We start from the raw sequence: 257232 nt of genomic DNA, 5'->3' as shown, positions 1-257232 counted from the left end.
ATGATTTTTAAACGAGACATATATGTAACGATTATCGTTGTAAAGACATTTAATGTATATATATCATATTAAGAGATATTCATACATGATAATATCATGATAATATAATAATTTAAAATCTCATTTGATATTATAAACATTGGGTTAAAAACATTTAACAAGATCGTTAACCTAAAGGTTTCAAAACAACACTTACATGTAACGACTAACGATGACTTAACGACTCAGTTAAAATGTATATACATGTAGTGTTTTAATATGTATTTATACACTTTTGAAAGACTTCAATACACTTATCAAAATACTTCTACTTAACAAAAATGCTTACAATTACATCCTCGTTCAGTTTCATCAACAATTCTACTCGTATGCACCCGTATTCGTACTCGTACAATACACAGCTTTTAGATGTATGTACTATTGGTATATACACTCCAATGATCAGCTCTTAGCAGCCCATGTGAGTCACCTAACACATGTGGGAACCATCATTTGGCAACTAGCATGAAATATCTCATAAAATTACAAAAATATGAGTAATCATTCATGACTTATTTACATGAAAACAAAATTACATATCCTTTATATCTAATCCATACACCAACGACCAAAAACACCTACAAACACTTTCATTCTTCAATTTTCTTCATCTAATTGATCTCTCTCAAGTTCTATCTTCAAGTTCTAAGTGTTCTTCATATATTCTACAAGTTCTAGTTACATAAAATCAAGAATACTTTCAAGTTTGCTAGCTCACTTCCAATCTTGTAAGGTGATCATCCAACCTCAAGAAATCTTTGTTTCTTACAGTAGGTTATCATTCTAATACAAGGTAATAATCATATTCAAACTTTGGTTCAATTTCTATAACTATAACAATCTTATTTCAAGTGATGATCTTACTTGAACTTGTTTTCGTGACATGATCCTGCTTCAAGAACTTCGAGCCATCCAAGGATCCGTTGAAGCAAGATCCATTTTTCACTTTTCCAGTAGGTTTATCCAAGGAACTTAAGGTAGTAATTATGTTCATAACATCATTCAATTCATACATATAAAGCTATCTTATTCGAAGGTTTAAACTTGTAATCACTAGAACATAGTTTAGTTAATTCTAAACTTGTTCGCAAACAAAAGTTAATCCTTCTAACTTGACTTTTAAAATTAACTAAACACATTTTCTATATCTATATGATATGCTAACTTAATTATTTAAAACCTGGAGACACGAAAAACACCGTAAAACCGGATTTACGCCGTCGTAGTAACACCGCGGGCTGTTTTGGGTTAGTTAATTAAAAACTATGATAAACTTTGATTTAAAAGTTGTTATTCTGAGAAAATGATTTTTATTATGAACATGAAACTATATCCAAAAATTATGGTTAAACTCAAAGTGGAAGTATGTTTTCTAAAATGGTCATCTAGACGTCGTTCTTTCGACTGAAATGACTACCTTTACAAAAACGACTTGTAACTTATTTTTCCGACTATAAACCTATACTTTTTCTGTTTAGATTCATAAAATAGAGTTCAATATGAAACCATAGCAATTTGATTCACTCAAAACGGATTTAAAATGAAGAAGTTATGGGTAAAACAAGATTGGATAATTTTTCTCATTTTAGCTACGTGAAAATTTGTAACAAATCTATTCCAACCATAACTTAATCAACTTGTATTGTATATTATGTAATCTTGAGATACCATAGACACGTATACAATGTTTCGACCTATCATGTCGACACATCTATATATATTTCGGAACAACCATAGACACTCTATATGTGAATGTTGGAGTTAGCTATACAGGGTTGAGGTTGATTCCAAAATATATATAGTTTGAGTTGTGATCAATACTGAGATACGTATACACTGGGTCGTGGATTGATTCAAGATAATATTTATCGATTTATTTCTGTACATCTAACTGTGGACAACTAGTTGTAGGTTACTAACGAGGACAGCTGACTTAATAAACTTAAAACATCAAAATATATTAAAAGTGTTGTAAATATATTTTGAACATACTTTGATATATATGTATATATTGTTATAGGTTCGTGAATCAACCAGTGGCCAAGTCTTACTTCCCGACGAACTAAAAATCTGTGAAAGTGAGTTATAGTCCCACTTTTAAAATCTAATATTTTTGGGATGAGAATACATGCAGGTTTTATAAATGATTTACAAAATAGACACAAGTACGTGAAACTACATTCTATGGTTGAATTATCGAAATCGAATATGCCCCTTTTTATTAAGTCTGGTAATCTAAGAATTAGGGAACAGACACCCTAATTGACGCGAATCCTAAAGATAGATCTATCGGGCCCAACAAGCCCCATCCAAAGTACCGGATGCTTTAGTACTTCGAAATTTATATCATATCCGAAGGGTGTCCCGGAATGATGGGGATATTCTTATATATGCATCTTGTTAATGTCGGTTACCAGGTGTTCACCATATGAATGATTTTTATCTCTATGTATGGGATGTGTATTGAAATATGAAATCTTGTGGTCTATTGTTACGATTTGATATATATAGGTTAAACCTATAACTCACCAACATTTTTGTTGACGTTTTAAGCATGTTTATTCTTAGGTGATTATTAAGAGCTTCCGCTATCGCATACTTAAATAAGGACGAGATTTGGAGTCCATGCTTGTATGATATTGTGTAAAAACTGCATTCAAGAAACTTATTTTGTTGTAACATATTTGTATTGTAAACCATTATGTAATGGTCGTGTGTAAACAGAATATTTTAGATTATCATTATTTGATAATCTACGTAAAGCTTTTTAAACCTTTATTGATGAAATAAAGGTTATGGTTTGTTTTAAAATGAATGCAGTCTTTGAAAAACGTCTCATATAGAGGTCAAAACCTCGCAACGAAATCAATTAATATGGAACGTTTTTAATCAATAAGAACGGGACATTTCAGAATACATGGAATGTTCTGTTCGGTGGTGGACATGGTGGCAGTATAGCAGAATCTGGCCAAACAGGCTGGATATAATCGTGAAGGTACACCGGTAATGGCTCTTGCCAGAGGGGATTGACGAATATAAGTAATCAGCTCTTCATAGCCGGAATTGGCTTTCGATTTGGGAACAGAAAGGACATGAGCAGCATTGCCTCTTGAAAGGCGAATCGTAGAGTGTTCAGGTGCGTTTGCAGCCCTAATAAGATTGGGGTGCAGGTTGAATAATGGCCCTTGTTCAATTTGTTCCTCGATAGCCGGCGGTGGTTGCTGTTCCGGTTGTGGTTCCACCGATGCTTGTGGTTGCTCCGATTGTTGTTCCGGTTGCTGGGTCTCAGCAGGTGGTGATTGATGTTGTTGTTGTTCTGCCATTGATGATTGTAGAAAGTGAAGATATGAAGATTTGGGGTTTTTTAGAGAGAGAAGTGTGAATTTGAAAACAGAATAACCAAAGGTTATTATTATGGAAGATAAAACACACTTTTAACCGTTGTGATTGGGTGAAAAAGGCAGGAGAGAGAAAGTGACAACTGCTATTAGCAGGCGCGTGGGTAGATGTGATAGAGTGGCACACTCGAGGGGACACAGACTGATGATTTGACGTATATACGGCTTGAATACTCATACCTCCCATTCAACATTAAATGCAGCAGGTTTTAATTTTAAAAAAAATTGAAAACCACAAAATAAGTGTTGTATTAAATACAAGATACTTTGTTACATTTAATATGTCATGAATTTAATTTAAATCATTGGAAGTAAATGAGTTTCAGTTTTAAGGAATCATTTAATTTTGTGAGCTATTTATTATTTCAATTAAAAACATTTTGAGTAATCAAAATATAAAAGACCTTGTTGTGCTGAGTGTTTTACATGTAGGCAGTAAGATAACAAAAATTGCTTACTGATTTTCCCTACATGTTGTAGAGCCAGCACACCAATAAAGATTGTCTTTTATTTAAAGTTCAAGCATACCCAGCTCAGAGATGAGATAGTTAAAACGTTTCTCATCTAAGGGCTTTGTGAAAAGATCTGCTAACTACTGGTCTGTTGAAATAAAATGTAGCTCCACGTCTCCTTTTTGAACATGATCCCTTATGAAGTGATATCGAACGTCAATGTGCTTTGTTCTTGAATGCATCACAGGATTGTTGGTGATAGCTATTGCACTTGTGTTGTCACAGTAGATTGGAGTCTTTGTGACATGAACACCATAGTCTTTCAGCTGACTTTGCATCCACAATACTTGAGCAGTACAACTACCAGCAAAAACGTATTCTGCCTCAGCAGTAGATGTGGACACAGTATTTTGCTTTTTGCTCGTCCAGCTGACTAGCCTACAGCCCAGTAACTGGCAACCACCAGTAGTACTTTTCCTGTCTATTTTACACCCTGCAAAATCAGCATCTGAATACCCAATTAGCTCAAAATCCTGGTCTTTGGGATACCAAAGACCACGTTTAGCAGTAGCATTCAGATACCTAAATATCCTTTTGACTGCTAGCAAGTGTGACTCTTTAGGATCAGCTTGATATCTGGCACATAGACATGTGAAAAACATAATATATGGTCTGCTGGTTGTGAGATAAAGTAGGGATCCAATCATACCTCTATACTCAGTGATATTGACTGGTTCACCATTGGGATCAGCATCTATTTTAATAGATGCTGCCATTGGAGTCCCTATATCTTTTAAACCGATCAGACCCAAATTTCTTTAGCATATCTTTGATATATTTATCCTGACTTATAAAAATTCCATCATCAAGTTGTTTAATTTGCAATCTCAAAAAGTATTGCAAGTCTCTTTGTAAGCTCATTTCATATGTCTTTGACATAAGTTTTGAAAAATCTTGACAATGTTTCTCATTTTTAGATCCATAAATAATATCATCCACATATATCTGTACCAGCAAGAGATCACCATCTGTCTCTTTTGAGAACAGAGTGGTGTCAATTGTTCCAATTTTAAAGCCTATACCAGTGAGATACACATGAAGTGTCTCATACCATGCTCTTGGAGCCTGTTTGAGGCTATAAAGAGCTTTGTCTAACTTGTAGACATGGTCTGGATACTTACTGCTTACAAAACCAGGAGGCTGTTTGACATAAACTTCTTCTTGCAGCTTCCCATTTAGAAATGCTGATTTAGCATCCATCTGGAATACCCTAAAATTCATCTTAGCAGCATACGCCAAGAACAGTCTGATAGTTTCCATCCTAGCCACTGGAGCATAAGTCTCTCCATAATCCAATCCTTCTTCCTGTTTGAAACCTTGAGCTACCAATCTAGCTTTGTTTCTGATCACAATCCCATCTTCATCCATCTTATTCTTGAAAACCCACTTGGTACCAATGATTTTCTTAGTTTCATCATCAGGTTTAGGTACCAATGTCCAAACCTTATTCCTATCAAACTGGGAGATCTCTTCTTGCATAGCTCCTGCCCAGCTTGGATCTTTAATTGCTTCATCAGGACATGTAGGTTCAATGGTAGACACAAAGTTAACATGCATACAAAAATTGCTGGTTGCATGTCTCCTAGTTTTAACACCACTAGCCAGATTACCGATAACTTGTTCGATGGGATGCTCTTTTGTCCATCTAATGTTATGAACAGGTGAGCATGTCGTGGAATAGACAGCATCTTGATCATCAGCTGGTTCAGAAGTATGAACAGCAGTTGGAGACAGCTGTTCATTATTGGTATAACCAGTATCAGCTTGTGATCCTTCAGAACCAGTAGACCTATGCTCAAGTTGTAAGACTTCAGTAGAGCCAGTAGGTCCACCTGGTTTAGACACAGATGGAACAGAGTGTTCCATCTCATCATCAGAGAACCTAGCAGCATGAATAGGCGAGGGTTGTACTGCTGGTTCTTCATCATCTAGAGCTGGCTGAGTAGGCTCTTTAAACAATAGCTCTTCATCTTCACGATCAGAAGATGAAGAAGGAGCAGTTTCATCAAATGTAACATTAATGGATTCTTCAAAACAACCCCTTCTCTTATTGAAAACCCTATATGCCTTTGACATGTTGGAATATCCTAAGAATATACCTTCATCATCCTTGGCATCAAATTTGCCCAGCTGATCCCTATTATTGAGAATGTAACAGGGACTGCCAAATACATGAAGAAATGAAATTGAGGGTCTTCTACCTTTGAGAACTTCATAAGCAGTTTTCTGATGTCTTTTCACTATAAGAGATCTATTCTGGGTAAAGCAAGCAGTATTCACAGCTTCTGCCCAATATGAATTTTTCAACCCAGACTCAGCTAACATAGATCTTGCTGCTTTAATGAGAGTTTTGTTTCTTCTTTCTGCAACACCATTTTGCTGAGGTTTTCTCACAGCAGAAAAGTTTTGTGAAATACCTTTGTCAGCACAAAATTCTTCTAAAGTTGCATTTCTGAATTCTGTACCATGATCACTTCTTAGCTGTTTCACCAGCTGCCCATTCAAAAGCTCCATTCGTTTAATAAAATTGATAATTTCATCAGCAGCTTCACTCTTTTGCTTCAAAAAGAATACCCAGGTGTATCTGGAATATTCATCAACAATAACCAGTGTATACTTCTTCCCACTACAGCTGGCCACATTAACAGGACCAAAAAGATCCATATGAAGTAAATGAAATGGTTTCTCAATAGATGAGATTTGATTTGATTTGAATGAGGCATGGTGATGTTTCCCTTTTTCACAACCAGGACACAGTCTGTTCTTTACATAAGACATGGTGGGTAGCCCAGACACCAAACTTCTACTGGATAATTTGTGAATATCTTTGAAGTTGAGATGTGAGAGTCTCTTGTGCCATAACCATTTCAGGTTGTCTGCAGCCTTCGAATAGAAACAAGTATCAGTTGTTGTGACAGCTGTGTTCATGTCAATCTGATACATGTTTTCATGACGTTTTGCAGTCAGCAGTGGCTTCCCTGTCTTATCAAAAATAGTGCCAATTTTCTTTCTGAATTGGACTATCTTGTTCTTGCTTGTCAGTTGGCTTATGCTGAGTAAATTATGTTTAAGCCCAACTACATATGCAACATTTGAGAATGTGACATTCCCATTAGTTAAAGTACCAAAACCCTTTGTGTAACCCAACGAATTATCTCCATACGAAACAACTGGACCATCTTTTTCTTGATAGTCCATTAGCAGGGACTTACATCTGGTCATATGTCTCGAACATCTACTATCGAGATACCAGATTTGCTTGTTTTGAATGCCCTGAACAGTAGCTAAGAGATTAGTTCTTTTTGGGAACCCATCCAAGGATGGGTTCTGGAAGGGTCATCTTTGATGATCTCTTCCTGTCTGCTGGTTTGCTGGAAGAAGCATCAGCAGACGGGGTTGGGGTAAAAGGACACCTGTTGGCTAAGTGAAACTTGCTGCCACATTTGTAGCATTTTCTCACATTTGGTATCGGTGATGGGTCATACACATTGTAAAGGGGATCGGGGCGATGTTTGGTAACTGCTTCAATAAGCTGGTCAAGCTTGACTGTCATAATCTCAGTGATAGGCAGCTCTTCATTCGAGTCCACTTTTGATTTTCCTTTAAGGGCAGCTTTCTTCTTGGAACCAGTACCATAGTCATGACGTATTGTTTTGCCTTTATCATTTGACGAGCCAGTGTGGGAAGTTACTGGCTTGTCAACTGAAGCTGATGAACTAGAAGATGTTTTTCCTGCTGCCTTGGACTTGCCAGTATTACGTTTGACTGGCTTGTCTGCAGCTACTGGTTGACCAGTAAGTTTGTCATCAGCTGGCTTAGCACAATTGGAACTCGAACATGAAGGGGAATCAGTAGATTTAACTTTTCTAAGATTATTTTCAGTGATTTCCCTTTTTATACGTCTTTCTTTTGGAGTCATGTAGTAGATGCTTGAGGGGTCAGTAGTCTCATCAATTGAGGTACTGGCTTCTCTTGCTCTAACCTCATCCTCCAAAATCTCTTTCATGGCAGGTGGTGGGGACACAGTAGCAGGTCTAACAAATTTATTCGTCAAGACCTTTTTACCTTTAACTATCTTGGCAAAAGTATTTGGCAAGACAGCTTCAGGATCTGTTTCAAGAATTGGGTCCATGAAAGTAACCTCTGCAATAGCAGCAGCAGCAGCATAGTCACCAGCAAAGAAAGCTTCAACTTGGGCAGGCACCTGCTTGTTAACACACTTTGCTGTGCGTTGAGCTGATGTACACCATGAAAAGACAACCTTTTTAAGATTATCCAGCTGGTTCTTGACTTCTGCTGCCTCAACATGAAGAGACTTTAAAGCAAAATTTTGTTTTTCGAGTTTTGAAATATCATCTTTCAAGATTTTAATTTCATCATTTTTGCATTTAAGTTTCTCATTTAAAGATTTGTTGTCTGACATCAAAACTTCTTCACGTTTGCTGCCTCTACATAAGTCAACTCTTAGGTAGTCAAACATTTCGGCCTTTTCATCATCAGTATAAGTTCGAAAATTATTAACCTTATACATCAATTCAGTTTTCCATTGAGGAGAATCTCTTTTCTGATCAGCTTCCCTCATATCAGCCAAAAACTTGCTACCACTATCATCCTCATCAGACTCCTTGACCTCCTTGGCCATTAAACACAGCTTCTTTTCTTGAGCATAACCAGCACCATCATCATCAGTATCACTATCAGAGGAAGACGATGAGCTGGTTTCATCTCAATCATGATGCTCAACAACTAGAACCTTTTCTGGCTTTTTACCCTTCTTATCAGTCTTAGCACTTTCCTTCATCTGAGCTTTCATAGCTTTGTACTTGTTCTTGTACTTATCAGCTTTAGAGAAAGAGTTAGCATGTGAAGTTGGAGGTTTCCTGGACATGCACTCAGCTGCAAAGTGTCCAACCTTCCCACAATTATAACACTCAGATTTAGGACCTTTGACTGATTTGCTGCTAAACCTAGCACTTGGTTTCTTACTCCCTTTGTATGACTTACTGGTTCTATTACGATTGAACCTTTTGAACTGCCTAGCCAGCAAGGCCATACCTTCAGCAAACCCTTCTACATCACTTTCATCATCACTGCTTTCTTCAGACCCAGTACCACTATCCACATCACTCTCAGCTGTCTCTTCTTCTGTCAGCAGCTTTTGAACCAGTAAAGCCTTTTGAGCTTTCTTTTTAGCATTAGCAATAAGAGCAGTATCATCAGTTTTAGACGATTTTGAAGTGGTGGGGGCAGACCTAAAGTTTTCTTTCAAGTTAAGTTCAAATTTAGCTTCTGCCTTCTCATGGTTTCATAAGGAGCTATAGAGAGAAGACAAGTTAAAGTTTTTTAGGGTCTGAGTGGTTCTTAATGGGTCAGTTACAGGTTTCCATTTAGCAGGCAGTGAGTCAATGAATTTGTTTACTTGTTCAAATTCTGTATACGTGACATTCAAGGTATTCAGGTCAGCAATTAGGGAGTTAAACATAATGAAGGTTTGCTTAAGGGTTTCATTCTTGTAGGCAAAGAACATTTCATATTCTCTTTTCAAAGCTATCATTCTGTTCTGTCTTACCTCACCCATACCCTCATAGGTAACATCTAAATAGTCCAACATAATCTTAGCATTTTCTTTTCCCTTAATCAGTTTGAACAATGTGTTAGGTAAAGTTATAGCTAACAAGGTTCTGATCTTAGGGTCAAGTCCAACACGACGTTTATCCTCAGCATCCCATCTAGAAGGAGTGAGAATAACCTCTCTGCCAGGAACAGCAGGAGTGTCAGCAGTCGCTGGTACACTGCCAATAGTCTCAGTAGGAACGAATGGACCATTTGTGGCAATATCAGGCATGGGTGGGTCAATAGACTCAAGGTGAAGCATGAATCTTGTTTTCCAAGTTTCATACTCTTCTTCATCAAATTTGGGTGGTCTATTGGATGAGCCATTTTCAAGGTAAGCTGAATTGGAATAAGCAGCCATGGGAGAATTCAGATCCAAGATATTAATTATCAAGACTGAAGCTCTGATACCAGTTGTTGGTCCCTTAATAACGACAGGAGTATTGTAGAGGGGGGGGGGGGTGAATACAATTACTTTTCAATTAACTAAACAGTTAAACTCGATTATGTATTCTAGCATGCAAATTAGATAGAGTCACATGTAATTTTCAACGGTTATTCTTTATTGATTGAATCACAAAGAATTACAACTATCCTTGGCGGAATGATAGTTGGTTGATACATATTACCTAGATTATAGCTAAGAGGTAAACTAAAAGCTATTACACGTTTAGGACTCTAAATAATGAAACCCACACCACTAGTTGATACAACAGTGAATACAGCAATATATAGTAGTCCTATTATCCGTGTAATTAATCTATTGTCCACTAGTACATTGGATGCCTTGTACTTGTGGGGACAATTGTGTCAGAAGGCGTGCTCTCCTTCTTTCCTCTTAGGTAGCTATTTGCAGGAACACACCAATTCGGTTTGGCACTACCATTTGATTTAAACAAATGGAATGTTGTGTTCCCTAGGTATGAATAAAGTATAACACATGTCTGCACATGCGTTCCACTTCTGCATTCCCACATGGTCTTGTAAGGTCACTTGTCAGCCGCCGACTCCTGTCCTTTTCTGTTCAACTTTGTCTTCGACTTCTGTTGAATAGTGCGTTGATGTAGACCACTCTGGGAAACTACCATGCTTGTAATGGAGCATGGCTGTCTTGTGTTGTATGCTGCTATCCAGATCTACTGGTTCTTCATATGCTGAGTCACTTGATATTCTTAATTAGCTGAGTACTCATCCTGTGCTGATTCGAAGAATACATTCTACCTTGTGCTGGTAGATCAGCCAGCATACTACACACTCGACACAGCTATATTAGCTGACTGTACATAAACAACATAAACAAACTTGTGCTGGCTGCACATAACATTTTAGTGTAAATAAATTACAGTTTTGTCATAATTAAATCCTTAATTATTTTGGGGACTCAACAAGGTCAATGAAGTAAAAAAAAAAAATGGTTAATGACATATCCAACATCAAAATTACTTCATCCACTATAAACTGTATATCAGTAGATTGTACTGTACAATTACATATTACACATTTATAGTGAATGTAATAATTTTGATAATGAATATATCATTACCCAAAAAATAGTTATAATGATATATATGTTATAATTTAGGAGTTTATAACGTGTTATAATTTAGTAGTAGGGAAGAAGAGATTAAATTTTTATTCAAGAATGGTGTACATATCCTTACAATTGAGTGAGTATTTATAATACTAAAACTTAACTGTACATTACTCGTTTTCATCTTCAATTATAGAGTAGGTGAAATAGTAGTCAATAATTCATAATTTTACTATGCAAATAACTATTCCTCTGCATGCGTATGTAAACAGAATTATCATCCATATTTGACTTTTACTCCATATATCATAACACTCCCCTTTGGATGATAATTTTGTTTCGTTACAGATCAACTAGTACTGCCTCATTAAAAACCTTGCTAAAGAAAAATCCAGTGGGATAAAAACTTTAGCCAAGGGAAAAAGAGTGCAGCATAGAGTTGACTCCCCCTCAAGTAGACATCGCTGAGTCATCACATCTTTTGATCTTGCCTCATGCCAATACTGTGAACGTGTGTTCTGAAAATAGCAGTTGACAGTGCTTTGGTATAAAGATCTGTAGAGTTGTTGATTAATGTATCTTATTTTAATCTGATTGTCTTTTATGAGATCTTGAGTATATGAGAAGAATCTGAGATTTTCATCTTAAACTGTATCATCTAAATCTTTTATGTACAAGTTTGTCCCCTGTGATTTGTCTACAGTCTCCTTCATGGTTTGCTCAAACCGTTGTTTCAATTCCTATTCCCTTTCAGTCTTTTTCTGAGCCTTACCAACATACCATTTTTTCCCATCAAACTTATGACAGTTAAGACCATCTATGGCTTTAGCGCCTCGTCAGTATTTATGTTTTGTTCTGTCATTTTTGATACTCTTCTTTCATTTATACTATGTAAGCTGCATTATCTTCATAGATAGTTGTTGGGTTTTTATAGCGTTCTAGTCCACAAGTATCAATAATGATTTGTATCATTGATCTTAACCAAACACATTTTCGAGTAGTTTCATGTAATGCAATCACTTCATCATGATTTGATGATGTTGCAACAAGTGTTTGTTTTAAGAACGCCATGATTTTGTGGTACCTCCATTTAAGAATACATATTCGGTTTGAGATTTATCTTTATGAGGATTAGATATATGACCTGCATATACATAATCAACCAAATCTCGTTTTGAATTGTTAGAATAAAATAATTTTAAATCAGCAGTTCCTCAAGGGTATCAAAATATGTGCTTGATCCCATTCCAATGTCTTTTTGTAGGGGCTGAGCTGAACCTTGTCAATAAATTAACTGCAAAAGAAACGTCAGGTCTTGTATAATTTGTAAAATACATAATAGCCCCAATTGCACTATATATGGAACTTCTGATCCGTTAAGATCTTCATGATCTTCACGGTGATGAAATGGATCAGTGTCAATATTGAGTGATCTAACAATCAATGGTTTTGTCTTTAAAAATATTTTAAAATCTTTTCGGTATAACTTGTTTAATGTACAAGTAAACCATTAGGCATATGCTTAATTTGCAAACTAATGCAATACTTGATTTTTCAGAGATCTTTCATTTCAAATTCTTTCTTTAGAAGTTGAATAACTTCCTGAATCTCTTTATTTGTTCATATGATGTTATGATCATTGACATAAACAACTTGCAATCACATATCTGGACATTGTTTTTTTTTAATAAGAACACGTGCAAATAAGATTATTTGTATATCCTTTTTCTTATCAAGTAATCACTTAATCGGGTATACCACATGCGACCCGATTGTTTCAACCCATATAAAAATCTTTGTGATTTAATGGAATACATTTTCTTGTGTTTTGCATTAGATGCTTCTGATACCTTAAACCCTTCATGTATATTCATGCATATATTACTATCAAGTGATTCATTTAAATAAGAAGTAATAACATCCATTAGATGTATTTCTAAATTTTTAGAAACTGCCAGGCTGATTAAGTATCTAAAAGTAATTGCATCCATAACAGGAAGATAAGTTTTCCTCATAATTCATTTCTGGTCTTTGTGGGAAATCTTGAGTTACAAGTCTAGTTTTGCCTTATAACTTCATTTACACATTTCTTTTTCGGATAAAAATTCATTTGTATCCCATACGTTTCACATCTTTAAAAGTGATAACGATTAATCCGAAAACTTTTCTTTTATTGAGCGATTCTAATTCAGCTCGTATTGCTCCTTTCCATTGAGCTCAATCATGTTTATTTTGATATTCAATGACAGATTTTGGTTCCAGATCATCATTTTTATTCATGATGTCATTGTAACATTATATGAAAATATCTCATCGAGATTTTTCATTTCGGTTCCATAATATTGCATAATTTATTGCAATTTATGTATTTACATTGTCAATATCCTCTGCAGAAGGAATATTGATTTGTGGTTCTTCTTGAACACCTTTTTTTACCTCATTATCAGCTGATTATCCTTTTCGAGGATTTTTATCTTTGGAACTAATTTGTTTTTCACGTTTCAGACGTTACAAAAGACTCATGAATGACATTATTTCCAGCTTTTGGAATTTCAATTCTTGCTAGAGTATTTACTGCTGATATATATGATTTAGTCACTCTTTTAGCATCTGTAGATGCATCGGGCAATTTATTCGCAAGTTCTTGCATATGCATTATTTTTTTGAATTTTTGTTTCGCATTCTTTTGTGCGGGTATCAAGATACATTAATTGATGTTCACATCATGAAACATCATTTTATTTATTTTTTCATTTCTCCCCCTAATCTAGGGAATAATTTTTCATTAAAATGACAATCAGCAAAAACGTACTGTAAAAACATCACCCGTCATGGATTCAATATATCTTATGATTGAAGATGTTTCATATCCAACATATATTTCAATCCTTCTTTGAGAAACCATTTGTTGTGGTGGTGCAATTAAAAATACACTGCACAACTAAATGTTCTAAGATGGAAAATATTTGGCTCTCGATCAAAATTAAGTTGGTAATGGAGAATATTTATGACTTGCACTTGGTTTAATGCGAATTAATATCGCATCATGTAAATTTATATGTCCCCATATAAATATTGAGAGTTTTGTACTCATTACCAATTGTCTAGTTATTAGCTGCAAGCGTTTATCTATTGATTCAGCTAAACCAATATTGTGTATGCACATGAGCAACTGGATGTTCAACAACAATCCCTGTAGACATATAATAATCATTAAATGCTTGAGATGTTAACTCACCAGCATTATAAAGTCTCATCCTTTTAATGGTGTAATCAGAATAATGTGTTCTCAATTTAATAATTTAAGCAAGAAACTTTGCAAATGCCATATTACGGCTTGATAACACACAAACATGAGACCATCCGCTAGATGCGTCTATTAGAACCATGAAATATCAAAATGGTCCACATGATGGATGAATTGGTCCATATATATAACCTTGAATTCTTTCAAGAAACTTTGGCGATTCTTTCTCAATATTCTTTTCATTAATCACCATATGTGCTTTTTATTAATCACCATATGTGCTTTTCATTAATCACCATATGCGCTTTTCATCATATATCCTTTTTACCATATGCGATTTTAATCATATGCGCTGCGCTTTTCATCATATGCACTTTTCATCATATGCGCTTTTAATCATATGTGCCGCGCTTTTAATCATATGCGCTGCGCTTTTCATAATATGCGCTTTTTATCATATGCGCTTTTAATCATATGTGCTGCGCTTTTCATCATATGCGCTTTTAATCATATGCGCTACGCTTTTAATCATATGCGCTGCGGTTTTCATCGTATGCGCTTTTTAATCATATGCGCTGCGCCTTTTCATCATATGCGCTTTTTATCATATGCGCTTTTAATCATATGCGCTGCGCTTTTCATCATATGTACTTTTCGATGCTACATAGGTATTTCTCATTTCTGGTTATCATTGACTGATAATCATATCCATTATGATATATATTAGAGAAACTTAACAAATTTCTCTTTGATTTGGGAGAAAACAAAGCATTGTTTATCAGAAAATTCGTACCATTTGGTAATATGAATTTTTGCCTGTTCCGTTCCTTATATCAAGTTTGCAAGACCTGATATAGTATTTATAATTCCTTAATTTGATTTAAATCAATGAAATATTTCTTAGATTTGATCATAGTGTGTATGTTACCACTATCTGCAATACATAGGTCTTTACCATTTAATTGATGTTGTATTTCAGCAGGATTCATACTAAAACTTCAAATAAAATAAGCAAATAATGAGTTATATTTCAGCAAGATAATCAAATTATATTACCTGCAAACAAGTTACAATCTGAAGTACATAAAAGATAACACTTAATAAACATATGCGTTATGGTCTAAAACCATTTATTTATGAGTGATACATAACAAGCTAGGCATCTTAGAAAATTCAAATCATTCAAGTCTCAAGGTAGCTCAGGGTTTATTTAATCAAGATTTTTCAACAGATTCACCCTCGTTTTCTTTTCTTTTAGGACTTATTTGTAGAGATAAACAAGATGTTCATGTATTCAAGAAATACTAGACTGATGATCCACGTTACCAGATCATTAATAAGAATCTCCGGGATTATTATAAGAGAGTCTACTAACATCTTCAATTTTATTCTTTCATGGATCACTGTTATTTCTTGATAATTAATATCGTATCTATCTTTGAGTATTTTCCATAATACTCTTGGATCTTCGATCATATAATATATAGATTCTAAGGACTCGTCAATATGTTTGCTAAGAAAAATACTTGCTATTGTGATGTTGTTCAAAGTGTAGTACGAAATAGATTATATTTTACTACGAAATACAATTAAATACGATACAATTTACACAAGTTATTTATTTATTTATAGAATGGGATATACCTAAACCTTGCTACAACACTTATAGGCAGTGTACCTAATCGTAGAGTAGTGTAGTTTTTAGTAAGTCCGGTTCGTTCCACGGGGAGTCAACTAAGTTTAACGCTATATATATTTTAAACTATATTTGTATAAATATATATATAAGTAATATAGTAGTATTATTATAAAAAGGGGTTTTTACCGTTTAATGACCAGTTTGTCGATTTTAAAACTTAAATCACAATTAAAACCTAATGTGAAATATTAAATATAAATATGACTAATTTAAAGCGTAAAGTAAATGACGATAAATAAACGTACAATAATTAAAAGTGCAATAATTTAAAGTACGATAAATAAAATGACAGTAAATAAAAGTGCGATGGGATATAAAATAAAGGAATTATGCTTATTTAAACTTCCGTAATCATGATGTTCGACGTGTTGATTTTAATTTATTACCATGGGTTAATTGTCCTTTGTCCTAGGATTATTCGATATGTCCATCTGGTTTTTGTCCATAATAGTCCATCGGTCATAAATATAAAGTGCGAGTGTCCTCGTCAAATTACCCTTATACCCGAAGTCAAATATTCCAACTAATTGGGGACTTAAACTGTAACAAGGTCTTAATACTTTGTTAATGATTACACCAGGTTATCGACTGCGTGTAACCCAAGGTTTTAATACGTTGTTAACAATTACACCAAGTGTCCTTGTATGTAATCCACCCCTGTTTTAATGAGTTCATTGACTATTAATCCATCCCCGTGTCCGGTCAAATGAACAATTATTAGTATTTATAAATATCCCGCCCATCGTGTCCGATCGAGTGTATGTGGTTATTTATAATTACCTCAAATTGTAAATCTCTATATTAAATTAACGAACTATCATTCAGTTGAACAAATATAAAGCCCATTAATATCCCATAGTTCAATTTTCACACGTGTCAATCTTTTGTCCAAACCCCAATTATGGTCCAAAGCCCAATAACCCCGTCTTTAATATTTAGTCAAACATCACGATTACTTCAGCTTAAATAAACATAATAATAACTTTGCTACGAGACATTAATTTAAAAAGGTTGAACATAACTTACAGTGAGTATTAATCGCGTAGTGTTACACGGACAGAATTTCGACTTACAAACTTAAAACATTCGCTACAATAACCTTATTATTAAACTTAAATTAAAATTAAAATTAAAATTATAAATATATATATTATGAGAGAGATCAGAGAAAGATGGATATATGGTGTAATGAAATCGGCAGAATACGCGGCCTTTTATAGGCCCACTTTGAACTGTACAGCTCCGTGAGTGCGGTACTTTTGTGCCTTACAGCTCCGCGAGTGCGGAGCTTCGGATTCCAGCTCACCAAATTGAGTTAAACGTGGGCTGCTGAATATTATAATATATAATATAATAATATATAATTTTATATAATTATATATATATTATATTATATTCTTGTGCATAGTTGACTTGTAATTTCAGCTCCGTTGAGTCGCACGTTGATAGTTAGTTCATGTCTCGGTTCCAGATTTTCGAACGCCTTTTCGTACAATTTAATATCTTGTACTTTGTTTTTTGCGGCTTGTACTTTTGTAATTTTGAGACGTTTCTCATCAATAAATTGAACCACTTGGATTGTACTTTGTACTTTTTAGCTTTTTGGTCGTTTGCATCTTCAAATCGTCGAATCTGTCTTTTGTCTTCACCTTTTATTATTTAAACGAATATTACTTGGAAATAGAACAATTGCAACTAAAAGCTTGTCTTTCTGGAAGGATAATGCTATGAAATATATGTTCGTTTTTAGCATTATCAAATATTCCCACACTTAGCGTTGTTTGTCCTCAAGCAATATAGAACTTGAAATAAACTTTACTAGAATCACTTCTTTATTCTTCACACTTTGTACATCAGTGATTTTGATACGACGGTATGAACAATGGTAGTAACGTTGTGGTTTACAGTCCCACATGACTATAAAAATTTAGATCCTTTTAGGAAATTGGATCTTTATGAAAACATTTGATCTTTTGAAAATTCAATCTAGCTTTTACCCTAGATAAGTTTTCCGGAATAACCCTTCACAGGTGTTCGCAAATTGTTTTTGTAGGTTTTGTGGGTTTCAGATTTGAAAATTTTAGCTCAAAACTTGTGGTTTTGTGTCACCCACTTGCTAACCTTGTATTAGGAAAGCAACACGTCCAGTATACTTGCTCCGTATATTACCTTTCGGTAAACTACCGTCTGGTTGTAAAGGAAAGCGTTGAACAAGCAACTGTTAAGGCAATGTCTAATGACATGCAGATGTTCATGGTCCACAACGTGTCGGATGCAATTACTATCCTTTGTAGGAGCAATAGTAAAGATCACCCTATAGTTTATCGGTCTGGCACAAGGTCCTGTCTTCGACCATGCTATGCAACCACCATTCTTACGGTTGACACCCGATTTGGTTCAGGGGACCTAATGAATTCCAGGTGAATTCCTAGAATTTTACGTTCAATGGTAATGAACGCATTGAAAATAGGTTTTCAGAAAACAAATCGGTTTTAAATTTGATTGATTACCGAAAGGGGCGTATATTTTTGTTAATATTTGATTGATTAAAGTGGGATAAAAGACCAAAAAGATTTTTATTTTATTTTTACCTTGTTTTTAAAATATATAATTATATTATTTTCAAATGCAAGATTGTAAAATTAATGTATATAAATATTATTAATATTTATATGAAATTTTAATATGCATTTTAAATTTAAGTTTGGTGTGAATTTAAAAACAAAAATTTACTTTATTTCATTAAGTTAAAAATTTAACATTTAAAATTCGTCGTGAGTTGAAGACTAGGTCGTTGAACCGAAATTGCTTTATCCAAGGGCGGGACGAGAAATTTTATTATCATTATTTTTAATCTTATTGATTTAAAGTATGCCAAAAACATTAAAAAAAAACCCAAAATCTTTGCTTTTAAAACAATCCCTTTAAAATGAAAAATTTTAAAATTTTGTCGAGGGACGGACTAGGTAAACATACCGAAACAACCTCCTCCTAAATAAAAAGGAAAACAAAATTTTAAAAATTACTCCATTAATTGTTTTATTATTAAAGATTTTATTAAAAAAAAATGTACAGCACTCGCGAAGAGTTGTGTAGCCCTACATCCGCACTCGTGGAGGTTGAAAATCTCAGACCAGTTTAACTGGTCGAATAGACCAGTCTACATACACATACACCCAATTTTTTTCTACGAAAACCTACGAAAAAACACCCCTAAAATCGCAATTTTTCACCGTTAATCATTAAATTTTTTTTACTAAAATCATGTTGAGAAGAATCTTACCAAGAAGTTTTTCAAGGAGATCGGTAACTTCTACATCTAAACACTCTTTAGTTCGGATTTTTAGTGTTCTTGAGCAATATTATACCTAATTTAATTTTGATGATTTCTAGTTTAATTGTGCACAAATTGTTTGTATATTATGCTTGTATAACCTAGATTTATGCTATTTAACATGATTAGAAGCCTTAAACTTCAAATTTTTAATAATCTAGGGTTTGTGTTCTTGAGCAAAATTGGGGCTTTTTGATATAAACAGGTTATGGCCGAATTTTGTTGTTAGTTCATGCTTAATTAAGTAGTGTAACATGTTTAGGTTGCTAAATGATCAAAACTTTGATCCTAAACATGATTTTTGAGCAAGATTGTTGACTTTTTAAGTCAAAAATGCATGAACTTGATTTAATTGACATGAATGCCATTTGGAACCTGTTTAAATGCTATAATGATTATTTTTGACATGTTTTAGAAGATGAATGCTTAGAAACATTGTACACATTTTGATATATGTTTATTTGTAAAAGTGTAGAATTGTTAATTTTATGAAATTGTGTATAAGTTTAATATTGTTTAAACATGTCATTATAATTATTTTGATTTATGATTCTGCTAACACTAATGCATATTTGGATGCACAAAAATTGTGTTTAATGTGTTTTGCAGACTGAAAGGGGTGAATCTTCATCAGCTTCTCAGGCTCACAATGCTCCTCCGGAGAATGCAGACGAACAGGAGATTAACGACCAATATATACAAAATCTACCGCATTAATTCATTTCATATTCAAATATAGAATTGGCAGATTTACACCCTAATTTAAGATTTGACAGACATTGGATAGATTATCCAAAATATCAAAGGAATTTACACACCCTTCAGTCAAAAAATGTTGAAGTACCCAGGGTGATAGATTGGGAACCATTAGAAACAGTGGGATTAGCCGAGCCAATCAGAGAATTACTTACACAAAGATATGGTAATTCTACTTTTAATGATTGGGAACGATTATTCAATATACGCAGGCGTGTATATAAAGAATGGTGTGTAGAATTATTGTGTAGTGTTGAAATAAATGATCGGATAGCTACCTTAATCGATCGGAGTTTTATTAGATTTCTGTTAGGAGGTGTGATGCACCATATGTCTCTACTAGATATGGCTCAGGCTTTGTGTATATATACGCCTAAGGAACTAGCATCTACTGATTGTCAAAGGTTGATAATATATGGTAGGAGGGTTGATGAAAATTTTGATATGAATGGAATATGGAGTAGAATGACTAGCCATAACCGATTTCGTGGGAGATATTACTCTTATACTGATATTAATAGAGTTGAACTAAGTGATCCATAGATTTTTAGCAAACTCAATTACACAGCGAGGTAGGAACAAAGAGAAGGTAAATGAAAATGATTTATTTTACCTCATGTGTATTCGAGACCCACAGAGCGTTGTGAGTATACCTTATTACGTGGGTTATTACTTATCGGTAACGGTTAGGGGTATGCGGTCTAATAGTATAATAGGAGGTGGTATCTTTATTACTTTAATTGCTGAGTATCTTGATGTGGATAGAAGTCAGGGGGTATTATTAATTGCAGTACCAGAACCCCGTGACACAATTGGTTTGAAAGTATATCATGGTGCTAAGGTTTTAAAGAAACGACATAACGCTGCAGCACCATATGATGGCAATCATCCACAGATAGAAAGAGATCAGGAGCAAGGTAATGCGGGAGGAGGAAATCAGATGACAGAAATGCAAATTTTTATGGCTCAACATGAGTATGAAATGGCTAGACAACGAGCATTTCAAGATTGGCAATATCATTAAAGCCAAATCATAAGTCATTGTGCACACATAAATACAAACTACATTCCTACTCAAATGCCCATATTTCCTCCCTGGACTATACAGACCCGACCACCGTTCCCTACATATAACCCAGCTCAAGCATTCTACAGCACTTACTGCTATGAATGGGATCCTTACTGGAACTATCCTCATCAACCGTAGTTTTTTTTATTCCTATTTTTATTTATTTTGTAACTTGTAATTTTATACTTTTAATACTTCTTTTGATACTGTAATAGTTTTTATAATTTTCTAACTTTTATTATTAGATTTTAATAATTTTTGAACGTGGGGCGATATACCAAACTTCAAAATATATATATATATATATATATATATATATATATATATATATATATATATATATATATATATATATATATATATATATATATATATATATATATATATATATATATATATATATATATATATATATATATATATATATATATATATATATATGTTTGTAGTTTATCTTATGTACAATACAGGGTAAAACAGCGCACTTTCAAAGACTGTCATTAAGTTCAGCAAAAGCAACTAATTTTGACGACAAGATGCAAAATATATGTGAAATATCAACTGTAGGAATGAACAAATGATGTGCACCATTTATCATTCAAACAAACAACAATATGTATGGAAACTTTGATAAAACTTAATCATTTTTCTACGCTAATCACCCTCAATAATTTAAATGTTACTGATTTCTTGCAAATGAGGGCATTGCAAGATCTTAAGTGTGGGAAGGTATTAAATACTTTCGGATTTTAAAAGTTTGACTTATACACTTGGTTTAATAGCCACCGTTAAAATACTAGTAACGCAGTAGTTGTATTAGAATCTAGTGCTCTCTGATAACAAAGAACAACCCTAGTCTTATATACTGACTACCTACTTCTAGTAAAATTTTTAAAATTTTCAACTAAATGAACTCAAAATCATGTTTATACATATATATGAACGATAAAACTAGGTGTTAACACCAAAATTATTGTTACCTCGGAAAGGACATAAATTGATAAACAACCCAAAACGCTTGAATTCATTTAAAATGGAATAGAAGAGAATAAAAAAGCAAAGAAAGAAATATAAAAGCCAAGTGTGGGAAAAATTTACCAAGTTATTTAAATCATATATTTTTGTACAAATAATTGAAGGTACTTTTGTTTTGGACGATTTTAATCAGTTTTACCCGATTTCTTATAATATATTTGAAAGAAATGTGCCACTTGATTTAAAAGGAAGTAAAGTCTTCCGAGAAAAAGACTCGCGCTTCTTAATTTAGGTCAGAAAGTTGTCGTCAAGACCAGTTGTAGAGTCTACGAAAAACCTTGAAAAGTTTTCTCGAAAATCAGCTAGAAATCTACGGACCTCAGCATCAAACAGGGTCGCCAAGTGGTCAGACTTATCCTAACCATGAGACGATCTGTCTCGTACAATAGGGGCACCGAGCAAATTAGCTTATAAGACTAATGAATCAGATCCCCAGAAAGGATAATCTCCTTAAAGATTAAAAATCAGTTTTTATGCCTGATATTACTCAATCCTTGAGATTGACTTTTAAAGATTGAGAATTACAAACTCATGGAATTCAACGATATCTAAACTCGAGCTTGAACGAGAAAATATTTTGATCAAAATTACAAACCAATTTGTTTTCTAAAAATCCATTTTCAATGCGGTCATTACCATTGAACGTAAAATCCTAGGAATTCACCTGGAATTCATTAGGTCACCTGAACCAAATCGGGTGTCAACCGTAAGAACGGTGGTTGCATAGCATGGTCGAATACAGGACCTTGTGCCAGACCGAAAAACTATAGGGTGATCTTTACTATTACTCCTACAAAGGATAGTAATTGCATCTGACACGTTGTGGACCATGAACATCTGCATGTCATTAGACATTGCCTTAACGGTTGCTTGTTCAACGCTTTCCTTTACAATCGGACGGTAGTTTATCGAAAGGTAATATACGAAATAAGTATACTGGACGTGTTGATTTCCTAATACAAGGTTAGCAAGTGGATGACACAAAACCACAATTTTTGAGCTAAAATTTTCAAAGCTGAAACCCACAAAACCCACAAAATTATTTTCCAAAAACCAGTGAAGGGTTATTCCGGAAAACTTATCTAGGGTAAAAGCTAGATTGAATTTTCAAAAGATCAAATGTTTTCATAAAGATCCAATTTCCTTAAAGGAACTAAATTTGTAGTCATGTGGGACTGTAAACCACATCGTTACTATCATTGTTCATACCGCAGTTTTAAAATCACTGATGTACAAAGTGTGAAGAATAAAGAAGTGATTCAAGTATGTTTTTATTTCAAGTTCTATATTGCTTGAGGACAAGCAACGCTCAAGTGTGGGAATATTTGATAATGCTAAAAACGAACATATATTTCATAGCATTATCCTTCAAGAAAGACAAGCTTTTAGTTGCAATTTTTCTATTTACAAGTGATATTCGTTTAAATAATAAAAGGTGAAGACAAAAGACAGATTCGACGATTTGAAGACACAAATGACCAAAAAGCTCAAACGTACAAGATACAATCCAAGTGGTTCAATTTATTGATAAGAAACGTCTAAAAATTATAAAAGTACAAGTCGCATAACGCAAAGTACAAGATATTAAATCGTACAAAAAGTCGTTCGAAAATCCTGAACCGAGACATGAACCAACTATCAACGTGCGACACAACGGACCAAAAATTACAAGTCAACTATGCACAAGAATATAATATAATATAATATATAATTAATTATATATATTATTATATATTATATTTATAAGCAGCCCACGTTTAAATCACTATGGTGAGCTGGAATCCATATCTCCGCACTCGCGGAGCTGTGAGGCACAAAACCTCAGCACTCGCGGAGATGCATAGTTCAGAGTGGGCCTATAAAAGGCAACGAATTCTGCTCAATCGAACACACATTTTCTACTTCAATCTCTCAATCTATATTTATATTTATAATTTTAATTTTAATATTTAAGTTAATAATAATAATAAGGTTATTTTAGCGAAGGTTTTAAGGTTTGTAAGTCGAAATTTTGTCCGTGTAACACTACGCGATTAATACTCATTGTAAGTTATGTTCAACCTTTTTAAATTAATGTCTCATAGCTAAATTATTATTATGCTTATTTAAGTCGAAGTAATCGTGATGTTGGACTAAATATTAAGACGGGGTTATTGGGCTTTGGACCATAATTGGGGTTTGGATAAAAGACCGACACTTGTGGAAATTGGGCTATGGGCTATTAATGGGCTTTATACTTGTTTAACTGAATGATAGTTCGTTAATTTAATATAGAGATTTACAATTTGAGGTAATTATAAATAACCACATACACTCGATCGGACACGATGAGCGGGATATTTATAAATACTAATAATCGTTCATTTAACTGGACACGGGAATGGATTAATAGTCAATGGACTCATTAAAACAGGGGTGGATTACATACAAGGACACTTGGTGTAATTGTTAATAATGTATTAAAACCTTGGGTTACACGCAGTCGATATCCTGGTGTGATCATTAACAAAGAATTAAGACCTTGTTACAGTTTAAATCCCCAATTAGTTGAAATATTTGACTTCGGGTATAAGGGTAATTTGACAAGGACACTCGCACTTTATATTTATGACCGATGGACTGTTATGGACAAAAACCAGATGGACATATCGAATAATCCAGGACAAAGGACAATTAACCCATGGTAATAAATTAAAATCAACACGTCGAACATCATGATTACGGAAGTTTAAATAAGCATAATTCCTTTAATTTATATCTCATCGTACTTTTATTTACCGTCATTTTATTTATCGTACTTTAAATTATTGCACTTTTATTTATCGTTATTTACTTTACGCTTTAAATTAAGTTATATTTACATTTAATATTTTACATTAGGTTTTAATTGTGACTTAAGACATAAAATCGACAAACCGGTCACTAAACGGTAAAAACCCCCTTTTATAATAATAATAATATTACTTATATTTATTTTATACAAAAATAGTTTAAAATAAATATACCTTTAAACTCAGCTAGCTCCCTGTGGAACGAACCGGACTTACTAAAAACTACATGTAACAACCCAAACCAATAACCAACCGATTACGCGAAACAAAATTTTTTTTTTTTTATAACAGGAGAGTGCGCGGCGCGCACACCTTAAGGTGCGCGGCTGTCACACCCCCAAATAGGGCCAGGGGTATTTGTGACCATTCATATCATAACAGTTGTATAACGAAAACGACTCTATATGAGACATTTTGAAATAAACCTTTATTAATAAAACAGCGAAAGCATTAAGAGTGTTTACATCAAATCCAAACTGAAATAGTAATAGTTTTAAAATGCAAAGTAAATGTAATGAAATGAAGACTCCATGCAGCAGCATTCAGTTCATCAAGTAGCAGTCATAGCAAACATCTTATTCGTCACCTGAGACAAAACATGCTTAAAGTGTCAACCAAAAAGGTTGAGTGAAATTCATAGGTTTATATAATATGCATTAGACCACAAGATTTAGTTTAAGGTTGATTAATACCAAATATATCAACCTAAAAGTGTTGCTGCAGTTTGTAATATCGCGACTAAACAAAAGTTACCCCTTGACACCTTGTACTGTCAGTGTCGTTGAATCATTATTATGTAACCAAAGACCAGAGGTCAAATGTTTAGAGACGTTACTCTCAATAGGCCTACTCATAATAATTAAGTTTGCGTTATACCAAGCAATTAATGATATTACGGTGAGGATTTGTATGACAAAGCAAGACAGCATAATAACATTTGAGTACTTGTATCTAAACGTAAAATAGTTATAAAGCAAGTATGTGTCTCACCTCAAAAGTTATAAACAGTTAAGTAAACAGTAAAAGTGGGGCTATGAAAATCACCTTAAATAGCAATTGAAGTATTCCACGCAAGAAAGGAAAGTAAAGCAAGTAAGTGACCGGGATATCAACCTAGAGGTATAACGTTGGATCAGTAAATGTCTAATAGACCAAGTGTATGTTTATTAATATAATGAATTATATTAATAGTGACAGTCTAAAATAGGAAGGTTTCAACTTATGGAAAGTTTATAAGTTCAGGTTATATTCATTAATAAGACGTTGTACAACTTTACTCAAACTTTGTTGCTATCAAATAAGTCAGGAATGACCAGATGTAATCGGTGGCCCAGGACTCTTGACCAGAATCTAAGTCATGGCATTCGAGATCCACAAGCTTACCCATAAATGGCAACCTAGACATCATTCACTTACGACTATAAGTAGCGATGAAGTTTGTATATAGTGCACGTTATCTTTAGAGTATAACCTTCACGTCATGTGCGTATAGAATTACGACACATTGATATAATTTACTTATATAGTAAATATATATTATATTAAGTTTGAATATATTTAATATTATTAATGTATTATCATTATTAATTTATTTTAAAATTAATCTTATAACAAAGTATTATAAGTTTAATTATGTAGATAGGTTAAATATATAATAATTATGTCTTACATATTTATTACAGATCTTAAATTTATATACTATTATTTGATTAATATAAATCTTATATTTATTATATATATCGAAATTTATATACATAAATTATCTAAATTCAAATTTATATATCAATAATTTATCTAATAATTCTAATTAGTATTTTATTGACTTCAAATTAGTAGATAATTTGTACAAAATTTTATAAAATAATCTATACAATATTACTAGTTTTTATGTATTAATTATTATTTTCAATAATCGTTTAATACTTAAAATACAAAAATATAGGTAAACGAGTTTAAAATTATATTTTATATTTTTCTCAGTATCTACTAATCTTAATAAACATACAAAAATTTTATAAAATATTTTTATCATGTTTTAGTATTTATTTCTAATATTGTTTTCAGTTTGCATTAAATCAAAATTAATTATGTAATAAATACCAAATCGACTTAAGTAAATTAGTTTATAATTTTCTCAGGCTTCTATATGTTTAATAAACTCAAAAAAATTATTTATTTATTTTTATTGCTGATAAACATATTTATTACGAATTTTATATATCCTTTAATATATAATCGAAATTAATTATAAATAATAATCCAAAAATTCTAAAATTCGTTTTTATAACTTTCTTAACAGTTCCTAACTATTTTCTATTTATTCTTACAGTTCTAAATAGTTTACACCAATTAATTCTATTTTTATATACATATATAATAGTTACCGATAAAAATTAGAGAATAAATATATAAAATAGTAAATAAATTACAATTTCGATTCTACAATTACTTTTATGTTATGTATGACCTGCTAAAATTATCTTTACACATTTTAAGTATATAAAATATTTTCTATTGATTTATTTTGTTATATATATAATCCGTATATGATATATATATATTATTAAATTCGTTTTTAAATAAAAAAATATTAAATCCGTACATATAATTCATGAAAATAATTTTTATATCTAACATAATATTTCATACTAATTATCAAGTGTTTACTTGATTTTGGTATAATTGTTTCATATTTTCTATAATTAATATCGTCTAGTACAATAAAATAAATAAATAAATAAACGTATAAAAAAAAAATAAAAAAAAAACAAATGTAGAGAACTTACAATATTTCTCCAGAGGATTTTGAAGGTTCTCCAATTTTTTATTTTTTTTGTGGCAAAATTTGTGAAGATTGAGTGTAGTATTTATATTTGGAAAAATGGATAAAGAAATAATAAAATAATAAAAAGAATTCCTAGTTAATTTGCAAATGGGTTTAAAAAAAATAAAAAGTATACATGTCTAGTCATTTTTGGCATGTTACTAATTAAAATAAGGAAAAATAATTTTTATCTTTTTTTTTATTTATTAAAAGTAGATCTAAAAGTTAAAATAAGAAAAAGTAGTTTGTATTTTTATTAAAAGTACATCTTAAAAGTTAAAATAAGAAAAAGTAGTTTGTATCTTTATTAAAAGTAGATCTTAAAAGTTAAAATAAAAAAAAGTAGTTTGCGTCTTTATTAAAAATAGATCTTAAAAGTTAAAATAAGAAAAAGTATTTTGTATTTTTATTAAAAGTAAATCTTAAAAGTTAAAATAAGAAAAAATAGTTTGTATCTTTGTATTTATTTATTAAAAGTAGATCTAGTTTTCATTTTCTTTTTTTTTTAATTCTAAAAATCGTTTAATACATTTCTAAGAACATTTAACATTTTATTTCTATTTTTGTTTAATTATTAAATACGAATTTTATATAAAAAATTATTATTATATTCGGTTTTTATAATTAAAATTAAAATTTATGATTATTACTTTATAGTTTTTATTAGTTTTATAAGTGTTATAATATTATTTATTATTTAGTTAATTATATATTCTATTAACTAAATAACAAAATTAATATAAATATTATATATATTCATTGATGTAATTATGTTATATTATATAATATAACCTTATTTATAATATTTAAAATTATATTATTTATTTTAAGCGTACGTTTATTCGATCAACGTTAAATTTATTCATATATAATAACTCTAGGTATTTTATTAAAATCGGAAGTCGAAAAGTGAGGGTTGTTATAGTACCTCCCCGTTATTAAAAACTTCGTCCCGAAATTTTAGGTAGACTTCTCAGATGCATCAGCGGTTGAGAAGAGATGGGGATATTTAAGTTTCATCTGGTCTTCACGTTCCCAGGTATACTCGGGGCCACGTCGTGAATTACAACGGATTTTAACAATAGGTATGGTGCTTTGTTTTAAGCGTTTAGCAGATCGGTCCATGACCTCTACGGGTTCCTCTATGAAGTGCATTTTATCATCAATGCGAATGTCATCCAAAGGAATAACGAGAGTGTCATTAGCGAGACACTTTTTAAGATTCGAGACATGAAATACGTCGTGTACGCTGCTAAGTTCAGCAGGTAATTCTAATCGATGAGCCACGGGTCCGATCCTTTCAGTAATCTTGAAGGGTCCAATAAAACGCGGACTTAATTTGCTTCGTTTACCAAAACGAACGACGCCTTTCCAAGGGGATACTTTCAACATGACTTTATCACCAACTTGGAATTCTAAATCTTTCCGACCTTTATTAGCATAGCTCTTCTGTCGACTGCGGGCAGTTTCTATTCGTTTCTTAATTTGAACTATCTTTTCGGTTGTCTCATGTATGATTTCAGGACCGGTTAACTGTCTGTCCTCTAATTCATCCCAGCACAGTGGGGATCTACATTTTCATTCGTATAAGGCCTCAAAAGGTGCAGCCTTAATACTTGAGTGGTAACTATTATTGTAAGAGAATTCAACCAAAGGTAAATGTTTATCCTAGCCTTTGCCGAAGTCAATAACACAAGCGCGAAGCATATCTTCCAACGTTTGAATGGTTCATTCACTTTGACCATCGATTTGTGGATGATAAGCAGTACTCATGTCGAGTTGAGTTCCAAGACCAGTTTGTAGTGATTTCCAAAACCTAGAAGTTAATCAGCTATCACGATCAGAAATAATAGAAATGGGAACTCCATGACGTGAGACAATCTCCTTAATATAAAGTTGCGACAATTTCTCCATTTTGTCGATTTCTTTGATCGGTAAGAAATGAGCAGATTTAGTAAGACGATCTACTATGACCCATATAGTATCATTGCCACTAGAAGTCTTGAGCAATTTAGTAATAAAGTCCATAGAGATACATTTCCACTTCCACTGCGGAATATCCGGTTGTTGCAGTAAACCTGACGGCTTTTGATGCTCGGCCTTAACTTTTAAACAAGTTAGACACTTGCTCACATTTTCAGCAATATCATATTTCAGATTAGGCCACCAATAAAATTCTTTCACATCGTGATACATCTTACTGGAGCCTGGGTGAATAGAATATCTAGTCTTATGTGCTTCATCCAAGACTAGCTTTCGCAGATTTCCGAATTGAGGAACCCAGATACGGTTGTTGTAATACCGTGTTCCGTTCTCCTTGATTTGTAATTGGTTTTCAAAACCTGAAGGTCCTTCATGTTTGATATTTTCTTGCTTTATAGCTTCTAGTTGTGCTTCCCGAATTTTAGCTGTCAGATTTGTTTGAATGATCATATTCAAAGCTCGCACTCGGATAGGCTTGACTCGATCCTTTCAACTGAGTGCATCAGCAACAACATTTGCCTTACCAGGATGGTACTTGAGTTCACAGTTGTAGTCATTTAGTAATTCGACCCAACGTCTTTGTCTCATGTTCAGTTGCTATTGATCAAAGATGTGCTGGAGACTCTTATGATCGGTGAATATGGTGAATTTGATTCCATAAAGATAGTGTCGCCACATCTTTAATGCGAATACTACAGCTCCTAGTTCCAAGTTGTGGGTAGTATAGTTCTTCTCATGCTTCTTTAATTGTCTGGATGCATATGCAATGACTTTCTGGCGTTGCATTAACACACACCCAAAACCTTGGTTTGAAGCATCACAATAGACTACGAAGTCTTCAGTTCTGTCGGGTAGTGATAAGATTGGTGCGGTAGTCAACTTTTATTTTAGGGTCTGAAACGCAGATTCCTGTTCACTAGACCACTCAAACTTCTTATCCTTATGAGTCAACTTGGTGAGTGGTTTGGCAAGAATGGAGAAATCTTTAATAAATCTCCGATAGTAACCGGCAAGTCCTAAGAACTGACGAATGTGTTTCGCATTCTTAGGTGTCTCCTAGTTCTGAATAGCCGAGATCTTCGGGGGGTCGACATGTATTCCATTACTGTCAACTACATGCCCCAAAAACTGAACAGTCTTCAACCAAAACTCACACTTGGAGAACTTAGCATACAACTGTTCCTTCTTTAATAACTCCAGAATTTGTCGGAGGTGTTGTTCGTGTTCTTTCTCACTCTTAGAGTAGATGAGAATATCGTCGATGAAAACAATCACAAACTTATCGAGATAAGGCTTGCATATACGGTTCATGAGATCCATAAATACAGCAGGAGCGTTAGTTTACCCAAAGGGCATTACCAAAAATTCGTAATGTCCATAACGAGTCCGGAAGACAGTCTTGGAAACATCGGATTCCTTAACTTTAAGTTGATGATATCCAGATCTCAGGTCAATCTTGGAATAGATGCTTGATCCTTGTAACTGATCAAACAAGTCATCGATTCTAGGGAGAGGATAACGATTCTTGACGGTCAACTTGTTTAGTTCGTGGTAGTCGATACACATCCTCATTGAACCATCTTTATTTTGATGAACAATATAGGTGCTCCCCACGGTGATGAGCTAGGACGAATGAATCCTTTCTCCAGAAGCTCTTGTAGTTTCATAGATAGCTCTTTCATTTCTGATGTAGCTAGTCGGTATGGTGCCTTTGCAATAGGTGCATCACCGGGGATCAAATCGATTTGAAACTCAACTTGTCTTTGTGGTGGAAGACCAGGGAGTTCATCAGGAAAAACTTCAGGAAAGTCTTTAACAACAGGAACGTCTTCAATACGCCGTTCATCTGGCTTGACTTCCTTTATGTGAGTCAAAATGGCTTGACATCCTTTCATAAGGTACTTTCGGGTTTTGATGCATGAGATAAGATTAAGTTTGGAACTACTCTTATCTCCTTGGATAACAAGAATTTTACCAGTTTCGAGAGGAATATTAATTGTCTTATCAAAACACTGGATACCCACTTTCATTGGGGATAACCAATCCATCCCTAAGACTACATCAAAGCTTCCTAGTTCAACAGGCATTAAGTCAACCTTGAAGGTTTTATTGGCTAGAGTCAGATTACATTCCTTGTAGATCCGGTCAACTTTTACAATTTACCGTTGGCCATTTCTACAAGATACTTAGTGTCTAAGGTTTGGGGTTTCTCGTCAAATAAGGCACAAAATTCAGTAGACACAGAACTTCTATCAGCACCAGTATCGAATAAAACAGAAGCATAGCAGTTGTTGACAAGAAACATACCAGTGATGACGTCCTCATCGTCCCTAGCTTCTACAGCAGTCATGACGAATGCTCTTTCCTTAGCATTACCAGCTGTTGCATTATTGTTCTTAGGACAGTTGTTTTTGTAATGCCCTTTTTTCCCACAACTGAAATAAGTAGGCACGGTTGGAGTTGTATTTGTAGCAGGCAGAGCAACTTTACAATTCTTGGTCGAGTGACCAATCTTCTTACACCTTCCGCACTCAGCAGTGCATAACCCATGATGATGCCTATCACAGCGCTTACATAGCGGCTTTGTTCACTTTTTGTAGCATCACCTGAAATGTCCCGTTCTTATTGATTAAAAACGTTCCATATTAATTGATTTCGTTGCGAGGTTTTGACCTCTATATGAGACGTTTTTCAAAGACTGCATTCATTTTAAAACAAACCATAACCTTTATTTCATCAATAAAGGTTTAAAAAGCTTTACGTAGATTATCAAATAATGATAATCTAAAATATCCTGTTTACACACGACCATTACATAATGGTTTACAATACAAATATGTTACAACAAAATAAGTTTCTTGAATGCAGTTTTTACACAATATCATACAAGCATGGACTCCAAATCTCGTCCTTATTTAAGTATGCGATAGCGGAAGCTCTTAATAATCACCTGAGAATAAACATGCTTAAAACGTCAACAAAAATGTTGGTGAGTTATAGGTTTAACCTATATATATCAAATCATAATAATAGACCACAAGATTTCATATTTCAATACACATCCCATACATAGAGATAAAAATCATTCATATGGTGAACACCTGGTAACCGACATTAACAAGATGCATATATAAGAATATCCCCATCATTCCGGGACACCCTTCGGATATGATATAAATTTCGAAGTACTAAAGCATCCGGTACTTTGGATGGGGTTTGTTAGGCCCAATAGATCTATCTTTAGGATTCGCGTCAATTAGGGTGTCTGTTCCCTAATTCTTAGATTACCAGACTTAATAAAAAGGGGCATATTCGATTTCGATAATTCAACCATAGAATGTAGTTTCACGTACTTGTGTCTATTTTGTAAATCATTTATAAAACCTGCATGTATTCTCATCCCAAAAATATTAGATTTTAAAAGTGGAACTATAACGCACTTTTACAGATTTTTACTTCGTCGGGAAGTAAGACTTGGCCACTGGTTGATTCACGAACCTATAAAAATATATACATATATATCAAAGTATGTTCAAAATATATTTACAACACTTTTAATATATTTTGATGTTTTAAGTTTATTAAGTCAGTTGTCCTCGTTAGTAACCTACAACTAGTTGTCCACAGTTAGATGTACAGAAATAAATCGGTAAATATTATCTTGAATCAATCCACGACCCAGTGTATACGTATCTCAGTATTGATCACAACTCAAACTATATATATTTTGGAATCAACCTCAACCCTGTATAGCTAACTCCAACATTCACATATAGAGTGTCTATGGTTGTTCCGAAATATATATAGATGTGTCGACATGATAGGTCGAAACATTGTATACGTGTCTATGGTATCTCAAGATTACATAATATACAATACAAGTTGATTAAGTTATGGTTGGAATAGATTTGTTACAAATTTTCACGTAGCTAAAATGAGAAAAATTATCCAATCTTGTTTTACCCATAACTTCTTCATTTTAAATCCGTTTTGAGTGAATCAAATTGCTATGGTTTCATATTGAACTCTATTTTATGAATCTAAACAGAAAAAGTATAGGTTTATAGTCGAAAAAATAAGTTACAAGTCGTTTTATAAAGGTAGTCATTTCAGTCGAAAGAACGACGTCTAGATGACCATTTTAGAAAACATACTTCCACTTTGAGTTTAACCATAATTTTTGGATATAGTTTCATGTTCATAATAAAAATCATTTTCTCAGAATAACAACTTTTAAATCAAAGTTTATCATAGTTTTTAATTAACTAACCCAAAACAGCCCGCGGTGTTACTACGACGGCGTAAATCCGGTTTTACGGTGTTTTTCGTGTTTCTAGGTTTTAAATCATTAAGTTAGCATATCATATAGATATAGAACATGTGTTTAGTTTATTTTAAAAGTTAAGTTAGAAGGATTAACTTTTGTTTGCGAACAAGTTTAGAATTAACTAAACTATGTTCTAGTGATTACAAGTTTAAACCTTCGAATAAGATAGCTTTATATGTATGAATCGAATGATGTTATGAACATCATTACTACCTTAAGTTCCTTGGATAAACCTACTGGAAAAGAGAAAAATGGATCTAGCTTCAACGGATCCTTGGATGGCTCGAAGTTCTTGAAGCAGAATCATGACACGAAAACAAGTTCAAGTAAGATCATCACTTGAAATAAGATTGTTATAGTTATAGAAATTGAACCAAAGTTTGAATATGATTATTACCTTGTATTATAATGATAACCTACTGTAAGAAACAAAGATTTCTTGAGGTTGGATGATCACCTTACAAGATTGGAAGTGAGCTAGCAAACTTGAAAGTATTCTTGATTTTATGTAACTAGAACTTGCAGAATATATGAAGAACACTTAGAACTTGAAGCTAGAACTTGAGAGAGATCAATTAGATGAAGAAAATTGAAGAATGAAAGTGTTTGTAGGTGTTTTTGGTCGTTGGTGTATGGATTAGATATAAAGGATATGTAATTTTGTTTTCATGTAAATAAGTCATGAATGATTACTCATATTTTTGTAATTTTATGAGATATTTCATGCTAGTTGCCAAATGATGGTTCCCACATGTGTTAGGTGACTCACATAGGCTGCTAAGAGCTGATCATTGGAGTGTATATACCAATAGTACATACATCTAAAAGTTGTGTATTGTACGAGTACGAATACGGGTGCATACGAGTAGAATTGTTGATGAAACTGAACGAGGATGTAATTGTAAGCATTTTTGTTAAGTAGAAGTATTTTGATAAGTGTATTGAAGTCTTTAAAAAGTGTATAAATACATATTAAAACAATACATGTATATACATTTTAACTGAGTCGTTAAGTCATCGTTAGTCGTTACATGTAAGTGTTGTTTTGAAACCTTTAGGTTAACGATCTTGTTAAATGTTGTTAACCCAATGTTTATAATATCAAATGAGATTTTAAATTATTATATTATCATGATATTATCATGTATGAATATCTCTTAATATGATATATATACATTAAATGTCTTTACAACGATAATCGTTACATATATGTCTCGTTTAAAAATCATTAAGTTAGTAGTCTTGTTTTTACATATGTAGTTCATTGTTAATATACTTAATGATATGTTTACTTATCATAGTATCATGTTAACTATATATATATCCATATATATGTCATCATATAGTTTTTACAAGTTTTAACGTTCGTGAATCACCGGTCAACTTGGGTGGTCAATTGTCTATATGAAACATATTTCAATTAATCAAGTCTTAACAAGTTTGATTGCTTAACATGTTGGAAACATTTAATCATGTAAATATCAATCTCAATTAATATATATAAACATGGAAAAGTTCGGGTCACTACAGTACCTACCCGTTAAATAAATTTCGTCCCGAAATTTTAAGCTGTTGAAGGTGTTGACGAATCTTCTGGAAATAGATGCGGGTATTTCTTCTTCATCTGATCTTCACGATCCCAGGTGAACTCGGGTCCTCTACGAGCATTCCATCGAACCTTAACAATTGGTATCTTGTTTTGCTTAAGTCTTTTAACCTCACGATCCATTATTTCGACGGGTTCTTCGATAAATTGAAGTTTTTCGTTGATTTGGATTTCATCTAACGGAATAGTGAGATCTTCTTTAGCAAAAAATTTCTTCAAATTCGAGACGTGGAAAGTGTTATGTACAGCCGCGAGTTGTTGAGGTAACTCAAGTCGGTAAGCTACTGGTCCGACACGATCAATAATCTTGAATGGTCCAATATACCTTGGATTTAATTTCCCTCGTTTACCAAATCGAACAATGCCTTTCCAAGGTGCAACTTTAAGCATGACCATCTCTCCAATTTCAAATTCTATATCTTTTCTTTTAATGTCAGCGTAGCTCTTTTGTCGACTTTGGGCGGTTTTCAACCGTTGTTGAATTTGGATGATCTTCTCGGTAGTTTCTTGTATAATCTCTGGACCCGTAATCTGTCTATCCCCCACTTCACTCCAACAAATCGGAGACCTGCACTTTCTACCATAAAGTGCTTCAAACGGCGCCATCTCAATGCTTGAATGGTAGCTGTTGTTATAGGAAAATTCTGCTAACGATAGATGTCGATCCCAACTGTTTCCCAAATCAATAACACATGCTCGTAGCATGTCTTCAAGCGTTTGTATTGTCCTTTCGCTCTGCCCATCAGTTTGTGGATGATAGGCAGTACTCATATCTAGACGAGTTCCTAATGCTTGCTGTAATGTCTGCCAGAATCTTGAAATAAATCTGCCATCCCTATCAGAGATAATAGAGATTGGTATTCCATGTCTGGAGACGACTTCCTTCAAATACAGTCGTGCTAACTTCTCCATCTTGTCATCTTCTCTTATTGGCAGGAAGTGTGCGGATTTGGTGAGACGATCAACTATTACCCAAATAGTATCAAAACCACTTGCAGTCCTTGGCAATTTAGTGATGAAATCCATGGTAATGTTTTCCCATTTCCATTCCGGGATTTCGGGTTGTTGAAGTAGACCTGATGGTTTCTGATGCTCAGCTTTGACCTTAGAACACGTCAAACATTCTCCTACGTATTTAGCAACATCGGCTTTCATACCCGGCCACCAAAAAAGTTTCTTGAGATCCTTGTACATCTTCCCCGTTCCAGGATGTATTGAGTATCTGGTTTTATGAGCTTCTCTAAGTACCATTTCTCTCATATCTCCAAATTTTGGTACCCAAATCCTTTAAGCCCTATACCGGGTTCTGTCTTCCCGAATATTAAGATGCTTCTCCGATCCTTTGGGTATTTCATCCTTTAAATTTCCCTTTTTTAAAACTCCTTGTTGCGCCTCCTTTATTTGAGTAGTAAGGTTATTATGAATCATTATATTCATAGATTTTACTCGAATGGGTTCTCTGTCCTTCCTGCTCAAGGCATCGGCTACCACATTTGCCTTTCCCGGGTGGTAACGAATCTCAAAGTCGTAATCATTCAATAATTCAATCCACCTACGCTGCCTCATATTCAGTTGTTTCTGATTAAATATGTGTTGAAGACTTTTGTGGTCGGTATATATAATACTTTTGACCCCATATAAGTAGTGCCTCCAAGTCTTTAATGCAAAAACAACCGCGCCTAATTCCAAATCATGCGTCGTATAATTTTGTTCGTGAATCTTCAATTGTCTAGACGCATAAGCAATCACCTTCGTTCGTTGCATTAATACACAACCGAGACCTTGCTTTGATGCGTCACAATAAATCACAAAATCATCATTCCCTTTAGGCAATGACAATATAGGTGCCGTAGTTAGCTTTTTCTTCAATAACTGAAACGCTTTCTCTTGTTCATCATTCCATTCAAATTTCTTCCCTTTATGCGTTAATGCAGTCAAGGGTTTTGCTATTCTGGAAAAGTCTTGGATTAACCTTCTATAGTAACCAGCTAGTCCTAAAAACTGGCGTATGTGTTTCGGAGTTTTCGGGGTTTCCCACTTTTCAACAGTTTCTATCTTTGCCGGATCCACCTTAATACCTTCTTTGTTCACTATGTGACCGAGGAATTGAACTTCTTCCAACCAAAATGCACACTTTGAAAACTTAGCGTACAATTCTTCCTTCCTCAATACTTCTAACACCTTTCTCAAATGTTCACCGTGTTCTTGGTCATTCTTTGAGTAAATAAGTATGTCATCAATGAAAACAATGACAAACTTGTCAAGGTATGGTCCACACACTCGGTTCATAAGGTCCATGAACACAGCTGGTGCATTAGTTAAACCAAACGGCATGACCATAAACTCGTAATGACCGTAATGTGTTCTGAAAGCAGTCTTTGGAATATCATCTTCTTTCACCCGCATTTGATGATACCCGAAACGTAAGTCAATCTTTGAATAAACAGACGAGCCTTGTAGTTGATCAAATAAGTCGTCGATTCTCGGTAGTGGGTAGCGGTTCTTGATGGTAAGTTTGTTCAACTCTCGGTAGTCGATACACAACCTGAATGTACCATATTTCTTCTTGACAAACAAAACAGGAGCTCCCCACGGTGATGTGCTTGGTCGAATGAAACCACGCTCTAAAAGTTCTTGTAATTGGCTTTGCAGTTCTTTCATCTCGCTGGGTGCGAGTCTGTAAGGAGCACGAGCTATTGGTGCAGCTCCTGGTACAAGATCTATTTGAAATTCAACGGATCGATGTGGGGGTAATCCTGGTAATTCTTTCAGAAATACATCGGGAAATTCTTTTGCAATGGGAACATCATTGATGCTCTTTTCTTCAGTTTGTACTTTCTCGACGTGTGCTAGAACAGCATAGCAACCTTTTCTTATTAGTTTTTGTGCCTTCAAATTACTAATAAGATGTAGCTTCGTGTTGCCCTTTTCTCCGTACACCATTAAGGGTTTTCCTTTTTCTCGTATAATGCGAATTGCATTTTTGTAACAAACGATCTCTGCTTTCACTTCTTTCAACCAGTCCATACCGATTATCACATCAAAACTCCCTAACTCTACTGGTATCAAATCAATCTTAAATGTTTCGCTAACCAGTTTAATTTCTCAATTCCGACATATATTATCTGCTGAAATTAATTTACCATTTGCTAATTCGAGTAAAAATTTACTATCCAAAGGCGTTAATGGACAACTTAATTTTGCACAAAAATCTCTACTCATATAGCTTCTATCCGAACCCGAATCAAATAAAACGTAAGCAGATTTATTGTCAATAAGAAACGTACCCGTAACAAGCTCCGGGTCTTCCTGTGCCTCTGCCGCATTAATATTGAAAACTCTTCCGCGGCCTTGTCCATTCGTGTTCTCCTGGTTCGGGCAATTTCTAATAATGTGGCCCGGTTTTCCACATTTATAACAAACTACATTGGCATAACTTGCTCCGACACTACTTGCTCCGCCATTACTCGTTCTGACACCATTTGTTCCTTTCGTTCTATTAACCCCTGGTCCGTAGACCTCACACTTCGCCGCGCTATGACCATTTCTTTTACACTTGTTGCAAAATTTGGTGCAGAACCCCGAGTGATACTTTTCACACCTTTGGCATAGCTGCTTCTGATTGTTGTTGTTGTTGCGGTTATTATTGTTGTTGGGATGATTGTTGTAGTTACTGTTGTTGTTGTTGTTGTTGTTGTTGTTGTTGTTGTTGTTGTTGTTGTTGTTGGGCCGTTTGTTGTAGTTGCGATTGATGTTGCGATTGTTGGGATAATTGTTGCGATTATTGTTGTAATTGCTGTTGTTGTTGTATTGGTGATTCTTATCACCGTTTTCCTCCCACTTTCTTTTGACTTGCTTCACATTGGCCTCTTCAGCAGTCTGTTCTTTAATTCTTTCTTCAATCTGGTTCACTAGTTTGTGAGCCATTCTACATGCCTGTTGTATGGAGGCGGGCTCGTGTGAACTTATATCTTCTTGGATTCTTTCCGGTAATCCTTTCACAAACGCGTCGATCTTCTCTTCCTCATCTTCGAATGCTCCCGGACACAATAGGTACAATTCTGTGAATCGTCTTTCGTACGTGGTAATATCAAATCCTTGGGTTCGTAACCCTCTAAGTTCTGTCTTGAGCTTATTGACCTCGGTTCTGGGACGGTACTTCTCGTTCATCAAGTGCTTGAATGCTGACCACGGTAGTGCGTACGCATCGTCTTGTCCCACTTGCTCTAGATAGGTATTCCACCATGTTAACGCAGAACCTGTGAAGGTATGCGTAGCGTACTTCACTTTGTCCTCTTCAATACACTTACTTATGGCAAACACCGATTCGACCTTCTCGGTCCACCGTTTCAATCCGATCGGTCCTTCGGTTCCATCAAATTCCAAAGGTTTACAGGCAGTGAATTCTTTGTAGGTGCATCCTACACGATTTCCTGTACTGCTAGATCCAAGGTTATTGTTGGTATGTAGCGCAGCCTGTACTGCGGCTATGTTTGAAGCTAGAAAAGTACGGAATTCCTCTTCATTCATATTCACGGTGTGTCGAGTAGTCGGTGCCATTTTCTTCAAAATAGTCAAATGGAACAAGTTAATCATACAGAATATTAAGAGTAGTTAATAGTATTTCGTAGCATAATATGAACTCATTTATAAAAGCTTTTTCTTCATATTAGCGTTTTATAAGTTTAAATTCGGGTAGTACCTACCCGTTAAGTTCATACTTAGTAGCTAATATACAATTCAACTACTACAATTCTATATGAAAAACTGATTATAATAATATTTCGCGTTCAAACTTTTACACAATATTTTACAAACTTACAATACCGCTTATATTACATATAGCATGAAATATAGCACACAATAAATTTGATACAAGATGGTTGTGAAGATAATTCTAGCTAGTACACAAGTCGTTCAGCAAAGGCAATAAAGACACGTAATTCATACGTCCAGAAACAAGTCATGCATTCTGGTTTTACTAGGATTACTTCCCATCCTTGGTCTTGTGGAACATTACCGTTATGGCCGTTGATAAGACAGCGTGTTGTAACGTCGTCAAAGGGACGAGGGTTACGTAATGTCCAACAGTCCCGTAACAATCTAAAAACCTCATTTCTTACCCCAATTACTGACTCCGTCACTTCAGTTGTCTTGACTTCGGTAATTGGTGCCTTAATCGAACTCTCTGTGATCTGGTCCATGAGTTGGTGTGCCATTGTCATGGCTTCCTGCATCGTATTTGGTTTGGACGATGTAACATTTCCTTTGATATTGATCGATAAACCGTCAATATACATTTCTATCTTTCGCTTCTCGTTTGGCACCAATTCGGGACACAACAAGGCTAGTTCCATGAAACGCTTTTCATAGTTATTGAGATTCGCGCCGATAACCTTCAGATTACGTAACTCAGATTCCATTTTTCTGATCTCGTTTCGAGGACAGTACTCCTCGATTAGCATCTTTTTCAGTTCTTCCCAAGAGATATCATATGCCGTATCTATTCCTTCTGCTTTAGCATAATTGTTCCACCAAGTAAGTGCACCATCTTGCAACGTGCACGAAGCATACTTTGACTTGTCTCCGTTCGCACAATTACTGATTTTGAAAACGGACTCCATCTTTTCAAACCATCGGGTTAGACCGACTGGTCCCTCGATTCCACTAAACGTCTGTGGTTTGCATCCTTGAAAAGTTTTATATGAGCATCCGTTTCGTGAGTTTGTGTTTACGGCTGCTGCTTTGGCTGCTGCTTCGGCTGTTGCTTTTGCTGCCTCGGCTGCAGCAATTCTTTCATTCACACGTTTCTCGACTAGTTGCTCAAACTCAGCATCCGACATTTGAGACATGTTTCTTCAATAAACACAACAGATATAATTTAATCATATAGAATATTATAGGTAAAATGAGTTGTCAATAGTTAATCGTAGCATATTAATAATATGAACCGATTATTATAAAAGCTTTTTCTTCTTATTAGCATTTTATAATTATTTCTAGGGTATTACCTACCCGTTAAGTTTATACATAATAGCTAGTACAAGGAATTAACTACTAAAATCCTAATAATATTCCACTATGAAAAATTATAGCGAGTTACTACATTATTATGTAATAATAATAATAAGAAGTAGTAATAATACAAATAATCATTCCATGCATTTATTATTAATAAACCAAAATAATACAATACCATACAATACTGATATTTTACATATGCTTATTTTACATAACAAGATAGAGTAGCACACATAAGCAATAAAATAGCGCATGGAAGATTTATGGTTGCGAGGTCGTTCATTCAGAACTATCAGAAACTTCTTCCCATTTGGTTCTCTCTGCCAATTGTTTGTGTGCACATGGTCCGACAGACATTCTGGCAGTGTATTTTATTTTTAGTTGGGGTTTTGAGGTACCCGTTACCTCAGTGGGTTTTATACAATAAGGGTGGTTACGGATCGAATGGTCCTGTTCTTTTTTAATAACTAAGGACATTTTATTATTGTGGTTGTTTTTATTATCTATTGCAAGTTGGAATTTCTCCTTAGTGATCTCTTTTATTTCATTAGCGAAATCCTCCTCCTTACTGATCTCGTCTGATGACGAACTGTCTGAGTCATGTGTAGGAGAATATGACGACGAACTGCAAGAATATGTACCGGTGGTCATGAACCGAAATCTGCCAGGCGTAATCGGCACAACCCGCCCGTCGGCGGTATATCTGGACCAATGTCCATATTTGTTTAAAAATGGACGATCCTCTTTTACTCCAGGGATCATGGGTCCATGCCAACGATACTGTGGCTCCAGAAAACTAAAGCTGGGTGGAGCTGGAACCTCCTCTGGGTTTACCGGGAGTTGAGATTCCCCTGCTAACACAATTTCTTCTTTAATAGGTATTTGAACGCCCTTTTCAGTTGTGGATAGAATAGATTCAGTGTCCGATTCCGAGTCGTACAAAATGATAGGATTAGAAGAAGTCATCTATCACATAATTGAAACAACAATTACGTTAGCATATAAATATATTACATATAATGTTTTTGACCAAATGATAAGCAAAAATCAGTAAAAACAAATATGGTCATAGTCCAGACTCACTAATGCATCCTAACAATTACCAGTTAAACACACTAATGTAATTTCTGGTTCCCTATGACCTCAAGCTCTGATACCAACTGTAACGACCCGTCAAAATCGCTATTGACGCGGCACGTTAATCATTGATTCCACAGTGAGGTTTTGACCTCTATATGATACGTTTTGATAAAATATTGCATTCATTAAAATAAGTGACTTTCTAAACATAGAAAGTTATAAACATGTGGGCGAGTGCTTAGGTATAAGCAAAACCCCGAAATACATAAGTCTTTAATTTACAGGTTGACATCACAGTCCAATTATTTATTACACAACGCAGTTTTATTTTGAATGCAATAAACTTTGTACAAAGCATGAGAGACTCCATGCAGGCAACAAGCACATCACAGCGGAAGCATTCTAAGGACCTGAGAATAAAACATGCTAAAAAGTCAACACGAATGTTGGTGAGTTATAGGTTTAATTGCTCGAGTCATAAACATATATAAAGATAGACCACAAGGTTTCATCAAAAGTTTATCAATAGATTCTACGTAACAGAGCACCCTGGTAACTAAACTTAACGCTATAGTGATAATTACCCCATTCGTTTTAATACACGCAAACCAACGTGTCTTAAACTCAAATAACATACGTCCGTTAAAAGGCTAGCGCTCTAGCTCGGACGGGGATGTCAAGCCCTATGGATCCATATACAATTATTCGCGCCCACCAGTCCATATCCTATGTACTGGCAGCTACTAGTTACCAAAGCTAAGGGATTTTCGGTTTAACTCAGTGTAGAATTTTGTATGTACTTGTGTCTTATTGCGTTTAAAATAAATTGCATGTATTCTCAGCCCAAAAATATTTAAAGTATTTAAAAAGGGATCTATAACTCACAGTTCAATATTGCGATTCAATATTGTAGGCAAATTGCGTAGACGTAATGATGGTAGACGACTGTATGGTTGGTCTTGGATTCAAGAACAATACCCCGAACAATACCCAATATTTCCTTATTTTAAAACGGTTTGAAACCCGAATTAAAAATACCCTCGAATATACTTTATTATTATTAAACTTAAAATTAAAATTATAATTATAATTATAATTATAATTATAAAATTTACGTACATAAATTTTTATGAAATATTTCGTCGAGCAAAACTGACCTTTTATAGTACTTTTCGATTTACTGTAGCTCATGCGATCGCATGAGTTTTCAGTGTTTTTGCCATGCGATCGCATGGCCGCCTTTTCTGTTTCTGTTTGCTAGTTCGTCGACATCAAATAGTGTTTACTGTAGCAAATAGTGGTACTGTAGCAAATAGTGTTTACTGTAGCAAATAGTGTTTTACTGTAGCAAATCACTGTAGCAAACTCGTTTTCACTGTAGCACTGTAGCAAAATACGGTTTCACTGTAGCAAATAGTGTTTTACTGTAGCAAATTGTGTTTTACTGTAGCAAAGTAATTTTTACTGTAGGAAAGTCGTTTTTACTTGTACATATATATATACATACATATAATTGTTCATGAATCGTCGAGAGTAGTCAAAGGTAATTGTATATATGTAACAGTTCTAAAATTTTGAGACTCAATCTAACAGACTTTGTTTAACGTGTTAAAATAATAAATCGTATAGAGAATTGGTTTAAATAAGTCAAAAATTTTCGGGTCATCACAGTACCTCCCCGTTAAAGAAAATTTCGTCCCGAAATTTTGAGTAGTACCTGTTTCATGAGCGATATCAGTGAACAAATGTGGATACTTTTGCTTCATTTGATCTTCACGTTCCCAAGTAAACTCGGGTCCTCGTCTTGCGTTCCAACGAACCCTAACTATCGGTATTTTGCTTTGTTTTAATTGTTTGACCTCACGGTCCATGATTTCAACAGGTTCTTCGATAAAATGGAGTTTATCATTGATTCGTATTTCATCAAGAGGAATTACGACATCCTCTTCAGCTAAACATTTCTTCAAATTTGACACGTGAAATGTGTTGTGAACACTACTAAGTTCTTGCGGTAGCTTTAATCGATAAGCAACTGTTCCAATTCTTTCGGTGATTTCAAAGGGTCCTACGTACCTAGGACTTAGCTTTCCTCGTTTACCGAATCGTACAACGCCTTTCCAGGGTGACACTTTCAACATGACTTTGTCGCCCACTTGAAATTCTAGCGGTTTTCTTCTTACATCAGCATAACTCTTTTGGCGACTCATGGCCGTTTTCAATCGCTGTTGTATTTGAATGATCTTTTCGGTGGTTTCATGAATAATTTCTGGTCCAGTAAGTTGTCTTTCTCCTACTTCACTCCAACATATAGGAGATCTGCACTTTCTACCGTAAAGTGCTTCAAATGGCGCTGCGTTGATGCTCGTATGATAGCTGTTATTGTATGAAAATTCTGCCAACGGTAAGTGTCGATCCCAACTGGTTCCAAAGTCAATCACGCATGCCCGTAACATGTCTTCCAATGTTTGTATTGTTCTTTCACTTTGACCATCTGTCTGTGGGTGATAAGCGGTGCTCATATCTAATCGAGTTCCCAATGCTTTTTGTAATGACTGCCAGAAACGTGATGTGAATCGGGTGTCGCGATCAGATATGATAGAGATGGGTACACCATGCCTGGAAACTACTTCCTTCAAATATAGGCGTGCTAATTTCTCCATACTGTCTGTCTCCTTTATTGGTAGAAAGTGAGCTGATTTAGTTAGACGATCAACTATCACCCAAATAGTATCATGACTACTTGCAGTCCTTGGCAATTTCGTAATGAAATCCATGGTTATTCTTTCCCATTTCCACTGCGGAATTTCTGGTTGTTGCAGTAATCCTGACGGCTTTTGGTGCTCAGCTTTGACCTTTGCACACGTTAAACATTTGCTTACATAAGTAGCAATTTCTGTTTTCATATTAGGCCACCAATAAAACTTCTTGAGATCGTGGTACATTTTTCCGTTTCCTGGGTGAATTGAGTACCTCGTTTTGTGTGCTTCATCCAGTACTAGTTGCCTTAGGTTACCATGTTTTGGTACCCATATCCTACCAGCAAAATACAGGGTTCCATCGGCTTTTTCTTCAAGTTGTTTTTCTAACCCTTTGCTTATTTCGCCTTTTCCGTTTTCTTCTTTTAAAGCCTCTAACTGTGCTGCTTGAATTTGCTTTGTGAGATCAGTACGAATTGTAATATTCAAAGCTCGGACCCTAAGAGGTTTTACTCTTTCTTTTCGACTTAGGGCATCAGCTACAACATTAGCCTTTCCGGGGTGGTAACGGATTTCACAATCGTAATCGTTTAACAACTCTACCCAGCGACGTTGCCTCATATTGAGTTGTTTTTGATCAAAAATATGCTGAAGACTCTTATGGTTTAACAACTGTACGAATTGTAATATTCAAAGCTCGGACCCTAAGAGGTTTCACTGTAGCACTGTAGCAAAATACGGTTTCACTGTAGCAAATAGTGTTTTACTGTAGCAAATTGTGTTTTACTGTAGCAAAGTAATTTTTACTGTAGGAAAGTCGTTTTTACTTGTACATATATATATACATACATATAATTGTTCATGAATCGTCGAGAGTAGTCAAAGGTAATTGTATATATGTAACAGTTCTAAAATTTTGAGACTCAATCTAACAGACTTTGTTTAACGTGTTAAAATAATAAATCGTATAGAGAATTGGTTTAAATAAGTCAAAAATTTTCGGGTCATCACACCTGGTGGTTTAGAGGTTCCCGGGTCATTGTTACAACTTAAGGACTTCGGGGGTTGATGATACATATAAAGTTCATCGGGGTTGGAATTAGATTTCTCTATTTTTATGCCCTTTCCCTTATTATTTTCTTTTGCCTTTTTAAATTCAGTTGGGGTAATTTCTATAACATCATCGGAATTCTCGTCGGAATCCGATTCATCGGAGAATTGGTAATCCTCCCAATATTTTACTTCCTTGGCGGAAACACCATTGACCATAATTAACCTTGGTCGGTTGGTTGAGGATTTTCTTTACTTAACCATTTTATTATTTCCCCCACCGGTTCTATTTCTTCATCCGGTTCCGATTCTTCTTCCGGTTCTGACTCTTCTTCATGTTCCTCTTCGGCAACTTGTGAATCAGTCCACGAATCATTCCAATTTACATTTGACTCTTCATTATTATTAGGTGAGTCAATGGGACTTGTTCTAGAGGTAGACATCTATCACATAATATCAAACGTGTTAAGAGATTAATATATCACATAATATTCACATGTTAAAAATATATAGTTTCCAAGAAAATTTGTTAAGCAATCATTTTTCAAGTAAACACGGTCGAAGTCCAGACTCACTAATGCATCCTAACAAACTCGATAAGACACACTAATGCAAAATTCTGGTTCTCTAAGACCAACGCTCTGATACCAACTGAAATGTCCCGTTCTTATTGATTAAAAACGTTCCATATTAATTGATTTCGTTGTGAGGTTTTGACCTCTATATGAGACGTTTTTCAAAGACTGCATTCATTTTAAAACAAACCATAACCTTTATTTTATCAATAAAGGTTTAAAAAGTTTTACGTAGATTATCAAATAATGATAATCTAAAATATCCTGTTTACACACGACCATTACATAATGGTTTACAATACAAATATGTTACAACAAAATAAATTTCTCGAATGCAGTTTTTACACAATATCATACAAGCATGGACTCCAAATCTCGTCCTTATTTAAGTATGCGATAGCGGAAGCTCTTAATAATCACCTGAGAATAAACATGCTTAAAACGTCAACAAAAATGTTGGTGAGTTATAGGTTTAACCTATATATATCAAATCATAATAATAGACCACAAGATTTCATATTTCAATACACATCCCATACATAGAGATAAAAATCATTCGTATGGTGAACACCTGGTAACCGACATTAACAAGATGCATATATAAGAATATCCCCATCATTCCGGGACACCCTTCGGATATGATATAAATTTCGAAGTACTAAAGCATCCGGTACTTTGGATGGGGTTTGTTAGGCCCAATAGATCTATCTTTAGGATTCGCGTCAATTAGGGTGTCTGTTCCCTAATTCTTAGATTACCAGACTTAATAAAAAGGGGCATATTCGATTTCGATAATTCAACCATAGAATGTAGTTTCACGTACTTGTGTCTATTTTGTAAATCATTTATAAAACCTGCATGTATTCTCATCCCAAAAATATTAGATTTTAAAAGTGGGACTATAACTCACTTTTACAGATTTTAACTTCGTCGGGAAGTAAGACTTGGCCACTGGTTGATTCACGAACCTATAACAATATATACATATATATCAAAGTATGTTCAAAATATATTTACAACACTTTTAATATATTTTGATGTTTTAAGTTTATTAAGTCAGCTGTCCTCGTTAGTAACCTACAACTAGTTGTCCACAGTTAGATGTACAGAAATAAATCGGTAAATATTATCTTGAATCGATCCACGACCCAGTGTATACGTATCTCAGTATTGATCACAACTCAAACTATATATATTTTGGAATCAACCTCAACCCTGTATAGCTAACTCCAACATTCACATATAGAGTGTTTATGGTTGTTCCGAAATATATATAGATGTGTCGACATGATAGGTCGAAACATTGTATACGTGTCTATGGTATCTCAAGATTACATAATATACAATACAAGTTGATTAAGTTATGGTTGGAATAGATTTGTAACCAATTTTCACGTAGCTAAAATGAGAAAAATTATCCAATCTTGTTTTACCCATAACTTCTTCATTTTAAATCCGTTTTGAGTGAATCAAATTGCTATGGTTTCATATTGAACTCTATTTTATGAATCTAAATAGAAAAAGTATAGGTTTATAGTCGAAAAAATAAGTTACAAGTCGTTTTTATAAAGGTAGTCATTTCAGTCGAAAGAACGACGTCTAGATGACCATTTTAGAAAACATACTTCCACTTTGAGTTTAACCATAATTTTTGGATATAGTTTCATGTTCATAATAAAAATCATTTTCTCAGAATAACAACTTTTAAATCAAAGTTTATCATAGTTTTTAATTAACTAACCCAAAACAGCCCGCGGTGTTACTACGACGGCGTAAATCCGGTTTTAAGGTGTTTTTCGTGTTTCCAGGTTTTAAATCATTAAGTTAGCATATCATATAGATATAGAACATGTGTTTAGTTTATTTTAAAAGTCAAGTTAGAAGGATTAACTTTTGTTTGCGAACAAGTTTAGAATTAACTAAACTATGTTCTAGTGATTACAAGTTTAAACCTTCGAATAAGATAGCTTTATATGTATGAATCGAATGATGTTATGAACATCATTACTACCTTAAGTTTCTTGGATAAACCTACTGGAAAAGAGAAAAATGGATCTAGCTTCAACGGATCCTTGGATGGCTCGAAGTTCTTGAAGCAGAATCATGACACGAAAACAAGTTCAAGTATGATCATCACTTGAAATAAGATTGTTATAGTTATAGAAAGTGAACCAAAGTTTGAATATGATTATTACCTTGTATTATAATGATAACCTACTGTAAGAAACAAAGATTTCTTGAGGTTGGATGATCACCTTACAAGATTGGAAGTGAGCTAGCAAACTTGAAAGTATTCTTGATTTTATGTAACTAGAACTTGTAGAATATATGAAGAACACTTAGAACTTGAAGATAGAACTTGAGAGAGATCAATTAGATGAAGAAAATTGAAGAATGAAAGTGTTTGTAGGTGTTTTTGGTCGTTGGTGTATGGATTAGATATAAAGGATATGTAATTTTGTTTTCATGTAAATAAGTCATGAATGATTACTCATATTTTTGTAATTTTATGAGATATTTCATGCTAGTTACCAAATGATGGTTCCCACATGTGTTAGGTGACTCACATGGGCTGCTAAGAGCTGATCATTGGAGTGTATATACCAATAGTACATACATCTAAAAGCTGTGTATTGTACGAGTACGAATACGGGTGCATACGAGTAGAATTGTTGATGAAACTGAACGAGGATGTAATTGTAAGAATTTTTGTTAAGTAGAAGTATTTTGATAAGTGTATTGAAGTCTTTAAAAAGTGTATAAATACATATTAAAACACTACATGTATATACATTTTAACTGAGTCGTTAAGTCATCGTTAGTCGTTACATGTAAGTGTTGTTTTGAAACCTTTAGGTTAACGATCTTGTTAAATGTTGTTAACCCAATGTTTATAATATCAAATGAGATTTTAAATTATTATATTATCATGATATTATCATGTATGAATATCTCTTAATATGATATATATACATTAAATGTCTTCACAACGATAATCGTTACATATATGTCTCGTTTAAAAATCATTAAGTTAGTAGTCTTGTTTTTACATATGTAGTTCATTATTAATATACTTAATGATATGTTTACTTATCATAGTATCATGTTAACTATATATATATCCATATATATGTCATCATATAGTTTTTACAAGTTTTAACGTTCGTGAATCACCGGTCAACTTGGGTGGTCAATTGTCTATATGAAACATATTTCAATTAATCAAGTCTTAACAAGTTTGATTGCTTAACATGTTGGAAACATTTAATCATGTAAATATCAATCTCAATTAATATATATAAACATGTAAAAGTTCGGGTCCCTACATCACCAACCTTCTTGTTTAAATTCTGACCTGAACCTTGAGTAGGCTCAAACTTCCTTTTGTTATCAGTAGCCTTCACTTCGGTTTGTTTTTCCTTGGCATTTCTTCTCGCAGCCATAACCAGATTTTGGGTCATCAACATCGTAGTCTCAATGGTTTCTTTACCAGCAGCTATAACATTCCCCTGAATCTGAGGAAGAAGACCGATGATATACTTTTCAATCTTCTTGCTTTCAGGAGTAACCATACTAGGGCATAGAGCAGCTAGCTCCAGAAATCGGTTATTGTATTCTTCAACTTCAAGATTTTTCATTCTTAACTCCCAGAATTCGACTTCAAATTTCTGGACTTGATTCCTGGGACAATACTTGCCAGCCAGCATGATTTTTAATGTTTCCCAGGGTATGGCTAGGGCAGCAGTCTATCTAACTGTACCAGCATAAGCAGTCAACCAAGTTAGAGCTCCACCAGATAGATTTCCAGTAGCATACTTGACCTTGTTAGCTTCACCGCAATTACTCAGACGAAACACAGATTCCATCTTTTTGAACCAATGGTTTAGTTCAATTGGTCCTTCGGTACCTTCATAGCTTGGTGGCTTACAATTCATAAATTCTTTATGTGAGCATGAGTTCGAAGGGTTTCGGTTTCCGTTGCTGTTGTTTTGATTATTGTTGTTGCCTTGAGCGGCAGCAAGGAGTTGTCGAAATTGTTCATTTGTGAGAGTAACGTTAGGAGAGTTGGTGTCGTTACTTGGTTGTTGTTCCCCAGCCATTGTTCTTCAATGCATAATTACAGTATTAGTTGAAGAGTTATGGTGCAATATAATTTGTAATTATAATCAATAATCATCACAAAATCACACACATGTGGCTAAGGCAGGATAAGTCAAAATATAAAAAAATAACCACTTAACTTCTTATTAATAACGAATGGATAAATCATCCTTATTATACAAAGGAGATGAGAAGTACAGTAGGCAATGCCTTTATAGAAATAACGGATGAAACGAAAATCCTAAGAATTATTAGTCTTTCTTTGAAGTGGAGGTTTTGTGTTGATCCTTGAAGTAGCTCACAAAATACATTATAGATTTCTCGACCTCCGCAATCCTCTTGTCTTGCTTAGTAACCATTTGGGAGAACATATCATAGACTCTCTTTACATCACTGTTAAGATAGTCTTGACGTTTTTCCATCTTTACCCATTGTTCGTGAGATGACTTCTTCATGTTGTCAACATGCATTTGTAGGTTCATAATATCGCACCGGATAGTAGTGTTGTCATATTCGGTGTTAGTGAACTCGGACGTTTTAGGCTGTTTGGAAAAAGTAGCAATATTTGCGGCATGTGTCTCAGGTTACTTCTTTTTTGGTGATGGATTTTTGGTAATAATGGGAGATTCGGGTTCAACTTCAGAGGGTTCCTCTTCCTCCTCCTTCTCCTCGATAATCTCTTCTACCTCTCCCTCATATTCCGAGTCCGAAGCATCATTCTCGATTTCACCATCATAAGCTTCATTTTCCGGAGAAGACTCGTCCTTAGGTGGGGTATCTGGAGTATAAGTTGGAGAAACAGGTGGTGTAGCAGGGGTGTAAGTAGGTGATGTCGGTGGTGAAATAGGAGGGTAACTAGACGTGTGGATAGATCTCTCAAAATCAGATTCCACGGTGTCAGTAATGATGATAGGGTTTATGCTACTCATTCTAAAAAATGAAAGAATGAAGGTTACAAGCGTTCTAAGGAAGACGTAAGGCAAGAGGTAAAAGTATAGGTAACAGATAGCAAGATAATAAGAGATAGGCATTTACAACTAAGGCAGGAAAGGCTATAGTCCTAAAGATTGCTAAAGCACCCTAGCTAACACATAAGGCACACATAAAATGCAATCCTGGTTCTCTATAGCAAAACTGCTCTGATACCACTCTGTCACACCCCCAAATAGGGCCAGGGGTATTTGTGACCATTCATATCATAACAGTTGTATAATGAGAACGACTCTATATGAGACGTTTTGAAATAAACCTTTATTAATAAAACAGCGAAAGCATTAAGAGTGTTTACATCAAATCCAAACTGAAATAGTAATAGTTTTAAAATGCAAAGTAAATGTAATGAAATGAAGACTCCATGCAGCAGCATTCAATTCATCAAGTAGCAGTCATAGCAATCATCTTATTCGTCACCTGAGACAAAACATGCTTAAAGTGTCAACCAAAAAGGTTGAGTGAAATTCATAGGTTTATATAATATACATTAGACCACAAGATTTAGTTTAAGGTTGATTAATACCAAATATATCAATCTAAAAGTGTTGCTGCAGTTTATAATATCGCGACTAAACAAAAGTTACCCCTTGACACCTTGTACTGTCAGTGTCGTTGAATCATTATTATGTAACCAAAGACTAGAGGTCAAATGGTTAGAGATGTTACTCTCAATAGGCCTACTCATAATAATTAAGTTTGCGTTATACCAAGCAATTAACGATATTATGGTGAGGATTTGCATGACAAAGCAAGACAACATAATAACATTTGAGTACTTGTATCTAAACGTAAAATAGTTATAAAGCAAGCATGTGTCTCACCCCAAAAGCTATAAACAGTTAAGTAAACAGTAAAAGTGGGGCTATGAAAATCACCTTAAATAGCAGTTAAAGTATTCCACGCAAGAAAGTAAAGTAAAGCAAGTAAGTGACCGGGATATCAACCTAGAGGTATAACGTTGGATCAGTAAATGTCTAATAGACCAAGTGTATGTTTATTAATATAATGAATTATATTAATAGTGACAGTCTAAAATAGGAAGGTTTCAACTTATGGAAAGTTTATAAGTTCAGGTTATATTCATTAATAAGACGTTGTACAACTTTACTAAAACTTCGTTGATATCAAATAAGTCAGGAATGACCAGATGTAACCGGTGGCCCAGGACTCTTGACCAGAATCTAAGTCATGGCATTCGAGATCCACAAGCTTACCCATAAATGGCAACCTAGACATCATTCACTTACGACTATAAGTAGCGATGAAGTTTGTATATAGTGCATGTTATCTTTAGAGTATAACCTTCACATCATGTGCGTATAGAATTACAACACATTGATATAATTTACTTATTTAGTAAATATATATTATATTAAGTTTGAATATATTTAATATTATTAATGTATTATCATTATTAATTTATTTTAAAATTAATCTTATAAAAAAGTATTATAAGTTTAATTATGTAGATAGGTTAAATATATAATAATTATGTCTTACATATTTATTACAGATCTTAAATTTATATACTATTATTTGATTAATATAAATCTTATATTTATTATATATATCGAAATTTATATACATAAATTATCTAAATTCAAATTTATATATCAATAAATTATATAATAATTCTAATTAGTATTTTATTGACTTCAAATCAGTAGATAATTTTCAACATAATTTTATAAAATAATCTATACAATATTACTAGTTTTTATATATTAATTATTATTTTCAATAATCTTTTAATACTTAAAATACAAAAAAAAATAGGTAAATGAGTTTAAAATTATATTTTATATTTTTCTCAGTATCTACTAATCTTAATAAACATACAAAAATTTTATAAAATATTTTTATCACGTTTTAGTATTTATTTCTAATATTGTTCTCGGTTTGCATTAAATCAAAATTAATTATGTAATAAATATCAAATCGATTTAAGTAAATTAGTTTATAATTTTCTCAGGCTTCTATATGTTTAATAAACTCAAAAAAATTATTTATGTATTTTTATTGCTGATAAACATATTTATTACGAATTTTATATATCTTTTATTATATAATCGAAATTAATTATAAATAATAATCCACAAATTCTAAAATTCGTTTTTATAACTTTCTTAACAGTTCCTAACTATTTTCTATTCATTCTTACAGTTCTAAATACTTTACAACAATTAATTCTATTTTTATATACATATATAATAGTTACCGATAAAAATTAGAGAATAAATATATAAAATAGTAAATAAATTACAATTTTGATTCTACAATTACTTTTATGTTATGTATGACCTGCAAAAATTATCTTTACACATTTTAAGTATATAAAATATTTTCTATTGATTTATTTTGTTATATATATATAATTCGTATATGATATATATATATATATATATATATATATATATATATATATATTTAAATTCGTTTTTAAATAAAAAAATATTAAATTCGTACATATAATTCATGAAAATAATTTTTATATCTAACATAATAGTTAATACTAATTATCAAGTGTTTACTTGATTTTGGTATAATTGTTTCATATTTTCTATAATTAATATCGGCTAGTACAATAAAATAAATAAATAAAAAAATGTATAAAATAAAAAAAAAAAACAAATGTAGAGAACTTACAATATTTCTCTAGAGGATTTTGAAGGTTCTCCATTTTTTTATTTTGTGGCAAAATTTGTGAAGATTGAGTGTAGTATTTATAGTTGGAAAAATGAATAAAGAAATAATAAAAAAAATAAAAAGAATTCCTAGTTAATTTGCAAATGGGTTTTAAAAAAATAAAAAGTATACATGTCTAGTCATTTTTGGCATGTTACTAATTAAAATAAGGAAAAGTAATTTTATCTTTTTTTTATTTATTAAAAGTAGATCTAAAAGTTAAAATAAGAAAAAGTAGTTTGTATTTTTATTAAAAGTACATCTTAAAAGTTAAAATAAGAAAAAGTAGTTTCTATCTTTATTAAAAGTAGATCTTAAAAGTTAAAATAAGAAAAGGTAGTTTGTATCTTTATTAAAAGTACATCTTAAAAGTTAAAATAAGAAAAAGTAGTTTGTATCTTTATTAAAAGTAGATCTTAAAAGTTAAAATAAGAAAAGGTAGTTTGTATCTTTATTAAAAGTAGATCTTAAAAGTTAAAATAAGAAAAAGTAGTTTGTATCTTTGTATTTATTTATTAAAAGTAGATCTAGTTTTGATTTTCTTTTTTTTTAATTCTAAAAATCGTTTAATACATTTCTAAGAACATTTAACATTTTATTTCTATTTTTGCTTAATTATTAAATATGAATTTTATATAAAAAATTATTATTATATTCGGTTTTTATAATTAAAATTAAAATTTATGATTATTACTTTATAGTTTTTATTAGTTTTATAAGTGTTATAATATTATTTATTATTTAGTTAATTATATATTCTATTAACTAAATAACAAAAGTAATATAAATACTATATATATTCATTGATGTAATTATTATGTTATATTATATAACATAACCTTATTTATAATATTTATAATTATATTATTTATTTTAAGCGTACGTTTATTCGAACAACGTTAAATTTATTCGTATATAATAACTCTAGGTATTTTATTAAAATCGAAAGTCGAAAAGTGAGGGTTGTTATAGCGGCGCGCACAAGCCCCAACAGCTTCTGTCCGGTTTTGTCCATTTTCAAATAAAGATCTCCCAATTCTCGACATTTTTAGACGAAACGCTTTTCACAACATGTTCTAATATGAAAAACTCATACGATTCAATCATAAAATGAGTTTTACAAAACGGAGCCCACATCGGCCGTTTTACGAGTTTCGTTCAAAACATACAAGTTCGACCATAAGAGTTTAAATTCCAAACGAAACTATGAGCATGGTGTTTGGGGGTTAAACTACCCAAATCTCGGTCAAACTCCAAAAGCAATAACATCCAAAAGCGTCCCCTACAAACCAAGCGGGATCTCTAATCCATACGAATGCCCTTACCCTTGTCTCCGCCGAAGCCTATAAAAAGATAAACAACGAGAGGGTAAGCAAAGCTTAGTGAGTGCAACAATTATACATTGACAGTACTCTAAATGAACATATATTTAGGCACAATATCCTTCCAATATTTAAAGCTTTTAGTTGCAATTGTTCTATTTTTATGTAATATTCGTTTAAATAAATAAGTGCGAAGACAAACGAAGAAAACGACTATTTGAAGACGCAAATGACCAAAAAGCTCAAATGTACAAGATATAATTCAAGTGGTTTAATTTATTGATGAGAAACGTCCAAAAATGATAAGAGTACAAGCCGCAAAATGCAAAATACAAGATATTAAATAGTACGCAAGGAGTTCGAAAATCCGGAACCGGGACCTGAGCCAACTATCAACGCACGACGCAACGGAGCTAAAATTACAAGTCAACTATGCACAAGAATATAATATAATATTTAAATAATTATATAAATTATTTATATATTATATATTATATTATATAACGTCGACAAACTAGCAAACAAAAAATATGTGAGCTGGATCTGACGGCCATGCGATCGCATGGGAAATAGGCATAAAACTCATGTGAGTGCATGAACCCATGCGAGTGCATGAGATTTGCACTAAAATCTCATGCGACCGCATGAGTTACTGTAGCAGGCCACATTCTATAAATTCAGCATTTTTTGGACGAGTTATACACCTTTTTTTTTAATCTCTCTTTATCTCTATGTAATATATAATTATAATTATAATTTTAATTATAATTAAGATTAATAATAAATTATGGTTTAGTTGGGTTAATGTAAGAAATGTTTTACGGGTTTTAAAGTCGGAACTCTGTCCGTGCAACGCTACGCGATTAATCACCACTGTAAGCTATGTTCTTCCTTTTTAAATTAATGTCTCGCAACTAAGTTATTATTATGCTTATTTGAGCCAAAGTAATCATGATGTTAGACTAAATATTAAGACGGGGTTATTAGATTTTGTACCATAATTAAGGTTTGGACAAAAGACCGACACTTGTGGACATTGGACTATGACTATTAATAGATAAGGGGTATTGTCCAATTGAGCGACAACTCATTGGAACCTGTCGAACCTATCTTCAAATTAGTTAATCTAATAATTATTAAAATGATTATGTATGTCCTATTTAGTGACGTTTATACGACATCTTTTACGATCATTTAATTAATTATTCGGGTTGGGTAATTGATTATTCATTCTGATCAAGTGGGTAAATTAATATTCATATCTCATTAAAACAGGGGTGGATTACATACAAGGATAATTGGTGTAGTTGTTAACAAAGTATTAAAACATTGGATTATGCGCAGTCAATAACCTGGTGTAATTATTAACAAAGTATTAAAACCATGTTACAGTTCAAATCCCTAATTAGTTGGAATATTTGACTTCGGGAATAAGGTTAATTTGACGACCATTTTATAATTATGATCAATGAACTATTATGGACAAAAACCAAATAGGTATCAAATAATCCAGGATAAAGGACAATTAACCCGGGTAATAAATTAAAATCAACACGTCGAACATCATGATTACGGAAGTTTAAATAAGCATAATACTTTTATTTCATATTTCATCGTACCTTTATTTACTATCATTTTAATTACTGCAATTTACTTTATCGCAATTTAAATTCTTTCATTTATATTATCGTTATTTATCTTTACGCTTTATTTAAAATCGACAAACCGGTCATTAAACGGTAAAAACCCCTTTTTATAATAGTAATATTATATATATATATATATATATATATATATATATATATATATATATATATATAGCGTTAAACTTGGCTAGTTCCCTGTGGACGAACCGGACTTACTAAAAACTACACTACTTTACGATTAGGTACACTGCCTATAGTGTTGTAGCAAGGTTTAGGTATATCCACTCTATAAATAAATAAATAACTTGTGTAAAATTGTATCGTATTTAATAGTATTTAGCAATAAAAATATAACTATTTCGTACACTACCCTGCACAAATGAAGTTTTTGGCGCTGCTGCCAGGGAACGCCGAAGGGAAACGCTATATAAAAAAAATATTTTTATTAAGCTTTAATTCATTTTTATAAAAATACGTTTTATATAATATAATAAAAAATATAAAAGAAAAAGAAAAATATATATCTATATTTTTAAGTTTAGTTAAATTTAAAAAGTTTATATTTCTTTTTATTGTGAAAAGTTATAAAAATTAATAAGTAAATTTTTCTTATTTATAAGTTTTATATAAATATTTTACAAAAATTAAAAACAGAAAAAGAAAAAAAAAAGTAAAACGTAAAAATTTAAAACTGAAACGGGCCGATCACTGTTGCAGCCCAAAACCTTCGGCCTGGTATTCGAGTCCATGCGGTCGCATGGTTAGAACAAAGAAACCTCATGCAGTCGCATGAGGTGAAAAGACAGCTCTGAATACCTTAGCCGTACAGATTAGGGTTAGGTTTTATTAATTATTATTATTAATTAATTATTAATTAGGATTTTACTTATTTAATTAAATTTTAATTCTAGTTATAATATTTAATTTGTAATATTTAGTTTAAATTAGTGTTATTAATTATAAATTGATACTTTTATAAAATAAATAATATAAAAATAATATTTTTTAAAATTGTATTTTTATAACTTTAAACTTATTTTATATTTTGTACTACGTATTTTTTAGTTAAAGCGTAATTGTATATTTATCATTCGTAATTAGTTTTAAACTTAGTATTTGCCGTAGTTAATTTATATTTCTAGATTTTTAGGCTTTGTCGTAAAATCTCTTAAGTACTTTTTCTTTAGATTAAGATCTAGGCACTTTAGAATTCTACGACGTCACTTATCGCTCTAATTTTAAATAGATTTTAGTGCCTTTTAAGTTATTGCCGTTTTGGAAATAGATTTCCTTTTAAGCTTTAATACCTTTAGACGCAACTTTTAATATTTAGTTTTTAGACTTCTAAGTTTCAACGCTTTATTTTCTTATTTTTATTTTTCGACTGTTTGTTTTTCGACATTTGTTTTTCGATTTTTATTTTTCGACGTTTTTCGACGCACTCTTTTTCTTTCTCATTTCTACGCTCTAGTTTTTAGGACATAGAATTTTCTATTTCTTCTCTAAAATTTCAAAACGAAAAATTATTTTAAGCGGTTAAATTGATAGACATCCAAAATTTTCTGGTTCGTAGTAATAGTTGGATTTGTTAGTGGCGAGTTGTGGGCTTCCGATTTAAAGGGTCCTGGCTACCTGCTACATCTATTGGCTATTCGAAATGTGGGCAAAATCAGGAAAGTCTATTAATTTGATAACTTAATTAATTTTTATCTTTTATAACTAATAGGATATTCTGTGAATGCACCGAGCAAAAGGTTCACCACCTTTCATACGTTCACCACCTGTAATTCGATCAAGACATCTAGCCAATATTGTCGTTGTTGATTTTTCTCTAGAAACATCATCTAGTAATCCAAGTACTCCAACTCAAAATCCTGATAATCCATTTTTTGAACCCGAATTCAAAATCGAGAACCCGGAGGATATTCAAGGACAATTCCAAGATCCTGAACCACTAATCATTCCTCCCGAACCACAAACCGTTAAATCAGAATCCTCTAGTGATTCAGATTCAACAAATTCAATTATGGAAGTAATGGAACCTCTAAGTATGGAAGACCGAATGAGAGCCACACGCACGGGCCAAGGTCACGCCATTATTAAGCCAGACATTAATGCGTCAGATTATGAAATCAAGGGACAAATCCTACACATGGTAACTAATCAATGCCAATATAGTGGTATGCCAAAAGAAGATCCAAACGAATATCTTCGAACTTTTAATAGGATCTGTACTCTATTTAAAATCTGAGAAGTGGAGGATGAACAGATCTATCTCATGTTGTTTCCCTGGACTTTAAAGGGAGAAGCCAAAGATTGGTTAGAATCGTTACCTGAAGGGGTGATTGACACATGGGATGTTTTAGTTGAGAAATTTCTTAAACAATTCTTTCCAGCATCTAAAGCTGTGAGACTTCAAGGAGAAATTGTTACGTTCACATAAAAGCCAAATGAAACTCTATATGAGGCGTGGATAAGATTTGGAAAGTTATTGAGAGGATGTCCACAACGCGGTTTATATACTTATCAAATAGTACAAATATTCTACCAAGGTATCGACGTTGCTACACGAAAAGACATCGACATAGCAGCTGGTGGTTCCATTATGAAGAAAACCGCAACTGAAGCTCACAAAATTATTGATAACACAGCCAAAGATTGGTTAGAATCGTTACCTGAAGGGGTGATTGACACATGGGATGTTTTAGTTGAGAAATTTCTTAAACAATTCTTTCCAGCATCTAAAGCTGTGAGACTTAAAGGAGAAATTGTTACGTTCACATAAAAGCCAAATGAAACTCTATATGAGGCGTGGATAAGATTTAGAAAGTTATTGAGAGGATGTCCACAACGCGGTTTATATACTTATCAAATAGTACAAATATTCTACCAAGGTATCGACGTTGCTACACGAAAAGACATCGACATAGCAGCTGGTGGTTCCATTATGAAGAAAACCGCAACTGAAGCTCACAAAATTATTGATAACACAGCCTCCCACTCACATGAGTGGCATCAGGAAAAAGATATTTTTCGTTCATCTAAAGTGGCTAGAGCCAATTCTAGCCATGACTTTGATTCCGTTTCAGCAAAAATAAATGCTTTCGAGAGACGAATGGAAAAGATGACAAAAGATATTCACGCAATACAAATCAGTTGTGAGCAATGCGGTCGACCACACTTAATGAAAGATTGTCACATTGAGCAAACGATGGAACAACGAGAGAATGTTTCCTACATGAACCGAAGGTCGGTAAATAATTATCCAAATAATTATCAACCGCCACGGCTAAACTTCAATCGAAATCAAAACATTCTTTACAATCCAAATGGACCCAACAATAACTCGTACAATCAACAAGGTCCGAATAACCAACCAACTCAAAACAACACTTTCAATCAACAAAAACCTGGCTTGTATAAACCACCACAACAAACCGAAGAGAAAAAGTCAAATCTAGAAGAAATGATGGCAAAACTAATGGAATCTCAAACACAATTTATTACATCTCAAACCCAAACAAATGAGAGGTTTGATCAATCATTAAGAACTCAACAAGCTTCCATTTTAAATCAAGAAAAACACGTAGGTACTCTTGCTAGCATGATGAGTGAGAGGGAACAAGGAAAGCTACCGAGTAATACTGAAGTAAATCCTCAGAATGAGAATGTTAATATGGTGTCAACAAATTCTAAAAAACCAGCTCCAGAAGATGGGAAGGTTTTAGATGTGAGTAACAATGAAGAAGTTACAACACCACCACCAACCGAGTATGTAAAGCCAGTGGTGGCACCATACAGACCACCCATCCCGTTTCCAAGAAAAGGAGTTGAGTATGAGCAAGTGATAGGTAATAAAATTTGTGATACCTCTGGAAAGAAGAAGAAGAATAAGAAAGTACAAGAAACAAAAATCGTAAAGATAAACCCGGTGAAGACAGTTCCACCAAAACCTCCACCCAGGGTGGGTGACCCGGGTGAATGTATTGTTCCTTGTCTACTTAGTGATTGTGTCATGTATGATGCCCTAGCAGATTTAGGTGCGAGTGTGAGTGTTATGCCTCTTTCATTATATAAGAGATTATGTGTAGGTGAGCTAACTCCAACGGATATGAGTGTTCGACTCCTTGATCAAACCATTAAACACCCAGTTGGAATTACTGACAACCTACCCATTCAAGTGGGTAATTTAACCTTTTTAGTCCAATTTATTGTCATTGACATAGAAGAGGACTCAAACGTTCCTCTAATTTTAGGTCGACCATTCTTAGCGTCCACCGGGGCGTTATTTAATGTAAGAGAGGGTAGAATGACACTTAGTGATGATGAAAAATCGATCACCTTTGTGAGTCAAAAGTCTAAATCTCCACCAACCAAAACCGTTGAACTAATTGGTAAGAACCCTGTTATTTTACCAACTCCAACGGTAGTGCTTAACAATAATAAAACGCCTAAGTGTGGGGAAATAAAGTAACACCTAATGATGACCTGATAACAAAGAACCCCGTTGTTGATACGAAATTAAATGACCCCGTTATTAATAGTTCAATGAAGAAACTTATTAAACGGATTCGCGATGCTAGAATTAAGGGGAACTTTAAGTTATGTAACCAGTTAGTATCTAATCTATCGCCTAAAGAAAAGGCGAAACTAGTTGAATTTGTGAATATTACACAGGAATTCGACCAATGGCTTAAAGCAAAGGTCACAGATATGCAAGTTGATTATGGTCCAAAAGAAATTGACGATGAAGTTAATCACAATTTTAACACCACATCTACCTAAGTGTGGAGAGATTCGAATGTTCTAAAAAGAAAACGATGTCTAGAGTTAGTTGTTCTGTTCTCGTGTAGTTCCGATAATGGAATCTGATTGGTCTTTTCTGCTAGCAGACACTAAAGAACTAGTTTTCTCCCCCTATTCTGAATTTTTGTTTTGTAGGTTTTGTATGAAATTAATATGAATTTTTAAATTTAAGTTTTGTGTGAATTTAAAAACAAAAATTACTTTATTTCATTAAGTTTAAAAAATGATTTCTAAAATTCATCGTAAGTTGAATACTAGGTCATAGAACCGAAATTGCTTTACCCGAGGGCGGAGCGACAAATTTTGTTATCATTATTTTTAATATTATTGATCTAAAGTATACCAAAAAAATAAAAAAACCCCAAAAATCTTTGCTTTTAAAACAATCGCTTTAAAAACGACAAATTTTAAATTTTATCGAGGGACGGACTAGGTAAACATATCGAAACTACCTAAAGTAAAAGGAAACAAAATTTTAAAAATTATTCTTTAAATTGTTTTAATAAATAAAGGTTTTATATTAAATATATATATATATATATATATATATATATATATATATATATATATATATATATATATATATATATATATATATATATATATATATGTTTGTAGTTTATCTTATGTACAAAACATGGTAAAACAGCGCACTTTCAAAGACTGACATTAAGTTCAGCAAAAGCTACTAATTTTGACGATAAGACGCAAAACATATGTGAAATTACAATAAAAGAAATGAACGATGAGGCGCGCCATCTATCATTCGACGAGCTTAGAAATTTCAAACTAGGTATTTTTAATCACTTTTCTACACTAATCACCCTCATGAATTTATAATTATAGTCTGATTTCATGCAAATGAGGACATTGCATGATCTCAAGTGTGGGAAAGGGTTATAAATTCTCTCGGGTTTACACTTAGTATAATTGCCAAATTTTGTGAAAAGTTGAAAAATTTTCAACTAAATGAATTTAAAATCTTGTTTATACATATTTATGAACGATAAAACTAGGTGATAATACCGAAATTATTGTTACCTCGGAGAGAACATAAATGGAGAAACAACCCAATACGTTAGAATTCATTTAAAATGGAATAGAGGAGAATAAAAAGGCAAAGAAAAAAAATAAAAGCTAAGTGTGGAAAAAATTTACCAAGTTCTTTAAAACACATATCACATATATTTGGTACAGATTATTGCAGGTACTTTTGTTTTGGACGATTTTAATCAGTTTTACCTAATTTACTGTAATATATATTTGAAAGAAAAATGGATCTACACGATGAATCAATTCCATCATTAAAAGAAAGTAAAGTCTTCTGAAAAAGACACGCGCTTCTTGATTTAGGTCAGGAAGTTGTCGTCCAGACCAGCTGTAGGTTGACGAAAAATCTTGAAAAGTCATCTCTAAAATCAGCAGGAAATCCACGGACCTCAGCATCAAACAGGGTCGCCAAGTGGTCAGACTTATCCTAACCAGGAGAGGATCTGTCTCATAAAAGGGGAAGGGCGCCGTGCAAATTAGCTTGATAAGACTAATGAATCAGACCCCCATAAAGGATAATCTCCTTAAAGATCAAAAATCAGCTTTTAAGCCTGATATTACTCAATCCTTGAGATTGACTTTAAAGATTGAGAATTACAAACTCATGGAATTCAATGATATCTAAACTCGAGTTTGAACGAGAAAATATTTTGATCAAAATTAAAACCGATTTGTTTTTCTGAAAACCTATTTTCAATGCGTTCATTACTATTGAACGTAAAATCCTAGGAATTCACCTGGAATTCATTAGGTCACCTGAACCAAATCGGGTGTCAACCGTAAGAACGGTGGTTGCATAGCATGGTCGAAGACAGGACCTTGTGCCAGACCGAAAAACTATAGGGTGATCTTTACTATTGCTCCTACAAAGGATAGTAATTGCATCCGACACGATATAGACCATAATCAAAAGCATGTCAAGGGACATTGCCATAACAGTTGCTTGTTCAACGCTTTCCTTTACAACCAAATGGTAGTTTACCGAAAGGTAATATACGGAGCAAGTAAACTGGACGTGTTGCTTTCCCAATACAAGGTTAGCAAATGGTTGACACAAAACCGCAAGTTTTGAGCTAAATTTTTCAAATCTGAAACCCACAAAACCCACAAAAATAATTTGCAAACACCGGTGAAGGATTATTCCGAAAAACTTCTCTAGGGTAAAAGCTAGAATGAATTTTCAAAGATCAAATGTTTTCATAAATATCCAATTTCCTTAAGGATCTAAATTTTATAAGTCATGTGGGACTGTAAACCACATCGTTACTATCATTGTTTATACCGCCGTATCAAAATCACTGATGTATAAAGTGTGAGAATAAAAAAGTGATTCGAGTGAAGTGTGATTTTAATTTCAAATTCTGTATTGCTTGAGGACAAGCAACGCTCAAGTGTGGGGATATTTGATAGTGCTCCAAATGAACATATATTTAGGCACAATATCCTTCCAATATGTAAAGCTTTTAGTTGCAATTGTTCTATTTTTATGTAATATTCGTTTAAATAAATAAGTGCGAAGACAAAAGAAGAAAACGTTGAAGACGCAAATGACCAAAAAGCTCAAATGTACAAGATATAATTCAAGTGGTTCAATTTATTGATGAGAAAAGTCCAAAAATGATAAGAGTACAAGCCGCAAAACGCAAAGTACAAGATATTAAATAGTACGCAAGGACGTTCGAAAAATCGGAACCGGGACCTGAGCCAACTATCAACGCGCGACGCAACGGAGCTAAAATTACAAGTCAACTATGCACAAGAATATAATATAATATTTAAATAATTATATAAATTATTTATATATTATATATTATATTAAATAACGTCGACAAACTAGCAAACAAAAAATATGTGAGCTGGATCTGACGGTCATGCGATTGCATGGGAAATAGGTATAAAACTCATGCGAGTGCATGAGCCCATGCGAGTGCATGAGATTTGCACTAAAATCTCATGCGACCGCATGAGTTACTGTAGCAGGCCACATTCTATAAATTCAGCATTTTTCGGACGAGTTATACACCTTTTTTTTTAATCTCTCTTTATCTCTATGTAATATATAATTATAATTATAATTATAATTATAATTAAGATTAATAATAAATTATGGTTTAGTTGGGTTAATGTAAGAAATGTTTTACGGGTTTTAAAGTCGGAACTCTGTCCGTGCAACGCTACGCGATTAATCACCACTGTAAGCTATGTTCTTCCTTTTTAAATTAATGTCTCGTAACTAAGTTATTATTATGCTTATTTGAGCCAAAGTAATCATGATGTTAGACTAAATATTAAGATAGGGTTATTAGATTTTGTACCATAATTAAGGTTTGGACAAAAGACCGACACTTGTGGACATTGGACTATGACTATTAATAGATAAGGGGTATTGTCTAATTGAGCGACAACTCATTGGAACCTGTCGAACCTATCTTCAAATTAGTTAATCTAATAATTATTAAAATGATTATGTATGTCCTATTTAGTGACGTTTATACGACATCTTTTACGATCATTTAATTAATTATTCGGGTTGGGTAATTGATTATTCATTCTGAGCAAGTGGGTAAATTAATATTCATATCTCATTAAAACAGGGGAGGATTACATACAAGGATAATTGGTGTAGTTGTTAACAAAGTATTAAAACCTTGGATTACGCGCAGTTGATAACTTGGTGTAATTATTAACAAAGTATTAAAACCTTCTTACAGTTCGAATCCCTAATTAGTTGGAATATTTGACTTCGGGAATAAGGTTAATTTGACGAGCATTTTATAATTATGACTGATGGACTATTATGGACAAAAACCAAATAGGTATCAAATAATCCAGGACAAAGGACAATTAACCCGGGTAATAAATTAAAATCAACACGTCGAACATCATGATTACGGAAGTTTAAATAAGCATAATACTTTTATTTCATATTTCATCGTACCTTTATTTACTGTCATTTTAATTACTGCAATTTACTTTATCGCAATTTAAATTCTGTCATTTATATTATCGTCATTTATCTTTACGCTTTATTTAAAATCGACAAACCGGTCATTAAACGGTAAAAACCCCTTTTTATAATAATAATAATATTATATATATATATATATATATATATATATATATATATATATATAGTTTTAAAAATATAGCGTTAAACTTGGCTAGTTCCCTGTGGACGAACCGGACTTACTAAAAACTACACTACTTTACGATTAGATACACTGCCTATAGTGTTGTAGCAAGGTTTAGGTATATCCACTCTATAAATAAATAAATAACTTGTGTAAAATTGTATCGTATTTAATAGTATTTAGCAATAAAAATATAACTATTTCGTACACTACCCTGCACACATGAAGTTTTTGGCGCCGCTGCCGGGGAACGCCGAAGCGAAACGCTATATAAAAAAAAGATTTTTATTAAGCTTTAAATCATTTTTATAAAAATACGTTTTATATAATATAATAAAAAATATAAAAGAAAAATATATATCTATATTTTTAAGTTTAGTTAAATTTGAAAATTTTATATTTCTTTTTATTGTGAAAAGTTATAAAAACTAATAAGTAAATTTTTCTTATTTATAAGTTTTATATAAATATTTTACAAAAATTAAAAACAGAAAAAGAAAGAAAAAGTAAAACGTAAAAAATTTAAAACTGAAACGGGCCGATCACTGTTGCAGCCCAAAACCTTTGGCCTGGTATTCGAGTCCATGAGGTCGCATGGTCAGACCAAAGAAACCTCATGCGGTCGCATGAGGTGAAAAGACATCTCTGAATACCTTAGCCGTACGGATTAGGGTTAGGTTTTATTAATTATTATTATTAATTAATTATTAATTGGGGTTTTACTTATTTAATTAAATTTTAATTCTAGCTATAATATTTAATTTGTAATATTTAGTTTAAATTAGTGTTATTAATTATAAATTGATACTTTTATAAAATAAATAATATAAAAATAATATTTTTATAAAATTGTATTTTTATAACTTTAAACTTATTTTATATTTTGTATTTTTTAGTTAAGCGTAATTGTATATTTATCATTCGTAATTAGTTTTAAACTTAGTATTTGCCGTAGTTAATTTATATTTCTAGATTTTTAGGCTTTGCCGTAAAATCCCTTAAGTGCTTTTTCTTTAGATTAAGATCTAGGCACTTTAGAATTCTACGACGTCACTTATCGCTCTAATTTTAAATAGATTTTAGTGCCTTTTAAGTTATTGCTGTTTTGGATATAGATTTCCTTTTAAGCTTTAATACCTTTAGACGTAACTTTTAATATTTAGTTTTTAGACTTCTAAGTTTCGATGCTTTATTTTTTTATTTTTATTTTTCGACTGTTTGTTTTTCGACATTTGTTTTTCGATTTTTATTTTTCGACGTTTTTCGACGCACTCTTTTTCTTTCTCATTTATACGCTCTAGTTTTCATGACATAGAATTTTCTATTTCTTCTCTAAAATTTCAAAACAAAAAATTATTTTAAGCGGTTAAATTGATAGACATCCAAAATTTTCTGGTTCGTAGTAATAGTTGGATTTGTTAGTGGCGAGTTGTGGGCTTCCGATTTAAAGGGTCCTGGCTACCTGTTGCATCTATTGGCTATTCGAAACGTGGGCAAAATCAGAAAAGTCTATTAATTTGATAACTTAATTAATTTTTATCTTTTATAACTAATAAGATATTCTGTGAATGCACCGAGCAAAACGTTCACCACCTTTCATACGTTCACCACCTGTAACTCGATCAAGACATCTAGCCAACATTGTCGCTGTTAATTTTTCTCTAGAAACATCATCTAGTAATCCAAGTACTCCAACTCAAAATCCTGATAATCCATTTTTTGAACCCGAATTCAAAATCGAGAACCCAGAGGATATTCAAGGACAATTCCAAGATCCTGAACCACTAATCATTCCTCCTGAACCACAAACTGTTAAATCAGAATCCTCTAGTGATTCAGATTCAACAAATTCAATTATGGAAGTAACGGAACCTCTAAGTATGGAAGACCGAATGAGAGCCACACGCACGGGCCAAGGTCACGCCATTATTAAGCCAGACATTAATGCGCCAGATTATGAAATCAAGAGACAAATCCTACACATGGTAACTAATCAATGCCAATATAGTGGTACGCCAAAAGAAGATCCAAACGAACATCTTCGAACTTTTAATAGGATCTGTACTCTATTTAAAATCCGAGAAGTGGAAGATGAACAGATCTATCTCATGTTGTTTCCCTGGACTTTAAAGGGAGAAGCCAAAGATTGGTTAGAATCGTTACCTGAAGGGGCGATTGACACATGGGATGTTTTAGTTGAGAAATTTCTCAAACAATTCTTTCCAGCATCTAAAGCTGTGAGACTTCAAGGAGAAATTGTTACGTTCACACAAAAGCCAAATAAAACTCTATATGAGGCGTGGACAAGATTTGGAAATTTATTGAGAGGATGTCCACAACACGGTTTAGATACTTATCAAATAGTACAAATATTCTACCAAGGTATCGACGTTGCTACACAAAAAGACATCGACATAGCAGCTGGTGGTTCCATTATGAAGAAAACCGCAACTGAAGCTCACAAAATTATTGATAACACAGTCTCCCACTCACATGAGTGGCGTCAGGAAAAAGATATTTTTCGTTCATCTAAAGTGGCTAGAGCCGATTCTAGCCATGACTTTGATTCCGTTTCCGCAAAAATAGATGCTTTCGAGAGACGAATGGAAAAGATGACAAAAGATATTCACGCAATACGAATCAGTTGTGAGCAATGCGGTGGACCACACTTAATGAAAGATTGTCACATTGAGCAAACGATGGAACAACGAGAGAATGTTTCCTACATGAACCAAAGGTCGGGAAATAATTATCAAAATAATTATCAACCGCCACGGCCAAACTTCAATCGAAATCAAAACATTCTTTACAATCCAAATGGACCCAACAATAACTCGTACAACCAACAAGGTTCGAATAACCAACCAACTCAAAACAATACTTTCAATCAACAAAAACCTAGCTTCTATAAACCACCACAACAAACCGAAGAGAAAAATTCAAATCTAGAAGAAATGATGGCAAAACTAATGGAATCTCAAACACAATTTATTACATCTCAAACCCAAACAAATGAGAGGTTTCATCAATCATTAAGAACTCAACAAACTTCCATTTTAAATCTAGAAAAACACGTAGGTACTCTTGCTAGCATGATGAGTGAGAGGGAACAAGGAAAGCTACCGAGTAATACTGAAGTAAATCCTCGGAATGAGAATGTTAATATGGTGTCAACAAATTCTAAAAAAACCAGCTCCAGAAGATGGGAAGGTTTTAGATGTGAGTAACAATGAAGAAGTTACAACACCACCACCAACCGAGTATGTAAAGCCAGTGGTGGCACCATACAGACCACCCATCCCATTTCCAAGAAAAGGAGTTGAGTATGAGCAAGTGATAGGTAATAAAATTTGTGATACCTCTGGAAAGAAGAAGAAGAATAAGAAAGTACAAGAAACAAAAACCGTAAAGATAAACCCGGTGAAGACAATTCCACCAAAACCTCCACCCAGGGTGGGTGATCCGGGTAAATTTATTGTTCCTTGTCTACTTAGTGATTGTGTCATGTATGATGCACTAGCAGATTTAGGTGCGAGTATGAGTGTTATGCCTCTTTCATAATATAAGAGATTAGGTGTAGGTGAACTAACTCCAACGGATATGAGTGTTCGACTCCTTGATCAAACCATTAAACACCCAGTTGGAATTGCTGACAACCTACCCATTCAAGTGGATAATTTAACCTTTTTAGTCCAATTTATTGTCATTGACATAGAAGAGGACTCAAACGTTCCTCTAATTTTAGGTCGACCATTCTTAGCGTCCACCGGGGCGTTATTTAATGTAAGAGAGGGTAGAATGGCACTTAGTGATGATGAAAAATCGATCACCTTTGTGATTCGAAAGTCTAAATCTCCACCAACCAAAACCGTTGAACCAATTGGTAAGAACCATGTTATTTTACCAACTCCAACGGTAGTGCTTAACAATAATAAAACGCCTAAGTGTAGGGAAAATGAAGTAACACCTAATGATGACCTGATAACAAAGAACCCCGTTGTTGATACGAAATTAAATGACCCCGTTATTAATAGTTCAATGAAGAAACTTATTAAACGGATTCGCGATGCTAGAATTAAGGGGAACTTTAAGTTATGTAACCGGTTAGTATCTAATCTATCGCCTAAAGAAAAGGCGAAACTAGTTGAATTTGTGGATATTACACAGGAATCCGACCAATGGCTTAAAGCAAAGGTCACAGATATGCAAGTTGATTATGGTCCAAAAGAAATTGACGATGAAGTTAATCACAATTTCGACACCACATCTACCTAAGTGTGGAGAGATTCGAATGTTCTAAAAAGAAAACGCTGTCTAGAGTTAGTTGTTCTGTTCTCGTGTAGTTCCGAGAATGGAATCTGATTGGTCTTTTCTGCTAGCAGACACTAAAGAACTAGTTTTCTCCCCCCATTCTGAATTTTTGTTTTGTAGGTTTTGTATGAAATTAATATGCATTTTTAAATTTAAGTTTTGTGTGAATTTAAAAACAAAAATTACTTTATTTCATTAAGTTTAAAAAATGATTTCTAAAATTCATCGTAAGTTGAAGACTAGGTCATGGAACCGAAATTGCTTTACCCGAGGGCGGGGCGACAAATTTTGTTATCATTATTTTTAATATTATTGATCTAAAGTATACCAAAAAATTAAAAAACCCCAAAAATCTTTGCTTTTAAAACAATCGCTTTAAAAACGACAAATTATAAATTTTGTCGAGGGACGGACTAGGTAAATATACCGAAACTACCTAAAGTAAAAGGAAACAAAATTTTAAAAATTATTCATTTAAATTGTTTTAATAAATAAAGGTTTTATATAAAATATATATATATATATATATATATATATATATATATATATATATATATATATATATATATATATATATATATATATATATTATATGGGGTTGGATCAAGAGGGAAGTAACCAATCGGGGGGAAGCGGGGGGAAGCAAAAACTTTTTTTTTCGTTTTTTGAAAAAAATTTGTTCACGAACATTATATATGAGATGAAAATATGAACATTTAGTAGAGACACTTTGTGATAAATATTTTTATTTTGGCGGGAAAACGCTCGAAGAAGTAATATATAACAATTATCGTGTTTTTCGAGCGTATTTTGAGGTTTTAGCTATTGGGGTTTAGATATTAGGGTTTAGATATTAAAGTTTATAGGGTTTAGATATTAGGGTTTAGAAATTTAGGGTTTAGGGTCTAGATTTAGGATTTAGATTGAGTTTTTAACACGAACGGTTTAGAGTTTAGGGTTTAGGGTTTAGGGTTTGGTGTTTTGGGTTTATGGAATAAACCCAAAACACCAAACCCTAAACCCTAAACCCTAAACCCTAAACTCTAAATCGGGGTAACTTTTACTTCACAAAACATGAAAAAAAACGTTCATAATCTTCACGAACAATATTATCTTGAATGTTATTTTTGTCGATCGTTTTCCCGCCTAAATAATAACATTCATCACGAAGTGTCTCTTCTAAATATTCATATTTTCATGTGATCTTGATGCCGGAAAAAAATTCCAAAAAAACGAAAAAAAAAAAAATTTGCTTCCCCCCGCTTCCCCCCGATTGGTTTCTTCCCCATTGATCCTGCCCCTATAATATATATATGTTTGTAGTTTATCTTATGTACAAAACATGGTAAAACAGCGCACTTTCAAAGACTGACATTAAGTTCAGCAAAAGCTACTAATTTTGACGATAAGATGCAAACCATATGTGAAATTACAACAAAAGAAATGAACGATGAGGCGCGCCATCTATCATTCGACGAGCTTAGAAATTTCAAACTGGGTATTTTAATCACTTTTCTACACTAATCACCCTCATGAATTTATAATTATAGTCTGATTTCATGCAAATGAGGGCATTGCATGATCTCAAGTGTGGGGAAGGGTTATAAATTCTATCGGGTTTACACTTAGTATAATTGCCAAATTTTGTGAAAAGTTAAAAAAATTTTAACTAAATGAATTTAAAATCATGTTTATACATATTTATGAACGATAAAACTAGGTGATAATACCGAAATTATTGTTACCTCGGAGAGAACATAAATGGAGAAACAACTCAAAACGTTAGAATTCATTTAAAATGGAATAGAGGAGAATAAAAAGGCAAAGAAAAATAAATAAATAAAAGCTAAGTGTGGGAAAAATTTACCAAGTTCTTTAAAACACATATCACATATATTTGGTACAGATTATTGCAGGTACTTTTGTTTTGGACGATTTTAATCAGTTTTACCTAATTTACTGTAATATATATTTGAAAGAAAGATGGATCTACACGATGAATCAATTCCATCATTAAAAGGAAGTAAAGTCTTCTGAAAAAGACACGCGCTTCTTGATTTAGGTCAGGAAGTTGTCGTCCAGACCAGCTGTAGGTTGACGAAAAATCTTGAAAAGTCATCTCTAAAAATCAGCAGGAAATCCACGGACCTCAGCATCAAACAGGGTCGCCAAGTGGTCAGACTTATCCTAACCATGAGAGGATCTGTCTCGTAAAATGGGGAGGGCACCGTGTAACTTAGCTTGATAAGACTAATGAATCAGACCCCCAGAAAGGATAATCTCCTTAAAGATCAAAAATCAGCTTTTAAGCCTGATATTACTCAATCCTTGAGATTGACTTTAAAGATTGAGAATTACAAACTCATGGAATTCAATGATATCAAAACTCGAGCTTGAACGAGAAAATATTTTGATCAAAATTAAAATCGATTTGTTTTTCTGAAAATCTATTTTCAATGCGTTCATTACCATTTAACGTAAAATCCTAGGAATTCACCTGGAATTCATTAGGTCACCTGAACCAAATCGGGTGTCAACCGTAAGAACGGTGGTTGCATAGCATGGTCGAAGATAGGACCTTGTGCTAGACCGAAAAACTATAGGGTGATCTTTACTATTGCTCCTACAAAGGATAGTAATTGCATCCGACATGATATAGACCATAATCAAAAGCATGTCAAGGGACATTGCCTTAACAGTTGCTTGTTCAACGCTTTCCTTTACAACCGGATGGTAGTTTACCGAAAGGTAATATACGGAGCAAGTAAACTGGACGTGTTGCTTTCCCAATACAAGGTTAGCAAGTGGGTGACACAAAACCGCAAGTTTTGAGCTAAATTTTTCAAATCTGAAACCCACAAAACCCACAAAAACAATTTGCAAACACCGGTGAAGGGTTATTCCGGAAAACTTATCTAGGGTAAAAGCTAGAATGAATTTTCAAAAGATCAAATGTTTTCATAAAGATCCAATTTCCTTAAGGATCTAAATTTTATAAGTCATGTGGGACTGTAAACCACATCGTTACTATCATTGTTTATACCGCCGTATCAAAATCACTGATGTATAAAGTGTGAGAATAAAAAAGTGATTCGAGTGAAGTGTGATTTTAATTTCAAATTCTGTATTGCTTGAGGACAAGCAACGCTCAAGTGTGGGGATATTTGATAGTGCTCCAAATGAACATATATTTAGACACAATATCCTTCCAATATGTAAAGCTTTTAGTTGCAATTGTTATATTTTTATGTAATATTCGTTTAAATAAATAAGTGCGAAGACAAAAGAAGAAAATGACGATTTGAAGACGTAAATGACCAAAAAGCTCAAATGTACAAGATATAATTCAAGTGGTTCAATTTATTGATGAGAAACGTCCAAAAATGATAAGAGTACAAGCCGCAAAACGCAAAGTACAAGATATTAAATAGTACGCAAGGACGTTCGAAAAACCGGAACCGGGACCTGAGCCAACTATCAACGAGCGATGCAACGGAGCTAAAATTACAAATCAACTATGCACAAGAATATAATATAATATTTAAATAATTATATAAATTATTTATATATTATATATTATATTAAATAACGTCGACAAACTAGCAAACAAAAAATATGTGAGCTGGATCTGACGGCCATGCGATCGCATGGGAAATAGGCATAAAACTCATGCGAGTGCATGAGCCCATGCAAGTGCATGAGATTTGCACTAAAATCTCATGCGACCGCATGAGTTACTGAAGCAGGCCACATTCTATAAATTCAGCATTTTTCGGACGAGTTATACACCTTTTTTTTAATCTCTCTTTATCTCTATGTAATATATAATTATAATTATAATTTTAATTATAATTAAGATTAATAATAAATTATGGTTTAGTTGGGTTAATGTAAGAAATGTTTTACGGGTTTTAAAGTCGGAACTCTGTCCGTGCAACGCTACGCGATTAATCACCACTGTAAGCTATGTTCTTCCTTTTTAAATTAATGTCTCGTAACTAAGTTATCATTATGCTTATTTGAGCCAAAGTAATCATGATGTTAGACTAAATATTAAGACGGGGTTATTAGATTTTGTACCATAATTAAGGTTTGGACAAAAGACCGACACTTGTGGACATTGGACTATGACTATTAATAGATAAGGGGTATTGTCTAATTGAGCGACAACTCATTGGAACCTGTCGAACCTATCTTCAAATTAATTAATCTAATAATTATTAAAATGATTATGTATGTCCTATTTAGTGACGTTTATACGACATCTTTTACGATCATTTAATTATTTATTCGGGTTGGGTAATTGATTATTCATTCTGATCAAGTGGGTAAATTAATATTCATATCTCATTAAAACAGGGGTGGATTACATACAAGGATAATTGGTGTAGTTGTTAACAAAGTATTAAAACCTTGGATTACGCGCAGTCGATAACCTGGTGTAATTATTAACAAAGTATTAAAACCTTGTTACAGTTCGAATCCCAAATTAGTTGGAATATTTGACTTCGGGAATAAGGTTAATTTGACGAGCATTTTATAATTATGACCAATGGACTATTATGGACAAAAACCAAATAGGTATCAAATAATCCAGGACAAAGGACAATTAACCCGGGTAATAAATTAAAATCAACACGTCGAACATCTGATTACGGAAGTTTAAATAAGCATAATACTTTTATTTCATATTTCATCGTACCTTTATTTACTGTCATTTTAATTACTGCAATTTACTTTATCGCAATTTAAATTTTGTCATTTATATTATCGTCATTTATCTTTACGCTTTATTTAAAATCGACAAGCCGGTCATTAAACGGTAAAAACCCCTTTTATAATAATAATAATAATAATAATAATATTATTTATATATATATATTCATATAGTTTTAAAAATATAGCGTTAAACTTGGCTAGTTCCCTGTGGACGAACCGGACTTACTAAAAACTACACTACTTTACGATTAGGTACACTGCCTATAGTGTTGTAGCAAGGTTTAGGTATACCCACTCTATAAATAAATAAATAACTTGTGTAAAATTGTATCGTATTTAATAGTATTTAGCAATAAAAATATAACTATTTCGTACACTACCCTGCACACATCATACATACACATATATAACCCATCCATTTGCATTCGCACCCACCAAATACCTCATACGAGAATATGACTCAAATAGCATGCCGTCTTACTCATAATGCTAACAACTCGTACACCATCACAACGTCACATTAGCATATACACAACACAATATATATATATATATATATATATATATATATATATATATATATATATATATATATATATATATATATATATATATTTATATTTATATATATATATATATATATATATATATATATAGCATGCTAAACAATATCCATCAACATAATATGGTTAACCAAAACGCTATGGTGCTACCGGCACGTGGTTCACACCATACGCATTTGAGTCTCACTCTTTTATAGTGCTACCGGCTCGTGGTTCACACTTTGGCGCTACCGGCACGTGGTTCACGCCTCATTTTATAGTGCTACCGGCACGTGGTTCACACTTGATGCTACCGGCACGTGGTTCACATCCAAATTTTATAGTGCTACCAGCACGTGGTTCACACTTGATGCTACCGGCATGTGGTTCACATCATAATACTCGTCACATACATGTTATGGCACTACCGGCTCGTGGTTCATACCATAACATTCACAAATAAATACGCCATATACGCGTACGCATAATTATTCCACTCACCTTAAAGATTTGGTGATGGTTTTATCCTTCCACAAGCTTCAAAGCCAAGTACCTAATGCAATAAGTACTCGATCAACAAACAAACTTGTTGGACTAAATGCCAACACTTCACTCATGTGCATTTAATGACTTAAATGCATTAAATGCCCCATTTTCACCAAAATCGCCCCTTAAGGGTCAAGACTATCATTAATCACTTAAAAGCTAGTGATTAAGGTCCAACAACACTAACTATTACACAATTAGGGTATTTCATACCCATTTTTCCCAACTAGGTCAATCATTAGCCCTTTGACTAATTTAAAGTCAACACACCCATTTCGGGTCATCCACTAACCCATCTAACACCCATTTACTAATTAACTAGGTGTGCTAGTGATTAACTAACCAATTAGGACTCATAAACATCAATTAACACTTTGAAACCCTAGGTTAGTTACCATTGAGTCTTCGTGACTCCATCTTACCCAAGAACACCCAAAATCATTAAATATGGGTTTTATGTTCATCACTATCTCAAACCCTAACCCTTAAATCAATTAAAGTAAGGAAATCAAAGTTAGAGCTTACCACCACAATCACAACGTAGCTAGTGATTAGATGAACAACTTTATAACTCGAGCTAAGACCCAAAACTAGATCCTTCTTCCCTTGCTTGAACTTTCTCACACAAGAATCTCTCTCTCTAAAATTGAAGTGGAAAAGGATAAGGTTGGTGATAATGGAGTTATGACTCACCCCAAACTGATCTGGTAGCCTTTAACTCGTCCCCAAGTGAAATTACCAAAAAGCCCATCAAAATATCTCATTAAAAGAGCAGAATCCGGCTACAGTAAATGGTGCGCGGCGCGCTCCCTTTAGTGTGAGTGGCGCGCACTAAGTGCTGGACAGATTCTGACTTCAGTTTAATTGCACAAAGATACCCACACTCTATGTATCATATATACACTGCTGTACAAAATGATTAGGGTCTTACAACTCTCCCCCACTTGAATCGGAGCGCGTCCTCGCGATCCAAGCCGTATGACAAGAGGGAAGATAAACCAACACGAATTCTTCAGGCTCCCAAGTAAACTCGGAACCTTTACTCCGACGCCATTGAACTTTAAAAGTTCTTACCTCTTTATTTCTCAACCTTTTGACCTTCTCATCGAGTATAGCAATCGGCTCCTCAATATACTCTAACTTATTGTTTAGCTCATTCTCGTCTAATGGCACCCATGATGAATCATCAACAAGACACTTACGGAGATGGGAAACATGGAATGTATTATGGATCCCCGCAAGCTCTTCGGGTAATTCAAAACGATACGCGACTTCACCAACACGAGCTAAAACCTTAAATGGGCCAATAAACCGAGGAGCTAACTTTCCCCGTTTTCGAAATCGAATAATACCTTTCCGTGGCGAAACCTTAAGCATCACCATGTCACCTTCTTGGAATTCGATCATTCACCTACGTTTGTCGGCATACGACTTTTGTCTATCTTGAGCCTTTTTCAAATGAGCCCGAATCATATAAATCTCGCTATTCGTCTCTAAAACCAAATCGGTACTCCCGATTTTCTTTTGTCCCACTTCACCCCAACAAATTGGAGTTCGGCACCTCCGCCCATAAAGCATCTCATAAGGTGGCATCCCGATACTAGTATGATAACTATTATTGTACGAGAATTCCACCAAAGGCAAGTGCTCATCCCAACTACCATCGAAATCAATAATACACGCCCGTAACATATCCTCCAATGTTTGATTCATACGTTCGGTTTGACCGTTCGTTTGAGGATGGTACGCCGTTCTCAATTTTAATTGTGTACCCATATCTTCATGAAACTTCTCCCAAAATCGAGATGTGAAACGGATATATCGATCTGAAATGATAGATATAGGAACCCCATGTCGAGAGATTACTTCCTTGATAAACAACTTAGCCAAAGTCTCCGAAGATATCGCTTCCCGAATGGGAAGAAACAAAGCACTTTTCGTCAATCGGTCAACTATCACCCAAATCGAATCAAATTGGGTTCTCGCCATCCTAGGTAACTTTGTAATGAAATCCATAGTAATATGCTCCCATTTCCATTTCGGGATTTCTAACGGTTGCAACTTACCATACGGCTTTTGGTGCTCGGCCTTAACTTGTAAACATGTAACACATTGTTCAACATACTTTACAACATCACGTTTCATGCCCGGCCTCCAATAATCCTTCTTCAAGTCATGATACATTTTCATCGCGCCCGGATGAATGGAATACTTTGTCTTATGTGCCTCATCAAGTAGCACTCGTCGGAAATCTCCCATTCTAGGCACCCATACCCTTCCTTGAAAAGACAACAAACCATGCGGGCCTAAAGTAATGAACTCCGTTTACCCCATGATTCGTTCCTCATGCTTATTGTTAACAAAAGCCTCAATTTGAATCTCACCAAGCTTTACAAGGAAATCGTTAGTAATAGTCGTACGTAACAATCCCAATCGTAACGCCGGATGTTGACTCTTTTGACTTAACGCATCCGCGACCACATTCGCCTTGCCCGGATGATAAAGTATCTCACAATCGTAATCTTTCACCACATCCATCCATCTACGTTGACGATAATTCAAATCTCGTTGATCAAAAAGATGTTTCAAACTTTTATGATCCGAATAAATCGTACACTTGACACCATAAAAGTAGTGGCGCCAAATTTTTAACGCATGTACAACCGCCGCCAACTCAAGATCATGAGTCGGATATCTCGTCTCGTGTTCCTTTAATTGTCGAGAGGCATAAGCGATGACTTTACCTCTTTGCATTAGAACACAACCGATCCCATTTAAAGACGCATCACAATAAACCGTCATGTCTTCTACACCTTCCGGCAACACTAACACCGGAGCTTGACATAACTTCTCTTTTAACAATTGAAAAGTAATTTCTTGCTCGTTTTCCCAATTAAATCTAGCGTTCTTCCTTGTCAATTTCGTCAACGGAGAAGCAATCTTAGAAAAGTCTTGGATAAACCGACGATAATAACCGGCCAATTCGAGAAAACTTCGGATTTCCGTGGGCGTAGTCGGTCGTCCCCAACTCTTCACCGTCTCTATCTTCCCCGGATCTACTTGAATACCATCCTTGTTCACAATATGACCAAGGAATTGAACTTCCCTTAGCCAAAATTCACATTTGAAGAATTTAGCATACAACTTCTCCTTCCGCAACGTCTTTAACACACCCCGCAAATGATGTTCATGTTCCTTCATACTCTTCGAATAAACAAGTATGTCGTCAACGAACACAATTACCGACTTGTCCAACATAGGTTGGCACACTCGGTTCATAAGATCCATGAATGCCGCCGGTGCATTCGTAAGACCAAAAGGCATAACTACAAACTCAAAATGCCCATAACGCATTCGAAAAGCCATTTTCTCAATATCTTCCTCGCGGACCCGCATTTGGTGATAGCCGGACCGTAGGTCGATTTTAGAGAAATACGTTGCACCTTGGAGTTGGTCAAACAAATCGTCAATCTGAGGCAATGGATAACGATTCTTGATCGTCACTTTATTCAACTCCCGATAGTCGATGCACATCCGCATACTACCATCCTTCTTCTTCACAAATAAAACCGGAGCGCCCCATGGCGAAGCACTCGGTCGAATGAAACCCTTCTCAAGCAACTCTTGGGTTTGATTTAACAACTCTTGCATTTCCATTGGTGCTAAACGATAAGGAGTTTTAGCAATGGGGGTAGCCCCCGGAACCAACTCAATGCGAAATTCAACTTGTCTTTCCGCTGGAACACCCGGTACCTCATCCGGAAAAACGTCTTCAAATTCACTTACCACCAGAATTTCAAGAATGGATGTGGCTCATCTCGAGTATCAACAACATGGGCAAGAAAAGCCATGCCACCACTAACAAGAAAACGACGTGCCCGTGCAAAAGTGCATATCGGCACAAGTCTTCTTCGTTTATCACCGTGAATAATTAACTCTCATACCAACGACGATATCAAAATCACCCAAAGTCATCGGAATGAGATCGATTTTAAAACTTTCGGCACCAAACACAACATTACAATTTTTACACACATCAACCACTAGCGCCGTCTTGCCATCCACTATTTCAACTTCTACCGGACGACTTAACTTAACTAGCGGTTTATTTAACTTAGGCGCAAATCTTGGAGACACAAACGACAAATTAGCACCGTTATCGAAAAGTATCCGTGATGGGTTAGAGTTAACCATGAAAGTACCTGAAACAACTTCGTTAGATTGCTTGGCCTCCTCATTCATCATCAAATAGTTGCAACCCCTAGCCGTTGAAATGTCCCGTTCTTATTGATTAAAAATGTTCCATATTAATTGATTTCGTTGCGAGGTTTTGACCTCTATATGAGACGTTTTTCAAAGACTGCATTCATTTTTAAAACAAACCATAACCTTTATTTCATAAATAAAGGTTTAAAAAGCTTTAGGTAGATTATCAAATAATGATAATCTAAAATATCCTGTTTACACACGACCATTACATAATGGTTTACAATACAAATATGTTACATCGAAATCAGTTTCTTAAATGCAGTTTTCACACAGTATCATACAAACATGGACTCCAAATCTTGTCCTTATTTTAGTATGCAACAGCGGAAGCTCTTAGTATTCACCTGAGAATAAACATGCTTTAAACGTCAACAAAAATGTTGGTGAGTTATAGGTTTAACCTATATATATCAAATTGTAACAATAGACCACAAGATTTCATATTTCAATATACATCCCATACATAGAGATAAAAATCATTCATATGGTGAACACCTGGTAACCGACATTAACAAGATGCATATATAAGAATATCCCCATCATTCCGGGACACCCTTCGGATATGATATAAATTTCGAAGTACTAAAGCATCCGATACTTTGGATGGGGTTTGTTAGGCCCAATAGATCTATCTTTAGGATTCGCGTCAATTAGGGTGTCTGTTCCCTAATTCTTAGATTACCAGACTTAATAAAAAGGGTCATATTCGATTTCGATAATTCAACCATAGAATGTAGTTTCACGTACTTGTGTCTATTTTGTAAATCATTTATAAAACCTGCATGTATTCTCATCCCAAAAATATTAGATTTTAAAAGTGGGACTATAACTCACTTTCACAGATTTTTACTTCGTCGAGAAGTAAGACTTGGCCACTGTTGATTCACGAACCTATAACAATATATACATGTATATTAAAGTATGTTCAAAATATATTTACAACACTTTTAATATATTTTGATGTTTTAAGTTTATTAAGTCAGCTGTCCTCGTTAGTAACCTACAACTAGTTGTCCACAGTTAGATGTACAGAAATAAATCGATAAATATTATCTTGAATCAATCCACAACCCAGTGTATACGTATCTCAGTATTGATCACAACTCAAACTATATATATTTTGGAATCAACCTCAACCCTGTATAGCTAACTCCAACATTCACATATAGAGTGTCTATGGTTGTTCCGAAATATATATAGATGTGTCGACATGATAGGTCGAAACATTGTATACGTGTCTATGGTATCTCAAGATTATATAATATACAATACAAGTTGATTAAGTTATGGTTGGAATAGATTTGTTACCAATTTTCACGTAGCTAAAATGAGAAAAATTATCCAATCTTGTTTTACCCATAACTTCTTCATTTTAAATCCGTTTTGAGTGAATCAAATTGCTATGGTTTCATATTGAACTCTATTTTATGAATCTAAACAGAAAAAGTATAGGTTTATAGTCGGAAAAATAAGTTACAAGTCGTTTTTGTAAAGGTAGTCATTTCAGTCGAAAGAACGACGTCTAGATGACCATTTTAGAAAACATACTTCCACTTTGAGTTTAACCATAATTTTTGGATATAGTTTCATGTTCATAATAAAAATCTTTTTCTCAGAATAAAAACTTTTAAATCAAAGTTTATCATAGTTTTTAATTAACTAACCCAAAACAGCCCGCGGTGTTACTACGACGGCGTAAATCCGATTTTACGGTGTTTTTCGTGTTTCCAGGTTTTAAATCATTAAGTTAGCATATCATATAGATATAGAACATGTGTTTAGTTAATTTTAAAAGTCAAGTTAGAAGGATTAACTTTTGTTTGCGAACAAGTTTAGAATTAACTAAACTATGTTCTAGTGATTACGAGTTTAAACCTTCGAATAAGATAGTTTTATATATATGAATCGAATGATGTTATGAACATAATTACTACCTCAAGTTTAGTAGGTAAACCTACTGGAAGTGACAAGAAATGATCTAGCTTCAAAGGATCTTGGATGGCTTGAAAGTTCTTGAAGTAGGATCATGACACAAAAACAAGTTCAAGTAAGATTTTTACTCGAATTAAGATAGTTTATAGTTATAGAAATTGAATCAAAGTTTGAATATGAATATTACCTTGAATAAGAAAGATAACCTAATGTATATAACAAAGGTTTCTTGATCTTAGATGATTACTTGGAATGGATTAGAAAGCTTGGAAGTAAATTAGTAAACTTGAAGGGATTTTTGAAGTGTTCTTCCTATGATGATTATAGCTTGATTCTTGAAGTGATTTTTGATGAAGATGATGATTAACTACTGGAAAAATACGTTCATAATAGTGTGTGTGTGTGTTGAGAGAGAATTAGAAAGAGAATTGGAAGTGAAATGGAGTGAATGATGAGTGGTAATTGGTGAGTGGTGAGTGGGGTTAAAAGGAGTTCTAGTTAGTTGACTAGCTCAAGGTAGAAGTTAAAATTGATTAGTCATACATGACATAATCAAGAGTGGAATCCCATGCTAGTTCCTATTGGTATATACCCATAGTAAGTACGTTTTGAAGCTGTGTATAATACGGGTAAGAATACGACTAGAATTCTTGATGAAAGAAAAGAATGGGAAAGTAACTGTAACCATTTTCGTTAAGTATGAGTGTTTTGATATATGTCTTGAAGTCTTCCAAAAGTATTTTAATACATCTAAATACACTACATGTATATACATTTTAACTGAGTCATTAAGTCATCGTTAGTCGTTACATGTAAGTGTTGTTTTGAAACCTTTAAGTTAACGATCTCAATTAATGTTGTTAACCCATTATTTATTATATCTAATGAGATGTTAAATTATTATATTATCATGATATTATGATATATTAATATATCTTAATATGATATATATACATTTAAATGTCGTTACAACGATAATCGTTACATATATGTCTCGTTTCGAAATCCTTAAGTTAGTAGTCTTATTTATATGTATATAACTCATTGTTAATATACTTATGGAGATACTTACTTATCATAATCTCATGTTAACCATATGTATATCCATATATATATCGTCATGTCGTTTTTACAAGTTTTAACGTTCGTGAATCGCCGGTCAACTTGGGTGGTCAATTGTCTATATGTAACATATTTCAATTAATCAAGTCTTAATAAGTTTGATTGCTTAACATGTTGGAAACACTTAATCATGTAAATAACAATTTCATTTAATATATATATAAACATGGAAAAGTTCGGGTCACTACAGTACCTACCCGTTAAATAAATTTCGTCCCGAAATTTTAAGCAGTTGGAGGTGTTGACGTATCTTCTGGAAATAAATGCGGGTATTTCTTCTTCATCTGATCTTCACGCTCCCAGGTGAACTCGGGTCCTCTACGAGCATTCCATCGAACCTTAATAATTGGTATCTTGTTTTGTTTAAGTCTCTTAACCTCACGATCCATTATTTCGACGGGTTCTTCAATGAATTGAAGTTTTTCATTGATTTGGATTTCGTCCAACGGAATAGTGAGATCTTCTTTAGTAAAACATTTCTTCAAATTTGAGACGTGGAAAGTGTTATGTACAGCCGCGAGTTGTTGAGGTAGCTCCAGTTGGTAAGCTACTGGTCCGACACGATCTATAATCTTGAATGGTCCAATGAACCTTGGATTTAGTTTCCCCCGTTTACCAAATCGAACAACGCCTTTCCAAGGTGAAACCTTAAGCATGACCATTTCTCCAATTTCAAACTCTATATCTTTTCTTTTACTGTCCGCGTAGCTCTTTTGTCGACTCTGGGCGGTTTTCAATCTTTGTTGAATTTGGATGATTTTCTCGGTAGTTTCTTGTATTATCTCCGGACCCGTAATCTGTCTATCCCCCACTTCACTCCAACAAATCGGAGACCTGCACTTTCTACCATAAAGTGCTTCAAACGGCGCCATCTCAATGCTTGAATGGTAGCTGTTGTTGTAGGAAAATTCTGCTAACGGTAGATGTCGATCCCAACTGTTTCCGAAATCAATAACACATGCTCGTAGCATGTCTTCAAGAGTTTGTATCGTCCTTTCGCTCTGCCCATCAGTTTGTGGATGATAGGCAGTACTCATGTCTAGACGAGTTCCTAATGCTTGCTGTAATGTCTGCCAGAATCTTGAAATAAATCTACCATCTCTATCAGAGATAATAGAGATTGGTATTCCATGTCTGGAGACGACTTCCTTCAAATACAGTCGTGCTAACTTCTCCATCTTGTCATCTTCTCTTATTGGCAGGAAGTGTGCTGATTTGGTGAGACGATTAACTATTACCCAAATAGTATCAAAACCACTTGCAGTCCTTGGCAATTTAGTGATGAAATCCATGGTAATGTTTTCCCATTTCCATTCCGGGATTTCGGGTTGTTGAAGTAGACCTGATGGTTTCTGATGCTCAGCTTTGACCTTAGAACACGTCAAACATTCTCCTACATATTTAGCAACATCGGCTTTCATACCCGGCCACCAAAAATGTTTCTTGAGATCCTTGTACATCTTCCCCGTTCCAGGATGTATTGAGTATCTGGTTTTATGAGCTTCTCTAAGTACCATTTCTCTCATATCTCCAAATTTTGGTACCCAAATCCTTTCAGCCCTATACCGGGTTCCGTCATCCCGAATATTAAGATGCTTCTCCGATCCCTTGGGTATTTCATCCTTTAAATTTCCCTCTTTTAAAACTCCTTGTTGCGCCTCCTTTATTTGAGTAGTAAGGTTATTATGAATCATTATATTCATAGATTTTACTCGAATGGGTTCTCTGTCCTTCCTACTCAAGGAATCGGCTACCACATTTGCCTTTCCCGGGTGGTAACGAATCTCAAAGTCGTAATCATTCAACAATTCAATCCACCTACGCTGCCTCATATTCAGTTGTTTCTGATTAAATATGTGTTGAAGACTTTTGTGGTCGGTATATATAATACTTTTGACCCCATATAAGTAGTGCCTCCAAGTCTTTAATGCAAAAACAACCGCGCCTAATTCCAAATCATGCGTCGTATAATTTTGTTCGTGAATCTTCAATTGTCTAGACGCATAAGCAATCACCTTCGTTCGTTGCATTAATACACAACCGAGACCTTGCTTTGATGCGTCACAATAAATCACAAAATCATCATTCCCTTCAGGCCATGACAATATAGGTGCCGTAGTTAGCTTTTTCTTTAATAACTGAAACGCTTTCTCTTGTCCATCATTCCATTCAAATTTCTTCCCTTTATGCGTTAATGCAGTCAAGGGTTTTGCTATTCTGGAAAAGTCTTGGATGAACCTTCTGTAGTAATCAGCTAGTCCTAAAAACTGGCGTATGTGTTTCGGAGTTTTCGGGGTTTCCCACTTTTCAACAGTTTCTATCTTTGCCGGATCCACCTTAATACCTTCTTTGTTCACTATGTGACCGAGGAATTGAACTTCTTCCAACCAAAATGCACACTTTGAAAACTTAGCGTACAATTCTTCCTTCCTCAATACTTCTAACACCTTTCTCAAATGTTCACCGTGTTCTTGGTCATTCTTTGAGTAAATAAGTATGCCATCAATGAAAACAATGACAAACTTGTCAAGGTATGGTCCACATACTCGGTTCATAAGGTCCATGAACACAGCTGGTGCATTAGTTAAACTAAATGGCATGACCATAAACTCGTAATGACCGTAACGTGTTCTGAAAGCAGTCTTTAGAATATCATCTTCTTTCACCCGCATTTGATGATACCCGAAACGTAAGTCAATCTTTGAATAAACAGACGAGACTTGTAGTTGATCAAATAAGTCGTCGATTCTCGGTAGTGGGTAGCGGTTCTTGATGGTAAGTTTGTTCAACTCTCGGTAGTCGATACACAACCTGAATGTACCATCTTTCTTCTTGACAAACAAAACATGAGCTCCCCACGGTGATGTGCTTGGTCGAATGAAACCACGCTCTAAAAGTTCTTGTAATTGGCTTTGCAGTTCTTTCATCTCGCTGGGTGCGAGTCTGTAAGGAGCATGAGCTATTGGTGCAGCTCCTGGTACAAGATCTATTTGAAATTCAACGGATCGATGTGGGGGTAATCCCGGTAATTCTTTCAGAAATACATCGGGAAATTCTTTTGCAATGGGAACATCATTGATGCTCTTTTCTTCAGTTTGTACTTTCTCGACGTGTGCTAGAACAGCATAGCAACCTTTTCTTATTAGTTTTTGTGCCTTCAAATTACTAATAAGATGTAGCTTCGTGTTGCCTTTTTCTCCGTACACCATTAAGGGTTTTCCTTTTTCCCGTATAATGCGAATTGCATTTTTGTAACAAACGATCTCTGCTTTCACTTCTTTCAACCAGTCCATACCGATTATCACATCAAAACTCCCTAACTCTAATGGTATCAAATCAATCTTAAATATTTCGCTACCCAGTTTAATTTCTCGATTCCGGCATATATTATCTGCTGAAATTAATTTACCGTTTGCTAATTCGAGTAAAAATTTACTTTCCAACGGCGTCAATGGACAACTTAATTTAGCACAAAAATCTCTACTCATATAGCTTCTATCCGCACCCGAATCAAATAAAACGTAAGCAGATTTATTGTCAATAAGAAACGTACCCGTAACAAGCTCCGGGTCTTCCTGTGCCTCTATCTCATTAATATTGAAAACTCTTCCGCGGCCTTGTCCATTCGTGTTCTCCTGGTTCGGGCAATTTCTAATAATGTGGCCCGGTTTTCCACATTTATAACAAACTACATTGGCATAACTTGCTCCGACACTACTTGCTCCGCCATTACTCGTTCCGACACCATTTGTTCCTTTCGTTCTATTAACCCCTGGTCCATAGACCTCACATTTCGCCGCGCTATGACCATTTCTTTTACACTTGTTTCAAAATTTGTTGCAGAACCCCGAGTGATACTTTGCACACATTTGGCATAGCTGCTTCTGATTGTTGTTGTTGTTGCGGTTATTATTGTTGTTGGGATGATTGTTGTAGTTGCTGTTGTTGTTGTTGTTGTTGTTGTTGGGCCGTTTGTTGTAGTTGCGATTGATGTTGCGATTGTTGGGATAATTGTTGCGATTATTGTTGTAATTGCTGTTGTTGTTGTATTGGTGATTCTTATCACCGTTTTCCTCCCACTTTCTTTTGACTTGCTTCACATTGGCCTCTTCAGCATTCTGTTCTTTAATTCTTTCTTCAATCTGGTTCACTAGTTTGTGAGCCATTCTACATGCCTGTTGTATGGAGGCGGGCTCGTGTGAACTTATATCTTCTTGGATTCTTTCCGGTAATCCTTTCACAAACGCGTCGATCTTCTCTTCCTCATCTTCGAATGCTCCCGGACACAATAGGCACAATTCTGTGAATCGTCTTTCGTACGTGGTAATATCAAATCCTTGGGTTCGTAACCCTCTAAGTTCTGTCTTGAGCTTATTGACCTCGGTTCTGGGATGGTACTTCTCATTCATCAAGTGCTTGAATGCTGACCACGGTAGTGCGTACGCATCGTCTTGTCCCACTTGCTCTAGATAGGTATTCCACCATGTTAACGCAGAACCTGTGAAGGTATGCGTAGCGTACTTTACTTTGTCCTCTTCAGTACACTTACTTATGGCAAACACCGATTCGACTTTCTCGGTCCACCGTTTCAATCCGATCGGTCCTTCGGTTCCATCAAATTCCAAAGGTTTGCAGGCAGTGAATTCTTTGTAGATGCATCCTACACGATTTACTGTACTGCTAGATCCAAGGTTATTGTTGGTATGTAGCGCAGCCTGTACTGCGGCTATGTTTGAAGCTAGAAAAGTACAGAATTCCTCTTCATTCATATTCACGGTGTGTCGAGTAGTCGGTGCCATTTCCTTCAAAATAGTCAAATGGAACAAGTTAATCATACAGAATATTAAGAGTAATTAATAGTATTTCGTAGCATAATATGAACTCATTTATAAAAGCTTTTTCTTCATATTAGCGTTTTATAAGTTTAAATTCGGGTAGTACCTACCCGTTAAGTTCATACTTAGTAGCTAATATACAATTCAACTACTACAATTCTATATGAAAAACTGATTGTAATAATATTTCGCGTTCAAACTTTTATACAATATTTTACAAACTTACAATACCGCTTATTTTACATAAAGCATGAAATATAGCACACAATAACTTTGATACAAGATAGTTGTGAAGATAATTCTAGCTAGTACACAAGTCGTTCAGCAAAGGCAATAAAGACACGTAATTCATACGTCCAGAAACAAGTCATGCATTCTGGTTTTACTAGGACTACTTCCCATCCTTGGTCTTGTGGAACATAAACGTTATGGCCGTTGATAAGACAGCATGTTGTAACGTCGTCAAAGGGACGAGGGTTACGTAATGTCCAACAGTCCCGTAACAATCTAAAAATCTCATTTCTTACCCCAATTACCGACTCCGTCACTTGTGGGAACGTTTTGTTTAATAGTTGTAGGCCGATGTTCTTGTTCTCACTTTGGTGAGAAGCGAACATTACTAATCCGTAAGCATAACATGCTTCTTTATGTTACATGTTAGCCGCTTTTTCTAAATCACGAAGTCCAATATTCGGATATATTGAGTCAAAATAATTTCTTAACCCATTGCGTAAAATAGCATTTGGGTTCCCCGCAATATATGCGTCAAAGTAAACACATCGTAACTTATGGATTTCCCAATGTGATATCCCCCATCTTTCGAACGAAAGCCTTTTATAAACCAAGGCATTCTTGGAACATTCTTCGAATGTCTTACAAACTGATCTCGCCTTAAATAGTTGTGCCGAAGAATTCTGACCGACTCTAGACAAGATTTCATCAATCATGTCTCCGGGTAGGTCTCTTAAAATATTGGGTTGTCTATCCATTTTGTGTTTTTATACTGTAAAATAGACAAGAGTTAGATTCATAAAAAAAATACTTATTAATACAAGCAATTTTTACATATATCATAAAGCATAAGCACACTATATTACATATATTATACCACACGAATACAACTATCTTATTCCGACTTGCTTGTTTCTTCTTCTTCGGTTTTGGTTCGTTTTGCCAAGTTTCTAGGGATATATGATGTTCCCTAATACGAGCCATCGTTTTCCACATTGGTTTAGAAAAACCTGGTGGTTTAGAGGTTCCCGGGTCATTGTTACAACTTAAGGACTTCGGGGGTTGACGATACATATAAAGTTCATCGGGGTTGGAATTAGATTTCTCTATTTTTATGCCCTTTCCCTTATTATTTTCTTTTGCCTTTTTAAATTCAGTTGGGGTAATTTCTATAACATCATCGGAATTCTCGTCGGAATCCGATTCATCGGAGAATTGGTAATCCTCCCAATATTTTGCTTCCTTGGCGGAAACACCATTGACCATAATTAACCTTGGTCGGTTGGTTGAGGATTTTCTTTTACTTAACCGTTTTATTATTTCCCCCACCGGTTCTATTTCTTCATCCGGTTCCGATTCTTCTTCCGGTTCCGACTCTTCTTCTTTCGGGAACTTGTGAATCAGTCCACGAATCATTCCAATTTACATTTGACTCTTCATTATTATTAGGTGAGTCAATGGGATTTGTGCTAGAGGTAGACATCTATCACACAATATCAAACATGTTAAGAGATTAATATATCACATAATATATACATGTTAATAATATATAGTTTCCAACAAAAATGTTAAGCAATCATTTTTAAAGAAAACACGGTCGAAGTCCAGACTCACTAATGCATCCTAACAAACTCGATAAGACACACTAATGCAAATTTTCTGGTTCTCTAAGACCAACGCTCGGATACCAACTGAAATGTCCCGTTCTTATTGATTAAAAACGTTCCATATTAATTGATTTCGTTGCGAGGTTTTGACCTCTATATGAGACGTTTTTCAAAGACTGCATTCATTTTAAAACAAACCATAACCTTTATTTCATCAATAAAGGTTTAAAAAGCTTTACGTAGATTATCAAATAATGATAATCTAAAATATCCTGTTTACACACGACCATTACATAATGGTTTACAATACAAATATGTTACAACAAAATAAGTTTCTTGAATGCAGTTTTTACACAATATCATACAAGCATGGACTCCAAATCTCGTCCTTATTTAAGTATGCGATAGCGGAAGCTCTTAATAATCACCTGAGAATAAACATGCTTAAAACATCAACAAAAATGTTGGTGAGTTATAGGTTTAACCTATATATATCAAATCATAATAATAGACCACAAGATTTCATATTTCAATACACATCCCATACATAGAGATAAAAATCATTCATATGGTGAACACCTGGTAACCGACATTAATAAGATGCATATATAAGAATATCCCCATCATTCCGGGACACCCTTCGGATATGATATAAATTTCGAAGTACTAAAGCATCCGGTACTTTGGATGGGGTTTGTTAGGCCCAATAGATCTATCTTTAGGATTCGCGTCAATTAGGGTGTCTGTTCCCTAATTCTTAGATTACCAGACTTAATAAAAAGGGGCATATTCGATTTCGATAATTCAACCATAGAATGTAGTTTCACGTACTTGTGTCTATTTTATAAATCATTTATAAAACCTGCATGTATTCTCATCCCAAAAATATTAGAGTTTAAAAGTGGGACTATAACTCACTTTCACAGATTTTTACTTCGTCGGGAAGTAAGACTTAGCCACTGGTTGATTCACGAACCTATAACAATATATACATATATATCAAAGTATGTTCAAAATATATTTACAACACTTTTAATATATTTTGATGTTTTAAGTTTATTAAGTCAGCTGTCCTCGTTAGTAACCTACAACTAGTTGTCCACAGTTAGATGTACAGAAATAAATCGATAAATATTATCTTGAATCAATCCACGACCCAGTGTATACGTATCTCAGTATTGATCACAACTCAAACTATATATATTTTGGAATCAACCTCAACCCTGTATAGCTAACTCCAACATTCACATATAGAGTGTCTATGGTTGTTCCGAAATATATATAGATGTGTCGACATGATAGGTCGAAACATTGTATACGTGTCTATGGTATCTCAAGATTACACAATATACAATACAAGTTGATTAAGTTATGGTTGGAATAGATTTGTTACCAATTTTCACGTAGCTAAAATGAGAAAAATTATCCAATCTTGTTTTACCCATAACTTCTTCATTTTAAATCCGTTTTGAGTGAATCAAATTGCTATGGTTTCATATTGAACTCTATTTTATGAATATAAACAGAAAAAGTATAGGTTTATAGTCGGAAAAATAAGTTACAAATCGTTTTTGTAAAGGTAGTCATTTCAGTCGAAAGAACGACGTCTAGATGACCATTTTAGAAAACATACTTCCACTTTGAGTTTAACCATAATTTTTGGATATAGTTTCATGTTCATAATAAAAATCATTTTCTCAGAATAACAACTTTTAAATCAAAGTTTATCATAGTTTTTAATTAACTAACCCAAAACAGCCCGCGGTGTTACTACGACGGCGTAAATCCGGTTTTACGGTGTTTTTCGTGTTTCCAGGTTTTAAATCATTAAGTTAGCATATCATATAGATATAGAACATGTGTTTAGTTAATTTTAAAAGTCAAGTTAGAAGGATTAACTTTTGTTTGCGAACAAGTTTAGAATTAACTAAACTATGTTCTAGTGATTACGAGTTTAAACCTTCGAATAAGATAGTTTTATATATATGAATCGAATGATGTTATGAACATCATTACTACCTCAAGTTTAGTAGGTAAACCTACTGGAAGTGACAAGAAATGATCTAGCTTCAAAGGATCTTGGATGGCTTGAAAGTTCTTGAAGTAGGATCATGACACAAAAACAAGTTCAAGTAAGATTTTTACTCGAATTAAGATAGTTTATAGTTATAGAAACTGAATCAAAGTTTGAATATGAATATTACCTTGAATAAGAAAGATAACCTACTGTATATAACAAAGGTTTCTTGATCTTAGATGATTACTTGGAATGGATTAGAAAGCTTGGAAGTAAATTAGTAAACTTGAAGGGATTTTTGAAGTGTTCTTGAAGTGTTCTTCCTATGATGATTATAGCTTGATTCTTGAGATGATTTTTGATGAAGATGATGATTAACTACTGGAAAAATACGTTCATAATAGTGTGTGTGTGTTGAGAGAGAATTAGAAAGAGAATTGGAAGTGAAATGGAGTGAATGATGAGTGGTAATTTGTGAGTGGTGAGTGGGGTTAAAAGGAGTTCTAGTTAGTTGACTAGCTCATGGTAGAAGTTAAAATTGATTAGTCATACATGACATAATCAAGAGTGGAATCCTATGCTAGTTCCTATTGGTATATACCCATAGTAAGTACGTTTTGAAGCTGTGTATAATACGGGTAAGAATACGACTAGAATTCTTGATGAAAGAAAAGAATGGGAAAGTAACTGTAACCATTTTCGTTAAGTATGAGTGTTTTGATATATGTCTTGAAGTCTTCCAAAAGTATTTTAATACATCTAAATACACTACATGTATATACATTTTAACTGAGTCGTTAAGTCATCGTTAGTCGTTACATGTAAGTGTTGTTTTGAAACCTTTAAGTTAACGATCTCAATTAATGTTGTTAACCCATTGTTTATTATATCTAATGAGATGTTAAATTATTATATTATCATGATATTATGATATATTAATATATCTTAATATGATATATATACATTTAAATGTCGTTACAACGATAATCGTTACATATATGTCTCTTTTCGAAATCCTTAAGTTAGTAGTCTTGTTTATATGTATATAACTCATTGTTAATATACTTATGGAGATACTTACTTATCATAATCTCATGTTAACTATATGTATATCCATATATATATCGTCATGTCGTTTTTACAAGTTTTAACGTTCGTGAATCACCGGTCAACTTGGGTGGTCAATTGTCTATATGTAACATATTTCAATTAATCAAGTCTTAACAAGTTTGATTGCTTAACATGTTGGAAACATTTAATCATGTAAATATCAATCTCAATTAATATATATAAACATGGAAAACTTCGGGTCACTACACATCTTACCCAAGAACACCCAAAATCATTAAATATGAGTTTTATGTTCATCACTATCCCAAACCCTAACCCTTAAATCAATTAAAGTAAGGAAATCAAAGTTAGAGCTGACCACCACAATCACAACGTAGCTAGTGATTAGATGAACAACTTTATAACTCGAGCTAAGACCCAAAACTAGCTCCTTCTTCCCTTGCTTGAACTTTCTCAGACAAGAAAATCTCTCTCTCTCTCTAAAATTGAAGTGGAAAAGGATAAGGTTGGTGATAATGGAGTTATGACTCACCCCAAACTGATCTGGTAGCCTTTAACTCGTCCTCAAGTGAAATTACCAAAAAGCCCATCAAAATATCTCATTAAAAGAGCAGAATCCGGCTAAGTAAATGGTGCGCGGCGCGCACTAAGTGCTGGACAGATTCTAACTTCAGTTTAATTGCACAAAGATACCCACACTCTATGTGACAACCCGAAAATTTCCAACCAAATTTAAACTTTATCTTTATATTATTTCGACACGAAAAGCAATATTTGTTAAGTTAAATTTCAAGAATTTTAAGCTATGTTCATACATTCATTATAACCTCGATCAAGTTCCAACGATTCACGAACCATTAAACGAATATGATTATATATGTATATGTGTATATATATTATAACTTGAAACGTAAACAAAATATTAGATTGAATACTTTATATGATTGTATCTGTTTCAAAATGTTTATCAATGGAATTAGAAGATAAGATTAAATGATTGAATTATCAGATATATTGAATTATGATTACAAGTCTCTGTTGAAAGGCCCAAGTTGATTTGAGAAATCTTTTCATTTTAACAATATTTGGAAAATGGTAAAGTGATTTATAAATATGAACAAATTGTCAATCATTGAGAACTAGACAAAGGATAGTGGAAGATTGAATCTCATAAAGACTCGATTGATCTATTTAGTTTCAAACGTACAAAAACGTTTTCAGTTTAAAAAGAACTTTATTATTAAAACGTATATAACTTTTATAAATATCTAGAACCACTTTTAACAACTCATTACTTAACTAGTATGATAAAGATAACGATATTTATATTTTATTTTATTAAATATATATAATGATTTAAATTAATATTATATATATTTATACGCGTATTATACGTATTATGTAGTTTTATACTTTTACTATACTTAAACTTTACCTTTACTTTATTTTTACTTTACTTTAACTTTAATAATTCACTTTAATAATTCATACTTTAATAATTCACTTTAATAATTCATACTTTAATAATTCACTTTAATAATTCATACTTTAATAATTCACTTTAATAATTCATACTTTAATAATTCACTTTAATAATTCATACTTTAATAATTCACTTTAATAATTCAAAAATCTATTATAAATAGAATTCAATAGGTTTCATTATTTCATAGAAACTTGAAAATATTTTTCTCTAAACTCTCTCAATCGATTTACATATATATATTTACTCCGTATTATTTCAAGATATTATTAGTATACATAAAATATTACGACGGAGTGCTGTCCGAGGGATTTCGAAGTTGTTTTTTTGAGTGGGATAGGATTAAGGAAATTATGGGTTATAGCTATGGAGGTGATTGAGTATGGTTCATGGGTATGCTCGTGAGGTCAATATAGTGTTTATCATCTCCGTTGCGTTTATGTACCTTTCCTGCAATATTGAATCTCAATATTGATATGTGAGTACTCATAATTTAATTTTTACATACTAATAGTGTATCCCTGACTAGTGCTCGAGTATATAGGATTATGCATGCTTGTACTTTTGATATTGCCATTAGATAGGTTATGTTGATTCCTGAATTAGTTACATATACGATTGAGATAAGGTATAATATATGCATGTCGTTGGAAAGCTAGCGAAAAATAGTTGAATGTTGGTTTAAGAATCACTTGAATCCAAGTAACGGTTAGAAAGTTATGAAATAAACAAATTGCATAATTAATTTCGTAATTAAAATTGCTGATGATAATTAGTGAACTAATTTTATGGGTTATAAAAAGTGGTTATTTGGATTCTACTCGTCGAGTAGATGAATTTTCATATAAAGCACGTCTCGTTTCGTTGAACGGTTGTCAAGTTATGGACAAAAGAAGTTTTGCAAATTTTGATGAAATGTCGAAACGGGAACTGAAATTCTCGCTGATCTGCGTTGTTTCATATATAAAAAAAATACCACTGAATTCTTTGCTGTAAGGTCTAACAAACGACTCTGTCCGTTTGTCAATTCGAGTCTCGACGATTTTTCTAAAAATCATCAAAGTTGACGGTTTGGTCACATTTTAAAATTCTAAAAAGAGCTGAAACTTTTTTATTTAAAAATGTCAGTTTTGTATCAGTTGTCATGGTCGGCCTGATATGTGTTTACTCTTGCCAAAAATCATGTTATATCTTTGTGGTAACGAGAATTTGCAGGCTTTGACCATTTGTCAATACGAGTTTTGAGGAATTTTCTAAAAATCTCCAAAGTAGGCTACTCGGTCACTTTTGTAAATTTATTAAAGCTGAAAAATTAACTTTGAAACGCCGAAAACGCGTTGGCAACTACGAGTTGTCTAGGTTTAGTTTACTTCTGTAATATTTATGCTTAATCTTTTTGGTAATGTGTAACTTTTATCTTTGGCCGTTTATCAATCGGAGTTCCGATAATTTTTCTAAAAATAGCTGAAGTGGCCCGTTTAGTCATGTTTGATAGAAAATCATTTTTGTATAAGTTATTATATATTTGCATGCGACCTCATTTTTACTTTGACCTTTGACTTTTGACTTTAACCTTTGACTTTTGACTTTGAACTTTGACTTTTCCTGTTAACTTTTCAGTTAACTTTTTGTGTTGATTTTCTCTATAAAAAAAAACCTAAAATACTATTTTATGATTATGAAACCATTTGTGTTACGTTGTTTCACACGTCACCTTTTACTAGAATCTTAATTGAGCATGAGTAATATAACATGTTACTATACTGTAGAGTCGGACTCGAGCTATAGGATAGGATTACACTATGACCTGACCTAAATTGCTATACATATATTGACCAACATATAAATATATATAATTAATATAGGTTCGTGAATCCGAGGCCAACCTTGCACTTGTTCAATGACGTTATATGTATTTTTACTACGAAATACAGTATGGTGAGTTTCATTTGCCTTTTTACCCTTTATATTTTTGGGACTGAGAATACATGCGCTTTTATAAATGTTTGACGAAATAGACACAAGTAATTGAAACTACATTCTATGGTTGAATTATCGAAATCGAATATGCCCCTTTTTATTAAAGTCTGGTAATCTAAGAATTAGGGAACAGACACCCTAATTGACGCGAATCCTAAAGATAGATCTATTGGGCCTAACAAACCCCATCCAAAGTACCGGATGCTTTAGTACTTCGAAATTATATCATGTTCGAAGGAGGATCCCGGAATGATAGGGGATATTCTTATATGTATCTAGTTAATGTCGGTTACCAGGTGTTCACCATATGAATGATTATTTTTGTCTCTATGCATGGGACGTATATTTATGAGAACTGGAAATGAAATTCTTGTGGTCTATTAAAATGATGGAAATAAATGATTATGATAAACTAATGAACTCACCAACCTTTTGGTTGACACTTTAAAGCATGTTTATTCTCAGGTGTTAAAGAAATCTTCCGCTGTGCATTTGCCCATTTTAAAGATATTACTTGGAGTCTTTCATAGCATATTTCGAAGAACGTTGCATTCGAGTCATTGAGTTCATCAAAGATTATTATTAAATCAATTTATAATTGGATAGTGGATATTATGAAATGGTATGCATGCCTGTCAATTTTCGATGTAAAGAAAGATTGTCTTTTAAAAACGAATGCAATGTTTGTAAAATGTATCATATAGAGGTCAAATACCTCGCAATGTAATCAACTATTGTGAATCGTTTATAATGTATATGAACGGGTCCTTTCAGTTGGTATCAGAGCGGTGGTCTTAGCGAACCAGGTCTGCATTAGTGTGTCTAATTGATAAGTCGTTAGGATGCATTAGTGAGTCTGGACTTCGACCGTGTCTGCATGTCAAAAGTTTTGCTTATCATTTCTAGTCGGAAATCATCTGCTTATCATCCATAGGAAATTACCTGCTTATCATTATTAGTCTAGACACATCTTGCTACATTAATTGCATGAGTAGTGTATAGACAAAATTCATATCTTAGCGTATCTGCTAAATCATATCTTATCGTATCTGTTACTTTAAACTTTGCCTGACATATCCCACAAATTCCTCCGTAATCTATGAAATCTTTTGATCTCTATATATAGATATCCTATGTAAATAGAATACCACCCGATAGCCGAAAAATCATTTTATATCGAAAATCCTTTATCCAATCGTACGAAATGGAATTTGTCATCAGTTCAAGTCACTCGAATTCCGAAATGGAATCTCACTCAAGCTCCGAAAGCAGTGTGACCGGAATGGATCAACCAATCAGTCATCACCTATTCTGGATGAATTGGGGATGGGTTCGTAGCCTCCTCAATCATTGGAAATAAGAAGAAGGCGATCCTTTCCATCCACCACATTGCCCTCTTGGCGAAGAACCTGAAGCACTTACCGGCGAACCTGTTCGAGACACCATTTTCTCTCTCATTTCCAGGGTATCTCGTCACGATTATATACTACATCAAATTCTAGATTTTATTTATCCGCTCGTTCCGACCGACAATCATCCTGGTATAATAGAAGAAGTCAACGAACTTCGCGCTCGGGTAGTGGCTTTGGAGAATATGGTGCAGAGATTACAAACACCATCAGCAGCATCAGCAGCATAACCAGTAACACCATCATCAACGCCAATAGTACCATTACCACCCCAACCACAACCACGTCGTAAACCTCAACTTTACACTCTGTCCCACGAGCACCAATGTCATACGCCCAGTAGATACCAAGGAATACCAACAACAATAACCGACGAAGTATTAATTCATAACTTCATTGGAGAAACATTCCGCGCAGATTATGTAATCTCTAAAGTCTTAGAGATTATCTAATCTAGCCCTAACCATAAATCAGTTAAGCGAACCAAAATGATAGAAGGAAGAGTAGAAACCCTGACAAAAATGGTGTGTGATTAACAAGCTAAACTTGTTTTACCAACAGCATCAACAGTACCGTCAGCGTCACCAGCATCATCAGTACAGTCAACATCAGAATCAACAACACCTATAACATCACAAACTCCGTCAGCTCAAGAATCACTATGGACATCATTACGAATCAATAACCCGTATATTGTATCAACGAGTTATGAAGAATTAACTCATTCCCTTTGAAGAAATTATATGTATATTTTATATATTTTGAAATAAAAATAAATCTTTCCGTGCTAAGCTATTGTGTGTGAATCTTAACTACTCGGTTAATTCATATTACAAATATGCAATAATGTACGTCCTTCGGCCGCAACTTAACCAGCGTTAACTACAATCTCTGTCGCAATTCAACAAATTCCAATTCATAATAAATCAAGTATATATTTGATTTTACACTTTCATCATCAATGTACCCGAAACTTTTCAGATAACATCATTCGTACTTTGCGAAATTCACAAGAATTCCACGAACCGAACATCATACATCAACAAATAACGAAGTATTGATTCATAATTTCAATGTCATTAAAGAAATACTGCGTAAAAGTTATGTACTTTTTAAAGCCTTTAGGGATTATTCAATTCTAGTTTCAACCGTAAATCAAATGAGTTTAATTTAACATTAACTCATTAAATCTATGTTACATCTGAAGAAAATATACATATATATATATTTTCATAAAGACTGTAATAAAATTCTTTTGTACAAAATATTAATTGTGAATTTTTTTTTAACGGGTAGGTAATACCCGAGAGATATATAAATTCACAATTAATATATTACATTCTTCGAATCTGATTCAGCAAATCATCCATTATACTCCCTACTTTCACAACAATATACATTCTTTTATAGAAATCAAAACAACCATACTCATTCAAAATTTAATTACATATTCTGATTTTGAAATCTCAAAATTCAACTTGAGATATGACCAAAATCATCACTCTTAGATCCTTACATCTTTCACAAGCTATATTTTGACTTTAAAACTGTGCTAGAACATCAAATGTATGTTAACGATTACAATCTGTGTTCAAACCCTTTGAAAATCTCTGAAGACACTTCAAATAATGAGCAATCGAGATGATGATCCAACCACATATTACCCACAGTTATGTACTTAAAAAGCTCTCGAAACCAAAGTCATAATTCAACACATATCTGTGTCAGATCTTTTGGCATTTATTAGCAAAAATAACCTTGCAATTCCTTTGCAAAGTAGCAAATTATATCACAGCTCCAGCAAGACAACTTCGATTTTTTCATTCGGAGTAGCCTTATCATAATTTTGATATATGTGATTACCCTTTTGTTACCGGAGAACCTTTCATATTCCACCACATTAGCAATAAACTTACCAACAACTTCACTGATCTTGGGTATTCCGAAGAATTTTTATATTTATCGGAACCTCATCATTTACTCATCTGCCTCTTGTAACGAGAATTGCCATACGAATCATTGGGAATTAGCAATCAGTATTTTGAAATCTCACAGTATGTTGACGCCAACAGTTATACATAACGTCTATTTCCAAGGCTTACATACTTCGAATGTGAAGTTTCTGAAAAACACCCTAAACTGCGAACTAGTTCTCCGAAGTTTGGAAAATGCTGATGAAGCAGCAAAAACTGTAAACTACCTTAACAGTCAAAAGTTTGATAATAAAGGATAGTGTGTTGGAAAAGCTTAGAAAAATAGAAGGTTTGGAACTGGAAAACGGATTAAGCAAACCATGAAGGAGGCTATGGACAAATCACAAAGACTAAACCTGCCTTCAAAGAATCCAAATGATTCAGTGTCTGCTGAAATTATTATCAAATACCTTACTCCTGACTCTAAACCCTTGTGAATAATATTCTTCATCATCCTCTGATCTTAGATATTCTAAAATATCATCATATCTTTCATTATAAATATCCTCCATATTTCTGAAGATATTTTCTTAATTTTTCTTATTTGAAATCATTTACCTCTTCGCGCTATCTGTATTACATCATAAAAGAAACTATTTTAGTTTCTAAATTCCGAAACATTCAAGTTTAAAATAGAAATATTTTGAAGTAGTATTGGGAACTGAAGCATGAATTAGTATAATATAATGACACTTGATCAACGTGATTATATTACAGTAAGTCATGCTGAGTTTCTAAATGGAACGTGATGATTCACAGATCATAACATCATCATGTGCCATGTTATACGACTCTTGTATTCTATTTAACCTCTAAAATATCAAGAAAATATTTCTTGATGATTCGGCCTTTTCCAAGGTATTCTAGTAATTTGACAAGTCAAGATCATGCCATCACAATTTCCTTCCTAGAACATTAACAATGTTCATTTCGAAATTCATATCTGTGAATTCTGGACCATTACAAGCGGTGCTTAATCGCAAGAAGAAGAAACGAAAGGACAAAACTCCGAAATAGAAATTGGGGTATAAATTGCAGCAAATAAAAGAGAGCATTAATTGTGAATGATAATGATTATAAAAGACAGAAGCAGAGACTTTGAAATATAAGGGAATATATAAAGCCCAACGATAAACCATAAATTATAAACCATATATATCGATGCATATATCAATATAAAGACACGGGAGAACTAGAAACACTATAAACCTAAGAGTATAGTAGAAGTAAATAGATTCTTCCGGCGGTAGATGAAAAAGAAGAATGACCGATATAAAAGTTAGAAGTATATCGAGAATCGGAACTGGATGGAGCATATTGATGAATACTTTAAAATATGAGTTGAGGGGGAAAGAATAGAAGGTGATGAAACATGACTAGGAACTTAGAAATCAACAGATTTAACTCACACAATGGCGGAATAAGTGAATCAAATCCTCTAGTGAATAGGTTAAGTTTTTTTTGATTAATTTAGTCAAACCACAGCTAAATCAAGTGTGATTAGATCAACACCTAGAGCTATTATTCACCACCTGGGTGATTTGGACTGAGAGAGAATCGGAGGAGCTCACTAGATCTGAGTGTGTGTAACAAATGAGAGGCTTAACCTAAAATGAAGAACATAAGACTTTATATACCCCTGCTGTTGACTCACCCATACGATTCATTCATCACACGTACGAGTTGGCTTCATCAGCCGTACGGGTGATCACTCACTCGTGTCTTCTTATTTAGGTTGTAATTGTGACTTAGCTCAGCATCAACCATGCGTATGAGCCTGTCAGCTGTACTAGTGAGGCTTCACTCGTATGTCTGACTAAGTCTAACATAGTCAAACATCTAAATCTCGTTCCTGCAGTTGCTGTAACCACATACAAACACGGATAGGATAATAACGAACGATCATGGTGGCCTGTAAACTGTTGTACCTACAATGGACGTGGGTAGATGTCTAGGGACTTGCATAAAATGCATCAACAGAAGGTGTGAGGTGTAAGAAAACGAAGGAGGTGAATTTATAAGAAAATCTCCGACAGAACAATTAAAATGGACGATCGCATTTAAAGCGGATCCTAATTCCTTTTGTTACCGGAGAATCAAATCTTATTACAAAGATTTTCTTCAAATCCCTTGAAATCTGGAAATCAATCATATCTACGTCAAATGATAAGATGAATCTACACTTACTCATTTCACTCTTCTATGTTAGCTTCATTCGTACTCTTCATATAAATGGATTGTTTATCCAAATTATTCGCTGATGATAAAACTCTAATTTTCAGCCTGTATGCATCATGAAAACATACTTATTATCATTCACGACCTTTCCACTCAAATTTCGGGACGAAATTTCTTTAACGGGTAGGTACTGTGACAACCCGAAAATTTCCAACCAAATTTAAACTTTATCTTTATATTATTTCGACACGAAAAGCAATATTTGTTAAGTTAAATTTCAAGAATTTTAAGCTATGTTCATACATTCATTATAACCTCGATCAAGTTCCAACGATTCACGAACCATTAAACGAATATGATTATATATGTATATGTGTATATATATTATAACTTGAAACGTAAACAAAATATTAGATTGAATACTTTATATGATTGTATCTGTTTCAAAATGTTTATCAATGGAATTAGAAGATAAGATTAAATGATTGAATTATCAGATATATTGAATTATGATTACAAGTCTCTGTTGAAAGGCCCAAGTTGATTTGAGAAATCTTTTCATTTTAACAATATTTGGAAAATGGTAAAGTGATTTATAAATATGAACAAATTGTCAATCATTGAGAACTAGACAAAGGATAGTGGAAGATTGAATCTCATAAAGACTCGATTGATCTATTTAGTTTCAAACGTACAAAAACGTTTTCAGTTTAAAAAGAACTTTATTATTAAAACGTATATAACTTTTATAAATATCTAGAACCACTTTTAACAACTCATTACTTAACTAGTATGATAAAGATAACGATATTTATATTTTATTTTATTAAATATATATAATGATTTAAATTAATATTATATATATTTATACGCGTATTATACGTATTATGTAGTTTTATACTTTTACTATACTTAAACTTTACCTTTACTTTATTTTTACTTTACTTTAACTTTAATAATTCACTTTAATAATTCATACTTTAATAATTCACTTTAATAATTCATACTTTACTAATTCACTTTAATAATTCATACTTTAATAATTCACTTTAATAATTCATACTTTAATAATTCACTTTAATAATTCAAAAATCTATTATAAATAGAATTCAATAGGTTTCATTATTTCATAGAAACTTGAAAATATTTTTCTCTAAACTCTCTCAATCGATTTACATATATATATTTACTCCGTATTATTTCAAGATATTATTAGTATACATAAAATATTACGACGGAGTGCTGTCCGAGGGATTTCGAAGTTGTTTTTTTGAGTGGGATAGGATTAAGGAAATTATGGGTTATAGCTATGGAGGTGATTGAGTATGGTTCATGGGTATGCTCGTGAGGTCAATATAGTGTTTATCATCTCCGTTGCGTTTATGTACCTTTCCTGCAATATTGAATCTCAATATTGATATGTGAGTACTCATAATTTAATTTTTACATACTAATAGTGTATCCCTGACTAGTGCTCGAGTATATAGGATTATGCATGCTTGTACTTTTGATATTGCCATTAGATAGGTTATGTTGATTCCTGAATTAGTTACATATACGATTGAGATAAGGTATAATATATGCATGTCGTTGGAAAGCTAGCGAAAAATAGTTGAATGTTGGTTTAAGAATCACTTGAATCCAAGTAACGGTTAGAAAGTTATGAAATAAACAAATTGCATAATTAATTTCGTAATTAAAATTGCTGATGATAATTAGTGAACTAATTTTATGGGTTATAAAAAGTGGTTATTTGGATTCTACTCGTCGAGTAGATGAATTTTCATATAAAGCACGTCTCGTTTCGTTGAACGGTTGTCAAGTTATGGACAAAAGAAGTTTTGCAAATTTTGATGAAATGTCGAAACGGGAACTGAAATTCTCGCTGATCTGCGTTGTTTCATATATAAAAAAAATACCACTGAATTCTTTGCTGTAAGGTCTAACAAACGACTCTGTCCGTTTGTCAATTCGAGTCTCGACGATTTTTCTAAAAATCATCAAAGTTGACGGTTTGGTCACATTTTAAAATTCTAAAAAGAGCTGAAACTTTTTTATTTAAAAATGTCAGTTTTGTATCAGTTGTCATGGTCGGCCTGATATGTGTTTACTCTTGCCAAAAATCATGTTATATCTTTGTGGTAACGAGAATTTGCAGGCTTTGACCATTTGTCAATACGAGTTTTGAGGAATTTTCTAAAAATCTCCAAAGTAGGCTACTCGGTCACTTTTGTAAATTTATTAAAGCTGAAAAATTAACTTTGAAACGCCGAAAACGCGTTGGCAACTACGAGTTGTCTAGGTTTAGTTTACTTCTGTAATATTTATGCTTAATCTTTTTGGTAATGTGTAACTTTTATCTTTGGCCGTTTATCAATCGGAGTTCCGATAATTTTTCTAAAAATAGCTGAAGTGGCCCGTTTAGTCATGTTTGATAGAAAATCATTTTTGTATAAGTTATTATATATTTGCATGCGACCTCATTTTTACTTTGACCTTTGACTTTTGACTTTAACCTTTGACTTTTGACTTTGAACTTTGACTTTTCCTGTTAACTTTTCAGTTAACTTTTTGTGTTGATTTTCTCTATAAAAAAAAACCTAAAATACTATTTTATGATTATGAAACCATTTGTGTTACGTTGTTTCACACGTCACCTTTTACTAGAATCTTAATTGAGCATGAGTAATATAACATGTTACTATACTGTAGAGTCGGACTCGAGCTATAGGATAGGATTACACTATGACCTGACCTAAATTGCTATACATATATTGACCAACATATAAATATATATAATTAATATAGGTTCGTGAATCCGAGGCCAACCTTGCACTTGTTCAATGACGTTATATGTATTTTTACTACGAAATACAGTATGGTGAGTTTCATTTGCCTTTTTACCCTTTATATTTTTGGGACTGAGAATACATGCGCTTTTATAAATGTTTGACGAAATAGACACAAGTAATTGAAACTACATTCTATGGTTGAATTATCGAAATCGAATATGCCCCTTTTTATTAAAGTCTGGTAATCTAAGAATTAGGGAACAGACACCCTAATTGACGCGAATCCTAAAGATAGATCTATTGGGCCTAACAAACCCCATCCAAAGTACCGGATGCTTTAGTACTTCGAAATTATATCATGTCCGAAGGAGGATCCCGGAATGATAGGGGATATTCTTATATGTATCTAGTTAATGTCGGTTACCAGGTGTTCACCATATGAATGATTATTTTTGTCTCTATGCATGGGACGTATATTTATGAGAACTGGAAATGAAATTCTTGTGGTCTATTAAAATGATGGAAATAAATGATTATGATAAACTAATGAACTCACCAACCTTTTGGTTGACACTTTAAAGCATGTTTATTCTCAGGTGTTAAAGAAATCTTCCGCTGTGCATTTGCCCATTTTAAAGATATTACTTGGAGTCTTTCATAGCATATTTCGAAGAACGTTGCATTCGAGTCATTGAGTTCATCAAAGATTATTATTAAATCAATTTATAATTGGATAGTGGATATTATGAAATGGTATGCATGCCTGTCAATTTTCGATGTAAAGAAAGATTGTCTTTTAAAAACGAATGCAATGTTTGTAAAATGTATCATATAGAGGTCAAATACCTCGCAATGTAATCAACTATTGTGAATCGTTTATAATGTATATGAACGGGTCCTTTCACTCTATGTATCATATATACACTGCTATACAAAATGATTAGGGTCTTACACTACACTACTCTACGATTAGGTACACTACCTATAAGTGTTGTAGCAAGGTTTAGGTATATCCCATTCTATAAATAAATAAATAACTTGTGTAAATTGTATCGTATTTAATAGTATTTCGTAGTAAAATATAATCTATTTCGTACTACACCTCGCACACATCAAGTATTTTTGGCTCCAATTTCCACAAGTGTCGGTCTTTCTCTTGTTCGGAATAATTGTTAATTTCATTCAGGGTTTCTAAAATATCGATTGATTTGAGATGTTTTTCTACATTCATAACCCATGTTAAGTAGTTGTTCCCATTTGATTCTAAAGGAGCAAATTTAAGCCTTTTCAAATTTGACATTTTCTAATCAAAAAGATGAACAACATAAATCATAATCATAATCAACTTCTATTTATAGACAAATAATAAAATGAAATTAGAATTATTTTAAATTCATAAGTAGCAAACAACAGAATAACGCATGATTACAAATAATAAAACTACAAGAGCAGGATAGAATATAGGTTCACCCGGTGGTATATTAGCAACAATGATGATAGTTAGTATGACCAATACAATAGAAAAAAATCATCCTTGTGTGAATCATCTTTACAAAAAAACTTTTTGAGAGTGGTAATCTGAGAAAATGAAGATTGATTTGTGAAAATGTGAAAACGGAGATGTTTATTTTATATTTGAAAAATATAGTCGTTGTAACGTCGTCAGTTGACTTTAACAATCATTATGTACTCGTTGTATTAATAATAATTTTAATAAAAGAATTTAATTAGTACAAATACGATTACTATAAATATATTTAGTATAAATACGTTTAGTATAAATACGAAGATTAAGAGAATAAACATATTATGCATAAATAATAAATTTTAAGAATAAACATTAGTATGCATGAAATAAATAATGATTAATTGCATAAGTAATCATAAATGTTAGATAACATAAATGTTAATGTTAATGAAGTTAATAAGAGTTATATTACAGAAATATAATTCAGACGGTAAAACCGACCATATATAACTTAAATAACATAAATATAAATGTTAGTGAAGTTAATAACATAAATATAAATGTTAGTGAAGTTAATAAAAGTTAGATTACATAAATATAATTCAGGCGGTATAACTGACCGTATATAACTTAAATAACATAAATATAAATGTTAGTGAAGTTAATAAAAGTTAGATTACATAAATATAATTCAGGCGGTATAACCGACCATATATAACTTAAATAACATAAATATAAATGTTAGTGAAGTTAATAAAAGTTGGATTACAGAAATATAATTTTACTTGTGATGATAATAATATTTACCTTACTAATAAATAATAGAAGATATCGTTAAAGAATTTCTTACCTTGATTAGTGACTTGTGCTTGCTTAAATAAACCTTGATTATACGGAGCACTTCGTGCTGATAACGTGTTATAATTTAGGAGTTTATAACGTGTTATAATTTAGTAGTAGGGAAGAAGAGATTAAATTTTTATTCAAGAATGATGTACATATCCTTACAATTGAGTGAGTATTTATAATACTAAAACTTAACTGTACATTACTCGTTTTCATCTTCAATTATAGAGTAGGTGAAATAGTAATCAATAATTCATAATTTTACTATGCAAATAACTATTCCTCTGCAGTTTTTATAAAATCTCATGATTTCATGATTTCTCTATATTCAAATCAAATATCAATACTGTAGGCTGGGCACTCTTTTGTTTTTATTATCTTCCTCCTGCACTCACCATGTCTCACATCCCCTGTTCCCCTTTCACCCCTAATTCCTCAAAAAACCTAAACCACCCGAAAGCTTATTTTGTTACTGGCAACCAACACATCAAGTACCGCCCAATCAACGAGGGTGTTTGGGTCAAAGTGGACAGTAATAAGAATCAATCACCACCCAAAAACCCTAACCCTAAAAACATCAACCTGCAAAAACCATCCCACCAGGCTCGATCTATACCACAGGCTAACCCATATTCCACTAAATTGAACACTTCCTACAATCAGATCTATAATAATTTCAAACAAAGAGAGTCTGCAATTAACCTCGTCAAACGTTTCGGATCTTCTAACTCAGATTCACACAAATCCGCAACAAAGAACAAGCCAACACCGATTGATTCATCTAGAATTACATCCTATCTCTTCCATAACTTTCCTGAAAATTGGTGTTCTATTGACTTCTGGGATGTTTTCAAAAAGTACGGTAATATTCACGAGGTTTACATTCCCAAGAAGACACTAAAAAGCGGAAGAAAATTCGGTTTCGTTAGGTTCTTAGATGTACCGGAATTTCATAAGGAGTCCCTTGCTAGGAGACTTAGCCTCATCGTAGCAGGAGACAACCTTCTTAAAGTCTACAAAGCACATGATATAGTAGAGAAGAAGCAAGCTGCACAAAATAACAACTCGACTTCTAGCCATACAAACAAGGTTAATGCAGCCTTCTCTTCACATGTGGATGAAAGGAAATTCAAAGACGTGATCCTCAACAAACCGGCATCAAACAACTCTACCCCTACGATCAAGGTAAATTCTAACGATGAACTTATTCAAATCCTCGGTCAAGCGGTAATTGCTAAGGTCAAAGACCTTGAATACCTCGAATATTTTAGTGAAATTTGCGAAAGTGAAAATCTTAGTGGGTTCACTATCAAATATTTAGGCGGACATGATTTAATGCTTATTTTTGAGGAATCCGATCCGGCCCTTGATTTGATTAACAACTCGGACCACCCACTATGGAAATGGCTTGAGGACATTAACCCCTGGGACCCCGAAGTCTATAAAACCTCTGGTAGACTCGCTTATGTTAACATACTTGGGGTTCCTATTACGTGTTGGCTTGAGTCTACTTTCATAGACATTGCAAAAAATTGGGGTGAGGTGATTGAAACATTTAATTGCTCTATAACTAATGAAAACAATCAAGACCTCTCTCATGGCTCGGTTATTATCAAAACTAATAATTTTGCACCTATAAACGGCCAAGCATCTGTTAATCCGGGTGACATCAATCAAGCTAGAGTTTATATCTCCGAAGTCCAAAACTTTTCCATGTTTAACCCTTTTGGTGATATCGATAACACTTCTAATTGGGATGACGAAAGTCTCTCGGATGGTCATATCTCGGATGAAGAATCTCACTTAGATTGTGAAAATCGGGTTGAAGGTAACGATGAAAAGATCACTGATAGCAATTGTCACATACCCGTCCAACCAAATGTGACTAATTCACCCATAAAACAAACTGCAACCAATTCCTCCAAACGTTTGGATACTTTACTTTTCGATAATAACTCTTGTAATCGAACTCATCAACCATCCAATACTTCGGGTTATAACAACTGCAACGATACCTCCTGTACTCCTACACCTAACCTATCCAGTTCCAACATCGAAGCCACAAATTGTAACTCAGAAAAAATACCTGACTCACCACAGAATAGTTCACCACCCCCCATACCCGATTTTAACACTCCTAAAATTAATACCAAAAGTCCAACTCCCTCCAACGATGACTCAGCGCAAAAACCCATTGAGAATAATACACCAAAAACACAAAGTAATGATTCTGTGGTATCGACATCCCATAAGAATTCCCAGCCCACCACCGATGACCCTAGCCCAATGGATTCAAGGCCCAACTCAGACACAATTGAACCGAATACCCCTTACTGTAATTCAACAAACCTTGAACTTAATTCACCAATTTGTGAAACCTTGGAAAATGACAAAGTCCTCGGCTCTGATCAGCAAAATAATATCGATACCTCACCTCAAAACTTCCAATCTAAATCACCATTACACTTTATGCCCGCCCCAAACGACACGCGTCAATCAAACTCCGATCCTTTCAACCTTGAACCTTTAATTGTTAAAGAAAATACAATCAATAAAAAGAGGAAAATCAACAATACCACCGCCTACCCTATCCCTATCCCAAAAAACACACCGCACATTCCCGATATAAAAAGGCCTAGATCTAATATGCTCTATTTCAAACACCTTGCAAGAAGTGGCCAAAAACTCAGAATTACACAATTAGCTAAACGATGCAAACCCTCATCTAATGGTGGTGGTAACACATCCGGTTATTCGAAGGGGTCTCACATGGACATGGTACGTAACAAAAAGAATAACAAGACATGCTCCACCACTAGCAACAGTATGGACACAAACGAAGTAGGGAAGCGTATCGGGATCCGTCGTAATAAGCAATAAATCCAATTTCCGCCGCATCGTTATTTGTAAGTTTTTTATCATGTGTACGATTTCTCTAAATATTCGGGGTATTGGGCAAACGGGTAAAATAAGCTGGCTTAAACGTATTTGTAATAAAGAAAAACCAACAATATTAGGTTTACAAGAAACTAAATGTGGACAAACGCATGATAACACCATTGAATCATTCTGGGGTAATTCCGATTTTAAATTCGTCCAAAAGGACTCGGTTGGTGCTTCCGGAGGTATCTTAACTATTTGGGATACCAATATCCTCTCTGTTAACTATGCTATCGAAGGCGAATTCTTTTTAGCAATAAGAGGGTCATGGGCGGGATATGACTCTGAAATTGCTTTCATTAATGTTTATGGCCCTCATATCAACTCGAAAAAACAAAGACTCTGGAAAGAACTCTCATCCCTCACAAACTCTCTTACGATACCATACATTGTCTTCGGTGACTTCAACGAAGTAAGAAACAAAACGGAACGTATGAATACTGAATATAATCAACTTTGGGCGGATAACTTTAATAATTTCATTAACAACTCAGGACTAATTGATCTCCCCTTAGGCGGTAAAAGATTCACACGAATATGCGAAAAAACAATGAAATTTAGTAAGCTAGACCGATTTCTTGTCTCTGACGGTATCTTTACTATCTGGCCCAACACATCATCCAAAACCCTTGATCGTGACCTCTCTGACCATTGCCCTATCATCCTAAGAAATAATCACATCGATTCTGGTCCGAAGCCCATACGTGTGTTTGACACATGGCTCGACCTAAAAGATGCAGACACTGTTATAGAAAGAGCTTGGTCGATCCCAACTAACGGAAATAGACCTGATTGCATTTTCCGTAATAAACTTAAGAACGTCAAAATGGAACTTAAAAAACATAGTAACCAACTCGATAACATAGATACACAAATCCGAGATCACTTAACCGAATGTAATAACTGGGAACATACCGCCGAAACCAGACCATTATCCGAAACAGAAAAGCAAAAATGGCTTGATGAAAAAATGCAACATATCGTAAAAGAAAAGAAGAAAATTAATATGCTTAAACAAAAATCCAGAATTAAATGGGCATTAGAGGGTGATGAAAATTCAAAGTATTTTCACAATTATATTAAAAGAAGAACGAGCAAAAATAATATCCATGGTTTGTCAATTAACGGTAGATGGTCCGAAGATCCTAATCAAATAAAACAAGAAGCATACTCATACTTCAATAACGTTTTCCAATCCAAACACCTCTGTCACGAATGCCCTTTTGACAATGTTTCACATCTCGACCACATCACCACGATGGATAACCAACTCTTAGAAGCCAAATTTAACGAAAATGAAGTATGGGAAGCCATATGCAACTGCGACAGCTCCAAAGCCCCTGGCCCGGATGGTTTTAATATGAAATTCTTTAAAAAACACTGGAAATTGATAAAACAAGACCTCATGAATGCCCTTGATTGGTTCTGGGTCAACTCAGAAATCTCCAATGGCTGCAATGCATCTTTCTTCACTTTAATCCCGAAAAAACCTAATCCAATCGGTTTAAACGAATATCGCCCAATCTGCCTAATAGGTAGCTACTATAAAATCCTCACCAAAATACTTTCCAACCGCCTTGCCAAGGTCATCCAAAAAGTTATTGGTACTGAACAAACCGCATTCCTCAAAGGAAGAAATATTCTTGATAGTGTCTTAATTGCAAATGAATTAATCGACGAATTAAAGCGTAAAAAACGTAAGGGACTAATCTTTAAAGTAGACTTTGAAAAGGCATTCGATTGCATTGAATGGGACTTTCTATTTAAAACCATGCAATCCATGGGCTTCGGTTTAAAATGGATTAGCTTCATTCGTGCATGTCTTTCTTCTTCATCTATCTCCGTACTAATCAATGGTTCGCCCACTAAAGAATTCACGCCCGGAAGGGGAATTCGACAAGGTGACCCCATATCACCGTTTCTATTCATTATTGTCGCTGAAGGTCTTAACATACTTGTAAAAAGAGCATTAGCTAATGATCTTCTACAAGGAGTAAAAATTGGGCATGATAACCTCATCATTACACATCTCCAATATGCGGACGACACAATCTTCTTCGGCGAATGGAATAAAAGAAGCGCCAAATTTATCTCCAAAATCCTAAAATGTTTTGAAAATATATCGGGACTCAAAGTTAATTTCCGCAAAAGCAAGCTCTATGGTATCGGCACATCTACGGCCGAAACAGAGCAAATGGCTAGTTACATTAACTGCTCAGCGGGTTCTACTCCATTTACTTATCTTGGCCTACCTATTGGGGTCCCCACTTCCCACGCCTCCTCTTGGCAACCAATCATCGAAAAATTTGACAGAAGACTAACGGATTGGGCTGCCAAATCAATTTCTTTCGGGGGCCGCCTTACGATCATCAAATCCATTCTAAGTAGTATCCCATTATATTACTTCTCCCTATTTCATGCACCTTCCGCTACCCTTAAGGTCCTCGAATCTAAAAGACGGAAATTCTTTTGGGGTGGTTCTTCAAATGATAATAAAATTAACTGGATTAAATGGGATCAAATAATTTTACCATATGAAAGTGGAGGTTTAAACGTGGGTTCTTTGTTTGCTAAAAACATAGCACTTTTGTGTAAATGGTGGTGGCGCTTTAAAAATGAAGATAATGCACTATGGGTAAAAATAATCAAAAGTATATATGGGCCGGGGGGGGGGTTAGATTCTAACATTTTATGCAGGAACATTTCAGGTCGTACCATTTGGAAAGAGATTATTAAAGCAGGAAAAGTCGCAGACAACTTAGGAACATCTTTCACTTCCTCAATCTCAAAACGCATTGGCAATGGTACATCGATTAGCTTTTGGCATGACATATGGATCGGATCAGAGAATTTAAAATCAGTATTCCATAGACTCTACATGTTAGAATCTCATAAAGAAGCAACTGTTGCCGATAGAATTCTAAACGTTCATTCCAATTCGATTGGAAATTGGGATTGGTCTCGGGCTCCTAGTGGTCGTGCAACGAACGAACTTACGGAACTCAATAATCTATTATCAACAGTAAGCACCTCAGATCGCCCTGATTCATGGAAATTTTCCCTTGACGCATCCGGCATTTTCACTACATCAACGATGTCAAACCTAATCAATACACTAAAATATGGCATCAATTCAAGAAATCTTTCATTACCCCGCAACAAATACGTCCCACAAAAGGTCTTCATATTCTCATGGAGGGTCATCCAATTAAAAATCCCGGTCAGGTATGAACTAGATAAGAAAGGGACTGACCTTCACACCATCTTATGTCCACTATGCGACCAACATATCGAAACCGTTGACCATGCGTTGATAAATTGTCAAAAAGTGGCTTCAATTTGGATGCAATTACTCGGCTGGTGGAATCAAAATAGCTATACAATTTCTAATATCAATGAGGCCATCATCTCCGACCAGGGCTTCTCGCATAACTCCACTGGGCAATCCTTATGGCAAGCTACTAAATGGATTACGTGCTACATCTTATGGAAACATAGAAATTTAAAAGTTTTTTCAGGAAAAATCTGGAATCCTGCAATGATAATTTCCGAGATCCAAACTCAAAGTTTTAGTTGGATCTCAAACCGTTCGAGAAAAAAAAAATCAATCGCATGGCATCAATGGCTCCTCAACCCATCTTTCTACGTGGCACCTCCTCCAAATCGATCGGGTGTCGGTTAATACGGCATTTTAATAATCAGATAGTGATCGTTTGTCTTATTTGGCCTATGTGGGTTAGATTAAATGGGCAGGTTGTTCGTCATCTTTGTCGCCGCTTGATCGGCACGGCTGTCTCTTCCTGCCCCGCTTGTGTTTCACAAGTTCATCCCTCATCAGGTTATTTAGCCTACGGCACTTCCGATTAACTTTCTATGTTTTAAATCCAATCTTTTTCCGATTGTTTCGACTGTTAACATCATTGTATAGAAGAGTATAGGGACATGTATTGTATTGTTATAATCTGGTTAATAATAATAATACTTTTGCTTTTCAAAAAAAAAATAACTATTCCTCTGCATGCGTATGTAAACAGAATTATCATCCATATTTGACTTTTACTCCATATATCATAACAATATATATATTATTTAATGTTTTTATTCAAAATGGTTTTTTCCGTCCTAACATGGACCGTTACCTCGTTAATACTATATGAAAACTATACAATGTTATGTTGTATAAAATAAAGTTCTACTGTAATTTTTTTACATGAGTAGATTAAATCATTATTGTTTAGAGAACCTATATATCCGCAACTTATTTTATACTTGTATATATTTGTTTTATTTAATAGCTCTATTAATAATGTCACTGACGGTGGCCATTAGTCACCCACCCGATTAAATTCAGGAAGTCACAAGTCATGCTATTTTCTACACCCGTTGTGAGAAAATCCGACTCCAGAATTAATTACAAAGCAAATTGCATTAGAAAAATCTCCAATTGAGACTCGAATTCAAGATCTGCCGGAGATTTAGGAAATGACAGTAACCATTCACCTATTGAAAATGGTTAACTTATTTTATAATTTTACTTCAAGCTTGCTTTAAAACACTTAACATATGCACCAAAGATAATATCGAATTAAAAAAGTTCTTGTTTAATACCAACTACAACAACAATATCCAATAATTTCGGCTTTGTTAAATGCTCTTATTAATACTACTAATTAGGGAGACAACAAAGTCAGCTTTGTACATGTAATCTAAAAGGTGAAATTTGTGTTAGTCAACGACTGCGTGTTTATATAGTAAGAGATAGAATTATAGAATATTTTAATGGCTATAATTTAATATTCTTTATTTCATATGTGAAACGATCAGCAAATCGACTCCAAAACATGCACAAGTCGAGTTCCCGTCACAACTCGAGTGATTAATCGAGTATTTTCAAGTTAACAACTAAAACCATCCATGAGATATTAGTTAGACACAAATTTATACTTATAAGTGACCAATATTTATTTCACAAACCGATATGGGATAGAGTTATTACAATATGAATATTTTGTGAAGGTTATCGTGAGAGTGGATTTGTAAACCACTTAACCACTTCCTTAATCACTATAATATGACCTGGTGTTTAGCCTTATGATATGGGGGATGATTCTCACACACACTTTTTTGATCATCACACACCAATTTAAAGAAATGGAGTATTATTAGAAGAGTAAAAGGTTAAAATAGGTGTGTGAGGATCAAAAAATGATGTGTTAGAATCATCCCCCTTATGATATCTTTACGAAATTTTTCACCTGGAAACTTAACGAGTAAAACATTTTGGATAATCTTAGATAAAAAATAATCATGATATAATCAAGTAGCACTCTATTCACGTTCATATAATTATGGTATTGCAAACTTAAGAGATCGATACATATAGATTTGTAGTGTGGTTATTTGATCATCTTATAGTGTTGGTTAATCACAATCAATTGTCACCATTTTATTTCTACGCTTACAAAAGTTAAGAAATATATTTAATTATGGGGATTGATATATCCACCTTCATTTTTACTTCTTCCACCATAATTATACACTAATATGTTGTACAGTACAACATATTAATTCACAATTATGGTGGAAGAAGTAAAAATGAAGGTGGATATATCAACACCCTTTAATTATCTACATGACACATGTAAAAGTTTTAAATATTATTGCAATGACATGATAAATGATACATGTGCTTGTATTTACATGCTTTTGTATTTGTTGTTATTATTATTATTGTCGAGGCCGAGTCATGATTCAAGAGTAAACGAGATAACTTACATGATAATTAAAAATAAGGAAATACTTAAACGTTAATACAATATTGACTCATAAGCTAGATCATTATTAATGAACACTAATGAACATACTATATATTTTTCATGTACTTTATGATAAAAAAAAATCGTGTTTTAATTTGAAATTGATTTAAAAGTTACTGTTCATCATTCTCTAATTAAAAATATAGAATAATTCATCAAAATTGTTTATGTACAAAATTTACAATTTATAAAAAACAGTGAAAATGAAAGATGATTTTGAGGGTGAAACAATCTAGCAGCGTGTCGGAGTGACAAAGAAAAGATCTAGTGTTTGTAAGCGTTATAGCTCATGTGGTATTGTCTGTCTCTCTTAGCGAGATGTCAGGAGTTCGACTCTCTTGGGGTGCAACATTGGACACGAGGTTGCCCCTTTTACCCTTGAATTTCACCCAAGGGTGTCTTCCGCACATCGCGTTGTGGGGGCAGTGGGGGAGGGGTTTTACCGCTCATGCCCTCAGATTGGGCCGGATTTCTTCTTGGGCAGTAGTTGGGGGCGAGTTATGCAACTGTGAGAGATGAACGCGTGGGTGGTTACAATGGCGGAGGGAGGGGGTGGTTTGGGGGTGTTGACTTGAGCCACCCCTATGTGGACCACAACACTAGATAACTAGTATAAATTTGTTATGAGCATCCCCTGTAACTAAAGCATAAAAGCTTTTTATTTGTCAATCCTACTGTAAATATAGGGATGGCGCCCGCGGGTAACGGGTACGGGTTCTATAGACCCGCGATCCGTCCGTCGGGTTTCTTTTTTGTACGTTGAGACCCGTTACCCGCCTACGGGTAAAAACATTTTGCCCATGCCCGTGACCCGCAGATACTCGTGACCCGCGGGTAACCCGCGGGTAATAATAATATACAACTTTTTATTAGAAAATCCAAATAATTTTATTGATTATAAAATCATATGTACAAGCTATATGTATAATGACGTGAAAATTAAGTTTTTTACTTATATGAAATATTATATTTTTAATAATTATTCAAATACTAGTAAAATAGCTTTCAAATCTAATAATTGTAAGTATTAATTCGTGGGTAAATTAAGAAAAGTCTCATGTATTCACGGGTCGGGTTTTACCCGCGACGGGTAGTACATACCCGCGACCCGCCCGCGACCCGTAAGCGGGTATAAATTTTTATCCGTACCCGTGCCCGCGGGTAAGATTTAATGATTTTACCCGTCCATCGCGGATCGGGTACCCGCGGGTCACGGGTTTTTTCTCGCCCATTGCCATCCCAGTAAATATGGGTTGCATCTTATTTCCTATGAATTTCTAATTTTATCAGTCATTAGTCTAGAGGGCCCATTAATACTAAAAGTAAATACCACTTTATACTCCGTAAAAATAAGCGTAGATACAATTAAACCTTCACCATATTTTAATTGTTATTCTATTATATTATAATATATCTATATATCTAAAAGACATTATATTATATTATACCTATATTCTAAAAGATATAGGGGAAATGAATAGTACCCGGAGTTATTTTCAACTTTTTTTTCCTTTTTGGAAATTCAACCACAAACCACCCCACACTTTATACCTATATTCTAAAAGACATAGGGGAAATGAATAGTACCCGGGGGTATTTTTGACTTTTTTTTTTCTTTTTGGAAATTCAACCACAAACCACCCCACACTTTATCCAAAAAATCAAATTCGCCCCCAACCAGGGGGTAAAGTGTCAATTAACCATTCTCATAAAAAAAATCTTAAACAAACTCCACCCAAATATTCAACGGGTCATATCTTCGCACTCGCAACGAGTTAAACTTTTCCGCCACTATTGTTAAACTCGAAATAATTTTAGGAACACAATGTCACTAACTATACGCAAAACGGACGCTTTTTAAAAAACGCTAAATATTTGAGGTACTTTTCATACACGTTAATTCCCCGTTAAATTTTTAAAAGTCGACAACTCTATAGCGAAACGCGGAGATGCACATATATTGTTAATTTTAAATAACATTTAAATCTTTCACGGGTTATACCTTTTAGTTCGACTCGAGTTGCGCTTCAACAACATTATCGTTAGCCACAAAAAAAATTTACAAACTAAACGCAATAAAATACATTAAAAACCGAACCCCCGGCGCGAAGCGATGGTTCGAACACTAGTTTATATCTAAAAGACATTGTTCAAATGAATAGTAACTTCTATAATCTTTACAAATCTACCTCAAACTTTTAATTTTTTTTATATTTCACACACAATCTTTTTAATAGTTAATTTTATAGCTTTTATAAACTTACCACAAACTTTTCTCATTCTAAAATTTAACCATTAAACTTCTCATTCATTATAAATCGACCATATATTTTTTCCTATCTAATTATTATTCATTACTACTATTATCATTATTATTATTACTATTATTATTACTATTACTATTATTATTAAATCGATCACATAATTTTCTACTTTATTATTGTTTAACTTTTTTCTTATTATAAATTAACTACGTAATTCATTTTTTAATAACTATTTTACTGTTATTGTGTGTGTGTATATATATATATATATATATATATATATATATATATATATATATATATATATATATATAAATAGTTTTTCCTATTTTATTAAATAGTTTGTACCAATCGTTGATGTAAGTCTCACTTTATGGATTGATCTTTTAGATATTTTCTCTCGATAAGACGAAAAGTAAAAAAAAAATGATGAATAATTACTTTCACGTTTATTATAAATCAATCACATAATTATTTTTAGTCCTTCCTCGACAAAACGAAAAATAATGAAAAATGATAAATAATTACTTTCTCAATAATTAGCTATGTAACTAATGTTAATCAAGGGTGAAGAACCGGCGCAAAAGCCAGGTCGCTCAACTAGTTAATTCTAATTGTTTTTAAATCTCTCCCGGTTGTTATTCTTCACCATATTCTTTAGTTCTTAATATCATAATTGTATCTTCATTAGGTTTAATTATAACTGTTTTTATTCTTCACCATACATGTATGATTTTGTTCAACGATCTTAGGTTAAACATTGTTCTAAAAGAACAATGTTTGATTTTTTTTTTTTTTTAGCCAACAAATGTTGATGATCACCAATAGGACTGTGAATGAGCCTAGATTCTCGCGAGTTACTCGAGACCGGATCGTTAAAAACTCGGTTCGAGTCGAGCTTTAACGAGCTCGAGCCCGAGTTCGATCTTAAGTTGGAGATTGTTTAATAAACGAGCTCGAGCTTCAGATGTCGAACACGATTAAGCTCGCGAGTATAAACGAGTTTCTATATATATATAATTATTATAACTATTATATAGGTTACTTGATGAGACAACGGATCAATGCGCGATAGATATTAATCTATTTTTTGATGATTTCTTTTAGAAAAACTTGTTCTTTTATTTACAAATGGTCGTCATTTTCATTCTTGCGTAATGATACGTTGTTATTACATATGGATGGATTTATTACCGTCGATCGTTGATTACGTATAAAGAATGTTTATTTTTGATTGAGTAAGTATATTGAATTTTTTTTAAATTCCGTAACTATCCCCTATCATGAAATCCTAGCTTCGCCTTTGGGTGGTTAAGTCCCTTTTGGATGATCCTGTACTGCTATCTAAAACAAAAATCAATTATTAAAAATGGCCATGATATCATACTTTTATAATAAAGGGGATGATAGTTACTACTATTATTCACATGGAAAATATTTTCTTTTTGTTTCCATTATAATTATGTAGATACAATACATATGGATTATATAGATATAGATAGATAGATAGATACAACTATATGTTTATTATGTATGTATATATATTCTTGATTATATAGGGGAAAGAGATCGAGGATCGAGTGACCCTAAAATTACTTGAATGTGAACACATAACTGACTCTTACAAGTTTCTGGCCATCGATCACCCTCTAAGCTATACGCTTGATAACAAATTAAAGGGCTTGAAGCTATAGAAGCTCTACAAATAGCAGTTCTTATGGATTTATGGCATAGTTCTTTAAGCTGGGTAAGGTAAAGTAGTAAACATCAAAGACTACCTATATTGAACCCCATAAAAAACACAGTAGAATCACACAACACATGCTGCTGTTGTGCTTCCTGCTCGCGAGGAAAGAAAGAAGAGCGACAAGGTTAAGTTCAGATTTTACTGTTTGCATCATGGGAACAAATTACCCAAAAAAATACTTGGAACAATGAAAAACAAAAAAAAATATATATATATATTTCATTAGCGTTTGTTCCTTCTATTTGAATTTTATACAATGGATTTTTGTGCTCATTAAGATATACGGTCCTAAAATTTGATGAAGAAGCGTTTTTGGGCCTTTCGAGACAAAGATTGTAATAAAGTGGGCCTAAAGCCCAAACACTTGCATGTTCTGGCCTCTGTTGCAGCCTGTATCTACAAACGCTATTAAACCCTAACATGAATATGCCGTTTCATCTCAACACTCGCACGCACTAAACACAAACTAAACCCTATCCCGCCGTAGCAGCAACCGTAGCAGCAGCCTAAAAATGGAGACGGCGAGAACTGTAAAAGACGTTTCACCTCATGAATTTGTCAAGGCGTACGCTGCTCACCTCAAGCGCTCCGGCAAGGTTTATTTTTCAATCTCTATTATGTTAAAACAAATTCATCGAGATCGTGTTTTTAATCTGAAATATTCGATTTCATATCACCCAAATTTTGTTTATTTTGCGTTAGTGATAGCTAAATATTGTTATACTTTAGTAAAATGATTTAATTGCGTTTTTATAATATTGAATCTTATCTTATTTGTTCTAGCCCTAACATCATATGCACTTGTATTTTTTCTTTTTTAGATGTGTTGATTTACTGGTTGATATGGTTGTTTAGTATATAATGTTTAGTTATAGTAATTAATCGTACCAGAAATAATTTAAAATTTTGCAGCGTATGATATGTTATAGGCCATTGATGTATGCAATGGCGATTCTAGGATCAAAACCCAATGGGGTCCTAAAAATTTATTCGATAACTTGCACAAAGTATTGAATGTGTCGGGTCAAATCGGGTCGGGTCGGGTCGTGCCCAAAACACAAACATAAAATTGAATAATTTGTTCATATATAGTTATGAGTGATGAGATTAGGGATTCATATACAATAACTATTACATATATATTTACCATTACACATTCATCTTACTTACAATTATATAATGAATTCACTATGAGTACTCACAATAAAACATATATATCTCAACATAAAAATTACACATAATTTGTCATATTAGATGTTTGATAGTAAATTTAACAAATTATGTTCATTCTTAGACAAACATTACACATTCCGGTGCAATAATTTTAAATTATGTCATATTATATTACATTTTGTTTTCATTACATATTTGAAAAAATTATAAGATTTCTTAAATATCCAATTGATATCCACTAACCAGCTTAATCCACTGGATATATATAGGACGAACTAAATTTAAATGGATATGAATATGACAATGGATGAACAATAACTAAATGTATATGGCCTCACGCCCACACTCGATCCATATCCGATCCGTTGACATCCCTAGGATGAAGGATTGAAGATAGAACCAAAAGAAATTGTGATATAGAATGAAGTAAAAAAATTAGAATTGGACTTGGAAAAAGGTTTGTTTATTTTTATATATAATATATTCAATGGTTCATACTATAAAGTCGTAAGTGAGCTAATTTCAAACACTTTAGGAGTCAAAACTATAAAATTATAATCTCTAAAAATTTATGGGGTCCTATTATTATATTTAGTGTTGTCCTATACAAATTTTTTTTTTTTGATAAATTTCGAAAAACTAGTGGTGTCACGGGACCCCGCGGGTCTTAGTGTAAAGTCACCACTGGATGTATGTGTATCAGTGTATTTATATTTTTATTTTAATAGTTAAATTCTAGTATCTATTTCGGCTATTGATACTGCTACAATGCTATTGAGTTTTGATTTTGTAAATTTCTGCTGTGTGTTTATTAAATTTACTAATTTTAGTTTTTCATATTGTTACTATATGTGCTCAAAAATTTGGAACTAGCATAGCGAAGAATTGCATGATAGAATGTTTAACGGATGTTATGTAAACGTGTTTATCTGAATTTGACATCTGTAATTATTGGTGTGATTGATTGATTATTGATTAAACAAAAATGGTATCGATGCGCTACCACTCTATACAACACTTTTTTTTTCTTTTTCTTAAATGGCGTTAGTGAAACGCGTTAAAGCTTAAGCGCTAACAATAATTAACCGACGATACACTACACTACAGATGGAGCTTCCACATTGGACTGATATCGTCAAGACTGCTACATTTAAGGAGCTTGCACCATATGATCCTGATTGGTACTACATTAGAGCTGGTATGCTGATTTTCATATCATTTTTACTTGCTAATTTGGTGCTTTGTTTTGGTTATACTGATACTTTTGAGATGTATTATAATGCCAGCCTCCATGGCAAGGAAGATTTACTTGAGGGGAGGGCTTGGTGTTGGTGCTTTTCAGAGAATCTATGGTGGGCGTAAAAGAAATGGCAGTGCCCCACCTCACTTTTGCAAGAGCAGTGGTGGTGTTGCTCGTCACATTCTTCAACAGTTGCAGACCATGAACATTGTTGACTTTGACTCAAAGGGGTGAGTACTTTGACCATTTACTCTGTTATCATTTTTGTAATTTGTTAATTCTATAAATCTGAGAGGTGTTATTTACAGTATTCCTACCTTGAGGTGTTTTATAACAACACTCATGATAACCTATTTATATTAATCTTGTGATTTGTTGCACCAGTGGGAGGAAGATTACATCGAATGGACGAAGAGATCTCGATCAAGTTGCAGGAACGGTAGTTGTTACCCCTTGAGAGTGACATTAATAATGCAGATTGTAATCGACACACCAAAACAAAGGGTTTCTGTTTAATCCAGGTTGGGCCAACTTGTTTTGTCATGTAGTTTAATAGTCTGTCTTTACCTTTTGACATTACCCTTTTTCAGAAATTTAATATTGTGTTGAGATTATGTTCTTGTTTCATGGTAAGAATCAAAGTATTGAGCAGTAATATTTGATTTTTATTTCGGACTGGCCACTTGGTATGAGTTGTTGCTATTGGTTGACTATATAATAGGACTCGTATGGGTATAGTGAAGAATTCTGTCTTAATTCTAACCTATAATCACGCTTCTGCACGCAGTTGAAATCAAACTTGAACTTGTTACATAACTCTTAAGCCAAAGATGTGTATTGACCAAGTGCGTGTAATAATGTATGCTCTAAGAAACAATATTACCTAGAATCAGACTCTGAAACTAAAGCAAGTTTTAATAGCGATTTAGATGAATTCATACATGATAGTGAGTGAGTGACTTGTGTTAAACGGCAAACAATTGGCCACTTTAGTTCCAACTTGGACTTTGTTTGACTTCTCTAATTTGCTGGTTCAGTAGATTATATGGAACATCACGGCCTATATTCAAGTTCAATTTTCTGGTAATCGGAACACTCAGTCATATTAACCTCAGCAAGATTTCTTGTAAAATTAGGCCTGGTAACTTCAAATTCAGATCAAGCTTAAATTGAACTGGCAAAGTGCTAAAGCTGTAACCCTATTTTTCTCAACTCTTTCACCGTCACCAAATTCCTCCATCAAAAGCGAACATCGAATTTTATCATACTAATCATAAATTCTGTGTAAATCAAGGCGCTCGAACTCGTTCATTCAGACAATATACTTATATACCGAACTCTATGGCTGCATCTTTCACTACATTTGATTCATAGAGTGTGGGTTCATGAATTGTAGGTGCACTGGGTGGGTCCCATTCAAGCCTGTTCATCGCTAAATCCGGTTGAATCTGATCTCCAGTCACTTGTGGATTATATTTAGTTAGTTGAGCCTCGTCAGCTACCAACCCTTTACGGACATTGATTTGCACGTGTTTCCCCCGTGTTACCCGTGTCTTTCTTGAAACAAAACCCCAAAAACTGTTATAATAATAATAATAATATAGATATGGATAGTCAATTTTGGTGTATACATATAGTCAATTTTGGTACACAAAGTATGTATTTTTATATTGAGATTTTAGGCTATAAATACTCATGAATGCAAGCATTAAACTTGCACCATTTCACACACTTACAAAGTGTTTCTTTCTTTCTCCATTATCATCTTTGTTCTTACACTTCATTATTAGTATTCTTAATCAAGAATCAAATCACTAAAGGTAGTTATAAGCCTACTGAATTATAACATCAAGAATCAAACCACTAAAGGTAGTTATAAGCCTACTGAATTATAACAAGTTATCAGCACGATAATCTTAATACTAAATATGGTTGGCTCTGCCACCAAAATGATATATGGTCGGTTATACCACCAAAATGATATATGGTCGGTTATACCACCAAAATGATATATGGTCGGTTATACCACCAGAATGATATAGGTCGGTTATACCACCTGAAAAAATATATGGTCGACACTGTCGCCAAATTTTCATTTATGTTTACTAATATTTATATTTTTGTTATATAACATTTATTTATGATTGCTTACACATGGTCGACACTGTCACCTACTTATCATTTATGTTATATTAAATTTATGTTTAATGTTTATATACTTATGAATATAAATTGACTCTAATTTATCATGATGTTTGTTTTAATTTTTGATAATAGAAAATGTCGAATCTGGAAAAGCTTAAATTTACTCCTTTAGAATCAACTGGAAACAACTACATGCCATGGGTTATAAAAGTAAAAATGCATCTTAAATCAATGGGCATTCTTGAAACCATAAATGAAAACAACACTTGTTCTGAAAAAGAACAAGCTACGGCATGTTGCTTTATTCATCAACATATTGATGAATGCTTACAAAATAATTATGTGACTGTAGAAGATCCCTATGTTTTATGGGAAGGTCTCAAAAGCAGATTCAATAATCAAAGAGAAATTTTACTTCCAGCTGCAATGGAACAATGGAGAACATTAAGGTTCCAAGACTTTAAGAAAGTAAATGAATACAGCTCAGCTCTGTATAATACATGTTCACAACTTAAATTCTGTGGACATGAAATTAGTGATGCAGACATGATGGAGAAAACTTTCTCCACAATGAATGCTGCAAACATCACAGTGCAAAGAAATTTGAGAATGCTAAAGTTCAAAACATATCCTGAACTTAATTCATATCTCTTAGTTGCAGAGCAAAATGATGAGCTATTAATGAAAAATCAGCAATCCCGTCCTACTGGTACACTTGCAATCCCTGAAGCAAATACTGCAAATAATTATAAACAGGGTCAAGGACGCGGGCAAGGTCGTGGTTATAATAACCATCACCATCATCATGCCAAAAGCCATAACTATGGTAGAAACCATCCTTATGGTAATGGTAATGGGCGTGGACGTGGTCGTGGTCGTGGCCGTGGTGGTCAAAGAAATAGTAATCCACGAAAATATAAATATCAACCACAAAACAAGCCCATTAAACAAGATGTTGAAGAAAATTCTTCTAAAAATTCTGAAGAATCTTGCTACAGATGTGGTAGAATGGGCCACTGGGCTAATACTTGCCGAACATCTAAACATCTTGTTAAGATGTATCAGGATTCGCTGAAAGGTAAAGAAAAGGAAGTAAATTTTGTGGATAATATTGATCCAACAGTCACTGAGAAACCATCTGATTTATATGAAGATTTCTTGAATGTTTAAGTTGTGTGTCTTTTGAAAAATAAACGATTTAATATCGTCTGTCTTTGTCATTATGTTTGCTAAATGTTTCAGTACTATCTATTTGCGTTTAAAATATTGTGTAATATTAATGTACTCACTATTTATTTCTTATATATGAAGTTCAATATGAATTTTGCTGGAATACAACATCAATCAAGTGGTGGAGATCTCTGTATAGCAGACAGTGGAACTACACACACTATACTTAAATCCGAGAAATATTTTATTGATCTAAAACCAACGGAAGGAACTATACATACAATATCAGGACCTGCTAACTTGATAAAAGGGATAGGAAAGGCAAATTTCATACTACCAAATGGTACAAAATTTTTAATAAATGATGCCTTATTTTCTCCCAAGTCAAGCAGAAATTTATTGAGTTTCTCCGACATATACCTTAACGGGTATGATTATCAGTCAGTGACAACAGAAAATGAGAAATATTTAAGTATCACTGACAAGAGTCATGTGGTTGAAAAACTGCCAAGACTTAGTTCTGGATTACATTATACACATATAAATGTACCAGAAATACATATGGTAGTTAACGAAAAATATATTGATCCTGGTGTATTCAGTTTATGGCATAACAGATTAGGCCATCCAGGATCAACAATGATGAAAAGGATTATTGAATGTACTCATGGACATCCACTAAAGGATAGAAAAATCCATCATGATACAATGGTTCCATGTACATCTTGCTCTCTTGGAAAATTGATAACTAGACCCTCACCACTTAAGGTTGAGAAAGAATCACCAATGTTTCTTGAAAGAATTCAAGGTGATATATGTGGACCAATTCATCCACCATGTGGACCATTTAGATATTTCATGGTTCTAATAGACGCATCTAGCAGATGGTCTCATGTTTGTCTGTTATCAAGCCGTAATGTGGCATTTGCAAAATTTCTTGCCCAAATTATTAAATTGAGAGCTCATTTTCCTGATTACACCATTAAAAGGGTGAGACTTGATAATGCTGGTGAATTTACATCTCAAGCATTTAATGACTATTGCATGTCTATAGGAATTGTTGTTGAACATTCTGTTGCTCATGTGCATACACAAAATGGTTTAGCCGAGTCATTGATTAAACGTTTACAGTTAATCGCTAGACCATTGATAATGAGAACAAAACTCCCTGTATCTATATGGGGTCATGCAATTTTACATGCTGCTGCATTGATTCGCATCAGACCAAGTGCAAGTCATAAATATTCCCCCCTACAACTTGCTTTTGGTCAAGAGCCAAATATTTCCCATCTTAGAACATTTGGTTGTGCAGTGTATGTTCCAATTGCGACACCACAACGTACAAAAATGGGTCCTCAAAGGAGGTTGGGAATATATGTTGGATATGAAACATCTTCAATATTAAGGTATATTGAACCTATGACAGGTGACATTTTTACAGCACGTTTTGCTGATTGTCATTTTAATGAAACATTGTTCCCTAGATTAGGGGGAGAAATGAAAAATAAAGAAAATGATGTTTCATGGTGTGAACCTCAATTAAAGTATCTTGATCCTCGCACAAAAGAATGCGAGACAGAAGTTCAAAAGATAATGCATATACAAGAACTTGCAAATCAATTGCCTGATGCATTTACAGATACAAAAACGGTGACAAAATCATATATACCAGCAGTAAATACTCCAGCTCGAATTGAAATTCCAAAAGCTGGCAATAACGTCACTCATGAATCTTTGCCACGTCAAAAACGTGGAAGACCAATCGGTTCAAAGGATAAAAATCCTCGAAAAAGAAAATCAGCTGATAATGAAGTAAAAGAAAGTGTTCAAGAAGAACCACAAATCAGTACTCCTACTGCAGAGGAGATTGATGATGTCAATACAGAAATTGCAATCAATTATGCATATTCAAAAATATTATGGAACCGAAATGAAATGAAAAATCTTGATGAGAAATTTTCATTTAATGTTGCATATGACATCATGAATAATGATGATGATCCAGAACCAACATCTATGGTTGAATGTCAAAATAGACATGATTGGGCTCAATGGAAAGAAGCAATACGAGCTGAATTAGAATCACTCAATAAAAGAAAAGTTTTCGGATCCATCATTCTCACTCCTAAAGATGTGAAACCTGTAGGATACAGATGGATTTTTGTCCGAAAAAGAAATGAGAAAAATGAAGTTACAAGGTATAAAGCTAGACTTGTAGCTCAAGGTTTTTCTCAAAGACCGGGAATTGATTATGAAGAAACTTATTCTCCTGTTATGGATGCAATTACTTTTAGGTACTTAATCAGTCTGGCAGTTTCTAAAAATTTAGAAATGCATCTCATGGATGTTGTGACTGCTTATCTATATGGATCACTTGATAGTGATATATATATGAAGATACCTGAAGGATTTAAGGTACCAGAAGCATCAAATGCAAAACCCAAAGAAATGTATTCGATTAAATTACAAAGATCTTTATATGGGTTAAAACAATCGGGACGTATGTGGTATAACCGATTAAGTGATTACTTGATAAGCAAAGGGTATACAAATAATCTTACTTGCCCTTGTGTTTTCATTAAGAAAACAACATCCGGATATGTGATCATAGCTGTTTATGTTGATGATCTTAACATCATAGGTACAAATAAAGAGATCCATGAAGCCATTCAACTTCTAAAGAAAGAATTTGAAATGAAAGATCTCGGAAAAACCAAGTATTGCCTTGGTTTACAAATTGAGCATATGCCTAATGGTTTACTTGTACATCAAACAACATATACTGAAAAGATTTTGAAACGTTTCAATATGGACAAGGCAAAACCATTAAGTACTCCTATGGTTGTTAGATCACTCAATGTTGAAGCTGATCCATTTCGTCCATGTGAAGATCAAGAAGACATTCTTGGACCAGAAGTACCATATCTTAGTGCAATTGGAGCTCTTATGTATCTTACAAATTGTACAAGACCTGACATTTCTTTTGCAGTTAATTTGTTGGTAAGGTTCAGCTCTGCTCCTACCAAAAGACACTGGAATGGGATCAAACACATATTTCGATACCTTCGAGGAACTACTGATTTAGGATTATTTTATTCTAACGAATCAAAACAAGATTTGGTTGGTTATGCAGATGCAGGTTATTTATCTGATCCACATAAAGCTAAATCTCAAACTGGATATGTATTCCTAAATGGAGGTACTGCAATATCATGGCGTTCTCAAAAACAAACACTTGTTGCTACATCGTCAAATCATGCCGAAGTGATTGCATTACATGAAGCTACTCGAGAATGTTTTTGGTTGAGATCAATGACACAACTCATTACTGATTCTTGTGGACTAGAACGCGATAAAAGTCCAACAACTATCTATGAAGATAATGCAGCTTGCATAGCACAGATGAAAGAAGGGTATATCAAAAGTGACCGAACAAAACACATACCACCTAGATTCTTCTCATACACTCAAAATCTCATTAAGGACAACCAGATTGAAATGAGATATGTGCAATCTAGCAAAAACTCTGCTGATCTTTTCACGAAAGCACTTCCAACTGCTATTTTCAGAACACACGTTCATAACATTGGCATGAGACATGTTCAAAAGATGTAACAGCTGAAGCGATGTCTACTTGAGGGGGAGTCAACTCCATGCTGCACTCTTTTTCCCTTAGCTAAAGTTTTTTCCCACTGGGTTTTCTTTAGCAAGGTTTTTAACGAGGCAGTAATTTATAGTTGATCTTCAACAAAATAAAATTGCTATCCAAGGGGGAGTGTTATAATAATAATAATAATATAGATATGGATAGTCAATTTTGGTGTATACATATAGTCAATTTTGGTACACAAAGTATGTATTTTTATATTGAGATTTTAGGCTATAAATACTCATGAATGCAAGCATTAAACTTGCACCATTTCACACACTTACAAAGTGTTTCTTTCTTTCTCCATTATCATCTTTGTTCTTACACTTCATTATTAGTATTCTTAATCAAGAATCAAATCACTAAAGGTAGTTATAAGCCTACTGAATTATAACATCAAGAATCAAACCACTAAAGGTAGTTATAAGCCTACTGAATTATAACAAAAACAACAATCTTTATCCAGTCTCTTTCTTGCAAGAAAACTCGAAACACATCAAACTTTCTGCCTGAAACAGTGTTGAATTTTGAAGAAACAATTCGGTTAACACATATAGATTCTTGGTGGTGGTCAACGCAGTGGTCCCGATGAGATGTAACTGGGCAATTACTCCCTTGATAGTCTTAAACTCGTGTAATCACTTGCTACCAGTAGTTTGCAACTTTAGGCAACCCATTGCTAAATTAAGTGTAAACCAAATTAAGGGATATGTAGAATTTAGAAAATCTTACATCAAAGAGCGTTCACATTGACAAGGAGATTGTGAGAAATGAGACGCTTATCGTAAATACCATTTTGTAAAGCAGGTTGTATAGAACACAGTTGAGGTAGGTGATTTTTGCGCTATCAATATTTTAATCGTACACTACCAAATATTTTTTATTAGGTTGTAAAATAAAAACATTTAATACATGTTTCATGTTTGATGGTGTACGGATGAAATTAAATGGCGGTGATCGCCCTCTAAGCTATATACTTGATAATAATGAACATAAGGGCTTGAAAGCTTTACAAATCACCATTTATTGATATTTGAAAATAGGGGTTTGTTTGCATCAGACATGTAGTTACTAATCTAATGTATACTTATTAGCTATCTCACTGAACAGACTCCCAGTTGTCTAAATTGGTATTTGATATTAAGGAGTATATATATATAATATATATAATATATATATATTTTGCTTGATAAATAAACACTTTATAATGACTTCTTTTGAACGATATATATGTTTCATATTATCATACTTTAACCACCAAACATCTTTCTTGGAAACTTTCAAGAATGTCCTCACCATTTTTAAACTATTTACACTTTTAACTACATATAACCAATTTATTTGGTTCTAAATTCATCGGTTATAGACGCCAGACAAAAATTTCATAGCGAAATACAGCGACGTCCAATGCGCAAACAAGTTTTACATAATGTAATCACAAACACCGTAACCACTAAACGTTTTGACATACGGTTATCATTCAGTAATCAATAATGGAATACACAGGTTCCATAAAAAAAATTAAAAATAACCAAAGTTCTTCATGGAACCAAGCAAGCATAAGACAATTCAATCTATTTTCCAAGCAGACGACGAGTACGTTGATTCGCACCTTTCACTCGTAAATTGATCTCCTCAACATCATCCTGAAGAGGATTCAGTGATTTGTTTTGCCTGCACAATTTCAAAACAAATTTCAGAAGCCATTTAACTTTTATCACACATATGTTACACATTAATGTACAGATACGAAACAAATTTTAACCACCTACGCTACTAGAAACTGCATAACAGGCCATTATTAGAAAATACTAACCTCTCAATCTCAGAACCCATGTCAACCGCCATCTCCTTTAGTTCTCCTAATATGTCACTCAAATCAGACAGCCCGTCATCTTGCTTTGCCTTTTCATACTGTTAAATAGTCGGGAATTAGTAACGAGAAACCTCGATGAGTTAGGAGACGCAAGTCTTACACTAATACTGACAAAATCTTAATTAGGTGGCCCATGCTTAATGGGTTTTTCAAGTGAGTTATAGCAGCCATTTCAGGTACTTGAAGCAACTGTCGGTGTTCTTTCGTCCAAAATGAGCCTTGTGGACATACTAATGAAAATATAAACGTAAAAAGACCATCACTGCAAATTTTGTGCAAGTTACTATGTTCTTGCATTTTTTATGTTGGATTTTTCTAACGAAAGGGTTGTCGTTAAGTATACTTGTACTGTTGTACAATAGAATAACCGTCAATCAACAAAAACAACATTACCCAATCACGCACATGCGAGGTAGGGGGAGGTGAGATGTAGACAATGATTCCTCTACCCTAGAATAAAGAGAGGTCGTTTCTCTAACCACAGGAAGAGAAAGCCATCCCTCTCTCTACTCCAGGGTAGAGAGATTGCTTCTGTGGGGACCTCCGGCAAAAAAAATAAGACGCCATGGAAATGGTAGAATCAAATTTCCATGGGTTTTAAAGTCTGTCTGAAAAAATTAATTTAGACTCTAAGCGGCAGACAAAAGTCAATAATATGGAGTAACAGCCATGTAACCGATTCATGCACGTTAACAATAGCCCTTAGGGCTATCGTTAGAAAAAATCCTTTTATGTTTAAGTATTTACACAAGAACAATGGTTTATGGTTCAAAAGGTGCATGATTTAAGTCTATTCATACCTCAACTTTTTGCATCGCATCGGCAGATTCGGCTGGTGGTGTTCTTGAACGTGACGACCCCTTATTTGGGGTGTTCGTTAATCCAAGTTTTTCTCTTTGCTCCAAATGGTTACCTTTCTTCCACTCGGGATCATCTATGTAAGTTATCAAACCTCAGTACACCACTAAATTATCCTAAGAAGATGATAAAAACAATATCTAATCGTAGAACTTGGTTATAATTTAAATGTTTAATGTTTAATCACCTCTGAACATCGCCGGTCCTTTTATAGTCTGACCCTTTTTAGGCTTCCAAGTCCTAGAAAACATTCCCCCAAGACTTCCCAAGAGCTTCTCACCCTAAATAATATTAATATAAATATAAATATAAATATTAATATTTGTTACATTAATAGTAAAAATAGTAAAGTAAAATAATATGATTCAGGAGTAGTATGCGTTATCTACTGACATTTGGCAACTTTAGCCAATTTGATTTATCTGTTCCGATCCCCTTTTAACTAAATTTTCAGTATGATATAATACACAAGCAAAATCGATCCGTTCTTATGCAAATGGCTGGTTCTGGTTCAGTTTAACTACGAGCAGTTTAGTCCATGGTTCAACCAAAATCAGACCGACCCAAGCTATTTACGTTCGCACAACTAACGGAAGACTCAGTTCAAAAATGTAAGCTACGTAAACCATAACTGGGAAAGAGAAAAAAAAAAAAAAAAAAACTAACCCTACTGAGATCCTGCTCGATGTCAGCTGCAGCCATATGGGTTCGGTTAATCTGCTCACCTTGTTGATGCAAAGTAATTAAAGTGTTGGTTGCACCTTCTCTAATATCCCCTGCAATCTTTAATGCACCATTAACCGCCTTTGTAGTCTCTTCAGCTTTGTATGCTGCATAATGTTCCAATTCTTGCACACTTTGGTTCTCAATACCACCAGAATCAAGAAAATCGTTCTTGTATTTGTTTCTTGACGCAAAGGTGGTACCTTTGACTTGATTATCATCGAAAAGACTAACGGTTGAATTTGGGGTCAATGAAGATGATTCGGATGAAGTTCGGTTTGAGGGTTTTTGGGTTGACTTCTTATCGATTTCATCATCGGAATCAAACGGATTGGAGTTAGGTTGACTTTTGACTCGAGGGTCAACTGAATTTTGTTTAGAAGGTTTCTTATGCCCAAACATACTTGACTTGGCTGGATTTGATTATGCACAGAAATATGGTTCTGAGAAGAGCAAGAATAACAAAAAATTAGGCAAGATTGTTTGTTATCAACGTAATTTTCTAAATTATGAAAGCATAAACTACAACAGATCCACTGATGTAAAGATTGCAAACCACAACATGAAAATATCAAGAACATATTTAATAATAAACTATTAAAAAATTATTAATCTCTAAAAACTTTGTTAATCATTCTCATTTGGGAAACTTTTAAGAAAAGCCGAAACGCCTACTTGAATCCAACACCAAAAAACCTAATTATAATGATGACTTTTAGCAACTAAGGGTTAATGTTGACTTGTTTACACCAAATATCAACTACAAATTAAGAAAGCTTGATCAACAACAGCTTCACCAAATTATATATTAGTTGACCAAACAAAGTAAAATCAGCAAAATACATATTTTTATAAATATAGACCTAAGAAAATAATAAAGTTTCAATTTTTCTTGATCATTCTCAGCCACCAGATAGATACAAACCAACTAAATTGAAGCGAAACCCATGAAGAATATCATTGAAACTAACAAACCCACAAGAATAAAATATCAGAATCAAGAAACTAACACAACCCAAATTACTAAAAGGAGAAAACTTTATAAGAACACAACCGTGTATGATTTGGGTAATAATCAGTGATCATATATTAAGATAAAGTTGAAACATTTTAACCTAAAATCACAATTTAGAATAAAATTCTGAACCTGTGAAATTAGGAGAGACGATAGATGCTGCCGGAGAAGAAGAATATGAGTGGGGGCAGTTTAGAGGGAGTTAAAATTGGGGGAATTGGATATTAAACTAGCAAATTGATGTAAGACTTGTCTTAAGGGTGAAGAATAAACCATTTTAGGGACAATTTCTTGTTTTAGCTTTGTGTGGGAACCTCTTGATTTTAATAAGGTCATTTTCCATGTTGACTTCGATATTTTAGAAGTGTATTTATATTTTCAAAGTTAAAATTCTACTATTATAATAAATCCATTATTGCAATTGCATTAATTATTAATTATTAAGTACTTGTCTAAACACTAATTTACAGATTTTGACTTTATGAAATGAATAATGAATAATTAATAATTAATAATTAAAACATTATTAATAATGGTAATAAATAAGCTAGTATATAATAATAATAAGAGTGCTCCCACCAACCAAGACATGCTTACTCATGAAGATTAGCCGCCACATCATCACTTCCTCACCTTAACATGAGGACTAAACACTACCAACTATGACATACTACCTCAAATAAATTGAGACCGAATTATATTATTTAATTAAAGAATGTACAAGTTTTAATACTACTAGTACAATGAATAAATACATATACTCCGTCCTCAAGCATTTTACAAAAGGATTAACACGAGGATTAGCAGAACGACTAACAGGAGGACTAGCCGCTGCCAATGGCGTTCTCCTGGGCTGGGGTGTGGACTGGGAGCAAGACACAACCGATGGGAGCAACCTAAGAGAGAAAGAAACTTGAGCGGTGATTGGTTAAATACTATTGTGTGAATTTAAGTGTGTGAAATGTGACTAGATGTATGGTTGATCATTTTGTGAAATTTATTTAGTAAATTCTTTATAACTCTAGCATTCCTCTTTATCAAATACTCCGTATATAATAAAATGTCACCATCCATCTCAATGGTGATACACGGTTTTCCTCTTTATCAAAATAATTTAGTTTAGAAATTTGTTTGCAGTTGCTTGAGTTACCTTTGATTAAGCTCTTGTATGGATAACATGTTATAATTTAATAATCTATAATTACTTTTAGTGACCTAATTTCTAATTAACTATTTGGAGAACTAGGATCTCGGGAAAATCTCGCTTGAACATTTTTGAGGAGATCTCGACATCTCGAAAATATCTCTAAGAGACTCGGACGTTAGCTTACATTGACTTTTTAATTTTTTTAATATAAATACATATGTATATTTATTTACATTTTTACGAAATAATAACAAGAAAATTCAAAAAATGAGCGAGAAAACTCAAGAAATTACGACATTTTACGAGAAAAACCTAGAAATGAGCGACCAAATTCGAGAAATCATGACTTGACCAAATTTGACCCCATTGACAAAAAAAAGTTGCAAACGCTACTCAACTTAATGATTCAAGCATTGTAAAATAGTAAGAAGATATGGTGCAAATTGATTATCCATGACTTTTGAGACTTCTATTATAACAAAGAGCATAATTTACTTGCAGAACTAATATTAAATCCCAAACCCACATAGGTGCTATCACCAGAACTTGGACATTGGTAGGGAACAAGACAGCAGATAAGCTTGGCCGAATTTGGTGCCATAATGTTACAATAACTCAAGTCAAAACAACTTTAGATGTACATGTAATTAAATTTGACCATTTCGGCTACTCACTAAATACACTTATATAACCACAACAATATAAGAACATGCCTTTGAATGAATTCAACAAGAAACACCGAATTTTGTCTAAACGTCTAAACGGCCATCACACGGACAATCATGTTTGTCGTTTGAAGCATGAATGCATAATGGTGAAACCACTAAGTTACTATTTACCATCACATTGAGGTTCTGCCATCAACGATCCAGATAGCAAATGTGTTTAAGCCGAGATTAAATACAAACTTTTGTAGCATGAGGCACAAATTTGGGCACCTGCTTAGAATATATATCATCACCACAAATCATATCACCAATTGTAGTAATATAACATAATAAATAAGCAATTAACAAATAAAATTCTTTGAACTTGTGATATACATACATGTCCATTATTCTCTGGATATCCAATTTTTCATATCATTGAAGGGGTCAAGGGAATAGTACTAAAAATATACAATTTTTTGACTTTGACCAACTTTTAAGGCATTTTTAGGCAAGTCGGGATGGGCTAGTGCCAAACTGACGAATCGGCCGACTTTTATAACAATGCTAAAATAGATGGTACAACTATACTCAATACGGTATTTTCGAACACGCAAAACTTTTAAGTGGTTGATAGTTTTGCAGGTAAAAGATCATGAAAACTCTGAACTAAAAAAAATCAAAAGATGGAAACAGAAATTTCGTTGCTAAAAATAAGTTTATCGAAGGAATTATCACTTAAATGCATTAAAGGACTAATAATACTAACCTCTAAGCATACTCAACCTTATGCCTGTGTTCTTGTAAATCGACTTTAAGCATCGGGAAGACCTCTAACATCAGCGGAAGTTTTCCTTCGTTCTTTTTCAATCTTAATCATAACAAAAACATACTAAAGTTCAATAAATTAGATAGTGAAGTTATAGAACTAACTCTTAGTAATTTTATATCGATACCTGAGCCTCCAACTCAGTTATTCTTTGCAATGCTCTTTTTTCAATAAACGCACGTTTTTTGCATTCTTCTTCAAGCAATCCAGTTAACCGATATCTCAACTCCGCCATTTCTTGAGCTAAATCTTCACCTTCTTCCTTCGCTTTCAATTTTTCCTCTCTTAATTGTTCCTATCAACAATTCAAAATAATAACTAAATAATGGCGATTCTAAGTTTTAGATGATATATAGTTTTTTTTTTATAATGTTTGTATAATTATAGTGTATTTATTAATTTATTTTTAAGGGATACTATGTATGTCGGTGTCTTTCCCAGTTAATTTTTAAATGGACTTGGGATTTTTGTTTATACTAAAGCAAGGCCACACAAAAAGTCAACTTTTGACCAGCGCTGACTTATTTTCCCAACTTTGACCTGACTTTTAGCGTTGACCGATTAATAAGACGGGTTTAGGAAAAACGGTACGGGCAATGGCCGTTCAAACCGTCGTTTGCAACCATTATCTAACTAAAGAAAGATCGAAATAGAGGTGATACCTTCAACTGGTTTACAAGAAGTTCATATTCATGTATTTGAGATGACCATTTCTCCAGTTTGTTTTCTGAATCTGTGTTTCTTTCATACATTTTGAGCTTATCCTTCAATTCTTCATTTTCCTTGATTAAACGTTTAACATTTTGCGCATTTTGTATTTGAATCTGATCATGTTCTTGAGCCGTTTCTTCCTGGACTTTTTTAGCTTCAAGAAAACTATCTTCTATGGCCATTAACTCAAGTTTCATGCTTTCCATGTCACATTGAAAATCTAAATAAATATTCGAAATAGACTCCTCTAATTTCTCTATACACAACGTTGAATTCTGCAACTCGTATTCATTGTTTTCTAATTTCTCTATCAAACCCAAATTCACTGAATTACATGCCTTCAAATCTTGTTCTAAACTTTTCACAATTTCATCCAAATCTTCTTTTGATCTAAGTTTCAACTCTAGATTATGGATATAATCAGTCATATGGTTTATTCGTGTGTCCCTTGAGTTCAATTGATCCTGCAAGTAATCTGTGAAAATGGTAACATTATTTATATGTGCCTAATCATTTAACGCGTGCTATAAACTATAAATGCAAAAATATATCATGAACTAACATAAAGAACGAATACCTATTTGTTGGGAGCAATTACTCAGCTCTCTTTCTAAATCTTGAATACGTTTCTTGTCATTAGACCGTGTTTCAGATAATGTTTTCGCATGAGATTCAAGACTCTATAAGAAAAGCATCATCCCAAATTATTGGCATGTAAAATCATAAGATTCATATACATAAAGAATACACACGTCGTTCACCATATTTAATGGTCTATGAGAGATCTGAAAAACGTAAAATATCTTACCCGAATGAGTTCAACGCTCGATTCTTTCAACATTTCCTTTTCTATCCTCAACTACATTAAAAAAACATATCATTATCATATAAGTGTCAAGTTACTTGAATGTAAATTTTAACACTACAAGAACATGACAAACACAAAAGAAATGATATTTTACTAACACCATTTGAACAATGGACAACATGATTACATGACGCATGTCTAATTTGGTTAAAAGTTTTTTTCAAATACATAGTATGGCAAGAGTAAAGGTAGTTTCATAATATAAATTGACATGTAATTTGCCATCTTTCCAAAGTATTATCCATTCACTTCAACAAGTTTTCGGATACAACTAAAAAAGGTAAAAGGTTTCCCCAGTTCAGGCTACCCGGGAGGGCGAGTAATCCGACCCCATACTTTGATGTACGCAAGATCATTCACTGACTGTTTCCAACCCTTCCCTGGCCACCACAAAATATTCGTCCTTGACAGGATTCGATCCTGAGACCTCTTGCAAGGAACTCAGTGCCCCGCCCACTTGGCTATCTTCTGATTGTTTTTGGATACAACTCAAATAACTAAAAAAGTATTCCCATAATTCAAAACTGCTAAATAGAGTTAGCTTGGTCATCATATTTCCAAGGTAACCGTTTGTGATTGATACAATGACGACAACCTATTCATCCAAAACTAATTAAGTAAGTTATAAATGAAACGAAAACTGCAGCAAACGCACTTTCATCAATGTCTATAAACGAATTAGTGTAGGCAAAAAGGTAAACACTAGAAAGTATATGTCGTAAACGGACATTGCTATCTTATACTCGATTACATTCACACATTCAATGAACTTACTATATCACTTTTATAATAGTAAATGAAAATCGCTATTACGAAGTATAACATAAGATAACAGCTACCATTAACATTGGATTAGAGACTCAAATGTACCTCTTTACATCTTGCCTCAAACTGTAATAACTCCTCATCATCCACAAAGTAACTGCTGCCACTACTAGAACAAGTAGACATCTACAACACACAAAACATTTAAAAAAATAAAGATAAGCAAAATAGTACCAATATTACATATAAAGTAACAACAATTCAGTAACAATTTAAATTAATTAATTGAACATTTATATAAATTAGTAAAAATATAAACTTTTTTTTTTTTGAAAAGCATAAAAATAAAAATATAAACTTTAAACAATAATACATACATATACATCTAAAAAAAACATATTTATGTATGTCAGTTCAACGCAAGTTCTGTGTCTTGATTCAATTGAATTAAATCCTTGTAAATACAGAACATAGATTTGAAAAATGAAACAAAAAGAGAAAGGGGGAAAACCTTTTGTTCTAGGGTTTTGATCAATACGTATGAAATTGAGCCGAATTTGTGATGAATAATGGGAGATTGAATTGAATTGTGGTATTCAGGTATGAATTACAAAAGCAATTAATTGTAGATTTGGCGTAGGCTTGTTGTTACGTGTAGATTTTGGTAGACTGTATCTGAAGAAAAAGGTAAAACGTTACAACATTTGACTTGTGTCAAAGTCAAAATATTTATTTTATTTTATTTTTTGAAATCATCAATCCACTTACTTATCCACCGTCCACGTTGTCTTTAAATAAATAAATAAATAAATAAAATCTTACATTCAAAATAATATTTTTCTTGTTTAACCTTTTATTTTTTTTCACAAATAATGTGACATATCACATCAATCTGTCGAAATGTGTATAAAATATCTATAAACAATTAGCAGGAGGTTGTTCTTGAACTCCATGATAGAGAGAACGAGATAGAGAGAAGATGACTTTAAAACGACTGCATTTGTATTATAAGACATACAAAGTAATAAAGATTGTCTATTTTTCACATTCTCGTTTCTCATATTCGTGAAACTAGATATCGTTATTCTTGTACGTTTGGACAAATGTACATAACTATCATGACAAAGATCGTCGCATTGCACATCTTTGCCAGTTAGGTGACACAAAGCTTGTGTAAAATGTAGAGTAAAAATTTGTATTATATAACCTATGCATGACCGTTCTATTAATTTAGAAGTTCACGTTCGATACCTAGTATGTAAGCCCTTACAAATGTTAGAATTTGAAATATATATTATTTTTTAGCTCATGATTTCTATGTGAACTAATTATAATTTTATTTTTTTTGTCTCAATGATGTTTTTGTCTCAATGATGTTTCGTCAAGATATATAAATATAAAGAAATGGATTATTATATAGACCTTTTAAAATTTCCGATCCTGTAAAAATTGCATGCATTGTTCGATTGCACAGTTTACGTGTGTTTAATATGTTTTTAGGGCGACTCTCACCCTATGTATTATTGTGTAAAGAGTTTATTTTGAGTACGTAGATAATCTTGCCATAGCATAGCCGATCACATGTATATTGTCTATATTTATAGCAATGTTAGTTAGGAAATAGCCGTTTTTATAGTTGTCAAACTGCTGTATATATTTGATGGATGATGAAATACAAAGACATTGAATTCTATCAATTTATTTAATGAAAAGTTGGTACTCTTTTAATCTTTTCGGAGCCATACCTTTCAGGCTTTCAAAACTTCCGCCCGTATTACCAAATATAATAATCACCATAACCCAATTAGTAGAATATAGACCACTAGAACGAGACGGTTATGAAAAATAAAAAGAAACAAGTGAGACAAGTAGTCATGAAAAATATTATGTAGTGATGGTGGGTGATTAATTGATTATACAACTACAACCCACCTTTTTTCATATTATGTACTCCGTATGATTCTACCCTTCTATCTTGAATCTATCTACACTTACAACCCCCTCTGCAACTTGCATTTTAATACAATTTTCATGAAAAAAAGTGAAATGCATACGATAAAACACGAAAATGTTTTATTTGTAAACGAATGTTACAACAATATAGATCGGTTTACTGGAGATCAAACAGTAGTCTCAAATACTCTGCACATGGGACATCATTATCCCCTTGATGAAAAAAATGAGCAAAAATGAGCAAAAAAATGTGATGATGTTGGCATAGTGTGTTTTTTGTGTTCATGTGTGTATAACTACTTATATTGCTGGTTAAGCAGCAAATAATATCAATTATGTGAAGAATCATTAAAATCTGTACACTTTTGAAATGATCTTACTACTTTTCTCATTTAACTTGTTGAGAGCAAACCAAGTAATGTTTTTGATTCATGGTTGTTAGTATCTACCCAGTGCCATGGCATGTACACTGTGGTACTACTGTTCATGATCATATCTTCTTCCATTGTATCAGGCAGCATGTTAACATCAAGAAAAGCTCGAATTTCATGAACCGGTTCGCTCACTTTTTCAATCAGGTTCATGCTGGTTTTTTGAATCATTTTAGACTCAGCAACCAAATGTGATCTCTTGTGACCTCCCAAAGCTTGCCCAGATGAGAAAATTTTCAAGCAAATTGGGCATTCATGTGTGCCTAAAACTACTGTTTTCTTCAAAGAACTAGCACCAAGATTGAAACTTTTTGTTGCCTGATGATTATTAGATGAATTTGCTTCATACCCATTGATCATAAGCTCATGATTTAACATGGGTTTTGTGTTTTCAGCTTCGGTTTGTGAAGCAAGACTTGTCTTTAACTTCTTGTGACTTGCTTTATGGCCACCAAGTGCTTGATAAGAGTGAAAGCTTTTGTCACATGTAATACACTCGAACTTTCTCTTGCTTGAATCCTCAAATTTCCCAAAACCTAACTCAATTTCGTTATCGAAGTTGTCATCTTGGATGATAATCTTCTCCGATTCAGTATAACCCACTTCAGATCTTCCAAGAATACCAATTTTGTTGTTCTTGGAACCATTGTCTTGTAGCTTTTTACCCTCATCTTTAGTCAACTTCACAAAAGCAGAGGAATTGCAATGATCATACGATTCGATTTCCTTACCCCATTTCCTCTCATCTCTAGAAAGCATCATTAAACACATAGCAATCTCAGATTCTTGATCTTGATCAATTTCGGACGCAATACTTGTTGAAGCATGATTACTGCTGATTTGTTTGTTATTATCATCATTTACATTCATTGACAAAGAAGATGAAGATGTTGTCATGGTCGTTGTAACTATATACCTTTTAATGCTTTTGTTTCTTGATCTTGACTTCTTGGTTTGACCCGCTTTAGTACCCGAATTCTCATTATCTAAATGACCAGTCAAATAATCTTGATTCATAATATTGTTGTTGTTGGTATGATTGTTTAAGACTTTTTCAGAATGACATTTCATATGTCCAAATAAGGCCTTCCATGATTGAAAACCTTTACCACATTCCTTACACAACTTATCAAGAACAACTAAATTGTTTTCCAGTTCACTTGCATCTTTGACTTTTGGAGTCTTTTTTGGATCTTTCCGTAGCTCGTAACCCGAATCATTCGAATTCGACGATCCATCAATGAAAACAGTGTTGTTCTTCATTGATTTGTCACAACTGCTGATAGCTGACAGCTTCTTGATCATCTTTTTCTTCTTTTGCTGCAGACCCTCATGACGATGATTGTTATGATTATAATCAGTTGAGTTGATCACGTGAGACCTCATGTGACCTCCTAAAGATCTACCAGAAGGAAAGCTTTTATCACACAATTTACAAATATGTTTGATCAATTCTTGATCACTTTCTTGGGTCAAACTCAACATGCTCAGATCAGATTAAAGTCAAACTAATGCAAAAACAGAGTTTGAAGATTGAAGAAAAACAGAATTCTAGATCAAGATTTAAAATTGATGACTACCCAATTCAAGAAACAAGATTAGAAGCCTAAGTCTTGAAACTTTGAGTGTAAACTGAAGAACCCGTTTCAGATTTTATTCAAGAACAATATCAAGATCAACGAAATGATAGTAGCAGTTTTTGGTTAGTTTAGATTTAAAGTAAAAAAATAAAAGATTGAAGATGAACAACAGATGAAGCAAAGATAAAGCTACTGACTTTTTACCTCTTTCTAAATTTTGGAGTAATTCGAACTTCTTTAAATTTGAATAGATAGATACATAGAGCCTATATATTTTTGGAGGTTATAAGATGAAGAAACCCATGCATGAAACCAAGTAAAGCAAGGATATAGATAGCAGCACGTTGTACACTTGTACTCAACTAAAAATCCTACGCCATTAGTACTAACCCAACGGCTGAGATTAATCTACATTGATCATTCCTAAATGTGGGGCCTATACAAACAAGATCCTACTCAACGCCCCCTAACTATTCTTTACTTTGTCTTGCTGGCTAAGTGAAAAGCTTATGCCCTCTTGCAGTTATTGTATTTTATACTCTAGTATCTCTTATTGAACTTCATTTATCCAAAAAAGTAGACCAATGTACTTTTATAACTACATAAATCACAATTTTCTAAATCATTATTGCTTTGAACTATTAAGTATTTTTAACTCTAAGGGTGTCATCATATCTCATGTTAGTTATTATCAGATGAAACTTAAAGAACTGACAGAAAATAATGATCAAACCAACTTCTCATAATCCTTCTTTTATTTGATTGTATTGTATTTTGACCCAATAACATTTTATTTGGCTTAGGATTCCAACTGAAAATGTCATGATTTTCTTACAAAAGAAAGTTCCAACTATAAAAAAAAGATGCAACTAACTAGTAAGCTGTTAATAGCGTTAAAATAAAAATAAAATAATATATATGGGTCCAAAGCACACCTAATAATATGAACCTACCTAGGTTGAAGTAGTTTCTAAGAAGTAGCCACAAGCCTTCATTGTTTGAAAGCTTTAAGCTTTATGAGCTAAAACCAGCTGAATTTTAGTAGATGCTCGAATTTATTATTGTAGTTTTATTTAGAAAAAATTACGCCGTTAGTAATTATGCTTTTTTTTTTTTGCATTTTGCATTTTTTTTTTGAAAGGCAAGAAAAAAATTTTATAAATAAAAAGAACCAATTACACGAGACAAAAAAAACTAGCAAGTAGCTAGACAAAACACGAAACAACACGCAACCACAAAATTAGGACCACATACACGCAAAAGCTCGAAAACTATAAAGGGCACACAATCACGAGGACATTAGAGATAACACGACACGACAACTGAAAAACTATGTTTCCGAGTCCGATGATGTATCCGAGTCCGATAACGCGCAAGAAGAGCAACATGAGCAACAGCCAATATCCTCCTCCGATTTATTCATCACATCGTCGATAAAATATCTTTCGTGCCATCGAAAATTATCTCGACGTCGGTTACGCTTCATATTATTCCTACCCCAAACATGATTAATAAAATGATTTTTGATCAAAGGAGGAGCTTTTTTCCTTTTAACACGAAAACGAGCAACCGCGGTATGAGCTGGAATAAAGGTCACGTCACATTCTTTTTCGTATGAACTAGGATCACCTACGTCTCTTTCGTCTGAGCCCAAGCTCGGCCCATTTGGCCCACATTCATAGTTAAGGACACTTTCAAAATCAAAATTATTTGAATCTGAATTTGAATTGAGTCCCTTATTGAACTTGTCAATTTCTTCATTGGGACCACCACAACCACCACTCGAGGACTTCTCTTAACCCTGCTCCTTTTTGGAATTATCTCTACCATTACTCAACATTGAATATTTCAAAACGTATTTTTTATCGAGAGTTTCATTGCCGACATTTTTGGGAGTATCATTGCCGCGGTTAGTATTCTCGAAAGTAACGTCAGAGTCGAAAGCGAAAGACTTTTTCTCTTCCTCCATCTTCAACCCCACTCCGACATCACTAGCCGGACTTTCTTCCGGCGATGTAACGGTAAAGTTCACATTCTCCACAGGATTTTTAATCTCTTGATCACCAACATCGGATGGAAAATCGTATCCGAACTTAGGATCAGAGTCCGAAGAAACAGCGGAGTTTCCGAAATCGTTTACATCCTTCGTCCCATTAAACTTCACTTTTGAGTCGTCAACCTCACTCCTTCCAGCATCATCAGGTTCATCAGAAGGATTGCTAGCATTCTCAATCAACGACCAAGTATATCGATCCTTTTTATATCTAAATATGAAACCGTGATTGCTAACGGAATCAGGGAGATTAAACATGAAAAGTTTACCATCTACCTTTATCTCAATAGGATTACATACTCCATTAATGATAGTGGATTTCCTTTTCATGGGAAGGCTTGTTGTAGAATCAACTACATGACTGAAAGAACTTTTAATCCCTGCAGCTACATCCGAAAAACTTCTCCCATTCCATCTCGAGCCCCCTGTCGAACTCGACCTCCTTACACTAGTATCCGACGATCCCACAGACCTACCCATATCCGAAGTGTCAACAACCTTCTCTTTATCTGAACGATCGACAATATTCCTTGTCTTCTCCTTGGCTTTGTAAGCACGAAGCCACAAACCATTTATATTAATAGAATTTAGAACTTTAGCAAAATTTTGGACATCTTTAATCCCCTCGTACCGCACGAAGCCAAAACGTTGTCCACTTGACAACCGTTTCCTAGCAAGATATATGTCACTAACCGAGCCATATTGATCGAATAGTCTCCAACAATTGAATCGAGTCCAACTTTCTGGGAAGTTAAAAAATAAAAACGATATAATTCGATTACCACACGATTTAAAATCAGGATTTTCCTCCGATCTGGGAGGCGAACTCATGCTCACACCCTCAGCCATAATGCGGAAGAACCTCGCATTATTAAATTGATAATTAGTAAAAAGATTGAGTATTTAGGAGGTTTGAGAGATGGAAGGTTTGGGAAGATGAGTAATTAAAGGAAATAGTTGTAAATGTGAAAATAAATGGAGAAGTGAACGGGAAATAATGGATTCAAATTAAAGTGTTTGACACGGGAAATGAGGTTGAGAGCATTTTGCTTGATAACTATGTTACATTTTTTTTTTTTTTTTTTTTTTTTTTTTTTTTTTTTTTTTTTTGCATTTGAAGCATGTATAAACCATTTATTAAGCTTTAAATTATAGACAAATAAAAGTACACATGAATAGCATGAATCCATCAAGTGTGTGTTGGGGTCGTTTGGTGGTGCAATTACACTTTAGTTTGAAGCTATCACATTTATGGGATTTTGATAAGTAACATCCAAATGCCAAATATCATATAAACCGTTTCATTATCATATTAGTTGTTACTTTCCTTTTATAGTTTGGTCCTCTCCTTCGTTCTCAAAACCTTGGTTTCACCATAGTTTATGATCAAGAAAATTTTCACCAAAGAAGAGTGAATATCAATTGAGTGCAATAAAGAGGTTTCGAGATCAACGACTTTAACTAGATTTCCGGTCTGGTTACCATGACTAACCTCCTCTTCTGGAGCCTAGATGTAAGTTTACTTTTGTGCCCCTAGTTGTACTATCCGTTAGAAATAATGTTTTTTATTTTATGTTTATTAATTAGTAGTCGGATTGTTAGATTCGCTTTGTGACCAGGGTCACATAATATATTTTGTTGACCGCCTTTGACTTCGTTAAGTCAGTTTATTATGGTGCGTAAAAGTTCAAATTTCAAATAAATACCCGTGTGTTGTGAGGAATGGATTTTAACCACTTAAGTCCCCTGATCGAGATAAAGATCTTGATAGAGTGGTTAAAGGCTAGTCGCTAGCCAATCATAAGGGACCGATCGACAACAATGGAGAAAAAACGGTACAATGTAACTCGACATACACGCTGCTTGTATGATACACCACGTCCTTCACGTGGCCTAGTTATCAACTATTAACTAAGTACAAATTAATTTTATCAAACACTCATATTAGCCAAGTAACATGCTGCTTGTCTAGTCTAGCATTAATAAACATCAAACGTACAAGATTTCGTATTAGCCAAGTTGATGATCTGGTTAACAAAACTACCAATTAAGGTATTAATTAGCTTGCCTACTAGTTAACAAAATTAGCCAAGTAACAAAGATGGCTGCAAATGATCTATTGTGGATCAAGACTTACATATGGGTCACGAAGAGAAATCAAACCCATTGAAGCCCGTCAAATTCAAGATTTGATTTAGTGACTGGAGTAAAACCAAGATCATGCAGTTTGATTACTTTATTTTCTTCAATCGGGTCAACATATGGATCTAAAAGATCCGAAGATCTCTCCGATGGTACGCCATAATCATTAAGAATGCAGGATGATGCAGCTAATGAAGCTTTTCTCTCTAAAACAGCAACATAACCGTCTTTGAATTTAAAAACGAAGTATTTGTCCTTGCATGCTGTTGAAAACACAACAACTTATGAATAGGATCACCAGAGATTTTACATGAGGTGGAAAAATGGGCGGTTTGGGTAATTGGGTAACCGGTTTAGGTCCAGTAAAGAATGGGATTCTTTCTTGCAAACATGTTTTAGTATGTTATTTTTAAATTCAAGAGAAACTTATGTTAACATATGTTTTACTAAAATACTGTACAAGATATTTAGAAGTGATTTTAAAAAAATATTGCAACTTGCAAGTATTTATAAAAAAACCCAGTCACCTTAGGCATTACGACTGTCAATTACGTTTGTATTGTCATCCATTTGACCCGTTAGAAGCAAAGATACAACTCAAACCAACCCATTCTAACAATATGAGTTAAATTGCCATATTTTTTAAAGGAGATTATAGGGTGTGAGTGTGAACTCACAATCAACAAGATGAGCAAGATGGTAAATGTTATTTATTCGGGTTCCATTAAGCTTCAGAACCTATCAAATCAATTTGCAAAGATTATTAACGTTTCTTAGTATAATAAACTAGAAAAGATATATAGAACAAATCAGAACAGCGACAGTGATAATGATAATAAAACATTAAAATGTTGATAAAAAATCGATACTTGCCTGTCTGTTGCTCAAATCCTCATATCCAACATTCACTTCATTTTGTAATACCTGTATTTAAGTTGACTGTATTCTAATAGAAATCTAATGCAAGAAAGGAAATACATATATATTGCTATATTACTAAAAATGAAATGATTATATATTGTTATTATCATATTCAATGACAACTTTGAAAATATATCCACTAATATAATCTTAATACTTTTTAGGTTCTTTTTTTGGTTTCTTGTAGAATTTTAGATTCTTTATCGTAGTTACTCTGCTTTCTGGGTTTCATACCCTGTTCTGGGTTCGGTTTGGGATAATCTGTGTGTCGAAGAAAGCTTATTCAAAATTGTTGTTTCATACCCTGTTCTAGGGTCCGGTTTAAGATCGTTACATGAAGATACATGCATACCTGTGATAAGATCACAATCTGTTCGCCTTTAAACCTTGCCATGGAATAGCGTTCTTTTTTCAATAGTTATAACTGTAACAAATAAACAAAAAGATAACCAAATTAACTTCTAAACCAAAACTAAAAAAAAAAAAAGAAAAAGAAATATATGACTGCATGAATACAAGTTTAGAGATATTCACATTTACCCATATGTTGTCTTCGTCTTCCTCGCTATCTTCTTCTTCCTCGCTGTTATAATCTTTCTTGCTGTGCACAAAAATATAAAGAACAAAAGCATTAGAAAAAAATAAAAATATTTGATATAATATCATTAAGAGTAATTAAGAAAATGCATACTTTATAAGAGGTCCTAACAGGGGAGTAAAAACAAAACCAGCTACTATCAAATATGATGGTTGATCCCCTCAATACGATAAGGTATCTGTAGTGTAACCATGTCATACAAAAAAGAATTAGGCTAACCAGAAGTTTCTATATTAGCATGTGATTCCAAAGGTTCACCCTAAAAAACAAATAAGTTTAAACCATTTATTTTCATATTAGCATATTATGACATATGATAAAATTGCGTATGGTGTAACCATATCAAACAATAATGTTAGGAATTTTAGTGACCCCCAACAAGAACTTGATAAACCCAACTTATCAACTCGCGAACAATAAACTGATAATCTAAGTGAACAAAGAAAATAAATTGTAAGAACGAAAATAACACGAGAATATAACGTGGTTATATCCAATATTGCTATTGGAAAATCCACGGCCAACCAAAAAAAAAATTCTTATTAATTTTGTGATACAAGTTATGGGTTACATAGAGAGTATTTATAATGCAAAAAAGAACCACGAATCTAATACGAATACAGAGTCATAATCCTAATACAATTAATAATCCTCGAAGTCCAATTGTGAAACTAATGTGAGAACCAAATTTAGATGTCACCCAATGGTGACATTATGTCATTAAATGTGACAACACATTTTCAGCAATTTCAAAGTGCTCGACCTCAATTCTCATGTTATGAAGTATGTGCTTACGTTTGAACACATTCAATTTATTTGTTTCACCAACCATGTTTCCTTGTTTTAATTGTTTAAATCCTACTTCACATCCAACAAATAATGAATTAAGTTAACCAAAAAATTTCATATTAGCATGTGATGGGATTCCAAAGGTTCACACTAGGAACGGACACTTTTTTGGACCATTTTTTTTAAATAAAAATTATCCATTATACAACTAATATTATTAGAATTAATATTATTAGAATAGTGATAGTGATATCTGCTTACTAAAATGTACTCTCGGATTCATAACAGTTTGAACTTTCATGAAAACCCCTGCTCTAATGATACCAACCTCTGCTATGTCACCAGTGAACCTGAAGCATTAAATCATTGCATCACGATCCCAAAAACAAAAGATTGGATAATTAATGGAGTATTTACCTTTCCTATGAGAAGATTATATGCAGCAAATGTGAATAAAGAATCTGTTGGTGCATAAATCCCGAGTTCTATTACGTTTATTGTTCTATTTGTTATGTACTTGATATTTCAGTCATATATGTACGTGGACACTTATACTTTGTGTTTATGATGCTTAGTATAATGTCGTGAATAGGTCAAGCAGTCGGTTGGCTGCTCAAGACCATCGACCGATGGTAGAGACCATCGGTCGAGGGACTGTCACCATCGGCCGAAGGTCCCCGACCACCGACCGATGGTCGCTGTATTTAGTATAAATACGGGTTTCGTGGTTTTGTGTTAGGTTACACACCATAAACCCTTAGGCCGTCGTATTACTTGCTGCTAATCGTCCCAAAACCCTTACCAACCGAATACACAGTCTTAGGCATCGATTCTATCAATTATTCATTGGTTAATTCGATCCCGTTAGTCTAATACGTATTCGACTCATTCTAATTAGTGTTTCCGCCATTAATCTAGATACAACGTATGATCTAAGGTCCAAACTACATCTACAAAGTGGTATCAGAGCCTTGTGTTGCTGATCCATACGTTTTTGAGTCGAATTTTTGATTTTTGTGATTAGGGTTTGTGTCAAAACGGGTTTCAATTAAAAGGTTGGAACTTTTACGTTTAAATCCAGTGTTTTCGAGTGTTTTTGTGTTCAAAGGTGTTTTTGTGAAGTTTTCATCGGTTTTGTTTGAGTCCAGAACGTTAGAATCAATCAAAATTTGAGTTTTGGCCAAAAACCCTAGTTTTTTTTCTGCCCAGATACGTAAGAACTACCCATTGACCATCGACCGAGTGTCTTGACCTTCGACCGATAGTCACTCACACTCGACCGATCGTCTTAAGTTGAACCGGAGGACAGTTTGTGATAACCTTGAACCGTTTGTCTAGACCATCGACCGTTCGTCCTTAGACCATCGACCGATTGTCTCAGTCCTCCGACCGATCGTCTCAGTCCATCGGCCGATCCTCTTTTAATCCAGAATAATTTAATTAATCCATAATTAATCACTTAATCAGTTAATAATGTCTGATACAAACGAGAAATTAACAAACGAATACAGTGCACTTGTTATTGCACCCGGAATTCAAAGACTATTATTAAGCGAAAGTGAATCAGGATCTAACAATAAAGTTCCGAGGCTTGAAAACTTAAAAGACTTTTTAGAATGGAAAGTTAGGTTTGTGATTTACCTTAATGGACAAGATTCTCGACTTTGGGAGTGTATTGAGACTCCTTTTGTTTGGCCATCAGGGGCTGACGGTGAACCTAAAGAAACTCATGATTTTGATCCCGCAGAACGCGAAGGGTATAATCTTGAGTGTCGGTGTTATGTTCAGTTAACGCAAGCCTTGTCTAAGGAAATCTTCGGTCAGTTTAAGAACCGTTATAAGACGTGCTATACTCTTTGGCAGGCTATTGTGTCCGCAACTGAGGGTACTGCTACTTATAAAGCAACTAAAGGTAAAGTGTTGAAGGATGAGTGGAAGGTGTTTGCAGCCCTTCCAACAGAAACTTTGAGCCAGACTTTAGAAAGGTACAGGTTATTGGTTGCCGAGATGACGGATTATGGGATTGAGGTAAAAGATGATAAGGCAATAAAAGTGTTGGCACTTGGTCTTCCTGAGAAGTGGGATTATGAAGTAGAGAAGATCCAAAACCTATATGTTGCTTCTGGACGTCCTTTGACATTGACTGCATTTACTTCAAAGTTAATGGAGAAGGATATTCAGGTTGAGGCCAAAAGGAAAAGGCTTGGTACTGTAGCAGCCAATGTCACATCTAGTGCTTCTTCTTCTGGTCATGCTCCATTGCAGACAGCGTACATCACAGCAAATGCAAATCAGATATCTGCACCAAAGTCACAATCTGGTTACTTTAATGCCAAAATACAGAACCCTACAATTAAGATGATTGAGGACGTTCCGACTCAGCAGACTCAGATTCCACCTCAGACTCAGACTCAGAGTCCTATGTTTCAAACTAACAATATCAGGAAAAGATCTATTGAGTCCATTCAGGAGGACATGGCTTTAGCTGCTATCGTTGTTAACTCTTACAACGATATGATTAGTGGACAGGTTCTTAACAATCATATCGAGAATGAAGATTATGATCAGATCGATGAAGATGAGCTAGAGAGGATGGACATTCTGTACTGTATGGGTAGCATTGTTAGGCGTGCAAGGAAGTATTTAAAGAGAACTGGTCAACGATCTTTGAGTTTAAACAGGGATTCTAAGTTTGGTTTTGACATGGCGAAGGTTAGATGTTACAACTGTGATGAACTTGGTCACTTCAAGAAGACTTGTACTAGACCACCAAAGGCTAGTTATCATGATCCTTTTCTTAGTACAACCATCTCAGTGACTCCCCAACACGTCATTGTTGAGAAGGAATCATCTGGTTCTGCTCAACCTAAAGCCTTAACTGGTTCCACAATATATCCTGATGAAGTTTGTGACTGGTCTATTCCAGTTGATGCTCAGAAAGCTAATGTTGTATTTGTGGGAAAGAGTCCGGCTGAAATTGAGGAAGAAAGAGTAGTTCGAAGAAGAGCAGGTTGTAAGGGTAAAGATAATCCAAACTGCACATGCTACATGTGCAAGTGTGATGCAAGGTTAAAGAGAGCTGAGGAGCTTATGAAATGGTGTTTCAGAAATAGGGTTAAGGAACAGCTGTATGATAAGTTCCAGAAAGCCAAGGATTTGTCAGACATTGAGTTTACTACTGATCCATCCGATGAAGAAGAAGGTAAAAGTTGTCATGAGGGTACTTGGTTCAGAGAAGAGTTGGGTCATTTGCTCAACCGTGATTTTGTGAGTGGTGATAAGAAAGTTGTGACGGTTCAAAGTCAAGTTAGTTCAGATAATAGTGAGGGTAAGGAAGGTTATGAAGCTGATTATTCGGACAGCACAAGTTCGGAGTACGAATCAGAGTCAGATGCAGAATCACAGGATGGAAGGAATAACTATGCTTTTATGGCTCATACTTCCAGTAACGATAAGGTATGTACTGATTCAATTTCTAAATGTGCTTATTGTTTTGGTTATGAACAGGAAATTGAAAGACTTGAATGCGTTATTTCTAAGCTAAGTGAAATACCTGTTACTTGTGAGACCTGCCCTAAACTTAGGACTGACCTTAAGAACCTAAGCTTAGAAAATCAGACCAACAAGAAGAACTATGAAGATGCCCTTTTCTACCTTAACAAACAGAAAGAATATGTTGAGGTGATTAAGTCTCTAGAAAACCAAATAGGTCACATGAAATCAACCATTAGAGATGATGAAAAGGTGATCACAATGTATTTGGGGCAAATAGAGACTCTTAAGGCTGAAAAGGATTCTTTTAAGTTAAAATATGAGTCTGAGAAAGCTAGAATAGATAACTGGCAGAGGATGTCGTATGTGACTCAGACTTTTAATCATCCTAAACGGGAGGGTCTGGGATATTCTGAGGTTGCACCACCTCTTATGGGTGAGTATGTTAATAAGCCCGTAGAGAAGTTTAAGGAACCAGTGGTGGAACCACCATATGGTAAACCTAAGGAGACCCCAGTAGTTAGTGCTAGTAAGGTTGTTGATTCTAAGAACCCTACAGAGGTTGTTTATGAGACTGAGTCTGATACTGACATAGACACTGAGAAAGATAGCAAACCATTTGTGCCAGTGACTAAGCCAGTTACGATTCTTAAGAATCCAAAACACAGTGAGAATAGGAGTGAGAGTCTTACGACGCCGACAAAGAGTGTAGAAAGGCCCAAACAGAGTAAGAAAAAGACCACTTTGTCTACTCCTATTAAGTTTGTTAAAGAAAATAATTCAGGAAAACAGCAGGTTAGTGTTCCTAAGGTAGAACAACCACCTAAAGGTGGGAGTTCTAATTCTGAGAAAGTGTCCAAGTATGTTCCGCCTAGTCGGCGTTAGACTGTTGAAAAACAGGTTTTGACACCCCCTACGATTAGACAACGTACTGAACAGCCTAGGAGACAGTTTTCACCGATTAGACGCAGGTTGTTTAACGTTAATGATTTTGATAATGTTAACTGTTTCAAATGTGGGAGGCTGGGACACAGGGCTGTGGATTGTGGACCCATTAGACAGACACCCCGCAGGAAGATTGATCTCAACCCAAATCGTTCTTTTTATAGAAGATCATCTTCTCCTGTGCACAATTCAAATGTGAAAGTAATTGATTCAAAGGTTTTTCAAACTAACGATTATTATAGAAAACCATTGCCTAAAAATACAGTTTGGAGACCAAAATCTGAGGTGAAGGGTGTTCAACGTCCTGCAGGTCCTTCGGGATCCAAGGGATAATGGGTGGAATTGCCAGTTGTTGGCATTGACGGGAAACCCACTGCCATTAGGGCATGGGTTGCCCTTTCTAACTAATCCTCTTACTTTAATGTGCAGGTCGCCTACAATCCACGCTGCAGTACATGGATTGTTGATAGTGGGGCGTCCAGGCACATGACAGGGAACTTGTCCTTACTTTCTAATGTGAAAACAGTGGATGGTGGACCGGTTTCTTTTGCTGGTAGTGAAGGAGGGTTTATTACTGCTCAAGGTGTAATCGCGAATGAAAATGTCAGCTTTGATAAGGTTAATTTTGTGGAGCAGATGTCAAACAATCTGCTTTCAGTCTCTCAGGTTGCTGACAAGAAGTATACAGTAGCATTTGATGATAAACAATGCTATATTTTGAAGAAAGAATTTGTTATTCCGGAAGACATGATTTTGATGACTGCTCCCAGATGCAAGGATCTCTATATCCTTGACATGCGTAAGGCTCATGTAAAGGAAGCTACTGGCCATCAGGCTTTCATTTCTAAAGCTACTGAACAAGAGTCTATCATATGGCACAAGCGTATGGGTCATTTGAGTCTGAGGAAGATGAATAATCTAGTCCACAATGGATTAGTTGAGGGTGTTAATCTTAAAAGTTTTCATATTCCTGATGTGTGTCTTCCATGTAAACAGGGGAAACAAACGAAAAAGTCACATGCTACCAAAAAGCATCATTCTGTTAACATTCCTTTGGAGCTGTTGCATATGGATCTCTTTGGTCCAGTCAACTGTAAAACTCTCACAGGAGAATCCTATTGCTTGGTAGTTACTGATGAATATTCACGTTTTTCTTGGGTGGTGATGTTGAAGAATAAGTCGGATACTTTTGAGCATATTAAGGTGCTGATTCTAAAGCTCGAAAGTTTATATAAATTGAAAGTGAGAAAGATTCGTACTGATAATGGTACGGAGTTTAAGAACAATCAGATGCTGCAGTTTTGTAACGAAAAGGGGATACAACAGTAGTTCAGTCCTGCTTATACACCACAGTCAAATGGTGTTGCTGAGAGAAAGAACAGGACTTTGATTGAGACCGCAAGAACAATGTTAGCTGATTCATGTCTTCCGATTGCCTTCTGGGGTGAAGCAGTGAGTACAGCGTGTTATGTTATGAACAGAGTTCTCGTGGTGAAGCGTCATGGTAAAACTTGTTACGAGCTGCTGCATAAGAGAAAACCTAATATTAAACATTTCGAACCCTTTGGCGCACCTTGTACTATTTTGGTACGTGATGCTGGAGGAAAATTTAATTCAAAGGTTGTTTCTGGTATCTTCTTGGGTTACGGGAATCCGAACAAGCGGGTGTACAACAATGAGACAAAACGTCTGGAAGAACAGTTTGAAGTTGATATTCAGCGCAATGCACCGCCTCGTGTCAGTAAAGGTTATGCATGGCAGTTTGAGTATGATAAGCTTTTTGATTCATTCAATCTTCCACCAGGTGCTACAGAGGAAGAACTTCTGACTCAGATATTGTTTGATTCTCGGAATTCTTCAGAAAATGTTATCACTATTCCTACGCAGGTTCAGAATCTGGTTTCTAGCGTGCAACCAAGTCCACAAAGTGTTCAAGGTAATCTTGAGTCTAATGAGGACGGGGTAGTTGATACAGATGAAGATAGTGAGTTAGATGATGATGTGGAACGTACAGTATTGACAGAGAGACATCTGAATCCTCTATATAACCAACCATCTACTGTGACTGATCCAGAACAGATAGCAGATGCAGGAGGTGTACGGAGATCGAATCGTGTTATTCTGCCACCAAAGCGTCTGGCAGACTATTATGTGGATACAAGAGGACGGCCTAGTGTCAATCCTCCTCAAACTACTACATCTGGGGCATCCACGTCAGGAGTTATCTCTACATCCGAGGTTCCCGCGGTTACTGAAAATATGACTGCAGTTGAAGATGTTCAAAGTGAAAGTGCGAATTTGGTGACAACTTTTTATTCATCATTGAACAAGACAGGGAGAGTGTTTGTTCATGCCCACTCGTGTTATGTGTGTCAAATCGAGCCGGAAGATGTATACGAAGCTTTAAAGTACGATGAGTGGGTAAGTGCTATGCAGGAAGAGCTGTTGCAATTTAAACATCTTAAGGTTTGGAGGTTAGTCAATCCACCGCATGGTTGTGTACCCTATGGTCTTCGTTGGGTTTTGAAGAATAAGAAAGATGAGCAGGGTATAGTGATTCGAAATAAAGCTAGATTGGTGGTTAAGGGATATCAGCAAATCCCGGAAATTGACTATGATGAGGTTTTTGCTCCAGTTGCGAGACTGGAGGCTATCAGGATTTTCTTGTCCTTCGCATCCTATATGGGTTTCAAAGTTTATCAAATGGATGTGAAGAGTGCGTTTTTGTATGGTGAGATAAACGAGAAAGTGTTTGTTGAACAACCGCCTGGTTTTGAGGATCCGCATTTCCCAGAAAAGGTGTATCGACTAGAAAAGGCGCTATATGGTCTACACCAAGCTCCTAGAGCTTGGTATGCAACGTTGTCCAACTACATGCTTGAAAATGGTTTTCGGAGAGGTGTCATTGATCAGACACTTTTCATCAAGAAGAAAGGACAACATCTTATGTTAGTGCAGGTCTATGTTGATGATATTATTTTCGGGTCTACAGATCAGAGTATGGTTGATGAGTTCGAGAAGGTTATGCAACGGAAGTTTAAGATGAGTTCCATGGGAACTATTAAGTTTTTCTTAGGTTTGCAGGTAGCTCAAACGGATAAAGGCATCTTCTTACATCAGACGAAGTATGTTGCTGATATCCTTAAGCGCTTTCAGGTAGATACAGAGAGACCAGCTAAGACTCCGTTGTCGGTTAATCATGGGATTTCACCAGATAAGGAGGGTGCTCCAGTGGACCCTACTTTGTACAGGGCTATCATAGGTTCTCTAATGTACCTAACTGCTTCTAGACCAGATATAATGTTTGCGGTGTGCCTGTGTGCTCGTTATCAGGCAAACCCTAATGTTCATCATATGTTAGTGGTCAAGAAGATTCTGAGGTATCTAAAAGATACTCCCAGCTTAGGGTTATGGTATCCGTGTGAGGATGGTTTTGATCTCACAGCGTACAGTGATTCAGACTATGGAGGTTGCAAGAAAGATTTCAAGTCAACATCAGGAGGGTGTCAATTTCTTGGTAGCAAACTAGTAACCTGGTAGTGTAAGAAGCAGACATCAGTGGCTCAGTCCACTTGTGAAGCAGAATATATTGCCGCGGCCAGCTGTACATCACAGGTTATCTGGATACAACAGCAACTACGTGACTACGGTTTGAAAATCTCTAACACTCCTATTTATGTTGATAATACTGCTGCCATAGCTGTCACTAAGAATCCCGTAAATCACTCTAAAACGAAACATAAAGGGATTAAATACCATTTCATTAGAGATTGATATGAGAAAAAGTTAATTGATGTAGTGCAAATTGACACTACAGCCCAAAGGGCTGATCTCTTCACAAAAGCTTTTGATAAACCACGTTTTGAATTTCTATTAAATGAGATAGGTGTTAAGTTGCTTCAAGATGTAGTTCCTGAAACTGAAATTCCTGAAACTGAGGTTCCTGACACAGAGGAATCTAAGCCTGAGACTGAGTTGTGAATGGTTAGAAACTGCTTGTAGAGTTTGAATAGTTTTGCATGATAGCTTCTAGATCATTTGCATTTTTCGTTTGCATGATAGATTAGTTTTTACTGAAATTTGCATGTTTGCTTATGTTTTTAGATAGTTTTATGCTTTTGTACAGAGAAAATCAAAAAGCCATAAAAATTGAAAAACCAGAAAAACAAATAAAAATTAGAAAAATAGAAAATCCATAAAAAGTGAAAAATCAGAAAATGAGTTGCTTGTTATGTTTGTGGGGAAGTGATTGCAATACTGAACTGACATGTAAGTTGTGAAAAACAAGTAATACAGGATGATTGATAATATGTTGGTAAACTTTATTGATCTAATTCTAGATAGAGATGATCACACTAATAACGCGTAAATATCATGATGAGGAAATCGTGGAAAGGTTTACAGCGGTTGAGGGTAGTCACCTACTTATCACTGAATATGTACCGAGAAATGATTGAACAGAAACTCGACAGACGGTTGAGGTCTCCCCTACTACGATTTATACTCGGTAGCAAAAGGATAATTTTGTGAGTCCCCAAGGTGAGCATATTTTGTCTAGGATGCATACTTGTTTCTATTTACCTTTATTACTTGGACCGAAATCCAACAACATACATATCGGGTACCCAAAGGGAGGTGTTTTCTCTAAAAGGGTTGAGAAGTGCAGTTTTGTATCACAGACACAGAATGATTTTTAAAAGGCAACATCATCGGGTTCTAGATTTCCACATACGAAGATTGGTTTTCCGTGCAGTTATAACAAATGTCAAAGACAGTGGTGCGTCATCATCATGTTTAGTTGTAATCATTTATTTATTTATTTTGTTTATGTATTGTAAGGAGAAAATGCAACATCAGAAAATCCAAAAAAAAAAAAATAAAAAAAATTGCAAGTTATGGATTGTTTATGTTTATTTATGTATTTATTTCAATTTGTAAATAACATGATGCACTACATAGCTGCAAGAGAATCATGGATCAAGAATTGAACAGAGTTTCAGAGATTCCTCGGTTATCAATGTTTGAGACAACATACATTCCAATCGGAGACTTATTTGAACGATTTCGTTATCTACATCCGAGGGGGAGAATTTATCAGATCATCAGATATAGAGAACTTAAATCATTTAGTTCACATCTCAATTAGTGAACTTTACATCTTTTGTCTGTGATATGGGATTGTGCCTATTGACCTGGATAGAGGGAATATCTTCTGGAAGGTATCTTAGCGTTCCATCACTCAAATATATATATCACTTCCATCCATCCAACACCATACATCATACTATTTCCGTTTAAGTATGGGGTTTATAGCGGCCGGTATGCGTCCTTAACAGAGTATGCAATAAATTTGAGATTAACAATGTTATCTGAAACGAAAGGTATAAGTTTAAGGTAGAAGCCAAAGGCTGACAGGGTTGCTAGAAACATCGTGAGATGGTTCTGTTCAATAGAATCGAAAGTACATTGATGTGATAAGAGGACAGCGTCAACAGGTTTGTGCTCAATTGTTCTACCCGAGAAATCGTGCGATCTCAAACGAGGACTGACTTTGTGATGTAAATCTGACATTGAAAAATGTTAAAGTAATTAATCTAACGTGATCATCGAAGTCTAGGGTGAAAGTTGATGAATGTTTATTGATATATTTGAAGGTTGTTCTGTATATGCTTTAATGAATAAGTTCGTGAATGAACTATGGAATAACATGTCAATATAGTTCAGTTCTGATCCCCGAATCAAAAAGATTCAATCAATTTTATATGCCAACTCACAAAAAGATATGTTATTCTTCTGGAAGTGTGACTGATGATAAGCAGTATTATTTGTTCCTATGCTGATAACATCATGAATTTGTTAATGTTAATGCTTTATGAAACTGATGTTAAAGGTTTATTATCCACAGATCTAAAAGGTTAAATGTTACTGATTATATCTGTTATTATATTGCTGATCATGATACACTTGATCTTGTACAGTTATTTGCTTTGTGTATTTGCATGAGCATGCATTTCTGAATTAGTTTGCATTCATGTGTTAGTTGCATGTGCATTTATATTTCATCTTTTAAGTCCACAACTCAGTTCTGGGTAAGGTTTACTGTGAAAGGAACCTTAGGTTTCTTATTGTTTTGAATATAAGTTGTTTTGAGCTTAAAGGAACAAAGCGTGATGTTTTTTATTGTGGAGATCAGTCCCAGGGGGAGTTAGTGTAAATGGGTAAAAGTCTGATATTGAAAAGTGTTAAGTTTTAAAAGTTTTCAAATGTCAGACCACCGGCCGACAGTCTTTACATCCGGCCGATGGACTCAGACCCTCGCCCGAGTGTCAAGACCATCGGACCGACGGACTTGACCATCGGCCGATGGTCACTGACAGGGTATAAAAGGACCAGCGACGAACGGGTCAGTCACTCTGGCCAAAATTGTGTGATTTTACCCTAATTTTCTGAAGTTAAGGAGAAAGGTTTTGATCCAGTTTTTATTATTCATCTTTTCTTTGTGATCTTAGCGCCGTAAACAAGGTAACATAACTCTTAATCGTTTGTTTGTAATAGATGATTTAGTGTTCGAAGTATAAACTTTAAATCGGATGAGTTTTATTTGAGATCTGTTGAAATTGATGTTTGATGTATGATAAACGGCCCCTTTAGCATCTGTTATAACAGGAATTTGAACTAGAAACGTCAAATCGGACGATTTGATCAATTTCGAGTCACAGATCTGATGAACTACCTCCGGCCGAGGGTCTCTGACCATCGACCGATGGTGTAACATCCCGCATTTTTCCGTTAAATTATTTTTAACGCCGTCTTTTTCTTTTTAGATAATATTCCTCGTATCTAGATTCGTAACCTCCGTTAGCTAACATTCTAAATATTCTCGTTATCGGATTTTAATATCTTCCGTTAATACGCGTTTTAAAATATTCCGTTTAGGTATTTTCCGCACCCGACTACAAACTCGAGGGACTAAAATTGACACGGGGCAAACTAGTTGACTAGGTCACCTAGTCCACCCCAATCACCACCATTCAACCATCTCCCTCTCTCTCTCTTTCTCTCTAGCAAGAACACACCCAATTTCCAAATTCATTCAATCATCATCTAAATTCGATCTAGGAGGCTTACAACAAAATAAATTACATATTCGTGATCCTCTCTTCACCCTCTTCATTTTGGTACCAACTTCATCTCGTTTGGGTAACATTTCTAAAACACTAGTTTTCTTTAAATTTGTGTTCTTGACTTAAAAGTATGTTAATTAGTGTCTATGGCTCATTGTGATGTCGTGTATGTAATTTGTATGCTCGATTTGTTGTTTTTGGGAGTAACTAGTTCATTATGAAAATTGCTTGCTAAATCCTTGATTTTGGATGATCAAATGTTGTTAGATTGTTAAAGTGCATGTTTTAAAAGTGTTACTAGCATCATTAGCTTCAAATTGATGTGTAGGTTGATTAAGAAAACTTCAAAAACATGATTATTGATTTTGAGATGTTTGACTAGGGTTTGATAGTTCTTGACATGAATTTTTGGATGCTTGAATGTCATGGAATGTTAATTGTTAGTGTTTAGTAGTAATGTATGCTTCATTACCTTCAAAACGGCATATCATATGTGTGAATTGGTTTCCCGAAACTCAAAATGCAATTGATGAACTTGAAACTTTGAAAATGGACTTTTATTGTCCGCTTGATGAGTTTTCGGCTATTGTAAATGATGTTATTGTTGGACCATAAGTGCTTAGTTGTATTCCTCGTCAAAATACCTTTCCAACGATATATGATAGGCATTATAAGTGTTTGCGGGTCAAGAGTTGGGTTGGAAAAGGTTTTGGTTCGTGCATACTTTGAAAAACTGACCAGAATTCTCTGCCCAGATGGTGGCGCGGCGCACCCCATCCCCGCGCGGCGCGCGGATTGGCCTGGTCAGATTCTGACCTCTTTGTCCCATTTCACGTGAAATGTTTGACTAGCTACCGACCTCCGATTCACATGAAACTTGTTCTAATATACTTGTATATGAATAATTAGCATAGAAAAATAGTCCGGGACCCGACCCGAACATGTTGACTTTTTCGTTGACTTTGACCCGACCAAGTTTGACTTTTTGTCAAACTTAACCAATTAATTATGCAATCTTTCTAACATGATTCTATACTTGTATCTTGCATGAAACTTGACAATTTTCTTCACATGCTACATAATCGAGTCGTGTCGAGCCATAGGACTAATTGAACAACTTTGACCCTTCGTGACTATCGTTATTGATACAACCTACTTGTTTAGGTCGAGATTAGCTTTGTCTTTGCACGCGTTTACTCGTTGAAGTACTTTATTAACTCTTGCGCTCAAGGTGAGATCATAGTCCCACCTTTTCAACAACTTTTATACTTTTAAATCGTGGGCTGAGAAAACATATACTTTGTTACATCTTGTACTACTTACTTTTATGTTTTGAACACAAGTGTGAAAACAAACATTCCACGTGCGAGTTAGAACAAAAATGCCTCAATTCGATTATCATTAGTTACACTTGCAGGGTGTAAGCGAGAACTTATATTGTGTGGCCATACGGGTTTAACAAACCCTCATTCGGACGGTTCGCTACCGTTATGCGGATGAAATATATTTTTGTGTTTTAGTGTGGGTTCTAGCACTGTGTGATGGGGTAACGTTGGTTAAGTTTTGATAATTGAGTGCTCGCGTATAACAACACTTTTGGAATGCAAATGATTTGGATAATCTACGTTATGGAAATACAAAATCTTGTGGTTCAAAAACAACGTTTAATACTTACTAAACCTATGATTTCACCAACGTTTTCGTTGACAGATTTCTATGTTTTTCTCAGGTCTTGCACGATATGTGATACATGCTTCCGCTCATTATTTGATACTTGCATTGGATGTCGAGTATACATGCATTTCATGGAGCGTCTTATGACTTTACTTTAAACCGTGTCGCCTAGATTTCATTTGTACTTATAACCTTGTAACTTAACTTTTGGTTGAACAATTCTTTTAAACTTTGGAAACAATCTTTATGTTGAAATGAAGGCGACATATTTTGGTCAAACGTTGTCATAAAGACTTATGACCAGGTAATGGGACCCATGTAGACGACGCCGTCACTTGACAATTTGTCGGGGTCGCTACAAGTGGTATCAGAGCTTTGGTTGTAGGGATTTAGAGTTCATTTGTGTCCACCCCGAGTCATAGGGTACATAGGTGAATCTAGACTACAACCGGCATATAGACTGAAGTAGGAATTACTTGACTATTTGTGCATCTATACTCGAACTCTTCTATCATATCTAACTCGTATTCGATCTTGATCTTACGTTGATAAATTTTGTTGACGCGCCACCTTGACTTTATGAGGTAATGTTAAATGCACATGAGAATCAGGGTAATATAATTTCCGGGATTATATTACGGTGATTCATATGGACATTCCGACATTATGACATAAAGAATTTAAGGCGAGTCAAGGAAAATTTTCTCTACATCATCATTCCCTATCATGATTAGTATTATTGAGAATACTAATCAACGATATTCTTGTGTCTTGAAGGAACAATGCCTCCCCGTCGCGGGCCACGTAATGAAACTTCCGAACAAGCTTTTCAACACATGATAGCCACCGCCATAGGTGCGGCTATGGCTAGTATCTCCTCCGACATCAATAACAACCACAACCACAACAACCATGGAGCCGGTAATTCAAACGAGGGTTGCTCCTACAAAACTTTCATGGGGTGCAAACCTCACACCTTCGATGGGACCGGAGGACCGGTTGTGCTCACCCGATGGTTTGAGCAAACAGAAGCCGTTTTTAGCATAAGCGGTTGTCGGGACCAAGACAAAGTCAAATATTCCACCCACACTTTTGCCGGTATCGCCCTCACATGGTGGAATACATATGTGCTGTCGGTGGGTATCGATGAAGCTCACACTCTCTCATGGGCCGACTTAAAGAAAAAGATGATCACCGAATACTTCCCGCGCGAAGAGACCCGTAAGCTCGAACACGAACTAAGAACTTTAAAAGCGGTCGGGAATGACCTAAAGGCATATAATCAACGATTTTCTGAGCTATCCTTGATGTGCCCAAACCTCGTGACCCCCGAACCTCTAAGGGTTGAACTTTACATGGATGGTCTTCCCAAGAGCATCAAACAAGGAGTAATGTCATCCAAACCCAGTAATCACCAAGAGGCCCTGAATATGGCCCGTCAATTGATCGAAACGGTAGACGAGATTGAAGTGCCGGCACCTAAAGCCGAGGATGAGTCGGGTGACAACAAAAGAAAATGGGAAGCCCCCCAATCGAGCAACTACAACAACAACTTTGCCAAGGAACCTCTCACCCCCGTCGGCAAGAAAAGTTATGCCGGGACACGACCTTTTTGCAACAAATGCCACAAGCATCATTTTGGTGAATGTGGCAAGCTAATTTGCCATCGGTGTCAAGGTAGTGGTCATATTGCCAAGTATTGTGGAAGTACCGCCCCCGTCACTCAAAAGGGGCCCGACGCACCAAAGCCGAGTATTTGCTACAAATGTGGCCAATCGGGTCATTTTAGGAATGAATGCCCAAAGAATAAAGCAAAAACCAACGCGCGCCGTTGAACTTACAACATCGACACCTAGGATGCCTGAGACGATGATGGACTAGTCACGGGTACGTTTCTTCACAACAAACCGTATATTTCATACTTATTCGATTCGAGTACCGCTAGACGTTTTATAACCAAGGATTTGACTCGTGCTCTTTATATTCCACCTCTTTCCCCCAGATACTACTTAGACGATTTAAGTGACCGACGGAAAATATTGTGTGCCTATAAATTTTATCGGAGGATATGCGTTAAGAAATTGGACTCGACACCTATAGAACTAAGGAACTCAAAACCTATTCATTAAGGAGAAATTGTTGCCCTACATTCATGTATAGATTATTGTGAACTAAGTAACTTTCGGTTGGAAACCAATACTCTCTTCCTCGTATCCATTACCTCATGATTATTTGCGTGGATCCCGTGTATTCCAAATCGACCTCCGTTCTGGTTATCATCAATCGGGGGTTAAGGGAGACGATGTCTCCTAATCCATTTTCCGAGCTCGTAACGTTAGTTGTAAATCCCTCTTAGTACCGTTTGATTTATTTAGGACTCCGTCCGTATTCATGAACCTCCTAAACCACGTATGCAACTTATCTAGACAAATCTGTTATCATATTTATAGATGACATCTTAACTTATTCAAGTAAAGAAGGCAAACGAACAACATCATCATCTTACGCTCGAACTTTGAGAAAAGAGCAACTCTATACCAAATTCTCCGAGTGAGAATTTCTGTTAAACGAAGTCAAATTTTCTAGACCATGATGTTAATGGTCAAGGCATTACAATCAATCTCGAAATCAAGCCACATGTAATCAGGAAACTCTACCAACTCGGACTTGTATTCGTAAAAAAATCTTAGATCTCGTCTGTTATTACCGAAGATTCATTTCTGACTTTTCTCGTGTTACACGACTTTTAAACTCGTTAACTCACTAAGGAAAACTTTAAACCTCTCCGTGTTCGCACCTTGAGCGTGATTCTTCACACCAACATTTCTAGTTAAAAATCGTATAGCAACAGATGGAACTCAAACATGGAAATATTTCTACTTGAACGCCGAAAGGCATACTCTCTCGACTCAAAAATCAACATAACTAAAATTCGTTATTTTGCACGAAGAATTCGAATACTAAATTGTGGATCCGATCAATTTTCTCGTCATCCCGTACCACACTACCTACCTCTGTTATTTCACCATCACCGTATGATATTACTGGAATTTAAGATGACACACAATCCAACGATACTTCACTCTTCTTTGACTTAACGCCCTTGTGTTTCTGATAATCGGTCAACTATTGTTCAACCCCGAACTATACAACTACGTGTACTACCTCGTTTCTCTTTCAGACTTCAACTTTTGACAACTAGAGGCACGTTATGGCAACCTCGAGATGTAAACTCATCCTATTCTAGGTCCTCGTTTCACTCCTATCTTTATCGCTCGCACTTCCGTTTAAGGGAACTCCTTGTAACATTTCTCCATGGATAGAGAAATTCCTCATATTACCTTAGTATTCGCCACGAGGGTGAATAGTCCTAACGAACATTTTTTTTTTTGAACCCTAACTGACTTGTTCAAACATATCTTAAGAGATCCTATTCTAACACGGTGTACCATTGCCAATTACCTCGGATCAAAATACTCGTATCGCTTCTAGTTTTGCAAGAAACCTTGGAAACCCACTTGGACATACGTACCGCGTATCTCCCACAACCAACGAACCGAGCAAACGAACGATTTACATCTTGGAAAGACATGTTTCAAACTTGTATGGTCGCTTTTAGTTGATTCCTCTCACTGCGATAATACCATTCGTGTACTAACGCCGCACCTCCGAAACCCTATATGACCGCAAATGTCATACCCCGATTCATTTAACCAAAGCATGTGGCAAGCAAATCACCGAATCTGAACTCCATCAAGAAACAACAATTGAGATCGTTCAAGTCCGAGAAGGGCTCGAGATGACCCGTAGTTGCCAGAAGAGTTATACCAAACTTAGATGAAAACCTCACAAATCCCAGTGTGTAATCGCGTAATATTGAGAAACCGCACCTTGGAAAGGTGAAATCCATTTTAGGAAATCGAGAAAGGCTATATCTGCAATATTGAACCTTTTGAAACCTTGGGGCGTATTGGAACCGCTCCCTACCGTTTAGAACTTCCGATGCAATTAAGTTTCCGTTTATCCTACATTTCGTGTAACAAACTTAGAAACGTGTCATGCGGAACAGGAATGTGCAATCCTTCTAGATGCACCAACTATTGATGACAAACTCCTCTGCATGGGAAAACTGGTTGAAATCATGGATCGTGAAATCGAACCTCAATACAACGTAACACCCCGACTATCCGGATTCGTGGAATGTCCAAGAAAGTACCTTCACTCATTCGTAGAGTTACTACTCTAAGTCTCGAGTAAGAGATATCGACTACTACTTCCAACTAAATTTCGGGACGAAATTTCTTTTGAGGTGTGGATAATGTAACATCCCGCATTTTTCCGTTAAATTATTTTTAACGCCGTCTTTTTCTTTTTAGATAATATTCCTCGTATCTAGATTCGTAACCTCCGTTAGCTAACATTCTAAATATTCTCGTTATCGGATTTTAATATCTTCCGTTAATACGCGTTTTAAAATATTCCGTTTAGGTATTTTCCGCACCCGACTACAAACTCGAGGGACTAAAATTGACACGGGGCAAACTAGTTGACTAGGTCACCTAGTCCACCCCAATCACCACCATTCAACCATCTCCCTCTCTCTCTCTTTCTCTCTAGCAAGAACACACCCAATTTCCAAATTCATTCAATCATCATCTAAATTCGATCTAGGAGGCTTACAACAAAATAAATTACATATTCGTGATCCTCTCTTCACCCTCTTCATTTTGGTACCAACTTCATCTCATTTGGGTAACATTTCTAAAACACTAGTTTTCTTTAAATTTGTGTCCTTGACTTAAAAGTATGTTAATTAGTGTCTATGGCTCATTGTGATGTCGTGTATGTAATTTGTATGCTCGATTTGTTGTTTTTGGGAGTAACTAGTTCATTATGAAAATTGCTTGCTAAATCCTTGATTTTGGATGATCAAATGTTGTTAGATTGTTAAAGTGCATGTTTTAAAAGTGTTACTAGCATCATTAGCTTCAAATTGATGTGTAGGTTGATTAAGAAAACTTCAAAAACATGATTATTGATTTTGAGATGTTTGACTAGGGTTTGATAGTTCTTGACATGAATTTTTGGATGCTTGAATGTCATGGAATGTTAATTGTTAGTGTTTAGTAGTAATGTATGCTTCATTACCTTCAAAACGGCATATCATATGTGTGAATTGGTTTCCCGAAACTCAAAATGCAATTGATGAACTTGAAACTTTGAAAATGGACTTTTATTGTTCGCTTGATGAGTTTTCGGCTATTGTAAATGATGTTATTGTTGGACCATAAGTGCTTAGTTGTATTCCTCGTCAAAATACCTTTCCAACGATATATGATAGGCATTATAAGTGTTTGCGGGTCAAGAGTTGGGTTGGAAAAGATTTTGGTTCGTGCATACTTTGAAAAACTGACCAGAATTCTCTGCCCAGATGGTGGCGCGGCGCGCCCCATCCCCGCGCGGCGCGCGGATTGGCCTGGTCAGATTCTGACCTCTTTGTCCCATTTCACGTGAAATGTTTGACTAGCTACCGACCTCCGATTCACATGAAACTTGTTCTAATATACTTGTATATGAATAATTAGCATAGAAAAATAGTCCGGGACCCGACCCGAACATGTTGACTTTTTCGTTGACTTTGACCCGACCAAGTTTGACTTTTTGTCAAACTTAACCAATTAATTATGCAATCTTTCTAACATGATTCTATACTTGTATCTTGCATGAAACTTGACAATTTTCTTCACATGCTACATAATCGAGTCGTGTCGAGCCATAGGACTAATTGAACAACTTTGACCCTTCGTGACTATCGTTATTGATACAACCTACTTGTTTAGGTCGAGATTAGCTTTGTCTTTGCACGCGTTTACTCGTTGAAGTACTTTATTAACTCTTGCGCTCAAGGTGAGATCATAGTCCCACCTTTTCAACAACTTTTATACTTTTAAATCGTGGGCTGAGAAAACATATACTTTGTTACATCTTGTACTACTTACTTTTATGTTTTGAACACAAGTGTGAAAACAAACATTCCACGTGCGAGTTAGAACAAAAATGCCTCAATTCGATTATCATTAGTTACACTTGCAGGGTGTAAGCGAGAACTTATATTGTGTGGCCATACGGGTTTAACAAACCCTCATTCGGACGGTTCGCTACCGTTATGCGGATGAAATATATTTTTGTGTTTTAGTGTGGGTTCTAGCACTGTGTGATGGGGTAACGTTGGTTAAGTTTTGATAATTGAGTGCTCGCGTATAACAACACTTTTGGAATGCAAATGATTTGGATAATCTACGTTATGGAAATACAAAATCTTGTGGTTCAAAAACAACGTTTAATACTTACTAAACCTATGATTTCACCAACGTTTTCGTTGACAGATTTCTATGTTTTTCTCAGGTCTTGCACGATATGTGATACATGCTTCCGCTCATTATTTGATACTTGCATTGGATGTCGAGTATACATGCATTTCATGGAGCGTCTTATGACTTTACTTTAAACCGTGTCGCCTAGATTTCATTTGTACTTATAACCTTGTAACTTAACTTTTGGTTGAACAATTCTTTTAAACTTTGGAAACAATCTTTATGTTGAAATGAAGGCGACATATTTTGGTCAAACGTTGTCATAAAGACTTATGACCAGGTAATGGGACCCATGTAGACGACGCCGTCACTTGACGATTTGTCGGGGTCGCTACAGATGGTGTCCATCGATCGGCCGGACATCTTGTCACTCGGCCGAAGGTCGTTATTTGACCAGTGTGTGTATGTGGTTAGACCATCTGCCGTAGGTCTAGACCATCGGACCGATGGTCTCCACCATCGACCGATGGTCATTCTGTTGGACCGATGGTAGATTATTTTGATTAATTTTAATTGAATGATTGGTCTCTGATAATTTCTGTGATGCCCATCTAATGCTAGTGCTTGTAGTTTGTATTAGAATGTCAGGTGGCTCATTTGTTGGTCAATGGATGTTCAACATCGACCGTAGGAGAATCCTAGCTAGATATCGACCAATCTTAGTAGAACAAAAGGTCATTGCGACTCGACAGACTTATAGTCCTTGGGAACAGATTGGGTGTCAGGCTTTCATAGATATTGGGGATTATTACTGTCCTGCTCTACTTAGAGAATTTTACGCCAATGTTGCTTTAGAGGATGGTAAGAAGAAGTTTGTACACTCGGGTCTATTTAATCAACAGTATAGGTGGACTTTAAAGGAATTCTCAAACCTGTTAAACGTTCCTCATACTGGGGTTAAGATACTGTACCCTAGCAAAGATATCAGAAAGATTCCCAGTAGATTCAGATTGTCAGATGTTATTGTTAGGATATGCAAGCCAGAGAAGGTAGTGTATACTGGTAGAGTTGAGGTTAGTGATGAAGATATCTTGCCACAACATGAGATACATTTGAGAATCATCAAAAGAAATGTGACTTTTAGGAGAGAAGGAGATCATTTGCTGTCTGGTACTGAAGTCTTGTTTCTATATTGCCTACTAGAGGGTATTCAAGTGAATGTGGGACACTTTCTCATTCATGTGATGAAAGATTTTCTTGAATCAGAAGAACCATTCCCATATGCAGCTTTACTGTATAACTTGTTTGAGAAACTTGGTGTGATTCAACATGAAGAAAAGTTAGTGCCAGAGGATCCCATAATGGGATGATTGATTCTGATGTTATGTTTATGTTTGATTATTTTCAGATTATTGTGTAATTTGATAATGCTAGCCTGTTAGCATTGATACGGTATCTTATGTCAGTAATGATCTAACTTTGAACATGTGATTATGTAACCGTGATCGTATTAATGTGATATGTTCTGTGATGATAAATCAGTGATACTTAATTAATCATGAATTTAACGCTGATTAAGAATTGTGTTTGCAGTTTTTGTTAATCATGTCAGGTGCACAAATGGATCAAGAACAAGCTGTCCACAGTTCTGAGACTGAATCATCAGGAGGACCCACATCTGCTAGTCTTCCAGGGTTGAAGGCGAGCCCTAACTCTAATCTGATGGCGTGTCTAAATGACAAAGGTCCAAATGCTAGCAAGTACAAGACTGTGATTGAATTCTTGAAGCGTTCAAGGATATTTGCTGCGGTGTCAATGCCATGTACTGCTTATTATTCTCATCAGAGAGAATTCTGGGCTAACGCTAGAGTGGAAACTGTTGATAATAAGCCTGTGATAGTAAGTCGAGTATGTGATCAAGAGGTTAAGATATCTGAGTATACTATTGATGTTAAAGCTAAGGGGTATAAAATACTATTAAATTTTATCAGAAAATACTATTAAATACGATACAATTTTACACAAGATATTTATTTATTTATAGAATGGATATACTTAAACCTTGCTACAACACTTATAGGCAGTGTACCTAATCGTACAGTAGTGTAGTTTTTAGTAAGTCCGGTTCGTTCCACAGAGAAATCTTTAAACAAAGCTCAACGCTATATTAGTTTACTTTTATAAAAATACAAATATATATATAAGTAATATTATTATTATAAAGGGGGGTTTTTACCGTTTAATGACCGGTTTGTCGATTTTAAGATTTTAGTCGCAGTTAAAACCTAATGTAAAATATAAAATAAATACAAGACTTAAATTAAAGCGTAAAGTAAATAACGATAATGAAATTGCGAATAATAAAAATGCGATAAAATAAAATTGCGATAATTAAAAAGTACGATAATTAAAAGTGCGATTAAATAACAATAAATAAAAGTGCGATAATTAGAAGTGCAATTAAATATAAAATAAAGGAAATTAAATATGAAATAAAAGAATTATGCTTATTTAAACTTCCGTAATCATGATGTTTGACGTGTTGATTTTAGTTTTATGCCCATGGGTTAATTGTCCTTTGTCCTGGATTATTTAATATGTCCGTCTGGTTTTTGTCCATAACAGTCCATCAGTCATAAATATAAAGTGCGAGTGTCCTCATCAAATTATTCTTATACCCGAAGTTAAATATTCCAACTAATTGGGGATTCGAATTGTAACAAGGTTTTAATACTTTGTTTAATGAATACACCAGGTTATCGACTGCGTGTAAACCAAGGTTTTACTACTTTGTTAACAATTACACCAATTACCCTTGAATGTAATTTCACCCCTGTTTTAATTATTCTAGTGGCTATTAATCCATTCCCGTGTCCGGTTAAATGAACGATTATTCGTACATATAAATACCCCGCCCATCGTGTCCGATCGAGTGTATATGGTAATTTATAGGGACGCCCAATTGTAAATCTTTATATTAACATTAACAAACTTTCATTTAGTTAAACAAATATAAAGCCCATTAATAGCCCATAGTCTAATTTCCACAAGTGTCGTTCTTTTGTCCAAACCCCAATTATGGTACAAAGCCCAATTACCCAATTTTAGTAATTAGCCCAACATCATGATTACTTCGTTTTAAATAAGCATAATAATAACTTAGCTACGCGACATTAATATAAAAAGGTTGAACATAACTTACAATGATTAAAAATAGCGTAGCGTTACACGGACAGAATTTCGACTTACACCCTTACAACATTCGCTAACATACCCTTATTATTAGAATTAAAATTAAAATTAAAATTAAAATATAAATTATATATATATATATATCGTATATATTGAGAGATGAGAGAAATAAGATATGAAATTTGATCAGAATTCGGTTTGCTTTATAGCCAGAGTTGAAAATTGGGGCTCCGCGACTCGCGGCAAAAACCCCTTCAAACTCCGCGAGTCGCGGAGGTAGAAATTACAGCTCACACCCTTGGAGTTTCTCTGCCGACGGTTTTATATATATAAATATAATATATATATAATTAATATAATTAATTATATATTATATTATATTTATATACATAGTTAACTTGTAATTTTTAGTCCGTTGCGTCGAGCGTTAAGAGTTGACTCTAGTCCCGGTTCCGGATTTTCGAACGTCCTTGCGTACAATTTTATATTTTGTACTTTGCGTTTTGAATCTTGTACTCTTGTGATTTCGAGACGTTTCTTATCAATAATTGGAACCTTTTTGATTGTCTTTTGTACTTTTGAGCTTTTTGGTCGTTTGCGTCTTCAATTCGTCGAATCTGTCTTTTGTCTTCACCTTTTATTATTTAAACGAATATCACTTGTAAATAGAACAATTGCAACTAAAAGCTTGTCTTTCTTGAGGAATAATGCTATGAAATATATGTTCGTTTTTAGCATTATTAAATATTCCCACACTTGAGCGTTGCTTGTCCTCAAGCAATATCGTCTTGAAATACTAGAATCACTTCTTTATTCTTCACACTTTGTACATCAGTGATTTCTATACGGCGGTATAAACAATGGTAGTAACGATATGGTTTACAGTCCCACATGACTATAAAAATTTAGATCCATTAAGGAAATTGGATCTTTATGAAAACATTTGATCTTTTGAAATCTAGTTTTTACCCTAGATAAGTTTTGCGGAATAACCCTTTACCGGTGTTTGCAAAATATTTTTGTGGGTTTGGTTGGTTTCAGATTTGAAAATTTTAGCTCAAAACTTGCGGTTTTGTGTCACCCACTTGCTAACCTTGTATTTGGAAAGCAACACGTCCAGTTTACTTGTCCCGTATATTACCTTTCGGCAAACTACCGTCCGGTTGTAAAGGAAAGCGTTGAACAAGCAACTGTTTAAGGCAATGTCCCGTGACATGCTTTTGATTATGGTCTATAACGTGTCGGACGCAATTACTATCCTTGGTAGGAGCAATAGTAAAGCTCACCCTTATAATTTTTCGGTCTGGCACAAGGTCCTGTCTTTGACCATGCTATGCAACCACCGTTCTTACGGTTGACACCCGATTTAGTTCAGGTGACCTAATGAATTCCAGGTGAATTCCTAGGATTTTACGTTCAATGGTAATGAACGCATTGAAAATAGGGTTTTCAGAAAACAAATCGGTTTGTAATTTTGATCAAAATATTTTCTCGTTTAAGCTCGAGTTTAGATATCATTGAATTCCATGAGTTTGAATTCTCAATCTTTAAGGTCAATCTCTAGGATTGAGTAATATCAGTCTTAAAAGCTGATTTTTAATCTTTAAGGAGATTATCCTTTCTGGGGATCTGATTCATTAGTTTTATCCAGCTAATTTGCATGGTGCCCCCCCATTGTACGAGATAAATCCTTCTCATGGTTAGGATAAATCTGACCACTTGGCGACCCTGTTTAATGCTGAGGTCCGTGGATTTCCTGCTGATTTTAGAGATGACTTTTCTAGATTTTTCGTCAACCTACAGCTGGTCTGGACGACAACTTCATGACCTAAATCAAGAAGCGCGTTTCTTTTTCGGAAGACTTTACTTCCTTTTAATGATGGAATTGATTCATCGTGTAGATCCATCTCTTCTTTTCTTTCATCGGGTAAAACAGTTTAGTTTAGTCCAAAGCAAAAGTATTTTCAGTTATTTGTTACAGATATATGTGACATATGTTTAAAATAACTTGGTAAATTTTCCCACACTTGGCTTTTTATATTTCTTTTTATCGTCCTCTATTCCATTTTAAATGAATTTTAACATTTTAGTTTGTTTCTCAATTTATGTCCTTTCCGAGGTAACAATAATTTCGGTGTTAAAACCTAGTTTTATCGTTCATAAATATGTATAAACATGATTTTGAATTCATTTAATTGAAAATTTTGAAAATTTTTACTAGAATTGGGTAGTCAGTATATAAGACTAGGGCTGTTCTTTTTTATCAGAGAGCACTAGATTCTAATACAACTACTGCTTTACTAGTATTTTTAATGGTAACCAAGTGTATAAAGTAAAAAATTTTAAAATCCGAAAGAATTTAACCCCTTCCCACACTTAAGATCTTGCAATGCCCTCATTTGCAAGAAATCAGTAACAATTTAAATTATTGAGGGTGATTTGTGTGAAAATGATTAAATTTTTACCAAAGTTTCCAAATATATTGGCGTTTGTTTGCTGAATGATAAATGGTGCACATCATTTGTTCATTCCGTCTTGTTGTTATTTCACATATATTTTGCATCTTGTCGTCAAAATTAGTTGCTTTTGCTGAACTTAATGCCAGTCTTTGAAAATGCGTTGTTTTACCCTGTTGTGTACATAAGATAAACTGCAAACATATATACATATTTTTGAAGTTTGGTATATTACCCCACATTCAAAAATTATTAAAGTCTAAGAATAAAAGTTAGATAATTATAAAAATGATTACAATATTAACAAAAATATTAAACATATCAATAATTACAAATTACAAAAAAAATAATAAGTAAACTAAGGATGATATTGGTACCAATAGGGGTTCCAGGCATAACCATAAGTGCTATAGAATGCTTCGGCAGGGTTATACGTAGGATATGGTGGCTGCATCTCTATCGACCAAGGAGGGAAGACGGGTTTCGGTGTAGGAATATAGTTTCTACCTATATGTTGGCAATGCGCTATGATCTGGTTCTGATGAACTTGCCAATCTTCAAATGCTCTCTGTCTAGCATTTTCGTATTCCTGAGAAGCTATAAACCTATGCATTTCTTGCATCTCATTCCCCCCTCCTACATTACCTTGTTCCTGGTTTCTCTTCACCTGTGGATGTCTACCATGGTATCGTACTGCGGCGTTATTTCGCCTTTTCAAAACTTTCGCACCATGGTATACATTTAAACCTATAGTATCGCGGGGTTCCGGCTCTTCTAGTAATAATCCCCCCCGACTTATATCCACACCGAGATATTCACCAATCAAAGTAATAAAAATACCACCTCCTATTATGCTATGTGGACGCATCCCCCGAACCATAGCTGATAAATAATAACCCACACAATATGGTATACTTACAGCGCTCTGTGGGTCTCGAATACACATATGGTAAAACAAATCTTGTTCATTTACTTTTTCTTTGTTCTTACCCCTTTGTGTAATCGAATTAGCTAAAAACCTATGTATCACTCTTAATTCGGCTCTATCTATATCCAAATAAGAGTAGTTTCCCCCTTTGAAACGGTGATGGCTTGTCATTTGACTCCACACACCGTGTGTATCAAAATTCTCATCTATCTTTCTACCGTTTAGTATCAATCCTCTACAATCGGCAGACGCTAACTCCTCAGGCGTATATATACGTAAAGCCTGAGCCATGTCCAGTAAAGACATGTGGCGCATCGAACCGCCTAACAAAAATCTAATAAAAGAACGATCGGTTAAACTAGCTACCCGATCATTCAACTCTATACTACATAACAACTCTTCACACCATACTTTATATACAGGTCTGCGTATGGTGAATAAACATATCCAGTCATTAAAAGAAGAATTACCATACCTCTGTACTAGTAATTCCCTAATTGGCCCGGCCAATTCTACAGCTTCTAAGGGTCCCCATTCTATGACCCTCGGTACCTCAACAACCTTAGAGTGAAGAGTATGCAAACCCCGTTGATATTTTGGATAATCTATCCAAAGTCTGTCAAATCTCAGGTTCGGGTGCAACTCTTCCAAGTGCATATCTGAAAAGGTCATGACTAGATGAGGTACATCCTGCTTGTAGTAGTTATCTACCTCCTGTTGTTCCAAATTCTCGGCAGGAGCATTGCGGGCTTGGGATGAAGATTCACCCCTTTCATTCTGCAAAACACATCAAACACAAATTTTGTGCATCCAAATATGCATTAGTGTCAGCAAAATCATCAATCAAAATAATTACAATGACATTATCAATTTATATCAAACTTAAGCTTATTTTCACATTTTTATCAAATCTACACTTTTTCAAATAAGCATATACGAAAATTTTCGCCAAGTTCATAAGCATTCAACTCAAATAACATGTCAAAATAATCATTACTAGCAATCAAACAAGTCTCAAATGGCATTATCTTTCAAAAATCAAGTTCATGAATTTTGGACTTGAAAAGTCCACTTTAATTCTCAAAATCATGTTTAGGCTCAAAGTTTGGATCATTTAACTACCTAGACATGTTACACTACTCAATTTAGCAACAATTCATGACAAAAATCGGCCATAACCTGTTTATATCAAAAAGCCCCAAATTTGCTCAAGAACACAAACCCTAGATTATTCAAAATTTGAAGTTTAAGGCTTCTAATCATGTTAAACAGCATCAATCTAGGTTATACAAGCATAATACATAAACAATTTAAGTCTAATTACACTAAAAAGCATCAAAATCAAATTGGGGAAAAAATAGCTCAAGAACACCTAATTTCGAATTAAATGGTGTTTAGGTGTAGAAATTTACCGTTTTTCTTGAGTAATTCTTAGATAGCATCCTTCTCAACATGATTTTAGCAAAAAATTTGGTGATTAACGGTTAAAAATTGGGATTTTTGGGGTGTTTTTGGGTGTATTTTCGGGGTTTTTCGCGTGCAGAATTCGGGTGTGTTTGTGTGGGGGAGTGAAACTGATCGTGCAGCTCTTTTATTTTTTTTTCTGATTTTTGGTCCCTCCGCGAGTCACGGAGGTTTTGAACTTCAAACTCCGCGAGTCGCGGAGTTTGTTTTTTTTTTTTTTTTTTTTTTTTTATAATCATTAACTTTTGAAAACAATTAAGAAATTAATTTTAAAATTTTGTTTCCCTTGTTATTTAGGACGAGGTCGTTTCGGATCGATGTCCTAGTCCGTCCCTCGACAAAATTTTAAAATTTGTCTTTTAGTAGCGATTGTTTTAAAAGCTAAGATTTTTGGGTTTTTTAATTTTTTTGGCATACTTTAAATTAATAAGATTAAAAATAATGATAATAAAAGTTCTCGTCCCTCCTTCGGGTAAAGCAATTTCGGTTCAAAGACCTAATCTTCAACTTACGACGAATTTTATAAATCATATTTTTAACTTAATGAGATAAAGTAAATTTTTGTTTTTAAATTCACACAACTTAAATATAAAATTCAAAATTAAAAATTTAAAATTCACACCAAACTCAAAATTTGAAATGCATAAAATTAAAAATTTATATTTTAAAAATTAAAAATTCACACCAAACTTAATTTAAAAATTCATAAATTCATATCAAACTTATATTAATTTTTCAAATATTTACAATTTTAAATATATTGTTTTTACAAAGTTTACAATATTAATTTAAGATTTAAATATTAATTTTAAAAATATGGTAAAAATAAAATTAAAAATCTTTTTGTCTTTTTATCCCACTTTAATCAATCAAATATTATCAAAAATATGCGCCCTCTTTTCGGTAAAGTAATTTCGGTTCCAAGACCTAATTTAACTCATGACGAATTTTTGAAATATTTTGGGTTGATTGATTAAAGATATTTATACCTTAAGAATAAACGTTAAATTTCGCAGTGATGTAATAAATTTTTGAATGATATCAATAATTTCGGTCGCCAAACCTAATTTTATTCAATACCAATTTAATACTTTTTAGCGAATAAATTAGCGTTTATTATCAAAAGGTTAAAAATAAAAATAAAAATAAAAACTGTACAGACATACCTGTGGAATAGATTTCTTAGTTATATGATCTATTCCATTCATAAGATAGTCGGTTTAATTGATTTTCCATGGCTGCATAGGCGTAACCTCGAGCATTCAGTGTCTTTTCTTCTAAACATATGAACGGTCCGTCTCTGCATAAAGTAACAAATTCGGTATTTGAATAGGTTTGATTATTTGAACATTTACCTCCATGTGACCATTTTCCGCATTTGTGACATCTTTCTAGGTGTCGTGCTCTTCTTTTCGCTGCGGATTTTGATTTTCCTTTACCAAATTGTAACTTATTATCTTCGCATCTGGATTCTTTTCTAACTCCGTCCATTCTTTCTCTGATTACTGATACTAATTCGCTCGGTAGTATATCATTATTTCTTTTAGTGATCAAAGCGTGTAGCATTAGACCATGGTTTAGTTCACAGGCAGTCTTCATTTCGTAAAAACCTAAAAAAATAAAAATTCAGAATGGGGGGAGAAGACTAGTTCTTTAGGGTCTGCTAGGGAAAGACCATTCGGGTTCCATTTTCGAGAACTACACGAAAACAGACAATCTAACTCTAACAGAAATATATATTATCCTGTAAAGACTTGATTCTCCCCACACTTAGTTAGCTGTGGTGTCGAAATTGTGATTAACTTCGTTGTCGACTTCCATCGGACCATGTATGTAATGTTTAACTCTGTGACCATTAACTTTAAATTCAATCCCATTTGAATTTATTAATTCTATCGTTCCGTATGGGAAAACTCTTTTGACTATGAATGGTCCAGACCATCTTGATTTCAATTTTCCAGGAAATAGCTTGAATCGTGAATTGAAAAGAAGAACTCTGTCTCCTTCTTTAAATTCTTTTGAACTTCTGATTCTTTTATCATGCCATTTCTTCGTTCTTTCTTTATAGATTAACGAATTTTCGTATGCTTCATGTCTTAATTCTTCTAATTCGTTTAGTTGACTTAATCGTAGACGTCCGGCTTTATGTAAATCAAGATTACATGTCTTCAAAGCCCAAAATGCTTTGTGTTCAATTTCTACTGGAAGATGACATGCTTTTCCATAAACAAGTCTAAAAGGTGTGGTTCCAATTGGAGTTTTGTAGGCTGTTCTAAAAGCCCAGAGTGCATCCTCCAATTTAATGGACCATTCCTTCGAATTTGATCCTACGGTTTTCTCTAGAATACGTTTTAAAGCTCGGTTTGTATTTTCAACTTGTCCACTTGTTTGTGGATGATATGCGGTGGAGATTTTATGAGTTACTCCATATCTTTTAAGAACTTTCTCAAGTTGATTATTACAGAAATGAGTACCCCGATCACTTATTAAAGCTTTCGGTGTTCCAAACCTTGCAAAAAGACGTTTTAAAAAGTTGACTACAACTCGTGCATCATTAGTTGGGAGAGCTTGTGCTTCCGCCCATTTAGATACATAGTCAATGGCTACGAGTATATATAGATTATTATGAGATTTTGGAAATGGACCCATAAAGTCAATACCCCAAATGTCAAATACTTCACATACTTGGATGACATTTTGTGGCATTTCATCACGTTGACTTATTTTTCCGGCCCTTTGACATGCATCACAAGATTTGCAAAGAAGGTGTGCGTCTTTGTAAATTGTAGGCCAATAGAATCCAGCTTCATAAACTTTTCTTGCTGTTAGTTGAGGCCCATAATGCCCTCCTGTTGGTCATGTGTGACAATGGTTTAAAATTTTACTAGCTTCATCTCCAAATACACATCGGCGTATTATTCCATCGGGACAACTTTTAAACAGATGTGGATCTTCCCAGAAATAGTGTTTTATATCACTGAAGAATTTCTTTCGTCTTTGGTACGATAATCCTTTTTCAAGGAATCCACAAACTAAGTAGTTTGCATAGTCTGCAAACCATGGGATTTCTTTATAATCTATTTTCAATAGATATTCATCAGGAAAGTTGTCTTGTATGGCCGATTCATTTAGAACTTCTAATTCGGGATTTTCAAGACGAGAAAGATGATCAGCGGCGAGATTTTCTGCTCCTCTTTTATCTCTGATTTCAATATCAAACTCTTGTAAGAGTAAGATCCAACGGATTAATCTTGGTTTAGCATCTTGTTTTGAAAATAGGTATCTAAGAGCAGAATGGTCGGTATAGACCACCGTTTTTGCTAGAACGAGATATGATCGAAATTTGTCAAAAGCAAAGACAATAGCAAGGAGTTCTTTTTCAGTAGTTGTATAGTTTGTTTGTGCTCCTTGTAATGTCTTACTAGCATAATATATAGGTTGAAATCGTTTTTCAATCCTTTGTCCTAAAACGGCTCCCATTGCAAAATCACTTGCATCGCACATTAGTTCAAATGGTAGATTCCAATTTGGTGTTATCATGATCGGCGCATTAGTGAGTTTTTTTTTAAGAATATTAAAAGATTTGATACATTCATCTGAAAAGATGAATGGCGCATCCTTTTCTAGGAGTTTATTCATAGGAGTGGCAATTTTAGAAAAATCTTTTATGAAACGTCGGTAAAAACCGGCATGCCCTAGAAAACTCCTAACTCCTCTAACATTTGTGGGATGTGGAAGTTTGGCAATTACATCTACTTTAGCTCTATCCACTTCAATTCCTTCTTTTGAAATTTTATGTCCAAGAACGATGCCTTCTTTAACCATGAAATGGCATTTCTCCCAATTAAGTACTAGATTTGATTTTTCGCATCTAATTAGCATTCGTTCCAGATTAACTAGACATGATTTAAATGTATCACCAAAGACTGAAAAGTCATCCATGAATACTTCTATGCATTCTTCTATCATGTCGTGAAAAATCGCCATCATACACCTTTGAAAGGTTGCAGGGGCGTTACAAAGTCCAAATGGCATGCGTTTGTAAGCAAAAGTACCATAAGGGCACGTGAATGTGGTTTTCTCTTGGTCCTCGGGTGCTATTGGAATTTGAAAATATCCGGAAAATCCATCTAGAAAACAATAGTAACTATTTCCGGCTAATCTTTCCAACATTTGATCTATGAAAGGTAAGGGAAAGTGATCTTTTCTGGTGGCGTCATTTAATTTTCTATAATCAATACATACACGCCATCCTGTTACAGTCCTAGTAGGAATAAGCTCATTTTTCTCATTTGTAATGACAGTCATGCCACCCTTCTTAGGCACGCATTGAACTGGGCTTACCCATGGACTATCAGAGATTGGATATATCAAACCTGCATCTAGCAGTTTAATAATCTCTTTCTTAACTACATCTTGCATATTAGGATTTAGTCTTCGTTGGCGTTGCACATACGTTTTATGACCTTCTTCCATAAGGATTTTGTGTGTGCAATACGAAGGACTTATTCCTTTAATATCATGAATCTTCCATGCAATGGCTGGTTTATGAGCTTTCAACACAGAAATGAGTTGTGATTTCTCATTTTCAGTAAGAGAAGACGATATTATTACAGGTAATTCAGATTCACCATGTAAATAAGCGTATTCCAAATGGTTTGGAAGTGGCTTTAACTCTAATTTCGGGGGTTCTTCTATCGATGATTTATATCGATATCTGTCTTCTTCTTTTAGCATTTGAATTTCTTCTGTTGTTGGTTCATATCCATTAGCTATAAGTGTAGCTAACATTTCAGCTTCATCAATTGGTTCATTACCTTCTCCTAAAGAACATTCTCCTGTTCCTTGTAATTCTGGAAATTCTTCTAATAATTCTGCATGTGCATCTATAGTTTGAATATAATAACATGTATCATCTGCAGATTGTGGTTGTTGCATGGCTCTATCCACTGAAAAGGTAACACTCTCATCCTCTATACTTAGGGTCAGTTTCTTACCGAACACGTCTATCATTGCTTTAGCCGTGTTTAAGAATGGTCTTCCTAATATGAGAGGAACTTGAGAATCTTCTTCCATGTCCAGAACAACAAAATCTACTGGAAATACTAAAGTACCAACTTTAACTAGCATGTTCTCCATTATCCCTCTAGGATATTTTATTGATCTATCGGCTAGTTGTATACTTATTCTTGTTGGTTTCAATTCTCCAAGGTCTAGTTTAGCGTATAGTGAATATGGCATTAGATTTATACTAGCACCTAAGTCTGCCAATGCTTCTATTGAGCTAAGACTACCCAGAAAACATGGAATTGTGAAACTTCCTGGATCAGATAGTTTTTCTGGTATCTTATTCAACAGCACTGCTGAACAATTAGCATTCATAGTAACAGCCGAGAGTTCTTCCATTTTCTTTCTATTTGTGATTAGATCTTTCAAGAATTTAGCATATCTTGGCATTCCTGAAATCACATCAATGAAAGGAAGATTTACATTTATCTGTTTAAACATATCCAAGAATTTGGATTGCTCGGCTTCAAGTTTTTCTTTCTTCATTTTACTCGGGTAAGGAAGTGGTGGTTGGTATGGTTTAACATAAGGTTTATCCTTAACTGTGTTATCTTCATTAACCTTTTCAACTACCGGTTCTTTTTCCTTATCTTGATCAGGTTGTGGTTCTTGTGGAGTAGGAATGGTTTCATCAGAAGTTACAGGTATTTCAGGTGGTTTAAGTGTTGTACCACTTCTTATGGTAATAGCTTTAGCTGTTTCATTCCGGGGGTTAGCGTTTGTATCACTAGGTAGACTTCCCGGTTTTCTTTCACCTATTAACCTTGCTAGGTTACTTACTTCCTGTTCCAGATTTTGAATAGAAGCTTGTTGATTTCTAAATGCTTGAGCATTTTGTTCATTTGTTTGTTTTTGAGATGTGAAAAACTGCGTTTGAGTTTCAACTAGCTTCGTCATCATATCTTCTAAATTTGGCTTTTTATCATCGGTTTGTTGTGGTGGTTTGTTTTGAAAATTCGGTTTTTGCTGGTTGTAAGTATTATTGGATACTTGTTGATTGCTAGGACCTTGTTGGTTGTTGTATGGAATATTTCGGTTATAATTCTGGTTTTGATTGTAAATCGGTCTTGGCGGTTGATAATTATTCTGATAATTATTTCCAGGCCTTTGGTTTATGTATGAAATATTCTCTCTTTGTTCCATTGTTAATTCAATACTGAGACAATCTTTTGTCAAATGTGGTCCTCCACACTGCTCACAACTAATTCGTATTGAGTGAATATCCTTAGTCATCTTTTCCATTCGTCTCTCGAAAGCATCTATCTTTGCCGAAATGGAATCTAAGTCATGACTAGAATCGGCTCTAGCTGCTTTAGATGATCTAATGATATCTTTTTCTTGGTGCCACTCATGTGAGTGGGAAGCAGTGTTATCAATAATTTTGTAAGCATCAGTTTCGGTTTTCTTCATAATAGAACCACCAGCTGCTATATCTATGTCTTTTCTTGTAGTGATGTCACATCCTCGATAGAATATTTGTACTATTTGACAGGTGTCTAAACCATGTTGCGGACATCCTCTTAACAACTTTCCATATCTTGTCCACGCCTCATATAGAGTTTCATTTGGTTTTTGTGTGAACGTAACAATTTCTGCTTGAAGTCTTACGGCTTTAGATGCAGGAAAGAATTGTTTAAGAAATTTGTCAATTAAAACGTCCCATGTATCAATCGCCCCTTCAGGTAACGATTCCAACCAATCTTTGGCTTCTCCCTTTAAAGTCCAGGGAAATAACATGAGATATATTTGTTCATCCTCCACTTCTCGGATTTTAAATAGTGTGCAGATCCTATTAAAGGTACGTAGATGTTCATTTGGATCTTCCTTCGGCGCACCACTAAATTGGCATTGATTAGTCACCATGTGTAGAATTTGTCCTTTGATTTCATAATCTGGCGCATTAATGTCTGGATGAGTAATTGCGTGACCTTGGCCAGTGCGTTTAGCTCTCATTCGGTCTTCCATACTTAAAGGTTCCAGATTCTCCATAATTGAATTTGTTGAATCGGTATCACTAGATGATTCTGATTTAATAGTTCGTTCCTCAACAATCTCTGTTTGAATGATTGGTGGTTCCGGAGGAAAGTTTAGTGGTTCAGGATTTATGAACCGTTCCTGAATATTTTCTGGATTCTCAATTGTGAGGTTGGGTTCAAAAAATGGATTATCGGAAATTTGAACTGAAGTACTTGGTCGACTAGATGACGATTCTAAAGAAAAATCAACGGCGGTTATATTTGTTAAACGATGTCTTGATCGAGTTACAGGTGGTGAACGTACAAAAGGTGGTGAACGTCTTGCTCGGTGCATTCACTGAATATCCTATTAGTTTTAAAAAAGAAAGAAAAATTATAATAAGTTATCCAATTAATAGACTTTTCTGATTTTGCCCACGTTTCGAATAGCCAAAAGATGCAGCAGAGGGGCAGGATTCGTTTGGTCTCAATATAATTGAGGACTGTTTGGCTCCAATAACCCGGTCCACGTACAAATCCAACTATTACTACGAACCAGAAAATTTTGATGTCTATTAATTTAACCACTTAAAATAAATTTTCGTAATTTTGAGAAATTTAGATAAGAAGTAGAAAAAATTCTAAGTCCTAAAAACTAGAATGGCGAGAAATAAGAGAGAAAAAGAGTTCGTCGCAAAAGGTTGAAAAAGAAAAAAAAATTGGTTGAAAAATAAAAGGTGACGGAAAATTAAAAGAAACTTATAAAAACTTAAAAATATTTAACTAACCTAACCTTATTACTACAACTAACTTAAAATTATAATCGCAAATTGAAATTACTAATTGGAATGATAATTGATACATAGTAAAAGGTCTAAAAATATTAAAGCTTACAGGAAAAACTAAATCCCAAATAACTTAAAAAGAAACTAAAACTTAAAAAGGCGTCGCAAAATTCTAAAGCACCTAAATCTTAGTCTAAAGAAAAAGCACTTAAGGAATTCTACGGCAAAGCCTAAAAATCTAGGAGTAAAAATAACTAAAGCAAAAACTAAGTTTAAAATTAAATATGAGCTAAAAAATACAAATATTACGCTACAACGATTAAAAAGGGACAAAATATAAAAATATACAAAAAGTTGTAAAAAGTACAATTTTTTTATAAAAATATTATTTTTATATTATTTATTTAATAAAACTACTAATTTTACAATTTAATAAAACTAATTTAACTAAAATATATAAATAAAAAGTAAAAGTAAAAATAAAACTAATAATAATAATAATAATTAGGTTTAAATATTAATAATAATTAATTAAAAATCGTAATTAATGCTGAATTAGGGTTTCTGTGCGCGTGTCAGATGGTCTCCGCGAGTCGCGGCAATTAAAGAAGAAAACCCCGCGAGTCGCGGGGTTCAGAAATTCTGTTGACAACTTTGAAATTTTACGCGTTTTCTTTATTTTTTTTTTTTTTTTTATTTTCTGTTTTCTGTTTTTTTTTTTTTTTAAAAGATATTTAATAAAAGTTATATTTTTATAAATTAAAATAAAGATAAAGAAACTTATAAAACTTAAATATTTAACAAAATCTTAAAAATACTTATATTTTTGTTTTTCTTTTTATATTTTTGAATATTTAAAACGTATTTTTACAAAAACGACTTTTAATAAAAGTAACTAAAAATCTTTTTTTTTTTATATTAGCGTTGCGCTTCCGGCTTTTAAGAGTGTTCCCCGGCAGCGGCGCCAAAAATGCTTGATGTTAAAGCTAAGGGGTATAAAATACTATTAAATTTTATCAGAAAATACTATTAAATACGATACAATTTTACACAAGATATTTATTTATTTATAGAATGGATATACTTAAACCTTGCTACAACACTTATAGGCAGTGTACCTAATCGTACAGTAGTGTAGTTTTTAGTAAGTCCGGTTCGTTCCACAGGGAAATCTTTAAACAAAGCTCAACGCTATATTAGTTTACTTTTATAAAAATACAAATATATATATAAGTAATATTATTATTATAAAGGGGGGTTTTTACCGTTTAATGACCGGTTTGTCGATTTTAAGATTTTAGTCGCAGTTAAAACCTAATGTAAAATATAAAATAAATACAAGACTTAAATTAAAGCGTAAAGTAAATAACGATAATGAAATTGCGAATAATAAAAATGCGATAAAATAAAATTGCGATAATTAAAAAGTACGATAATTAAAAGTGAGATTAAATAACAATAAATAAAAGTGCGATAATTAGAAGTGCAATTAAATATAAAATAAAGGAAATTAAATATGAAATAAAAGAATTATGCTTATTTAAACTTCCGTAATCATGATGTTTGACGTGTTGATTTTAGTTTTATGCCCATGGGTTAATTGTCCTTTGTCCTGGATTATTTAATATGTCCGTCTGGTTTTTGTCCATAACAGTCCATCAGTCATAAATATAAAGTGCGAGTGTCCTCATCAAATTATTCTTATACCCGAAGTTAAATATTCCAACTAATTGGGGATTCGAATTGTAACAAGGTTTTAATACTTTGTTTAATGAATACACCAGGTTATCGACTGCGTGTAAACCAAGGTTTTACTACTTTGTTAACAATTACACCAATTACCCTTGAATGTAATTTCACCCCTGTTTTAATTATTCTAGTGGCTATTAATCCATTCCCGTGTCCGGTTAAATGAACGATTATTCGTACATATAAATACCCCGCCCATCGTGTCCGATCGAGTGTATATGGTAATTTATAGGGACGCCCAATTGTAAATCTTTATATTAACATTAACAAACTTTCATTTAGTTAAACAAATATAAAGCCCATTAATAGCCCATAGTCTAATTTCCACAAGTGTCGTTCTTTTGTCCAAACCCCAATTATGGTACAAAGCCCAATTACCCAATTTTAGTAATTAGCCCAACATCATGATTACTTCGTTTTAAATAAGCATAATAATAACTTAGCTACGAGACATTAATATAAAAAGGTTGAACATAACTTACAATGATTAAAAATAGCGTAGCGTTACACGGACAGAATTTCGACTTACACCCTTACAACATTCGCTAACATACCCTTATTATTAGAATTAAAATTAAAATTAAAATTAAAATATAAATTATATATATATATATCGTATATATTGAGAGATGAGAGAAATAAGATATGAAATTTGATCAGAATTCGGTTTGCTTTATAGCCAGAGTTGAAAATTGGGGCTCCGCGACTCGCGGCAAAAACCCCTTCAAACTCCGCGAGTCGCGGAGGTAGAAATTACAGCTCACACCCTTGGAGTTTCTCTGCCGACGGTTTTATATATATAAATATAATATATATATAATTAATATAATTAATTATATATTATATTATATTTATATACATAGTTAACTTGTAATTTTTAGTCCGTTGCGTCGAGCGTTAAGAGTTGACTCTAGTCCCGGTTCCGGATTTTCGAACGTCCTTGCGTACAATTTTATATTTTGTACTTTGCGTTTTGAATCTTGTACTCTTGTGATTTCGAGACGTTTCTTATCAATAATTGGAACCTTTTTGATTGTCTTTTGTACTTTTGAGCTTTTTGGTCGTTTGCGTCTTCAATTCGTCGAATCTGTCTTTTGTCTTCACCTTTTATTATTTAAACGAATATCACTTGTAAATAGAACAATTGCAACTAAAAGCTTGTCTTTCTTGAGGAATAATGCTATGAAATATATGTTCGTTTTTAGCATTATTAACTATTCGGAACACGTTTTTGTTTGAGGATGATGAGAAAATGCCCAAGAGACTGTCGAAGACTAAGATTACTGGATGTGTGCTGAGATGTGAGTATGCTGGTGATATTACACGTGCTACGATCAAAAGAAGCGGATTCACTCCACCATACAGATATCTGTCTTTAGTGATTGTTAAGTGTTTGAGTACGTTACAAGGCGGATTTGATGAGCTGAGTGAGATTTATCAGGGAATGTTTGCTGCCTTGATTCTGAAAGCTGATTTCAATTTTTCGGGTGTTATCTTTGATCTGTTGATGGAGAATGTTACGAGCCAACAATACTTGATTTATCCGAGGTTCCTGCAGATAATGATTAATGCTCAAACTATGGATCTACCGAGATCAAAGAAGGACGTCATCGAGCTGAAACATATGACTGATCTTACGTTTAATCGATTAAATCAGAAGAAGAGTGCTAGTGATGGAAAGCTGGTGTGTCATCTTGCGAGGGAAGATTATCAATGTCCACCAGGCAAGAAGTGGAGGAATGAGAACAGTCTATCTGGTCATGAGCCTGATTTTGAGCTAGCAAACAGTGATGAAGAGGTTGATCAGCCGATGAATACTCAGGGTACAGGTGGTTCTGGTACTGGAGGTTTGGCTGATGAGCCCGTTGATGTTAATACTGGTACTGGTGAAGAAGCTCCTAGAGGTGAGAGGAGACGTCTGGTAGAAGATGAAGGTTCTCAGGTTTCTACAAAGATGAGACCGAGCAAGAGGTTTAAGTTGGTTTTGAAGAATCCAGGTGGTTCTGCTACAGGTGCTACACAAAGAACTGCACCTACTCAAGCACAAAGTCAACAACAGCAACAAAGTCAGCCACGGCAACAAACTCAACCGCAACATCAATCACCGCCAATTGTTCAACAATTGTCTCAAGAGACTGTGTCTACTCCAACTCCGGAGGCACCACATACAGGAGCAGAAGGAGGAGTTAGTTCATCTGCGCTTCAGAATCTGAATGATTTGTACGTTCAAGCTATGGCTGATAATCTGAGAATGAAGAAGGATATGGATGCGAAAGTGGAGGAGTTGAGAGAAGAGAATCGTGTGAAAACTGAGGATGTTACTAGGTTGAGAACTCAGGTTGATTTGTTACAGAAGAAAGTTGGTGATCAATCATTGTTGTTAACTGCTGCAAAGAAAGAAGCTTCTGAAGCTAGAAAGGTGGCAGAGTCGGCTTTGGCTAAGATTACTGCTTGGGAAGAGAAGTTTGATCTGGTTGAATTTCCAGAGGGAGAAACTGATGTTCAAATGGTGGTGGCTCCTGGTACTTCAAAAGAAACAGCACTGTCAGTAATTCCTTTACAAATTGATTATAGTTTTAGTGAATTCTTTTCTAAACAGGATGAGCTCAAGCATTCTGTTGTTTATGATGATTTAGAGGAGGGGGAGATCCCTCACAACTTCACCAGAGCTGAGCTGGATGAGCTGGTGCGTCTAGAGCAAGAAGAAGCTAAAGCTGCTGACGCACAGTCCGATGATCCTCCATCAGAGGATGATTCTTTTAGCCCTGAGATTTCTAAGGATATCGATGATGGGGAAGTTGATGGTTTAATGGAAGATGTTACTTTTGAAGAATATCCTACGTATATGAATGATAGGAATGAAGATCTTCCTGGTTTTGAGGAGTTGTTTAGAACAGATGACGAAGTTTTGAATCGAAGGTGTAAAGAGAAAGAGAGAACTGAGGTTTTGCCTGAAGGGTTCTTGCCAGTCAAGTATAATGATGAGGTTGCTGCGAAGTTAGAAGCTGACTGGAGTGATATTTTGAGGATTCGAAAGTATTGTGAAAAACCGAAGCTTGAGCCAAAGTATTTGAAGATGATAAATTTGAGGAAAGGTGCGAAAGGAAGGATCTTGGCCTGGGCATACATTGAAGAATTCAACATGTTTGCAATTAAACGAGAGTTTGGAGTTGACTACATCAAACATGGTCATGAGTTCAAGTCACTGCCGTATTTTGAGCTTATGCAGATTGCCAGGTTAAAGATGTTGTATTGTGGAATGAACGATCGCTCATCATTATTGGTTAAGAAAGTTCGAATCACGTACAATTCGAATAACTGGAAGGATTTTAGACCACAGTATCCGAGGATTAAGTACAGGGTTGATCCTATTAATGGAGTATCTCGACAAATTTTGAAGTATAAGCCGGCAAAGACTATGAAGAAGGTTCCGTTAAGAAAATTGCCGCAGAATTGGAGTCAGAGATTTCGTTGGTGGTTTTATGATGATCGTTCTGAGGAAGCTGTGATTGTTTTAGATAAGCTGAAGGAAGATGATATCGATTGTATTCGTGTGTTGGATCCGATCTGGTTAAGGAACTGTACCGAAGCTGATATTTTTACTTTGTACTATAACCGTATGCTTTATCGTCGTGAAAACAGGGTACAGGCTGAACAGTATGTTAAAGTGGCTAAGCTGTGCTACTTGAACAACATGGTGATCGATCCGTATGATGACTGAAGACTTATGGAATAGAACTAGGTCTTAGGGGGAGTTTGTTGGTGCATAAATCCCGAGTTCTATTACGTTTATTGTTCTATTTGTTATGTACTTGATATTTCAGTCATATATGTACGTGGACACTTATACTTTGTGTTTATGATGCTTAGTATAATGTCGTGAATAGGTCAAGCAGTCGGTTGGCTGCTCAAGACCATCGACCGATGGTAGGGACCATCGGTCGAGGGACTGTCACCACCGGCCGATGGTCGCTGTATTTAGTATAAATACGGGTTTCGTGGTTTTGTGTTAGGTTACACACCATAAACCCTTAGGCCGTCGTATTACTTGCTGCTAATCGTCCCAAAACCCTTACCAACCGAATACACAGTCTTAGGCATCGATTCTATCAATTATTCATTGGTTAATTCGATCCCGTTAGTCTAATACGTATTCGACTCATTCTAATTAGTGTTTCCGCCATTAATCTAGATACAACGTATGATCTAAGGTCCAAACTACATCTACAGAATCAAAGGCCTTACTTTTGACTAATGAGGTGGCCTAATGCAACACGTTCGGTTGATCGGAAAGGAACGGTTCCTTTTGAATCAACATCTACACCGTCAAAACTTACAATTAGATCATCCTGCAAAGTAATAAAAATTTTCAAGGGGTAATAAACGCTTCTCAACAATTAAGATTTTAGCAAATATTGACGCGTAACGTGTGATAAAAATTGCAATAGTGGTGCAAGGAAAAATTGGATAAAAGTTTTCCGTTTGTTGTTTACGGTTACTCTATTAACTAATTTCTTATTGAGGACCATGGATGGGTAATATTGTACTTTCTTATTCAAGTTTCTTATTGAGAACCATCTTTTTTTCTTACATTTCCTACAAATTTTGTTAAGAAACTCTCACGTCCCGTAAACCATACACATTAGAGCTGGGAAAAAGAGCAGGGCTGGTAAGTAACGGGTCAAAACCGGGTTTATTATAAATGGTACCTTCTTACTGTGGGATGAGTTGGATTTACCCCAAGCACTTTTCCGAAAACACTGTACTTATAATAAGCTGATCCACTAAATATGATTCGAAAATCAAAGAACATATATATGCGTGCGTGCGTGTGTGCGTGTGCGCGTGTGTGTGGGAGAGATTAAGGGATAAGCACCCTTTTGGGGATAAAGGGATAAGCAATTCTCAGCCACACATTTTCAGCCCGTTAACGTACATTAGATGATAATATTTTTAATTCGCTAACATTCATTTTAGCATTATTTTTACATGTTAAAATGCATTTTAATCATTATCATACATCGAATTCATGTTAACGAACTGAAAATGTGTGGCTGAGAATTGCTTATCCCCTTATCCCAAAAAAGCTACTTAGCGCTGGATCCTTCCAATATATATATGACTATATTGAGAGATTTCCACCTCTTATAATTATGATTAATTATTATATTGATCTTACAAAGTAGCATACCTCCTTCAAGACATCATAGGCACCAGAAGTAGGATCAACATGGCGGACAAGCACACCCTGCGTATATTTAAATATTGGGGGAGGGCGATTACAATGGTTTAGTAAATCGTCCAAGCTCATGTTTAATTGTGGACATTGAAGTGACAGATCTAGTAAAGCTTTTTGGCTTAGCAAGACGAACCTCATTAAATGGCTCCGTTAAGTAATCACGTAAGGCTGGGTTATTTAACTTCTGAATTAATATTCCAAGAAAGGGGAATCCTGAGATTTGAACAGATCTAACTTTAAAACGATATTTGTTAGGAAACCCGACTAGGTGAGCCCAAACAAGACAAGATAACCCCAAGTTATCTAACCCACTTCCAACAAACGAAAAATATAGTGATAATCGTAAAACTTGCAAGAATGATAAATAACACGGGAATTTAACGTGGTTATATGCAATCGTTTATGATTGCTTTAGTCCACGGCCAACCAAAGAGTGTTCTATTTATATTAATTTCGTGGTGGTGAGTATTACAATGAGTTACTAAGGCCTATTTATAGGAAAACCATAAACACTTAAATAAACTTCAAGGTATCATCAACTAGCCAACTTGATCCTCTTTACACCTTTGCATATGCATGATCACAACCATAAAACAAGGTGTAAAGTAACCTACTTTGCACCTAAAGTGACAACTTGGTTAATCAAATCCGGATCCCATGTGAGCAAGTTTCCAACTTGCTGCCAGACAGGAGATGCGCCGCATCTTCTCATGATGCGCCGCATCATTTGCCAAAAATGCGTCGTATCCCTTTAAAGCTCCGCATCACAAACCTTCGGGCCAAAATGCTGCATGGATGCGCCGCATCACTCCCTGGAATTCAGTTTTCATGCATCCCGAAATCTGCAAAATTCGTGCAACACTTTAACTCACCTTTTGTGTCGCTTTTTTCAAACTTTGTTTAAATGTCTCCACACCACAATATTTGCTATACAATAGTCAACACATATCAATAAGAAATGGTAGTCAATCGAAGAATATCAATAGAATATTATATAGACATTGGTCAATAAATGGGCTAACAAGCAACGAAATAGATGTACCGCTAACGTGTCAAAAAAGGGTTTTAACGCATATGGGTTTATCTTAAACCCTTCTTTAACTTCTAATAGATAATGAGTGAAATATGATAGCAAAATATAAAACATTTACTAATTAAAAATGGTCATATTTAAAAAAAAAAAATGAAATATGATTTGTTGGAATGTGAACTGATAGTACACTTTAGGCAGCTTTCGATCCATTCGGCCCTTCTTTATTTTCAAACTATTTGTTATATCCTTGAAGGATAAAAAACGTAACAGGAATTGACACATTCTTGGGACGAAATTGCCATGTCTATATAAATATAACATTTTCTCACCAGTGTACTTTCCATTTTTCTCATAGTCATCCAGAAAATGAGACATGACCGTTAGTGGAATTACACACCCAACGTTCTCAGTAACAGATCCCTACAAATAAAAGTAGAGGTCCAAAAAATAAGTGACATTTCCTAGTGACAAAACTAAGCCCAACTATTATTAACTTGATGAAAATTTTGCACTTGTCTAATTCCCTCCATCCCAATTTAATACAGTTTAAGAATAAGAAATGTCATTATCACATTATACTTTTTGTTTACTTTACAGGTTTACCCTAACTTTTTACCAACATTTTTGTTTTACAAGAACTTTACCTCATTATTCTTTTGTATTATTCTTTTGTTTTTAGTTATAGCAAAGAGAGTCTATCTTGGACCTTGATAGAAGTGGACTGTAAGTCCTTTGATATCGATGATAAACAAGGTCTACACAATGATGTCGAGTCTCAAGCTAAAGCTAATAACATATCGGAACAATCCTCCTGCCAAGAGGATTCGTACAACACCTCCGGCGATGCTTTGTTCGAGAAGTCAACCACAGGAGAAGAAAATCAGATCCCAATTGACAACGACATCAAAAATCCGAACGTCGATAGTATTGGTATTGATTCTCCGGTAATGGCCTTTTCTCCGGTGTTATCTTATGATGATGGTATGAAGGTGGAGGCAACCCAAAAGTCGAGTGGTTCCAATGCAAGCTTTAATGACGCGAAATCAAAAGATGGTCATGTGGCTACCGAGGTTAATGATAGCACGAGTGCAGATGTTTCGAATGTTGGGGAAATTAATAACAATTTTAATAATAATAATACAGTGAAGCCCAATGAAGAAAGTGACGTTCCAACAAACCCTTTTTCTCCTTGTGATGGTGGACTTGCTAATGAGGAGGAGCTCTCAATTGGGCCAGACCAAGATTCTGAAATGGTCAAACAAGCCTCAAATGGGATGGGCCTGGGTTCAGACGAATGTGATGCGGGTGATCCTAGCCCAGTCAGAAGAGATTTTGATGATTTACATGACGCGTCCCCTTGTTTAACATATACCACGGTAGCTCGTTTTCGTGTTAAGGGGAAAAAAGCTCATCCTTTGATTAAAAGTCATTTCATTAAACATGTGTGGGGTAGGAGAAATATGAAATGCAATCGGCTTTGGGATAAATTTCGATGGCAAGATAGATATCTTATCGAGAACGTGATGAAAGACTCGGAAGAGGATATCGATTGCTGCTCAGGCTGCTCTTCCTGCGCGTCTTCGGATTCGGAATCATAGTCTAATTAGCTGTTGTGTCGTGTTCTTTTAATATCCTCGTGATTGTGTGTTTCCTATAGCTTCGTGTTTGTTGGTTGTTTATGCGTTTTTTTGGTGCGGTCGCTTGTAGCCTGGTGTCTTGTCTAGCTCCTTGCTAGTTTATTTCGTGTTCTTTATATTTTAATAAAACTGGCTTGCCTTTCAATAAAAAAAAAACCTCTATTCACTCAATTTCTATATTTATAATAATACAGTTTGACATAAGAATCTTTCCAATAGCATAGGGATTATACTAGAATGATAGTTACCTGAAATGCGACACCGACGCATTCTCCTTGATTATTGATAGCCGGGCCACCACTAAAACCTACAAAATTTATTTTATAAAGCACCATGACAGTAGCAAAACAGAACAAAAGATTAAGCTGACATTACAGAAATAGTCCTTTATTTAAATAAAAGGATAAGAAATACCAGGTTTAATGTTTGCATCAATTACAATGCCCAATAATTCAGCAGAACCCATGAGTATAGGTTACAACCTGGTAGTGACAAAATAACAATATACTCCGTATTACTTTTAAAATTGAATGCAAACCAGAATTGATTTAGGTTACTAGCAAATACGTTATTCAAAATTTCGTGGTATTTTTCTTATTAAACATCTACATATCAAATTTCGACCATAACCAGATGAACAAAAACAAATCTGCATTTTTACGCGGAACATAATCCCATAACTGAATATAATTTTTCTTGTCAAAGTTCTAGCAAAAAAATAAATAAACAAATAAAGTGGCTAATATCACTCACTAAATTTTAGTGGCTAATCATTCCTATAAATTGAACGTCACTAATATGAAGACCATGTTGCTGCACAAACCTCTATTCGAGTAACAATCCCCTTGGTCATAGAATTGGTATCTCCAATTGAATACCCTACAACAGTAACTTGATCCTGCAGGGAAAAGTTCCAAGTTACAAACACGTATCCTCGTCTGTTTTATAATTGGTTTAGTCAATTTTCTAATGTTATATTCCCATGATTTATTAAAAGATTTGGAAGAAAAAAAAAGATAATAAAAATTTGGGAGATCTACCTGAAGACAAGGCAAATGGCCAAAATGAAGTGGCTCGGCCCCTTTCCAGAACTTCTCATTTTTTATTGAAAGCAAAGCTAGGTCACATTCAATACCTATAGCTAAAACCTGTAAAATGAGTTGTTGATAATTAGCCGATCGAGAAACAGCATTCTAATGCATCCCATTTATGAATTTGAATAATAAGAATAACATTCTGGTAATAAGTTGAGATAACTCGTCAATTTTAATTATAAAAAAAAAACTAATTATACAACTAATCTTGTACTTTTCAACACTTTTTGAATGCATTTTTTTCAAACCTAAATATGTTAATATAACCTAGAAGCGTGGAAAAATACGGTGTCAAAAAATTTGAAGCGTGAAAAATTATGGTGTCCAGAATTTCAAATGTTATCAACTTTTTGACACTTTTAAGTGTCATTGGGTTTTCATTTTTAATGCTTAAGTGTCAAAAACTTTGTGAAACTCATAGGTGTCAAAAACATGTCAAATTATCCACACTATTTAGAGTAAAAAATAATGAAGTGTCAAAAATGATTTTTTTTTATTTATTCTTTTATTTTTATTTTTATTTTTGGGTAGTGTAATAAGAATACCTTAGCCACATAATTGGTATCATCACCTCTTCTCTTGACTATGACCTGTAATCATTGAGTATAAGGTATTCAGGAAAATGAACATTGGACACTTTTGTGAGCCAGAACACGTATTGATTTGATCATTGACATAATACAAGAATTTATAATTTATTGCATGCATTTAATTTGGATTTAGTTAACTCCAACCACAAAGGACAAGTAAAAAGGGGAGAACTTGTATTATTTAAAAAAAAAAAAAAAAAAAAAATGAAAAATCCTACTTGTGTGTTGTGTTCAACACAATGAGCATTTGTCAAGAGCTTTCTATCACCGACAATGAAAGCACTGCATCAAAAATGAGAAAGTAAATACGTCACAATGAGAAACAATACTTGACTATGGCTGTTTTGTAGAATTAAAAAATAATAAAACTTGACTATGGCAGTGAGATATAATGATAACAGTTTTTGAACGACTTGCAACTCTTAGCCTTTTATATCTTAAAAAAACAGGGATTACATACCTTCCTGTACTTGTGTCATTTATTTGCTTTTGCCAAGGGAGGGAATAATCTGGTTCAGTATGAGTGCAATAAACCTAAGGGAAATATAGAAACATTAACAATATTTAGTTAAATCACACACACCTTCATATCAAAGTAAGGACACGTTTGTTTTCGACTTAATGGACATAATAGTAAGAGGCTTCTTAATGAAAAAACCCAAATAAGTGTGAATTTCCATTTAGATCATGACGTTTTACAATTCAATATTAATTGCTATTTCAACTACCACACAGAGGGTTATTTTTATAATTTGAAATATTCAGACGGCTATTTAACACATCAAACAAACAATTATATATCCAACAATTATTCTCCACAAACATTAAACATTCATTCACACAAACGGACTTAATAAGAAAAAAAACAAACACGGCATAAATGAGATATACCACTTTTTGATGGGTTTCAAAATAAATGAAACAATAGTGTTATTGGTAGAATGTGATTATTATAATATAATTTGGCAATTAGGTAGACATAAATAGATATAGAGAAAAATAAAAAATCCTTAGATCTCCCTGTTGTTGCAAAAGATAACTGATTTTTCTAATGCAGGGAGCATTACATACAAATCTATTGATATGATATATAGTTTTACAATATATATGAAGATGAAGATTGAAAGGTTGGTTAGAAACTTTCAATAAGCTTAGTATATTATACCTTCACAACAGCATTGAGTAAAGAAGCATCTTGAATTTTATCAGTGTCTTCCTGAAAAGGATAAGATAACAAATTAAAGCTTGTTGTAAAATAGGTATGAAACAAAAGAGCCTATAAGATGCAGCTTAGATTAGAGTTCATGAAATACAATCAATATCATACAAATGTCATTGGTAAGTTACTAAGAGATAGCCGTTAAAAAAAAAAAAAAAGTTACTAAGAGATATCAATTTGCTACATCAAAACATTCAGCAGTAGTCAATAGCACAAACAAAATGATATTAGTTTCCAAAGAAATGAAACAATAATACCGATAAAAAAAAAAAAAAAAAAAAAAAAAAATACCGATAAAAAAAAATAGCCAAACGATTTACCTAAATACCCTTCTATCACCATACAATGTTTTTATGGCAAGTTTTATTCCACATCACAACAAGACATTTATTCAGTCAAAATCCCCTTCATCTTGGGCATATGATAACAAATAACATAGTTGACGAACTTAGACCCAAATTTAAATTTAAATTTAAATTTAGTTCACATATAAGTTTCTTAAGCTAACAAAACCACATGACTAACACTCTAACATCAATTTTAATTTAATTATAGATAGTTCACCAAGTTATGCAAAACGACAAAAGAAGCTCACAATTTCGTAGAATGCAAAGTACATATATATATTTACATATATATACCTCAAGTGATGATCTCCGATGAGCAGTTTCCTTCGGATTTTGACTTTGACTTTTTATGGTAGCTTTCGGTATGACTAAACGAGCAGCAGATAATTGTAATGAAGATGAGAAAAGACGTTGAGATGAAACAGAATAGCGTGAGGTTGAAGCGGTAGTAGTTAGGGCATACAATTACAATACATATATATATATATATATATATATATATATATATATATATATATATATATATATATATATATAATACTCCGTATAAATAATACCGAGTAATAATTTTTTTTTTATTTTATTTATTTATTTTTTTTTTTTTTTGTGATAGGATGTGTAATGATGGAGAGCAATGGAAATCTCGTCACTTCTTGTCTACTTTTCAAACGGCGGCGTACGGATATATTCATTGTCTTACGTTAGTAACTCATTTTCTGACGCGTGGAGCATGTTCTCCCCCTACTACTCTACATTTCTACTCAAGTGACATACACATGACTTACTGAGAAAATGAGTAGAAGTAGACTAAAAACATTTGTTACAATGGTGTGTATGATATGGTGCGAGTTTTTTTCTTTATTAGCAAGACTGTTGTAATGGTGATTTTATGATTAAAATCTGTCGTACTTTCTAAATTTATTTTCTAAAAATGGTTATTTACTTCCAAAAAAATCACTAACTTTAAACATATATGAATCTTATTATAAAATTATTGGTGTCATATACAATTTTAATAATACTTTATATATATAAAAAAATTGATTAATGGGGTCCTTTGACCTCACTTAACATCAAGTGACAGCAAGAAAATCCTGAGAAAAAGGTAGGGTAGAATCGACGAATCGTCTAACACCTTTCTCTGCCTCAACTCCACAATCACAATCTTGTGAATAAAAAACGTGGTTTGCTCCTGTCCCCGACATTTGAAAGACCTAAAAAAGAATTCAACTATTGGGAAATGTGCTATATGGAGTTTTTTTTTATGATTGTTGACGTACTGACTCATGCTCAGGATCCGCTCATGGTGGTTCGTCTTGCTTCTCTGTTAGTATTTTCTAGACCCAAGACCGTCTAATATTATAATACTGCATGCAGAATGAATAGCAAATGTCGGAGGGGAAGAAGGGAATAGTACAATGGGAGGTGCCTAGAAAATTGTTCAACAAACATCTCTTTTTCGTCCCGAATGTACCTACTATATCGTCTGGTTTTTGGTTCCTAGTCATATTTTATTATTAGCAATGATTGGGGTTATATTACCGACTATGCATAGGACTACTAAGGTGAAAAGACATGATGTATTCCGACGAAATCCTATTGATTTTAGGAGGACTATAATGAGGGGATGTTATTGTTGTGCTGTTTTTAATGTAATGTTATGGTGATAGTGAGTTTTTAATGTAGGTTTTGAAATAGTGATGTGATATTTAATTTTTATTTTTTGTGTATAATTAATAATTAATATGTTTTATATTATTATTTATGCAAATGTAAAAACTTATACGTATATGTAAAATGTAACATATTTTTTAACTTAATAAAAAGACACTTAATTAATTAATAGTATTAAAATAAAAGAAAATTACATAATTTAAATGCATAAAATAAAAGACGTTAAAACATAAATTAACATAAACTAATACTCGTCCTTGTGAACATTGTCATCAATGCTCAAGTCATTTTTCAACTTGCGACGAATCAATTTTTTAAGATTTTTCAAACGTACGTATTGATGTTTGTTAACAACTGTTCATACATTAGATATATGATAACAAAAAAAAAATGAAAAAAATGACTAATGATTAATAATAAATAATGTTTATGGTTTAGTAATCAGGGTTTAGAAATTAAGATTTAGAAATTAGGGTTTAGATTTAGAGTTTAGATTAAATTTTTAACACGAACGATTTAGAGTTTGGAGTTTAGGGTTTAGAGATTAAACCCTAACCCCTAAACCCTAAATTCTAAATCGGGTTAAATTTTGAAAAAAACCTCACAGCACGTTAACATATATACATGAGAAGTATGATAAGATGCTGTTAATTTTTTTTTTTATCTACACAATCAATACTAATCCCATAAATTTTTATTTTTTAAATCAGAACTTTAAAACTAAAGATATAAAAATCACAAATTTACCCATTCCTTATCCTCAAATTAGTACTTATCATTTGATCTTATATATATATATATATATATATATATATATATATATATATATATATATATATATATATATATATATATATATATATATATATATATATATATATATATATATATATATATATAATTAGTAGATGGATCAAATGAGAACTTTTTTGTGTGAGAACCCTGAGAACTTAAAAATACACTAAAATATATTGTAATTTGAGCAAAAAAAAGTGACGGGCTAGCAAAAAACAAGGAATTCGAGCAAAAATGGGGAAAGTCAAACAAAAAAAAAGCGGGCGACCAAAAACTTGATAGTCGAACAAATATTGCGAAATTCGAACATAAATGTGTTCTACATTTTTGAAATTCGAACAAAAAAATGTAGAACACATGATAGTCGAACAAAAAAAAGAAATTTGAACAAAAATGTTTTCTACATTTTTGTAATTCGAACAAAAAAAAATTTGTTCACCCGCATTTTTTTTGTTCAACTTTCCCCATTTTTGCTCGAATTCCTTGTTTTTTGCTCGCCCGCCACTTTTTTTGCTCGAATTTCAGTGTGTTTTTTGAGTTCCTAGAGTTATCACACTAAAAACGTTTTCACTAGAACCTCTCCATATATATATATATATATATATATATATATATATATATATATATATATATATATATATATATATATATATATATATATATATATATATATATTGAAAGATTTGTTAATTTTAGAAGATGCTGTTCTATGTACACAAAAGCACTTTGAAAGATAAAGATCCTTCCACATGCATAAGACCACTTGTATTGGTCGGAGCGTTTTTTGCTCGGGTCACTTGTCTTTTTGCATTTTTTGGATGAGTAGTATGTGTTTCTTTTTTGAGTGGAGTAGTGGTGGCGTTTCTTTTTTGTGTTAGTTAGGAGTATTATGATGAAGCGTTAAAATATAATTGAGTTAAGTATTAAAAGGGGATAAAAATAATATTTCTAAATTAATAAACAAATAAAAAAACAAGAAACGTGTGTTTCTTCCCCCGGGCACTTTCGAACTCACGCCGGAGACACGTCACCAAGAGCCGCCTTGATACGCCGGCGACCGGCGTTTCTTCCCCTCCAGCTCAGCAAGACACGCAATCTCTTATCCCCGATACAAATTGTCTAAGAAGCACCTAGGGACGTGATCGGTACCGGTACCGAATCGTACCGTATCAAAATTGAAAATCCCTATATCGAAAATAAAGAAAAGCGAGAACTGAATACCATATCGAATATCAAAAACGTTACCGATACCGGTATTTTCGATATTTTACCATATGCTACCGAAATATCGATTTTTCATATACGGAGTAATTTTCTGCATTCTTATATGATCTACTACCTCAACAATTCTAATGGTATAGACTCATTCATGGTTACCTTTTAAGGTATTTCATATAAAACACCAAAAATTGAGTAAAAAGAGATGCTTGAAATTTTATATCCACTGATGTAGCATTACCATATAGTCAACATATATATTTCCAAATTATGCTTATAAAATCCTCACGAGTACTTTATTCTGAACCTGTTAAATTCATTGCCAAATTTAGAGAAAGGAAACCAAATGATAATGTATTGCTGTTTAAATGTGAAATGGGAGTAGGCCACTTTTTGAAGTCAGGAAGGTAATGTATTAGAATATTTGTGATATATAAGGATATACATGATAAAGTTAACTATTGTTGTATATCTATTTCTATAGTATAGGAAGCTTTAGTTTATCTAATCCTATATTTATGTATGTAACTCTAAAAATAGTAAACTTGATCGTCAATAATATTTGAGATTAAACTTCATATCTTCTGTCGTGGCTCATTCGGTTAATTTGGGTGCTCAACTTGCTCCTCATCCGTGAAAGCTTTGGAACGTTTAGCCTCATGATTTTCATCTTCTGTTATGTTGCTAGATTGTCTCTTAACAGACGAAGTAATTTTTTCTGATGGTGTCTTTTTACCTCCTTACAAAATACAGGGTTAAAAATATCAGTTAAAGCAATTAGAGAAGACTGTGAAAAAAAATCATACTTAAAGCATGAAATATCATTACGAATATATCAACCTGAAAAAATAATATAATTATTATAATAATATAATAGATAACAAGTCAACAATCGTCATCAACTCATTATCGTTGTTAATTCTTACTCCGTATAATTTAAATGGGCAACTGGCTAATTAGGTTGGTGGCAATAACTAAATAATATTACACTTACGTAGTATTATTATATAAATCTCTAAAATGATAATGTCATAAATAAGGATTATTCAAACTTAAAAAAATTAAAAATAAAATAAAATAAAAAAATTCTAAGCCTCACATGATAATGTCATTAAAATAATTAATTATTTTTAATAGAAATATTAACATGTTAATTGTATAATATATGAAGCATTATGTACAACCTTATGATAAAATACTCTCATGACCATATATACAATATTTGAAGCATTATGTATAACCTTATTGTAAAACACCCCATGACTATATATACAATATTGAAACATTATGTACAACCTTATGATAAAACACACCCATGACCATATGTACAAACTTTAAAACAAACTGTACAACTTTTTACAAAACACCCCATGAACACATGTACAAACTTTGAAGCATATTATACAATTTCATATAATAATTGTATTTTAGTTTTAGAAAAAAATTAAAGAGACATTTGTTATCACTAATAACTATTATTAAAAAAATAAATACTCAATTTTAGAGCAAACCTTATTATTATATTTTTATTATTCAAATACGAGTTCTTTTTACGGAATTAATTACGTTACATATGTATGCGAAATACATGTTTCAATAAAATGTGGTATTGTAGCTTTTATGACAAGAAAAATAAATTGTGATGAAAATTAGAAGAAAATAGTGGGAGAATAAATGTAGTTCATTTATTCAAACCAAGTTAAGTATATCAATATGTTTGTAAAAATATCGACAAGTTTCTTAGTCAGAATCAGTGGTTGATCGAGTCATTAAACTAAATGACTTTAGCATGTACATTCACTTAATACATAAAACATATCATTAAACTATTTCGGTTAAACAAACTCATGATTTCAAGGGTCATTTCGCTAGTATATTATAAACAGTTAAACAATAAATAATAATATTATACTAACAAACAAACAAACAAAACTAGAAGATAAAATCCACCATCAAAATTACTTCTTCCACCAAACATATGCATTATTTAGTTGTACAGTATAACATATTAATGCACAGTTTGTGGTGGAAAAAGTAATTTGGATGGTGGATAGATCAACTCCCGAAGATAAAGGATATGAACATGTAGACATTTTTCAAGTGTTATGCACGGTAATCGATGAAGCAAGAAGCAACAGAGGGGTAATCGATAAATAAGATTGTTTTTTATGTTTAACGACACAAACCCGTTCACGAAAAATGTACCAAATATATTTTTTAAAAGGGCTTCAGGTGCGGCGCACCACAACACAGGTGCGGCGTACCTCATCGTAGGTGTGGCGCACTAAAGGCAAATTGCGGCGCACCATAAAGCTCAATTTTGACATTTCAAAGTCGGTAGCTTTTTCTCACATATTGGTGCGGCGCATCACAGGCTGAAATTGTAGTTCCAACTTAAAAAAAAAAAACTTTTGACCCATTTCCAAAACGGCTCATAGTTTTTAAAAAATATTCAAATCGAATCCAACCTATTTTAAACTTGACATACAACAATCCAAATGACTGAAATAAGTTATCGTGTCAAAAGACCCTCAGGTCCTTAACGACCCGTTATACATCTATTATATTAATTTTGACCCAAAAACTACAACCCAACTAAAAGACACATGGTACGAGCATGGTATTGGGATATATAACCCAATTAAGGCAACACCAAAAAGTATAAGTCTTCCTATCCCAACAACGTCCATCAAATAAGCTATCCGCCAAATTACCTTCATCCTTTCTTAAGCCCGAATCTATAGAAATGAGTAAACAACAACGGGTAAGCTATAAGCTTAATGAATACAATATATGTATGCAAGTCAACAAAATTCATATAAGTAGTTATCATTTGTATATCACAAGCCAAACAAAAATTCAAATTCAAATTCAACTTAGTCCTTGTTGCGTTTCCAACGTGAAGCAAGTAACCATCACATCAACCAAACAACCATAACCGCACATGTGCCTACTAAGGATCTTGTTGCGTTCCCAACGTGAAACAAGCCTCGCTTGTTGCATTCCCAACGTGAAGCAAGCTCCTCATACCAACCAATACAAACAATATCATACCAATATCAATTTTGCAACAAATATGCACACATTGTACTCACCTGAATCCAAGCAAACAACATCATTAAAGTGCAATCCGGGCAAAACACTATCATCACAATCCACAATTATACAACATGCCACCAAGCAAGTCCAAGCCGAACAACCTATTTAACAACAAGCATATAGCATATATATCACATAACCACACTTTTAAGCTTATCCAATTTGACTCATCAAGTCTTTAATGTAATCCACCTATTATATTAATTCATCAATAATAAGCTAAATATTTCTATTTAGCTAAACACCACGCACCTAACCACGTGACCCGCCCAAAATGCCACTAGACACCAAAAGTGACTACTAGCTTAATTTAGACCTAAGAGGGACTTGACCCATCACCACTACAAATGGCAATTCATGCCCAAATAACTCTATAATAACATAGACACTTACACCATGCCTAAATTCTCGAACAATAACACTTTATACAAAATCACACATTTTTAACCATTTAACAACCCTATATTTACAGCAGATTCTGACCCATTTAAGCCCCTATTCAACATTTAAAAACTTGTTCATTGAAAAGGATACTTAAAGACCTTTCCGAAAAATGTTCACACGCCCCAAACGGCGACACAGTTTAGGAGATATGACATTTACAAAATCATGTTTGTGCAGTTTTTCTTAGTTACAGGTTTTAGATACAATTAAACAATTTCAAACCATTAAAATACCCAAAACACCAACTTTACAAAACCCATCATTATCTAGTCATTACACCAATAAACCCTAACTATACAACTTAAATAGGGTTATAATGAAGTTAAAAACTTCATTTCATCACTAACACAACAACATTAACATGATATATTCGAATTTATAACAAATAATACATACCTCATGTTCTAGGGTTACAAAACCCCCAAAATCATCAAATTGAAGATGAAGAATGGAGAATCTAGGGTTCTAAATGACCTACCAAGTATTATGCATGTTGATCTCCAACAAGTAATTGCATGTGAACAATTAAGGGTTGTTGCTCTCATTCTTTCCCAATTCGTCACCCACCACACACACACTCACCCTTAGGCTCTGTTCTAGAGTTCTATTTTAGAGAGAAAGGAAGAGATGCTGAAAGAAAATATTTTTTTTTTGGTGTTCCTGAGTTTTGACTGGAAAGAAAAGAAAGGAGATGAATTGATGATTTTACCCTTATTTTTCTTCCACCTCTTCCTTCCAAATTGGAAGGATTCCACTTCCCTTCCCTTTCACTTACTTTCTTTTCAATTCATTTCTTTTAATAAAAAACTTAGGAACAAACGTTAGAGAATTTCTGCATTTTATGTGAAGGAAATGAGGAAATAAGAGCTGATTTACAGCTTAAAAATCAGGTTTCCATCTATTACAACACTAGTCCCTCAAATCTCAAATTTATTCAAGCCTCTCCAAAACTTACAGGAACTTTACACACTAACCCCTAAACTTTTAAGGGTTATTTTAGGAGTCTATAATCCAGATTTATCAGTTTTTTGAACAACTTAAGATTTTGACGTCCACGGACCTTTTTAACTAAAATCTAACAGTTAAGTCATACGACTTGACGTTTTTAACTCCCGACACTAGAAACACTATATTATTATAAAATAACATTTCACACCATTAATTAACCTCCTAAACATTCCAACTACTCTCGGTATTATTAGATTAGTATGTAAAATATAATAAAATAATACCACTAAGTTCCCGAAAATATTACAGTTTTAACTTTTGTGAAAATTTAACTGGATGCTCATTGATTAATTTACTAATTGGGAGGGCTAGAATTTTAACTTCCTACATATAGTCCTTAAAAAAATAAAAATTGCGACTTAGCACCCATGCTCTATATAACCTTCGCCACTGGTTAGCGTTAGCAGATTATACTTGATACTGTATCTCTTCGAGTAACTTATGCATCGTGGTAATATAACTTATAGATTTGAGAAGCTTTAAGAGGATGTATTTACCTTCACGTTCATTCTGAAGATGCATTGATCCTATTCATTATACATACTTGTTTCCAATGGCGGAGCTAGCAGGGGGGTTTGGGGTGCCTTGCCACCCTCAACTATTGTAGTGTAATTGGTAATCCACTGTGTTTTCATGAAAAAAATAAAATCGATTTGTAGATCTTTACATTTGGAGTGGAGTTTTGTTGCAGGTAAGTTTTATGGAGGGGATAACTTTTTATCATAGTTTACATTTTGATCCCTCATCTAACATTCTACACTTCTTTTAACCCCTTGAAATAATATAGGAGTACTATTATAATCTTATGTACTCTGTATATCCGTTCATGAAAGTTTCAAATATAAATATGTATTAAACTTAAACAATACAGCCTACAAATTAAGGAGTAACATATTAACATATATAATTTATATACATTGTTATGTTATTGTTATATACTCTGTAGTAAACATACTTAGCTCGTTAAAAATGAAATTTTAACCCAAACTTGACCCATTTACCGGTCTGTTTTCATTGCACATATATTACTACCTAAAAACATTTAAAGTTCGATTTAAAAAATATGTAAGTGCGTACTTAATTTTATATATTAAAACTATGAAGATTGATTTTATTAGTAAGTTTTGTTTGTATACATTAAACTGAATATACATTTTCCGTATTTATGAAAATAAGCGTGTTGCTTCAATTAACTTTTAATTTTGTCAATTTACAACAAATTTAAGCCCCCCTCAACCATTATTCCTGCCTCCGCCCCTGCTTGTTTCATCATTCATTGTATAATTTTCATTTGTTGTAATATATGATTTGTATATTAATTTTGATATGATGATGAACATAATAAAGTTTCTGCTTTTCTTATAAAAAAAATTCCGGTATTTAAAATCGGTTTCTTGGTAACGAACCAGTACCGGTCCTGATTGTACTGAAACCGAATTAACCCATGAAACCGAATCTCTATCGGTATCGATTTTCAGTACCGGTACCGGTTCGGTTTCAGTTTTTCAGGACTTTTACTCATCACTAGCAGGAGCTTACCACTCCTCTTGTCCCCATGTACACAATCATTTCCTTTTAAAGATAAAGCCTTTTTCCAGAGGTGCTACACTTGACTTGTACTTTGTGCAATTAAGGTCTAACCTTTTTCTCCTTATGTTATAAAACCTGTCTTGCAAGTGTCTATATGTGTGTGCACACACTACTACATTCAGCTTCTTCCATTTTAACAGAAAAAATGACATTTTCAAGGTTAACAGTAGTTTAAAAAATATTTATATTTGTATTAAACATCAAAGAAATGATCTTTTTAAGATTTTAACTAATGTGTATCTTAGTAATTTACTTACTTTTAACGTGTGTAATTTTCAGGCTTAGTGACTATGGTGTTGCAGAAATAAGATGGGAAATGGTCAGCCAGCCATGCGTGAGCATGGAGGGAATAATAAAACATTAGAATATGTTGTTCATCAAGCTACCATATGTTACAACAAAAGTAAAATTCAAGAAATTGGACTACAAGAAACACAAAACTGGCCAAGAACACACAATATAATAAGTTCGAATATCGCATCTTCAATTCAGAAAATGGGCGATAGCGAGGGCCAAAGTTACTTAAAGAAACGACCCACGATCGTCTGTGATTGTTCATGATCAATATGTAAACAATTTGAGCACTACAAGTGTGAAGTGTAAGGGTGTAAACTGACAATTCTCAAAGATAAGTTTAGGGTGTTTTCTGTAAATGACTAAAAGAATAAGGGTTGATGTGAACAAGTTCTAGTTTTCATTAACAGATTCCAATTCAAATTCATTATAGGGTATCGGCCAAGTTTTGATTGATCTCCAAGCAACTGGCATTCGATTATCTGTATAAATAGATAGGTTAATCGATAGTTTAGAGATAAGTTTTCACGAATCGTTTTTTTTTTTGTTTCTGTTTTCAATAGCTAATTGTAATCAATTTGTTTTTCGATTCGATTAATAAGAACATCAAAGTTGATTGTTGCTTAAAATTTGATTCAATCTGTGAAATCATTCAATTGTTTTCTACAATTGGTATCAGAGCGGGTTAATCGTGATCCGGCTTTGAATTCGAATTGAAGATCTAACAGAAGAAGGTTACAAAGAAGAACTAGGGTTCCAACAAAGGTAAAATAGAGCAATAGTGAATGTTAAGTTCAATATTGAGAAGTTCGATGGCAAGAATGATTTTGGTCTATGGAGACTCAAGATGTGAGCACTATTGACACAGAATGGATGTGTGGCAACTCTTGAAGAGTCGTTACCAGATACAATGACAGATGCAGAAAAAGCCACATGTTTAGAGAAGGCACATAGTGCTTTAATTCTCTGTTTGGGCGATAAAGTTTTGAGAGAAATCTTAAAAGAAACAACTGCAGCAGGTATTTGGACCAAATTGAAAGATCTGTATATGACCAAATCTTTGGCTAATCGGTTATATCTCAAGAAAAGGCTTTATACGTTTGTAATGACATCAGGAAAGAAACTTGATGATCATGTAGATGAATTCAACAAGATTCTACTGGATTTGGAGAACATTGATATAAAGATAGATGATGAAGATCAAGCTATCTTGTTTCTGGCTTCTCTACCATCTTAGTATGAACACTTTGTTGATACAATTTTGTATGGAAGAGAAGAACTTAAGATGGAAGATTTGTTTGCTGCTATTAACTCCAAGGAATTAAAGAAAAGAAACGATCAAGAAGAATTTGCAGAGGGTCTGTTGGTCAGAAAACCTGAAAGAAGAGATCAAAAGAATACCATAAAGTCAAAGTCAAAGTTCAAAAGAAGATGTTTCATCTGCAAGTCTGAAGGTCACGTAAAGAATGACTGTCCTGATTTTGATCCAAACTATGCTGCAAAGAAAAAGGGCAAATTTGGAAAAAAGAAAAAGGAGGTAAAACAGTCTGATTCTTTTTCTGATACTGGTTATGATAGTGCATAAGTAATGGTAGTTACATCTGATAAGAACAAATTAGATTGGCTTATTGATTCAGGGTGTTCATATCATATGACTAATAATAAGAGTTTCTTGGAAAACTATAGGTCATTTGATGGTGGTTTAGTGCTTTTAGGTATGATAGACCTTGCAAAATCATAGGTATAGGTGATGTCACATTCAAAGGTGAAAAAGGTGATGAATTCACTTTGGATGACTTTGGATGAAGTAAGATATGTGCCTGACATTAGGAGAAATTTAATCTCTTTAGGAATGCTTGATCAAGAACCATTTGATTTAAAAATCAAGAATGGTGTATTGTCTGTGTTTAAGAGGTCTAAACTAGTACTTCAAGGTGTTAAAGGCAAGTTTAATACCTATAATTTGATAGAGAAAGCATTAAGTTGTGTAGCTTCTGTTTCAAGTGTTAATGATAACAAAGCAATAATGTGGCATAAAAGGTTAGGTCACATGAGTGAACTTGGGATGAAAGAGCTAAATAAGATTGGTGTTTTGGGCAGTCTAAATAGCACAACCATTGGGTTCTGTGAGCATTGCATTTATGGAAAAGCTCATAGGGTTAAGTTTAGCAAAGGAAGGCACAATACTACAGGTGTACTAGATTATGTACATTCTGATTTATGGGGTCCAGCTAAAGTAGAAACAATGAGTGGTGCAAGATATTTTCTGTCCATCATAGATGATTACTCTAGAAGGGTATGGGTGTTCTTATTGGTAAACAAAAATGATGCTTTTGAAAAGTTCAAAGAACGGAAGGTATTAGTTGAAAACCAGACAGATAGAAAGGTTAAGAAACTTAGAACTGATAATGGGCTTGAATACTGCAATAAACAGTTTGAAGAATATTGTAGGCAAAGTGGAATATCCAGGCATAAGACTATACCTGGAACACCACAGCAGAATGGGTTAGCAGAAAGAATGAATAGAACTTTGTTAAATAAAGTAAGGTGCATGTTTTCACAGTCAGGGTTTCCTAAAAAGTTTTGGGGTGAAACAGTGACAACTGCAGCCTATTTGATCAACTTGTCACCATCATCTGCTATTAATTACAAGTCACCTATGGAGGTGTGGAACAATAAACATTCAAATTATTCTCATTTAAGAATGTTTGGTTGTGTAGCTTATGCTCATGTTAAACAGGGTAAGTTAGAACCTAGAGCCATTAAGTGTGTATTGCTAGGGTATCCTGAAGGAGTAAAAGGTTATAGGTTATGAAGAATGGATGAGGGTGGGTCCAAAGTAATCTTAAGTAAAGATGTGACGTTTGATGAAAGTAAGTTCTATAAAGATCTGTTAGCTAATGTGAATATTCAAAGTCAAACACCAAATGTTCAAATTGAGGTGGAGCCTAAAGTTGAAGATTGAAGTCAAAAGGACTTAAATGATGATAGTTCTAGTCAAGATAGAAGTCAATCATCTTTTAGTAGTTATCAACTAACCAGAGATAGGGTTAGAAGAACAATTAAACCACCTGCAAGGTATGGTCATGCTGATGTCACAGTTGAAGCATATACAGCTACTGACATCACAGCAGTTGCTTTTGCAGCTGCAGAAAAGGAAGACTGTAATGAACCACTGAGCTATGATGAAGCTATAAACTCACCTGAAAGAGATAATTGGCAACTAGCTATGCAAGAATAAATAACTTCATTGCATGAAAACGACACATGGGAACTTATTGAAAAACCTAAAGGTTAAAAGCTTGTAGGTTGAAAATGGATATATAAGTTAAAAGAAGGTGTTGATAGCATGGAACCACCTAGGTTCAAAGCAAGATTAGTTGCTAAAGGGTTCACCTAAAGGGAAGGTATTGATTTCAATGAAGTTTTTTCTCCAGTGGTTAAACATAGTTCAATTAGAATTATGTTAGCTTTAACTGCACATTTTAATCTAGAGTTAGAACAACTTGATGTTAAAACTGCTTTTCTACATGGCTAATCCAGGCAAGAAACATTGGGATGCAGTCAAATGGATTATGAAGTATATTAAGGGAACTTCAAATATGGGATTAGTTTATCACAATACAGAATCAGATGAAGTCTGTGTTGAAGGTTATGTTGACTCAGATCATGCTGGAGATAGAGATAAGTGCAGATCTTTAAGTGGTTATGTGTTCAAACTATTTGGTTGTACAATAAGCTGGAAAGCATCATTACAACACATAGTGGCCCTATCCTTAACAGAAGCTGAATATATTGCATTAACAGAAGCAATTAAAGAAGCCATTTAGATTAAAGGTTTTGTTGCTGAACTTGGGTTAAGTGACCCGATTGCTATAGTTCATTGTGATAATCAAAGTGCCCTGCATTTGTCTAAAAATCCCATGTACCATGAAAGAACAAAGCATATAGATGTTAGATTGCATTTTATTAGAGATGTAATTGAAGCAGGTACTGTAGAAGTTCTGAAAGTTCATACTTCTGAAAATCCGGCTGATATGCTTACAAAATCATTACCTGGTACTAAGTTCAAAGGGTGTTTGGAGATTCTTGATATTAAGTGATAATTGTCACTTTAAGGTGGAGATTGTGAAGCGTAAGGGTGTAAACTGAAAATTCTCAAAGATAAGTTTAGGGTGTTTTCTGTAAATGACTAAAAGAATAAGGGTTGATGTGAACAAGTTTTAGTTTTCATTAATAGATTCCAATTCAAATTCATTATAGGGTATCGGCCAAGTTTTGATTGATCTCCAAGCAACTGACATTCGATTATCTGTATAAATAGATAGGTTAATCGATAGTTTAGAGATAAGTTTTCACGAATCGTTTTTGTTTTGTTTCTGTTTTCAATAGCTAATTGTAATCAGTTTGTTTTTCGATTCGATTAATAAGAACATCAAAGTTGATTGTTGCTTAAAATTTAATTCAATCTGTGAAATCATTCAATTGTTTTCTACAACAAGGTTGCAGGAAGATAATACTTGCAATAGTACAACTACTAATTCTAAAGAAAATGACACCACAATGATGACATGGCCTTCGTGTGACTCGCCTAATCAGAGCGTCAAAAGTCAGAAAACTGATGATTCTGCTTGTCAATTTGGATCGGTATAAAGCTGCAAAATTGTTACTAAAAATTGGATCTTAATTATAAAGTATATTGAAATGTACTGAAATGATTTTGAAATTGAAATTGAATTTTTATATTTTATTTTGTTCAGGAAAACCAAGAAGAAGAAGAAGGCAGGACTGAGGATGAAATGGTGCGATCTCATTCAAGTCGAAGAATCAGGGCTGCTGCTATTCATAACCAATCCGAACGTGTAATTTGCTAACTTTTCTTACTTTTATATATAAAAAATCATAATTGAGATTGATAAATGTAATTTTTATATGATTATGTATTATTTTAGCGACGAAGAGAAAGGATCAACCAGAAGATGAAAGCTCTGCAGAAGCTAGTGCCTAATGCTAATAAGGTGTGATTTTGTGTGTTTCTTGTACAGTCTGACTTTAGAAGTCAAACTAACCAATCTCCACATTCAAAGTCAGAACTCGAATTTGTACCTACATCTTTTAATGCATTTTAAAATGTATAACCTAAAATGAGTTATCAAAAGAACTTGAATGTTTCAATCACTTTTGTTTAGTTTTAGCATTTGGATTTACCATTTTGACTGCAGAAGTCAACATATAGCACATTTCCTTGGTCAATTATATGTGAAAAGTATCTAAATTAGAAAATTGTTTATATAGACGGAGAAAGCATCGATGCTCGATGAAGCCGTCGATTACTTAAAGAACTTGCAAGCACAAGTGCAGTTAATGAAGAACATGCCATTTCAAACACAATAAATGATGATGCCAATAACCCTACAATTGCACCAACACCACCACTACCACCACCACCACCAACAGCAACAACAACAACGACAACAACAGCTTCAAATGTCAATGGTAGCCCGAATGGAAATGGGATTCGTTAAAATGGGTATGCCAGGAATCATTCCTCCGCCAACTCAGCATTCTTACATGGTCCCACATGTGACGACCCGAGAATTTCTGACTAAATTTAAACTTAATCTTTATATGATTTTGATACGATAAGCAAAGTATGTAATTTTGAGTCTAGAAAATTTTGAAATGATGTTCATATATTCAATTGACCTTCAACTGCTCTCGACGATTCACGAAAAATTAATTGTAAATATATATGTGTGTATGTATTAATATAAATAACAATCCGAAATATAATTTGAAGTATTATAAGTTATTTCTTATTAAAGATTAATAAAATAAAAATAGGATATTATAATAATTATTATTTAAAATATATCTCTATATATAAATTAAGTATATTAAAAATAAATATTAAATGATTGTAATACTCGTTTGATGTTTCGATTGATATTAAAAAAGTTAAATTCCAACTTATGTAATTTTAAAATAAACGGTGATCCGAAAATAAGTTATATGAATTATAGCTTTGTCAAAAAAAAAAAAAAACAAAAAAAAAAATATATATATATATATATATATATATATATATATATATATATATATATATATATATATATATATATATATATATATATATATAGTTAGAATCTATTTGATTAATTTTAACATTTAGTATTTTATTTGGGGTGGGAGCTCATAATTAATTTAAATTTTATTTAAATAATTGCATATAGTTAATGACCAATTTTACACCCTAAAAGACTGAAATAAATAAAGTTATTAAATTTAAAATTTTAGGACTTTCCTGAAAACTTTTATCCGCCACTGATTAACAACGGACACCGATATAATAAAACTGTCGGCAAGGAGATTTCAAAGTAGCAGCTGTCTGCTCTTAAAACACGGACATTTGTTAGTTAATTAAGGATTACTGTATCACTTTAGTGTTAATTAATTTATCAACTTAATGGTATGCATGCATCGAATCTTAATGAGATATATTGTTTTGTTTTATTGCTTGACTTTAATTTAACACATCTATCAATCTATTATCTATTATATACTCTCCATATTGTTTTCAAAAGGAGAATCCACTACTTTCACTAAAGCGAAATATATCTCTTCTCCTACTATATTACTCCTTACCTTCTATTATGGTGTAACCCAAAACAGCATCACCACCATGAAACTACAATCCATCACCTTTCCTTCTGCTACTTTACTATTCGACTCATGTTCACTGTTTTCGTGATCGACCAAACAACCACCACCCATTTACAAGCTACAAACTCGAGGTGATTACTTTTGTTACCACCATAACCATTTCCTGTTTCATGCTATTGTTGATGTTTTCGTTTCACCTTATGTCCGAGAACTTGCAACCGCTAATGATCTTCTTCTGTTTCTTGAGTTCACAAACACCATCCAAACTCCACAAACTACTAGTCGTTACTGTTTTTATTCGCAAAATACCAACCTTTAAGAACACCCAAAACCACCTACAACTACGCCTACTTTATCTGTTTGAAACACCACGAATTGAACCACCACTTGCTACAACTATTACTGCAGCCCCATCGTTGCCACAACTGTTCCACGCAAAACCATCACCTCCATCATCATCCTTGTATTTATTTTCTCATGTTTCCTATTCTAAACTCCCGCTACTACTTTTGTGTTTGGTACGCAAGTGATATAATAATGAAATAGGTAGAATATGGATGCAGTTTAGAGTTGTCAACTTGGACATATAAAATTTAAATGCAGAGTTTTTTTTTTTTTAATTATAATGGGGAACAAAATGGGAAGTTATGGCCGACATATAACTAAAGCAAAAACCCCACTTGTGATCTAATTTTGGATCGAGTGAATTTTTTTAAGAAAGCAATTACATACGAAGGGTTAAAGATTAATTTATGTAAGTACTATTCAAGTTAACAAGTTAGCTCAGTGGTACAGTGTTTGCCTTCAATACATATGGTCATAAGTTCAAACCTTGGCATCGACAATTTTTTTTTAAAAAAAAAAAAAAATATTGCGTCAGACCAAAGCCCACAAAAAAATTGATGATGGATAGATCTGTGTTCATGGACTTAGGATGTAATTTGGGCCGGTTAATTAAGTGGGCTGCGATAATATAATGTATGATTTAATGAAGAAGAAGAAGAGAAGGGGAATAACGGGTTAAAGGAATTAAATGGTGAAATAAATCAGGAAATTGAGAGCGGAACAGTTGGTTTGGTGTTGTTTCTGTACTTATTCGAGAGGTCGCGGGTTCGAGTCTCATATTGGGCAGTTTTTTCTTTAGAAAGTGCTTCAAAGGTAGAAATACTTTTATTATTATTGTTATTATTATTATCTTCATTATTATTATTATTGATTATGCTATTATTAGGAATGTAATGTTATTACTAATATAAAGAATGTTATTATCTTTAAAAGTAACTAATATTATTATTTTCATCATGGTTATTATTATTATTATTATTATTATTATTATTATTATTATTATTATTATTATTATTTATTAGTATTATAGTATTATTAATTGTTATCAATATTATCAACTATAGCAAATTATTAGTAAAACAAGTATTATCAATATTATCAAATTTATCATTTTAAGTATTATTATCACTACTATGATTATGATTATTATTATTATTATCATTTTATAAATATTAGGACTTTTATTATTAATATAAGTATATTATTAGTATTAATATAATTATTTTTATCACTAATGAAATCATAACCATTATGATCTTAATTAATCGTATTAGGTATTATAATTATTATCATTTTGATTATTAATATTACTCTAGTATTACTATAACTAGTATTTTGTAAACAAAAGATTATTTATATAAAAATAAATATAAAAACCATAACTTAAATACATAAATACTTTATTTAAAGTATACAAAATGAATATATGATAAAATACATAAGTTAGTAATATAGAAATTATCACTAATAATAATATAATTATTTACTCGATTGCGATTATATGTATTAATGAATACACATATGATATAGGTTCGTGAATCCGAGGCCAACCCTACATTGTTCAGTTGTTCAATACCGTCATATGTATTTTTACTACAAAATACAGCATTGTGAGTTTCATTTACCTTTTTACCCTTTATATTTTTGGGCTGAGAATACATGCGCAATTTTTATAAATGTTTTACGAAATAGACACAAGTAATCGAAACTACATTATATGGTTGAATTATCGAAATCGAATATGCCCCTTTTTATATAGTCTGGTAATCTAAGAATTAGGGAACAGACACCCTAATTGACGCGAGCTCTAAAGATAGATCTATCGGGCCCAACAAGCCCCATCCAAAGTACCAGATGCTTTAGTACTTCGAAATTTATATCATGTCCGATGGAGGATCCCGGAATGATGGGATATTCTTATATGCATATTGTGAATGTCGGTTACCAGGTGTTCAATCCATATGAATGATATTTTTGTCTCTATGCATGGGACGTATGTTTATGAGAAATGGAAATATGAAATCTTGTGGTCTATTAAAATGATGGAAATGATTATTTATGTTAAACTAATGAACTCACCAACCTTTTGGTTGACACTTTAAAGCATGTTTATTCTCAGGTATGAAAGAAATCTTCCGCTGTGCATTTGCTTATCTTAGAGATATTACTTGGAGTCATTCATGACATATTTCAAAAGACGTTGCATTCGAGTCGTCGAGTTCATCAAGATTATTATTTAGTCAATTATAGTTAGATATATTATAAAATGTTATGCATGCCGTCAACTTTCGATGTAATGAAAGATTGTCTTTTCAATAACGAATGCAATGTTTGAAAAATGTATCATATAGAGGTCAAGTACCTCGCGATGTAATCAACTGTTGTGAATCGTTTATAATCGATATGGACTTTGTCCGGATGGATTAGGACGGGTCATTTCAGTTGGTATCAGAGCGGTGGTCTTAGTGAACCGGGTCTGCATTAGTGTGTGTAACTGATAAGTCGTTAGGATGCATTAGTTAGTCTGGACTTCGACCGTGTCTGCATGTCAAACGTTTTGCTTATCATTTTTGTCAGAAATCATTTGTTTATCATCCTTAGTAAATTACCTGCTTTTTATTCTTAGTCTAGACACATCTTATTGCATTGACTGCATGAATAGTGTATAGACAAAATTCATATCTTAGCGTATCTGCTAATTCATATCTTAGCGTATCTGTTATTGTTATCTTTACCTGATAGTTTTCTGTAGATTCCTCCGTAACTTATGAGATCTTAGTATTACATATGCATATGTAAATTATGTATTGTAGGATACTAATCTACATCCTATAATCCATTTCTTATCGAAAATCCTTCATCTGAGCGTACGAGATAAATCCTTTAACTAGTTCGAGTCCCTCGGATTCCGACAGCTATTCCGATAGTTATTCCGACAGTTATTCCGAATGGATAGTCATCTAAGCTCCGGAAGCAACGTTAGCAGAATGAATCAACCAATCATCCATCCCCAATTCATCTGATGGATTCGTAGTCAGCTTAATCAATGGAGACGCGCAGAAGGCGATCCCTTCCACTAACCGAATTCACCTTTTGGCGAAGAACCTGAAGCACTTACCGGCGAACCTGTTCGTAACACCATTTTCACCCTCACTTCTCGAATATCTCACCACGACTATATCATAACTCAGATTCTAAACCTTATTCATCCGCTCGTTCCGACCGACAATCCTCCCGGAGTAATACAAGAAGTCAATGAACTTCGTGCTCTAGTAATCAATTTGGAGAATATGGTGCAAAATGTACCAGCTTCAGCAACATCACCGGCACCAACAGTACCATCAGTAACAGCACCAGTACCATCAACAATCCATGCCTCAACATCTCATTATGTACCTCGAGTATAATCATCGTTCTACGTATCGTCCTACATCGATTATCTTCATTCTTCATGACGATTAAGTAATCTCTAAATGTTTTAGAGATTATGTATTCTAGTTCTAATGGTAAACCAAATGAGTTTAATATCATATTAACTCATTAAATCCATGATTATATCTGAAGAAAATATATATGTATGTATATTTTCATAAAGATTGTAATTAAAAATTCTTTTGTACAAACTGTTGATGATGAAAATATTTTAACGGGTAGGTAATACCCGAGGAATATTTAAATTTCACATTAATAAGTTACATTGTACGTTCTTCGAATCAGATTCAACGATCATTTACTATCCTACATACACTCACAGATATACGTATTTGTTCACCGCGGAATAACCATTTTTATTCAATTTCATATTTGGATTTTGACCTATCATAATCCAACAAGTGGCATAATGAAGAAAACATTTGACATAATAAAATTTATTAGAAACAAACAAATTAACTATGAGAAATTTTGTTAAGAATCCACGCTAACTTTTCCTAGCTAATTGTTCCTAGCTAACTGATTACATTTTATTTATCGCAATTTAATTATCGCAATTTACATTCTCGCAATTTTATTTATCGTCATTTAATTTCTGTTATTTACTTTACGCACTTTAATTATCGTCATTTAATTTCTGTTATTTATTTTTACACACTTTAAATATCGGGACACGTATACAAGGTTTTGACATATCATATCGACGCATCTATATATATTATTTGGAATAACCATAGACACTCTATATGCAGTAATGCAGGAGTTAGCTACACAGGGTTGAGGTTGATTCTACAATAATATATATAGTTTGAGTTGTGATCGAGTCTGAGACATGAACACGGGTCACGATACGTATTAATTACTTCGAATATTATATATTAAATTACATATGAATTATTGGACTGTCAACTGTGGACTATCGACTGTGGACTAATAACATTAGACAATTAAAATGAATTAAAATATTGATTATAATATATGAAACTAAACAATTCTTCAAGGTTGCCACTTGATCTCATCTTAAACCACATTGTATCTCGACGATTACAATCTGCGTTCAAACCTTTTGTAATTCTTGAAAACACCTCAATCGAGAAGATGAACCAATCGCACTTCATCTACGTAAGAAGAGATTGATGCATATAGTTATGCACTTGAAAACTCTCGAAACCTGAGTAAACGTTTAACACGTATCTGTGATAGCTCCTTTGGCGTTGTTATTACCGAAAAATAATTTTACAATCCCTTTCCAAATTAGTAAATTTTGTCACAGCTCCAGCAAGTCAACTTTGACTTTCCGTTCGAAACAACCTTATTATAACCTTGATTTATATGTGTGCTCTTTTATTGTTACCGGGAAACCTTTTATATTCCACCATATTACCAGCAGACGTACCAGCAACCTCGTTGCTTCTTGGCTTAAATCTTTCTGATAAATCATTATATTTATTCATAGAAACTCTATCATATACTTATCCGCATCTTGTAACAATAACAGCCATACCAATTACCGGGATCAGCAATCAAGTACTTTGAAAACTTGCAGCATATCTACATCAACAGTTATAGGTATACATATAACAATTATCTCTTAGAATTATGATCTTCTATTCCGAAATTCTGAAAAGCAGCCAGTCTACAAATCAATACACTAAATATTGAAAAAGCTGAAGGAAGCAACAGAAACTACAGACAATCATAAAAAGTTTGATGATAAAGAACAGTATGTTGGTAAAGCTTAGAAAGGTTGGAATTGGAAAATGGATTGAGCAAACTATAAAGGAGACTGTGAACAAATCACAAGGACTAAACTTGTACATTAAGAATCCTGATGATTCTGTTTCTGATGAAATCTTTAGTGAATACCTTACTTCTGACTCCAAAACTCTTGCGGACAAATTTTCTTCACCATCCTTCGATATTAGAAATTCCAAGATATCATCGTATCTTTCATTATAAATATCTTCTATATTTCTGAAGATATTTTCATAACTATTCTTATCTGAAATCATTAATCTCTTCATGCTATCAGTGTTACATCATATAGAAACTATTAGTTTCTATATTCTGTAAACTTTCGAGCTTAAAATATGAATGTTATTGAAGTAATGTTGGGAACTGATGCATGAGTTAGTATAATATAATGACACTTGATCAACGTGATTATATTACAGTAAGTCATGCTGAGTTTCTAATGGGACGTGATGATTCACATACTCATAACGTCATCACGTGCTAGGTTACATAACTCTTTCATTCTACTTAACTTCTGAACATATCAAGAAAATATATTCTTGATAGTTCTATCCTCAGTAATTCTGGTCATTTGACAAAACAAATCGTGCTACTACCTTTCTTTTCTACCTTGTATATTATAATAATTCGAAACTCCATACCTATGAATTCTGGACCATTACTTGCGAAAAGTAAACAAAAGCATGAAGCTCTGAAATAGAAAGGGGGTATAAATCGCAGCAAATAAGAGCGCGCATTAACTGTGGATGACAATAATTAAAAGAGACAGAAGCAGGAACACCGAAATATAAGAGAAAATATAAAGCCCAATAACAACACGGAGATTACAAACCATGGATATTAATACAAATAGCAATATAAAGACACGGTAGAATTAAGAATAGTATCACCCCAAGGTAATAGTAGAAGTAACCAGATTCTTCTGGTGGAAGATTAAAAAGAAGGATGATAGAAATGATAATTAAGACTATATTAAGGAGTAGAACTGGATGAAGCATTTTCCCAACCTTTTAGAAGTAAGAATTAAGAATGAAAATATAGGAATGATGAAAATAAGGGAACGGAAGAAATTCATTTATAGTGGAGATACCAGACGAAGCAATTGATACAGATCATCGCATTTAATTAAGGAGATCCTAATTTCCTTAAATCTCGAAGAATCAGATCTTATAGATTTCCAAGATTTTCTTTAAATCCCTTAAATTCTGGAAAATCAACAATGACTACGTCACTGGTTAAGACAAACTTGCATTTACTCATTTCACTCTTTTGTGATAGCTTCGCTCATACGCTTCGAGTAATCGAATCGTTTTATCCACATTATTCTATGGTATCAAAATTCTATTTTATCAACTTATATGAGTCATGAAAACTTACTTATTGTCAACCATGACCATCACAATCAAATTTCGGGACGAAATTTCTTTAACGGGTAGGTACTGTGACGACCCGAGAATTTCCGACTAAATTTAAACTTAATCTTTATATGATTTTGATACGATAAGCAAAGTATGTAATTTTGAGTCTAGAAAATTTTGAAACGATGTTCATATATTCAATTGACCTTCAACTGCTCTCGACGATTCACGAAAAATTAATTGTAAATATATATGTGTGTATGTATATATATAAATAATAATCCGAAATATAATTTGAAGTATTATATGTTATTTGTTATTAAAGATTAATAAAATAAAAATAGGATATTATAATAATTATTATTTAAAATATATCTCTATATATAAATTAAGTATATTAAAAATAAATGTTAAATGATTGTAATACTCGTTTGATGTTTCGATTGATATTAAAAAAGTTAAATTCCAACTTATGTAATTTCAAAATAAACGGTGATCCGAAAATAAGTTATATGAATTATAGCTTTGTCAAAAAAAAAAAAAAAAAAAAAAAATATATATATATATATATATATATATATATATATATATATATATATATATATATATATATATATATATATATATATATATATATATATAGTTAGAATCTATTTGATTAATTTTAACATTTAGTATTTTACTTGGGGTGGGAGCTCATAATTAATTTAAATTTTATTTAAATAATTGCATATAGTTAATGACCAATTTTACACCCTAAAAGACTGAAATAAATAAAGTTATTAAATTTAAAATTTTAGGACTTTCCTGAAAACTTTTATCCGCCACTGATTAACAACGGACACCGATGTAATAAAACTGTCGGCAAGGAGATTTCAAAGTAGCAGCTGTCTTCTCTTAAAACACGGACATTTGTTAGTTAATTAAGGATTACTGTATCACTTTAGTGTTAATTAATTTATCAACTTAATGGTATGCATGCATCGAATCTTAATGAGATATATTGTTTTGTTTTATTGCTTGACTTTAATTTAACACATCTATCAATCTATTATCTATTATATACTCTCCATATTGTTTTCAAAAGGAGAATCCACTACTTTCACTAAAGCGAAATATATCTCTTCTCCTACTATATTACTCCTTACCTTCTATTATGGTGTAACCCAAAACAGAATCACCACCATGAAACTACAATCCATCACCTTTCCTTCTGCTACTTTACTATTCGACTCATGTTCACTATTTTCGTGATCGACCAAACAACCACCACCCATTTACAAGCTACAAACTCGAGGTGATTACTTTTGTTACCACCATAACCATTTCCTGTTTCATGCTATTGTTGATGTTTTCGTTTCACCTTATGTTCGAGAACTTGCAACCGCTAATGATCTTCTTCTATTTCTTGAGTTCACAAACACCATCCAAACTCCACAAACTACTAGTCGTTACTGTTTTTATTCGCAAAATACCAACCTTTAAGAACACCCAAAACCACCTACAACTACGCCTACTTTATCTGTTTTGAAACACCACGAATTGAACCACCACTTGCTACAACTATTACTGCAGCCCCATCGTTGCCACAACTGTTCCACGCAAAACCATCACCTCCATCATCATCCTTGTATTTATTTTCTCATGTTTCCTATTCTAAACTCCCGCTACTACTTCTGTGTTTGGTACGCAAGTGATATAATAATGAAATAGGTAGAATATGGATGCAGTTTAGAGTTGTCAACTTGGACATATAAAATTTAAATGCAGCGTTTTTTTTTTTTTTTTTTTTTTTTTAATTATAATGGGGAACAAAGTGGGAAGTTATGGCCGACATATAACTAAAGCAAAAACCCCACTTGTGATCTAATTTTGGATCGAGTGAATTTTTTTAAGAAAGCAATTACATACGAAGGGTTAAAGATTAATTTATGTAAGTACTATTCAAGTTAACAAGTTAGCTCAGTGGTACAGTGTTTGCCTTCAATACATATGGTCATAAGTTCAAACCTTGGCATCGACAATTTAAAAAAAAAAAAAAAAAAAAAATATTGCGTCAGACCAAAGCCCACAAAAAAAATTGATGATGGATAGATCTGTGTTCATGGACTTAGGATGTAATTTGGGCCGGTTAATTAAGTGGGCTGCGATAATATAATGTATGATTTAATGAAGAAGAAGAAGAGAAGGGGAATAATGGGTTAAAGGAATTAAATGGTGAAATAAATCAGGAAATTGAGAGCGGAACAGTTGGTTTGGTGTTGTGTCTGTACTTATTCGAGAGGTCGCGAGTTCGAGTCTCATATTGGGCAGTTTTTTCTTTAGAAAGGGCTTCAAAGGTAGAAATACTTTTATTATTATTGTTATTATTATTATCTTCATTATTATTATTATTGATTATGCTATTATTAGGAATGTAATATTATTACTAATATAAAGAATGTTATTATCTTTAAAAATAACTAATATTATTATTTTCATCATGGTTATTATTATTATTATTATTATTTATTAGTATTATAGTATTATTAATTGTTATCAATATTATCAACTATAGCAAATTATTAGTAAAGCAAGTATTATTAATATTATCAAATTTATCATTTTAAGTATTATTATCACTACTATGATTATGATTATTATTATTATTATCATTTTATAAATATTAGGACTTTTATTATTAATATAAGTATATTATTAGTATTAATATAATTATTTTTATCACTAATGAAATCATAACCATTATGATCTTAATTAATCGTATTAGGTATTATAATTATTATCATTTTGATTATTAATATTACTCTAGTATTACTATAACTAGTATTTTGTAAACAAAAGATTATTTATATAAAAATAAATATAAAAACCATAACTTAAATACATAAATACTTTATTTAAAGTATACAAAATGAATATATGATAAAATACATAAGTTAGTAATATAGAAATTATCACTAATAATAATATAATTATTTACTCGATTGCGATTATATGTATTAATGAATACACATATGATATAGGTTCGTGAATCCGAGGCCAACCCTGCATTGTTCAGTTGTTCAATACCGTCATATGTATTTTTACTACAAAATACAGCATTGTGAGTTTCATTTACCTTTTTACCCTTTATATTTTTGGGCTGAGAATACATGCGCAATTTTTATAAATGTTTTACGAAATAGACACAAGTAATCGAAACTACATTATATGGTTGAATTATCGAAATCGAATATGCCCCTTTTTATATAGTCTGGTAATCTAAGAATTAGGGAACAGACACCCTAATTGACGCGAGCTCTAAAGATAGATCTATCGGGCCCAACAAGCCCCATCCAAAGTACCGGATGCTTTAGTACTTCGAAATTTATATCATGTCCGATGGAGGATCCCGGAATGATGGGATATTCTTATATGCATATTGTGAATGTCGGTTACCAGGTGTTCAATCCATATGAATGATATTTTTGTCTCTATGCATGGGACGTATGTTTATGAGAAATGGAAATATGAAATCTCGTGGTCTATTAAAATGATGGAAATGATTATTTATGTTAAACTAATGAACTCACCAACCTTTTGGTTGACACTTTAAAGCATGTTTATTCTCAGGTATGAAAGAAATCTTCCGCTGTGCATTTGCTTATCTTAGAGATATTACTTGGAGTCATTCATGACATATTTTAAAAGACGTTGCATTCGAGTCGTCGAGTTCATCAAGATTATTATTTAGTCAATTATAGTTAGATATATTATAAAATGTTATGCATGCCGTCAACTTTCGATGTAATGAAAGATTGTCTTTTCAAAAACGAATGCAATGTTTGAAAAATGTATCATATAGAGGTCAAGTACCTCGCGATGTAATCAACTGTTGTGAATCGTTTATAATCGATATGGACTTTGTCCGGATGGATTAGGACGGGTCATTTCACCACAAACCATGATCCACCCTGGCAATGTAGGCGCCACGTCACAAACAATCCAAAGTCGCCCACCCACGAACACCATTGTTCCTTTAAGCGATCCACATAGCGCGTTTTTAGCACAAGTATGTCAATAATAAAATAAGGGGACAGCCCAGATTTCACTTTTAGTAGTCAAAATCTAGTTTTATAACTTCAGTATGGTTGCTTATTCTAAGCTTTATGTATTGATGCAGCATATGAACATGGATATGTACAACATGGCAGCATTTTATCGGCAACAGGCAAATAATGGAAAGACAATGTCCGGTACGATTGATATAAACACAAGCAGCTTGTAGTTACTTCTAGTGAATCTGTTATTACAACAAAGTATGTATTCATACGCTGAGCATGCACAAGTTTTTTGTATAGTTATTCATGGTATGAATTGTATGGTCTGTTGATAAAAATACAACATAACAAAAAATCTGTTAAAAAAGATCAACTTAACAACCAACATGTCAGGTTTGGAGAAAACAAGGAAAACAAAACAGTCGACCTAAAATTCTTTAGAACGAGAATGAATTCACACATACCTCACCAGACATATACATATTTTTCGATGAATACATATACATATGTCCATCCCTATACTAACAAATTGAAGGGTCACTTCGATACCATTAGGCTAATGGTCATTTGGTAATTGTTACAAAAAAAGAACAATGTGTATTGGACATGGAAATAAAAAGTTAAAATTTCCTTTATTTAAGTTCCATAACTACTTCAAAAAAATATGCGTTTAGAAAGATACTTCGAATTGGCAACGAACATCTGATTATAGATTAACAAGATTTTAAAAGATTGACTATTTTTTTCATACTAGAACTAGCCAACTAGTTATTCTCATCATATCATTCTAATATATTAAACATCTTAATTATTTAGCTTGAAATTGTGACTCATTATACCTGGCAAACGGGTCAGGTTAGGTCGGTTTGGGTAACAGGTCAAAACGGTTATGGGTCCAAATGGGTCATGGGTCAAATGGGTTAAAATTTTAAACGGGTCAGGTTGGGTCGGTTTGAGTAACATGTCGAAAAGGGTGATGGGTCAAATGGGTCCAAACGGGTCATATACTTTTACATATCGTTTTTTACATTTTTATATTGTTTTAGTTATTACTATTTATTATATATATAAGAAAATATTAATATACGTAGATATAACATTTAATGCTTTCATAAATGATTGACGGATGAAACTTGTTATGCTCGACCCATTTGACCCATTCACAAGATCCATTAGACCTGTCACTCTCTATTGAACTCTAGGATTTGATACCCATTTGACCCGTTCTTTTATATTTTGTATACCAAATAAGTTGGAGAAAAACTCATTGGACCTTTTTTTAAGTTTTGGATTAGATTGTCAGGCCTAATTTTTTTCAAGATCCAATTGACCCGAAAGCTTGACCTATTTTTACCCAAATTTGAGAGTATGGGTAGAAATTGTCAGATATACTCATTACTAACAATTAGAACATCTTGGAACAAGGCCTTCGCAAACTCGGATATGGCATAATCTTTAAAAACCTTATCATTTCAATTGTTATCCAATACTACATTTACCAGGAAAGGTATGATCTTTAATGCACATAGCACAACCCACAGTGCTAGAATACGGAGGTGGTGAAAATGACCCAAAAGAAACTAACAAGCTAATTGAAGGCTTTATGCAACATGCACTCTACCAGGATTTAAACCAAAAATAGTGTATAAATTTGACTTGAAGTGGGCCAGTCAGACCCTGTGATCCTAGACCACTACCTTTCATGGTCCCATATAATTGGAAAAATAGATTATCACCAAAAGATTTGTCAAAATTAATACTATATTCGAAAAGTTTTATATGAATGGGTATGACATAATATACAATGATATGAAGATTTTTTTTTTTAAAATAGTAATTTTTTAAGTCATTTTAAAAAATAGAAATTTATCAAAAATCGTTGCAAAAATGGTAAAACCGAAGTTTGAAACTTCGGTTTTGCCAAATCCGAAGTTTCAAACTTCGGATTTTTTTTTTAATTTTTTTTTTACAAAAAAAAATAATAATAAAAAAAACAAAACCGAAGTTTGAAACTTCGGTTTTGCTTTTTTTTATTATTATTTTTTTTTGCATTGCAGTTGACAAGTGCATATAAAATTGTTAAGGACTAAAAATGTCACTTCAATAAATAAGAAGATTCATAAGAGGATACAAGTTAGTAACTTAAATAGAATAGAAGAAATGGAGGAGTGGTTAAGGAGGTGGATGTTTATCCGAGTGGTCACGGGTTCGAAACTAGATGACCGCATTATTTTTTTTTATTTAGCAATAAAAGCTGTGTGGGGCTTGGGTTATATGCACTTGTATCAACTGTAATGCAAAAAAAAAATAATAATAATAATAATAAAAAAAGCAAAACGGAAGTTTCAAACTTCGGTTTTGCTTTTTTTATTATTATTTTTTTTAAAAAATGAAAAAATAAAAAACCCGAAGTTTGAAACTTCGGATTTGGCAAAACCGAAGTTTTTACCATTTTTGCAACGATTTTTGATAAATTTCCATTTTTTAAAATGACTTGAAAAAAATTACTATTTAGAAAAAAAAAATCATGATATGAAGATATGTAAGTGAGTAAGATAATGTTGAAATAATAGAGAAATGGTTTCACTTTCTATAAGTTATGAGCCTGTTCCCAGAATTAAATCAAACAGGCTGTATTCATGTGAGATAATTGGATTAAAATTGTACGTTTGTGTTGTCATATAGTAATATTTACTCTATGGATGGACTCCACTTCTGTTTCAATCATTTCCACTACTTGTCTGTGTTACATCCTACAAAAGGCATATCATTTATTACTTAAAATAATAATATAATAATAATAATAATAATGGAGTATATAACAAAGTATATATATATAAATATAAATAAATAACAAAGTACAACTTCTAATGTTGAAAGTACAGAAAAGTATTGTTTGAATAACACAGTTTGAGTACTAAAACTGTAGGATCGTGTAAATATGATTAAACGATCTAGACTTCAATATCGAGTGCGGAATAACTCGATATTGGGTTTTATATCAAACAATCAATTAAATCAAGATCTAAACGTGTTATTATGACTTTAGGATGTATCAGATCAACCCACAAGAGTGCTAGTACCTCTGGATGTCGGATACAAAGGTTGGAAGAGTTTAGAGTTCGTAACTCTAACAATGAACCCGAGATTAACATTAAATACTACCACCATTTGCAACCGTGCGGTTTCACACTAAACCCGTACGGATGCATTCTGCATCCGTGCGGTTGCACAAATAGTGTGTAAATGAAGCAGTAAACGTATATTAACTCGTATACTATTACACACCGCATATTATCACAACGTATCGCTTATAATAAATTTGGGACTAACATTATGCACCAACAAAAACCATGTCAGGTCACACTATTAAAAATTAAATAATCAATTAAGCAAAATAGTATAAAAATGACTTGCTAACTATCTAGTCCGGATTTGTTCGATTTGGTACTAAAAAAACTTAAACAGAACAACATTTGGTTGGTTGAAATAAAACCAAAATTAATATGTAAATGGAGGTGGTTTTGACTGTTTATCTGATGAGGGCGAGCATTTGTACTTATATATACATAATTCAAGAGGTTACGGAGTATTAGATAATCGTTTCCAGCCAGTAGAACCACTATTTCACCTTGTCATTGTTAGACTATATTTAGCCCATCTATTTATGTATTGGGCTTTGCCCGTGTCACTACTAGGGCTTCGCATGTATTTGTATTTATATATCAGACATTATGTATGCTAGACTTATCAATCAATAATACACTGATTCAATAATACCTTTCTACTAATCCGGTTCAGCATCAGCGGACCAAGCACATTGAGATCGACATTCACTTTGTGCGCGATCTTGTTGCTCAAGGACAGGTTCGGGTTCTTCACGTGCCATCCAGATATCAGTTTGCTGACATCTTCACCAAAGGTCTTCCATATGCGTTATTTGACGAGTTTAGATCCAGTTTAAGCGTCCGATGTACTCCCGTTCCAACTGCCGGGGGATGTTAGACTATATTTAGCCCATCTATTTATGTATTGGGCTTTGCCCGTGTCACTACTAGGGCTTCGCATGTATTTGTATTTATATATCAGACATTATGTATGCTAGACTTATCAATCAATAATACACTGATTCATATTCATCATAACAGTCATGGTTTATTTGAAATAAAACTCTCTTCACTAAAACAAACTAGTAATTAAAGAGAATTATCGTACCCAATTATATGATTTGATAGTTCAACCTCACACATGCTAGTTTGTCTATTATGTCTAAGATATTGAAATATTGGATAATGAGGACATGAGAACGCAAATAGTATAAAATGTTTGGCTTAAACATAAAATATTATAGTTTTAAAATTAATATTATGTTTGACATAATGCGCAATTCACCCGGTACTAGGTCTCGCGCTCGGGAGCTTGATTACCCGAGGTTTTATCTTCTATGGGGAGCCAATGTGCTCGTTCATAGGAGGGTTTCCTCGCTTACAAAAAAAAAAAAATAAAATAAAAAAATAATGAATCATAACTTTGCGTAAGTATCATGAATTAAAGACTTTGTATTTGTATGCCCTATGTATATGTTTTAAGCATTACTCCGAATTTTTGAAAATGAGAATCATGCACACAAAAATTTGTAAATGAGTTTGTTTTTACACAATTATATAAGAAACATCGAGAATGATTTGGATAGTGATATTGTATTGATCCAATTATAGGACCATATCATGGATGTATGACCATTGTTACTTTCAAAGACCAAAATGTTTTAAGAAAATATCTAATTTGGACCAACCAGGCCAAATCATAGCCATGGATTAGCGAATTCACGTGCAAAATGCCTTTCACGAGGTATTTCCTGTTTCACCTTCAACATCATCATTTGAAAATTCAGCGTTGCTACCAGATTCCATTTCAGAGAGCTTATCTGATAGACTTTGGCTTTTAACGCGAAGTGTCACTCATATATTGGCATGTAATTATAGTAATATAAGGTGATCTGATAAACTGGGATGCACATAGCGTTGTGACTTATATGTAGTTTTTGAATATGACTAAATATGTTGTTTGAGAGATAACTAATTCATTTTATGTGAAAAACTATTTATTTTGATGTATTTTTGGTGTATAACATATTATCCATAAGTTGTTATACGAAAAACTTATTCATAAATACGTTGTTATGTTTCTTGAATTTCTTTCCTTGCAGCAAATGGTTTAGACCGCCTTCCTTAGTCTTAGCCACATCTCTCTAATCAAAGTCTTACACTCATCTGAATCATGACCGTAATCTTCATGAAACTCAGAGTATCTATCTCTCTATTGTCCGTCTCTTTTTTTTTTTTTTTTTTCCTAAAGGTGCAGGTGGATTAAACTTTGTTTTCAACGGCTCCGTCATTAAAATTTCACGAGGAGTTTTAGTAAGATTGTTTAGCAAGTTGTTCTCCTCATACGGCTTTTTATGCTGCCTATCATAGCGATTTCATTGCTCCTTCCATAGTTGTTGTATAATCATTGCTTCCTTCATTCCTCCTTCCCGAGTTAGGATGTCGACTTCTCCTTTCATCTTTCCTATTCTCATCTCTCTGCTATTGTTCCTTACAAAAACTCACATGCCTATCCTTCAAGGACCTCTGATATTGCCTTGCAATATTCACACATTCTGCAAACGTTACCCGGATATTCCATCGCAGTTCCGCCACCAAATATGGATGTGCATCCTTGTCGACGCATATTATGAATCCCGAAATTTTATTACTCTTCGACAAGTCAGGTATCTTTTGACATTCCAGCATATATCTTGTACCAAAAACATCAATTGGCTCACTAGGAATTTGATTGATTTCGTGAGCGTATGATAGTGTTAGTGCATGCCTTTGTAGATTCTGATTGCATCAAAAATTTAAAAGGAAGATCCAGGAAGCTTGTTATCCTTCGTGGCGGTAGAACAACTCTCTTTCCACCGACTATAACACATTGGAAACATATGACAAACAACTTCAACACTCTAGTGTTGTGTTTTTATAGCTTCATCAAACACTTGCTAAAAATCATCCGGATTGGTTGTCCCATCGTACATTCCTAAGTAACCGGAATAACAATCCTTTCCTGCAGCACATAGTTAGCAATTATTTCTTAGAATGATTTAATTGTAGCCTAAAGTTCAACAAGTTATTTGGACGTAGTGGCCGTGATCAAAGAAAATAAGTTTTCCATAGCTATTTCATAGACAGCCGACTGAGATAGTGAATATTTGTATGCTGGTGGTGTTTCCTGCTTAAGGAGTGCTGTCAACCTCATACTTGCATCTCCTGTCATCATTCCTTCACTACTTTCCTTGAACTCATGTAAACCGCCAAATTTTACCTTCCCGGTATCTTTGAACTCATCTAGCTGGCTGTTGTTCACCAAATATAAGATTTAGCTTTGCCATCAATTGTGTTTCCACATCTTGTGAAATCATTTTCTTTAATCATTTCTGTTTCTTTCTGAGATGTAGTTCCTTCACCCGTTCCTCCTAAATTAAAATTCAGCATTTTCGCCTCAACTGGAGATGGTTCCAAAAGTTGAACATCACTTCCAAACACATTCATTTCTTCATCGACTTCTTCCATGTTTTCAACATTTAGAGTTTCAATTAAATTGAATTTGCGAGTTTGATTTCAACCTTGTTCCTAATCCAGTTGCAAATGAAACTTCGTGACTTTTATCCATTTGCTCAGATTCAGATGTTTCTTGCATCATTGTTGAACTGTTTTTTTTAGACCGTTGAATTGTTCGTATCTTTAGACCGCTCCATATGACTAAACTTATTTTGTAAGTAACAGATTTAAGTGCTAAATTTGGGAAAAGTGGATTGATCAATTGTTTTATCTCCAGCAATCGTGCAAACCGGGTCGAAAAATGAAATTGAGTGATTAATATATGAGACAATTGAACTCCAATAAAGACGATCGGAATTTAATTAGAGGTGAGCAAACTTGTATCTGAGCATCGATTTTGGCAGAGTAAGTTTGTATTAAGTGAGTTGTTGAGCTAAATGACCCATGTGGACTATTTATAGGTGGGAAAGTTAGTTATTGGGATGGATGACGTGGCACACGTACTATCTGTGAGCATAACAAACTTTCTTAAATAGTCGGCCCGACGTGGCACACAGACACTCCCCTCGTGTGTCACTGCCAAGATATTTTGGGAAACGTGTGTCGACTACTGGATAACGCACAAGACTTATCCAAACTAGAGGGCTTACGTGTAAACACGGCGTGAGTTATTTATCATGTGTTTCTTCTAGGTATTTAATTCTTCCCATAAACTCTTGCCCATCCGTTCTTTATTTGGTACATTGGTCGTTATTGTATACGACACCCTTCCATCCTACATTTGTTGATGGGGCCGGACTATTTAACTTTTTTGTAGCCGGTACCTGCACTAATTATGATCCTTGCCGGCAGTGTCGTAAATCTTCTTATTTCTATCCGAGATCTCCTCTAGATCTTGTTTTTGGAAGGCAGTCGAGACGTGATGTTCATCTCGCGATATTTCTCAATCAACGGAGTCAAACTTGTTCAAAGACATGATTTCTCGGATTTTCTATCTGATTTCTCGGTCAACGGGGTCAAACTTGGTCAAAGACACAATTGCTCGGATTTTCTATCTCATTTCTCGGGTTTTCTCATTAAAACTCGCAATTTCTCGAATTTTCTAGCTCATTTCTCGAATTTTCCTGTAAATTCTCGTAAAAATGTATATAAATGTACATAAATTTGTTTATATATATATATATATATATATATATATATATATATATATATATATATATATATATATATATATTGAAAAGTTAGAAAGTCAAGGCAAGTCTACGTCCGAGATCTTCTCGAAATCTCCCCAAAAATGTCCAAACGAGATCTCCCGAGATCCGAGTTCTCCAACCTTTCTTGCCGGTCCCGATTATTTTGTAAACACACACTTTGCATAAAATAGAATCATCCTGATACGATATATAAGGCGTATATTTAATTTTGGTGTGTAACAAGTTAGATGAAATTCGGGCAAACCATGCTGAAAAAGGGGTCAAAAAGATGTTGATTTGTGCATAACGTGAAATCACCTTAAAATTATCGTGTTATGGCGAGGTGAGTTTTAGTCCGTTTTTGTCAGGGAAAGAATAGATCTAACTAGGGATAGCAACGGGTATCCGATTCATCGGATATCCATCCGATCCGATCCATTTTTATGAATATGGATGATCTAAATGGATGATCTAAATGGATGATAAGTGGATATGGATATGGATGATGTGAAAAACTAACCGATCGAGTTGGATGACAATTTATCACCCATGGATATATCTATTTACCACCTAAAATACATATATACATGTAAATATGTACATATTTACTCAAATATATGCATATATATATATATATATATATATATATATATATATATATATATATATATATATATATATATATATATATATATATATATATATATATATATATATATACACTTACATTTCATTATATATGTACATTATAAATTATTAAAATGTTATCGAAAATATAGATGGTGAAGATACAACTCTGTGAATATTATTAAATTCATATATCTTATATATATATATTACAGATCTTTGTTAAAATATTTTGATGATTTCATTCAATAATAAGTATATTTTTTAAAAAATTTGACATCCAACAGATATTTATTAACCCGTTTCATCTAACGGATATGGATATGGATGGATGAATTATGTTAAAGTGAATATGAATGTGGATATAGACTCACCGATTCATATATGATCCATTGTCATCCCTACATTTAACCATTTTATGCCAATATTTTACGGTAATAATTTCACAGCCTTAATTTAACGGTGGTGTTGTTTTTTCGCAGCAACTTTTATTTTCTGAAGGATGTCAAGTGAAAATTGATTTTAGGGTATAAAATGTTGAGCATTCTGGAAGAACACAAGAGCCAGGGAAGCACACCATATATAGTTTAAGTTAAAGTTAATTAGGTTGATTCTTTTTTGCTACTACAACGCCGATCAGTGACATTCGAGGGTGAAACTTGAAATTGTGGCTAGTCTTAAGTTAGAGGTATCTGAAACCGTCATTGTATGAAAGCTTACACAATGTGCCCGGTTGAAGAACCAAACTTGTGTTCATGTTATCAAAGGAGGGCGAGTATTTAATTTGTACTTTGATGTACGAGGCTTAATCATGTTATCTGTTATCATTTTTTACCCTTTCCCTGGCCACTACAACAAGATGTGTTTCAGGTGTTGTAGGACGCGTAACAAACAACTTGGTTTCTCAATAAAGAAGTAAAAAACATAAAATTTGGCTTCATTATTATGTACTTGACATCTAACTTGTTCGGCTTCCAGAAACAATGTTTTCAAACGCACCCACCAAAGCTTGAACCTTGCTTTTCCTAGCTCGAATAAGTTTGCTTGCAGTCTCTTCAATAACGTTGTTGTATAAACCTGGATCATTTTTCTCTTTTGTTTCTTGATGTTTAAGATCCACACTTATTTCATTACTTCCGGGAATGCATACTTCATCATCAGATGATAATCTCCTCAAACTCAAATTTTTACCTTCTTCGGTTTCTTCATCCAACTCTGTTCCTTTCTTGAAATCAAGTTGTTTTGGACTGTTATTTTCAGAATGGGGGCTAAGGATTGTTCCTCTTCTGAATCTAAGATCACTTTCGTTTGTGTCGTTGATTCCTGAATTTGAAATGTTTTCGTTTTGTTGACTGTTTTTTTCAGCGGTACAATCTTCCAACAGCCCATTTTGATCATCTTGCTGATCTTTTTTTGAAGGGTTATCATCTTCCTTTGATGGTGATGATACTTGAAGCCCATTTTGACCATCTTGTTGACCATCATTTGAAGGTTTATCATCTTCTATTGATGGTACTGATATCTGCAGCCCATTTTGACCATCTTGTTGACCATCATTTGCAAGGTTATCATCTTCCTTTGATGATGATGATACCTGCAGCCCATTTTGACCATCTTGTTGACCATCATTTGCAGGTTTATCATCTTCTATTGATGGTGATGATACCTGCAGCCCATTTTGACCATCTTGTTGACCATCCTTTGTAAGGTTATCATCTTTCTTTGATGGTGATGATACCTGCAGCCCATTTTGACCATCTTGTTGACCATTGTTTTCAGGTTTATCATCTTCTAATGATGGTGCTGATACCTGCAGCCCATTTTGACCATCTTGTTGACCATAATCTGCAGTTTTATCATCTTCTATTGATGATGATGATACCTGCAGCCCATTTTGACCATCTTGTTGACCATCATTTGCAGGGTTATCATCTTCTATTGATGGTGTTGATACCTGCAGCCCATTTTGACCATTTTGTTGACTATCATTTGCAGGGTTATCATCTTCCTTTGATGGGGAATACTCTCGTGACGCGTTTTGAGGATGAGTAGAATCAGGCGAAGTTTGAATTTGACTTTGACTTTTAGCACTTTCAACATGTTTGGGCTCGATGACACAGATAGTCTTTTCTTGCACAGCTTCTTCACTGTATCTCGCAGGTTTAGCTATTCGAGAACCCTTAACTTCTGGTTTCGGCAGACTTTTATACGTTCTCAAAGGTGGCACCTTTGCGTTAATTTTCGGGATCGAAACGGTAGTCTTTAGCGAAGTAGATTTCTTGTTCACTATAGGGAGTTCTGTACCTTTTCTTGACTCATTTTTATGAACTCTTGAACCTCGAACGAATGACGCGTTCGTAACTGGTGTAACGTCTCTATTTGGATGAAAAACTTCACTCATTCGTCTTTTGGGTAATCTTGAAGGTGGGATTGGCGTATCCTTTTTCGGTATAAAAATATCACTATGTCTTCTATGTGTTCCTGTAGATGTTTTGGCTTTCGTATTCTCAAACTTCGAGTCTCGTTTTTTTGGTTCAACTATGTCTTTTTTCAAAATTTGATCTTTAGCAGCATTATTTTTCTTGAGATTGCGTGTCGCGACTCTGGGAATAACCGAAGGTGATTTCTTGATTATGTTTACCGGATTTGGTGCGTCGACGTGAGTTTTATCTGCATGCGGTTTTGGTATCCGTTTAGGAAACGGGTTTATTGGTCTAGTTTCGGTGGTTTCTTTGGTTACACATTTGCAGTTATCATGGCATGAACCAGTCGGATTTTTGAGATATCGGCTAAGAACCTTTGGCCCTGAGGGTTCCATTTTTTTTGTAGGTTTTTCGTGTACGGTTCATGTGAAGAAAGGTCCTCGTGATCGAATATTGAAGCAATATTCCTACAGATCATTACATATGCTTTGTAAAACATGCTTTAATAATTTTATTTTTAAGAGTAAATTTATAGAAAATGAAATGAAATACATTTAGCATATGAATCATGAAGACCTTCTGACTTTTTTTCTTTCTTTACAGAATGGGCTATAGGATGATTTTATCAACAATGAGATATGGTTCCTGTTCTTGGAAAATTTTTGTGTAAAATCATAATGTTGGGACAATTTTTGTGATCATGTGATGATAAAAGTAGGTTAAAAATATAGTGGAAAGGAATTAATTTGGTTTTAGAGCACTAGATTCTTGTCTATGTTTAGAAATGGTTTGAACATTTTTTTTAAAAAAAAAGGCTAAAATGTTTGTGGTTTATATTTGACTTTCTAAAATGTTTAGAAATGTTTGTGGGCAGTCGACCAAAGTTTTGGTCGCTCGTCTAGTTTTTTGGTCAACTACAAAGTCTGGACATATATACTTTGTAGTAGACCATCAACTAGTTAATGTTTGGTCGACCACTTTGCAAAATAATGTGGTCGATCAAGGTATATGGTGATCAACCAAAATAATGTTCTAACGAATAGTGTATATTGACAATTTTTTTGAAAAAAGTGTATATTGTTTGAAAACTTTGGAGAAAAGTATATATCTGTCAATTAATTTCTCATAACCTGAATACTTGCTACAACAAAACAATGCTACATTATACAAATCACCATAATTGCAACTCTAAATACATAAAAAAAAAGTTCAATATCATCTTCCTTTCCTAACAAGTACCAGTACTAAATTATGAAATATGAACTGCTATATTAAAATCAAAATTCTGTTAGCTAGTGTAGACGAATATTGGACGGATCTTAGGTCGCTTGGATTGTATCTAGAGGCGAAAAACACTAGAGACGACTTAAACCGAGATTTGGGTCGCGTTGGATTTGTATCGGTCAAACCTAGAGTTGAATCTAGATTAGAACGAAGACTAAACGATTAATTTCAATGGTAATCAGTGTTAGGGATCAATGGAGATGAAAACTAGACGATTAGGGTAAATGGAATGTGTAACCTCACAAAGGAGGTTTTAACCCGTATATATACTGCATATCAGACACAGTTGGTCAACTGAGTCACTCAGTCGGTCGACTGAGTCACACAGTCGGTCGAGTGTGTGAACACACTTGGTCGACTGTGTATGCAGTTTAACATATTGAATATTATTTAATTAAGCACACACAAACAAGAATGAAATCAATAGTCATACAATAACGTCATTACATAGTTGAATGTATTAAACCGATAACGTAAACCACGGCTAGGGATTCATGCACCAACAAACTCCCCCTAAGACCTAGCCGTATTACAAAAGTTCAACTATCAATCAGTAAAATGATCAGTCACCCAGTTCTTCAAATAACAGAGTTTAACAACTCTGCAATACTGTTCAGCCTGCACACGATTTTCTGTGCGATAGAGCATCTTGTTGTAGTATAGGGTAAACATATCCTCTTCACAGCAATTTCTCAACCAGATCGGATCAAGAATCCTGATACTATCATTGACATCTCCTCCATCCTTATCTAACACAATAACTACTTCCTCCGAGCGTTCGTCATAATACCACCAACGAAAACGAGGGCTGAAGTGCTACGGCATTTTCCTCAGTGGAACCTTTCGCATATACTTTACAGGTTGATATTTAACTATCTTCCTTCTGATGCCCATTTTCTTGTTCGTCCTGTAAGAGATCTTTAGAAATTGGGGTCGGAAATCTATGAAATTAGGCGACCTATATGATCTTCTTATCTTACGAACCAAAAGGCCAGGAATACTAACATAATCCTGATATAACATCTTGAGCCTTGCAACCTGCATAAATTCAAAATATGGTAACGAAGTGAACTCGTGTGCGTATTTGATGTAATCCACTCCGTGTTCTTTCTTGATCGCGTAAATATCAAACTCTTTGATGTAGGCCCAAGCAATAAACTTTCCTTTAGCATGCAGACTCTCGCAGTGCTCAATAAACTACAAAAATTGAGGGTCCACCTCAGGTTTCATCACATACTTACGAATTCTCATCGATATCTTCCAATCCTCTTCCAAAACCTCTACTTTTTCTTTATTAATATTCACCGGCAAAAACCCTTCCGGGAGCACACTCTCTTGCTCTTTGTGTTCTTTCTCCTTGCATTTTCTATTCAAAAGCTCATCATTCATTTGAAAATAATCAGCAAAAGTTGGAAGATCATCATTAGCAAAACCCTCATAACATGGATACGGCTCTGTCAGCTCATCCTCAATTATTACTTCATCAAAACTGTTATCTCTCATCAACAGCATCAGAATCACTTAAATCCTCATCAAACTTATTAGCCCCTGAAGTCGAGGCTTTTGATATCGCGTCAGCAGATTCCTTAGCTTCTCGCTCTAGACGCGCCATCAATTCCTGTTCAGTCTCGATTTGATCCTGAGGGACCTCCCCTTCTTCTAAATCATTGTAAACAGTAGAGTGATTAAGTCAATCCTGGATAGCTAAAAAGTCAGATACAGTTATAACTTGAAGTGGAGTTATGTACAGTGGGTTATCCTCCGTGTAACCTTTGGCAACCTCAAGAGTCCTATCCTCCTCATCATCCAGAGTACCAAAAGGATCTGGCCCTTCCTCTTCTTCTTCAATCACAATTTTCTTTTCCCACTCATTTAACCGCTCTGTTAAATCCTGATTTTGAGTCTGTAAAGCCAATATCTCACCAGCCTGACTCCCCACATTCTTTTTAAGTTCATCTATTCTTATCTGCTGTCTATCCACTAACTCTCTCATAGCAAACATCTCTGTTTCCCTTCTTTGCCTATCCTCCTCAGTAGCCTTTTGGAACTTTGCAAAATCCGAGGTCAACTGAATAAGTCATCGATTAACTATACCAGTCAAGTCCCCAGTAACACCCTCAGGTCGCTGAGATGATTAAACTTGTTGAGTAGGTGGTGTTTGTTGTTGTTGAGTGGGTGGAAGTTGAGTAGATCCACCAACATCAGCAGTAGGTTGAGTAGTTGGGGTGACCTTCGGTTGAGACTTCGTAGTTGAAGAGGAACTTCCATCTTTTGAAATGTCTCATTCATATCGATTATAAACGTTTCATATTAATTAGTTTCGTTGCGAGGTTTTGACCTCTATATGAGACGTTTTTCAAAGACTGCATTCATTTTAAAAACAAATCATAACCTTTATTTTATTGACAAATGTTTGACTTACATAATCTAGATTACCAAATAATGATAATCTAAAATATAACACTCACACACGACCATTACATAATGGTTTATAAATCATAATATGTTACAATAAAGTAAGTCCTCTAATGCAGTTTTTAAACAATTTTATACAAGCATGCAGACTCCAATTCCAGTCTTTATTTAGCATGCAACAGTGGAAGCTTTTAATAATCACCTGAGAATAAATATGCTTAAAACGTCAACAAAATTGTTGGTGAGTTATAGGTTTAACCTATATATTTATCAGATCGTAATAATAGGCCACAAGATTTCATTTTCATTTCTCATAAATATACATCTCATATCAGGCATTTCGCACACTACATAGAGATAAAAATCATTCATATGGTGAACACCTGGTAACTGATATTAACAAGATGCATATAGAATATCCCCATCATTCCGGGACTCCCTTCGGACATGATAAATTCGAAGTACTAAAGCATCCGTAACCTGGATGGGGCTTGTTGGGCCTAATAGATCTACATTTAGGATTCGCGTCAATTAGGGTGTCTGTTCCCTAATTCTTAGATTACCAGACTAAAAGAGGCATATTCGATTTTGAAAATCTAACCATAGAATGTAGTTTCACGTACTTGTGTCTATTTTGTAAAATATTTATAAAACTGCATGTATTATCATCCCAAAAATATTAGATTTTAAAAGTGGGACTATAACTCACTTTCACGTATTTTCACTTCGTCGGAATTAAGACTTGGCCACGAGTCGATTCACGAACCTATAACAAATATATATACATACATACATACATACATACATATATATATATATATATATATATATATATATATATATATATATATATATATATATATATATATATATATATATATATATATATATATATAAAAGTATGATCTAAATATATTCACAACATTTTTATTACGTGTTAACGATTTAAGTTGTTAAGTTAGTAGTCCAACGTTAGCAGTCCACAATTAGTAGTCCAAAGTTAGTAGTACATAAATAAATCAATATATTATCTCGAATCAATCCACGACCCAGTGTATACATGTCTCAGACTCGATCACAACTCAAAGTATATATATTATTTTAGAATCAACCTCGACCCTTTATATGCTAACTCGATCATTACCGCATATAGAGTGACTTACGGTTATTCCATATAATATATATAGATGACGTCGATATGATATGTCAAAACATTGTATACGTGTCTATGGTCTATCAATACATGTATAATACAAGAAAGTTAGTCAAGATATAGTTAGTATAGATTTGTTACTAAAATTCACGTAGCTCAAACAAGTAAAGTTATCCAATTTTGTTTTACCCATCATATCTTCGTTTTAAATCCGTTTTGAGTGAATCCAGTTGCTATGGTTTCGTATCGAACTTAACTTTATGAAAATAAATAGAAAAAGTGATGGTATATAGTCAGAGTTACAGGTTACAAGTCATTTTTGAAAGAGGTAGTCATTTCAGTCGAAAGAACGACGTCTAGATGACCATTTTGAAAAACATACTTTCACTTTGAGTTTAACCATGATTTTTAGATATAGTTTCTGATGGAATACCACATGTAAACAAAGTCACAAAACCATATTTGTATGTATATGAATTCGTGTATATGTATATAGCAAGCGGAAGCAATTTTTAAGTTTGCATGTGTATTTTAACCAATTAAAATGTATTCCATTTCATAGATCTAGTCTTGAAAATACACTAAAATGTAAATAGAGCTAGTAAGAGGTTTATACCTTCTCCTAAAAGGAGGTTGAAGTAGCAAGAAGATGATGATGAAGTGAAGCTAGTTTCTAACTTGAAACCTCAAGAGATAATACCCACAAACTTTAGAATCAACACCCTTCTTCTTGGTTAGGATTTAGTATACTTAGAACACTTGCAAAATCAACCAAAACCCCTAGTGGAACCTCCCAATTTTCGGCCAAAAGAAAAGCAAGAAGAGAGAGTATTTTGCAAGTTCAAATGCTAGATTAAATGTATGTCTTGGAAGAAGAAAAATGCATGCAACAACTAATAAGTATAAGGAGTTAAAACAAGGCAAAATGGCTCCTAGGAAACCCCAAAAGAGGCCGCCACTTTTGGCCCTCTTCTTTTTTATTTTTTTTATTTTATATATTAATTAATTAAACATGCATATTACTTCCATCCATTTTTATACAAGTGCATATAATTTTATAAGCCCATTATAAAATAATATGTCACAAGTGTTAGTTTAATAAAATAATTAAACTTATATAAATAATTATCCATATAATTATTTCTAGCATTTCACTTTAGAAAACCAATTTCAAAGTCTAAGTATTTAGTATTAGTTTTAAAGATCCTATCGTTAAAACAAATACATAAAAGTGCTGATAGTTTGTTATTGGGTATGACCCGACTTGGATCATAACATATTGGCCACATTAATTAATTATGTCTCTCGGGCATATGAAATACCTTCAATCTCCCACTTGCACGAGAAATATAAGAAATTAATGCAAGTGACGGATACCACCTAATGACCGTCCATCACCCCCAATGTGTTATGACTTAGTGCCATTCAATAACATCATCCCTTTCGAGTTCCCATCTCGAATATGATTTAGGTGAATCTTTCAATATATCCTTTTGTCCTAGATGTCATGTTAAATCCAAGAGATACAGAGCGACCACTCTCTTATAGATTTAACTTTATCAGGCCTTAGACATCCGACTCTCAACGAATAAGAGGGACAAATTCCATCTTGACTAAATACGTCCTAGACACTACACCTTGTACCATACCTGAAGCCTCCCTTATGTACTACCATGTTTCAGAATAGCGAAGGAAAGAATCAAGGCACAATATTCGGTGAATATCCGAACCCAATATGTGTCTCAGGTCAGAGGATATAATGATATTCTCCTTTACTCAAGATTACATGTGATCAACCACAAAGGCTCCATATAGTAAATCTTGAGAGCGGGTCTTCCAATATTTGTGTCCCACAAATATCTATGAACCTTGGTTGCAACCTTGCCCCACATTCACCATTTGAATGCTAACCAATCCAAGTTCATAATAGTCTAGACCTCACACTTGTTCTCACAAATGTGATCAACTACGGAATTCAGAATAATAGTTTATTCATGGATAAAATATGCAAAATTGGAACATGACTCATAATTAAATTAATACCATAATTATATTTATGAGTTTGAACTAATTCGTTCTGTTACAATACATAAAATAGATCAATTCCAATCACTAGAATATCGAAGCCCTAATGCACAAACATGTCCCTCATGTTTTGGCCCATGTAAAAGCTTCGTGAGTGGATCCGCAACATTTTGATCTGTGTGAACTTTGTGAATACATATCTTTCCCTTTTTAACCTCATCCCTGATGTAGTTGAATCTCCGCTCAATGTGACGAGTCTTTTGATGAGCATGAGGTTCCTTGATTTGAGCAATCGCACCCTCGTTGTCACAAAAGATCTCAAGAGGGTCCTGAATGGAAGGGACCACTCCTAAGTCGTCGATGAATTTCTTCATCCATGCAGCTTCCTGAGCTGCCAGTGAGGCGGCAATGTACTCCGACTCTGTAGTGGATAACGCAATAACTTCCTGTTTTGAGCTCTTCCAAGAGACCGCACCACCATTTAACATGAAGACATAACCGGATTGTGATCGAGAGTCATTTCGATCAGTTTGGAAACTCGCGTCCACGTAACCTTTTACAGTGAGTTCCTCCTCACCAGACCCATATATTAGAAAATTTCCTTAGTTCTCCTAAGGTATTTCAATATACTTTTAACAGCAATCCAATGACTGTTTCCAGGGTTGTTCTGGTATCTACTTGTCAAGCTAAGAGCGCATGACTAAAACATCCGAGACTAATCCTCCCGGACGGAATCTTCAACAGTTGGTTCCATCGCGATGATCGATTCCAAGTAAGGTCCTTAATATGAGCTATTGCACAGCGGAAGACTTAATTCGTACCTGAGAATGACATGCTTTAAAAGGTCAACATAAAGTTGGTGAGATATATAGGTTTGATGCTAGCAGCGTAATAACTATGGACCACAAGATTTCATATATAAAAATATAATACACTCGCAAGTGTATAAAATCATTCTGCTTATGTTGAGGCCTCAGTAACTAACCTTAACAATAATATAATAAGTCATCTTCGCAAAGATGGATATGTACACTCGCAAGTGTATAAATAATCCTCGAAGTACTAAACATCCGCCCACTAGTTCTTATGTCTAGTGCAGCCTACTGGATGGGGGTGTTAAACCCGATAGATCTATCTTTAGGATTCGCGCTTACATGCTATTATAACATATAACTAAATTACCTAGCACATCAATCCGCAGAATATCATTTTTAATCACTTGTGTCCATAATGTAAATCATTTATAAAAACAGCGCATGTATTCTCAGCCCAAAATATTTAAAGTTTAAAAGGGGACTATATACTCACCATACTATATTTTGTAGTAAAAATACATATATCATAAGTGTAGGGTTGGCCTTGGATTCACGAACCTATATTAGTTGTATATCTTATTAAAACATATAATGGAAATCACATAATTTCATCTATTAAACATATGATATCTATATATATTTGTTGTTTTAGTTGATACAGAATTTGTACATAATTTTGATAATATGTTTGATGTATAATTATAGGTAATATAAATTTATTTATTGTACAAAGTCTTTATTTGATATAATATAATAATAATAATAATAATAATGATAATTTTTAATAAAAATGACAATTTTAATAATTGTGAGAATTTTAATAATAATGGTACTAATAATAAACATAAAAGTTATATATATATATATATATATATATATATATATATATATATATATATATATATATATATATATTTTTTTTTAATAAAACGTTAATTTTTGAATCTAATTCTAAAGACTTAATAATACTTAGTAATAATCTTTTGTAATTCTAAATATATGTGATGATATTAATAATAATCAGTTATAATAATAATAGAATTAATAATCATAATCATATTTATAACAATAATAATAAAGATATTAATATTTATAATAATAATACTAATAGTAAAAATGAAAGTATAAAGTGTATACCCTTTCTTAAAGCCTTTCCAAAAAGAATTGTTCACGACGGGGCTCGAACCCGAGACCTCCCGTTCACTCTTAACACCCTTAACCATTGGTCTGTTGTCCCATATCTGTTTTATAATACCCAGCAATTATTTATAACCCGTATGTTCTGTATCCCTTTCCATTATCTTCTACAATGAACCGACCATGGCTCAGACTAGGTATTAGTTGGTTTTTATGGTTCGAAATATATTAATATTTGAAACAGAATCGTACGGTTATAACCTCATAACTTAACAGAATCGAAAAAAAAAATATATATAAAATATAATTGTAACAGACTTGTTTAATACCCATATGAACTCAAAATCAAAAATCAAGATTCCAACCTTTTTAACTTATAATTATAAAACGAAAGATGTTGTAAATCGGTCGTATGAACTTTAGGTAATGTTAATTTTATCAGAAAAGACTCATGTATCATCAATTCGATCTTAGAACATAGTTTAACTCTTTTTAATCATAGTCTTAGACTTGAAAATTAGAAGTCGATAAGATGATTTGGCTTTTGATACTTTGCAAGTAGTTTTAAAAGAAGATTTCGAACACCACAGCAATTACACACTTTTAAAATTAATTCGAATTTGAGATATGGATTGAATGAAAGAAAAACAGGGGACGGATTGGGTATTCTTTGCACCTTCTGTTTGAAATTCGATTGACACAGGAGTTTAATTGGATAATTGAAAATAATGAAGAGATAATTGAATGTTATTTTCACTAATAACTAAATTGTACCATTTATAATGAAAACTGTCGACCTGTTTTATCATCCAGGGAGAAAGGAACAATTAAATAACAGAAAAAAATAGTAATACAGACAATAAATTTCGTACAGGTAGTGACTATCTGTTTTGATCTTTGAAATCGACCCATAACCAATTTTGGATTTACATTGTGAAGAAATTCGCTTTGTAACCCATATACAGACATCAGATAATTTTAATTAAAGAATTGATTGTGATATAATACCTAACCCATGGTATCGACAGAGTTTTTTTTTTAAAAAAAAAAATATTCATGTTATCTAGCAGATTCGGTTATATCTGATCTCTTTATACATTTTATAAATATTAATCATTAATATATATACTATTAATAATAATAATATTAATAATAATAATAACATTAATAATAATATTATTAATAACAATGTTAAAATAATACTAAATAATAATTAGTAAAGTGATAAGAGTAATAAAAATAATGATATTAATATTTTTAAGTAGAAATGGAAATTTTTAGTAACAAAAATACATAATCATAATAATATTTAAAATGATAGTTTCAATCATTCTTATAATCAGAATTATATTTAACATCATTATTTTGATATTCTTAAACCTCTTAATTATAATAATAATACTAATATGTTAATAATACTGATATAATAGTAATAGTGATAATGAGAGTAACAGTATTTATAACTTATGTATATATGTTTATTTGTAACTAATTGTTCGGAATCACTTATAATCAATATACTATATCTATTCAATTAACAAGTTTTAATTATTTTAAGTCATCTTTATAATAACTAAATCACATAGTAGTTTATTAATATATTTAAACTGTTATAATTTATTTAACTATTTATATCTACAATGATGTAAGCACTCAAAGGTTCGTGAATCGTCGGGCTTGGTCAAGGGTAACTGATTATTCACATATAAATTTCAAACTTTCTAGACTTAACATTAAGGTTTTTGCTTATCGTGTCGGAAACATATGGAGATTAGAGTTTAAATTTGGTCGGAAATTTCCGGGTCGTTACAGTACCCACCTGTTAAAGAAATTTCGTCCCCGAAATTTGGTAGAGGTTGTCATAGAAACAATAGGAATATTTTCATGACAAATATGAGGTATTAATGGAGTTTTATCAGTATTGAAAGATATAGATAAAATAATTCGATCATGTGAAACGCACGAGTGAAGCTATCACAAAAGAATGAAATGAATAAATATGGAATTGTTTTTAATCGATGACGTGATTAGAATTGATTTTTTCGGAATTTATGGAATTAAAGAAAATCTTACGTAATAAGATTTGGTTCTTCGGCGATTTAGAAAACATGATCTCCTTTTTGCTGCGATCTATATTCCAATTTCTATTTTGGGAATTTGTCCCTTCGTTTCTTCTTCCCGTCTTTAAGTCAAGCAATCAATAGTCCGGAGTTCATAGGTATGAGATTTGGATTGAACATAATTAATGCTCTTATAAAGAAAGGGTAATGACACGATTTTGATTTGTCAAATTACCAGAATATCTTGGAAAAGACCGAATCATCAAAAGAATATTTTCTTGTTAGATTTAAATATTGGATAGAATGTAAGAGCCGTGTAACATGGCATATGATGATGGTACTGTGAATCATCACATTTCATTAGAAACTTAACATGACTTACTGTAATATAATGAAGTTGATCAAGTTTCATTATATTATACTAATTCATGCATCAGTTCCCAACACTACTTCAAAACATTCATATTTTAATCTCGAAGGTTTCAGAATTTTTAGAAACTAACACAGTTTCTTTCATGTTATAACGCAGATATTACAGAGAGGTAAATGATTGCGGTTAAGAATAGTTGTGAAAATATCTCCAGAAATATTGAGGATATGAAAGATACAATAATATCTTGGAATTTCTAATATTAAAGGATGATGATGAAAATTTACCCATAAGGGTTTAGATTCAGAAGCAAGGTGTTCACTAAAGATTTTATCAGAAACAGAATCATCAGAATTCCTTAAATACAGAGTTGATCCTTGTATTTGTCCTTGGTTTCCTTTATGGTTAACTCAATCCGATTTTCAATACCAAATTTTCCATCGGGTGTTCCCAACACCTCCTTCTTTATCATTAACTTTTGGTCATTAAGACCATCTACATCTACAACATGCTGCTTCGTCAGCATTTTCAAAGTTAACGAATTTGGATCATTGGTTTTCAAACCGAGGTGATTTTAAGAGATTTGTGTTTTAGATGATTAAAAGTTGATGGCAGTATGGTGGAAAAAGGTTCTCCAGTAACAACAGCAAAAGGATATATATTGAGATTATAATAAAAGTGGTCTTACTGAGAAGTCGAAGCGGAGCTGTGACAAAATCAGCTTCTTGAAAAGGAAATTGTGAGGTTGTTTTTGCTAATAATTGATAAGGAATTCGACGCGGATACGTTTTAACTATAACTTTGGTTTCGAAAGTTTCAGGTGCATAACTGTATGCATAAATCTTCTTCCGTAGACGAGGTGCGGCTGGGTTAATTTCTCGATCAAGATATTTTCAAGAATCAGGATAAGATTTGAATGCGGTTCGGAATGGTCAAAATACAAATGAGGTTTGAGATGAAATCAAGTGGCAAACTTGAAGATTAGTTTTAGTTTCATATGTTATAATCAGCATTTTAACTCATTTTTATTGTCCAAAGTTAGCAGTCCTATAGTCCGATTGTTCAATGGTTCAATGGATTCATATATAAATTATATATATAATATTCGAATTACTTAATACGTATCGTGACCCGTGTACCGGTCTCGGTGTCGATCACAACTCAAAGTATATATATATTTTGGAATCAACTCTGACCCTGTATAGCCAACTCCCACCTTCACATATAGAGTGTCTACGGTTGTTCCGAAATATATATATAGATGGGTCGATATGATAAGTCGAAACCTTGCACACGTGTCCCGTTATTTAAAATGTAAAGTGCAGAAATTAAATAACAATAAATAAGATTGCGAGAATGTAAATTACGATAAATTAAATGTTAATCAGTTAGTTGGGAACAGTTAGCCGGAACAGTTAACGTGGAATCCTTAACAGATTTTTAATTAGTTAAATCGTGTGTTTCTAACAATTTTATTATATCCAATGTTTTCTTCATTATGCCACTTGTTGGATTCTGATGAGTCAAAATTCAAATATGAAATTTGAATGAAAATGGTTATTCTGTGATGAATGGATACGTATATTGGTGATTGTAGATAGAATAGTAAATAACCGTTAAATCAGATTCGAAGAATGTACAGTGTAACTTGTTAATGTGAACTTTAAATATTCCTCGGGTACTACCCACCCGTTAAAATATTCTCATCATTAACAGTTTGTACGAAAGAAGTTTTAATTACAATCTTTATGAAAATATACTTGCATATATATTTTCTTCGGATGTAATTATGAATTTAATGAGTCAATAGAATATTATACTCATTTGATTTATTGTTGGCACTTGATTACATGATCTCTAAAACATTAGAGATTACATAATTGCCATGTCGAACGAAGGTAAATGAGGTATAACAATACGTAGAACGAAATTAATCGATGTAGAACGATATGTAGAACGAAGATCATACTCTAAATACAGACGGTAATATTGAGGCGTGTGATGTTGATATTCGAGGTACAGATTGTGATGTTGAGAGTTACGGCGCGGTTATGGTTTAGGGATGATAAGGGTACTGTCGACGTCGATGATGTTGGTACTGATTATGCTGCTGGTGCTGCTGCTGGTGTTCGTAACCTTCGCACCAGTTTCTCTAAAGTCGTCACACGAGCGCGTAGTTTGTTAACTCCTTCTAGTACTACAGGATGATTGACGGTTGAAGTGAGCGAATAAACAAGATTTGTGATATGGGATATTATGTAATCGTGACGAGATACTCTAGGAATGGGAGAGAAAATGATGTTTCGAATAGGTTCGCCGGTAAGTGCTTCAGGTTCATTGCCAAGGGGTAATTGGATGGATGGAAAGGATCTTCAATGTGAAATGATTTCCGGATATCGGATGATATTCTAACTATATAGAATATCTATATGTAATACTAAAGATTTCGTAGACTACAAAGGATGTTACGGCATATATCAGGCAAATTTACAGATACGCCAAGATAGGAATTATTAGATACGCTAAGATATGAATTTCGTCTATACGCTATCGATGCACTAAATGCAGTAGAGTGTGTCTAGACTTGAGAATGATAGGCAGGCAATTTCCTAAGGATAATAAGCAGATGATTTCCGACTAGAAATGATAAGCAAAACTTTTGACAGGCAGACACGGTCAAAGTCCAGACTCACTAATGCATCCTAACGACTATCTGTTAGGCACACTAATGCCAGACCTGGTTCTCTAAGACCAACGCTCTGATACCAACTGAAACATCCGAGACTAATCCTCCCGGACGGAATCTTCAACAGTTGGTTCCATCGCGATGATCGATTCCAAGTAAGGTCCTTAATATGAGCTATTGCACAGCGGAAGACTTAATTCGTACCTGAGAATGACATGCTTTAAAAGGTCAACATAAAGTTGGTGAGATATATAGGTTTGATGCTAGCAGCGTAATAACTATGGACCACAAGATTTCATATATAAAAATATAATACACTCGCAAGTGTATAAAATCATTCTGCTTATGTTGAGGCCTCAGTAACCAACCTTAACAATAATATAATAAGTCATCTTCGCAAAGATGGATATGTACACTCGCAAGTGTATAAATAATCCTCGAAGTACTAAACATCCGCCCACTAGTTCTTATGTCTAGTGCAGCCTACTGGATGGGGGTGTTAAACCCGATAGATCTATCTTTAGGATTCGCGCTTACATGCTATTATAACATATAACTAAATTACCTAGCACATCAATCCGCAGAATATCATTTTTAATCACTTGTGTCCATAATGTAAATCATTTATAAAAACAGCGCATGTATTCTCAGCCCAAAATATTTAAAGTTTAAAAGGGGACTATATACTCACCATACTGTATTTTGTAGTAAAAATACATATATCATAAGTGTAGGGTTGGCCTTGGATTCACGAACCTATATTAGTTGTATATCTTATTAAAACATATAATGGAAATCACATAATTTCATCTATTAAACATATGATATCTATATATATTTGTTGTTTTAGTTGATACAGAATTTGTACATAATTTTGATAATATGTTTGATGTATAATTATAGGTAATATAAATTTATTTATTGTACAAAGTCTTTATTTGATATAATATAATAATAATAATAATAATGATAATTTTTAATAAAAATGACAATTTTAATAATTGTGAGAATTTTAATAATAATGGTACTAATAATAAACATAAAAGTTATATATATATATATATATATATATATTTTTTTAATAAAACGTTAATTTTTGAATCTAATTCTAAAGACTTAATAATACTTAGTAATAATCTTTTGTAATTCTAAATATATGTGATGATATTAATAATAATCAGTTATAATAATAATAGAAGTAATAATCATAATCATATTTATAACAATAATAATAAAGATATTAATATTTATAATAATAATACTAATAGTAAAAATGAAAGTATAAAGTGTATACCCTTTCTTAAAGCCTTTCCAAAAAGAATTGTTCACGACGGGGCTCGAACCCGAGACCTCCCGTTCACTCTTAACACCCTTAACCATTGGTCTGTTGTCCCATATCTGTTTTATAATACCCAGCAATTATTTATAACCCGTATGTTCTGTATCCCTTTCCATTATCTTCTACAATGAACCGACCATGGCTCAGACTAGGTATTAGTTGGTTTTTATGGTTCGAAATATATTAATATTTGAAACAGAATCGTACGGTTATAACCTCATAACTTAACAGAATCGAAAAAAAAATATATATAAAATATAATTGTAACAGACTTGTTTAATACCCATATGAACTCAAAATCAAAAATCAAGATTCCAACCTTTTTAACTTATAATTATAAAACGAAAGATGTTTTAAATCGGTCGTATGAACTTTAGGTAATGTTAATTTTAACAGAAAAGACTCATGTATCATCAATTCGATCTTAGAACATAGTTTAACTCTTTTTAATCATAGTCTTAGACTTGAAAATTAGAAGTCGATAAGATGATTTGGCTTTTGATACTTTGCAAGTAGTTTTAAAAGAAGATTTCGAACACCACAGCAATTACACACTTTTAAAATTAATTCGAATTTGAGATATGGATTGAATGAAAGAAAAACAGGGGACGGATTGGGTATTCTTTGCACCTTCTGTTTGAAATTCGATTGACACAGGAGTTTAATTGGATAATTGAAAATAATGAAGAGATAATTGAATGTTATTTTCACTAATAACTAAATTGTACCATTTATAATGAAAACTGTCGACCTGTTTTATCATCCAGGGAGAAAGGAACAATTAAATAACAGAAAAAAAAATAGTAATACAGACAATAAATTTCGTACAGGTAGTGACTATCTGTTTTGATCTTTGAAATCGACCCATAACCAATTTTGGATTTACATTGTGAAGAAATTCGCTTTGTAACCCATATACAGACATCAGATAATTTTAATTAAAGAATTGATTGTGATATAATACCTAACCCTTGGTATCGACAGAGTTTTTAAAAAAAAAAAAAAATATTCATGTTATCTAGCAGATTCGGTTATATCTGATCTCTTTATACATTTTATAAATATTAATCATTAATATATATACTATTAATAATAATAATATTAATAATAATAATAACATTAATAATAATATTATTAATAACAATGTTAAAATAATACTAAATAATAATTAGTAAAGTGATAAGAGTAATAAAAATAATGATATTAATATTTTTAAGTAGAAATGGAAATTTTTAGTAACAAAAATACATAATCATAATAATATTTAAAATGATAGTTTCAATCATTCTTATAATCAGAATTATATTTAACATCATTATTTTGATATTCTTAAACCTCTTAATTATAATAATAATACTAATATGTTAATAATACTGATATAATAGTAATAGTGATAATGAGAGTAACAGTATTTATAACTTATGTATATATGTTTATTTGTAACTAATTGTTCGGAATCACTTATAATCAATATACTATATCTATTCAATTAACAAGTTTTAATTATTTTAAGTCATCTTTATAATAACTAAATCACATAGTAGTTTATTAATATATTTAAACTGTTATAATTTATTTAACTATTTATATCTACAATGATGTAAGCACTCAAAGGTTCGTGAATCGTCGGGCTTGGTCAAGGGTAACTGATTATTCACATATAAATTTCAAACTTTCTAGACTTAACATTAAGGTTTTTGCTTATCGTGTCGGAAACATATGGAGATTAGAGTTTAAATTTGGTCAGAAATTTCCGGGTCGTTACAATGACACATCCGGTCTAGTACATATCATTGCATACATGATAGACCCAATAGCAGATGCATATGGGACTTTCTTCATTCTCTCTTGTTCATCTTTCGTGGTAGGACACTGAGATGAACTGAGAATGGTTTCTCTTTGAATAGGTACCAAACCTTTCTTAGAGTTTTCCATCTTGAACCTTTTCAAGATTTTATCAATGTATGTACTTTGACTTAAACCTATCAATCTCTTGGATCTATTCCTATAGATCCCAATCCCCAATATGTATTGCGCTTCTCCAAGATCCTTAATGGAGAAGCAACTTTTTAGCCAGGTTTTGACTTCTTGCATTGTGGTAATATCATTCCCAAATAATAATATATCATCCACATATAGCACAAGGAACATTATAGAGCTCCCACTAGCCTTCTTGTACACACAAGCTTCATCACCGTTTTTAATGAAACCAAATTTCTTTGCCTCTTCATTAAAATGATGATTCCACATTCTAGATGCTTGTTTCAATCCGTAGATTGATTTCTTTAACTTGCATACCTTTTTAGGATTTTTCGGATCAACAAAACCTTCGGGCTGTACCATATAGACATCTTCCTCAAGATATCCATTTAGGAAAGCGGTTTTGACATCCATTTGCCATATTTCATAGTCATAGTGAGCAGCAATGGCAAATAATATCCTAATAGACTTTAGCATTGCCACAGGCGAGAAGGTTTCATCATAATCAACCCCTTGAGTTTGAGTGAAACCTTTTGCTACAAGTCTAGCTTTGTATGTATCCAAGTTTCCATGTATGTCGGTTTTCTTCTTGAAAAGCCACTTGCAATCAACTAGCTTGGAGCTAGGAGGTTGCACAACAAGTTCCCAAACTTGATTTTCATACATGGTGATAATGCTAAAAACGAACATATATTTCATAGCATTATTCCTCAAGAAAGACAAGCTTTTAGTTGCAATTGTTCTATTTACAAGTGATATTCGTTTAAATAATAAAAGGTGAAGACAAAAGATAGATTCGACGAATTGAAGACGCAAACGACCAAAAAGCTCAAAAGTACAAAAGACAATCAAAAAGGTTCCAATTATTGATAAGAAACGTCTCGAAATTACAAGAGTACAAGATTCAAAACGCAAAGTACAAGATATTAAATTGTACGCAAGGACGTTCGAAAATCCGAAACCGGGACCAGAGTCAACTCTTAACGCTCGACGCAACGGACTAAAAATTACAAGTTAACTATGTATATAAATATAATATAATATATAATTAATTATATTAATTATATATATATTATATTTATAAATAAAAACCGTCGGCAGAGAAAGACTCCAAGGGACTGAGCTGTAATTTCATTCTCCGCGACTCGCGGAGTTTGAAGGCCAAAATGGCCGCGAGTCGCGGAGTTTGAAGGCCAAAATGGCCGCGAGTCGCGGAGCCCCCAGTTTTGAAACTCCCTATAGAGCAAACCGAAATCTGATCATTTTCATCATCTTTTTTCTCCTCATTCATACGATATATTTATATTTATAATTTATATTTTAATTTTAATTTTAATTATAATTCTAATAATAAGGGTATGTTAGCGAATATTGTAAGGGTGTAAGTCGAAATTCTGTCCGTGTAACGCTACGCTATTTTTAATCATTGTAAGTTATGTTCAACCTTTTTATATTAATGTCTCGTAGCTAAGTTATTATTATGCTTATTTAAAACGAAGTAATCATGATGTTGGGCTAATTACTAAAATTGGGTAATTGGGCTTTGTACCATAATTGGGGTTTGGACAAAAGAACGACACTTGTGGAAATTAGACTATGAGCTATTAATGGGCTTTATATTTGTTTAACTAAATGATAGTTTGTTAATGTTAATATAAAGATTTACAATTAGGCGTCCCTATAAATTACCATATACACTCAATCGGACACGATGGGCGGGGTATTTATATGTACGAATAATCGTTCATTTAACCGGACACGGGAATGGATTAATAGCCACTAGAATAATTAAAACAGGGGTGAAATTATGTACAAAGGACACTTAGTATAATTGATAACAAAATATTAAAACCTTGGGTTACACTCAGTCGACATCCTGGTGTAATTATTAAACAAAGTATTAAAATCTTGTTACAGTTTAAGTCCCCAATTAGTTGGAATATTTAACTTCGGGTATAAGGATAATTTGACGAGGACACTCGCACTTTATATTTATGACTGATGGACTGTTATGGACAAAAACCAGACGGACATATTAAATAATTCAGGACAAAGGACAATTAACCCATGGGCATAAAACTAAAATCAACACGTCAAACATCATGATTACGGAAGTTTAAATAAGCATAATTCTTTTATTTCATATTTAATTTCCTTTATTTTATATTTAATTGCACTTCTAATTATCGCATTTTTATTTATTGTTATTTAATCGCATTTTTAATTATCGTACTTTTTAATTATCGCAATTTTATTTTATCGCACTTTTATTGCAATTTCATTATCGTTATTTATTTTACGCTTTAAATTAAGTCTTTTATTTATTTAATATTTTACATTTGGTTTTAACTGCGACTAAAGTTTTAAAATCGACAAACCGGTCATTAAACGGTAAAAACCCCCCTTTATAATAATAATATTACTTATATATATATATTTGTATTTTTATAAAAGTAAACTAATATAGCGTTGAGCTTTGCTTAAAAAAGATTCCCTGTGGAACGAACCGGACTTACTAAAGACTACACTACTGTACGATTAGGTACACTGCCTATAAGTGTTGTAGCAAGGTTTAAGTAGATCCATTCTATAAATAAATAAATATCTTGTGTAAAATTGTAGCATATTTAATAGTTTTTCCTAGTAAAATATAAACTATTTCGTATCCCTTAGCTTTGACATCAAGTATTTTTGGCGCCGCTGCCGGGGAAAACTCTTAAACGCCGGAAGCGCAACGCTAATATAAAAAAAAAAAAAAAAAAC

The 257232-nt window shown here is 33.7% G+C and overlaps 5 protein-coding genes and 1 pseudogene across 6 annotated transcripts; 2 read left to right on the top strand and 4 right to left on the bottom strand.

Moving 5' to 3' along the window:
• The first annotated feature begins 121488 nt into the window (after nucleotides 1-121488).
• LOC139866573 (small ribosomal subunit protein eS19x-like) lies at nucleotides 121489-124142 on the top strand. Its single transcript, XM_071854848.1, has 4 exons — nucleotides 121489-121654; nucleotides 123339-123429; nucleotides 123518-123701; nucleotides 123856-124142. Exons 1-4 carry the CDS (start codon nucleotides 121571-121573, stop codon nucleotides 123926-123928), a joined length of 432 nt encoding a protein of 143 aa, XP_071710949.1. The 5' UTR covers nucleotides 121489-121570; the 3' UTR covers nucleotides 123929-124142.
• Nucleotides 124143-131729: 7587 nt separating this feature from the next.
• On the bottom strand, nucleotides 131730-135204 carry LOC139866138 (SNAP25 homologous protein SNAP33-like). The gene is made up of 6 exons (XM_071854271.1): nucleotides 135040-135204; nucleotides 133836-134335; nucleotides 133357-133450; nucleotides 133112-133245; nucleotides 132252-132349; nucleotides 131730-132109 (listed from the first exon to the last, which is right to left on the bottom strand). The coding sequence occupies exons 2-6, from the start codon at nucleotides 134292-134294 to the stop codon at nucleotides 132010-132012; spliced, it is 885 nt and encodes a 294-aa protein (XP_071710372.1). The 5' UTR covers nucleotides 134295-134335; nucleotides 135040-135204; the 3' UTR covers nucleotides 131730-132009.
• A 1349-nt stretch (nucleotides 135205-136553) lies between these two features.
• On the bottom strand, nucleotides 136554-140533 carry LOC139867150 (uncharacterized). Of its 2 annotated transcripts, none has more exons than XM_071855482.1 (8): nucleotides 140413-140496; nucleotides 139980-140060; nucleotides 139050-139100; nucleotides 138819-138921; nucleotides 138193-138716; nucleotides 137658-137825; nucleotides 137471-137572; nucleotides 136554-136992 (listed from the first exon to the last, which is right to left on the bottom strand). In XM_071855482.1, exons 2-7 carry the CDS (start codon nucleotides 140058-140060, stop codon nucleotides 137516-137518), a joined length of 984 nt encoding a protein of 327 aa, XP_071711583.1. In that variant the 5' UTR covers nucleotides 140413-140496; the 3' UTR covers nucleotides 136554-136992; nucleotides 137471-137515. The 2 variants fall into 2 exon arrangements, with proteins under 2 accessions (XP_071711583.1, XP_071711582.1); XM_071855481.1 differs by having other exon boundaries at nucleotides 136565-136992; nucleotides 140386-140533.
• A 1551-nt stretch (nucleotides 140534-142084) lies between these two features.
• On the bottom strand, nucleotides 142085-143938 carry LOC139867438 (zinc finger protein ZAT9-like). Its single transcript, XM_071855801.1, has 2 exons — nucleotides 142675-143938; nucleotides 142085-142599 (listed from the first exon to the last, which is right to left on the bottom strand). The coding sequence occupies exons 1-2, from the start codon at nucleotides 143741-143743 to the stop codon at nucleotides 142220-142222; spliced, it is 1449 nt and encodes a 482-aa protein (XP_071711902.1). The 5' UTR covers nucleotides 143744-143938; the 3' UTR covers nucleotides 142085-142219.
• A 6635-nt stretch (nucleotides 143939-150573) lies between these two features.
• Nucleotides 150574-207405, bottom strand: LOC139868127 (protease Do-like 2, chloroplastic; annotated as a pseudogene).
• Nucleotides 207406-208618: 1213 nt separating this feature from the next.
• On the top strand, nucleotides 208619-226587 carry LOC139868126 (transcription factor PIF7-like). The gene is given in 10 exon segments (XM_071856463.1): nucleotides 208619-208632; nucleotides 208753-208784; nucleotides 208787-209007; nucleotides 209009-209070; nucleotides 213270-213414; nucleotides 213528-213629; nucleotides 213720-213785; nucleotides 214063-214348; nucleotides 226259-226371; nucleotides 226483-226587. Coding segments are annotated over 10 exon segments (1146 nt in total).
• Nucleotides 226588-257232: the final 30645 nt, after the last annotated feature.

The sequence above is a fragment of the Rutidosis leptorrhynchoides genome, chromosome 9 (assembly GCF_046630445.1).
Source record: "Rutidosis leptorrhynchoides isolate AG116_Rl617_1_P2 chromosome 9, CSIRO_AGI_Rlap_v1, whole genome shotgun sequence".
Taxonomy (NCBI): Eukaryota; Viridiplantae; Streptophyta; class Magnoliopsida; order Asterales; family Asteraceae; genus Rutidosis; species Rutidosis leptorrhynchoides.
This window is presented reverse-complemented; position numbering and strand designations above follow the sequence as displayed.

Excerpts from the sequence above, each read along its gene's own strand:
- LOC139866573 (XM_071854848.1), top strand. The coding sequence starts at position 121,571 with ATGGAGACGGCGAGAACTGTAAAAGACGTTTCACCTCATGAATTTGTC. Across the intron at positions 123,430-123,517 it reads TTGGTACTACATTAGAGCTG|CCTCCATGGCAAGGAAGATT; the intron begins GTATGCTGATTT and ends TTATAATGCCAG. Across the intron at positions 123,702-123,855 it reads GTTGACTTTGACTCAAAGGG|TGGGAGGAAGATTACATCGA; the intron begins GTGAGTACTTTG and ends TTGTTGCACCAG.
- LOC139866138 (XM_071854271.1), bottom strand. The coding sequence starts at position 134,294 with ATGTTTGGGCATAAGAAACCTTCTAAACAAAATTCAGTTGACCCTCGA. Across the intron at positions 133,451-133,835 it reads TCGAGCAGGATCTCAGTAGG|GGTGAGAAGCTCTTGGGAAG; the intron begins GTTAGTTTTTTT and ends AATATTATTTAG. Across the intron at positions 132,350-133,111 it reads ATGCGATGCAAAAAGTTGAG|TATGAAAAGGCAAAGCAAGA; the intron begins GTATGAATAGAC and ends ACTATTTAACAG.
- LOC139867150 (XM_071855481.1), bottom strand. The coding sequence starts at position 140,060 with ATGTCTACTTGTTCTAGTAGTGGCAGCAGTTACTTTGTGGATGATGAG. Across the intron at positions 138,717-138,818 it reads TAATTGCTCCCAACAAATAG|ATTACTTGCAGGATCAATTG; the intron begins GTATTCGTTCTT and ends CCATTTTCACAG. Across the intron at positions 137,826-138,192 it reads TTCTTGTAAACCAGTTGAAG|GAACAATTAAGAGAGGAAAA; the intron begins GTATCACCTCTA and ends AATTGTTGATAG.
- LOC139867438 (XM_071855801.1), bottom strand. The coding sequence starts at position 143,743 with ATGTTGAGTTTGACCCAAGAAAGTGATCAAGAATTGATCAAACATATT. Across the intron at positions 142,600-142,674 it reads TCACAAGAAGTTAAAGACAA|CAAATTCATCTAATAATCAT; the intron begins GTCTTGCTTCAC and ends ATGGGTATGAAG.